At 44.5% G+C, this 283,854-nt stretch overlaps 9 protein-coding genes and 2 long non-coding RNA genes across 16 annotated transcripts; 5 read left to right on the top strand and 6 right to left on the bottom strand.

The window, feature by feature from the left end:
* Positions 1-76: 76 nt before the first annotated feature.
* Positions 77-1,195, top strand: LOC137461709 (uncharacterized). The gene is made up of 2 exons (XR_010993459.1): positions 77-188; positions 420-1,195. It is a non-coding gene; the product is annotated as an uncharacterized lncRNA (long non-coding RNA).
* A 50,427-nt stretch (positions 1,196-51,622) lies between these two features.
* On the bottom strand, positions 51,623-68,337 carry LOC137461850 (uncharacterized). The gene is made up of 3 exons (XR_010993508.1): positions 67,392-68,337; positions 60,626-60,711; positions 51,623-52,119 (listed from the first exon to the last, which is right to left on the bottom strand). It is a non-coding gene; the product is annotated as an uncharacterized lncRNA (long non-coding RNA).
* Positions 68,338-82,219: 13,882 nt separating this feature from the next.
* RER1 (retention in endoplasmic reticulum sorting receptor 1) lies at positions 82,220-91,209 on the top strand. The gene is made up of 7 exons (XM_068171664.1): positions 82,220-82,364; positions 86,791-86,876; positions 87,424-87,528; positions 88,426-88,525; positions 89,102-89,180; positions 89,287-89,422; positions 90,230-91,209. The coding sequence occupies exons 2-7, from the start codon at positions 86,796-86,798 to the stop codon at positions 90,317-90,319; spliced, it is 591 nt and encodes a 196-aa protein (XP_068027765.1). The 5' UTR covers positions 82,220-82,364; positions 86,791-86,795; the 3' UTR covers positions 90,320-91,209.
* Positions 91,210-91,763: 554 nt separating this feature from the next.
* On the bottom strand, positions 91,764-94,887 carry PEX10 (peroxisomal biogenesis factor 10). The gene is made up of 6 exons (XM_068171662.1): positions 94,701-94,887; positions 94,431-94,511; positions 93,559-93,965; positions 92,693-92,868; positions 92,262-92,397; positions 91,764-91,972 (listed from the first exon to the last, which is right to left on the bottom strand). Exons 1-6 carry the CDS (start codon positions 94,807-94,809, stop codon positions 91,901-91,903), a joined length of 981 nt encoding a protein of 326 aa, XP_068027763.1. The 5' UTR covers positions 94,810-94,887; the 3' UTR covers positions 91,764-91,900.
* Positions 94,888-98,587: 3,700 nt separating this feature from the next.
* PLCH2 (phospholipase C eta 2) lies at positions 98,588-173,436 on the top strand. The gene is made up of 24 exons (XM_068171408.1): positions 98,588-98,692; positions 107,139-107,621; positions 143,149-143,295; positions 144,127-144,370; positions 144,885-145,014; positions 146,015-146,185; positions 147,951-148,044; positions 151,193-151,396; positions 152,453-152,573; positions 153,837-154,008; positions 154,274-154,381; positions 155,596-155,754; positions 156,489-156,581; positions 157,044-157,144; positions 157,479-157,576; positions 157,891-158,073; positions 158,844-158,951; positions 159,127-159,251; positions 159,627-159,711; positions 160,210-160,356; positions 161,261-161,340; positions 165,521-165,860; positions 170,444-170,468; positions 170,577-173,436. The coding sequence occupies exons 2-24, from the start codon at positions 107,510-107,512 to the stop codon at positions 172,174-172,176; spliced, it is 4,647 nt and encodes a 1,548-aa protein (XP_068027509.1). The 5' UTR covers positions 98,588-98,692; positions 107,139-107,509; the 3' UTR covers positions 172,177-173,436.
* A 1,939-nt stretch (positions 173,437-175,375) lies between these two features.
* On the top strand, positions 175,376-186,804 carry LOC137461725 (probable glutamate receptor). Of its 2 annotated transcripts, none has more exons than XM_068171411.1 (11): positions 175,376-175,495; positions 177,050-177,161; positions 178,800-178,831; positions 179,841-179,900; positions 180,556-180,735; positions 181,509-181,735; positions 181,999-182,096; positions 182,606-182,823; positions 183,289-183,514; positions 183,943-184,190; positions 185,074-186,804. In XM_068171411.1, exons 2-11 carry the CDS (start codon positions 177,089-177,091, stop codon positions 185,173-185,175), a joined length of 1,464 nt encoding a protein of 487 aa, XP_068027512.1. In that variant the 5' UTR covers positions 175,376-175,495; positions 177,050-177,088; the 3' UTR covers positions 185,176-186,804. The 2 variants fall into 2 exon arrangements, with proteins under 2 accessions (XP_068027512.1, XP_068027513.1); XM_068171412.1 differs by having other exon boundaries at positions 175,390-175,495; positions 177,053-177,161.
* Positions 186,788-205,310, bottom strand: PANK4 (pantothenate kinase 4 (inactive)). 2 transcript variants are annotated; one of them, XM_068171409.1, is made up of 19 exons: positions 205,082-205,310; positions 202,482-202,564; positions 201,810-202,018; positions 200,220-200,403; positions 199,628-199,720; positions 198,356-198,509; positions 197,471-197,652; positions 195,993-196,074; positions 194,778-194,878; positions 193,972-194,127; positions 193,045-193,157; positions 192,437-192,524; positions 191,052-191,203; positions 190,557-190,612; positions 190,016-190,065; positions 188,705-188,812; positions 188,446-188,546; positions 187,947-188,015; positions 186,788-187,188 (listed from the first exon to the last, which is right to left on the bottom strand). In XM_068171409.1, exons 1-19 carry the CDS (start codon positions 205,197-205,199, stop codon positions 186,975-186,977), a joined length of 2,313 nt encoding a protein of 770 aa, XP_068027510.1. In that variant the 5' UTR covers positions 205,200-205,310; the 3' UTR covers positions 186,788-186,974. The 2 variants fall into 2 exon arrangements, with proteins under 2 accessions (XP_068027510.1, XP_068027511.1); XM_068171410.1 differs by lacking the exons at positions 186,788-187,188; positions 187,947-188,015; positions 188,446-188,546 and adding an exon at positions 189,170-189,261 and having other exon boundaries at positions 188,757-188,775.
* Positions 205,311-214,699: 9,389 nt separating this feature from the next.
* Positions 214,700-216,766, bottom strand: LOC137461689 (transcription factor HES-5-like). 2 transcript variants are annotated; one of them, XM_068171374.1, is made up of 3 exons: positions 216,418-216,766; positions 215,931-216,129; positions 214,700-215,764 (listed from the first exon to the last, which is right to left on the bottom strand). In XM_068171374.1, exons 1-3 carry the CDS (start codon positions 216,481-216,483, stop codon positions 215,499-215,501), a joined length of 531 nt encoding a protein of 176 aa, XP_068027475.1. In that variant the 5' UTR covers positions 216,484-216,766; the 3' UTR covers positions 214,700-215,498. The 2 variants fall into 2 exon arrangements, with proteins under 2 accessions (XP_068027475.1, XP_068027476.1); XM_068171375.1 differs by having other exon boundaries at positions 215,946-216,129; positions 216,418-216,738.
* A 9,280-nt stretch (positions 216,767-226,046) lies between these two features.
* On the top strand, positions 226,047-228,073 carry LOC137461976 (transcription factor HES-5-like). The gene is made up of 3 exons (XM_068171865.1): positions 226,047-226,523; positions 226,670-226,850; positions 226,979-228,073. Exons 1-3 carry the CDS (start codon positions 226,461-226,463, stop codon positions 227,218-227,220), a joined length of 486 nt encoding a protein of 161 aa, XP_068027966.1. The 5' UTR covers positions 226,047-226,460; the 3' UTR covers positions 227,221-228,073.
* Positions 228,074-233,183: 5,110 nt separating this feature from the next.
* On the bottom strand, positions 233,184-256,512 carry MMEL1 (membrane metalloendopeptidase like 1). Of its 3 annotated transcripts, none has more exons than XM_068212795.1 (23): positions 256,298-256,512; positions 255,958-256,121; positions 249,413-249,472; positions 248,626-248,787; positions 248,170-248,250; positions 247,595-247,690; positions 247,230-247,348; positions 246,491-246,556; positions 244,171-244,305; positions 243,469-243,558; positions 243,084-243,220; positions 242,533-242,626; positions 242,120-242,248; positions 241,089-241,187; positions 240,632-240,715; positions 240,270-240,373; positions 239,600-239,658; positions 237,550-237,669; positions 236,434-236,567; positions 235,977-236,042; positions 234,905-235,000; positions 234,557-234,633; positions 233,184-234,198 (listed from the first exon to the last, which is right to left on the bottom strand). In XM_068212795.1, exons 1-23 carry the CDS (start codon positions 256,300-256,302, stop codon positions 234,099-234,101), a joined length of 2,277 nt encoding a protein of 758 aa, XP_068068896.1. In that variant the 5' UTR covers positions 256,303-256,512; the 3' UTR covers positions 233,184-234,098. The 3 variants fall into 3 exon arrangements, with proteins under 3 accessions (XP_068068896.1, XP_068068895.1, XP_068068897.1); XM_068212794.1 differs by having other exon boundaries at positions 233,185-234,198; positions 256,260-256,511; XM_068212796.1 differs by lacking the exon at positions 233,184-234,198 and adding an exon at positions 234,366-234,426 and having other exon boundaries at positions 256,260-256,512.
* A 13,283-nt stretch (positions 256,513-269,795) lies between these two features.
* Positions 269,796-282,389, bottom strand: TTC34 (tetratricopeptide repeat domain 34). Its single transcript, XM_068212810.1, has 7 exons — positions 280,812-282,389; positions 280,480-280,705; positions 278,671-278,863; positions 277,101-277,267; positions 276,379-276,646; positions 275,868-276,082; positions 269,796-270,865 (listed from the first exon to the last, which is right to left on the bottom strand). The coding sequence occupies exons 1-7, from the start codon at positions 282,338-282,340 to the stop codon at positions 270,347-270,349; spliced, it is 3,117 nt and encodes a 1,038-aa protein (XP_068068911.1). The 5' UTR covers positions 282,341-282,389; the 3' UTR covers positions 269,796-270,346.
* Positions 282,390-283,854: the final 1,465 nt, after the last annotated feature.

Here is a 283,854-nt window from a genome sequence, read left to right as displayed (position 1 = left end):
CCTGTGAGAGAACTTAATTGGAACTAATTATCTGTTGGTTGTCTGGGACCTGAGGAGTCACAGCAATTACTTCAGTCAAGAAACAACCTGGGGGAGGTCGTTGCTTCTCTTCAGAAAAATGAACTAAGCTACTCCCTGAAGGAAAGTTCTTAAAGAGATGGAACCTGTCAAATGCAAGTTAAACACAAGTCAGTGAAATCACACCAACCAATGATTTATAGTTGCCATTAATAAACACATCTCTAACAGGAATCTGCATATGCTCATCAAAGATAGGTTTATTCCTGCTAGTTTTGATGTGATTACAGAACTGTTTATTATCAAGGCAGGCACTACCATGAAGATACAAAAATAAAGGGAAAAAGAGCAACCTGGCATCTTTGGGCAGTGGTCTAATTGGGACTTATTTATTTCCATAGAGAAAAAAGGAAAGGCAGAAGTGAGCAGTTAAAGAAGGAAGCTGAGCAGAAAAGGCTGTGAGTTGCAAGAAACAGTTGTGAGCCTAAAGCAGAAAGAATTCAATGAAAACTGCAGAAAATTCTCTGGTGATTTATAACTGTACAGTTCTCATTCTATGAAATAATGATAACTGAAATTAAGTCCTCTTTCAGCACTACAGGACATTTCCTTTGTGATGGAGACGAATCCCGTAAGAGCCCCAGTGAAATATTACAGTGTTGGCCAAGAGAGAGCACCAGCAACTCTGCAATATCTGTTTGCCTGTGTAGCACAGGTGCATTTTAACCAAGTCTCTCAGGAGATTTGCCTAAGGCCAGACTGTTGCTGTAGAAAAAGACTAGAAAAGAAATATGTTTAAGTCAAAGCAAAGGTAAATTTGGCTGGACTGCTGCCTAATGGGAGGAAGAAGGAATAACACAGCTCTTTAAAAGCAGCTCTCCAGTGGTTAGATTTCCCTGCAGCACATATGCTTGGGAAGATGCAAGCCAGGTATTTACTTTCAGTTCTGTTGAAATGCAAAAACAAAAAGGAGATGCCCCCCTGGAAGCATAAATAACAAATTCAGGACAAAGCAGGAAAGTTTACAGAGTACCTGTTTTTAGGAGCAGCCAAGGTGGAGGCTGGAAATTATATGAGAAGCATTAAGCAGTATTTACACATTCTTAAACCAATTTAGCTATGACTTCAGTGGCTGTGGAATCAAGCAGAAGGTGACCAAAGAAGGAGACAATGATGGTATTCAGTGATGGAAAAAAAAAATGGCAGTGAAAGGATTAAAACTGTGGTTACATTTTTAGGGCAAGAGTTGTTTTGGTGGAGAGTGCCTGTGTCAGTGTTGGTTATGGCTGGATGACAATAGGCAAGATTCTCTTCATGTCCAAAATATTATTAAATTTTCTCTGAAATCAGTAGCATCTCCTTGACAGCAACTCTGGGCAGTTCATAAGCTCTTTCTCCCAGTACATGATGTGTAGAAAACAGGGGGTCTCACCTTCCCTCTTCCCTTCCTGGGGGAAGTCACTCTCCACCAGCCAACACTTCAGAAAACTTGGATTTTGCAGGTAGCTGGGAGAATCTTGCTGGGTAAGACCCTACATGCTTGAAATCAAAAAGCACGGCTGTGTTTCATGGTTGGTTGCATCTGTAAAATTTTTTATCATGTCTCTGTCTGTTGGGTAATCTCCATTAAACTCGATAAAAACTTTTGATAAAATCCACACTGAGAGCAAAGAACAATGAGGAGGAGGAGAAGAGGCCAATTTTAACAGCTTCTATATGACTTTCCATAAAATCTGTGGTTTTCCTTTCTGCATAATTTACACAAAGACCTTGAAGATGATAAATCAGGGGAGAGGGAATAAAAGTTTATTTGCATAAAATGGAAACAGAAAAAAAAAATAGAACTACACAGAATACATTATATTCTACTCCAAGGAAAGTCACAGACCTGTTTCTGTAAGCTTGGGAAGGAAGCCAAAAAGACTGGAAATACACAGAAAGCTTTAAACAATTGATCTTACTGGGAGGTTACACTGGTACCTTTTATCCTCCTGGTATCCAGATGTTTCAGAAAATGCCCAAAAGTGAAACACTTGTAGGTTTCTGGGGAGTAAATTGGAGAATCATTCCCTTCTCCCCCTCCTGGGCTCTCCCTGTGTGGGTTCCCTGGGCACTGCAGCCCCCCTGCCCCAGGGGCTGTCTCTGCCCTTCCTAAAGGTTGGGATGGAGCTGGCAGTTGGAAGGAGCATCCCGAGGGAGAACTGGGAGTTCTGGGGGACACAGGCTGTGGCAGGGGCTGCTGGGCAGTGTTGGGGGTTCGGAGAAGGAGAACATTTCCAATCTGCCCTGTTAATTCTGTGATATTCCCTTTAATACCTTGATACACCTTTTAATTCAGAGTTGCTGGAAATATCTGGACTTCAGTGAGGGCTGAGCTCGTGCCTTGACAGAGTTAAACCCCGGGCTGCAATTCCATGCACAACATCCTTGCTCCTGCTCTGCCCTGGGAAATGGAGCTGCAGTGCCCCAGTGCTGCAGCCCCCACTCTGGAAGGCTTTACAGAGCCCTCCAAGGTATCACTTAACTACAACTGCTGGGAGGTCAGAGGGACTCTCCCCTATTAACCACAGCCTGATGTGCCTTCCCCAGACGGATTTCAAGGAAGAAAAATCCTTTGACAACCCCCACTCCCTGCCAACATGAAAACTGGAGCATGCCTCTTTAAAACTAGCCTATTTAGGCCACAGATGCTAAATGAATTCAGCAGACAGACGGAGTAATGGAATGTCAGTGTTCCAGTCTGCTGCCTTGAAGCAATAGGAGTTTTTTATTATTAATTTCTCCTCTCATTTTCCAATGCTGCCTCTGGGCTCCATGCTTTAGATGCAGTATTCTTGTCAGTCTCGCTAACCCAATTTGGATATAATTAAATTTTAAAATATTAAAGGGATTATAAATACTTCCCACCCCACTTCCCCCGCCCCATTCCCTTTTATGCTGTCCCTCTAAAACTGCTGAATTTTGCTTCAGGACTTAAAATGCTGTACTGCAGAATCTGATTTGTTACTGCAGTTTCCTTTGCAAAGGCTGGAGAATATCTGAAGGGAAAAAGCCCAGAGTTAATTCCAGTAAAAGGTGCCCAGGAGCTTTATGAGATAAAGAGCTTTCTGCCACCCTGACATCTTGGAATTTGATCTCACTCCCAATTAAATTAATGTTAAGTCTCTCAAATTCTTAGAATGGAAGAATTTTTGAGTCACATTGAAATTCTCATAATGACACAAAACAAGGATGGAGTTTATCACAGAATCATTGAGGTTGGGATCTCCTGGTCCAACACCCTGCTCAGGCAGGGTCAGGACTTTGCTGAGCGCCATGTCCAGTTGGGTTTTGGGTGTATCCAAGGATGGAGACTCCACAATCTGCCTGAGAAACTGGTTCCAGTGTTTGACCACTGGTAGTGAACTTTGGCACTTGGTCATGATGCCGACATTTTCAAGCTGGCTTAACACCTACACCATAAAGCAGAATCCAAGCCTTTTCTTTTTAACATCTCTGAGAAGCATCCAGATTTTCCAAAGTTCAAAACCAAGGATCTCTCATTGAGAAATACATGTAATATCCTCTTGTTATACCCTGAGGTGAGAATAACACCATTTCCCTGTTTCCCTCCTACTAATGGGTGAAGGCTGGAGCTTCTGGTTCCTGAAATCTGGACACTTACAAAGGATTATTGATTTTTGTGACTAGGAAGAAGAGTGTCTCTCTTGAAGCCCATCTCAGGTATTTTCTTCTTTTTATATGCCTCAGAAATAGATTATAAAGGTTTGTATTTATTAGACCTAAAATGGCAGCTGAATTGTTCTGGTAAGATGCCTCCAGCCCTGACTGTTTGGATCTTTAAAAGGCAATTCTCCAGGTTTAGGAAGACAAAATCTGATCATGAGTCTCACAGTAGATGAAGATTTCCTAACTCTGAGCCCTGCCCTTGTGTGGGTCCAACATGCTGCTGTTATTTTAAGGCTCCATCTGGAATAGAGCCTACAAAAGAAAAGATGAGGCCATTACCAACTCATCTCTGCCATCTTTGTCCCACATTTCCATCTTGAAAGGATTCTGTTTAGCTTCAGATCTTTTGGGGTCACCAGTCCTTTGTTTCAACAACTGTACTCCAGACCTCAGGGAGATTCAACCAGTCAGTTTTGTTTATGGCTTCCATTTCCTGTATATTCTTCCCACTGATTGTGTTTCCCAGTTCACTACATGTCTCAGATGGAAAATCAAAAGTTGGGGGAAGCAAAGGGAATCCAGTGTGTCACACATATCATGTGTGACAAGCAGAGCTTAAGCAGAGCACAGGAATGGCTGCTAAGGAGATTGGACTTGCTTTTCCTGGGAAGGAGTCAGCAGAATCCAATCAAACCCAGGTTTGCCTTGTGATTTAGATGCAAAATCCTGATGCCATTGAGAAAAAAAGAAACCAAAAAAAAAACCAAAAAACAAGGTCACTAGACAACTTCAAAGGCTCTGGGGACACATTAAAGAGGGCAGATTTGTGGGTTTTCATATCTAGAAAATGAAATGGAAATAGAAGTTACGGAAATAATTCTATGTTGAACATGGACAGGGCATAGTGACCTGGGTGCTTTGGGCAAGATATCAGTCAAAATGTCCCTGGGAACTGATACATGGAAAGATGTCTACAGGATAATTTTATCTGACCCCAAATTACAGTGAATTACAGCTTGTATTTTATATTGGAGCAAAACCTATTTGACTTTTTTCTCTGTGTTACAGTATTGAGAGAAGTAGTTTGTTTTGGACACAAGAATTCAGAAGAAGATAGCTCTGATCCTTATTCAAACAAAATCAGAAGGTGCTGTTGGGCAAGTAACATCATCCTGTGCTGCTGGAAAAGCCAGACAGTGGTTTCCACCCTGTAATAGCTGGAAATGTCAATCCAGCATTTCTGAAGATGGTGCCTCTATAAGCCCATTTATCAAATCCCTGGTGCTTTGGGAGAGGACACAGAGATACGTTCTTTAGATTACTGGAATTTCTCAGTTCCCATAGAATCAGTGTGGTGTTATGAACCACTAGTTGTACTGAATATTTAGGTCAGACAAAAGCATGCAAAGTAGCAACATGATCTGAAAAGCTGGGGCCATTCTACCAATTTCCCTGTGGCAGGAAGACTACTCCTCATCCTCGTGGGATTATACAGTTGTAAAAGCATGAGTGAGTCTGCCTTGAACACAGGAACTCCCAGCTCCCAGTCCCTGGTTGGGCGGGTGACAGGGACCCGATTTTTCTGCATCAGGCAGAGAAGGGATCCATAACACACTGAGCTATACTTGGGCTGAAGAAAAAAGCTCTTAAAAGATAGCAAGTGATGCCATACGTTTTCATTATGGAGCATGCTATGCAAAGATCTGGGTAGTCAGCTCCCACCAACCATCTGGAGAGAGAAGTCACTCAAATCGAAGTGCTGAACCTGCTGTGGTAGACAATCGGTGCCAGTGAACCACTCACTACTCTCCCCCTGTCTGTTTTCCTGCCTTTTGCTGCAATAGAGCCTTAAAATAAAATAATCTGGCTACCACTTTCCAAACACCCGCTTCCAAACACCCCAGCTCCCATCTGCAGAGTGCACTTCATTCATCGGGCAAAGTGGGCCACTTCCACAGAAAAAGCTCTGCTGAAGGTCTGACCAAAAGGGAAATGCACGGGAGGGAAATAACACGTGAAAAAATTGCCTTTTCTTTACTGAGCTCCCCACGGCCCCATGTTAAACCCTAATTTCTGTTTTATGTCTCCCTGATTCCTCCCCAGTGCTTAATGTCTCTTTTGACTCCTGTTAAAGGCATCCTGGGGCTGAGATCTTGGGAACCCAGCAAGCTCACTGGGTTTGCCTTATGAAAAGTGACTTTAAGTGCCAGGGAGGGTTTAGCAGCTTTGAAATAAAAGGAACTTTCAACCACGTTGCCATGAATTGCTTTGTTGCCTGTAGTCAGCAAGAATCAGTTTGAAGATTTCTGGAGCCTGAGGGTATCAATTGCTTTGTTTTTTGCCTCTATCAAATCTATCCTCCAGTGACTTGTGTTACGCTGCAGGCTGCTCCGGGACGCTCAGCAGATGCTAAATGGGGCACAAGAGACATATCAGGCCCCTCGGCATGTATATATTTTTAAATCAAATAGGCAGACATGGGCAAAAGAATCTGTGATGGTGAATCAAATGTTCCTGGCTTGCTCTGCTGTACACAGTCATCCCTCCTCCCTGCAGGACCAGACAGCAACTGAGTGACTAAAGTCTAAATAGCTTGGGATCAAGTGCTCTAAGCCTTACTCATGCAAGCACCAGTTCCAGTGGGCTCACTGGGACAGCTGGTGTTATAGCAGGTCATTTCATGGTTGAAGACATATGAAGAATATTTGTGGGTGGGAATAATCTAATGAGAACAGAGTACAGATTATCTCAATTACAGAAACAATTGGGTGCACGTCAGCTGTGAAGAAAAGACAAGTAGGATATGAAGTGTTCTTTCCACAATGGCAGCTCCTAAACAGAAGGAATACTGAACATTTTAATAACACTGCAGACAAGTCATCTGCCTAGAACTCCTCTAAGTCTGAACAGCTTTAGGAAAAAGCTACACTAAAAGACCAGTTCTTAGCAAATAAATTCCTGCTTGGAACAACTTCATGACAGTTGTTCCTTGTTCACTTCCATCACATCCTCATGGCAGGGCAGCGAGTGGCCCCTGGTAAATCACTGCCTGAGAGCAGCCAGGAGCCAGCCCCTGCAGTGTCTGCCTGGCTCCACGGCTCAGGAACATGTGCAGCTCCTATTAATAAAGCAGTGTGTACTGGTGGAACGAGGCCAAATTGCTCCCATCTCCGTACTTCCTAATTTCTGCCGTAGCCCTCGCCCTCCAAACAGGAACAAAGATCTCCCCTGTCTGGCGTTGTTGGCTGTTAATTACTCAGCATGTCCCTCTGATGAACGCAGCATGTTGGGAAGCCTCTTGCATGGCCACTAACCCAGCCCTTCCTCTTCCTCCCTCTCCCTCTCCCCCCAGGCACACAGAGGATGTTCCTGCAGGCAGTTCTCTGGCACTGGGAGCAGCCTTGGCTCTGGTGTGCACCAAGAGTGAGCCAAGGTGACACCACAGGTGCTGCTTTCCTGCAGACAGGTCTGGGGCAGCAGTTTCCCTCGGCCCCGGGAGCGCAGGGCCAGACGGATGCTCAGGAAAAGGAGTTGCAGTTTGGCACTGGGATCTGTGCTGCTGTCACGCACCCAGTTCTCAATGCTGGACCTTGACTCTTTAGAACATGGAAAGTTGAAGTGGAAAGAGACACTGAAAAGTTTACAGGAAATGGGAGCATGGGGATATTTAGTGATTAGGGAGGAATGAGCTGGGAAAGTCCAGAAACTGCAAGTCATGGACAATTAAGACCTGATTTAGGCTTCCCTTACAGTTTGCTCAGGCAAATATCCCAGGGAAACCAAGGAATTCTGCCTTAGTAAAGAAGAAAAGACTATACTTTTGACAAGTGGTGACACTAGCCTTTTGCAGTGTCAAAAGTGTTTTCTATTTTTTCCTAGAGGAGAAAAAATAGCACAATAGTCAAATCAGGGCTTGCAGTTAATCTCATTCTAATGCCAGCCTTGGTGGCTCTGTGCCTCCCACTCGCAGCAGTCGGACATGAGGACTCAATCCCAGTAACCTTCAGAGCCTTGGGGGCCATCCCTGGCAGTTCTGGGAGCAAAAAATGCACAGTGCAGCCGGTGTTCCAATCTCATTTCCCCTCCTTCGCTGACAGAAACATCAAGTGCACTTGTGCTCTGAGGTCTGTGCTATATAAATATCCCCAGGAAATAAATAAATGCCAGTGCACTCGTGCATTTCCCTCAGATATTCTTCTCCCCAGCTGCTGTGCTGACAGTACTTACTGGGAATCAGGCGTTTCATTCTGGCTCGCTCTTCTGCTGGGGAGAGATGGGAACAAGATGCTCCTGAGGCAGGGAAGGGGAGGGTACAGTTCAGTTACCAGAATATTGGTCTGTTTATTTATAGATGCACACACACACAGACCTATGTAGGAAATTAATTTCTCACCCTGCAACTGAAAGGGAGAGCTGAAGACTGAAAGGGGAAGAACTGGAGAAGAGTAGAGGGGAGAGTTTAGGACCAGGGTTTTAATTAGCACCCAAATGGGTGTTGAGCCTGGATAGCTGTGGTGAGGGGTAAAATAGAAGGGCTTTGCCTCAGTGATTGAGTTTTCCAGCAGTTCTGGCCACAGGCCATCTGGCAGGGACTGGCTTGGGTCCCCCAGGACATTGCAGATGACAGAGTGTCCCCAGGACAGGTGCCAGCTGAAAGGGGAACCGAGCCATTGGGGACCTGAGTGACTGTAAGTGCTGAGCTCAAGGCTGCTCTGCTCCCCAAAGCCAGGCTTAGAGCCACCTCCAGCCCCCAGCCACCCTGAACCAACTGAATGCACTAGAGAAAACAGACAAACAAAACGGAGGATTTGAGATGGAAGCTGAGAAGTCGTGTGGTCCTGGCTGGACACCCAGGGAAGCCTGGTTCCATCTCCTTGGGGGCAGAGCTTGGAACATCTCTGTCTTCCCTACCTTCTGTCTCATCCTGTACATTCATTTCAGCTGCAAATCTGGGTGTTTTAGCTCCTAGCAGCAGAGCAGTCTTGACTTTTTTTGAATCCTTTAGTTTACATTCCAAATTGCTAACAATAAAGTGAAGCCTATAGAATGGAATTGACTCAATTATTCTCTTCTGTCAGTCTGTGCATTCATGTCTGCCATGTGTGATCCCCTGCCCCACTGACTTTCATGCCCAGAACTGTCCAGCGTTAAATTCACAACATCTGCTTGGCTGTGTTTACCTGCAGAGTGGCCAAGTTCTTGGGGCCTGACCCAGAGCCTTACAAATGCCATTCAAATCATAATTAGTTGAATAGGTATTTCTGAACATCACCAGGAGACACGAAATCAGGCTTCCATTCCATACTTTATCTCTTAGATAAACTGTGTCAGCTCTGGATGCCCTGGTGACCCACCTAGAGAATAGGAATGCTCACCTACCCTTGTGGAGATGATGAATTAAATATTGCAATGCAGTGGGATCTGCTGAGTCCTTTGGAGCAGAGACACTGAGAAAAGAAACACCAGGAGCACAAAGCCTTTTAACCTGGGAGCTCAGCAGTGCTTGTGGAGAGCTGAGTGTGCTGCAGGCTGGGAGCCCTGGCTCTGCTTGGCTTCGTGTCCACAGGTGGGGCTGAGCCAAGGAAAAGCCCAGCCTATGTGCCCGTGCTGGCACTGCCTCTCTGTGTCAGTCACAAGTGACCTTGCAGGGCACACTGCCTGCTGGAGCACGGGTGTTCCTGCTCTGTTCCTCCACACCCTGCCTGGGCAGACGTGTGCTCACATCTCACCAAGGTCCCACATCGGTTTGGGATTAAATGTCTGGGCATTCCAAGGTTCTCTCCTGCCAGAGGATGCAGGGTGCGAGCTCAGGGAGGACAGCTGGGCTTTGAGGCTGGTTCTCCAAAGGAGACAGACCCTCCTCCGCTGAGCTGTCCATTAATTATTGTCAGGTCAGCTGGTTCAATCCCTAATAACAGCAGGCACTGTTAATTTCAATGGCAATCTGGATCCTGCTGCTCACATCCAGTTCACTTGCCAGTGCTGATCCCTCCCCATGGCCTTGGACTAGGCTGAAATGCCATTTTAGCTGGGATGCGTTCAATGAATCCGAGTGGACGGGGCCTGTTCTGTAAAACACCCTCCCGTTCTCAGTCCTTCTCATTCACAGCTGGGGTCTGCAGCACCTTCTCTTCCCTGCACACCACCCTGCCCTGTGGCAGAACTTACCCAGGGTGTTATTAGTAAAATGCCATTCAAATCATAATTAGTTGAATAAGTATTTCTGAACATCACCAGGAGACACGAAATCAGGCTTCCATTCCATACTTTATATCTTAAATAAACTGTGGCAAATTAGAACTGCATTTGTTATTTTTTCTCAGTTTTGTCCATGAGACACACCCAGAATTGCAGTGGAGGGGTGCACAGACATCAGATTATGGACACGGGAGATTCTTGTACTTGCTCAGGACTTGATAGAACCAGCCCACACCTCCTGCATCGACGTCGTGTTGTCCCTTCCACTCAAAATCCCTCACAAAACATTCAGATAGAGCACCAGGGCCTCTTTGGATTCCTTTTCATATGTTGTCTTAAGTGAATGAAAGATGTGGTACAAAGTGCTTGGGAAGAGCCTCTGTGATGTGATACAAATCCATATGATTTCCTTGACCTGATATGAGGATTTTCACCAGACAATCCCACTCCAGCACCTGAACTGCAGCACAAGATTCTTTTCCCTTTTTTCCATGATCCTTTCCCCCGTGAACCCAGCCCTGTCCTTCTCACTTAAGAGCTGACCCCGGCTCAAGGGCTGAGTGCTGGAATGAGCAAAGCCCCGGGCTGCTGACCTCTCCCTGAGCCTGAGCCTGGCTTTGCGCAGGGCTCTGTGTGTTTTGTCTGCTGCTAATGAGCCGGCCTGTGTTATCTCTAATGTCATTTTAAAATTAAATTAACCCCAGACTGTGGGGGTGTGTTTGCATGGCGAGGGTGATACGCTGGGAAGGAGGATGCCTTGGGCGCACACACGGAACCTGCAAAGCTTCTCCGGCGGCTTTGGCTGCTGTGCTGGCTGGCACCACCCCAGGGGAGAGTGTGCCCATGCATCACAAATTTGCTTTTTGGTTCCCCTTCCACCCACCCCTGAGCTGAGCTCTCTGCCAACTCAGCTTCTGTATAAATCAAAGGGAAATATTCTCCCCCTCCTGTTTTTTTTCTTTTCCTGAACAGATTGGATGTCATTATGTGCAGCTGAGCTCGCTGAGGCTGGCGGGGGAGGAGGGACGGGAGGAGGGATGGAGAGAAGAGACGGTTTTAGACAAAATGCTCACAGTCCATCAGAGGGGGGAAAACAGCCTCCAGCTACAAGTAACCAGCACTTCACACACACACTGATTTACTGGGGAAACCCGGAGAGCTTTAATATTTAAAAATAAAATAGGGAGTGAGGGGGAAAAAAAAGGACTAGAAGGGAAGGATGTTATCCCTGTGGATGGAGAGATGAGCCAGGCATCACAGGGCTGGGATGGAGGAGCTGAATGGCACAACACCTTCTCCAGTGGGCATTTAGAGCCCATGGAATCCTGCAGACATCAGTCCACAGACAGGCTGCAGTGAATAGTCTTGACCACCCCGTGCAGAGGTTTCTAGCTCATCTTTTAGGGAGTGCAAAGCTCCCTCTTCCTCCTCCCAGCCAAGTGTTCACTGTGCAGTGCAGTGTCACATCATTACTGGGGGGATCACCGGGTGAGAAAGAGGATAAAAGAAAAGGAAAGGGAGAGGGGGCAGGAGGAAAAGAGAAACAGAGAGAAGGAGGAAAAAGGGGGAAGGAGGCAGGAAAGGGAGAAGGGGGAAAATTATGAGTAAAAGAGAGAGAGAGGGAGAGAAAGAGGAGGGAAAGGGAGGGAAGAGAGGGGGAAAATAGGAAAAGAGGGAGAGACAGACAGAAAGGAAAGAAGGAATGTGAGCTGAATGCATGGCATTCAAAAGAATCAGCTTTCAAAAGCTTTGGCTGGGATGCAGATTTGCAGAATCTCTGGACCCATAATTCCTTGGCACACAAAGCTTGCTGGAGGCATCAATGTGCCCAAAAGGGGCTTGCAGAATAAACAGCAGATAAAAAAAACTAACACCCACAACAAGCCCATGAATTAAAAATGAAGGCAAGGGGAACAGCTGTACTTCCAAGCTGCAGGTGACCTCATTGTGGAAGCTGTGCCTCGGCGAGGCACATCCGTGTCCAGTGGTTCTGAAATAATAGGTATGGACAATAATAGCTGGGAGGGAGAATGCGTTCCCTGTCTGTATTAAAGAGTAGGTAATTGCCCATCTCTCCTGCCAGCTATATTTTAATCCAGAACCAAATTACTCTGAGCATTCTTATAAACTTTTATGTTACAGCATCTCCTAAAGCCTTTGTTGAGGCCCAGGCCCACACTTCTCCTTCTCCCTGATGTCTGCAATAAATATTACACATGAACTGGAGGATCTAAACCAAAACATTTAAACTTTTCACTCAAAGGGCTCTGAAACATTTTTACAAATTGCTGAGCCCACCCTGGGAGACAGAAGGGAAAATTATTTGGGAACTGCCACATCTCCATAGGCGTAGGTAACAGACAGTTGTAGTAAATTCTAGTATTTCAAAACTTAGGAAATGATTCTTCAGTGAGCTGACACGGATCAGGGATAGCAGCCTGCAGCCTTGTGAGGTGGCTGCACTGCATGGAACCACTGTGGAGATACAGCAGTGGATGGTGGAAGGGGAGCAGACCCGTGGCAGTAAATTTCCAACTGCTCTTCCCAGCTGGATATTGAAGTGCCTCAAAATGCACCAGTATTCAATAATCACCATCTTCCCAAACACATGCAAGGCCATGACCAAATTTGCAATGGAATAAAGCAGGTTTTTAGGAAGCTGGTTCCTTCACTAATGATGCAGAGCAACGGAGGATCAAAGTCTGCTCGATTTTTAGAGAAGAAAACGACAAAGAATAAAACCCCATGTGGGAATATGAAACAAAAGCAGTCATTAAACATCGCCTCAGAATTGGCAGCTTTTTGTTAGAGAGAGATAATTCTAGAGCTATTTGAAATAAATCAATTCCAACTGCAGTTGGTGTTTGTTGTGCAGAGAATAGGAATGGTCTGGCTATAAAAGCGGCCTGGGTTCCTTCCCAAAATGACCGTACAAGTCCAGGGGAAGGCTCTGCAGCTCTGCCACAGGGGCCTTAAAAATAGTCAGAGATCACGTACACCAAGTCACAGTAATTTGCTACTACCAAAATAGTTTACAGTATTTAAAAAAAGCTTAATCTAGAGATCGTTCTCTTGGCAGCAAAAATCTTCCTTGTGCCAAGAGAAAAATAATTTGCATCCTTGGTGTCAATGGTAATACTACCACGTTGCCTCAACGCCCCGGGAGAGGCAGCCAGCTCAGCACCGCTTTCAGAGGGAAAATCTCTGAAAATAACATGGAGAAAAAAAGAAATTCACATTGCAATTGCACCAGAAATGAATGTGACATCAGCAGGTGGTGAATCATTCCTTAGTTGAAGCATTTAGCTAATGAAACACAGCACTGGGTTTGGGATGGGGCTCTTTTCCCCTTCATTTTGGTTTGTCGTGGACAGGCCCCAAAGAGTTAAGTTTTCAGGAATATGGTTGCCTTGGTATTATGCTCTCAGCTGTGATCAGCAATATGTAACAAAAAACAGTACTTAAGTGGATTCTTTTAAAGTATTCCCCACTGCAAATGTGTAATTAATTAGCCTTCCCCTTCCCCCTTGCTCACACATCCAGTCCCGCGGGGACCCTCCCCTTTCCTTCCTATCAAATTCAGACAGTGACTGGGAGCTGAATTATTCATTCAGCTGTAGGTGTAACACAGCCATTTAAGTGATTTAAAGTTCAGGCAGTCTTGCTGCTGTTCAGCAACAACAGGAAAAAAAAAAAGTTTAAGAGAAAAGTAGAGCCCAGGTTCTTTTTTTTTAACCCACTTGTTTGGGTACACAAACAGGGCACGGTTTTGTGAATCAACCTATTGAATGAAAAAGGGATTTGTGAGAATGTCACGTCAACCAGAGCACCTGTCACTCATTAAGAAAATACCACAATTATAAGCATTAGTTCAAGCTTTTGTTCCAATATGTCTCGTTGAATATTCTCTGCTGTGATGGTTAATTTTATGCACACTTTGCTGGAAATAGATGGCAAGTGAAGTTCATGCCGACAATCACAGAAATCACATTAAGATCCCTGTTTAGTCCTCATTATCATTGTATCAGAGAACCTCATGCTAAAAATTGCGTACAGCCAGAGAACAAATTAACCATAATTAACGACACTTTGTAGCACTTCTGATTAGATCTCAAACTGCTTCAAAGTCTTTAATTTTCTGAACATTTCTGTGATACAAGGCAGTGCTTTCTCTCCTTTTTTAAAGCTGGGGCTGTGAAGAACATTATCAGAATCTGTTAAATTCTTGGGAATTTGGTAAAGTTCCTTTCTGTCCCCATGGGAGATAGAGCCCAGTGTGTCCATTACCCTGGCCTAGAACCAGGATGTTCCTCCCAGGGCTCTGCAGTGGAGGTTAAAAGTTGATTTTCCTCAAGGCAACACCGAAAGTCTGTGACGAAAGGAAAAGCCAGATCCAAACTGGAGCCTGGTGTCACCATCACCGGGGGCCAGCAGGTGCCAAACTGGCCTGTTTTAGATGCACTGAATGCAGGGGGATGTGTCATTGCAAAGGAATTCCTCTAGGGAATACAAATCCCGAGGACTGTGATTACATGAAGCACTGTGTTGCCAGTACTTACAATTTTATTAGCAATACCCTAATATGTGCTATTTCTCTTGAAGATGCAGCTGCTTGAATGTCATCTGAATACCTCAGCCTTTATGAAAAAGTGTTCTATTTTTACAGTCATAATTATGCCACTCAGGATTCTGAAGTACAGGCTTATGCCTTTATTAGTATAAGATTGGCAATACTGAACTTAAAAAAAGGCCCAAATCCTGAAATACCTGGAGGTATTTTAAGCAAAGGGAAAGCTTGAAAGAAATGGGTGTCAGGATTCTTCCCCTGACTCTTGCACTGCGGAGTCCAACACTCACAGATTCAGGAATGCAGCCACGGGCTCTCAAGTGAGGGGCTATTGAAATGAAACAACTATTCCAGGCTACCCAGAGAGGTTCTCTGGGTTGTAGAATGCAGGATGGATCAGAAAATTGATTGAAATGGTTGAATTCCCTCCATTTCTCAAGAGCACCGGAGGCTGCAAAGTGCCAAACCACATCAGCCAAGAGCCCATAAACCTGTGCAAGGGCTGGCACTGGCAGCACAGCTCAGATCTGGTTTAAATCACCTCCCTGCCTTTGGGATTCCACCCTGGCACCGGTCCTACCCACACAAATTGCACTGTGGAAGAAATCTTTTATTTCTGTGACTCCTTTCTGATCTAGATTTGAGTGGCACCATCTCTTGATTAGAAGCCCCACTTGCTGAGAGTGGAGTTTTCCTGATAGTTTTCTTTCTATGAATTGCTCCATCACAGGACTGTCATAACAGACTGTTTGCCAATTTGAAATCCAACAGTTTGTCTGGTGTAAGTGTTAAAAATGTTGTCTTGGCAGTTGGGGTTTTTTTTTAGTTTTTTTGGATTTTTTTTTTCTTTTGCATTAAGTGACTTGATTTTTTTCCCTATTTGCTTCTACAGTATGTCAGGGAAATTGGATCATTTTGGTGGCCTGCTTTCTTTCACTTCAAATAAAATTCAACACTTAAACCTATGAATTCAGAGAGTAATTTTATTTTAACTATATAAACTCTGCAAAACTCAGCATGTTTTTTTGTGTGAACTTATAGTCATAGCTGGCAAAATACAGTAAATTGTTTTAAAGTGGGATTAAAACCAAAAAGCAAAGTAGACACATTATATTTACTGAGAATGAAAGACTTGAGGCTAAGGCTTCCCCTAGAATTCACTCTGTGGGACAAAGGTCCTCTGTGATGACTCAAGCTGGGTTCTTTTTAAATGTTCTTTTACCAGTTTTCATTTTCACCCATTGCAATAACTAAATGACTAAAGCTTTACAATCTATTTATGATGCAGGAATACTCACAATGTGCTTGTGATCTAAACCCTCTAAAAACACTGACCTGGCAGTCTCTGACGGCCCAGACTGTTCCTAACAATGATTCATAATTTTGATGACACATTCATCACTTCTGGTGGAAGAGCCCAATGTGAACAATGAGTATTTCTACAGAGTTTAATGTGGTGTGAATTTCATGAAATTCAAAATTTGCTCAGTGCCCGAGAAAATATCAGATAAGCTACAACAGAAATTCAAGATTAGTAATTGGAATTGACCCCCTGCTAATAAAGAGGAAAAATGCTTTCCAATATCCTGCAAAGTCTGAATAATTCAGCATCCAGGAGAAGGCATTGATGTGGGAAGAAAGCCAAAGGATCCCTGCCCAGGCTGCCGTACTGGGAACAGAACTCCAGGATGTACTTCAGGACAAAAACCAAAACCCAGAAATCCAGACTTTCAAGAACTTTGAATTCTTTCCTTAAGGATAGATGAAAGAATTACCTTTTAATATCCTAAGGTTTCAAAAAAAGGGAATGACAGAAGCACTGATTCCAGTGACCCATTTTTATCCGGACTCACTGTTTCATCCAGCCCAGAGAACGACGCACAATCATCTAAAGGCACCAGGAGCAAAACTCACTGCTTCAAACCCAGGGCAATATGGGACAAGAGCAGTTCCTCTGAGAGCAAGCAGAGGAGAGAAGGGGAAGAGAAAACTGCTGTCATAGGATCACAGAATATCCTGAGTTGGAAGGGACCCACTGGGATCATCCAGCTCCTGCACAGGACAGCCCCAAGAACCCCAGCACGTGCCTGAGAGTTGTGCAAACCCTTCTTGGATGATCGTCAGCAAATACGAGAGCAGGGAGTGATGAGATCCCTGCTTTTCAGTGCAAATCACCGAAGCCACACCAGCGTAAATCTCACGAGAGGGAAGGAACAATCTGGCCTCAGAGAAAATTCAAAGGAGAGACAAAACCTTGCCAGAAGAGGGTTCTCTCCACCTCCCAGGAGCACGGTGTGGGTGGCTCTGGCACAGGCCCATGGCAGCAGAGCAAGTCTCTGTGTCTATGGGTTGTACCTGCCCAAACCCCACATCTGTGAGGGGAGTGGGGAGAAAATAATTTGATCTGCCATGGAAGCCCCAGTTTCAGGTTAGGAGGAGGGTTTGTGAGAGAAGGTGCCTGTCTCAGCTTCCAAACGCGGGTGCCACCCCTCTGCCCCTGGCCTGGCCCGTGGCACTGTGCCCTCACCCGCTGGCAGCCCTCCCAGCGCCACTCCCACCCCTCTCACAGTGGGCTCTGTGTGTGCTGTTTCTTTTTAAATGATTCATGACTCCCACTTCTCACTTCATCTGCCTTTGTTTTGCTCTGCAGTGAATGTGTCTGGTACATGGCAAAACGTGCTGTGCTCACGCCAGCGCTGCCAGCGAGGGGCTCCACCAATGTCAAGGTAACGTCGTCTGCAGACACAGCTCCGTGATGCAAACGGGCTGCAGAGGGCTTGGGCTCCACTTCTTTGGCCTTGTAAAATGACACAGAAGAGAAATACAAGCATTCTCCCCACTGAATGGTTTTTCTTTGGTGCATACTTTCTGTTTCTTTCCCTACTGCTCTCCTGAACTCATCTTTAGCAAAACCCCCATGCCAGTGCTTCACCAAATGCCTCCTTCTAGTGACAGTAAAATCCAGATGTCACCCACTATTTTTCTCCACCAGCTCTCATATGTCTCTACAAAGAATCAGTGCCACTCTGTAAGGATGGAAAAACTGAAGCACAGAATCAGAAAGTACCTTGGCTGAAAGCACTCAGCAGGCTGCTGGAAGAGCTAAGAATAAAATTATGATTTCCTGATGTTTAGTCTGATCCTCTGTGAATGGGACTGCTCACGCTGAGAAGGTGCTCAACGATTAACTTTATTTATATATTTACTATTCAAACATGCCATGTTCTCACATCTTTTTTATTTTCATGTTAATCATGTTGTGGATCTTCTCCGCCCACCTCCCATTTCCTTTGGTACATTTGTTCTGTAGCTATTTGTGTAGAAACCAAGCAATTTCTGTTCCACCTGCTCATAAACACAATGAGAGAGAGAGAACACTCTGTTACAGCACAGCCACTGCCTTAGCAACAGATTACAGTATCCCTGGGAAGGAACAGGGACCTTCTGGAGAGGAGAAGTGCCCTTTATCTCCCTGAAAAGCTACCACAGGCAGGTTCTGCCTTTAATGATACTTCTAGTGAGCCCCTCCTCAGCTTTAAGCAATCAGTAGTTGTTAAGAACCTAAAAACTGAGCAGAGTTTGCTCCTCGCACTCAGAAAAGCCAAAGTGGGGCTGGTGAAAGCTTGTGAGCAGACTGACTCCAAGAGAACATGCAGACACATATTTGAGCACTCAGTCACGGCTGGTGTAAATAATTCATTCTGCTTACATCCCAACCCCCTGGTAGCTCCATGTCTGGCAGGACAGCTCTCCTAGGGATGTACAAAAGGCAAGTACAGCACAGCCCACAGCCCTGTCAGACTACCAACAGCTCTTATATCTGGAATCAAAGTCAGGAACCCTCTAGCCTACGAAAAGATGCTGAAAAGCATCAGGCAGAAGTTATTGGACATAATGGGATGTGCAAGGGCTGATCTGGCAGGGGATATCTGACATGCAGCTCACCCCTGATATATCCTGTCAGAAAATTAATCACAGCTTGATGGACCAGTGGTCTTAGTGCCATCTGAAAGTATTTTTAGAAAGTCAAATATTTGTGTAAGAGCAAAGCTATTTGATTTTAGCCTTCTCCCAATCAGTTTCAGTAGGTGACACATTTTGCCCTGGGAGCTGAGGGTGATGTTCCCGTATTTGCATTAACACAGTCCTGATTGTGGAAAAGGTCTCTAGATGACATAACACAGCCTTATAGTAATATTTTACAGGTACAGGAGGAAAGTAGGGTCACCTACCTTGGCACTGGTTTGTTAAAAGGATGAGATTTGAGCCACTTGACCCATAAAGGAGACAATAGTCAGAGAACCACATCTTCCACTTTGGATCCAAGACTCTGGACTAACACATGAGAGCGATGATATAATGGTGAGTTATATAAAAGGTCAGTAGTGACATATAACAAAAAAACAGACAAAAAAATCTTCTTTTTCATTGTCTGGGGATTAGCTGTTTCATTAAGCTGTCTGCCCATATTAGAGAATTAAGCCTATTATCTGTTGAAGGATTTTGATGCCAAAGAAAAAGAGGTCTGAGCTTACAGCTCATATAATCTTTTTATGACTGGGAATATGAAGCAAAATAAGGACGAGGTAGGAGGTAACACAGAAAACCTCTGGCCTGAAGGCAAGAGTGAAAAGGTTGTGGGAGATCAGTGAACTTGGATTTGGTGTTTAATGTTCTCATTGTACCTCTGACCCAACAGAGTCCTGCAGCTGCAGAATACCAAACCAAAGGCTTTAGGGGCTCTGGCCACACCACCTTTTACTGACACCTGAGGATGCAGCCCCTTTACCCAACAGAGCAGGGATAGGGACCCAGCTGGGAGCCCTGAGCCGTCCCACCGTGTGGCACTGAGAGCTGTGGGACACACGGCTGCAGCAGGAAACATCTTTCCCAAGCTGCCATGGAGAACCTGGTTCTGTGCAGCCCCTGGCTGCTCTGGCTGGGCTGCGAGTGGCACCGTGCCGGCTCACAGGGACATCAGGGCTGTCTCACAAGGAGAGAGGTGTCACACGGGGAAGGATTTGCATGGGCAGCCCACAGAACTCAGCAAGTGCCATCTTTCTGGAGGAAGTCCCTCCTCTGACGCACTGACACCACCTGTCTCTTTACACTTGATGGCATCTGTTGGCATTTTTTATGTGCCAAGGCATTAATATCAGAGCAGAGCAGGCAAGGAAGATACCGAGCTCATGGGGACTTGGAGGTGGCAAACACCTTGGCTGTGCCGCATCCGGGCACGGGGCTGGCCGTGGGATCACCTGTGGGAGCAAATCCCAGGGGTTTGACAGCAACTCAGGGGTTTGTCTCCACTTGGTGCCACTTGAACAAAGATAAACAGCAGGAGATTGAAATGTTTTGGCATGGAGGAGTGGGGAAGGAAGGCAAACGGTCTTAAAAATAATAAAGATTATAATGTCAGGATCAGGTGCCAGATGGGGAGTAGAGAAATCCTTGACTTGTCCCCAAGAAAGGTAAAGCAGACAAGCTTTGCTGATATTGCTCAGTCAGCCGTGAGGAACCACCAAGAAGAGGCAGATGGTCATCCCATCTCTGAAACTATCTGGTCCTTGGCCTCTGCTGGGAATATTTGTTGAGGTGCCAATTATCAGCACTTTGAATAGTGCCTTTTGTGAGCCAGCCATTAATTTAATACTGTACCAAGATCATAAAACTCAAAGAATGGTAAAAAAGGAAAGATACCAACAGGTTTTGATAAACACCCAAAATAAATAGCTACAAACCCAGCCAAAGACATCAAAAATAAATCAAGAAAAAAAAAAAAAGTGGAACAAATTGATGCCGTATAGCTGACAAGCAGTTCCAATGAAGATCATATGAGTCTCCTTTTAATAAGAGGAAACAGCTCAGAAACCTCTAATGAACCTTTAATCAGAGAAAATAATTTGAAGAGTCAACTTCGTTCTCACTCCCTCAAAACATCCTAGAGAAGAGAATGCTTTTCCGTCAGGACAATTAGCAGGCAGGTAAGCATTGCCCCTTGCCATGGATATTTTACAGATAAATGCAACAGTGCGGCCTCTAGTGCTCTCAATATGGTTCCTTTCAAAATCCACTAAAGTTTGCAAAAGATTAATGAAAGAATCTGAAACAGACCTCACATTCTGGTGCCACCTGTCAAGCCTGTCCTTGTGTGAAACTGCTGAATAAGTCAACACTCCCTGGTTTTTCCTTTGACAGGGAGGCATATTGCAGTGTGCTGTGCTGGGCGCTGCACCCCAAATCTCCCTGAGAGCCGAGGCTGGTGCAGAGCAGGGCTGTTCCCAGCACTCCAAGATCCATGCTGGCACCCTGGGGATTTATACCTGGGCTCTGGCTATTTGGTGTTGGCCAAGAGTGTGCAGAAAATCCTCCCAGCCTTTTCCTGGAGAAATCCTTCTTCTTCCTCTGGGGGTGTCGCTGCCTGGGAGGATCCGTCCCCTCCCAAGGTCCAGGACTAGGCATTGCCTGATCTATTCTGCAATAGTTGAGGTTGAACATATCAAAAGGTGCAGCAGAGTGTAAGAGGAAGTAGCAGTGCTGTGTGCCCTCAGTGATTTTCTGTGCTTTGGAGCTCAGAGGTGGATGCACAGGGAAGGTTTGTTAGCAGATACAACATGACTTCCCCAGTGGGATTTATTTCAAAAGAGGGACAAGGATGATGTCTTCAGATAAAAGGAATTAAATCCCAGTGCTATGGGATTTTTATTGTCTATTTAAAGAACAAATAATGGCAAATTACAGCTTGTCTCCTACTAGGTTTTCCAGGTAGCTTTACACCAGGTTCAATCGTGCAAGAATAAGCAACAGTTTGGAAGATGCAAACATTTCAGCTTCTGTGCAGAGTAAACATCTGACCACACCCTGCGGGTTCTGGTCAGGTTTTTACAGACCACACTCAAGTCTCTGTCAGTGAATGCTCTCTGTGGTTGTTGTTCTGTCTAACTTGATTATTGCTGCTGTGGACTTGTGTATAAAACAGTTTTACATGCCATGACAAACACCTATTGATAATTAACTGCAAATAAAATGGTAATTCTGGTCTTTGAACAAGGTATTCTTCCCCCGATAGTAAAAAAGAAGAAGATAGATTTATTGGTCAAGATCTTCCTCTCAATCATTCTGGAAATCCTGGAAGTAATAATGTCATGATGGGAGAATCTGCTGTCATTAAGGGGGGAGTACAATCACACTGAAGTTCAGAGAGGCACAAAAATTCAGTACTACAGAGGGCACACTGACAGCAAAACACTTGCCAGGAGAGTGGAGGAGAAAACCAACCTCATCTACCCTCAATTCTCAGACTTAGAGTGGCCATTAGCACTATAGTATCAAAATCAAGTTGCTTTACAAAACAGCATAAATTCAGTCTGAACAGGACCCTGCAACTTCTACAAAGACAGAGGGAATATATTAATTAATGGCTTTAGTCATAGTACTGTTGTTGGTAGAAGATGTTGAGACAAATGTGTAAACAGAGGAGCCTTGGGAATGTCACAGTAATTTAAAGTACATAAACCTTCAAAGCGCTGTCTTTGATAGAGTGATACATTGTCTTATAATTGGGCAATTGCTTTCCTCCCATGATATAATTAGCACACAATAATGGTTATGTGAAAAATTGCTCCATCTCCCTCCCTTCCAATTTGTGCTGCTTAATCTAAGCAGAGAATGTCTCTTTTCTGCTGTGTTTCCAGCAGGTCCAGTCTATCCCCAGGGCTCAGCTGCAGTGACAGTGCCTCTTGCCTGGCCAAAGGAGTGATCAAATATTCAGGAGAGGAACTGAAATCAAGCTATTTGTATAAAATATTTGCTCTTTATCTTTTTTTTTCCCATCCTAAAAATATACCTATGGCTGCAACAAGATGAAGTTCTGTGACTCCCAGACAAACCCCAGAACTGCAGCAAGGATTTAGGTGCCCCCAAGGCACTGCCTGTGCTCTCTGTTCAAGCCTGGGCTATAAACCCCAATTTTGGCTACAAAACCTTTTCTGAGGGCTGGTGTTCAACCAGCATCACAGAATCACTGAGGTTGGAAAAGACCTTCCTAAATCCATTGTGTGCCAAACCCCCACCTTGTCACCAGCCCAGAGCACTGAGTGCCACATCCAAGCCTTCCTTGGACACCTGCAGGGCTGGGCACTCCAAATATCCCTGGCAGACCCTGCCAAGGCCTGAGCACCCTTTCCATGGAGAAATTCCTCCTGGTGTCCAGCCCAAGCCTCCCCTGGCCCAGCCTGAGGCCCTTCCCTCTCCTCCTGTCCCTGTTCCCTGGAGCAGAGCCTGACCTGGGGCTGTCCCTTCCTGTCAGGGACTTGTGCAGAGCCACAGGGTCCCCCCTGAGCCTCCTTTTCAGGGGGGCTGAAAAGAAATGTGAAAAACTTTGGTGCTCTGAGTGGCAGAAATGTCATTAATGGGCTGATTTCACACTGTTTCAGGGTGTGGAACGCTGTCAAGGGCTGCTCCTCACTTTCCATCACATCTTCCCTCTCTGGTGAATGAAATACAAGGAGAAGCTGCATTGCTTCTTCAGCTTGATCCAGGACTAGAGGCAGCATGTGCCAGAACTGCAGTTGACACTCAGAGCTCCTGGCTTCCAGGAAAGCACTCTACAAGGTTATCTCTCCAATGAAATGCAAATGTTTTCATAAAGCTTGTGATAAACATGTGTTTTTAAATCAACAGCCTATGCCCAAGTTAGGACTCAGGTGTTCTACCCTTGCTTGTTCATAGATATATTCTGTTCATACTCTTGCCACAGGTTGTTTCTGCAAACTCTGACTTGATTCACTCCCTCAGAACATGCTCTGCTGTGAGGTTTCTGTGTTCCTGTGATCAGCACAGGATCAGGGCTCTCTGGACACCTTGGACAGCACACGGTGCAGAAAACAATCCTGAGCTTTAATGGAATTACCGTAATTTCCTGCTGAGAGTCCTCCACCATGTGGAACTCACCTCTGCAACTCTTCAGGAGGAGTTTTTATCTTTAGCAGAACTGCCAGGATTACTCTTAATCAAATCTTCAAACCCCAAAATTCCTGGTGTGCCTGTTTATCCTGCAGAAGAGATTAATGCTGCCTTCACATTGCTCATAGACACTGACAAGCCTTTCTCCACAGATATTCCCAAAACTATTCATTCTCTCTGCAAACACATATGTACCTATCACCAGATCCTCCTTTTTCCCCCTTCCCACACGGATCCATAAAAAGGGGGCAGGCACATATAGAAATTTAAATGTGGGGGGGGTAAATGCATTGCAGATGGAAAAGAACAACAACAACAACAATCTCTCACACTCTCTACAGTCAATCCTGTGGGAGATATTTATCCATGGGAAAAGTTTTACAAATTCTAAGTAAACGAAAAAAAGAATTATATTTTCATAACATTTGGGAGGAAATGCATCTTAATGGAAAATAGCTAGAGAAAAATAATAGCAGCTAGTGAGCTGCAGGAACTATATTCTCCCTGATATGCAACAACAATAGCAGCTAATGCGAGTCATTTGCAGAAGGAAAAGTGAATAGCTGTGGCATATTTGCAAAGAATATATGGCAGTTTACCAAAGGCAAAGCTCCAAGGAATACCAGCTGGGACATAAGAAGGGAGCTATCAAAGGAGGAGGGAGGTATAACGGCATCATGGGATGGTTGGCAGCAGCTCTTTGGAGCCTTTCATGGAATGAGACAGAGCAGGGTTGGGAAATCAAGGTGGGGGTGTCACTCAGGGGGCTCATGGCAGGGGGCCAAGGGGGGCACCAAAGCCACATGGAGGCTTGGAGCATGTCTCAAGTTGGGAAATTTACCACTTATTGAACCAAAGTTGTGAATTAGATTTTATTAATAATGAGTCTGTTTTGATCAGAAAACATTTACTTCAAATAGTATTTTAAAAATCAAATCCTTCTAATTAGAACTCATGTCATTTGTGGAAAACCACATGCTGCTGGCTTTGTACTCTGACCTTGTGATCTGGAGACCAGGATGGCCCATTGCTTTGTGCATCAGCCTTGCCTCTTAGCAACACAAAGCTTACTAAATGAGAAGGCGTCCAAAATGCCATAGTAACATACCATTTATCTGGATGCTTCCAAAAAGTTGATTTCCATGTTTGGATTTGTCTAACTAAGGAAGCTGCCTCTGCAATAAAAGAAAAGTGCATCCTAAATTTTGGAAAAAAAAAAAAAAAAAAAAGGATTGATAAACTTATTTCTAGCTGAATGCAGATTTTAAGCAGCACAAAACAAATTGTGCATGATTTCCACATCCCAAATAGCATTAATTTCCAATTCCTCAGTATTTTGTTTTCTCCATGAGATAACTATTGCAGTTATTAATAATTTAGGCTTTGAAAAGGGAGCTGTCTGGATTTGAAAGGGAAATTTCTCCATCATTTATGCACAAAGTAAAATTGGGAGAATATACTGGATAAGAGTTCGCAGCCAGGTGATTTCAAGTTCAGCTTCCCTCTGAAGTGAACAGGCTGCCCCACCTATAGAGGAGCTCTTGGACTCCAGCCTCTGTCCTTGGGGGCCAATTTGTCCAGATTAAATGCACCACCTGTAAAGAGAGAGGGCACTGGGGGACAGGTCTGGGGGGCTGATGGTGAAGAGCCCCCAAATTAAATTTACAGGCAGGAATGACCTTTCTTGCAGTCAATCCCCTGCTCTCTGTCCTTCCTGGCTACACCTTCACCACAGAGAGGCACAGAACCTGGCCCAGGGACTGCAGCTGCCAAAACTCAAATCATGACACACTCAAATCCACTCTCAGAAGTTCTGAGGCTCTGGATTTTATGCTCCAGGATATTAGTGACAGTATATTTTGTCACTTCTTAAAGAACATTTGGCTACAGCTCCAGAATTCCTCTTTTTTAGAATTTCACCAAGGGGCTCCAAAATTGCAACAAATAGCTTCGAAGAGATGAAAAAGAATCCTGTCACTCTGCTGATTGTAGTTTCAGTGCAGTTCAGTGCAATGTGATAATTAGTCTCCTGGAAATCATTCCTCAAGTTCATACTGTGATATAGCATGAAATAAATCTGAGCCAACCATATAGTTGTAATTCCAGTGTGCTGCCATCAACTGGTACGTTAATTCCATTAAAATGAGCTTGTTGGTGAGAACAGAAGTCACACTGGTGGGAGGAAAAAGGAGGGGGTAAATTTCTAAGTATCAGTAGAATCCACTTCACACTCACATCTACAGCTCTCTAAATTACAGAGACAAGATCTTTGTTCAATTTACTGACAAGGTTACCAGCTGGAACTTTATGCTCAATTCAATTATTTTATATTGTACCTTCAGGCTCCATTCCAAAGCGACTCTTAAAGAATAATCAGACTTATTCAATAGGCAATCAAAATGAAATTACTTTATGTAAGTACAACAAGGTTACACACTTGGTGCGGTCTATAAGTTATGTGCTGCTAATTTTCAGTGCTCTAAAATTTTGATTCTGATTATCTGTGATGGGCAGGCAGCAGCCAGGAGAGAATTTCCTCACAGTTTCAGTGTGATCTCTTTACAATGCCACACCCTGGATAAATAGGTAGAAGCCAACAGTGCAAATAGATTACAAAGCAGTGGAAAGTGGTGCTTTATCTCATAGCTACTCGTAGAAGCAGCCCTTGATGGACTGGTCTTCTCAAGACAGGCATTACTCAAACCTAACTGAAACATCATTTTGTCACCCACAAAAACATCTCAGAGTTATTGTTCTTTAGTTTAAACTTCCAGATACTGCAATGATTTGAATAAAAATATAAAATTATATTCATTTTAATGCAAAATGAAGATTCAAGCCTTAACAGTTTACTTTTGAGCCTTTTCAATGGGTGCCTATGCTAAAAATCCCAGAAGGATTGCTCAGGGGAATGTCCAGGAGCACACAAATTGTTATAACTTGGTTACAAAAAAAAATTCCAATATGATTTTATGCATTAAACCCCTCTGCCTCTCTTTGAGACAATGGGAAGCCTTCAGATCTACAATGCATTTGTGACATTGAGAGAGAACAGGGATGTTCAGCCATGCTGAGAATACAGAACTCCCTGCATTTTCCTCTCAGCACATCCAACCACGGCCAGCAGAGCTTCTGAAGGCCCTTGGGATGTGCCAGTAACACACGTGAGGGATGAGAGTGCTTGAAGTTCTCCCTACTGTACTTTGTAGCTCAGGAATCTGTCTCTTGGAAACACAACAATCCCTAACATTGAATTTCATGGACTATTCTGAAGCATTCCTAAGCCCTGAAACTGAACACCGAGTTATATTTGGTACGAATGGCAAATACCTCCCAATTCTCTGCAGTGTGCACTCCTCCCATCTAAAATAGCATCTTTCACATGAAATAACAAACATAAAACCCACACTCCTTCCTCAGATCCAGCCCCACCAGACGTTTTGGAAGCACACAGCTGATGACATAGATCCACTCCTCTGAGCCTGTAAAATCATCTCATGGCAGGCAGACACGGCCTCCATGAGCTTTTGTCGCAGGAATTTTCTTCCTGGCTTGGATGGCTCCACTTCCAGACAACACCAATCTAAACTCCACAGTCTGACTTGAGCCCCATAAAACTCCAGAAGTCGGGAAGGATTCCAGACTCTGCCAGTGGAAGGGGATGCTTGAGCTGAGAGCACCCAAGGAGCATCCCCGGGGACTGGGAATGGTCAGGAATTTCAGCTTTGTAGCTCTCACTCAGTGGCCCTGCAGCTTTTCCTCACAGGAATGTAAACAGCTCTCCTTGCAATGTCTCTGTTATGTCTCTGCTCCATCACAATTTCCTGAGCAGGGCTGCTGCCAAGAGCACGGGAGTGGAGCCACAGGAGGAGTGGCTCCATCCCTGGGATGTGGGATCCCCAATCCTGCAGGGCTGGAGCCATCACTGGACATACCATGGGGGTTATTTCCACTGCAATTCATGTAAGAATGGTGAGGTTGGGTTCTTGGGCTGGTGATTCTTAAAGACATTCAGGAATGAGACAGCATCTCTGTGGATGTACCCTGGCATCCTTGTTGATATATTGATGCCTTAGGATTTGAGCTTTTCTATTTTTCATGTATTCATAATCCTGCAGTTCTTCAGTGTAGAACTCTGAACTCCATGGCCAGTGTGAGCTGCTGCTTTCCCATTTTGGGCAGACACAACAATTCCTCTCCAGGCCTGGCAGTCAAGGACACCTCACTGCCTCAGGCCCCAAAATAAGTTAAACAAAAATGAGTTTGGGGGGAGTAAACTTGGGGTAAATTCCTTCATTACCTGAAGCTGTAATTGGAAGATTCACCCCCAATATGCAAATGGACCAAACTTATAAAAGTGTGAAAACCTGTGACCCCTGGTCCATTTGGGGTGTAGCCCCTGGGGGGCTTTGTCTGCCCTAAATGTACCTTAAGGCCCTTCAATAAATAGAACTGCTTTTTATTCTCCTAATTTTGTCTGGCCTCTGTTTTTAGGTAGTCCTGAAGAGACATCAGTGTCCCAAGGCTTTTATTCACCCTTCCCTGCCCACGTCCCTCCCTGGCCTTGGCCATGGGCTAAGGCTGGGTGGAATGAGCAGATCTGCTCTGTTGGGCTGGCACAAATAGGTGCTTGCACGGTGCTTGGCTGCACACTTTGTTTCATCATTTTCAATTGCATGAAAAGGAGATAGGAAATTAATAATAAAAATGTGAATGCATACTAGAAGTGGTATTTTGCATTTATTTTGACTAAAAAATGGGACTACACAAGATATGCTATTAAAAATGTTCTTCATTTTTGGATTAGTGGGATTAGACGTCTGAATTTTTGAGAAACTTAGTAGTTTAAATGCAGTGTAAAATTACAACATAACATTTGATTAAATCCATGAAGCTTTACTAAAGCTCTCATAGTCTCTGAGACTCAACTATTGCTTTTGAAGGCCACAGGATGTGCAAACCCAGAGCTTGATGTGGTTATTACTTCCAAAATATAAGAATAATGAAAAATTATCCTTTGAATTACTAATCTTTATCCTTAAAACTATTAATTGTGTATCATTTTGATAAAAAATTATTAATCTGACTTTGACAGTGGCCATAAATAGGCTGAACAGTTTTCAAAGAATTTTCCTGTCCTCCCACACAGTGCTTTCCTTCATGACAGCAGCTGAAAAAACCAAACTCAATTTCTTAATACATTTAGACTTTAGAAATGCATTTTCAATTAAGGAATTCATTCTTCCTCTTGGTCCATTGGTAATCAGGTTTACTGGCAGTGAAGAATCCACTTTTCCATCCAAAGAGTTGCCTGCAAAGCACTGGATGGAGCTGGGCCAATGAGCTGGGCAATATGATCCTCAGTTTTATGGGAAAAAAAGCGTTTGCACAGGGGCTGATGGTGCAGAGGAGGTTTGGTTGAGATAAGGCTGAGTCTCTCATGGTTTCACTGGTGGAAGGGGAAGGGAAAAATGCAATGAGTTGCTCCCTCTGCCATGGTTCCTGAGAAGAGTCAGCATAAGCAGGGGGGAAACCACCTTAGACCACTCATTTTAATGGCAAGAAAAGAGAAAAGTACACAATAATGAACAAAATTAGCTGAGATGAAGCATCCCAGGCTCTTCATTCTGGCCTCCATTTTGCTGTGCCTTCCTTGCCCTCATAAGGTTTATTCCAGCTTTACATCACTTGGGGAAGTTGTTCTGACTCTCCTTTTCTCTGAATTTGATACAAATATAAATCAGTTCTCTCTCCCTCTTGTACTCAGTCACTGGGCTGCTTCTCCTGTTTGTAATCCTAACTAAAGATAGCTGGAACTAAAGAGCTAAAAGAGAAGTTCTCCTCAAGTTCTCACTTCTCTCTTTTAGCAGTTATCTCAGAATTCAGTCCTTTGCCATTTAGCTACCTCCACAAAACAAGAAGTTAATGGCAACAACTTTTAAAAATGTGGATTTTTTGATTTTATGTATGCAAGCTGATTTAGCAGGAGAATAGCAACAAATGAGAAATGGCAATTAACACTCCCGGAGTAAAGCCTGTTATTTCTCCTGTTCCTCAGCCTTCCCTCACAAAATGCTTTCAGAAAGAAGGCAGCTGATTCTAGCAAGCAAGAATACACATTTCATAATTCCACTCCACTGCTTTTCCAAAAACAAAAATATGTAGGAAGAACATTTCAGTGTAACTAATTAGCAGGCTCTGTGCCCTCATCATTGTTAATTCAAGGGACATCTCTAAAAGATTCCTCATCCAAGTCTTTTTCAGGTAATAAAATGACAATGTTTAAAAGATTAAATTGCAAATTTTTTTCCACTAAATCAGAACCAAAATTATTTTGGAAAATGAGCATATGTAGGAAACATGATTCTCTGAAACAATTTCCTTCCATAGAAGTCATAGAAATTATTTCTTTTTCTTTATGTGCTCACTAACTTGTTCTCCTCCTGCCCTGGCAGGGGGTTGAGGGCTCTCTTTGCTGTTTCAGTCATCTTTGGCTCCTGCTACAGATCCCCCATGTACAGAGAGTTTTGATAAGATCCAAAGAAGCTTCAGTGTTGTGGGAGTTCCTCCAAATCAATTATTTGGAAATTTCAAACCTTTTGAAACTGGTCCATCATTAATCTCTGAGATAACACGGCATGGAATAATATCTGCTTCACGTAGATCACACAAACAGGGGAAACATCTGTGGCCCTGTGCCTAAATAGTCTTTGTTCACTGCTACTTTGAACGGAGCCATGGACACATTTGGGTAGGGAAGAAGAGCTCAGCTTAAAAAAAAAGAAAATATTTGGTAATGCAGAGAATTTCTGTAAACTCCAAATCACTGGAGAGTTCTGGGGCCATTGCTGTTTACTATCAAGCAAGCCAAATACTCATTTCTGCGTGCAGTTTATCCATGCTATCATAGGCAGGCCAGCCACCAGATGCTCAGAAATACTCATTCCTCTGCAAATTAGTTCACCTCGTTTTGTGGCCAAATCACTCACTTGTCAATTCCCCCTTTGGCCTTTGCAGTTAATGGGATCTGCTCTTCGTTGGTCTGGGGGGATTTCTTACTCCCATTATGAAAAAAAACCCCAAACCACTCTGAATTCAAATGGAATTCATTTTCCTAAATATACAACCACAAGTTGCTGCTTCAGACTCATAGATTTGGGAGTGTTTTATGTTGATTACAAATGAAAGATGACTTTAAAACTCAGAATGAAAAATGTGCTGGGTTTCATTCAAGCACATCCTGAAATGAAACTCTTTCTGGCTTTTTCTCAATATTTTTGCTTTTACCCCTCCCTTCTCTATCCAGGATTAAAAAAGTGGATTTTCCTCTGATGTTTTACAGCTGGTAAATGCAAATGCAGGTTTGCAGTGTTTGTAGCAGGGCAAAGACAAACCTTAGCACTGGTGCAATATGTCCTTTTCCTTATCAAAACTAGTGTATCACCCCCCTGTGAGCTGGCTGCTGTACTGGGGCCCACTCTTGGCACCATCAATACAAAGGACCTTGAGGGAGCTACTTCAAAGTATTGAAAGAACCACTGACACATGTTCCTTCTCCTCCTCTCTGCTGAGGAACTCTGCTACAAGCTATGGCCAAGAGACCCCTTCACTTTACACTTTAAATCTGTGCTTTCGGACCCTTCATGAATCAAGCCCAATGTTTCATGCCCGGCATTCTGCCATGTGCCTCATGGAGTTTATAGAAACCTCCAGGGCTGGCTTTAATCTGCTTTTCCAGAGTCCCTGGGTTTGGAAATGTATGTACCAGGAAGAGAGAGAAGGGAAGGAAAGAGAGACAAGAAATCAAAGCACAAAGTAAGTTCACATAAAACCTCAGCCAGCCCTGATGTGAGGGCTCATTTTGCTTTCAGGCCTCACCCCTTTACCTCAGGTGCTGGGATTAAGGGGGGGCCGTTTTCCCCTCTGGATTGCGTAAATGAGGAAGCTGTTGACTCGCGTGGTCCTGGAAAGACATATGTGCTTCATTATCTGGATTCCTTGTATTGTTTCAGCTTGTCGTTGCTGGCTGGGAACATGCAGCCTTGAGCTGTTCCCATTTTTAAAATGCACTTTTTTCTGCCCCGGATTCTTGCCAAGTGGAGATTTAAGTGCACTATTACTTTTATAGAAGACTATTAAGAGTTATTAGATCCCATTAGAGCAGACTATGCTCTTTTAAAAAAAGAATACTTTCCTTTATTTTTGAACAACCATTTATATTCATTTAAATCTGACAGAATGTTTGTATCAATGCAAACACAGTTAATTATATCTTAGATCTATGAGAACCTTTCTTGTTTATTTTTTTTTTTAATGTTTTACTAGTCTCCCCTAAAGACTTATGTCTTTTACTTGTGTGGCTTTAAAGCAAGTCTGAACCATCGTGGCTGCGAGGTGCACTGGGTGTTCTGGCAGGGATGGCATGAGAACACTTGGGGAAAAGGGATGGAAGCTGGATCACAGGATGATCTGTGTCCATGTTTTTAACAGTTTTGGATGAAGTCCTCAGCTCACAGGCACCAGCAAGGGGAACCTTCCTAGCAGTAGAAGGAGGATCAGAACCTACACTACAGTGGGAATATGACCTGATTTTACTGGTAGAAGTCACTGCTTGCAAGAACTGCCCACATTCCCCTTCCTGTGGGTGGTTGTGTTGTTGGGAAGAGTGGATGAATGCTTGGATTAATTGCTAGCCCTTTCCAAGTTTACTTCATGCCTTCTCCTTTCTTCACAGTTTACATCCATTTCTCCAGATTTCTCTGCTTTACTACTTTGTCTCAAGTCAATTTCAAATAAAATGAGTAAAAATTGTCTCAAAGGAGTAAAGAATTAGATGTGCTGACACCGTGTTTTCTGGGAGAGCAGCTCTGACGTTATCCCTTCCCTTATGGCAGCATTTGCTGTGTGGAACATTCTCAGCAGCTCAGCCCTATGGGTTTGAGCTGCTTAAACTCTAATTTGTATAACCCACTTTGGGAAGAATGATATGTCTTCCTGGAAAACATTCCATTTCCCTTCCTTTCTCGAAGACACACTGTGAGGAGATGACTAAACACTGCCACAGGAGGGAGAAAAACAAACAGGAAAGAATTAAAAGGCCCTCGGATAGGGCATAAATTGTTCAGCTTTTCCCCTCCCTGAACCCTGTTGCAGCCAGCACATGTACAGCACCTCCCCTCTGGATGAGGCTTTGGCATGAAGAGCAGATCCCAGCCCCGCTCCATCGCTCCCGCTTGGCGATGACGCAGGATACTCCCTGCAGAAAACTCTGCAGGAACACAGCTGGATGAGGTGGTGGAGGGCAGGGAGGGGGACAAACAACCTGCTTCTCTGGGGAATCATGTCTGGAAAGGTTTCTCGGAGCTTCAAGCAAGTCTAGGATTAGAAGGAATGGTTTAAAAATGTATCTGCTCCTGGGCAGCCACATTGTGGGGTTTGTGCAGGAAGGAATGTGGCCCCTATTTTTATCTGCCTTTTGAAGGTTGGCTGAACAAACCAATCAGCCACACAAAATAGCAAAATGAGCAAAATTTTCACATTTGTTGTTTGACTTTGTTCATTTTATTCTTAAGACAAGGAAGGCAGTTTAAAACACAGTAGTTTTGTCTGAATCACAGCTGTCCTGCCTTAACTTGGGCCTGTTGTGCTTGGGTTTTCAAGCCCTTTGGTTTTGTCTAAACTAGGAAAAGAGTGATTTTTTTTCAAGAATTATAGCTGAATTGAACTCATTTAACTAAACAAAAGCCAACACTAGAAGCGTTAGGATCGTGGTTTAGCAGCTTTAGCTCAGTTCAACAGCTGGAATAGAACTACATGAGGTCAACACAACAAACTTCCTCAACTCTGTCCTAATTAGACAGGCTTCAACAGTGACAGACTGACACCTTAGGAGAGCTCTGAGCACAGATCAGGCTGAGCTTTACCAGCTTCCTTCCACCTGGTTCCACCTGGAAGAACAGGAGGAGGGAATCTTAACCTTAGTGAACCACTCAACCTTAATCTACCCAGCAATCTATCTCAAAATTCAGTTTTTATCTGGTGTTTGGGCATTGCCTGGCTGAAAAGCCATGGAGGAAGTGGTAATATTTTCTAGATTACAAAAGATATTGGTAACAGGGCCGAGACCCACTTGGCTTGTGTTCTGCTGGAGCCCTGGGTGAGTGAATCATCCCATTCTTCCCACAGGCAGGGACAGTGCCATAGGATTAGCCTTTCCTCTGCTGCTCATTTTTGTTTTGAAATCTTCTCTCAGAAAATGTACAAAGTAGATGATAAATTATTCTTCCTACGCCAGGAATTTTCCATTTTGAGTTTTATCTGTTGCTGGGTTTTGGCACCATTAAACTGTTAAGGGTAAATTTAAAAATAATTGAGAATCTGGCTCCCTGGATTGTAGTTTGGGGCTTTCCTGCAGAACAGGAAAGGTTTTTGATTCAGGAAAGCTCTTTGATTTTTGATGATTCTCACAAGAATGTGTTGTCCATGCAGATAATTAACTCCACCTGGGTTCTGATTGTCTTTCCTCTGCCTTTCCATCTCTGCATTCTGTGGATTTTCCAGTAAGACTGATTAGTTTCAGAAAGGCAGAGAAGAATTAAGACAATATGGAAAACAGTTTGAGGAGAAGGAAACAAGCAAGGAGCCTTCAACATTGTGCTGAAAATCCTGAAACTTGAGTTAGGGATGCCAGAAGAAGACATGGAGTAACCCAGCTGAAAAGCTTTGGAAAAGAAAGAGAACAAGTATTTAACATAGAGGTCAAGGAAGAGATTTGGGAGAGTCACCAGACCTGGAAAGAATATTGAATGAAGTGGAAAGCAATAAAAAAAAAAAAGATTTTGTATTCTAATGGAGTCTGGAAGTGAAAACATCACTGTGTGGGATGGTGTGCATATATATGACCAGGAAATTGGTTTTGCTTCAAAAAAGATTAAAGAACTATCACCTAATATCAGACCACAGGAAAACCAAAAATGCTTTAGGAGAAATCCAGCAGAAAATACCATGGCTTTGAAGCAGGCCCCACTGCTTTCCTCTGTCCCTCAAATCGTACAATATAGATCTTTAAAGAGTTTAAACTTCATACCCTTTACTTTCCTGCCTGCTCTGTGTGAGCTGAAGGGAACACCATCTGGACAGGTCAGTTCAGCAGGAGTGGTAGTTTACAGAAACTGGTACAAATATTGGAATTATAGTCATTTTTTTTTTTTCCAAGGGAAGGAGAGGAATGGAAATGGAAAAAAATGTCAGTGAAAAAAACCATGCAGGGCCCAAACTTCAGAGCTGAGGAAGTGGAGCAATGGAGAATGTAGTTGAGCAATGGAGAATGTAGTTGAGACAGCTGTGCTGAGGCTTACCTAAGCTAGGGCTGACCAAGTGACTTCCATGATGTCATTAAATGAGCTCGTTGCTCCAGCCCTTGCTCCTGACACCTATTAAATCTACAGCGTTTGGGTTTGGGGTTGTCAAGGTAGCCCTACATGGGACACCAACAGAATCCATTTGGGGAATGAGACAGACCCTGCCCAGAGGCTCTTTGCTCTTTTCTTGGCTGCCTTTTCAGGGTATTTCCTTCTACGCACATCCTGGGATTGGTTTAGAGAACCAAAGGAACAATTTACTCTTTGTTCTCTCTATGTGCTGTTTAATGCCAGGTGAAACTAGGGCAGCTGGTTTCAGGGCTTGGGCCTAAACTTTTTGTCTGTCTTGTAGGAACTATCCCCCTTGATTTCAAAAGAATAGAGAAAAAACCATTTAATTCCACAATGTTTATATTATTAAAATCCACATACAGGATTTATCCATGTTTACAATAGTCAGAAGACCTTGCAGGTATTTGGTGTCTTGTCCCAAAGGAACCAACGTCTCCTGCTCCCCTGTAGATAACAAAGATCTTATACAATATTCCGAATTTCAAGCTATTTGCAAGCCACAGCACTTCCTGGATACAGATGCCACCTCCTTTTCTTGCAGCAGGCAGTCAGGGGATCTTCTAAATGATGCCAGAAGCCTCTCAGTGACAGGCCCACACTGTCCTGTCAACTTCACAGAAACTGTTACCAGGGAACAGATGAGTCAAGAGAGTCAGTGATGCAACCATCCTTTTAAATGAATCCAAAATGGATGGTCAAATGCAGACCGTTGACTTTTATTTTGATTACCCTCAATAAAGTTTTCTTTGGGTTGTCCCGTGAATATCTCTCAATGTCTCTTGTTTCTATCCTCAAGAGAGCAGCTTCCCACTCCCTTCTGTTTATTGCTTCCCACAAACCTGAGCTGAAGGTGGAGCTTGTGTCCCATACCCTCATTCCTCTGCCACCAATCCTAAAGTCCCACCATCTGTTTCCAGTGGCACATCCAGAAAGTGCATCCTGCTCCTCTGTGTGGCTGGAGAGAGGCAGAGATGCAGTCTTGCAGTGGTCATTCTTCCTGACAAAGGTCAATTCTTTTGAGGAAGCCTTTTACTGGAATAAAAACCGACTAGCAACTAGGAGACTGACTAATAAGTTGCTTCTCACTTCCACCAGGAGCCTTGAAGTGCAGGACAGAATCCAGGAAAGATTTTCTGGAAAATGAAGAGAGGCCCAGTAAAGTCTCTAAGCCTGGGCAAGTCAATAAACTGTCACAGTTGCCCAGAAGGAATTGGCTTGTCTTAGATAAACTTACAAAAGGCCCTGAAAAAACAGAACTTTTTTAAATGGCAGAGATTAATTTTCTGACTTCAAAGTAGTATTAATGCAGAGTTTGGCTGAGGTTTCCTGTGCAAGCAGTTTCCCCCCAAGCAGTGATTTCAGAATCCGCCTTGTTTTAAGGCTGGCATTTGCTGCAGCTGCAGACCTGGAGTATTTTCGATCCCCTCTGTGTGCTGGAACACCATCCAACAATTAAACCGCAACCCAAAAACAATCAAACATCTGTTTGGAGGCTGCTCAGTGACTGACGTGCTCCTGCCAGCATAAACACTGGAGCTGCTGAGTGATTCCTGTCTTCTGTGTGTGTATGTGCTGCTTGAGTGGCTTTTGTTCTCCCAAGCAGGAAGATTCTGTGTGTGTAAATATGCTGAGGAGCATTTCTGTTGCAAGGCATGAATGTGCCCAGATAGTTTATCTGGGAAGTGTTTTTGTTGACATGAGCACACATGTTTGACTATCAGCTTGAGATTGGTGTGCTGGAGGTGGCTTTGGAGGAAGCACAGGAGGATGTGGACTGTGAGCTGGGGATCAGGTATGTGGTTAGGCAGTGCTGTGGGTGTTGGTGTGTTTGTTTATAGGTATGAACTGGTTTTTATTTGGGGGAAAAATTGGCGTTATGGCTGCATGTTTTTAGGTAGAGACAAGTATTTTGAAGAGTGTCCATGTATGCATATGTACAACTGTAAGACTGTGTGCTTTTTGGTGGATTCTCCATTTGACCTTTGAGTTCTGATCAGCTCCAGGGGCCAGGGGAGCTGACGTCCCTCACTGCAGGCCCAGGAAGGGAGATAAAAAACTGCTGGCAGCAGTTCAGATCTGGTTCAGGACAACAGGGAGGTCTGGCCCTGATGTGATCTCAGACTCTCTAAATCAAAACCTGCTGATTTCAAGAACTCTCTTGGTTCTCTTCTCTCAGAGAATTTGAGGATCAATTGACTCCAAGGCTTTGGGAACAGGGATGGGGTGATGAACACTGGTGTTAGGTCTGCCTGCCTAGAGGACAAATTATTCTCCTTCCTAAAAGCACTTACAGACTCCATGCAGGTTGCTGCTTTTGTCCTTTTTTATTTATAGCTTTCAGATAACCACGGGCTGTTGATGGCCAGGGGAAAGCACCATACAAATGGCATTCAATCCCAACAGGAACTCCCTCCCTATAAAACCAAGACCTGCTTTTGGAAAACACAATTGGTCCCACTCTGAGCCAAATGACAGCTTGTGCTACTCCTACCAGCTCTCCCCAAAGCATCGGGTTCTCCAGGCTGCTCCCTGTCATTTGTGGTGTCCCTCTGTCCCTCACAGGCCCTGAGTCACCGCAGTGGGAGAGGGAGAACATCAGCACCACAAGTGACAGACTCTGGGCCACCCACTGCCTGTATTCTGGGAGCATTCCACTGGCTAGGAGAGAGCAGCTGGAGATTTTTGCTTTAGCCCATTTCTCAAATATCCTGTTGCTGAAGTATAAGAACAGGCTGTTACAGGAAAGAAGGATTTGATGATCTTCCCACTGTGAGCCGCACAGCTTAATTTATTGTTCTAATCACCTATTCTTTTGCAGCAGCATTATTTTTCTGTTTGCCAGTTTAATCTGAGAAAGTTTGTTAGGAAATAGCTTTGCCTCAGAAAGTTCAGTTGCTTGGAGAGGGCAGAGCACAGAGGGCAGCAGCACAGGGAATCAGGAGTTTTCTGTCGTGGCTGCTGCCCAGGTGCTGTAGAACACAAACCCCAATTTATCTCTGGTGAATAAAATTTTTGCATCTGTCAAATGGAAAAAGGACTTAGTGTGGTGGGAGAGAGACTCGAGCAACATAATGTTTTCTACTTTGAGAGAGTTGAACTCAAAAAAGCTACAGAAGAGACTATTGCTGTTACACACTGTCCTGCCCTCAGTGCACCTGTGCACACCTGGATCAGAGAAAGCAAGTGCTGACCACCACAGGCCATGGAATCACAGAACTTCCAGGATTTGCCTCAGCCATTGATACCCCAGTGAGTGGGGTGTCACTTTAGACAGAACCGTTAAAACTCTTTCAAGTCTGGAACTTGTGGTTCCCCGCGGTCTGGAGCAGTGTGTGAGGCTGGAACAAGGTGTGTGGCCACTGCACTGGGGAGCTGCTGCAGGTGAAGGTGTGACACTCTCACAGCCAGCAGAGGACACAGCCACCTGCTTGGGGACAGCAGCAAGACTCCTCTGTAACATGTGGTGGGAATGTCACTCCTTCTTTTTCCAACACAAGACCCCTACACGGGGTATAAGATAATGATCATGACAAAAGGCCCCTCATCAACATTAGCAGCTGCTCGATTTCCAGCTCTTGTTTTCCCACAAACTCCAACTCCAGAAAAATATGAAGTGCAACTTAAGGAAGCTCTCAGCTGTCTACCACTATGTTCATTTCCACAACAGATGTGAAATAATTTTGGTCTCCTATTCCTATCTTGTCTGTCTCTAAATTTTGAGACCTTGAACTGTTCCCTTAAAATTTATTCATTATTTGTTGCAAGATTTTTGAGTGATATTTGAAACTCTTTTACTTTGTGGATTAACATATTTGTCCTTCCACTAATTAGTCTAAACCTCAGAAAGCCTCAAGTTTTGACTTTCAACTCAATATTCAGCCAATCAATAAATAATGTGAGAATGAAAAAAGAAAAAATAAAGTAAGACAAACTTACTAAGTATGTGATGTCTTAAAAATAAAGGAGTGGTACTGCTTAGTGAAAATATAACTGGATAAATTAATGAGCAATGAAATGAAACAAAGCAAAAGGAAATAGCAGTGTGGGAATAATGTATGTGAAGCTTGTGGAATAGTCTCCCTTTGGAAAGGACAAAGAATGAGTCACTTGCGCAGCTATGTACAAACTAATAAATGCTAGAAATGACATAGTTATGTGCAGAAGTTACTTTCATAAACACAGGCTGGAGTTGCAGCTTCCATAGTCACAAAAATCAAGTAGAAATTCCATGTGCTGCCAGCCTTTTGCTTCTCAACCCCCTGACACATGCACACATCCTCAGCCGCACTGTTTGCACTATCCTGTCCATGCTATATAAAATTTCTCTCGTTAGTCAATAACCTGGATCAAAAATCTGTGTATTGGTTTTGCAATTCGGTTGTATTATAAAATACAATATTTTCTAAAATCACCCCAAGACGTTCTGACATTCCTTTTGGGAATAACTTGTGTAAAAGAGCACCTGACCATCTGCTGGAGAAGAGCAGGTTATTCAGGCCTGGAAAGGTTGAGAAAGCAGCTTCCCCTCCTGAGTCCTGGGGGGAGCAGGGGGTGTCAGATCCTCACATCTGCCACCGTCGTGCACAGCTGTGAGCTGTTCAGGGAGAGCCATCCCTGCTGGCCCAGCTGCCCTCCCATTCACTGTCACTGAACAGGGAGCTATTTCACAGTCCTTACTGGAACAATAGGACCTTTCAGGAATGAAATCAGATCTCGACTCTGATAGGAAGGCAGCTGGGAGACACATGAAAGCTTCTGCTCACTGTCTCTTCCCTGTCTCCCAAGGTCTGGATTCAAGGAATCGCAGTGAAACAGCCCCAGCCTCTCAGAGAGGCCAGGGTTGTTGCAAAGGAGCCTCTAAAGGCACAGAGCCCTGCAGGAGGATTTGCAGCAGGCTGATAAACAGCTCACATGGATGGATAGGGCAGGGGGTGACTGTACATGGAAACAGATCATAGAACAGAAAAAGAAATAGGCCAAGAAAGAACATTGAATTTCGTTGCTTTTTGGATCCCTAAAGAAGAGCCCCTGGTTCTGGCTGTGAGCATCACTCTCCTGTCACACCCTTCTTTGATCACCGGCTGCAGTTTTGGGTTTCCAGCTCTGGGCTCAGGAGCTCAGTCCCGTTCATGACCCAGGGGAGGAGCTGCTGGACCACACCCCTGACTCCTTGCACTGCCTCCTCACCATCAGCTATTTGACCTGTTACCCCACAAACCCAGTTTGCACTGCCTCCTCACCATCAGCTATTTGACCTGTTACCCCATAAACCCAATTTCCTCACACTGGAGGGCTCACAGTTCCTCACATCAGGAAAACGAATGTCCCCTGCTCAAACATTTGTTTGAAATGGGTTGGAAAACTGTATTATAGTGAGTGATTTCAATCTTTGTTCTGTCTGCTGAAGGCTCCATGCTGCCAGAAACACACAAACAAAACATTATTCCTGTTTACAGACGATACCGATCATTTTCTTCCTCAATAAGTATTGTACCTGGCATAGTGTAATAATGAGAAATGAAAATATTTAATAATAAAAAATGAGTGGTGTTGGAATATTATTTGTTTGCATTTGGTTTGAGAAAATGAAGGCTGGATCAATAATTCACATACTTTCTGCTTTGAATGGACAATTTCACTATGACAAAAGGAATTATAGAGCAAAAATGCTTAGAGAAAATAAAGTAAAACTGTTAACAATAATTACAAGTTATATAACAGCATTTACCTACTGAGAAAAAAGGCAATCTCACTAACACAATGTTAAGTTAGTTAAAACAAATAAAACCATTTATAAAACACCAGGGATGCAAAAGCAATCCTAGAGCTAATTCTACAAAAAGCATGGATGAAATAAGAGAAACTGATGGCAACAACTATAAATTAGAGAGTATTAGAAAGTGTAGGGAATTTGTAACAAAACCAAAAGGAAACAAGGAGCACTCATTGCCTATAACAAGTATTGTTGTTCTGTGAGGTTTACACAGAAAAAAATGTAGGACCTTCACTGGTGTATGATTTCATGACTTGCACAGTGGGATTTGGGCAATGGGATCTTACTGAGAGGTGAAACTGGACAGACCAAAACATTTTATTTCCAATGAAAGGGCAGAAGGGTGAGGTGAAAGTGAAATCCTTTCAATCTCATATGAAAGAAACAAATCTCTTTAATCTGAGAAAACTGTTATAGACCATTTCCTTATAGCAGAGGGAAAACATGTTCATGGAAGATCTAAGTTGTTGGGGCTTTTTTCAAAACCACAAACTTTCCAAAGTGCAATGACTCCTGAACTTTTTAGCTTAACTCACAGAGCAAAACTGCCTTTCCCAAGAGCACAACCTCATGCCTTGCTTGCACTGAGCTCCTTTGGCCCTGCCTGCTGTGCTGAACAAGACATTGGTCAGGTCGTAACACACCAGCTTCGACTGTTTTATTGTGCTTTCAGCTTGTTGGGAGTTTTCCAAGAGTACCAGGCAAGGAAATGAAATCTTCATCCCAAGGAAAAGATCCCTTTCCAAAGCTGTTAATCTTTCCTTATGACATATTTTGGAATACAAACATATCCAGAGGGGGTTTGCTCGGCAATGAGCTTGTTCATGTGAGTGATCAAATTGGGGCTGTTACACTGGTACATATGTTAACAATAATTCAGACTTTTATTCGCCCTGTTTCACCACCACAGCTGCTCTTGGTTTTCCTGATGGCCCCGCCCAGGGACACTTGGAACACAAGCAGACACACGTATGTATTACAGGGAGTGATGCTTTACATTGTTATTAAATCTAGGCTTCCCTTGGCATGCAACATTATCATAACAAACTCATGACTACACAGTTTCTGTCACTGAATAAATTCCATTTCTGCTGCCATCAGCGGAATTAGAAACCAGATTTGGTTTCTACATATCATTTCTGATTAATTTTTGCATTACAGGGACTGAAGACAATTCCAAAGCCTCTGGATGGTCCAGATTCCAGCCATTTGCAGATCTGTCCCACCAGCACGTTAGTGAAGCCATTTCAGGGTTCTAAAGAAATGAATTAAAAAGCAAAGACAACAGAGACTGATTAAGCTTAATATTAAAGTGCCTTTTAAGTGATGAGTATTTTCTGAAAAAAAAAAAAAAAAATCTGAAAAATTACATACAACACAAAGAACTAACACAGGGTGAAATTATTTGAGGTCTGGAGAAAATTGCTTTTATTAAGATAATTATTAGGCCAAGGATGTTATTTAATATCTCAAAAAGATGATTGAGAGGTGACTTAAATAGATCATGGAAAATGGAAAGATATCACCTGACTCTTGAGCTTAGGAAGAAGCAATGGCTTTAAGATGAAGCTAGAAAAATTACAGATTTGAAACAGAATGTTTGGATTGAGCACTCTTGCCCACAGAGATACACATTTCTCCCAAGGTGAGTGCTGACATGCAGGTGGTTATTTTCTCTAATCTTTAACCTGCTCTTTGAGCCTGACAGGGTCTCCTGCTGGGTGAGACCTTGGTTATAGTGAATAGTTCAGGATTCAGCACTGGACTGGTGGCTTATTGTCTATCCAGGCTTTCATTCCAACTTCCTCCCTCTGCCATTTCCTCAGCTGAAGTCCCTGAAGAAACATCCAAGGAGGGAAATCTCGTTTTGTCTGTTCAGAAGGAGAAAGCCTCAAATGACCCTTGTTTTCTGCCTGGGAAGGCAAAGATCTGAAACTCATCCCATGGCCAAACATCTCCTGAAGTGCTCTCCATGGCCTTGTCACCAAACTTCTTCTAATTCCCTGCTCCTTCCCTGTGGCATGTGTCTTCAAACAAGTGAAATGCACTTGTTTGCATCCAGGGAACACTGCCCCATCCCAAATGTCAAGAGCTCAGAAATGGAACCCAGGAATGAGGCAAGATTCCAGCAGCTGAGTCCCCTCTGCTGCTCTTCCCGGGATAGCTGGGCTGTGCTGTGGGGTGCTGGGAGCCTGCACAGGGAGATGGACATGCCAAGGAGGGCCTTTTTCACTCAAAGCAATTCCACAAATCCTTGGGCAGTGCCCAGAAGGAAGCCCAGAGCTGAGGGGAAGCTGTGCTAGGAGTCCTCTGTGTCTCATCTCAGCCTTTCTCCCTGTGCATTAAATAAAAGTACTGATTTAGCCCCAGATTGATTCTGCTTTGAACAGCTCCTCTCTTTGTCCCTGCCTTGGAACTCATTAGATGTTGTTTGGCCTCGGTGTAATTGCTGCTGTCTGCTGACTGGGCACTTCTGCCAACCAGATGGTTTTTATTTTGAGGCATTGCTATTTGATAAAACTGTTCTTAACTCATAAATAAAGGAGGAAGCTGTTGCAGGGGTTCTATTCTTCCCATTAGCAGTTGAGATAACTGGATATAAAAAAAGGTCATGGATTGAATTTGACATTTATGTAAAAGAATCAGCACTCTGTGCATCAGTTAAAACTTTTCTACAGTTTAGTGGGCCTTGCAGATTCCCTTGATAAGCATTAATTTCATGTTAGATGATGAAATGGAAATATCTCATGGATCTTGGTGAAAAGATATTTGTTTGCAGCAGAAACTTTTCTTGTAATATGCAGTGTAGGTACATGAGCTACATGTAAGCTACATGAACTTGAAAAGCTTTACAGGTTGAATCAATAGTGAAAATCCCAAAAATCTTGATATTTCTCTCATTTTCCTTAATGCTTGTCATTTTTGCTGTTATTTTCTGTATTTCCTGGGTTTGTCCTGTGCTGGAAACACTGGATAATTATCTTCAATAAGATATTAAATTTTAGCTTCTGGGACCATACAACTTCATATGTGTATACTTGTGTAAAATTCATATCTGTATACTTGACTTCATAAAGTCAAACAGAATATAAACTAAATTTTTCAAAAATGGTCAATATTGATTTGACAATTTAAATGTAAATGAAACAAATATTCTAATTTGGCACCAGGTGACGAAACCGAAGTTTATTATTTTACATTGCATTTGCCCATCAAAAATGGTTTTGTCACCCTGTTGCTATATGAAAAACTAATCAAAAGAGCACTGGAAAATAACACCACTGAAGGAATGTGGGGTGGCTTTTTCCTAAAATGTTGCTATGAGCAGGGGACATAGTTTTTTCTACCTACACCCAAATTTCTTTTTGCTCTAAGCCTTTTTTAAATGCTACTTGACAAACTGACAGGCAAAAAGAACCTTAGGCACTGGCTGACTCCACATTCAAACAGGGGATGTTAAAATCTCCCTAGCAGCTGGTCATAGCAGTAAGAATTCTGAGAACACCACCAATTTTCCTTTTATTCACTCAGACCAGAAATTAAAGACATTTTAAACCAGAGCCTGGACTCTTTGCTGATGACAGAGTTCCTGACAGTTCAGAAAGGCACTTAGAAAAGTTAATTCTAATAAAGCTAATATTATAAATAAACAGGAAAGTAAACATGCCACAGAAGACAAAAAGAACTTCTTCAAACACCTTAAACCCCAGGCTTTTGGATGTGCATGAGCCCTGAACTCCCAAATGCAACTCCCTGCTCTTCTTTTGCAGCAAGGAGCAGCACAGAGCTGAGCAATATTTGCAGGCCCTAATAATAAACATCAGTGCTGGCCATTTCCAAGTGTTTGAAACAACAGTTGCTCAGTGAGTGAGCTGTTAATGGGAACCAGAGGATGGATCTACAGTGGGGGTGTTCAGCAGTGATGGAGGCTGCTGCTCTTCCTGGAGGGAATGGTTTCAGGTGACAGAGAGTCCCTGAGCACCTGAGCTTCCCTTTCCTCCACACCTGGCCAGGTACAGCACAAGGACAATGCCAAGCACACAGCAGGTATTTCCTCAGGCTTTCCAAGAGCCACCCAAAAATCTATCAGCCCAACATCAGTATTTTCCACCTATAAATCAGAACTGTAAAATGACAAGTGACAAAAAACCAGTGCTGTCATGAAATCTGATGAAAGGATCTACCCTCCTTGCCCAGTTTCCTATTCATCAAGTATCTTCCTAATTAATTGTGACTTCAGTGTAAATCTCCAGCCTGTGTTTTGCCTAAAGTCGGAGCAGATGATGATAAACTGGTCCTGTAGGTACTGATCTATAAATCTGAGTTTCAGAGCCACATTTGGCAAGGGATTAATTAGTGTACAGTGGGTGCCACTCTGCAGTATCTGAGTACTGCAGGGACAGAGGCAGAACCACTCCTTCCAGTGAAGAAATCCTGAATATTAGTGTGAAGTCAGGAGCAGAGTTTGCTGAGTGAGATGGAAGCAAATTCGTTTGATGTCCTTCCAGAATGATCTACATAAAGCATGTAGCCTGTCTACCAACATCTGAAGAGCTACAAAAACAGTCAATAGCTGCAACAGCTCTGAGACAGGAGTCCCACTGAGTCTGGACCAAATCATTACAAATGAGGAGAGCCATGTTTGTGGAGAGGAAAGGATGGAATTCATTAGAAGAGCAGCGACAGTTCCTATTCCTGACAATGAGGAACCAGCAGAATGGGGGTTTTGTTTGTTCCTTTGTTTATTAGAAAGATCCTACAGCAAAATAAACACTGAAAACTGAAAAATAGTTTACAGTGATGAACTCTGGTAAATCCAACCTCTTTTACAAGGGAATACCAAAGCAGATTTTAAACATTTGGCGGCTTATCAGGAGCCAGAGGAAGATTAACTATGTGAGTGAAAAATCAGGCTGAGAAACCAAAAACAGCTTTTCACAACGAAGGAAAGCCAAGAAGGAACAGAGTCTAAAAAGCATTTGGAAAGAAATGGTAAGATCATCACACTCTTAGGAAACAGATCATTGAAGCAAGAGGAATTTGAATTCCTTTTGGAAGTGTGCAGGTATTTTTTAAAGCAAGACTTAGGCTGTCTGATGGCACAGGGTCACTCAGAAACAGTTACAGGTGTAGGGGTCCTGCCAGGGGTGCTGTGGCTGCTGTTCTGCACAGACAGCACAGAGACATGGGGTGGTCTTCATAAAAGTCACCAAAATGGAATGCCTGGAGCTCCCAGATTCCCAGTTGGATTTGGCAGATCTCTGCTGAAGCTCCAAATGCTCTCCCTAGCTGGGCTGTGTCATGCTCATGGGACCTAGGGGTAGGAAAGGCTTCCTCCTGGGTGCAACAAAACACAAAATCCACTGCCACTTGATGTTATTAAAGAACAGCATGAAAAGTTTGGGTTTCCAGCTCAGTATTCAATTCCAAATACAACAAACATATTCCACTTCCTACATTCCCATGGAAATTCCAAAGCCTACAGACTCTTCACTTGTTTTTAAACATTCATGCTTGATGTTTAAAAGCTTTGCCTTCCCTTTCAAGGGTGGCTGATCCCTTCATACCTCTCTCACTCTTCCCTAGAGGAGTTGGGATGTGTAAGTGGAGTTCACAACACACTTGGTGCTTTTAGATCTGGATGGCTGCAGACACTAAACCACATCACTGTGTCCCTGAGCCCGTGTGGTGCAATAGCTTTGAGAGTCCCAAAGATAAACAAAGGTTCCCAGGAAAACCTCCAACTTGCTGTGCTCCTTTTAAGGAATTTTAGATTTTCCAGCTCAGTTAGACGAGGCATTACAGACATTTCAGACACACTTCTTCACATGGTAGAAAAACGAGAGAGAAGGGAAGGGGAGCCAAAACCTCTCTGACTTCTCTCTGGCTGATCTCCACCATAGGAATTCCCCAATCATGAAAATGCTCAGCTCTAGCTAAGGAAATGCTGTTGATTAGGGAAAAACGTTCCAGATGTTAAGTGAAAGCAATTTCAAGAGGAAGGGAAAGTGGAAGAGGGAGGAGGGGTGTGAGGTGACCCCATTCTCACAGGGAGCACAGCAGGGTCTTGTACCCTCTTGGGGCTGGGGAGCAGCCAAGTGGGAGAAGCTTTCACACACTCCCCCCAGTCTGTTCTTCCCCCTCCAGACAGCAATTACAGCTCCAGTTTAACCCCATCCTTTCTTTGTATCCTTTCTGATTGGCATTATTGTATAAAAACATAAATAAATCAGAATTAAAGTAATACAAGAAGAAAGAGAAGGACCAAATTTTCTTCACAATTCCCACACAATTTCTTCCACACATCCTTATTAGCACAGCATCCCTGACAGATTCAGAGGTATCTCCAAAGTCGGGGATAGAGTTAAAACAGCAAGAGAAGACCCTGCAGCCAGAGTGAAGACAAATATCTTAGTTCTTTGTAAAGTTAGTTAATGTGATTTAACTCTTTGTGTGCTCAGGAAAGCAGCCAAAGCAAACCAGCTGCTCATTTCTTTGGGCTGAACTACTAGTGCTCACTGAGAGCTCCTTGAGTCCTCACATCTGTACTTTACTGCCTATCAGAATAATGCTGCTCCAATCAGATATTTAGGGAAAAGGAAGAAAAGAACAAAGAACTGATCCCAAGCACCTTTCTGGAACAGCAGTGGCTGGGACAGGGATAACTGAGGTTCACTGCAACCCTGTGTGGGCAGGGTCTGTTCCTGTTTTCTAGAAAGTTAAAGGAAACTTAAGAAATCAAGCTCAGGAGTGGCAATGACTCGTTTTCATGATGAGACTGAAGAGTAAAAACAATGTACTGAGGGTGTTGTTCTATTGGAACCTCCAAATTTTAGTGCAGGACTTAGCCACAGTATTTTCCAGAAATCCAATCAGCACCTGTCACATCAGACTAAAACCAGGCCACTGAGAGATGCCCACTGAGAATCCTGGGAAAGGATTTCAGAGGAACTGTCCAGAACTGAGCTCAGCAACTCCCTGGAGAACTTCCTGCAGGGAGGCAGAACGAGCTGGCAGAGGACATGGACAGGATGACCTAATAGGTTTTTTCCATCTCTGATGTCTGTGATTACGTAATTCCGTCTTGATATGGGACCAGAGGACAGTTACATCTGTAGTTTCTTTTAAAAAGTTATTGACTCTACCCATGGAACAGATCAAAAATTTAAGAGGAAAACATCACATGAGTATTAGGAATTAAGGGTGTGTATCAAATTTCAGTTAATAATATTTCTTAAAAGCCATAAATGGGAATGAAGATGCAATGAAAGCAAAGACTGGTTTTGGTTTAAGATATGACCAGATGATTCTAAGCAGAAAGATGCTTATTACGTACAGTTTATCACTGCTACAAAGCTATGAATAAAGGGTTTGAAATGTTGTGTTTTCTTCAGCATATAAAAGAAAATGTCTCTTTCCAAAGCAGAATTCATGTCCAAAATTTCAGAACTTTTCTGCTCCTGCAGGTGTCCTTGTGTAACGTATTTTCTAAAGCATTTTTAAAATGAAAAATAATAAAAGCTCTAATGGTGCTTTCTTGGCTATGGAAATCAGAGCAGTTATGAAAAGCAATAAAGCAGCCTTTCTCTTTTAGCTGCCAACAACTCCAGAAACATGTTTGCTGGAACTCTGACCCCTTACATAGAAAACATTAAAACAACTGCAACTTGATACAATTAACTGGTATTAGATTCAAAGTTTGTGAGGCCAACTGGCTTTTATGATATATTTCTTGGTACTTACATACTAATGGAAGAACTCCAAACTTTTGAAAAATATATTCCAGATAGGCTGACTGTTAACTTATTTTTTTAAAAGCAAATGCTTTAGCAACTGCTCATCCTGTCTGCAAAGAAAGAAAAGCAGAAACACAGAATTTCTCCTGCTGTACACCCAAGGAGCTTTTTCTATCTCATTCAGCCCTCCCTCATAATCCACTAACAATGGCAATATTTGAGGTGTTATAGATAAAACTTTCACTGCACTTCTCAGAATATCAGGGTTGTTACATTTCCCAATCCTTCCCTTCATTCCCTGGCTTAATATTGAAGGAGGTAAATAAATCCCATTCTAAATCACAGAATGGTTTGGGTTGGAAGGAACCTGAAGGATCATCCCATTCCACCTCTGCCATGGGCAGGGACATCTTCCACTGTCCCAGGCTGCTCCAATGCCCATTCAACCTGACCTTGGGCACTTCCAGGGATCCAGGGGCAGCCACAGCTGCTCTGGGCACCCTGTGCCAGGGTCCCACCACCCTTACAGAGAATTCCTTCCCAAAATCCAATCTAAATCTCCTTTCTGTCAGTGTGAAGCCATTGCCCCTCACCCTACTCTTGTAGATCAATCAGTCAATCAATCAATCAATCAATCAATCAATCAAAAAGGCTTCAGCTGTGGCCTTTCTCTGTGATCCTCTCTCCTGTGTGACAGGACAAGGGGGACATGGTCAGAGTGGCACCTGTGGCAGGACGATGTCACAGAACTGGAGACAGTCCCAGAACTGTAACTGCTCTGCATCCCTTCCACCTGTGTGAGGACACAAGAAATAGTGCAGCAGCTCTGAAAGAAATATTTTTAAGATACTGCATAGAAAAAGAAAATCCTACAGCACAGATCAATCAGTCTGTGATCCCAAAACTTCTTCCTATGCAAATCTTTACTAAGACTTCAAAAGCTGCAGCTTTCAGTGCTGGTTCTGAATTCTGAAAAGGCATTTCTTATGGAACTGTGAATCTGTAGGATGCCAAGTGAAACAATCCAACATCTCCAGAAACTCAGCTTTTCCTGCCTGTATGACGTGGCTCTTTGCTTCACTCTAAAAGGAGCAGAACACAGGGGATTTACTGTGCCCCTTATGGAAAATACCTGCCAGCTGCTCCATTTTGGGTGTGATTTATCCAGAGGAAAGTCCTGTTAAAGATCTGTACACTATGTACAGGATAGAACTTGACCTAACATATATTCTGTGTGTTCTGGAGAGAAAACCAGAAGTTCAGATTGTTTGTTCTCTGGTGTTTTTACAGATAACAGTAATTTAACTTTTTTATCTGTTTCTAATTGCAGGGTTGTTGTTTCTTTTGTTTGCCTGTGTGTTTGATAATTTATCTGTGGGCTTTTTAAAGAGTGTTAAAGCTCCTATAATTGACAAGCAGACAGAGAAAAAGAAATGAGGATGCCCATGATCAGATACAAAACATTTCAAACCCTGAGAGAAATAAAACTGAATGGAATTCATGAACAAATTACTCCAGCTCTTTGAGTAATCAATTCCAATCACTATTAATAATACAACTTTTCCTTCAAAGAATTACTTTCACCTTATAAAGTCATTGCTTGAAACCTCCTTAATCTTTAATAGAGCCTGCAACAATTACTACAGGCAGAGAGGACCCACAAATTGGAAGCCCCGTGTGATTCTCTCCTTCTCCAACCAACTCTTCTGATGATCATAAATAACAGTAAAATTACCATAAAAATTAATAGTACTACAGTTAAAGAAAATCATTATGTAAAGGTTTATGAATTTTGCAGCCATTAATAGATATAAGTTAATGAGCCATAGGCCTTCCAGAATATGATATCAGATATTTTTCCACCAATGAAACTTTCAGAGTTCCAAATCCTTCAGAGGTCACCAACTTCAAAAATGGAACAGAAAGTTACTGTTTAATACTAATGTGAGTAAAAATGGAACAGAAGTATTAGGGCAAGTATCATCCATGGCAATTTGAAGAGTCTAAAAGAACAAGGTCAGGAAATCTACTGTGTCAACAACTTGGAATGAAGAAAGACAAAACTAAAATATCCAAGATGAATAAGTTGCATTTTGAACACTCTGTACATTTTAAATTCACTTCTTCACATCATCATTTTATTGTTGAAAAACTCTTGGCAATTAAAAGAATTTGATTCTAGAAGGGAAAGTCTCAAGACTGTTCCATAATGAATATGAGATTGTGTAAGAATGGCATTTTTAAAAAAAAATAAATCAATTTGAGATTCACTATTAAATGCAGGTGGTAAGAATCATACACAAGTAAACATAAAATGGTTTATATGTCCTGCTTATCTCATTACACTTCATATTACAATTACAAAAAATCAGATACCACATCTTAAACATACTTACACATTCAAATTTTAAATGTGCATTTTTTATGGTAAAACACAAAAGAAAAAATATAAAAATGGCTTCACTTTAAAGTAGGGAAAAAAAAACTAACCCACCAAAAAACCCACCCCACATGTCCCAAGAGTCAAGTTAAAGATTCAGAAGTCAGGCCTAGGAGGGAAAAGGAAGATAAATAATTTAGCACTAAGCATAACTAAAGCCTGTCATTCTGCCAGCTTTAAGAGAAATAAAAAGGTTTACAAGGATTCTGAGAGTTTTTACAGAACCTCTGGGGGTTTGAAAAAATAAATCCAGAACAAGAAAAGAGTTTTGAAGTATTCTGCATAAACAGCTTTTAAAGACACTGATTAGACTGTGAGAATAGTAGTAGGGAAAGATTCCTTGAGCTGGGAACCAGGCTGTTCCCTGGGGTTTGTTCTCCTGTACCGTCACCAGCTGCTCCATCCCTGGATTCTCCAGGAGCTGGGAATGAGGAGCTTCCAGGAGACCAAACACTCCAGCATCACAAACACCAGGGATGAGCCCAGGTGGGGCATCACAGGCACAGGCACTGCACAGCAGACACACACACTGCTCTGCAGTGAAACCCCTGCTCAAACTCCAGCTCTGAGTGTGGCTGAGCTCAGCCATTCCTGCGTTTTCAAGTGGCCATGGCTCAGCCAAGACAGTGAAGGAAAGAAGAATCTCAGTAAGGCTTGGCCTCACTCTTTTATGGAGGTGGCAGTGCAGGGGATGAAAGAGGAAATTTCACAATATTCCTTTCTACTTTCATTTTTCCTTCTCTCTCTCTTTTGTTGTTGTTTTTTTTTTTTTTTTTGTTTTTTTTTTTTTTTTTTTTTTTTTGTTTTTTTTTTTTTTCCCAGAAAGACTCTCCAGTGAGGTCCCTTGAATTGCAGAAACCCAGGAGTTAAACTGCAAAACCTGTATGTAAAAATGTGAATTCCATATCATGCTCAGTTTTACTCCAAACTGAGATGTAACCTTGTACTTCACTGCTCAGACAATGTTAACTGTAGGAGAATCACGGGAAGGAACCAAGTTCATTTAAGACATAAAGCAATTTTGAATTGCATTGATTACAGTGATCAGTCTATCACTTTAATGTCATCTCAGCTGACATTTATTTAAAAGACATACATACATGTGACAACCCATTGATCCTTAACACTGCAGCTGAGATAAAAAGTCTATTTGCAAAGGAAAATGACTTCTTTAATTAGAAATGGAGTATCATTTTCTCTTTTCTTTGTTAGAACCTCAGCAGCCATGGATCCAATACAGCACAGGAGGGGCTGCACAACCTGGAATCTTCTTTGACTTAAGAATTTTCATAGTTAATCATTCAGAGTTGTGCAAATGAGCCCTGGAGATGGGAAAGCAAACAGGCTTATTCCACCCGTGTGGGGGGACTCCAACTCAGTGTTGCTTGGGAAGGGTCTCGAATGGAGAAAGGCAGCAAACAAATTATTCCACAGACTTCCTACAATGAGTTAACTGTGGGTAGACATTACACATCTCCTAATGACCAACTATTTGATGAAAAACAACCCAGAAATACTGTAAAGGAATATGCTGTAGAAATGACTGAATACTGTCAGTCATTTAATGTATATAAAAAAATTCATCTCAGTCTACCAGATAAAATAATAAATGTGTCTGATACACTGTGAATGAAGTGCTGCTCTAGAAATTCCAGGAGCATTCCTTGGTGGTGAACAGAATTTTGAAGACAAGTTATTTAGTTTGTGGATCTATAAAACCCTATTTTTAACTTTGTTTTCTCTTTGTACAAATCCAAAATTGCATATTTGGAAAATGTTACATTTCATACAATGTCACTTTTAGTTCTAGGGTTGATCAATCTGATTCTCTTTAGAGAATTGTCTTATTTCTATAAATTATATTAATGATTTCCTATCTCTCAGAAATGCAGGGTTCTACAAATTCTACAAATGTAGGTTCCATTCCATCCACTCTTCTGTCAGTTGTATTTTATATTCTACTTGAATAGCATGTAATTCAACAGATCTGGGTTTAATTTTTATAAGCTTACTGCATGAAAATCACAAGCTAATATTGAGGTGGACTAGACAAGTAAATCTCCACATTCTTGTGTTTGTAGACTTTTTATATCAAGTGACATTAATTCTGGATAAACAACTCGTATTGCATTTTCTCCAGTAATTAAAATCAGAAAAAAATCAATGCACTGCTTATTTCTTAGCTGAACGCAGAGTCTATATGTCTGGCAAAAAATGTCCAGATTGAGTGATTATTTACAACAAAAGTCTCCAGATTCTTCAGATTCTTTTGTACAGTATGTAACCTTTCAGATTTACTTAAATTGCTGCCTACAAATAAACTGACAGTAACTTTTCATCTACTCATAAAAATAACTTAATTGGATTGATATTCGATATTTAATTGGCTTCACAATGTTGGTACAGTATCTGCCTATAAAACTTCAGATAATATTGCTTTAATTCATCTGAGTAAACTATCAATTCCCTTAAAACAATAGACAAAAATCTGCACTCCTCTTTTAACTTTCCCCTGGGTACAGATGAAAACTTTCAGGTGGCAGATCTTTATTTTTCCATAAGCTCTCCAAATAGTTTAGAATTATGAAAAAGTTTCTGTTTAGGAGAGTGGAATGATTTGAGTCGAGCGATTTTTATATCCTTGGTTTACAAAAGATAAATTATTCCTGGAAGAACAACAGGCACCAAGAGCCTCAGTGCTCTAAACACAGGACACAGTTGTGTACAGAAGGAATGTGTAAAGTTATGTACAGAAAGAATGACTTACATGAAAAAATTAATGGATGGAATTCATTCCTGCTCCAATTCCAGAGCCTTGTGTGGGATGATGCTAATATAATCTAATAATATCAGGATCAAAGATGAGTGGAATAAAACTTCCAATTTTAGATGCTCTTTATCTGCAGGTGTGAATGTATAATGAATTCTCACCACTGGCTCCTGTTATAAATCCAATGATTTTGTACTCTGTGACAGCAGTTTCTACAATTTTCTTTTGGCACAACCTGCTTGGAAGATACGACAAACCCGCAGGGTGCCAAAACGCTTCTCTAAATGATCTACTTTGCAAGACAGCTTCCAAGTGTGACCCTGATGAATCTTATCAAACTCTTGGAATAGAATAAACATGAAGGAAAGAACCCACGTATCATTTATTTAAGTGGGTATTTCATTGGTTTTTTTACATCCTACGGCACAGCCGTGCCAAAGGATTCATCCCAGCATTTGGAGCATTTTAAACCCAGGTTAAATAGAAAACCATTACTGGGTAGGATAGAATTGCACTGTGGCTATTTTTGAATCCTGCTGCCTCAGACAAATGCAGTGAATCAGTTGATGTCACCTCAATTACTGTGTTAGCTCTAATCAAGGAACCGCTCTTCCCATCCATTCTGTGTAGGGAACTCTCTGAACTAGGTGGCAGATTTTCCAGTGGACAAAGTCACCCCCTGGCAGTTTACAAGGGGCATGATTTGACAGAATAAGGCTGGATGACCCTTTTTAAATTGAATATCTGGTCATTTGAATGCTACAGGAAGCATTTCATTGCCATTCATAGTGACAGTTCAGTGTTTAATCGGGGAGAAGCTTTTATGTGCAAAAGCTACACAAACATGGGGAGGGGATCATTACACATCTGCCAAAATACTGCTTGGAGTGAAGGTAGATTCCATTTTGCAACACAAATTTCCAAAGGCTTCTCATTTTTTCATCTTAGCATGCCATTCCCTGCTGCAAGCACCAAGGACTGGACAGTGAGGACCAGCAGAATGCACCAAGAGGGTTCCTGAGTACACAGGTACAGGGGAAAGCGAGCATGCAGAGAGTGAACTGGGGTTGTTCCCTCCTCCACTCTTGGTCTAGGAGCCCTTCCATGTGCTGTGTTCTATTTATTTTTTCTGCATTGCATCAGGGGGGAAATATTCACACTGAGCCACGGGGATTAAAGACTGAAGCTCTAGAGAAGTCGGATCACATCCGTCATATCCAGCTGTTTTCAATTCCAACACCTCACACCTGCTTTTATTTATTATTCCTGGGCTAGACAAGACAGGGCTCATTTTTCAGTCTTTACAAGCTTTCCTAGAAAGGACACAAATCAATCTATTCCTTCCCCTTTTGCCTCTGCAAGAGAACATTGCAGCAAACTCCTGACACTGTGCAGACCTGACCAACAGGAGCCACCCACAGCCTGAGGCTGGACAGCTCCCTCTCCTCTCCCAGCATGGGGACAATGGCCCAAAATGGAACAGAAACATCATCAATTACAGAGATCTGTGTCAGCATAGACTCTTAACCCCACTTACTCCCACAGATTTCAACTGCCTTGCCTTCCTCTTACATTGGAGATGGACTCAAGAGGTTTGGATGGTGGTGAATGAACAAACAGATTCATGGAATACTTTAAGTAATGGGTTCTCCACTTGTACTCATTTTCAGCTTCCATTCCTGGAGCCTGTTTGCTGGCAATCCATCTGAATCACTTTCTGATTCTTTATCTGGAAATCACACTGCCTGAGCATTTGATTGTCCTTTTTATCAAGTACTTTTTCCAGAGAGGGACTCACAAGTCTTACATTAGGATCTTTATAACTAACTTCAAGAGTAATAATCCAGACACATTTAAAATGCAAGCCAAATGTCCCAGGCCTCCTTGTCCTTGTGCACAACCACTTGGAGTGCACAAACACTTCCACAAGAGTAGTTGTTCACACATCTGGCACACCAGGTTATTATTTGATGGAGCAAACTTGTGTCTCGATTGCAATTCATCCACCTCATTTTTTGAATCAGCCAAGTATATAGAAAACCTTCCCACACCAAAGAAACAGCCCCTTAAGTTCTTAAAACATTTGAAATTCTTGCATGAAATTTAGCACCGAAACACAAAGTATTATCATCTGTAATGAAATGTGTTAGGAGATGCTGAATACACTTGCTTTAAAAGGCAACTCTGCCACATTACTCATTAAAAAATCAAGGCTATTCCATAACAAGAACAACTGTCACTCTGAATTCAAAACCAAACTGATTCCCTAAAATTTGAAAGCCTGTAATAAAACATACCTATAGCTGCCATAACACTGATGTGCTGTAAATCCACCCAGTTTTGGGAAGAGCAATGCATGCTTACCAGACAGACATCAAGGCAATTGCCCATGATACAATGTTAAAAAAAATAGCTTGTACGTTTTGCAGTAGCATCAAGTCTCTATTCAAGTGTAAAAAAATTAATTGACTCCATCTGTATTGGCCTAATGACTGATTAAATGACTAATCACGGAAGTCTTAATTAAAATCATTTTTCTGTACAGAAGAGGATGGAGGGAGGAAGGCAATCATTAATGTGTTCTAATGTATGTCAGATTCCATTTGTGCCTTTTCCTAACAGCCACCAAATGAGTAATTACACACAAGGTCATTCTGTAAACTTTGTGCTCACATGCACTGATTGGATCTGGGTTCTGCACGGGGCTGCTGCTTCCCCATCACAGAGCAGGTAATTAATAGTGCTCAGCATAAATAATAAAGGAAGCTGACATTTCCTCTTCCATCACCAGCCAGCCCAGATTCACACACAACTTCCATCCACTGCTGGTGAAGTCCCACACCTCACACACTCCGTCAGAATTCAATATTCTCCACGCACTGACAGGCATCCCCGTCACACAGGGAAATTCCAGGAATTTTTCCTGCATGAAGAAAATGACCAGGCAGTTAAAAGAATCCTTTTCAAGTAAAGCAGGATGGCAGTAGGAAACTTATTTTAAGTTTTATTTGCCAGCCACCTGACAACCTGATGCATAGTGACCTTTGCTATGGAAAAATAACAAGCTGCTTCCACCTCAACAGCTGAGAAGAATCTATTTAAAACAATGTATTGAAATGTGTTATGGAATTAAAAAGTGCATCTTGAGACTGGATAGACCAACTTTCCACTGGCATGTAACCCTTACACAACACCTACACTTTTTTATGAAACATTGCATATAAAATATTAAAGTCCAAAGTACAAATTGCAACACAAAATATTTTGTTTGCTGAATGCTGTCCTGAAATTCTGGAAATTGTTATTTGCAGCCACAGCAAATCTTCACTCCAGCAGCTGCAACAATTTTCCTCATCCCAGATGACAATACATTATCATGTCTAAAATAAGGGGTTTTATAAAATTAAAATAAAATGTTTTAATGGGGAAAAAAGGAGTTTTTACAGCCCTGTAACTTTTATAAACAAATGTCCAATTCTACAACTTTACTTTCCTTCAAAATCCTGATTCAAACCTGCAGCACTGGTGTGAGCTGCAGGTGCAGAATTAAGGCCAAGCAAGTTCCGCTTCTTCTAAAATAACTGAACCAACATTTAGTACTGACTAAGTTTCTTCAATTACTGTTTTTCCTAACCAGAAGCATTCTGATCCACAATCCTGATGAGGAAGATCTCTGCAAAGCCACTGGAAATCAACATCCTCCTGTGAGCAGACAGTTCAAAGTGCCCAGCTGACTGAAAATAGGGCTCAGAATATGGAGGGAGAAGCTAAAGGGACAAAAAATATGAGAAGAATTTTAAGTCATTACATGACTCTATAATGTCCAATTACACTTCTAGCATGATTAAGCACTAACCTGTCTAAACCATTCAAAATCATTGAAGTCACAGAACAATGTAAATAAAGCTACTTCAAGCAACTTCATCCAGATTTCAAAAAAATATGATTTTCAACTGCTCTGAATTAATTATAACACAATCCTGACCCTACTTACCACATAACAGAAGAAAACAAAAATATGTGACAACAACTCTCTGCTTGCAATAACTGTCAGTGTCACATATGAAAGAAGTTCATTTTACTAATAAAGGAAATAGAATTGAGTGATAGATTTAAAATTAAATTCAGCTATTCTATAAATGTCAATCAGAGTTTTAAGGTGCCTCTCAAGGCTTAAAACCAGCACTGAGACTCAAACGTGCCACTCTCTGGGCTTCTAGGGAATTAATAAAGCTCAGTTTCATCTTCCTTTGAAGACACATATACTTAAAACAACCACAAAATCCATCACCACCACACCAGAACACTCCAAAATAAACAACATACAGATGGCACAGTAAATCTTTCAAAACCTGAAGGTATTTTTGTGGAATAATTCAACACAATCTGCACTACTCTGCTAATGCAAATGCAAACTTGCACAACTACCTAAATTACAGGGTGGTGTGCCATTCTTAATCTTCTCAGAAATGTAGGAGTTCCTGTTTCAATCATTTCTATTGTTTGAAATACACCTGGTGATAATGGAGCGGCTGCCACTGCAGGCAGGGAGCGACTTCTGGGTGAAGTTAATTAATAACTCAGTTCTTGCTGCTGGTTGGAAGCGATCAGCAGTCAGAGGGGAGGATGGAGGTGGGAAGGAGCTGAGAGGAGCCTCAGCGCCCTGTCCAAAATTCAGCACTGTGCTCTGTCTGAGTACATTGATTATTTAGGTTACTCCTGGTCTTTAATGGGGTAAAATATTAAAAAGTCAAGCATTTCAAGTGTTTCATTTCAGGGGTGTCTCAGGTAGATCCCCTCAGCACTCATGGACAGACCCTTCCCATCACAGTGTGACAGGCCATCCAAGCTGGATGAAAAACACCCTTTGTACTTCTCTAAGTTCTGGAAAGTACGAAGAAATCTTATGCTCACAGACAGACCACAGAGGAGGATGGTGTCTTGTGAAGGCACCTCCAGCTATTCTAGATCCATAAATCTGGGAATTTGCAACTCTTTAGGCCACGTAATTGGATAAAGCAAATAGGTTCAGACTAAAGGGTTTGAATGCATCCAAGTGATGCCATTTAAGGAAAAAAAAAACCAAACAAACAGCAGTCTATATTCAATTGCCTGGTCACAAGGCAAAAATGAGAGACACAGCTTCTGCATGTGGTAAATTGAGCTTTTTTGAATGTGCTTTAAATGGTTCATGGAATCATGGAATCCCAGAATGGTTTGGGTTGGAAGCCTGGAAAGTTCATCCAGTTCCATCCCCTGCCATCAGCAGGGATTCCTTCCAGTATTCCAGATTCCACACCTTGATTTCTCTGATTTGCCAGTGCACATTGTCCCTTCTCTTGTGACCTAAAAATGACTTCTCATACTGGTTAAAGGTGAGAAAACATCTTGTCTGTGACAGAGAAACTACTGCAGCTTAGTGGGCCCAGCCTGATTAGGCACTGGGACCACTGCTCATGGCAGCCAGTCCTGTTATCATTATTTGATGCTTTGCTGTTGGCTGAACTAGTGGCAAAAGTGAAGAATGTCATCATGGCAGATCTGCTCAAGTATTTTGAGAGCCTGTAACTTATTCTACAGCAGAGAAATTAAAGCAAACACTGAAGAAGTTACCAGTAGCAGGCTGGAGTAAAAGTCACTTTCATCACAACCCAAATAATGGGGAAGTTAAACAATACCTTTCTCTGAACTGCTGCAACTTCCATACATGTCAGAGGATTTCTATCTCCCTGCTCTTTTTTTCAGCTAAGAAATGCAAATGAGCACTGCCCTATTCTTCTGTTTGTTTTGTACAGTGAGCACAATTTCTGCCTGAACGTCCAACTGTATTTCCATCCTCTTTGTGTCACACAAACCTCATTTACCAGTCATTCTTCTCCACATGAAGAGATCTATAATGAGGAGTCTTTCTGTCATTGCCCTGCTCCTCTGAGTCAGGAATTTTCATTTCCCCCTAATACTTGCTGCTGTAGCTGCAATTTCATTTACTGTCATACCACAGCCTTAATGTGAGCACATCTGTGGCTGGAGCATGGAAAAGATTCAGGATTTCTCTCTGAGCTATCGATTAAATGGTTACAAGAAACCAGAGGGTTTATTTACCGTGCTCCCACGTGGTTCTTATAAAAAGGAAGGTTTATTCACTGTACTTGAAATGACAGTTCATTCTTCCAGTTACTTAATTCTCCCCTATCAAGCAGAAAAATGTTACACTAGTGTTGTTTTCAACCAGCCAAATGCACTGAAAATCTACAGCTCAGGTTAACTTCTGATCCATTAATGCCACAAAGGCTCATTATATACTTTCCATCCTAAATTTTCAGTAAAGTCAAACTAGTGAGTTGTGATGGTGATTTGATTTGCCTTTTTTTTTTCTGTAGAGCAGGGATTTTCAGTGATCAAATATACAATAATTTTAGTATTAATTAAAAAACCAATGAACCTTGCCATAGTTCAAACCACCATTACAAAACTTGACCAACCTAATAAGCAGAAGAGAAGGTTTTCCTCTCTATGTAATTCTTTTCTTTTTGACTATCTACATCCTATGCTACGCAATTTTGCAGGTTTGTTTCAACACACCAATTTTCAAGTGGCAAAGTTAGGTGCAATGGCAAGGTTAGATGGAATTACTCAAGTCTCATTAGAGCAGACTATAAAACTTAGCTAAAATGGTTTTCTCACCTAAAAAACATGTCAAATAGATTTGATGGCAATCCTAAAGGTGTGGTGAAACCCCTTCCCCAACATACTTCACTTGAATGAAGGGAGGGAAAAGCCCTGCTAAAATAAGAAAAACACTTAAAACCCCCACCCAAGCACCAAAAACTCCAACACCAAAACCTCTCTAAAGTGAAGGACTGAAAAATGTTATTGCAAGCACGAGCCCAGGCTCTAAGGAAGTAAGAGCAGTAAAATGTGGAGGGTAGTGTGATCCCACAGTGCCCAGGTAACCAAAACCTTGACCAAGGGACAGCAGCAGGATGGGAGGGGGATAAATGTGCTTTGGGCAGGCAGCAGCCTCCAGCTGAGCAGCAGCAATCCTGGTTCACACATACCTGCTGCCTTCCCTCTTCTCCTGCGAGACTGTCATCTTCTCAGCTTTCTCAGCAGATATCCTGCCACTTGGCTTTTTGCCTCCTTTCTGCAGGGAAAAAAAAAAAAAAAGTATTACTGTAGTGCTTCAGGGAAGTGCCAAAAATGGTGTAATTTATGATGTGCTAGTGTTTTCCTTTGCATTCTTAAGTTAAGAACAAATGCAAAATCATCAGCACTTGACTATGGTGGATTTTGATTTACATACATTAAGATTCTCTTGTGATTTCCTATTATTTATTTCTGTAAACAAAACTGGATCCTGGTCGCTAAACTATCAGCATCCTCTGCAGTGTGAAGACAAAAGCCAGAATGTACAACTCAACAGTCAAAAGAATTTGAAACCAGAAGTTGGAGCACTTTATCTGATCTGAGACTCTCTGCTCTTCCTTTTTGGAACATTCTTACTGGGAGTGAAGTAAATAGTTCTCTATAAATACTAAATAGTTATCTATACCTGAACTTTGGGAAATGGCACATATTTCTTTCTCAGTTTGAATAATAGGGTCAAGGCTTTCCCCCTAGAATTTTCCCAATACATCTTCAGTTATTTTCTGAACAAGTTATTTTCTGGAATATTTCCTGGAACTAAATGCATACACCATAGCTTTGCTCATTTTAGTGTATTGTATCCATGCAAACACAGTATTTTGCACTAAGGTTGGCACAGACAGAAGCTTAACAGCTTTTACTTTTCTTCCCTTCCTGAAACCTCTTCAGGATCCCACTGTAAGAAGTACCGCAAAGTCTGAGAAATTCTGTTGGCAGAATTACACAAAATTGGAGGGGTTTTTTTTCCCCTTTCCACTCAGGTGTAACAGAACTGATTCCACCTTGCACGGTTTTTGTCACAACCAACACAGTGAACAATTACGGAACACTTTGACCCCTCATGATAATTTTATACCAATACACCCTGCAGAAACCAAAATTTCCCTATTAATTAACTTCTATTCCCTGTGAGACCTGCAGAGAGGCTGCTTTGGTCATGTCCTTAATGGGTGGGAACTTGCAGAACCATTTCACAACACAAACCAGAAGCCAGGAGAATGTTTGATGGGTCATCCCCCATCTGGCAGGAATGTCTGGTGTTGGAAAGCTGTTGTTTAATATGAATCATTAATAGCACTGCTTGCCTCAAATCTTGTGGGGTGAAAGGGAAAGAAAGATCATGTTCTACTGCAATGCTTTATCTGAGCTAGAAGACCTTAAATAAGAACTTTGCAGTTGGCAGTGCTGCAGTTCCCTCCACAGCACCATAACTTTATCATTATATGGTGTGATAAAAGTTAAGTCTTTGCCTCTGCAAGGACATTAAATAACATCTTTCTCCCCATTAGCTTTTGCTGTAGTAGCAGTATTTATTCTCTGGGCAATGAGTGAGAACCACACTCCTTACAGAATAACTCCAGCTTCTTAATGCACTAACAGTTTCAGAAAGGTTCCTGTGACACTAAATTTAATGTGTTTTTAATATTATTATATTATTAATTGATAGCTCTTGTGCTACACACTTTTAAAGGAAATGTTTAAGAGCCTCTTAAACATCAGCGAAGTCCTACATGTGGATAATCCATTTATTTAAAAAAAAAAAAATTCTTCATGCCAATCTTTAGCTGAAATAATCTCAAAATAGGCAGCTGTTCAAAGAAAGGTGTTTAGGATCAATTGTTTCGAGGTCCTGACAGGATTCCCCATCAGTCCTCTCAAACCTTATACACCTCTAGTGACAGTTCTGTGATCCCACATTACACAGCACAGGACTTTCAAATGAAAGTGTCTTATGCTGAGCATTAAAATAAATCCCAGTTTCACATGCTTTCAAATGAAGCTAAAGCATCCAAATCAGAGAATCATTCCTTAAGTACCCCCCTCATGTTAATTTTAATTGCAACCATTATTACTACCAGCAAGACAAGGCTCATGTGCCACCTTCGAGGGCTAAGTGCCAGCAGAATGACTCCTTCCATAACAACCCTTCAAGATAGGGCAGCCTGACCTCTCTGGGAGTGAAATATCAATTAATTATCTTTTTACAGCCAATTCAATTACAGCACACTAATCACTTGTGTAGGACATCAAGCCAGAAGTTGAGGGTGGGTGAGTGGGTAGGGAGAGGAAGGAAAAAACATTGGCAGGGAAGGACCTTGAGTGAGGCTGATGGGGCAGTAACCCCACAGATGCAGCTGGAATGTTTGTTAACATCCCACAAGGAGTTATTATCTGTTTGTAGCAGAATAAATGCTGCAAAATCATCCTCATTTAACTGAAGGTTTTTAAAAAGAAAGAGTTATTGTTCCTAGGGGTAATAGATATTTCATTTAAAGGTGACCAGACACACTGCATTAGTCTTTAATGCAGGAGTCAATTCACCAAAGAGCTTTGTTCATTCAGGGGAAAAAAAAAAGAAGATAAAAGATGATCTATTCAGCAGAAAGCAAAATATATTTAATTTTTGTTAAATGAACTAGTATTAACTCAAGTTACCAAGGACTATTTCACTACTGTACTGATGCCAAAGAAAATTATCAAGTGTGATGTATCCACAGTAATGCACTCAGCAGAAGTGCAGTATAGAAGCAAACATGTTTTAATTTATGACCCCATTAGCATTGCTACAGAGGCCAAACTTCTGAGAGCATGAATAAACACGTTAGGATATGCAAACAACCCCCAAGCCAGACTGTATTTCATTGATGGCATTGGCAAAATAAAACAGGGAGGTGGGCTTCCATCCCTTCTCCCAGGTAACAAGGGACAGAACAAGAGGAAATGGCCTCAAGTTGCACCAGGGGAGGTTAAGAAAAATTAGGAGAAGTCTCCTGGGGCTGACCAGGCAGCTGGATGGAGTTCCCATCCCTCAAAATGGTCAAAACATTGTGGGAGGTGAGGCCATGCTTTGGTGGTGAGCACAGTGGTGATGCTGGGTTCACTGCTGGTCTCAGTCTTTCCCAGCCTCAACAATTCTGTGATTCTGTGATTTCATCATGACTGTTCACTGCCTTTACACTTTTCAACACAATCCTTAGGAGCTAAAATTGAATTTGAGTGGTTTTAATTGGAAAAAAAATATTATACTACAGCAAAGAATATGAGAATCTTCTATTTTTGACCCCAATTTTTCTTTTTTCTCTGTATAGTAACTTCAGCTCACTAAAGACATTTTTTGTGAGAATGACTCTCATCCATATTAAAGCATTCTGAGGAAACAAAGACTTCACTCAGGGGGAGGGTTCATCAAACCCACTAAAATTATAATCATTTAATAAAAGTAATGACTAGTCTGTATTTGAAATATTTTCCAAGGCAGCACTTTAGCATATTGTGTATTCCAAACAAAGTGCTGTTGCATAATCATTAACTCTGCACCATGGAGATCTTATGAAGAAAATAATGAAGATTTTAGTAAAGTAAAGAATATTAAGTTTTCTTATAGATAGAAGACACATCCAAGTGCCCACAAAAATGATAGGAGAGAGTTTTGCTGGAGTTCAGGGTAGCCACCAGGGTCTGAGAGGTTTAAAGGAAAAGCAATATGTTATTTTATCCTGAGAAAAGCAGGGCTAGGAGGAAGCAATATGTCCAGCATCACTCAGAGGATCTGGGCTCAGAGCACAAACCCTCTCTTTGCCTGCCATTCCCATGTCACATCCAGTGCATTATGATGTTACACGAAGCAGCCTGCAGGAACCACCCCAGAAAAAAATTCCTGCAACCATCCAAACCCCCAGGGAAATGTTAAATACGACACAATGGCTGTTGAACCTGAGAGTCTGCCCTGTGCAGAGCGGTTTCAAACTGCAAGTATGGAAAACTCTCTTAGCAATTAGAGGAAAAATGTCTCCAACTCCTTTCTTTATGGTCAATATAATGTAAGGTTATCTTCAAATGCCGGATTTATTTTTTTAAAGTGTTCTCCAATCCAGTTTGAAAAGAATTGTTTGAGACATACACGCTGCAGCCAGCAGACAATAACAGTCCTGCAATTACCAGCACCTGCATTCCAATTCAGTGGATTGACATTCCCGAGGGGCCGTGGCAGATTCCCTACTGACAACAATTAGCATCAAAATGTTCCCCAGTGTAAAGCTGTGGGTGGGAATTACAAAAGGTTAACAGACTAAATATAAAAATCTTTTTGAATATAAAATCAATGCGCTTTGTTACCAAAATCTGGGTACTGTAATTTAACCAAAATAGGGATTAGAGTCTCTGGCAATCTTCCATGTGTGTGAGCTTGGCTTTTCTTTAAGCAAAATGCTAAGCAGCCAGTCTGAAAGTTTAAAACAAAACAAACCCAAGAGCCAAAGGAAAGCATTCTATAGTTTTGGTTTTTTTTCATTTTCCTTAGCACCAAGAGGAACAGCACTCCTATCAAGGCTCACAATGATCCTGTTACATGGTCAGGCTCAAAATCCCAAATTATTTTAGTGTATGATTTAGAGAGGGATATATGTCAAAAGTGGTCAAAGAAAAAAAATGAATGGTCAAAATCAGCTAGAAGTTTCTTTACTCAAATGAGTTCTAATAACACACAGTTTCCTCCAAAGGTCATCACTACATCACTATATCCATACTTTCAGAAGTGGCTTCTAATTCTCTGTAGCTACCAGGGGCAATGAAAAAAACTTATATGTTTTTATGATGCTTGGGACCACAGCTTTGCTTTATTTAGACTGAAGTTACAAGCAGAACAGATGAAAACAAAACAAAACAAAACAAAAAAAAATTGGTCATCAAAACATTGAATTTGATGAGAATATGGAATTGTAACATATCTACAAGAAGGATGTTCAGTAAAAATACAGAGTTGATAAATTTAAATTTATCTAGATTGTCCTTTGTGTTTTTGTTTGAGAGGATAAGTGGCCATGCAGGAACTTTGGATCTCCATAAATTCAAAGAGCTTTTACATGAAAGCGTAATTCCTTTTACCAACCAAGAGATCATCTTTTATAAAAAATAGGTAACCAGTCTCAGAATAACAACGTGGGGAATTTCTCCTGGGCTGTGGAGGCTGCAGTAAAGCTGAGCAGGTACAAGATTTGTACAGTGAGAGTCTGACTCCAAATTGATGCCTCATTACACTGAGTTAACGTGGATGTGCTTGGCACATGCTGGGACCCCTCTTATCCCAATCAGTGCAGCAGCTCCTGCTCTCCTCACATCTCTGAGAGAATCAGCATGTTCAGGACCAGCCCAAGGATTCTAATTGCTAAATCAGCAAACATGTTAATCATCACTTTGTTGTGAAATGAGATTACAGATGTGTACGAGAGATTATAGAGGGGAATCTGACAAATTGATTTAGCTGCTATTTCAACACAGGGCTGCAAGGTGCTTTTCATAATTATATCTTTCCAGCTATAGCTTTATAGGGCTCCCAGTGTGCAAACAGGTGTCTGAAAGGTAAAATACCATGTGAGGTAACCCTGATGTTGTACAAGAAACTAAACAAGCACAGCACACACACACAGAGGTCTGTAGGTACACATTCATACCTATGCGTGGTGCATTGACCTGTCATGACAGGATCATTAATTATTTCAGAAATTGAGTAGAGAATAAATCACCTGCACAGACAGAGGGTGACCCAGGGTGGGCCTTACTCCACACACAAGCTTTAGTTCTACATTGCCAGAGCCTCAAAGTACTTGGAATGAAGATGCAAGCTGGGAGGGACCGAAAGGGACACATTTAATTCCAACAGTAGACAGACAATAATGGTTTCTTGCTTTTGTCAAAATACAATTTCTGGTGTGGTCAAAAAGTAATTATGGATAGGGGTGGTGGTTTTTAATTTACACCTACTACAGACAGGTCTGAGCTGCTGCAGAGAACCAAAGGCATTGTGCCCTGGTCATGTGATTGTATGGGATCTCTGGTCCCGACACGTCTCCAGGGAGGTAAACGTGTACATTTAAATTCACAGAACTTATGTACACTAAGACTAATTTGTTCTTTCAAGCAGCCACCGTGTGGTGCGGAGAAATCCGTGGGAAGCAGTGCCTGGGGGAGGGCTGCATGCACAGCTATGAAATGCCTGACCCTGGGCTCCAACAGGGTCTCATTATACCCAAATAAATGTCTTTCAGACCCTTAAGAGAGCTCAAAGGGAAACTATTAAGAAAGTAAAGTTATTGTAGACACTTTTGATACCAAATTTACATATTGTTGCTAATGAAGAATTATTTCTTCCTAGAGCACATGAATTTACATGAGTCCAAAACTTAGTATTTCTTTTTCCATGTCATATGGGGAGAAGTCAGGCTTCATTACTTTTGAAATATGGTAATTACTACGTTGATGGCTTCATGCAAAATTCCAGACAAAATCACCAAAATTACAATAAATTTCTATGGGCTAAAAGAAGCAGAACTGTTTGCTGAAATGCAGGCCAGATAAGAACAAATGTGAATAATAAAACAGAGAGCAAACCTCATAACAGCTGAAGTTATTATACATATAATGACTGGACATGGGTCTCAGTGCTCTGGGCTGGGTGACAAGGTGGGGACTGGTCATAGTTGGACTCGATGCTACTGGAGGTCTTTTCCAACCTAAATGATTCTGTGATTCCCTTTGCCTTAACCCAAGAAAATGTATGAAATGTGAGATTATGAATAATCGGATTCTGCAGAAATTCTTTATTTATCACTGCCCGCAGGAAAGAGAGGGTAGAGTCAAAACCTTTTATTCAGCCGAGTATTTGTCTGTAGTGGAAATTACTACCAAGTGTTCAAAGTCTCTGATGATCCTCAGGCTACCTCGAGTGATGATGTCAAGTTTTGGGACTGAGGGCTTCAGAGGAGACGCAGGAAACACGTCTGGGGGAGTGGCTTTGAAGCAGGCTCAGAGGGGCTGACACAAAATAGAAAATAAATCACGTCAAGGCTTGATCACGCTAGCTCCAACGTCAGCAGGAAAATTCCTGTTGACTTCAGACGTGAGCAGGATCAGTTCTTCAACAATTAAGCCCCCAAAAGAAAAATCAGTAATTCTAAAAGAAAAAAAGAGTACTCCCTAATTTGTTTAGAAATCCAGTGATCAGGGTAGAGAATTTTGGTTTTGTTTTTAAACACAATTTCTTGCATTGTTGTTTCAATGGAAAGGATCCTCTAAGAAGCACAGTCTTATTTCTGAGATCAAATCCTTATTTGAATAAGAAAAAAAAAAAATCATTCTTGCCAACCATGAAAAATGTTCCTGCTTGTTCACTGACAGCACCAACACACATGGACTGACCCATCACATTTTCTTTTAAGATATTCTCTCTCGTGGAAATACAAGTGGTGAGTCAGTTGTTATGGTAACTATTTTTCTTTTTTTTTTTTTTTTTTTTTAACTAACATATGACAGCCTGTGTGTCATCTGATGCTGTTCTTGAATTCAGTTACACACTCACTTTTGTCAAATAGTCTAAAAAAGGGCTTCTTGGACGAAGAAATAGTAGGGAGAAAACAGGATATTTTTCCCCATGCACATGGTTTTTAACCATGAAACCACTGATTATGTGATTAAATTTATGCAGCCAGTCATCCTTTTCTAGTTCAGAGCTATGACGTGATGACGTAAAGAGTAACTCTCATTTGTCACCTTTTTTATTAAACAAGCTGCTGATGATTCCATGTGCTCCACTCTTGGAAATCCAGTCTTGTTTGTCCTGTCTCCTGGTTAGCCAGTCATTTGAACATGGGCCTATCTGAGCTATGATCTGCTTCACTGACCGACTGTAATTATCAGTGATTACATCACCTGAGTGGGTTTGGTTTCCCACTCAAGTCCAGTGTTATCAGTTATACACACTGATATTGCCAAATGTAATTGGTACTGGAATACTCACAACTGTGAAAGGAATAAGGGATCTGTTCAGTCCTAATGAGCATTCAGAAAATAATCTCAATTAGAGATTTAGCTTTTAATAGAACTCAGTGGAGATAGTGGGTGAAGGATGAAAAAACATCCAATGCTGATAAGCTTGAAAAAGATGGCGGAATACTTAAGGACAATACTTGGACCTAAAAACAGTAGGAGGCAAAACTTGAACTTTTTACAGTTCCAACCTCCTGAACAATGACCCAGTGATGTGTTTGAGTTGGCTCCACACCCCAGCTCCGTGCATTCCCAGCCCTGGTTTCAATTGCAAGCTTGTTACTCAGTCTTGTAAATTCCCGTAAATTTAAGACACATCGGACCAGAACATTCTTCAATCCAGAAAAATGAAAAATATTTTCGCTGATGCAGCAGAAATGTGATGATATGGAGCAAATGCAAACCAGAAGGATTACAGTGATCTGGACAAGCAGCAATATTATGTCACTGCTATCAGTGCCTAGGAATTGTTTTCTTTATTACACTGTTACACTGTGATATCTTGTAATAACATCAAGAATCTGGAGGAGAACATTCCTTACCCTGCACGCACTGCTTCCATCAGTGTGGCAAACTGAAATAACCAAAATTGCTGCTCTAAGTCTGTTTAGCAATGGATCTCATTCTACTTCAAGCAGCCTTGGAAAATAATCAATACCTTAACAAAAAATGCCAAAGTACATCGCAAGTGGTAAGAAAAAGAGGAAAAAAGCAAACAAAAAAACTAAAGAGCTGCAAGTGGAGGTCACTTGCTTGGCCAACAGCATGAAACTACCAGAAATTAATTTGTAAGCATTAAGATGTGTTACTAAATAGTGACAAAAGAGGTTTTCCCATCAAATAACATCAAAAACATCTTCCATGGGCTTGGATCTCATTACCTATTTGAAATATGAAAACCATCCATATTTAAACTATAGCTACACAGATATTACTAAACAGCAAAGGCTCTTGGAACACTTTCACTGACAGTTCATCAATATTGGATGAAACTGGATGATTCTCCATCACTGAATGATTATATCCATACCATGGGCAGTGGTGCATGAATGCCTCGAGGATCTCATCATTTACCCATCAGCCGAGGTTTATTCCCAAGGTATTTTGAGAGTTAGCCAACATTTCTCTCCAAAAGCAGAGATGAGAAGAATCAGAAGGGAAATCAGTACAGCAATGCCCAGAGAAAAGATCTTTGAATAGATTTGAATAGAACTTGGTGTTCATTCTTCTTTTTCCTTTTTCCTTCCCTCCTTTTCTTCAAGTCCCCCAGGTGTCTTCCCCACTCCTTCTGTCCCCCCAGCCTCACTTACCTTCCAGTGCCAATTTTCCCAATGGCCCTGGCCAAACTGAACACAATGATTAGTGAGCTCTGAAAAGCCCCAGAGTTTGCCTGCCATGTACACTCAGAAAGGACAAAACACAATCACATGCACAGTAACACACCCCCGAGCAGTGACACCAACACCAGAAATAGTTGAGTGCCCGTAAGAACAGGATGACTCCAATCCCCAAAACAATCTTTAGCTCAGTGAACTATGCAAAACAATGACTGGGTTTTGTTTTGAAGTCCTAATATTTAAAGCCAAACACATTTTCTACATTTTCTCTCCAATGTCATCTTTCCAAAAACACCAAACTGCCTCCTCCTAAAGTGCTCTTTTTCTGTTGCAACATATGGTGCCCCATCCAGAGAGTCACAAGATATTTTGTTTCTAATTGATTAAATTCATGAGTCACACGCAGGATTTGCACAGAGGTTGCAAATCAACTGGTTGTTTTTCAGGGCTTCCACACAGTAGCACATGTGGGACAGTCACCTCTGCAGCCACATCTACCAAAAACCTCCTCAGAAGCATCAAATTTGAAACTGCAAATCAAAGTCACCAAGTCTTCTGATTTTATTTCATAGCCAGAAGGATTTTGTGGGGGTTCCCCCCCGCCCCCCCCAAACTTTCTGTTGCAATTAGGGCATCAAGAGAAAGTGTAATATATCCTGTGTTATGGTTTGGGAATTCCAATGTTGCAAATCTCACAAGATAAGCAGACAGAACCCAAATCCACCACCTTAGAACCTTAAAAATTAGCCAAATCATGTGTTTCTGAAGGAAAAGTGATTTTTTTAACACTCAACTTCTCACTGCCTGGAGTAGCAGTGCTAGAACTTGTTACTCCAGCACAAAAGTAATTCTCAGTTTAAAACGGCTGTTCAATCACCACAAATTACAGATCAGACAGAACATTAAATCAGGGAAAAAATTAAACATTTCTGCCTCCACCATCTGCTTGAATAATTTGTAAAATGTGAAAATGGTTTTGCGTGGACATTAAAGCCTACATGCCTGAATATTCCTGATTTTCCCTGAAAGTAGAACTCCCACAGTTTAAGGTCATGTAGCTGCTGTATTTACGGGACCATTTCACATGCCAAAGTTGTTACTGAAAGTATGTGAAGTACTACTAGCAGTGTTTCTGAATATCAGTGAAGGGTATAAAGTCTGGGGTCCAGATTTAAGTATTAGGCCCTATTTCATTCTTGGTAAATGAATTAGGACTGCAGAAATTATTAGCTTGAACTGTTTTGATCTTGCACACCACTGTGTTTTGTCTGAATAAAATAACAGAGCAGAAACCCCAGGAGGGAAAGATTTCTCCTACAGAACGGAACCAATGTCAAAAAATTACTTTGTCTGTATTTATTATGAGGAATTGAGCACTCTGCTAAAAAAAAAGGCCTGCCTGTTTGTATTACAAAGGCTGTTTCTTATACTCTCAAGTTATTTTACTGCGACGCAAAGATACTTTTTATTTTTCAGTTAACTAGAAAGCTGAGCAGTCAACTAATCCATTATCTTTACTCACCATGCTGGCTGCTCGAAGCATCTCCTGCTCTATATTGGGTGTCAGACCCAGATTCTGGCTCTGTCTCCCTTAGGGAATGGCAAATCAGCCAGTGCAAATCCAGAATTGCTAATGACAGAAACAGGAGAATTCAGTTCCCAGTTTCCAGATGCAACATATGTCAAAAGATAGCTTATACACTCAGAGCCAGAGAGAGAAAACAGTTTTGACATTTTTGTTTGTTTGTGCTGATGGGTTTTAAATCTTAATTAAGTCAAATATAAGGAAAAAATTCACCATGACATCCATTAGGTGCTCAGTATATTAAATTTACAGCAGGGCATCCAGCAGAAAACATACATTAAGCATCATATTGAGAACTACCTCTCCAACAACTTAAATCTATTAGATTGTGTCAGACTGGAGATGGAGCTGACAAATGGGAATTTAGAATTCATTTAGGACTTCTTGTGTTTTCCTAGTCTTTTGAAATGCTGCATGAACTTAAAGCAGTGAATTTCCTAATAAACAAAGAATCAAGTTTCACAGCTTCAAAGAAATATTTCACTGTAGGGTCTATTTAATCTGGTTCTGTACTTCAAATAATTATTGTAGAGTATTTACAATTCTGACATCAGCTATTATCCTTGACAAGAAATAAAAAGAACAACATTGCTATAAAATACAGAGAGAAACCTAATGCTTGATGAGATTTTTGAAACAAGTTTTGGTGAGCTTTAAAGGTTCCTGGCTTCTTAAAAGTACTGATACATCCAGCAGTTTCCAGGGACTTCAATACTTCAGAAACCAATGATTAATTTAGGACCACAAATCAGTGTTTAGAAGAATGATTTTTATGGTCCTAATTATTGAAGAGAGAACTTGCTGTAATTCCTTGGGACTCCCTCCTTGATCTGGAAATCACCAACCGGGGCTTGGGAGGGCAGTGAAAAACCTAACTCTTTAAAGGCTGAAAATTATACTATAAAAGTACATTTGACAATCACAAAAAACACCTCAGCATCTAAAAAATGTCTTTTCTACCATTTTTGTTGTGTAACACTTTTATACAGTTGCTGTAATTTATGAAGGTGGCAAATTAACTACCTGGTTTTAGAATATTGCATTTCTACAATAATCATGGGAAACACATTAAGAAATTGGCTCTTCCCCACACCTTGTACACAGGATTTAACTGTTTTCCTCTGTTTCTTCCAAATAACTCAAAGGTGGTAGCAGAACTCGATGGAGTTTGGTGGTTATCGATGCCACCCCGGATTTCCAGACCATGACCATGCACAGCTGATCACCAAAAAAAAACAACAAATAAATAATCAGTTATAAACTGTATAGTCACTGTCTCTTACTGTGGCATGATGTTACAAGTTCAGGTAAAGTTTTTAAATCAGAGTATAAAACACTGTTACTATACTTTTTACTCAAAAGACAACAGAACTCTCTATTTTGGCCAACAGCATAAAATAGAGGAAAGTCAGTGGCTGATGATGATGAAGGGTAAAATTAAGAAGGTTAAAAATTATGACTCAGATGAAAGAAAATCTCAACCAAATTTGAGTTCAATGAATGGAATGACCCACTGGAGCTTTATTTGTTATGTCCTTCATAGCCTTTGTGGTGGGTTGCCCAAGGCTGGCTGCCAGGTGCCCACCTAGCTGTGCTCTCATTCCCTTTTCTCAACAGCAGGGAGGAAAATGAGATGAAAAAGCTCATGGTCAAAATGAAGATATGGAGAACATCTACTGATTGCCACCATGGGCAAGACAGACTCAGGGAAATCATTTATTACAAATTAAATTATGCTTGGACAGTCTTCCTGTCCAACTCAGGCCCTTTTTTCTCACCCTCACCTAATTCCTTCATCCCCTCCCCACAGAGTGGTGCAGGGGATGAGGAATGGGGGGTTGTGGCCAGCCCATGACATTCCCTCTCTGGTGCTCCCTCCTCCTTGCATGTTCCCTGCTCCAGCGGAGCTCCTCCACAAGCCAGAATCCCACCAGGAGAACCTGCTCCTGCTCCTGCTCCTGCCTGGGCTTTCCCTGGGCTGCCTTTCCTCCAGGACACCAAACACCTGCTCCACACGGCTTCTTGCAAACCTTCCACAGGTTGCAGGAGGAAGATCTGCTTTGACACCTGGTGAACCGCCTTCCCCTCACCTCAGCCTCCACAAAAAAGGGCTGTTTTTTGCTCTTTTTCCCCCCCAGATCCTCTCTGCTGTGCAGTGGTAAAGCGAACCTGTCTTCCCAGAGGGATGGAAAGAAGACACACATTCATTTCCTTAAAGGCAGTTTCTTCACAAAAGCCAAGCTATCTTTCTGCCTGAAATAATTATCTAGACGTTTAAACTGAAGTCCTATCAATAACCTCAGCTTCCACAAAAATGCATTTTAAAAAGATTAAAAGAAAACAATTAAGTTTTTGCAATAAACAGGAATATCATGCTTTCTTAACACAGAATGTAAATGATTGCACTGCTGAGAAAAGGGAAAATTAAGTCTTCTAAGTACCCAATGAACAGGAGTGGAACAAATTTTCTCTCTTCAAATATATCCTTATAGTAATCTGAAGAGAATACTCCCATGATTGTGTAGCGATTTCTTCAAGACCTATTCAATTCCTTATTGTTCAGCTTACAGTGCCAGAAAAAAGGGCCTGTTAAAGTTAACATCTGCTAACTAATCATGGAACAGGCCATCCCAACATTCCACAGGGGTTTGAACATTGCTATGAATTTTGATTACTATCAACTTTGGCTGGATTAAAGAAACATTTTACTGTGAGACTTTTGAAACCTACAAAAACTTATTCATTTAGAGGAAATGCTTCTAAAAAGAGACATTTTCATTCTGGGTTCAGAACACATGACCTAGCATTGTAAGTATGTCTTGTATTAAAGGTAGAAATAAATCAAACCGGTGAACTATATTCCTCTGATTTTTTGTTAAATATTTCATTTTAAGAGTGTTAACATCCCACAGTAGATTCTGACATGCAAATATTGTTTGGATGGGCTGCTGTACAGACTGATTCTTCTGAGTTCCATTCCATGTGTTTTGCTTTCCTGACACTGAGAGTGCATCCATATTTCCTGAATTCCCAGGTTTTGGGATAATTTTCTTTGAGGGATACATTCATATCTGAGTGAGGCAATCCAAGATGTACTTCTAAGCACCTCTTGCCCAGCTGTGCTCTGGTTGGAGCTGTGTGAGCTGTGCAAACAGAACCCCCCCAGAAGACAATTGGATTAGACAAGCTTTCCATGAAGAAGCCAAGGATTCCATATCTCTGCATTAAGATGGGATTCATTTGTGCTCTGTGCTTGACAAATTACAACCTGCTGAGCAATCCTTTACTGTTTCCAGTGTATAATGTGTAATTTACACTAACTGGGATTATTCTCTGACAAACACACAAACTATGCACGCACACTCAGAGCTTGTTTTCCCCCTATTTTCCCAACTTTTTGATTCCAATGTACTTTCCTTTTAAAATTAAAAATTGACAGTATTAAACCCAAAAACCACTCCCTCATTGCAAGAATAAAAATTCATTGGATGAACATTGGATGTTATGGTGGACCATGAATAGCACAATTGGACACCTCACTGTACTTCTGCATTTAATTGGAATGAAGCTCTCTCCCCTCAGGAAAGGTCTCTTTCCCTCTTGCTCCAGAGAACCTTGTGTTCTGGGAGAGCTGAGCACTCAGAGGATGCCAAACACTCCAGTCAGATCATATCCGTCAAACGAGGCACAGCCAAAGCATTATGTCAGAGTCCTGTCAGTAACTGGGAGCACAATGAAGGGACGTCCCAGGCACTGAGCCCGTCACAGGTGTCACCTCCACAATCGACCACAGCGCCCCGTCCATCCAACACGTCGATTCTCCCCTGCCCCTTGAACAGAAATACACATGGAACTTAAATTTCGACAACACCACAGCTAAATTATAAAGAAGGGATTATTTCAGCCAATTTTCAATAGCAAAGTGGGTGGTCCTCAAGACTTTTTATAAATACCCTTCCAACATTTGTGTGAAAAGTTGAATAGGAGACCGCACAACAACCAAGGATTATGTGGCACTGCTCTAAAGGGGAAAGGGAGGAGAATCAAACGTTTCTTGCCCAAGGTTTGTTACTGTGGGATACTATTATGTGAAGCCCTTCAGTTCATATAGAACGTCGCATTAAATTACATGGCAAGAATGAATAACTGCTTTGTCACATACAGAATCACACATTATTTTGCTTTTTAAAGATTGTGAAAAGTGAAATAGTGTACCAAACTCCATTCCAAAAAGCTTTGGTTATTTAAATCCAGCCTGCATTTCACCCAAGGTATTCCTTTTGCATAGAAGCTTAAAGGTTCCTAAGGCTGCAAAGCCAAATACCACAGAAGTTTAGGTATGAGCCAATTAAGTTTCCAGCAATGTTAAAACTGGACACGTAACTGTGCAGCTCAGTCTGACGTCATCACGAACATGCAGCCACCATTTTAATGACATTAACTGGCAGCACAGCCAGCCAGGACAGGAGAGGTCATGGTCAGGAATACTGGTTTCAGCTCCTGCTGGCAGAAGAAAGTATAGGATTGTATATTAGGAGACAATTCTATTCCAAGATACATGTAAAAATCATCTTAAAGCTCAGAGCTGGCACTGAAATTTAGTGTGAATTGTTCCATATTATTGGAAGACTTTAGAGTCACAGCTGAGATGGAAATAATCAGACAATGGTTGAAGTGCAGTCAAAAGCCCAGGTATGGGAAATAAAACAGCTCAGTAACAAACCTCACTGGTTTTATGTGGTACTAAATCCTGTTTAGCCATCAGGCAACATTTTTCTAATCTCAGAGTGCATAAGAAACTACAGATAAGAATATTTAAAACCTAAAATTATCATTCTTCTATTAAGTTGGATATTTGTCTTTTTATGTGATAACAGCAGAGGTACCAAAAGGTTTCCTACAATTCTCAAATGTGTGTGAACCCAGCTGAAGCTCCAGATGGATTTAGTAGCCAAAGGTGCACTTGGTTTACACCTCTAGCAGTTACAGGTGTGCTGAAGAGGACAACAAAGACAAGGCACTTCTTTAGAAACACACTCCTGATGCCACGTGCTCTGCTCTACCCTTGCCATCCACCCAAAGCACAGGATGTTTTCCTCAGCAGTTATCCCAGAATAGCTGCAGTGATGGTAACTCATGTACAAAATCATTGTAACTCGTGTGTTCAGAATCTCTACGAGCAACAACTCAAGTTCCAGGTTCCACTGGCAGCTCCCAGCCTCCTCTGCTGGAGGGAAAGGACCTCCAAACAGCAGCCAGCCAGTCATACTCCTGGATGGACAGAACAACTGGAAGATCTAGAAAAGATTCACTGTCACTGGAACTGCATCTAATTTATAATCTGAAATCCCAGGGGCCTTCATCTTGCATCATGCAAGGGGATGCAGCCAAGTTCTGCCTCCTGCAGGGAGGGAAGAGGCCAGGGGATATAAAATATGCCACCTTTCCCAGAGCTTCCTTATCACTACCTGTGAAGCATTGTGCCTGCTTTCAATCACTTCTGCTGATTGCCTACTATTAATGTCACTCATTCTCTTAAGCAATTAAGCCACCTCTTTCTTAGATGTGCCTTTGTCTCTCCCTGGCACGTTTCCTTGTCTAATCCTCTTTTCCAGATGGCATAAGGACGCGAGATAAGTGTTGCTAAAAGTTGCTTAGCAATGCAACACATGCAAGGTTTGGAAATGCTGACGTCCACACAAGCACTATCTCTACATCACACATTTCTGCAGAGAAACAAAGGCGTGAACACCCGCAGTGACACAGGGGCCTCCAGAAAAAGAGCCACCGGTGCCCAAAGGGAGCAGGGAGAGGGAAAAAGGGAAAGCTCTGAGCTCCCAGTGATGGGGATGAGCTAAACTGCAGGAGGTTTGTTTGTTTGGTTTGGATTTTAAGCCAGAATTGGAAATTCTGCTTTAAACACATAAAACCCTTGTGTTTTAGCAAGGCCCTGTGTTTTCTGTGATTCAGAGACACAGGATGCCACACACACAAAGCCACTGCAAGGGGCTGATAGAGACCACACCAGAAATGGATGCCCCTGGATCCCTGGAAGTGTCCAAGGCCAGGCTGGACAGGGCTTGGAGCACCCTGGGATAGTGGAAGGTGTCGCTGCCTGTGGCAGGGGTGGAACTGGGTGGGCTTTGAGGTGGCTGCCAACCCAAACCAGTCTGGGGTTCTGTGAAGAGTTCATGACAAACAGGAACGGATAAAGGCAAAGCTGTTTATCATCCCCACAAATCTTGCTATCAACCCTACAAATCCTCCTTTCCTAAGAATCACTGATAGGGAATTTATTCCTGCATCTTGCAATTGTGGATTGTTTCTAAACTCTGTTTCTAAACCTTTATTTATATGGAATTTATTTAAACTACAATTAAATGTTACTGGTAATAAATAAGAACATTTATGACATGAACAGTAGTAATTTCACGGGGTCATATTATCATATTAATTTATTTCTGCAGCAGCCTACGAAAACAGGTTGGCATGACTCATTTTGTGTTTGAAAAACCTGAGATGTTACGAATTTATTCATCGTGGGGAACAACTTTGAAACAGTTAGTTCTGAGTAAACAACTGAACAGTAGTAAATTAACTACAGAAATTCACAAGTAGCTTTACTCAGGGTAGTCTCTTACCACAATTTAGGGGTCCCCTCCAAAAGCCATTAAAATAGAGCTCAACACTTACCAGTGGGGAGATTCATTCATGGTCTTTAAGTCATAAATAGTTTTATTTATATTTTTATAGCATATATCTTTATGTTGTAATCATAATCAAGATTTGGGAAGATTTATTGTGTCTTCAAATGTCCTATTACCCACTCACACGCAGCCTAACCCTAAATGACACTGAATAACTGAAATGGCAAATTAAATAATTTGCACTGAACTGAAGGCGCGATGAGTGTTCTGAACGGGTACCTGAGATGGATTCCTGCAGGTGAGGAAGCCCAGAAGGCCAGGCACCTGTTTGTGTGGTTAACAGGTGTGCCAGACAGCAGGGCTTCCTCAGGAACGAGGACAAACCACACTCAGCCAAAGCAGACAAGGAAACCGCCACGGGGACAGAATGGAACGAGGCAGCAGCCAGAGAGGAGAGATCACAGGGAGCAAACATTTCTATGGCAAAAAATGAGTGTTTTCCTTCATTAACCTCAGCAAACTTCATTCATGTGTCATTGTTTCCTTTCATTTTCAAACCTGTGCACATAAAAATGCATGAAAACCAGAGGCCACCACGGGTCACTGGGGGTTTTATTTAATTACTTTAATTATTTTTAAAACCAGCTTTCAGAGACTCTGCTCCATGTTCATTATTACTCAGTTATCATTTCTGTCTTCCGCCTCTTCCCAACATTTTTACCGAATGCAAAACCAGTTTTAGTGTTAAGAAGGGGATAAATCAAAGTTGTTTGTTATTAATCTCCTCTGTTGATAGTTGCAATTATTTGTTTAGTGGACATTTAATCGACCTGAATCTCTGAAGATTCCCAGACTGCAGTGTGCTGTTAACTGACAGCATCCACTCACTAAAAGATTATCACTTGCCAAGGATTGATCTAAAAATCTGCTGCAGATTAAACATTCATGCCAAGATTCAATCCATCCTATACCCCACAGAAGTAATGCTGGGATACCCTAGAGCTTGAAATATAACATATAATATAGTATATATATTATCTATTATATAAAAATACATAATACATTTATAATATATCTATATTATAATATAAAATATAAGCCCATGTTTTCTTGCTCCAGCAGATTACTTCAGGATGTCCACGGTACTATTTCATCAGAAGGAAAAAAACCCAGATTTTTTTTCAAAATCCCTACAGTTTCACCCAGTTTTCAGGCATAGAATTATCTGTGAGATGTCTGGGTGCACTGGTTGATCAGCAATAGCTTTTGGTCTTCACTGAGATAATCTGAGCAAGGAAACAAACTTCAAAATCTCGCCTCCTCTGATGATCTTTAAGGTGCCTTCCAAACCAGATTGTTCCAGGATTCCGATTTTTTTCCCCATATTTCCTGTTTATTTTCCAGAAGGCTGCTTAGCTCTTCCATAAATCTATGATAATCTATGCCAAGTAAATAAATATTTAATGCTAAACAGCTTAAAAAAACCCAACTTTAACCTATTATTTTGCTTGAAGAAACGGTATTTATATTTTTATTGTTTCATGTTAAGCTATATAATTTAAAATCAGTATGTGCTGAGGGATCACTTGTATTAAGTGGGTGTCTTTAAAGTTATATGTATTATACACAATTATATAGATTGTATATAAAATATATACAGTAACACAATTATATATGTGTATTTATGTGAAAAAATATATAAAATAGTTATTGTATGTTTTATATGTTTATATAAATATATCAATATATAATTTGCATATGAATAGGTTTAGTTTTTAACCTATTTATTATATGCATGAAATAAATAAGCATGCTCATATACTTGCACACTATAAATACTAAATCAATAGATTTTTCAGAAGTGTCAGGACTATTTTATTTTTGGCATCTTGTCACTTCGGAGCATGTACTGAATGTAAACTTTAGCACTAAATGCTGCAGCCACGGAGGCTGAAGAGTTTACCGATTCTTGAGTAAAAGAACAAAGCAGATGCTGGAGAGACGCCCAGTGGTGCCCAAGGGCGGTACAGAACTGCTCGGAGCAGCCTCGTGGCAGCGAATCCAGGGAAAAGGAATGATCCTGCCTGGGGCTCGATCATCAGCGTTTCTGTTCCACGGTGTGAAAAATGCAGATTATATGGCTCTACGCAGATATTTACTATATGTATTATGCTAGGTTGGAAAGTTATGTTGTATTAACATTTTAATAATATAGTAAATGTAGTTTTGTAAGCTTTAGCAGTTAAAATAGAAATTATGTGTGTAGTCTTTTAATTAGCTCAAGAAAAGGAGAAGATAATAAAAAAATTCTTTGCACAGAGATAACAATTACAGAAACCCATAAATTTTCCAGAGGAGAGGAGTTTATGGTTTTCCTTATCAACGGAAACGAACTTCTTCAAGCTGGACTTAGACTGGAAGGCACCTGGGGATTATAGAAAATTTTTGACACGTACCAGATGGATTTCTTGTTTTAAATAAAATATATGCATATTCATAAAGTGTTTTGTATATGCAACAGATTACCCTTTTTAAGGAGTAAAATTTCTTTTAACAGGGTCCCCCCTTTTCCTGGCTCACTTTTGTCCAGAGAGGGGTACCCAGCCCGGGCTGTAACTCTTTGCTGTTATAATCTCATTAATTGTCCTAACTCTAATTGTGTAACCTTTATTACTACATTTGTATTATTTTTTATAACTATTTTATTTTGTATTAAACTTTCTAAATTTTTGAAACAAGTGATTGGCGTTTATAACACACGGGAACAAGCGCAGCTCGGCACCTGCGGGGATGTTTGTGTCACCTCTTTTCCACCGAACGAGTATTCCTTGTCTTCTCCTACTGATTTTGATTCCCAAACGTTCACCTGCTCACTGAATAACATACTTAAAACTTTAACATTTAAAACCTTAACTTAAAACGCTCCTTAAAACTTTAAATCCTTCAGCACCTTCGGCCTCACGCTGTGAGGGGGCTCCGCTCGCTCGGCTCGGTTCGGCTCGGGCTCGATTCGGCCCATCTCGGTAGAGCTCGGCTCGGGCTCGGCTAAGTTCGGCTCGGGCTCGGCTCGGCTCGGGCTCGGTTCGGCCCGATTCGGCAGAGCTCGGCTCGGGCTCGGCTAAGTTCGGCTCGGGCTCGATTCGGGCCATCTCGGTAGAGCTCGGCTCGGGCTCGGCTAAGTTCGGCTCGGGCTCGATTCGGCCCATCTCGGCAGAGCTCGGCTCGGGCTCGGCTAAGTTCGGCTCGGGCTCGGTTCGGCTCGGGCTCGATTCGGGCCATCTCGGTAGAGCTCGGCTCGGGCTCGGCTGAGTTCGGCTCGGGCTCGGTTCGGCCCATCTCGGTAGAGCTCGGCTCGGGCTCGGTTCGGCTCGGGCTCGATTCGGCCCATCTCGGTAGAGCTCGGCTAGGCTCGGTTCGGCTCGGGCTCGATTCGGCCCATCTCGGTAGAGCTCGGCTAGGCTCGGTTCGGCTCGGGCTCGGTTCGGCTCGGGCTCGGTTCGGCCCATCTCGGTAGAGCTCGGCTCGGGCTCGGTTCGGCTCGGTTCGATTCGGCCCATCTCGGTAGAGCTCGGCTCGGGCTCGGCTGAGTTCGGCTAGGCTCGGTTCAGCTCGGCTCGGTTCGGCCCATCTCGGTAGAGCTCGGCTCGGGCTCGGCTGAGTTCGGCTAGGCTCGGTTCAGCTCGGCTCGGTTCGGCCCATCTCGGTAGAGCTCGGCTCGGGCTCGGCTGAGTTCGGCTCGGCTCGGTTCGGCCCATCTCGGCTGAGTTCGGCTCGGCTCGGTTCGGCCCCGCCTCCCCGCCCGCGGACGTCCCGCCATTGGCCGCGTGTCCACGCCCGCCCCAACAGCCGCTCCCATTGGCTGCGCTGCCGCGAGGGGCGGGGCTTGGCGCTCCCCTCAGGGTAGCAGGGCGGGCTCGTTCAGCGGCGCGCGCCCCGTCCTGTCCTGTCCTGTGCTGCGCTCGGTCCGCGCCGGTACCGCCCGATCCCGCCCCGCCTCACAGGCCACACACACCCACACACCCCTCCCACCTCTCCGCCGGTACCGCCCCGCCCGCTCCCCGTGTCCCCTCACGGAACGCGCACACCCTGCCGCCGCCCCGCCCGGCGTCGCGGCCCCGCCCTCTTGCCCGGGGCCAATAGCGGGGCAGCACCGGGGCTGTGCCCCGCCCCTGAACCCCGGAAGCGGAAGTGAATCCCGGTGCTGCCGCCATATTGGTGTGTGGAGGGGCGGGAGCGGAAGGCAGGACCGGCCCGGTGGCCTGTGAGTACCGGGACCGACCGGGGCCGGAGCGGGGTGGGAGCGGGAGCGGGCACTGCGCCTTCGGGCCGCCGGGCGCGGCGCTGACACCCGCGGGCGGGCGGGTGCCTGGAGCGAGCGGCCCCCCGGGAGCGCGGGGGCTGCTGCGGGCTCGGCGCTCCGGCCGCGGCCTCCCGGGGCTCGTTTCCCCCTGTGCCGGCCCCGCTCCGCCCCGCTCCGCTCCGTGCCGAGGCAGCGCAGCCCCTCTCCGTTCACTGTACCGAGCGTTCCTCCGCGCCGGGGCTCAGCGGTGCCCGGGCGAGGGGAAGTCCCCGCTCGCGGGCACAAGCGAGAAGCGCAGGTGCTGCTCAGCTGCTGTGCAATGGATAAAATTAAACACTGCCTTTTTTTAGTGTGAAAAACCAGTCTGAGCGACCAATGGGATGTTTCCCCGAGGTAGTCCGTTCACCCAGTTCTTAATAAATCACCTTAGTGTGTTACTCTTCAAAGACATTTCCTCTATGAGATAAGGTAACCTGAATGAATAATGTGTTTTTGCTAGTTACATGCTTCATTTGTATTTTAAATTTAAGAAATATCTGTTTTATGAGCAGAGTTGTGCCCTAATTCTGTACCTCTGTGTGATGATGTGAGGCTTAAAGTAAATATTCTTACTGCCGGAGGTTCTGCTTTTCAGAACTCAGCGATCATTGGTGTTTGTAATGAAATTACCATAACATTTGCGGTGCAAAGCACAATTGTTCAGGCCGTACGTTCGCTTACGTGGTGTTTTCAGCAGAGAAAACTGCTGTAATAGGGTTTGGTTTTAGGAGCAGCCTCAGTTCTGCTGGTACAAACGATTCCCTCGTTGGCTGTGTTCACCTGTGTGTGTGTGTGTGTGTGTGTGTGTGTGTGTGTGTCTGGTTGTGTTCCACTCTCTGTGTGTGTGTGTGTGTGTGTGTCTGGATGTGTTTCCCTCTCTCTGTGTGTGTGTGTCTGGATGTGTTCCCCTCTCTGCGTGTGTGTGTGCCTGGTTGTGTTCACCTCTGTCTGTTTGTGTGTATCTGGTTGTGTTCACCTCTGTGTGTGTGTGTGTGCCTGGCTGTGTTCACCTGTGTGTGTGTGTGTGTGTGTGTGTGTGTGTGTGTGTATCTGGTTGTGTTCACCTCTGTGTGTGTGTGTGTGTCTGGTTGTGTTCATCTGTGTGTGTGTGTGTGTGTGTCTGGTTGTGTTCCCCTCTGTGTGTGTGTGTGTGCCTGGCTGTGTTCACCTGTGTGTGTGTGTGCCTGGCTGTGTTCACCTCTGTGTGTGTGTGTGTCTGGTTGTGTTCACCTCTGTGTGTGTGTGTGTGTCTGGTTGTGTTCATCTGTGTGTGTGTGTGTGTGTGTCTGGTTGTGTTCCCCTCTGTGTGTGTGTGTGTCTGGTTGTGTTCACCTCTGTGTGTGTGTGTGTCTGGCTGTGTTCACCTGTGTGTGTGTGTGTGTGTGTGTCTGGTTGTGTTCACCTCTGTGTGTGTGTGTGTCTGGCTGTGTTCACCTGTGTGTGTGTGTGTGTGTGTGGCTGTGTTAACCTGTGTGCCTGGCTGTGTTCACCTGTGTGAGTGTGTGTGTGCCTGGCTATGTTCCCCTGTGTGTGTGTGTGTGTGTGTGTGTGTCTGGTTGTGTTCACCTCTTTGTGTGTGTGTGTGTCTGGTTTTGTTCCCCTCTCTGTGTGTGTGTGTGTCTGGTTGTGTTCACCTCTGTGTGTGTGTGTGCCTGGCTGTGTTCACCTGTGTGTGTGTGTGTGTGTGTGTGTGTGTGCCTGGCTGTGTTTGTGTGTGTGTGTGTGTGCCTGGCTGTGTTCACCTGTGTGTGTGTGTGTGTGTGTGTGTGTCTGGTTGTGTTCACCTCTGTGTGTGTGTGTGTGTCTGGTTGTGTTCGTGTGTGTGTGTGTGTGTGCCTGGCTGTGTTCACCTGTGTGTGTGTGTGTGTGTGTCTGGTTGTGTTCCCCTCTCTGTGTGTGTGTGTGTCTGGTTGTGTTCACCTCTGTGTGTGTGTGTGTCTGGTTGTGTTCCCCTCTCTCTGTGTGTGTGTGTGTCTGGTTGTGTTCGTGTGTGTGTGTGTGTGTGCCTGGCTGTGTTCACCTGTGTGTGTGTGTGTCTGGTTGTGTTCCCCTCTGTGTCTGTGTGCGCCTGGTTGTGTTCACCTGTGTGAGTCTGGCTGTGCTGGAGTGGCTGCAGGGTGGTCACAGCTCCTTGCGCTGTGCACTGAATCTGAAAGAGGCTTTTCACAAGGGCCTGGAGGGATAGGACAGGGGGGGAGGCTTAAAACTTCTGGAGGGCAGGGTTAGATGGGATATCGGGAAAGAATTCTTCCCTGGAAGGGTGGTGGGGCCCTGGCACAGGGTGTCCAGAGAAGCTGTGGCTGCTCCTGGATCCCTGAAATGTCCAAGGCCAGGTTGGATGGGCATTGGAACACCCTGGGGTAGAGAAAGGTGTCCCTGCCCGTGGCAGGGGATGGAATGGCATGATCTTTAAGGTCCCTCCCAACCCAAATCATTCTATGGTTCCATGATTATGAAAGAGAAATTGCAGCTGTCTAGGTTTAATCATTCCCTTAAACCAACACAACCCGGTGTTCTTAACTGTGAACTGCCCTCAGAGCAGTACCAAGGACTCCTGCCTTCGCTAATTGTTCATTACAGGTATTCCTACAGCAAAGTTTTAATGTGATAAGAAATATTACCTTAAATTCTACTCTGGGTCTTGTGGTTAAACTGAGCCCCAGAGAGGTTTCTCCTCAGTACAACTGTTGTATTTCTTGGTCTGCTTTGGAAGAACTGTGTGCATGATAAAAGATCATACATAATCACATATAATGCAAAATTTTACACCAAGCATGATCCCTGCTCCAGCAAAAAGCCTTCAGTCGCCTCACACACATGATTTTCTACTTGCTTTGCACGTAGACATTTAACATTTACAAGATTGTCTTGTAAGGTCTGCTTGTAGCCCATATTTGCTGTGAATATACCTGTAGAATTAATTTTGACACTATGAGAGTTTTCATTGATCTCTGATAAATTATTCTGTGATTCTAATTAGTTGAATAACTTTTTGTTACAGCTTTATACTTCAGGACATTAAAAAATACCCCAAAATAAAGCACCAAATGATGCTCAGCTGAGAATGCTGAACAATTTCTGCCCTGCCAAGAGTGGGGAGAAGAATATTATTTCTTTTTGTCTGTAATGGAAAAGTGTGTATATTGTATGACTTTCTGCTTGATTCTTTTCTTTTAGCTGTAATTTGAATCAAAGTGGACTCAGCTCTTGAAGCCTCCTAATGAGTCCCTTTAGTTTTTGAAGTGTAACTGGGCTCCTTTTTTTCTACTTTCTAATTATTCCATAGGATGTAGTTTTCAGATAGTTACAGAAAAAATAAATAGCTTTAAGGTTTTGTGCTCCCTCAGATTGTCCTTGATCTTAAATTTTCTGCAGCATCTTCACTGTATTGCAGCATTTTTTTCTAATTTATGAATGTTTCATACAGATTTGTTATCCTCTGAGGCTCTTGAGTAGGGCTGAGTGTACTCCCAGTATGCCAGAGTTACACAGTCCCACCCACAGATGAGGATTCCAGGAAGTAGTGCCAGGGATTGCTCTTGGTGATGTGGCAAAATGTCTCTGCTTAGGATCCTAAGCTTTATTTGGCTTCTATCGTGAAGTGAGCTGTAAAACTCACTGATAAGAAAAATAAAGCTCTTCAATTGGTAGCAGAGGCGTGGACTGAAAAATAATGCCCTTGGGTAATTTTTTTGAGTTCAGGCTCTTGGCCCTTTGACTGTACAGTTTTGCTCTTGTATAAAACTCTTCTGTCACTGCTCAGCTCTTGGTGTTCAAGAGACAGAGAAACTCATTGAATGATTCTAGTATGGGCAGCATTTTGGGTTTGGTGTTCTGGCAGCATCTGAAACCACTGGTGTGCAAAGTCCTGAATTTATTTGTTCACTGTGTAGTTACTCAGTATTTAAAATACTAAGCAGCTTAAAAAAAAAAAAATCTACTTACTGTAGTTTTGTTCTTTGCCTTTGGAGCCTGAGGTGGCAGGAGGGAGGTGCTGCCATGAGTTCATGTCTCACTGCTTAAGGCTTGTACCTTGGCGAGGTGACAATGTCCAGCTGGGCTGGTGCTGAATTTCCTTATGGACTTCTTTATTTCCTTCCCCAAAACTCACTGGATCCTGTCTTGCCTTTGTAAATACCCTGTTCTCTGCTTTCTTGGACAAGGAATTTTCATTCATTTTGGTATAAATGTTCTCTCTTTAAGAATAGTCAGAATAATTTGTTTCAAACAGGACAAGCCAGAAGAATATTGTGTGTAAATGCTGGTTCAGAGAATGTGCTTTAAACACATTCCCTGAACTTATATTTTGGATTTCAGTGTTCCCTTGTCCCATGTTTTGTTTCCACAGCCACCATGTCAGAAGGGGACAGCATTGGGGAGTCTGTGCATGGAAAACCTTCCGTGGTCTATAGATTTTTCTCAAGACTTGGACAGGTTGGTTTTGTGAAGGGTTTTTCTGACTTCTTTAGAAGCAGATCTCACTGCAGCTTCTTGAACTCACTCCTTGTTGGCTGTATTGTTGAAATGCTAAAATCTATACAAAAGGTTTCTTTTGAAGCCTTTTAAAATAGATAAATATCTATAATAATTGGCTTACTGGAATATTTAATGAGCATATGTGTGACATTGCACAGTGAAAATATGTTGCTACCGTCAGAAATGAGGAGTGAGTTCAGATTTAGTTTCAAATTCATCTTAAGGGAAGCAACTTGCATAAAATACAGAAAATTTTAATTGCTTTACAAAATCCCCAAGAATTAGGGATTTTTTTTTCCTTTGTAAAAATGTAGAAGCTTGTAAGTACAGTTCTGTTTAATTTGTTTGTACTAAAGAATACAAGTGTTCAATGTCATTCTCTTTCCCAAAGTACTCCTCCCAAATGCTTTCTTTTGCCCATACTATCCTCAAATAAGCTTTACCCATTGTGCATCAAGTATTTTACATGATTTATTATTTACTGTGCACTTTGTGTTTCCTCCAGATCTACCAGTCCTGGTTAGACAAATCCACCCCCTACACTGCAGTGCGATGGATTGTAACGCTGGGGCTGAGCTTTATCTACATGATTAGAGTTTATTTACTGCAGGTCAGAGAACTGGATTTGATGCTGAAGTAGTTCCAGATATTGTTGCTGGTCTAATTTTGATTCTAAGAGTATTTTTGAAGTGTGCTGTTACTTTAGAATGAGGTGTAGTATCGTTCAGCACGCGGCAGAAGGTAAATTGTGTAGTCTGAAGAGAGAACACATCCTGTGAGTGTGGAAGCTGCTGATGCAGAGAGAAGAATGTGTGAACACTTGAGGATATGCATCTGATGGCAATCTGAAATCACAAAATAAATCTCTGAAAACTGTTGTAATTAAATTTTTGCTTTTATATTAAAGCTTTTTAACAACATGCTCAGAGCCAGGGGTTCCTTTCTGTCATGAAAACCATGAGGAATGGCTTTGTCAGCATTTCTGTCCCGGCAGGCCAGGGGCAGACTATTCCCCACTAATCAGATATTTTTGGTTGTTCCATGCTTGTTTCAGATGGTCCATGCCAGTCTGCAGTTCAGTTAAGAACTTGGGTACTGTTATTCCCAAAAACTGAAGATTACAGAATGTGAAACCTTTACAGGTCATAGTAGTAGGAACATTTCAGACACTGACGGCTGCAAAGATGATTTTAAAAGGGATGGTTTTATGCTCTTTACTACTTTTGAAGTTCACATCTTGAATATAGAGAACTTGGATGCTAGACCACAGTTTTATGTTCAGTCTGTCGCTACATGAGAGATTTTCTCTCCTGTCATGCTCTAAAACTTGTTTTGATCCCTGAGAATTGATATTTTTACAAGCCCAGAAACCTTTCAGTTATTAATGAGGACATAGAAAAGCTTCTGAAGGAAGCAAAAAACCTGGGTTGTTAAGTCTTGTTAAAAAATCAGCAGCAGAGAATGATTTTCAGGAGGATTTTACCCTTGTGTGTTCCTCCCTGTGCAGGGTTGGTACATTGTGACATATGCCTTGGGAATCTACCACCTCAACCTCTTCATAGCTTTCCTGTCGCCAAAGGTAGACCCCTCTCTAATGGAAGATTCAGGTAGGAGGCAAAGTTCCTTTTTACCATCATTTGAAACTTGGTCAAACTTCCAGCTCCTTTTTGTCTGATACTGTAGTGTAAAGATAATGCAATTTTAGCACTACATTGTATTTTTTAGACCTGAAAAAAATCTTTACAACTTAACATCAAGAGTTGCTATAAAATTTGTCCTTTTTCATGGGACTTGAATATGTTCCATATTGTACTAGTTTTCTGTGTTTTAAAAGGAGGTTTATGTGACTTAAGCTCTCCCCATAGTAACGCAAGTGGCCTGGTGTTCCTATTCCCTATTTTCTTTAAAGGAATCTATGTTAAGTTTATTTTAAGGAATCTGTGTGAACTTAGATTAAATCAGCAACTCTTAACTGGGATCTAAGTGTGACAATGGAAATTGGGTGTGGTTGTGTTTTGGGTTTTTTTTTCCCCTTAAGATAGAAAGTAAAAAAAAAAAAAAAAAAAAAAAACCAAAACAAACAAACCCCCCCCCCCCAAAAAAAAAAAAAAACTGGAGTCTGAATAGTGTAAAAAACTACTGTGAGGAGGTTTGTGGTTTGGTTTCTTTTCTGTTATTTTTAGATGATGGTCCTTCCTTACCTACAAGGCAAAATGAAGAATTTCGGCCTTTCATTAGAAGGCTCCCAGAATTCAAATTCTGGTGAGTGGATCCATCTGCCTGTGTTCTGTTTTTGAAAAATACAAATATCTGCATGACATTAATGGTAACTGGGCTTGAAGGATTAATTTTTACTATTATTTTTCAGGCATTCTGCCACTAAAGGAATCCTGGTTGCTATGGCTTGTACATTCTTTGAGGCTTTCAACGTTCCTGTGTTTTGGCCAATCCTTGTGATGTACTTCATTATGCTATTTTGTATCACTATGAAGAGGCAAATCAAGGTAACTTGGCAAGAACAGAGAATTTGGGATGTCAGGATTTACAGCATTGCTTCAAACTGGCCATCCAGTGGAGCCCTTCAGGGGTTAAATATGCTGCACACACTTCTTTTACTGGAGGAGCTTCAATAACTAATACTTGAACATTAATTGTTCAGGTGGGGCATGTTTACAGTGTTGAGCAGATTTTACAAAACTTTATTATTGTTTTCAGAAGGTTTTGAGTTTAGAGTGCAGTGTCGGGGTTTTATGCAGGTTCTAATCCCCGTCCTGTGGCTGTTCTGGATGCAGAGGTGTTGAACCATCTCTGCTGGGTGAAAAGGGAAGTTCTCACAAGGTGGTGTGAGAAAGTAGATGGGGGAAAGGGAAAGAACATAGGCAAGTGATTCAGACCATTTTAACAAATTACTTATTGTTTGTTAGCATTTAAAAAACCACTATTTTTTTCCTCAGACATTCAGAATGTCTGGGCAGACATTGGACAGGTACTGTGATTCAAAGTGGTAAATTGAAGTTGAAAGGGTAGTAAATAATGAGTACCTCTCTGCTCTCTCCAGTTTCTCGTGGTTCCCCCATCAGTAATTGTCACTGTAGTGTACAATTTGTTGGGTAACCCAAAATCTGAGATTTATAAAACTGCTCTCTTATTCTATTTAGATTTAAACTGCTGTGGGATTAGCTATTTCATTACCTTTACTAGGAACTCTCTTTCTGGAGGACTCAGTAATTTACAGTGTGTATTATAAACCATTTTTTTCCTAAATATTATATAACTTTCTTGCCTCAACAACTGCTGTTTTCTCTTTGCAGCACATGATAAAGTACAGATATATACCCTTCACACATGGCAAGAGGAAATACAAAGGGAAAGAGGATGTGGGGAAGACCTTTGCTAGCTAGGAAGAAGCAATCAACCTGTTGACCAATTCTACTGCTCACTAAAGGAACGATTTTGAGCCATTGTAACAATGCCTTTTTTCTTCATAAAAGTGATTAACAGAGTGGTGACAAAGCAGTTGAATTTCATTTTATGAGGATCTTGCTACTTTTATCTGAAATATCAGATTCTCGAGGAAACTGGCATTCTAACCACATTGCATTGAGTTTATTCTCTTTTATAAGAAGTTGGAGCAACTTTGGATAATCCCGTGGATTTGGGATAATGTATTTCTTTCAAGATCCATTGCACTGGAGAAGTTAATGGCCTAGAGTTGGATATTTTTACATAGTTCTCCTGCTCAACATCACCCTGAAGTGCTGTGCACATCTGTGGAGGAAAGTGTAAGCTGGCACACGTGATGCTGTTTTCTGCTTCATGGCCGTGTGCTGTTTTCATAGAAAAATTCAGTAGACCTAAATTAGATGCAGAACTTAAGCCAGTTTCCTAAATGCATGGTATTACTGAGTTATAACCAAACAAGTATAGATAGGAATAAGAAATTACTAAATTATGGGGTTTGCAGTAGGGCAAAAATACTCATTTAGCTTCTAAAGCAACTCGTTTGTGTTGGGTTTTAATGCCAGTTTCACTGTTCCATCTCCCAGCAGATGCTAAAATTGGGCTCTTTCTATTGACTCAGAACTTTGTTCAAACTCTATCACAATTTCCTTTGAGGACCTGGAATTATAAAAATATATATTTTAATTGTTATTAGTTGGAGTTTCTTTCATATCTAATGGTTTCTTCAGTAATTGAAGTTGACTTCATGCAGCCCCACAGGACACACCCAAACTGGACAGAACAGACAGTCATGGGGGTTTTAACACAGATTTTCTTTTTTTATTGGGGGGGGGGGTGGGGAAGAGAGATAAATGACCTGCATGTAAACTTTTTCATGTGATACAACTGCAGTTTTATTAAGTGACTTTTTAATTCCAAAATTTATTAAAAGACAGTGTTCCCCTTTACTTGTTCTCTATCTTTATACACATCCCTTGATCTAACACTATTTATGACTCCTTTTCGATAATGGTTGCCCTCAGTTTACCTTCATGCAATGCCTTTTTCAACTCTTCAGGGAGCATTCGCTTGCAGAAGGTAGGAAAAGATTAGCTCTTGGAAGATTCTGAATGGAATTCAGCAGATTCAGCAGACAACTAATTGGAAAACGTATGTAGGCACCTTTTCCTCTGATCTTGTCAAATGAAGGCTTTGTGGAGCCCTGAAATTCAGTAATCCTGGGGAAGTGACAGGTAGTTTTAGCTCACATTGATCTGTGGCTTTTTATTGGTTTGCATGTGTTTTCCATTGTCCATAAAGAAGAAAATTATGAAACTTGAGTTAAGCATGTTTTAGAACCCTATTTTTAATATAGTCAGGAGCTACATCAGAAGAGACAGAAGGGTAGAAGCAGAAACAGCTTTATTCTGTCACACAGGAATGTAGTGCCACCTTACACAGGCAGTTTCCAGTTTAATAAAGCCTTTTCTTGGACCAACCTGAGATGTAGGACAAGTATGAGGAGACTGAAGAGGTTTCCTTTACATTTGGTAGTGCCGTAGGTAGATCAATTTCTGAGGATGAAACTTCTCTCTGCACAGTGGACATTCTGCCTACAGGAAGAAAAGGGAGTAGATGGTCATACTGAATAGTTCTATTTAAAAAAATCTGAATAGAAGCGCTTAGCTACGTCTAGAAAATATTTTTTCAGTCCCAACTGTGGTACAAGCTCCCCTGAGCTGGCCCAGGGTAAAGTGCTCACCTTACTGACCTCACCTATGTAACTGTCATTGTATTTCAACAGCCCCATAGGTGCTGGTCAGCTCTGGGTGCCCAGTGAGACCGGGGCGTTGGCAGCCAGGCTGGGGGGCACCTTGCAGTGTGGATGTGCTGTGTACTCACCCTGGTGCTGCACCAGGCAGTGATGCACTCCCAGCAGAAGAGGTGCCCGCAGGGGGTGGCTGTGCTGTGCCTCCGCTCCTCCAGGCACAGCGTGCAGCGCGACTGGCGCCCGGCCGCCGCCTCCTTGCTCCTGCTTCTAATTAACACAGGCACGGTGGGGTTAATTGCACTTACCCTGCTTGGCAGAAATACTGCATGACACATCCTGAAGTGAACCCTGTGCTCAAGTATCAACCCTTTTCATGAAGGTCTCAAAAACACCAAAGCATGAAGTCCAAGACACGCACAACAGCGAGGGATTCGTTCTGCTAATTAATGAAATGTTTACCTCAGCCTGTAACCTAAATTGGGGTGTCCCTGCTGTGTTGTCCCTGTTCATGACAGCTGTGACATTCCCACCTTTTTCCTAGGAATTAAGAACCACCTCTTACTTCTGGTGAGCGAGGTTGCGGTGCAGCCTCCACTCCTGCCTTGCTCTCTGCTTCTGTTTGAAGCTGTATATCTGAACTCCAATGGTCAGCAGAAGGTGGAAGAGTGAAATTATTCCAAGAAACTTGTAACTGGATCGGATACTCTGATCTTCTCCTTGCAGTCCTCCAAAATGCAGCTACAGAATTCACAGAAAGAGAGATGTTTTGTTACTGTGGTTTTAGGAAACCGTTCCTCCTCTCCCCATCTGCAATAAACTTGATTTGGGATTCTCATTTTGTCCAAAATATTGACATTTTAGGACTTTTCAGCCAGCTGTCTCTCAGGAGGTGTAACGACGTCAGTCAGGCTGGACTTAGCTGCTGTCCACCCTTAAAATGCAGTTTTAATTGGTTTGGATTTCTTATGTATCCCTGAGCAAACAAACACCTCCTTCCTGCACTGAAGCTGGGAATTGTTGAGAATTCTTTTGTCTATACACATTTGTGGGCCAGTATGGCTGATGTTTTTTTGTAAAGATACAAAATTATCTTCATATAGAAAAGTGCTACCTAAATGTGTACTGAGTGTTGTTCAAAACAATATTTCCCATGGATTTACCAAGTCACCTCTTGCTTCCAGTGTGTTTGTGGCAGACAGACAGACTGAAGTTACACAGTATTAACTTGTGACACCACATTGATGTTTATTACCTGTAACCTCTTGACTGCAAGGACTCATCACGCTCAAATAAAGCAAAACCTTCCCTCTCACCCCTCTGCTCTGCCTGTATAATCAGCCACAGCCAAATTCCTTATCCCTTTTACACATATGGCACCCCAGAAAAGGCCAACATTCTGCATTCACATCTTAAACCAAAACCACTTACGTATGAGATCCCTGTGATCCTTTTGGACAGGTGATAGAACGTGCCCTGGATGTAGAACGCTGCCAGGTGGAGCCGGTGCAGCAGAGGGATGGATTGTTTAAGGACATACACAACTTGGGAAGCTGTTTTCTTCTGCTGCTCCGTGAGCTCCCCAACCTGCTTCCGAATCCAGCTGCGAATTAAGCTCCTGCTGGGAAAGCCAGGTGCTGGGGGGTTCTCTGGGGTCCTGGATTCCTCAGCCTCCGTCTGCAGCTCATGTTCCAGGTGCAGCAGTGCCTTTTCCAGGCAGTAGGGTACCAGGGTGTGCAGGGAAATGAAGAGGGCCCGACGAAGGAAAGAAGGCACCTTTTTCTTACTTGGGTCGACCTGAATGATGTTCACATACTCTTCTCCCAGAGTCTGATAACCTAAATAATGTGTGCAACAGAAAACAGGGTGAGAGGGCAACTGCAGGATCATTCTGGATGTGGTGAGCAGTGGGGACAGGCTGTTCAGGCTTTGGAATTTGGAAAAAGTTTTTTTTTGTGGTTGTTGAATTAAGATAAGCATCATGGTGACATCCAGTATCTGCAGTTTAAGGGTTAAAGCAGGGATGCTTTTCATGCTGTCATCTATTCCTGCTTTTAGAAAATTGCTTTTCGAAGAACATCTATCTGTGTTGATAAAGTGTGTTTAAACCCAACCCCGACAATTTCGTGGTTTTGTATTTACCAGAAGGCATTAATCTAAACCAAACCAACCCCCAGGCTGAAAAGAACTGCTGTTGGGCAGTCTCAGGTGGTGATCACCAGCACAGCAGCCACGGCACTGGCCCCTCATCTTTCAGATGTTGTCAGAAATGATAAAAAGTGATAAATGACAGGGAAGGTTACCTGACAGCGTGGTGAGCACGAAATAGGCCACATCGGAGAGCAGCTCCACCTCCCTCCTCCACGCCAGCCACGGCCGGGCACCTGCGGGACGGGGCCGCGGCTGTCACTGCACCACATCCGTGCTGAGCCGAGCCCTTCCGGGAACTCCCCCCGGCCTCGCCATCAGCCCCCTCCGACCCCAGCCACAGCCGCGCGGTGGACCCGCTGTGCCGGCGGGTCCCGGAACACCCGGGAGGGCTCGGGGTGGATCCAACCCCCCGCAGGCATTACCCGCCAGCCCCCGCAGCGCCGTGCCGGCTCCGCTGCGCAGCCCGGCCCGGTAGAGCTCGTCCTTCTGCCCGCAGCGCACCAGCCGCGCCGGGCCCGCCGCCGCCGCCATGGCGGGCGGAGGGACACCGGGCCTGAGGCGGCACCGCGGCCCCGGCGGAGCACCCGCCGCCCGCGCAGGGATATCCCGTCCGTGAGGGGCGGGGAAAGGGGCGGGGCCGCGGGAGGGGGCGGGAAACACCGCCCCTACCCTGAGGGGGCGAAAAGGGCGGGAAAAGGGGCGGGAAAAGGGGCGGGGAAAGGGGCGGGGAAAGTGGGAAAAGGATGGGGAAAGGGGCGGGAAAAGGGGCGGGGAAAGTGGGAAAATAAAGAGGAAAGGGGCGGGAAAAGGGGCGGGACGGGTGGGAAAAGGATGGGGAAAGGGGCGGGTAAAGTGGGAAAAGGATGGGGAAAGGGGCGGGTAAAGGGGAAAAGGATGGGGAAAGGGGCGGGTAAAGGGGAAAAGGATGGGGAAAGGGGCGGGTAAAGGGGAAAAGGATGGGGAAAGGGGCGGGTAAAGGGGAAAAGGATGGGGAAAGGGGCGGGTAAAGGGGAAAAGGATGGGGAAAGGGGCGGGTAAAGTGGGAAAAGGATGGGGAAAGGGGCGGGTAAAAGGGCGGGAAAAGGATGGGGAAAGGGGCGGGTAAAGTGGGAAAAGGGGAAAAGGGGCGGGACGGGTGGGAAAAGGATGGGAAAGAGGTGAGGGTAAAGGGGAAAAGGATGGGGAAAGGGGCGGGTGGAGTGGGAAAAGTGCCGTGAGGGGCGGGAATGGCAGGGAAGGGAGCGTTAGGGAAAGGGGAGGGAAGAGCGCAAGGAGAGGGAAGGGGCTGTGAGGGGCGGGCAAAGGGGCGAGAAGGGGCGGGGAAAGGGGAGGGAAAAGGACGGGAAGGAGCGCCGCGATCGCAGCTGAGGTGCCCAGAGCGGTTGAAACGAGGTCTAGGATTTTTCAGAACACAGTTCACAAGGAACAGATTTTTCCAGCCCTTCCGCAGCTTTTTTTTTTCTTGTTTGTTTTGTAGAATTAAAATAAACATCATGGTGACGTCCACTATCTGCAGTTTTAGGCTTAAAGCAGGAATACTTTTCATGGTGCCATCTATTCCTGCTTTTTAAAAATTGCTTTTAAAAAAACTGGGGATAACTCAGAAGGAAGGCGTGTTCAGTGTCCTGCTGTTGCTTTTTTTAACAGCTGCGAACGCCGCCGTGCATCCCTTCAAAGACGAGCTCTTAGGATGGGGAAACTGAACAAGCTGCCCTTTGTTTTCTGCCGAGCTCCACATGAGGCAAACAACAAACACCACATCCACACAGCCAAGCTGCAAACGCATCCACATGTCAGTGCATCCATCTCCAAAATCCTGCTACCAGGGGGATAAAGGCTCTAGGCTGCCAGCGTGGGGCAGAGCTGGTGAGTTTTTCAGTGCCAGAGTCCCCAGATCAATCCCTCGGAATCCCTCAGGGGTTCCTTTGTGGCTGGGAGCAGAGGGGATTTGGAGTGTTATCAGAATTCCTGATAAATTCCTCATTGATTTCAGGAGTCGGCTGGACTCCTGCCTGGTGACTCTTGTCATACAGCTCACTGGCCTTGCGATGGAGAGAGACGGCCGCAGTCCTGCAAGCTGCCATAAGGCAGCTGTGCCTGATGTTGAAAAATAATGCTAATATTTCTGTAAAATTAAAAAAAAATTAAACCATTTAAAAGTAATGATAATATGTTAACGAAGGTAGCAGCATTCTTCTAATGTTTACATCCTCTACGTGTATATATATATACATATATATATATATATATTTACACTCTGAGGTAGAGGATGTTTACACCCTCTACGTATATATATATATATATATATTTACACTCTGAGGTCTGGTACATTAATTTTTGCCAAAACGCTTTTTTTTTTTTTTCCTAGCAGATTTTAACGTCACATTGTTATAAATTCAGTTTTGCAGCAAGCTAAAGTGAAGGGACAGTTAAACAGTTCCACATTTAATTCATTTATTTGACAAAACTACTTTATCTGGAATTAAAGTAGGTGTTTTCCTGAAGAACTTACAGATTGATATGGCAGGAACTCACTGGGAAGTTTTGGGAGAACGGGAGCTTGGTGGGTTTTTTCTTTCTTTTTACTGAGAAGCAAAGAAAGGCTCCCTGTGGCCAAACATAACCACAAATAAACTGGATATTTGTAATCCTTTCAGTAGCCTATTAATGCACAGATCAGGGCATCAAAGTTCTAATTTAACAGCGCCAGAAGTTGTACGTGATAAGTAAAGCTCTGATGAATCTTACAGATAAGCAAAACATCCTTAATCCCTCCCTCCCTGCTCCAGGCGCTGCTCAATTTTTATTTGTTAGGGTGTGTCGCATCAATGGAATCGCGGATTGTTCCCTCTGTAGCTGTAAAATTAATGGAATTTTAGGGGAAAAAAACCAGAACATTTTCCGTCGTTCAACAGTAGAGGACGCACCTGCATAAGGAAATGTCCCACGGGAGATGGGGTCCGAAATGTGACATTTTCACACTTAAATCTATTAAATAAGAAACTCGAACCTGCCACCTTAAATTATAGAATTTTAAAAAATATACAAAATTAATTGACCAATCCTTGGATCGTTTTGTTCAGGATTCCAATCAAATCTCTCATGTTTTGATTTTTTTGTTTAAAGTGTTTGTATCTCACACATCCAACAGCTCAGTTGTTAAGAAAAATGCCAAACATATTTGTCGCCCTTTTGCTGAAGTGGGTAAATGTGATTTTCTTATTTTATGGGTCAAGAAACCAAAGAAGAGCTTGAGAGGGTTGGGGTTTTTTTTTTGTTTGTGGTTGTTTGGGTTTTTTTTTTGTTTGTTTTTGTTTTTTGGTGGTTTTTTGTGTTTTTTTTTTTTTTTTTGTTTTTTTTTTTTTTTTTTTTTTTTTTTTTTTTTTTTGCAAAGCTGAAATCCTGACTAATGACCACTTAATTATTAGATTGGAAACCATTTATAAAGCTGAAGGTCGGACTCTGCCAACAAGTACTAAAGCATTTGGAGTGTGTAAGTTCTGTGTATATGCCCGCTTTGACTTATTATGTGGATTTTATTATATTCTAAAAGCTGTTCTCTGATGTTTTGAAGGGTGGGGGTCCTGTCAGTGTGTTTTGAGCTGAGGAAGTGCAGCATGCCAAGTAACCTTCCCATTTTATGATATGCTTTCATATATATATTCATACATAGATATAAACACACACATGCATAGAATGTTAGTTTTTACACTGTGATCTGCCAGGAAAATCTGATTCTTCTCCTTTGTATTCTGATTGATACTGGTGACTTCAGAAAAGCGCCATTATCTCTTAAAACGTAGCTGCTGTGTTTTTTGATCAAGTTTTTGGGAGCCAAGTTTCTTGATTTCCATGCCATGCTTCTCTGCTTTTCCTTCTGACAGACCTGACAGGGGAACAAGCTGCTTCGCTGATGTTACCACAAGGAAGTCCAAAATGTAAAAAACCTCGGTGCTCAGCAATGATTAACTTTTCCTCCCACAGGCTACTTGTCTGTGCATCATAAAGCCTGATTTTGCCTCTGCAGACCTGTTAGGAGACAAGAGGTACGGAGCGCAGCTTTCAAACAGGGCACCGCGCAGATGTTTCAGTTTCCAACCTGAAGAACAGGTTCTGCGGATGCGAAAGGAACGAAACGTCTGCTCGGCATTGTTACCACCCTCCCATTCCTCTTGCCTCCTCCCACTTTGAACTTGTTACCCTGGAGCTGAACTGTTTGAACAGGGGCTGGAAAGCTGCTTTGTGATCAGAGAGCTCAGAGCCCTCAACATGTGAAAGCGGGGCGGGATTGCGCTCCGGACGCCGCAGGTCCCTCCCTCCCTCCTCCCGGGTTTGTCCCGGGTATGAAGGTTGGACGCTCCGCGCACAGAAGCCGGGACAGCCCGTCTGCACTGCCCGGCCGGGAGAGACAAAGGTGTGTGCGGCGTTTGCTTTCTGCTTTCTCTTGCAGCGATCATTGTGGTGTGCTTTTAACACTTGGCTCACTCTTGGGTGTTAGAAACAACGTTTATAACGTGCTACCCCTGGAGCATGCACAGCCTTATAGCTGAAACAGAATTTGCTGCTACTTTTGCTCTTCCTTTTGAAGGAAGAGGGAAAATGGAAAGAGTATCATATCTAATGCTTGTTTTATTTTTTCATGCTTTCTCTTGTTAATGAAAATGTTCAGGAACCTTGGAATTCTGTTAGTCCTAAATTTTTAGATTCTCAGAGCTTGCAGGGATGAAGCAAACCACATTTGTGATTCAAGTTTAGACTTTTCTAATTGGACAACTGCTTTTTTTTAATGAAAGACTACTGCATTCATTCTGAGCCTTGAGCTTTCCCAGGTATACAGAGCCAAAATGAAAACTGACTTGGATAAGAGAGGCTGGATGTAAAATAAACTTCTGGTATTTAAATAAAATACCAGTTTAGCAATAGAACATGGCTGATTCTGTGACTGAACAGCCAAGTCTTAACTTGGGAAGAAAGACATGCACAAGACTTTGAAAAGGTATGCATGTTTTTATTTTTGAAAATTTTTGAATTCTTAAAAAAAATCTCATTCTTTTGGACAACAGAGAAATAATTTTCAGTTCTTTCCTGGCATAAAAATGTGGGTAATGATTGCAGAGATGTGGCAAATAATAAGGATGGCTGGATTGCTGGGGCTGTGTATGCTCCAAATGCCTCAGGCTTTAGGGTTCAGATGTAGGTATTAAATATACCCTGAATCCTCAGGTGATAATTTCTAGAATCATGTTCTGTTTCATGGTAGAGCTAGGTTGCCTGTTATAAAATAAAACAGAAGTAGAATAGAGTACGTAGGGTAAGAGTCACTGCTGACTGTGATTGGTTTGAGGTAGGAAATTGATGCCATGTTCAGAATGGTGCTCAAAGTTAACTTATTGTTCCAAAGAATGTGGTGAAAGTTTTGTCTACTGAGAGAGCTTTTTTTGTCCTTACTGAGGGTGCAAAAACTGTGCTGGGGAGAATTCCTTTTTGCCCAGTGAGATTAGTGTGAGAAAATGTTCAGTGCAAGTGAGGGGAGGTCAGTGAGTGCCGAGGACACTGAGTTATCTGAATGTGGGCAAGGCTGAGTGGTGTCAGAGTCGCTGTGTTCTGGTGGCCTCAGGAGTGGCTGTGGGCACAGGGAGAAACGTTGACTTGGCTCTGAGCTCTTCAGCAGGAGCACTGCTTGTTACAGGCTCTCTGCTTCGGGCACTGAGGGTTTATTACAGGGAGCAGAGGCCATGACCAGATACAGAAATATTTGTCATGGCAGAGCTGTTAACTGTGGGCTTCTTAATTCAATAATCAATATTTTACCAGAACTGCTTCTGTCATACCTAGTTTTATAATATAAACCTGTATAACTTAATCTTGAAACACTCAGGGCTCACTGAATCTTAATTTAATGACTCTGTTGGCACGATGAGCTCCTATAATGCAGCATATTTTGATTATTCCCAGCCAAAGAACAAGTTTATTCTGGCTTTGCAAAAAAGGATGATAACATTCCAGTTTATAGCCAAGCTCCTTCTTCATTGTCTGAAAAGGCTTTTGTTTTTATTCATCATTTCTGTAATTTCTCTGAATTAAAAGCTACTCCATACTTAACTCAAAGTGCCTAAGAGTATCTTAGTGAATGGTCCTGCAGGAATAACAGAGCAATAATATATATTGTATGCAAGGCTTTTCTAAAATCCTGTACTCATAGTTTCAAACCAACACAATCTCACTTTGGTTTTGAAATAAACTATACAGAGCCCTCGGTTCCTAAATATACCTCAAAGGGGACAACATACTTGTGAATATCACTGGAATTTGTTCTTGTTAATTTGTCCAGAGCTGAGAAAATTACTGTATAAATGAATATGACTGGGTTACAGGATGAGGCTGAAGAGATTTTTCAGCAAAGATAATCTTGCAGTTACTAAGGATTATTTGAATTTACTGCAATACAATTTTCATGCACCCAGATATCTCAGTTCTGCATTAGTTATCTTTAAAATGACCCACTTGTTCCCACAATAAGCTGAAATTGATCTGATCTTAATATTGAAATAGATTCTCCAGTGTTATGCCTGAATCTTCTTTCTTTTCCACTGTCTTGACCTCATTTGTGAGTTCACCTCTGCTTCCACTGTTACCACTGGCCTCGCTGGATGATGGCAAACCTTGTGTCCATCCCTTGTGACAATTCCTGGTGGCAGCTGTGACATGAGCAGTAGGTACTGACCATGCATCCAGGCTCAGCTGGCAGAGAAGGAAAGCCCTGCATGACATGAGCCAAGCCTTGTTCCAAGGGGATAGCTATCCATGGCCACTGTGTGCTACTCCTCAGCCCAGTTTTTGCTGCAAGTCACTGGAATTCTGGTCTCCACATTACTGCTTAGGGCACGGACTCTAAATCTGTAGGGAATTTCCAAACTTTTTATTCATTGTTTCATCTGCCTTCATTTTAAGGGGGTGGAGCAGTTCCCCTCAGCACACGTAGGTGCACGGCAGAGTCATTGGATAGGTACCTGCACACTGCAGGCTGTGACAAACCTTTACACATGCTGAGACAAAGTTCTCAGCTTCCTTCCTCTTTGCTATCTGGCAGACTACACATGAGACTGTGCAGTCCTGAGAGAAACGTTGGGTGCAGACATCAAGGCAAGCATAACCTGAGTGAGGATTTCAGATCCATTTGCATCACAAATACAGCATGAAACTTGAGAGACTGATTTTGGTGTACCTGCTTCTGATCTTGGCCCACATTTTTTATTGTTCATCACAGCCTCTCTTGTTTCCATTTAATTAGGGAATGGCTCCTGTAGAATCTTCTGACATCTTAATAGTTGTCAGGGAGCTCTGGATTGCCTCAGACATGACAAGGGAGATCAGGTGGGGAAGGTGAGGGATCTTTCCATGTTAACATTCCTGGGAGAGATTGAAAATGCTGCACAAGCTCTGTAGTTTCCATTCCCTGAGGTGTTTGCCAAGGGCCGTTACGTAGAAACTTGCAACAGCACTTTTTGTGTTCAGTCTGGTGTTCAGAGGATGTCTCCTCTCAGCTCTCCTTGCAGGATTAGTTACTGTAAGATAACTTAACAGAAGCTCCTCTCTGCCTCTTCTCCCCTTCAACATAATACAGCTTGTTATTCCAGATTTCCTACTGCCCTTAGATGCTGGAATGGATTCTCTGGAAGTTTTCTCTGCCCTTAACTGAAAACATGTAATTTGTGTTTTATTTAATAATAAAAATAAAAAAACATAAAACCAACCAAACAAACACAAAAAACCCCAACAACAACAAAAAACATCTAAGGAATGGAGCCTGAGGAAACAATTGCAGCTGCAATTGAGGTGCCTGGAAGAAGTTCTATAGCCTGCAGAGGAGAACCTCAAAAACACAACTTTGGGATGAGTTATAATGGCATTACTCAGTGGGATTGCTGCAAGGACTACGTGAAATATTTTCTGTTTAAACAACTTAACAGGTTTTTGTCTCCTACAGTATAAAGTGACCTATCCCACTTCTTCCCCTTGGGTGAGTTTAGACTGAGTGAGATGAGGTTATTGAAGTAATGTTATTTATTGACTAACCAAGTACTAAAGTCCATGATAAGGTGGAGAGCAAAGCAGAGCTGTACTTTGATATTTATTGGATCAGGCCCTAAAGACTTGCTGCCTTGTAATTCCCATGTGTGTACGTCACTGCCCTGTGTTTGGCAAAATGAGGATGGATTGAGTGGCTCCCAGACCCATTCCTGCTAATAGAGAAGGAGATTCATAATTTAAGAAATTGGTCTGGCAAAACCAACCCAAACAAAAAAACACCACCAAAACAAAATAAAACAAACAAAAAAAAAATCCCCAAAACTGCAGTGTCCTCTTGAAGTTGCCAAGCATAAGCATGTTTTTCTTGTTTGTGGAAAGTCTTAGTGTCTGGGCTCTTATGTTTGGCCCTACCAGGCATCCTCAGGAGAAAGCTGATGTTTGCCACTGACTTGTGAAAGGTGACAAGTTACCACCTTTTCTCTAATTCCCCCAGCATAAATTAATCCTTAATATCCAAGAGATTCATCAGTGCAGCAATAAGCCGCTGTACAGAATTAAATAGTTTGATTAAAGACATTATTCTTAAAATAAATTCCTGCTCATTTACATGAAATTGAAGGAAAAAAAAAAGAAAAAAAAATCAGACTTCTGGAGAGTGACCAAGACTGGCAGCACAATTGACAGCATGAACATTATTGGAATTATAGATCTGATGACAAGTGGCATTGGAGCCCATAGCCTATCTCTCCTCAGTATGACTCACAAATTCCCAAGTGCAGCAAAACTTTTTCCAGCAGTCCTCAGTTTCTGTCTGTCTCCTAACAAGGAGATCTTCCTTCCTCATTTTTTCTCTGAGGCTTTTTGTTTTTTGTGGTCTAGAGTATGAAACTTTTATTTTCAAAGTTCTTTTGAGCCAAGCTATTGGATGAGATTTGGAACTTTGCTTAATTAGTTCCTTTTGCCTCCTAATAGAAATTGCCAGTTCTCCTTCGCTAATACAAAATGCAAATTTTCTTCAGAAGCAAGAGGCTGCTGTGTTTCCATTGTCACTTCAGACAGGTCTGGGAACTGGCTGGTGACAAGGAATGATGGTGAAACCGAGAGAGGTTTTGGCAATTCAGGATAAATAGGGCAGGGGATTACAAACAAATCTATCCCTATTGACAAAAATTGTTACAAATTTCACATTTTGTTTCATAAAGTGAATGCTAAAGTCGTATGGCATGGTTCATACAAACCTGAAATAAATAATTTGAATTTAATAATCAGTCTGCTTACTTGCATAAGGAATATTCAGTTACATCATTCAACAAAAATGCAGGGCTCCTGCATGTGCAGCTCCAGCTCAGGCTGTAAGGGGCGGGTGAGGAAAAGCTGACAAATGTAGTGTTCCTTTTGAGTGGGATGTTCTGGGTGAAGGTGAACACACCAGCCTGCCAGAAAGGTATCCTGATGTCCTCTTGTGCCTTTTCTTCACTTTCTCCTTTTTAACCGAGCTCTTTGCCACGGGGCTCTGTGTGTGAGTGTGCCCGGTCCCTTGGGAAGAAGAATGCGGGATCACACCCTAAGGTGTGGGCTCAGCCCTTGTTCCACGGGGCTGGAGCAGCCTCCTCTCCTCTGGAGCAGCCCTGGCTGTGCACTGGCGTGCCTGGGCGTGCAGGTTATCTCCTGCAGTTCCCTGCTGAATGGAGCTGCATTCCTTCAAAAGAGCAGCGTGTCAGAGGCAACCACTCTGCAGCTTAAAAGCAAATCCCAGATCTCACATTTAAATTCTTTTAAGTATTATTTTGTTTTACTCCCATTTGATGGCACTTTGATCTTTTATCCATTGATCTGCTTCCTGATCAAACTATTCAGGTTTAAGTGATGACTTGGTTTTTGTGTGTGTCATCCAAGGTATCAGTGTATCTGTCCTGGGAGGATATCAGCGCTTGTCTGAGTTCTGTGGATGCTAAGCTTTAAATACTACAGTGACATAAAAATGGCTAGAGAATTGTTAATGGTGTACACAGCTTTTATTGTCTGTAAGTGATACAGATCCTACCTCAAGGGTTTTAAGTCCTTTTTTCCAAGGAAATGCAGGACCTCACACAATAATCTTAGGTAGGGCTCTTAGCCTGAGCAGACAGTTTAAATCTTGTTCATGTGGTCTAAACAGATACAGTTGCTCTCTTTTGGCTGTTTGATGTCTTCTGCCAATGAGCAGTGCTGCTCTCAGAGCCACTGTGGTTCCTGCTGTAACAGAGGTGAGGTATTTCCAGAGAGTGCAACTGACATTTTCCATCATCCAACCTTCACAACAAATTTTCCAGAAAAGCCAAGTGAGCTTATTTCATTTACTTTAATAGGAAATCTGGCCCCTGAATGTTGTTCTGAGAAAACAATCTGTATTTTTAGGGATTCGTTGTGTACTTTTCCATTGGCTGTGTAGGATTTGTGGGGATTGGTTTGGGAAGAGGGGCTCGGCTTTTATTTTTTACCAACGCAGGTATGCTGAAGAGAGAGAGGGGAGGAAGGGAACTCTGAGGACCTGTAGGAAGCTGTAAAAGGTAGGACTGAGTGCAAGAAGAACAACTTTTGCACAGAAAGTGAAGACATTCAGAGATCAGCTGCCTCAAAGTAGCTTCACTTTCAGATCATAACAAAGCATAAAGAACAAGAATTTGACATAACTCGAGACAATAAAATATTTAATAAGCCACATCAATGTAAAGCTTATCTGCTTTCACTGGAATGATGCTGCTCTGGCACCAGCAAGAGCATCCGTGCCCATTCAGTCTTCCTCGCCCTCATGGACGTGTTCTTTGGTGTCTAATTAGTCACACTGATTGAACTTCCTACAAAGGAAATGGCCTTTCAAATAAGCCCTGAAGCAAAGAGGTGAGAGAGTCAGCAAAGTAACTACCCACCAGTTCAGCTTTCTGCAAAGGAAATGGGCTGGTCTTGTCTTGATGTTAAAACAATTTCATCTGTCCTGTGAGCTTATGATCCCCGGATTAATCTCAGGGCTAGACATTCAGTGCACAGGTACCAGAAATGGCACTCTGTGGCTAGTGGCTATAAAACTGTGGTCAGGAGTTGCCCAGATGACCAAAGCAGATGATAACTGAGGCAGTGCCTGTCATCTGCAGAAGTATCTGCCCAGAGCATGCAACTGAGCAGCTCCGGAAATGCTGTTGGATGCAGTTTTGGCTTTTTCACTGGACAAGTTGATTTAAATCCTTCTAACGCCTACTTTGAGTTCCATTCTAAATAAAACAAGTCAGCTCTGTATATGTAAGTGTACTTTTGATATTGATTCAAGGATTAACCTAAAAGGAAAAAAAAACCAACTTTTTTTTTTTGGATGCACAAAATGAATACATGAAATGTATTAAATGAATACATTGGGAATGTATGAATTGATTTTGCTCAGTCTAAAGCAGGATGCTAGCTCTGTATTCCTTTACCTAATTATGTATATTTCAGGGAATAATGAAGGGATACAATTACAGGAACAGGTGACAGCATGTACAAGATTGAGTATATGGGGGGCATGGGATGTATATTTGATAATCTATTATCTTCCTCCCCTCTCAATCCAGTCAGCTTTTGAAATCTGCCCTAAGTTTATAATTTGGGTTTTGATTACTCCAGCTGTGCTCTGTAATAAAGATATTCTTTGTCACATGAATGTCACTCTCTGAGATGTCCATAATGATTGCAGAGCCACAGGATGGCCTGTGAGATATTTCCCATTTAAATGTGGAAACAAATGATTGTAATGACATTGATTTTTTACAGGATAATTATTGCCAAACACTGCTGTCCCTTAGATGAAGTTGCCATGCATTTGGCTCCACATATGGGTGTTACTTCACTGGCTGATGCTCCCTCTGAACAGAGGAGTTTTTAACAGCATGAGAATGGAGAAGGTGGGGCTTGGTGAAAAGATAATGGCAGGGAGGAAGTGACTTCCCAAAGAAGCTGAATGAGGGACCAAAGACAAGGAGAGAGGTACAGCTTCAAACAGGCAGATGCTTTAGCAGGGCATTCTCTTACTCATTTTCTGCTACTAATGTCTCAAACCCCCTCCTCCATTTCTAATCACTGTAATTAATAGTGAGCTTCATTGCCCTCTCTCTTTAAAATAATGTCAAACTGGATCTGTGCTTTCACAACAAAACAAGTTAGGGCAATGTTTCAGAGCTCAACTTGTAATTACAAACTGAAGGAGACTCCCAGAGATTCAAACAGTTACCAGCACTAGGTAGGATCCCAGGTCTCTGTCTGGTGTGATTGCTGTTTTGGAGGGAGCCTTCTTTGACCTTCTTTCTCTGAGGAAGGTATCCACTGAAAGTTTTGGAAAGGTGAGTCTTCTGTATCCAGTGGGCAGAAGATGGGTAAGAAAAGGGAAAGGGAATGCCAGACAATGACAGAGATACAGGATGGAGACAGCTGACAACAGGTAAGATGAGCAAAGAGCTTCAAGGGTTAGAGGTGGAAGTGAATGAGGGAGCCATCATCAGGCAGAGTCCTTTGGGAATGTACCCAATACATTCCCTTGTTGTGCAGAACGACTGAGTTAAGTGTATATGTACATATGACATCTCTGTGTGTTTGTGTGTATAAAATAATTAACCCCAGCATGAGTGCTTTGGCTTCTGGAGAAGTTACTGCTGGCAAAAATTGAGCTTTCTCTGTCTGTGGAAAATCCTGGGCTGAGGGAAGGAAGAGTTGGTGCCTTCTGTCTGCTGAGGTCAGTCCATTGTACGTCACCTAAGTATGTTCCTTAGTAAATATCTCACAGTTAAAGTAACTTCCACTGTTTAAAAAAATGTCTTCTCCAGGGTAGCCACATGCAAGAAACACTGGGAAGATGGAATGTTTGTAACTCCTGTGCTCCTGGGAAGGGCCCTCACATCCATCCTGTCAAGACTGAGCTCTGTGGTTCTTTCTCCACACTGATACTGCAAATCCTGTTGTTCAATGAGTGGAATATGTGTCAAAAGAATTAAACCAGGACAGTCTTCTGAATGTGGAATTCCAGAGAAGGCACTCACTGGCACTTGCAAAACAAGCAAAGCAGCAACATCCTGAAATTGTTGCCTTTTCTCAGATATTTTCATTGCTTGACTGAAACTTTCTGCAGATATCTGTGCTGAAGTGCTTTGTTTGACTTGGAGCAAGCACTGTTGCTAGGCTGCTCTGAAAGCTTGAGATGGCTCTGACTTCTCCAAAATCTGTAGCAGGGGATTTGACACAAAAAGAAGAATCCATTCTCCATGAGGGAAACTGCTGCCATTTCCTCTCTGCAAACATCCTCTCAGTAGGTGAGTGGCATCCTTTCATCTCACAGTTTGGTATTGAAAATGCACACTTTTCTTCTTCTCCAAATTTACTTTTAAAGTATTGATATTTCATATGGGACAGCTAGTTTTCCTTAAATTTGAGGGAACTGTGCTTGTCTATTCCTCAGTCCCTTTTTTCTGTGAGGTTGGTATTGAGACTAGAGTTTGGGTAAAATGTATTAAAAAATCCCCAAAACAACTATTGTCCTGTACACTGAGGATAACTTTGAATCAATATTTCTTCTGTCCTTGCTTGTGCAGTCTGTGAGATTTTAATTGTGTGAGATTGAAATTGGACCTCCATGTGCAGAATTTGTAAAACTTGTAAAAAAAGTAGATGAGTATCCTGGGATGAGGCTGTCAAGAGATTGCAACTTTTTTCCTTGATTCTTTCCAGTGCTTCTGGAAAATGTTTCTTGAAGTTGATGAGACTGAGATTTATAGTGCCTCAGGTTGTGGCTCTGTGCCATGGAGTTGTCTGAACTGAGCTGAGAGATGCAGAGCTCAAAGAATAACTATTGTTGGCTGTTGCTCTTTTTTCAGTGTTGACAGCTCGGGCAGGGGAAAATGAGCTCTTCTCTTAGGAAGCTCTGGAGATTACAGATGTGATTGTGCACATCAAGTGTAGACTGAAGATTGGGTAGGAGGGAGGGAATTGTGTAACTGATGTCTGTGGCAGATGAATTTGTGCTATGGGAGACATCTGAGGGAGGAGGGCCTGGGTTTTTTGCATTTAAAATAAATAATAAAAAGATTATTTAGCTTAATATTTAAATCAAAATTTCATTTATTCAACACAGGACTCATTTGCTTGAAATGCATTTAATTTACTGCCTACAATCATGAAGTAGACAGCACTGAAAGTTTTGGCTGGGTTTTCACAGGTCCTAATTTTGTAATTTTGGTTAAATATCCAGCAATTGTGAGATCAGTTTTGCTTTCTGTTGGCTTACAATTTGTGCTGATAAGTATATTTTTTACTAGCTGAATATATTTATATTGTAGGTGTGCTAAAAATAGCCTGTCAATGAAATAATTAATCCATGATTGATTGTCATTATCCTAGTTCTTATCTTTCTTTCACATTTACTGATGCTACATTTCCTAGTAGAGCCATCAAGCCATTATCATAGTTTTAGTGTGCGTCTTATATTGATTTGCAAGGAGTTTGAAAAAGTAAAGTGAATAAATTCAGATGTGAAATGGGTGTATTGCATCATTTGTGTGTTCTGGCACCACAGAAGTGAGGTGATCTATTCCAGTTATTGCTATTTTCTCACACAAGCTGACTGATATGGAACTTGTTTTTTATTTGTAGGGTGATGACTCTGGATGTGCATGACATATTCCTGTACATGCAGCTCTGTCAGTGTGCAAACGTAGGACAAAATGCAAAGAAAAGGCAGAAATAGCTGGAGGGAGAGAAAGTCTGCATTGTGCCTGGGCAGCACTTCCAGCATTCCAGTGCAAGTGGGTCTGGACCTAAACAAAAGCTGGTCTGGGCTCAGGAATCCTTTGCAGGCTGGTTCAGAACACCCACTTGAGCCTGGCCTTGACTCCCTCATTAACTCTTTCCATGGCTCTGTTGAAATGCAGTTCTGATCTGGTCTTGCCTCTGCACCATGATAGAGACTGAGCCACCTGCACAGACGTGACAGTGCCAGTGCTGAGCTGCTGCCTGGAGCAGCCTGTGCCTTCAGAAAGAACATTTCAGCTTTGTCAGGCCCAGGCTGCCAAACGCAACGCTTCTCTTTTCATGTTTGGGTGAGCTTAACTGCCAGAAAACTTAGGAGAGGAGGGAGCTGGAGTTAAACCACTGGTTGCAATAACTCCATGAAGTTAATTAAATGCCCCTCAACTGATCCTTTGGGCCCACAGTATCAGTTACCCACAATCTCCTGTGCTTACTCATCTTCAGTGGCTTGGAACTCCTGCAGCTTTCTGATGTTTCATCAGCTGAGACACTTTTCAAAACCTGTTGCTTTTTTGCAGTAAAGTCTCCACTTTTCTGTGTAGGCTGTAAATGGATGAGGAAGCAGATTGCTATGTAAAAAGGAAATCTGAGTGGAATGCAACTAACTTTTACATAATTTGGTTATATATAATGTCATTAGTCCTTATTACAGCAGCATTGGGAGAGTCCAAAATCAAGGAGGGATATGGCAAATTCAGTAATCCTCTATTTTTCAAATATGCTCTGGCATGTCTAGACTCACTTTTCCCTTGTAATCTGATGAAAGAGTGTTGTGCACAGACATGCAAAATCCTGTTTGCTGAGATATGTGGTACATCAGATTAGCCTGGAGAAGCACTTGAGCTGGCCTTCAGCTGGGGCTCCAACATCTGCCTGGCTGTGAGCAGCTGCTGTGATGGCAGGGCTTGGACTGGGGCATCTCCAGGGGTCCCTTCCAACCCAAACCACTCCGTGGCACAAGCTGAGCTGAAGAACAGACAGGCAGGTGATATTTTGTGAATTGGCACCAGCTGTCTGACAGGAACTTCAATTAGGGTTAGATTTCTGTGAAACTGTCCAGTTTCACTGGTTTTTCAGCTAAAAATGAAATGTGACCTGATGCTGCAGTTTTGCTTGTTCTGCATGGACAAAGGAGTGAGGGAAGGATGGGACCTGGTTTGGGTTTGGGTTTGGGTTTTGTTGGTGCAGTTTGAATCCAATCTGCACAGACACACTGTTATCTCTATAATGATTGAACTCAAACATGTCATTCTCCTCAGTTTGGTATGACACAGGCAGTGGTGCTACACAATTGTGACACCAAATCCTGAAGGTTTTGCACAGTGTCAGCTGAGAGTTATGTTTGCAACACCTTTTTTCTTTCCTGAATGGAGGACAAGGCTGTAGTGTAATGAGCACTGAGAACTGCTGTTTGTCCTCCCTTTTGCTGCAGAGGCAGAAATGCACAAGTGAAGTTTGCAGAATCCACAATTGCTTCCTTTGTTGGCAATGTCAGCTTATACTAATTTATGTTAATGAGTCCACAGATGGTTGTAATGAAGATATAAACCTAAGGATACAATACTGGACTGCTCAGCAGATCCAGATTCTAGCTCTGATTCTGTTACTACCTTCTTGTTTGGCTCTTTTTGTAACTTCATTTCATCCTTATGTTGTCTCTTATTCTGATTATAAATGGGAGCTGCTGTTCCTGCACAACAGACACTTCTCAGTCATATTTAGGTCTTTTTTACATGTTCTGAAATACAAATAATAATAATGTCCAACCTCAGCAATTCAGAACTGAAATAACTCTGGTAAGATCTAGAGAATGACCATAGTGGATGCTGATATCAGCTGCTTGGGAACTATTTTGCAACAAGCAATCTGTAGACCACAAAGGAGTCTGAACCCTGGAGGTTTTTAATCTTGGATGGTGGTGGCCTGGTGTAGATCTGAGGACTGATGGAACAGTGAAACTGAATCAATTTTCAGTTTGGGAAAAAAGCTGGTTTTGGACATCCAGGCTCATGCAGAATTCTTTAACACTGTTCAAGTCTTAGAAGGAAAATAGTTTGAAAGCATTCAGTCTTTGAGAATTTTTATATCACATTAAGAGATGACAAAATTGTAAGAAATTGTCCCTTTCTGTGAAGCAGAGTGCATTGTAAAGGACGAGGAAGTATCTTGAGGTCACTGCAGGCAGAGGTAAGTAACCTTGGCTGGTGCTCAGCACCCAAGGGCAGCTCTCAGCTCTGTCCTGCATTCACACTCCATAAATTCATCTCCTGCAGCTGATGGAGGGCAGGCATTTGGGAATCATGTGTGGCACAAGGTACCTGGAGGATGTCTGGCTCCTTGCTGCCAGCAAAGGGCTGAGGAGGAGGCTCAGGGTCAGGAGTCCAGAACGAACCACTGGAGCCCAGGACCTTGAACTTCATTATGAATGTGCTTAAATATCTTGTATTTCAGCTAATGTGACTCAGATTCCTTTTTCCTCTCTTTGAGGAATGTAGATTTGTTTCCTCAATGATTTTAGTTTCAATCAAGTGACTGTTTCAAGCCTTCCCATTTAGTCCATATGGATTCAACAGGTAATGCAGGTAATGAAAATCATCTCTAAGGCTTTCTAGATTAACTTTTTTTTTTTTTCCCTATATTTTTGGTAAAGTGCATTGTAATGTAGTTTTTGGAGGCTCTGTGCCAAGTTGCCTAAAGGTGTTTAGTCTCCTAACTCCTATTCAGGCTCAGACATTCCTGCTGCAATCTCTTGGAAGGCAGGAGCCTAAATACCAATTAATTGACACCTGCTATGGAGCAGGGAGGAATCTCCTTTGTCTCCAGCTCACACAGCCACTGCCCTTGGTAGTGATTTTGTTTTAGAATCAGGAAATACTAATAACCACCTGTCTTTGTCTCAGTGGAGGTTTGTTAGGATAAAGGTTGTAAATGTGACACGAAAAGCGATGGGCACCACAAAGGTGCTTCCGACAGAGCTGTGCTTTGTTGGTCCTTCTCTGTGGTCTGTAGGAATATTGCAGTTTGGCCTCACCTTTCTTTGCTCTGTGCTTGTGAATCATGAGGCTGTAATAAAAAGGGGAGCGTTACCTGGATACTCAATTTATGTAGCAGCTCTGCTTTTCCTGTAAAAGTTAACTGGGGAAGACGAGATAAAAGGCACTGACTGAACTCTGCTGCAGAATCAGTGGTTTTTTTCCTGGATTAGAAACTGAATCACCTGAATGTTACCATCTGTTTCTTCTTTCTTCTCCTCTGCCCCCTCAAGTGTTCCTGCCCTATCTGATGTATCTGCTCCTGCCTGTAAGGATTCTGGACGTGTGTAGAGGGAAAAGGGACGAATCCAGCAGAACAAACGGCACCGTGCGCCCCATCCCCGATTCAGGACATCGCTCCCAGCTGTACGGGCTGTATCGTGGTTGCCATCTGCTGGGTGAACGAGTCACACAGCCTCCATCCTGCCAGAGCCCAGCGCTGGCACGTTTCAGCTGCCTCAGAACCAGCTGAGTGCCGCTGCTCCTGGAGCTTTTGTACCTGGCATCCCTTGAGGGTTATTAACCAGGGTAACTACTACTTGTAACCGCTGCTCCTTGCAAGGCAGAATAAAAGTTCTTGATAAATGTACCTGGTGGCAGGGAAGTTACCCTGGTTTGACCCTAATAACAGTGAATTAAATAAAAATCATGTTCAATCGGATGGTTAGAATAAGTGCAGCATGTTTAGAGGTAGTAAACCAACTTCTGGATTGACTGAACCAGTGCTGGAGCAATTAAAAACTAGGTCTTTATAATGCTGCGAGAGGAAAAATATGTTCCTTTCATTCATTCATATGAGTGCTCAGGCTGTGTGTTGTCAGAGATGGGAGGGGTGGAAATCCAATATTGTTTAACAAAGTGCAACGATATTGGCATTATCTGTGGGAAGTTCTGGAGATGCTGCCATTAGCTGTGAATAAGCCTGTCAGTCAGAGCCACTCACGGGATGCTGCTCTGAGGCTCTGTAAACAAGAGCTGAGTCTCTCCTTCTTACACTTTCTCACAAGCAATTTATTTGTATCTGCTGATAGTTCTGGTAAACTTAATCGCCCTGAAAGCCACCGAATGCAGGTACAGCCAAGTGACTACTAGCCTGTGTGTCTTACAGCATGACTGGCTTTGGTTTGCATTTGGAGTTTGGCAAATTGTGTTTTAAAATCGTGACTGTGATACTGTGAACCTCCCTGGTTTTTGGTATTACTCACCTCCTCAAACACTTCAATGCCCTTCATCTCCGAGCAGTTTTCTATTTATCTTCACATCAGAATCTTATCTGTCAGTTTGATCTGAGGTTAAAAGCTTCCTCAGAGAGAGGAATGCTTTGTTTCTTGAGAGAACAAATAACTCCAGTTGTCTTCTGAAGCAAACCATAGTGGTTTTCTACAGTTACCAAACTATGAGGAACCACTTGATGCGTGGCTGCTGCCATCTCCCAGCCAAGTCCAGGATCCTTCAGCTGCATTGCTGGCTCTTATAGAGAAGAAATGAGAAAATTCTTGAACTCATGATCTCAGAAGTACAGACCATGACTTAAACCTTTGTAGCTGCTTGAAGAAAGGCTGTTCTCTTACGGCCCTTTTATGCTGAAGATGCTCTGCACACAATAAAAGAGCTGTGAATAGTTTAGAGAAGAGTGAGTGAGATTATTTCTGACAATATCAGGACCACTGATATTTCCCTGAAGTAATAATCTTTTTCCCTGCTGAAATGCTGAAGTTCCAGGCAATTGGCTCAGTGAAGAAGACAAAAGATTTTAAACCCGTTTAGAGTATTCTAATCCCCTTAACTGGTGTTGCTCTTACTGAACTGAAAGAGGGGATGTTGATTCCCAGTAGGCCAGCAGGATTTGTGATTGGATCTAAGGAAGAAAAAGCTTGAGATTTGTGTCACAGTGAACATAGGCAGGTACTTAGAATGTGTGGGACCATCAGTGAAAGTCAGAGGAAAGTCATTCCAAGGGAGTGTGCTCCAGCACCAGGCAAGTCTTTGGAATAGTGGCAGATACAGGAGCTGGGTTGCTGCCAAGATAATGCTCAAAATTCAAGAAATGAAGCTTAATGAAAGTTCAAAATGCTCATTTGCTAGAATTAAGTATGAAAATAGAAATATGTTAGAAGCACTAGCATTCAGATCCATGACTGCAGAACAGGTTTTGTCCTCATTTACCAGCAGAAAAAAGGAAGAGATGGACTACAAAGTGCTGTTTGAAGTAGGGGGGATTGTGCTTAATCCTGCATGCTGTTCTCTGAAGGAAAATGGTTAGTGTGGAAAATCTAGTTAATTTGACTCGTTTTTCTCATAGAGCTCTAAGTAAAAATTTGCATCAGAGAGGTTTTACTGTGGGCAGGGATTAAAAAGTTAAAACTCTCTCAAGAGATGCAAATATCTACAGAGTTTTATATATACATACATACATATATACATATATTCATATATTTATAGATATGTAATAGTTCTCCCAGGAAAACACTAAACTTGGGGAAACCTTTGCAGACCTGGTTGAATGTGGAACTGGCTATGGAACTGTGTTTCTTTTTTAGAACAGGTGATTGAGAAAGTGAAGCAAGATCATTTGTTGTTACCTAACTGAAAATTCACTGCAGAGGAATGAACAGGATTCTGTTCTGTTACCTTGAAAATTTAAGTGTTTGGGGATGAAGATGGTTTACACAGGTGCATCCCCATTTCATTCTTCTAGCAGCAGTGAAGTTGGTTTTCTTGCAAATAATTCTGTTCAGTTTTGGATATTCAGGGTTAGAGGGGTTAAATGCTCTACCTGAAGAAGCAGAAAATATTAGCTGGTGGAGAATAAATCCCTATTAGAGACCTCTGTAAGTTTTAGAAGCTTTAGGGACTGGGGAACAAAGTATTCTTAAAAAGTTCATAGGATTTGTGACCCTTAGTCCCTCTGGCATAATTAAACAGGGGCACCTCGTGTGGTTGTAGGAAATCATGGATGTGGTGGTGTCTGACTGGAGTTCCTAGTTAAGCAGTGGAAGAGAAAAGCAGAGGAAACCTTAAAAGAAGCAACATGAGCATTTAACGGCTATCAGAGAGAGTTCCCTGTAGAGGAGCAGACATTTCAGTGTCAACTGACACGAGATACACCAGGAAGGAGCTGTCAGTCAGCAAAGAGTTAATTGTTCCAGCAAAAAGTAGTTTAGATAAAATCCCACCTCTCCTCTCTCCCCCGCTTCCTTGGTGTTGTGTAGAGGAAATAAGCTTGTACATCACAAAACTGACAGTGATTCCTCAGTGCCTGAGCTAATAAACGGGATGAAATTCAAACTGCCTTCTCACACGGACACAGACTTGCAGAAGAAGGAGCAAGACGGAGGGAAAATGCAGAGTATTTTTACTTCCTAACATAGGAAATTGAGAAAAACCCTCTTATCTCTACAAGATGATGGATTTAGGAAGCCCATCGCAGAAACACAGTAGGTGGATTTATTATTTTTACCTCCCCACTAGAATTTTTGCTGGAAGATAAATTGTACTTGTGCTTATGGGCTCAGTTGTTGTGCAGTAGTACTTTCATAGCATCACATTACTCTTCCTTTTCCTCACTTGCTCAGAGATATTCTGCCATTTGACCCTGCTTGTTAGAAGATAATATTTTTTGGATCTTATCAGCTCACTGTCATTTCAAAAGATCTCTTATCTTTAAGAAGGCATGTTTTATTAATTACGGCCATAAGATCTAGATAAATACAAAGACTGCTAAGTAAATGAAAATCTATTCCACTTACAGCAAATGAAACATGTATTTCTTCGGAGAAACCATAATGCTAAGGACAGAGCAATTCCCAGTTCTCTGAATGAATTGCTTACTCCAGAGCAGTTTCAGTAGCTGTAGGTATTGCATTTGAGTGTGCCTTGCAAAGTTTACAGATGGAGGGAGGGAAGGCTGGCTTTTAAACAGCAGAAACTCCACCACAATGCACTGTGCTAAACTCTGCCCATCATTTCTTAGTGTCATTACTCACTGCTGCGTGTATAAAATGATTTCTGCGGGCACACAGTGCTGATGTTCCTGCGTTCTTTCAGTGATTTTACAGGAGCTCCGCTGGTGTACATGATGCTGATCAGGTTTGATTGTGCAGTCATCTTATCCTTACCTGTGGTGCATAGTTCATTAAAGCCATTGCCATGTGCAGTTCTCAGATGCTTCTGCAGTGGTTTGTGTTCCTGGGGCTCTGTACACAAGTTTGTCAGCTGCATGTCTCATGGTAAAGTGTGTTTGTGCAGAGGGGGCTGTTCCTTGGATCTGTGTCTGCTGGAGGATCACATTACTGCATCTCTAATGATGGTTGTAACACTTCAGGTACCCTGGGTGATGAGCCATTTGGAGGAGATAATTAATCAAGTAAATGACTGACAAGTAAATTACAATCAGCATTCGGAATGCATCTCTGTTAGAAGCACCTGCAGGCATTCAGGTGCTGTGCAAGCCAGGTCCTCAGTTCTATTCTGCATTTTCCTTCTCTCTGTGGGCTTTATATAACCTTCCCCACTCATCTCACATGCATTTGCACAGTCCTACTGAGATGATTAATCCTCAGCTGGAAGAGCTTTTTTAATAGTACAAGTACCAGATTTTAGACTCAAGCTTCTTACAGACAGTGTAGGGATAAAGTCTGGATTCTCTGCGCAGCGTATCATGGTTGTGACATCCTGTAAATGTGGCTGTGATATCAGAGAGACTTTGCCAATAGCTATCACCAGAGAGTCTCTGAGTTCCTCACTGTCTGGGTCAGAGCCTGATTTGCCTTCCTGCCCTGAGTTCAGGTGGCTGGACAGGGTGTGCTCTGAGCAGTTTGCTGTTTGCTTCTCAGTCAAATTGTGAACTGACAGCAAGCACCGCACAAGATGTGCAGATTTCCTACCTTGGTCAGAATAAAGTTTAAAGCAATAATAAAAATAAGAACTGTGAGGGACTTGTGAAGATTCCATGCTTCCTTTTTGTTGTGAAAGGTGCAGCATAAGTAGGTAATTTAGGGACAAGAGACAATGCAGTGACAGATTGTGCCATTCCTTTTTAGAGCAGAGAAGTAGCTGTTCTATCAGTCTCCAGCACCTGAACAGGTGATGCTTATCTCGGTGGCTGAGCTGCACTTACTTGTGAGAAGTGAGGAGGCTCGGTCAAGTCCCCGGAAGACACGACCTGGATTGGCACAGCTTTTGTGTCTAAGACTCGCAGTTCATGCAGTGCACTGTGCACTGAATTCCTGTGCCCACTTACCCGGTGGGATACTCGCCGCTGTGTTTGCAGTTTCTGTGAGGATGGAACAGCCGGCGGTTGTGCTGCTCTGTTTGCCCTCGCGCCCTGGGCAGGGGCTGTGCTGCTCGGGCTGATCGCAGCCGGCCCGGCCGGGAGCGCTTCCCGCGCCGCGGAGCGCGCTCCGTGCGCCCGCAGCGCATCCCGCTGGAGCCAGCGATAGCCGCGGCCGTGGGGGAGGCGACTGTCCCCTCCCGAGAGCCACTGCTGAGGCCACACCGAGCGCTGTTTCCAGCTGGGGCTCCTAAGCACACGGTCATGTTTCCAACTTGAGATCCAGCAGCGCTTGGTCCCAAGCTGCGGTTCTGGAGCATGTGACGCACAAGCTTCCTATGAATTAGAAACTTCTTCGGCAGCCCTTCTTCACCTTTTTTCTTATTTGCAGGCTTTGTATTTTCAAATGGCATCTGTTCCCCTGAGTGAGAACTCTGTTAGTGAGAATTAACAATGTATTTCTGGTGAGAATTATCAATTCACGTGTGACCTTCACTCCCAGTTCAGACTGACACAAGATAGCAAAGACCTTTGATACCCATATGCTTCTGGTAAGATTTTCATTAGGTGTTTCGTTCTTTCCCCGTGTTTCTGGGCCAGCTTTCATGCCATGCCCCTGCTGTTCAGCCATTCATGTTCATAAGGTGCTAGTTCTAACCCTCTTAAAAAATAAAACCCAGCTGAGGTCAAGCCTGGCAGTACAGCTTTGATGCTTGCTGCTGTAGCAGAGAATTCAAAGTTTAGTCCCCCACAGTTCTCTCCCCTCAGAGCAGTCTCTTCATTTATTCATACATTATTAACTGGTGATTTGAGTAACAGATGCGTATGGGGGGGCATCCATAATTTATTACAAGGATGAGCAAACCATGGCCTGTGGACACTGAGGACAGGCTGAGCTCCCTGTTCTGGTGGGGACAGAGGTTTCCCTTAAGGACAGACAGGAGGGTTTCATGCACAAGAGGGCTTTTGGGCACCTGGGAGTAAGATCAGCTTTGACGGAAAGTTCTGATCCTGGAAATTTCCAAGGGCTGCCCCCTGAGAGGGCAGAGCAAACATAAAGTGGGTGCAGGGTGTCACTAAGAGCAGTGAAGCTGCTGCTTGCAGGTTCATTTTTTGCTGCTCAGACTGGCTAATCAGATAAACTGAGTTCTGTGCTTTCATTTAATCAGTGCAAATAGCTAAAAGGGGTGACTGTAATTGTAATTTAGCAGTGACAGGCAAAGATATGTGCAGAGAATTGACTTACAGCAAGCTCCTGTGCTAAGGCAGGACCTGCAGCACCTCTGTGCTGTTTGTAGCACAGCCCTGGGATGTGACAAGGCCTAAACTTGTGTCACTTGAACCCTCTGATTTGGTCTGCTGGATTTTGGGTCAGGTTTATGTGATTTTTCTGTCTCCTGTCAGGAAAGCTCATTTTTAACTGCAAGACTCAGGTCCAGAAAAATTTTATACTAAACATCTTAACTAGAGGTGCCTTGAGCAACTTGAATGAAATCACTTCTGGATTTAAGCTCTATGGAGTTTCACCAAATGGGGAATGCTTTGTAGAATAGATTTTTTTTAGATTTGTTTCTCATGTCAGATTAAAAAAGTAAAAGTATTTCACTGGAGGTTCAAATAAACCTATTTTTTTAGCTTTAGAACAAAATGTGCTGATTTTTTCATTGTTTTAAATAATCTCATTTAAATTTATATATATCTAATCTATACTACATACTACCAGGTACATCTAATCTATAATAGATATATAAATAACATGTGCTATAGACTATCTCATGTGCTTTTTAAGCCAGTAACTATTTTGATGAACCAAAACATGTTGATTCAAAATGCATGAAATATTTTGGGAACTTTCCTTTGTAGAAATCCTGAAAGAAAACCTTCCCATTTCTTTTCACAATTCTCTGCTGCAACACTGCCCACTGATGCTTCCAATACCTGAAAGCAATCTAAGCATATATAGTTGTCATAAGACATGAACTGTGACTTGTAATAGGAGTAGAATAAATATAATTGCTAAAAGAAGAAAAGGGACTTTTGGAACAAACCCTTCCAGTCCCATATGTTTCAATTCCGCCTGTCTGCATTTGTGTCATGGCTGAGTCTTTGGTTCCTTCACGAGGTGATCCAAAGGAAGACTTTGGCACCCTTAGGGGTTCTTGGAAAGAAACTTGAGTTTTATTCTTGAGTCTCTTCCATTTCTAACTTGAAGCCCATCTGTGAAAGCCCAGTATTCTGGGTTAGGATTTTTCAGCACAGGTCTGTTATAATATTCTGCTATTTTTGTGCAGAACAAATGGCAATGGTGGCATTGAAGGAACTGAGGCACAGTCAGTTCTTTCACTGCTGGGTTTTATAAGTAAAGAGCAAAGATCCAAATGTCACTTTTAATGGTGTTCTCATGGCGGTGTGTGTGTTAAAACCAACACGTCTGTAGAACTGAGCTCTGGAACTGGAGCAATCCTGGCTCTATCCACACACAGTATGTGGCACAGCAGCTCCTGCAGCAGGCACTGCAAGGAATGCTTACATCCCAGACTGGAGAAGGACACAACGTATTCCCTGAGCAGGACATTACCTGCTACCTGAGCACCAAAAAAACCCAGCTGAGGGGAGAAAATCAGTGAGCAGGGAACTGCAGCCCCCCCAGAGGCTGTGTGAGAGCCCAGCAGGAGTGACCTGGAACAGGGAACGAGTCTGTGACTCCATGGACTGGCTCCTGGGGATGACAGAGCACAAGAATGCAATTTCTTTTTACAAAAAAATGGACTAGGTATTTTGTAACAGTCTCTAACTGACAGCTGGGAGAAGGGGGATGAAAGGGAAGGTAGGTGAACTAGCTTGCAGGTATGAAACAGAGCTCAGGATTTTAGCTGTGTAACGCAGTTTAAATTCCACATCTCTCTGCATCTTGCAGAGAAACCTAATTTTTTTAAATCTCCACAGGCTTCTCGGAGACAGAAGATGCTAATTTTAGAAATGTGGCAGCTCGTCTTCTTCCCCACCCCCTTCCATTTGCTGCCAGAATGCTTAACAATCCAGTAAACAAGCGGTAGGAAAAAGGGGAATAACCTCAAGAGCTGAGGTTGGTGTTGGTCTCTTGTCCATGGCATTTTTGGGGAAGGATTTGCCCCCTGTCCGTGGGTCTTGAGTTTGAAACCGATTTAAAAATAGAAGAGAAACAACTGAACTGACGGTGAAAAGTATTTAAAGGTGCAGTAATCGTGGCTGGCAGGCCCTTTGCTGACCTGATTAATTCTGCACCAGTACTCAGGATAGTCTAAATTAAAGCATTGCATAAGGACAGTGCTGGGAAGTAAAGGAACAAGCCTGAAGATTTCATGTAGAACTCGGATATCTCATTTTTGGTTTCTCTACATATCGAAAACCTGACACAGAAATCTCACGGATCTGCTATGGGAGTTTGTACTAATTACAAAATACAAAGTACCCTACAGAAAGGTCTGATTTGAGATACCTTTTTACTCTGCAAAAAGGTGAGTTGGTTCCTCTTAATGAGTACCCAGAGTCCTAATTAGTGCGGATAGTGAACGATAATTTCCACACTCTGTACAGATCTTGTATTCCTGCATCTTCATCCTCTGCTTCAATCTTGTGTGGGCAAACAAAGTTTGGACAATGTTTATCCAAACCCAAATGTATTAGGGTTGCAATCATCTAATTATCAGGCCTTAGAGTGCAAATTTTGTCCTCATTTTGGCAACAGGTGGAGTGATCTGAGTGCTTAATGATGAAACTTTCTTATTTAAGAACTTCTGATGCAAAGCACCCAAAATTCCTTTGGCTTAACAAGACCCAGCACTTCTGCACTATTATTATAGAAGTCTTTTATTGTACCTGCTCTTGTGGGCATTTGAAGCTGTGTGTGTATAAATATATGGGAAAATATTTAAAATTAGGCATTAATTGCTGCTTCGGAGCATCGATATGACTAGAAGTTTTGTGTTAGACCTACACAAGACACACATGTGTGTTCAGTCTAGAAAATCTGCTATTTTTAAAGTAGGAAATGTGAGGCAGCGAAGTGTTCATTGCATTCGGAACACGTGGATAATAAATCTGCTTAAATTTAACATGCATCATAATTTCAAACACCCTCGAGTGCCTGGAAAGTTTAACAAAGCATGAATGCCTCATCTACTTTGTGCCTCACAGAGCAATGCATTTATCTTTTCCAATTTATCTGGGACAATGGAGCAGAGTGCAGCACATCTGTTTTCTATGGATGCAAGCATATGTGTCTTCTATTGCTAATTAGTAATCGATTCCACCCCACCGTGCGTTTTTTATGGCTCAACTGTCTGAGAACTGTGTCTGTGCTCAGAAATCCATGTCACAGTTGTGACTGAATGAATTGCAAGTTTTGATTTTGGGAGAAAATTAGCTCAGGAGATTTTGTCATATGTGTCAGAGTGCTGTCTGCTGAAAAATGAAATGATTAATTTATTTCTTGGCTCCATTCCTGTCTTGGGTATCTCATATCTTGTCCTCAGCATACACCAAAGATGTGATTTACCCTGAAGCAGGTTATTATCTGTTCATGGGGACAATCCATATAGTTCAGGCAGCCATGATTCTCTTCTGGTTGTGGTTGTTTTGTGCCTTTTCCACAGCTCTCCCACAGCGCTGACACCAGATTCTCAGAGGCAGCAGAGCTTTGCAGACAATGGGCTGCAGGGTGGAAATATGTCACAAGCAGTAACAGGACCAGGAGCAGGGAGCTGTGAGCAGGCTCCCTCCACTACCAACAGCAGAAACATGGAATAAAGCAACTGTGCTGGGCTGCACACGAGCAAGAACATTAATGCATTTCTATTTTTAAGGGGAGAGAAAAGATTGCGTGGAGAAACAAAGGGAACTGAGGTAATTTCACATTAATCTTTGTGAACTGTGTCTCTGTTGCTTGGATGCATCTGGGATACCCAGACTCACTGGAGTAACTGAGGTTTAGCACCTCACTGGAGGAGTTGACGAAACGAAGTAGAAAAGACAGGGAAAGTAAGTAGAAAAGACAGGGAAGAACTACAGTCACAGGGAAGGGAAATGACCTCCAGGATCATACCTCAAACACAACTCCTTGCTAGGACACCTGGAAGATCTCCTGCCCTAAGGTGTCCAGCTCCCAGGGGCAGCTGGGTGTTTGCAGAATTCCTGCAGCTGGGAAACTGCTCTGGCTGCAGGCAGAGCCACACACCCCTCTGCAAGGCAGCTTACACTGCTGCCTGTGGGCTGCTTGCAGCTTGTCAGATATTTAATGATACCACAATGAGAGCAATTGTGCAGCAGGATATAACACAGAGTTCGACTTTTCAGTTATAAACCTTGGCGGGACGAAGAGGAGCAGCAAGCCAAGGGATTTTTGCATTTTCCTTTTAGTGATCTGAAAAGAAGTAGCAGGAATTCCAGCAGCAAACACATCTGTCTGCAGCTGTCACTGCAGCACCTCCAGATTTTATCACCTGCACACAGTATAAACTACTTACTGAAGTGTTTTTGTTTAAAAAAAAAGAGGTCCAGCCAATGATCTTTCCCTCATTTTCAGATTGTTAGTCAGAAGTTTGAAAACATGATGGAAACTTGTTTATAAAACACCGCAGGAAATAGAAGTGCTGCAGAGAGGCTCATGGTGTGTGTGGGGCTGGGGTTGTGGTGCTGTGGACTGTTCTTGTCACTGAAGTGCTTGAGAACTCAGGACTGGTTCAGTCTGGTTGGTAGCTGAGCTTTACTTCTAAAGGCTTTTTAAGACCCCAAGATCTATTTGAAACTATTTTTGCCTTCTTTCATTGCTGCCTTTCCCCCTTCTCTGCTAGACAAGAGCATCTTCCCATTTTATGTAACACTGATTTTCTTGGAAGAATTTGTGTTCCCTGAAAACCTCAAACAGCCAAGATGATTTATGGGTCTATAAAAAAATAGGCCACCAAAACACTTCGGTTCTTCCAATCTCCAAATCAGAAAAAGATCTAAGACTGAAATAATAAAGATTGTAAATGGTGTTTATTCTGAAACTGTGGGGTGAAAACATCAGGTTAAACCAGCTTAGCTCAAACAAGTTTCTCAGTCTTCTCTTTCCTTCTGGTACTCAGTAGAAATTTGGGAGAAGGGGGATGAAAGGGAGAGCCAAAGGAATGGTTGCTGTCTCTGAGAGCCAAAGGAATGGTGATTATCTCTGTGTTATAGACAGACCCCCAGCGACTGTGAGCCCCCAGGGAGGTGAGCTGGTCAGTGGCAGAGGGTTTCAGGAGCAGGTACAATTTGGCTGTTAAGTTTTGATTCCTGTCCTGCTGTCAGACACATGTGAGAGGATGTGAGCCTGTAGCACTGGACGTGTGAAGGACATTACCTCTGTTCCTCTGCCCAAGGAGAAGCAGAGGACAATGGACAGCACACAGTACCACAGTGTCTTATTATAGAAAGAGTCACAAAATTTATTTATGCAAAGCATCTTCTTGGTATTTCCAGCACATTCAATGCCAGTCATTTTGCCCTCTTTTAGTGTTGACAATGGAGAAGTTATTACTTGCAAGCTGTGAGAATTTTGATAGCAGCCTTCAAGTCAATTGTTGTTTTAGTTAAACAGACTGTTGGTGGTTGTTTTTACTGTTTCTATCCCACAAAGGTAATTTTATTTGGAGAAATCTATCTTGTACACAGTGTGCTGGCCCTCTTCACCTTTTCTCTGCAGAAAATACATGGGAAGGTATCAAGGGGAGCTAGGGGGAATTTCAAATTACAAAGACAAAACTATTGCTGCAGTAGATTGTGCAATCCCATGGCATCATCTGATGCAGGGCTGGAAATTGATCATCCTACTGGATGTTGAATTTTTTGTTGACTCAGGATTAAATGTATGGAAGGATTTTAGAGTTGTCTAATCTCATAGTGTTCGTCTTGCTTACTGTCTGTAAACATTTTGCAATAAAACCTTAATTTGAAACTTTCCAACTCTTCATATGTTAAAAGAATGGTGATTTTGTTCTGTGTCTTGCCACCTGCTATTCTTTTCTGTGGTAAAGTACATTGGTAACTATGGGAACAAAAACTTAAGAACAGACACCCACATGTGTTGAAGTTGATTTATAGAAGGTCTTGAAGTGATGCCACGGATTGTGAGAGATGGAGCTCTCTGGATGGAGTGTAATGGCTTTCAAGGAGGGCTCAGTGTTTGACTTTCAGAAGTTATTTAGAACGTCCCTGATGTTGTGGATGTTCCATTCTCCACTTAACCATGGTGTAATGTGGTGGTGCTGCATTTCCCAGCTGGCTCGTTCAGTCCCCAGCAGTGCTAACACTCCTCCCCTGTGCTGGGCAACAAGATCTCTGTTATTTCTGTCAGGAAATAGGTCTTAGAATGTGATAAAATGTGGTGGCTGGAGCCTTGGGATGAAGGATGTTTGTGTAGGTGAACGTGTAGTCAAATTATAATGTAGCTGTGCTATCAGCTTGGGTGCTTTGTGCTGTTTCTCTGGAAGTGCTCTGTTCCTTTCCAGGCAGCCAGGATGGGGCTGTGGCCCTGGCAGAGGTCTGGGATAGCTCAGGATCCTGTATGGACAGTGCAGCCACACAGCAAGGGCAGATCTTTGTCAGGTCATGGCTCGGCTCCTCTGACCAGGGTCAGCTGCTCAGTGGCATCACTCTGGGCTTCCTCTGCATATCTGGGAAAGTAGGAATTGAGAGAAGTCCTGGCCCCTTTTAGTCCCTTCTTAGGACTTTAAACCTTTGTGATGTGACAGCACCACATCACAAGTCACTCTTCTGCTCTGTTTGGTAGATTTGGAGAGCTAGGAATGGAGGATGAAGGAATTAGGGCATGCTATGCTTTGTGTAATATGGAACTGACAACGAGGTACGTTTGCTCCATGCCAGCACTGTGCTCTCCAAACTGGAGTGCTGGTGACCTTTCCCAGTCACATGCGAACTTCTGGTGTGAATCAGAATCCACAAATCCAGATAAAAGTTCATCACTGATTTCAAGAGTCAGCAGATTGTCTTTGCACAGAGAAATTTCTTGGTTTAGGCTAGACATTACTTGGAATAAGAGAATCTTTTAATGTAAAATGCTTTGGTCTCGATGGTAGCACAGTCTGTGTTCTCCTTATTTCAAAAAATTTGCATGTGTTGTGAAGGCATTCAAATGTTTCTCTGACGTTTGTTCTGTGACCCTGTTCTAACTGCACAGCAAAAAAGTCCCAGAGAAACAAAACATTTCATTTTATGAAATTGATATCATACAGTAATTAGGTATGATTCTGAATCTCTAATGGTCTCAGATGGGAGCATATTTTTCTTCTAAAGAAAGCATAGCCTGGTGAAGCAACAAGCTTTGCTCAATTTGATGGGGTAATTAGTGAATTAGTTGATTATCCTTAGCTGTTATCTTTAAATTTGCTCTGTCTCTTGATCAGGTTGGGAGGAATAGGTAGTGTTGAATGGGAGGTTTGTCTCTAGCAGTGAATTGAGCCTACCCTGCAGTGTGAAGATTTCCTACCCTGGGATTCCCCAGAGAAATTGTCTGACAGGCACTTTCTGGGCCTCAGCACTTGCCCATCTTCTCCTCTGATATGAGATGGAGATTTGTTGATAACCTGCACGTGCCAACAGGAAATAAGAACAGAAATGAGAGTTACTTTTAGGATAAACCTGGCACATTCTCTGCTCTTTTTTTGCCCTGATAAGCCTGTGTTAAAGCACAGTGGCTGCAAGAGGAATTACCCAAATGTAAGGTGGTGAAAATACATGAGGCCCCAGAGGTTCCTGCAGTAAGTGCTCCTCGAGTGCTTCTGGATGGGTTGCTCAGGAGATGGGACCTCAGGGGACAGAGCTAGTGCTGAAAGCCACTAAGCAAATAGGATAATGTTTTATTGAAAGTAAACTTGAGCCAAATCCTGGAGCCATTCCTTAGATGGCAATGACCACGGGATTCATGCCTAAATGAAAACTGCAGAGGGTTGTGTCAGATCTTGCAAAGATCTTGATCTTTCTGCAATAGCAACTGAAATCTAAAATGCAAAGATGGTGTAGGATGGAAACAGCAGGAGAATCCAGTTGCAGCAGCTGGGAATATGAACGAGAGTCAACATTCCCAGTGTGGAGAGCCTGAGTGGGGTGGGAGAAAGTGACTCTGTGAGCATTCCACAGCACACCTCGTGTGCTGAAGTGGGTCAGGATGAGGAGGTACAAGGCAAGAGGGCAGCATCAAACAGCACAAACAGATTGGCTTCAGTTCCTGCAGTCAGGGGGAGAGGATCCAGAGCAGCACTGATGGACCTGTGTGAGGTCCCTGCCTGTTGGGCAGGATACTGTGATCCTGCCTACCCTGTCCTCCAGCAGCAGATTCCTTTCCCAGAAGGGAGGCTAACTTTCCCCAATCCTTTATCATTCCTGCTTAATTAGATTTCAAGTCCTCAAAGGAACAAATTGTTTTATCCTGTGTATTTCAGTGGCATGTAGGAGGGGCAGGAACTATTCCTGGTTGGGATTTTTAGGCAGCACCCTTAAACCAAGATGCTGAAATTCTTCTCCAGGCTTTAGACAGAACTCAAAGGTCTGTGTCTGTCTTCTCCTGCATTGTGCTTTGGGACACAGACTACAATAATGTGCATTGTTTCCTAGCCATATCCCATTAATTCTGTATTAATATTTCCTTGCAAGTTAAAAAGGTGGGAAATTTATCATCTTTGCCAAGAAAAGGAATTAGAAAGAAATCCAAAAAGAACAGCTTGCCTATTTTTATCAGTAGCTGCAGACTTGCTTTCTAAACTTAAGCGAGTCTGGGAGGATCCCATAACAAAGTGTAGGATGCTGAATGGACACTGGGGAGGCATTAACATAAAAAAGAGGTTGTTTTTTTTTTTCCCTTCTTACTTGAAGTAGCACCTCTCTGACGATTGCTGCCTACTGCAACACATCCCAGAGGAATTAAAAGTGAATTATCCTCTGTGCTTCTTTGCTGACATCCCCAAGTTTTTCCTTCAGTTCTTTTCCAAAGGAGTAAAGCAAAAGCCATCCCCATGTCCTGCCTGGGAGCAGGGAGGCAAAGAGTTAAGGAACAGTTATCCCAGGTGGCTGAACACTTGAGTTGCAGGGAAAGGCTGGGAACATTCATTGAGCTCCTGCACTGGCTTCTACCTGCCAGCAGCTCCTGATGCACCCCTGCACAGGGAATAAAGGATGAGCCTGCTCAGAGCACAGGCAGCAGGCATCCCTAGGAGCCCTCGGATGCTGCAGTGAAACCACGGGCAATGTGCTTTTCCTCATTCTTTACAAGAGTCTTTTGAAAGATCAGGGATGTGCATATGGTCTTTGCTGCTTCCTCTGGTGTTTTTAATTGAATGTCTCACTGGAATATGGATGATGCAAGCACAATTAAATGCCTCAGTCCAGAAAAAGGTAAGGGGAAAAATGTTTTTTTTTAACCACCTTTCTGAGGGAAATGAGTTTTACTGTAAAGTGTAGTTTACAGAGCTTCCTTGGACACATCTTTTCTGTTATTCAAACTTAAATGCTTTAAACAAATACAGCAGGTTCTTAAGGGAGCTCTTGCTGTACCTTTGCCTCCTATTATCACTAAAGCTTAAATAATAAATGTATGTCTAATGGCTGTTTCCTCCTGCATAAAGTGTGCAACGAAGGAGTGCACCAGGTATGTTCATGTTCCTTTTCTGCTTGCTTAACTAGCTGCTGTCACTATAAGAAAGGCTTTCTATTTTTAACCTGAGACCTTCTGCTACCCACATCAGAAGAGAGAAAAGAGACTCTAGTACTGTTGTGAGTCAGCTGCATTGTTTTAATTTTTTAAAACAGGTGATTTGCTACTCATTAGATGTAGTTTCTTTACACCCATCCAACAAGAAGAGGGCACAGAATCAGTTGGGGTAGAAGTTCTCCCTGGTGGGATTAAACCAGGGGTGAAGTCAGGGAAGTGCCTCGAGCTGGGAAAACTGTGCTGCAGTGTCCTGCATGCTGAACTTGGAGCTCATCCCTCCTGTACTGATGGCTGCTGAAGGAATCTATGAACTCAAGACCAATTCTCAAAAGCCCAGTTTTTATTTTTAAAAGCTTTATTTCCTCATTGATTTACTCAGGAGAAGCCTGGAGAGAGAAACCCTCCCCTGTGATGTAAATTAATTGACTCCAGTGCCTGCCTGCCTGTATGTATTCTGTATTTTATGTCTGTTAGGCTTGTGGTTTTACAGGAGTTATGCAACAAGTAAAGAAGGATATCTTGGGTTCTGTGTGCTCAAAAAAGCTGCTCTGGACACTGCTCTCACACCTTGGTGTCTTTGGGAAGGCAGAGCAGTATCCCTCACTCAACTAATTAATGCTTAGTTGCTGTTCCTCAATCCCTTTTGAAGGAAGCACTCCTTAAAGTTCTCTCTTCTTTTCTAAAAATCATTTCTAGATTAAAACTTTACCAAAGTGGAAAAATGCTTGGCTATAACTTGGTGTTTGGGTGTCAGAACCAAACCTCATACCCATGAGCTCTGGTTTGGCTTTGCCATATCTTTGTTATTAAAATACCAAAAATAATCTCCAGCAGTGCCATTCACTGAGAAAAGGACAACAGGTAACTCAGGTATGGCTGTACCTGTGCAGTCACTCATCACTGCAGCAAATACTGCTCCAGTAACTGAAGAAGGATGTGGATGTGAGGATTTCAGCAAACTGATTTTAATGATCCCATTCTAGAGCAGAACTGCAATTAAAAAAAAAGAGGGTGACCATAGAACATCACACGGGGAAAGCTTCTATTGTACATAGAAATTACCATTGTTTTTTCCATAGTTTTATGACCATTTTGGAAATTGTTTTATTTATTGATGAAATTAATATAAAATCCAAGAATACTTCTAGGCTGCAACAGATTTAATGAACCTAAGAAGTATGCAAACAATTCAGGTAAATAATGAGAGAATCTCCTTGTGCATCACAACAACAGACAAATGTTAACTGATTTCCTTGGAGATTTGTTAAGAATGAAGCAGAGATGATGAGATGCATTTGGGCATTGTCAATATTTATTTAAATAGCAAAAAAGGCAGATTTTAATACTTGGCATAAGAATTTATTTACCTGTACCATATTGCTGGCATAGAGGCTGGAGATTTGGGAGCATGGAAGCTTTAATTGAACAATGTGCTAAATAGGGAGAAACTATTTCCTATATGCAAAAACTTTTTTTTGTTCCAAGGAAAGAAGGTGGTTTTCTTAAATCTTCAGATTGTGTAAATCCTCACGTTTTGGATTGAGTTGGCTGAAGTGGTACATTTATTATAGAATCTTGGAATGGTTTGGGTTGGAAGGGACCTAAAATATTGTCTTGTTTCATCCCCCTGCCAAGGGCAGGGACACCTTCCACTCTCCCAGGCTGCTCCAAGCCCCATCCAGCCTGGCCTTGGGCACTTCCAGGGGTCCAGGGGCAGGCAGAGCTGCTCTGGGCACCCTGTGCCAGGTCCCCACCACTTCACAAGGAATAATTCCTTCCCACTATCCCATCTCACCCTGCCCTCTGGCAGTGGGGATCCTTAACACACTTTTAATGATTGCATTTTCTAACAGAAGTGTTTCAGGACTGAAAACCAGAATAGTCTGGTTTGGAAAATGTCATGATGGGACAGTATTCCTGATGCAGTTATTGTTCTCTGAAAATGCACCAGTGTGCATTTGTACTTTAAACAGACAAGGTCCTCAGGGAAGGTGTGATGGAGTCACACCCAAAGTCCTTTTGGCTTCTTCCTCCTGGGTTCAGCTTCCAACTTCTGAAAACAGGAATGAGAGAGAGGGGCTCTCACCTGAGGATCTCCCTGGAGATCATCCAGGTAGCAGTTACTCAGGTTTATTCCTTGCTTGCAGTAGGAAACTGCTGAGGCTGAGATTGAATCTGTGGTTAAACCAGCTTGGTGTTTCTGCCAGATGGTGTCCTTCTAAGCCAGGGAGTGGAAACACCTGGAAAACAAATGGGGTAACTGAAGAGAGCAGAGCTTCCATGGGCAGGGCTCCCATGGGATGAAGCCATGGGCAGGGGGCTGCATGAAGGTGTTTTTTTTTTAAAGGGTTCCACTTCTTGCTGTCATCTGTAGCATTAAAAGGAAATGGGATTCTCCTCCCACTTAGATATAAAACCAGTTATGGTGCAACTGAAGCCAGTAATTCCCCAGTGTATGGAAGCCTCCAAAAGCCTTTATATGATGGTCTGTTCAAACACTCGCAGTGAGAGGCACCAACATCCAGGCTCTCAAGGCTTTGGTGTCCCAGTCACTTGCCACTCTCCTTTTTTAAGACTTCTGGCTGACTAGAGGCTGAGGAGTCATTGATGATGATCCGAAATATTCCTTGTTCCCAGTAATTCTGAAATGTTCAGCTATCAGCAAAGAAACAACTGATACTGTCAGTGCTATTGGGAGAAGAATGGGTCATGTCCTGAGAGAAGCATCTTGTCTGGGAAAATCCTTTGAAAATGTGGCAGCTGGCAAACATCTTCCAGTAGAACAGCTCATGAGATGTGGCTGCAGAATTTCAGCCTCCAAACTGCTACAGACTCCCAGGAAGAGCATTTGCACAATGTCTCTCACTGGGGGAGATCAATACTCAGGTGTTCTCTGGTTCTCCCACATCATTGCTCCTGATTTTGCCTCTTGCTGAAGATGTTGTTTCTGCTGGTCTAACCCTCAAGTAGAGACAGTTTCCAGATGTCTCATCTTCAACTTGATTAAAAAAAAATACAGAAACATTGCAAAGAAAATGTCATGTTAATGCTAAGTGCACAACTTCAAATTAACTGGTACCATACGTGCAGATTGCTGATTCATATCCCTTCTGTCCCTGACAATCATTTGTGTGGGGAATGTGAATTGAGTCCAGCCAAATGGGAAAGCTTTCCCACTTCAGGGAATTACAGAGAGATCATCAATATTGGCCTCTGCAGGTTAATCAATACTGGCCTGTGCAGATCTAAAGACATTATGTGGCTGAGAGCAAGTAAATTTTCTGGCATGATGTGATCTGACATGGAGTGAACGTGGACCTGCGAGTACTGAACAAAGTCCAGAACCGCTGTTAAATGTGGCTCTCTGTAAAATATTTTCCTGAAAGCCCATTTTTCCAGTTCAGCCAGCGAGCTGACACTTTCATCAGCCTTCAAATGCCCGCTTATCTCCTGGCTCTAAGCCCTGGGGAGAAATGAATCTGTCAGGATGCTTTGTTTCAAACTGAGGTGGATATTGGAGGCCATAGCAAAAGATGGAAACAGATTTCCTGTAAGAGCCCAGGAGCAATTTCTTTACTTCCTGTACATTTACCTGGGCCCTACTGAATCCAGGACCAAATGAAATTGGGCAATCAGCTGTGAGACTGCAGCCCCTGAGCTTGCTGTGGGCTCCAGCTCAGCACCCTGCACTCTCTGTGCTGCTTTCTGCTGGTAATCTTCCCCTCCGAGATTACAGCAGGTGGTTCCTGCTCGAAGGAAACCACAATTATGGTCATCTTTCAAGCTTCCAGAAACACCTGCCATTGGTTTCTGAGATTTATAGACACTGGGTTCTGTTGAGTGGTAAGTTTTTGATAAGGAAAATTGAAAGAACAGCCTCATAAGGCCGTCTCTCGGATATCGCAGAAGCTGAGAAAAGCACTGAATGAAGACAGAGAGACTGAGTTATTCCTAGAGCCATTGCAGCTCCTTTTTTTTTCCATCTTTCATGAGACTGGTCTATATTTGAAGAAATAGGGAGTCTGTCACATATTTCAAAATGTACGTGGCACAAAAGGAAGGTCTAGAAGAGTTCTGAATTTATACAGAGAGAATACATTAAAATTCATCCCAAACACAGAAGTAAAATTTGTGAGTTAAAATCACTTTGTGGATTTCAGTATCAGGTGTCTTTTCTGAATGTCTTTCAACCTGTCTTGCATGCCTGGGCCCATTTTGCCTTGGATTCTTGAGTTCTTAGAGGGGTTTTCCTAGAAGGAGTAATCATATTGATGGATGGCTTTCGTCCCAACCTGCCTTAATCTCCCTCCCTGTGTTTATGCCCCATGGTCCTGAACAGATGGTCAAGCACTGAAAGACCTTTAAATGTAAAGGGTTTATGATCTTACTTCAATCAAGTGTGTAGGGACTTTTTCTTGTACGAATTGGCAGTTGGAGACAAGGTGACCTTAGAGCACCATTTATAGTCTTAAAATCTTCATTTTATGCTGGCATTTTTCTATAGCTGACAAAATTTGTTTATAACAGCTTTGCAATGAAAAAACTTCAACAGCTCAAATCATAAAGCCTGTTCTCACTTAATTAAAATAATTGCATCATTTTTTTCCAGATGAGCCCAAGAGAACTAAACATCATGGCAGGAGGCAGAGTAATTGTCATTAAATTAGTGCTGTTGTTGCTAATGCATCCCCGTTCCACAAACACTCCTTCAACTGAATGAAGTAATTTAAGGGATTTCACAACTGGTTCATTTTCATAATGGGACTTTCTAAACAGTTTTGGAGAGCCCTGGGAACGTTCATGGTTGTGGTTGCCTAAAGCAGCTGTCCCAGGGCTTGCCCACTGTGAATTCCAGCATGGAAAGGAGCACCAGGAAAAAGTGACGTTCCAGCCTCTCCCAGTGGAATCAGTGCCTTGCCAGTGGATGGATACTGAAGACAGGTGGATTTCAGACAAGCTAAATAACTTGCTGAATATGCTCTGAGCCGGTGCACAGATGTTACACGTGGAGGCCTGGTGGGTGAGACACAGAGGCCATGGAATAACCTGAATTCCACTCCATCTGGGCAAGATGTGCAGTGTTAATCTCGAGGGGGATTACTGTGCTTAGAGGTGCTGTCCAGATGGTCGGGCAGGCTCTGCCCGTGCCCATGGCAGAGGTCGGTGCGGTGGAGCTGGGCTAGAATTAGGGAAAAGGCAGCTTATGCACAGTTGGGATAAGGTTATGGCCCCAGAGCAGGTGCTCTGGCCTTTCTGAGCCAAAACCATCTGAAAGTGATTGATTTAGTCAATTCTTGATAGATCTAATACAGAAGTTTTTAGTTGAAAGACAAAAATAGAAAATGTAACTGTGAACGTCTTTTTTCCATCAGCATCTGCTCCCCAAATCCCTCTTCTTGGGAAGAGCCCACACTAAAAACAGTGGGCAGCTGTTGCATGCAGACACAGCTGTGAAAAAGCAGAGTGCATTGGAAACACAAAGGCAAAAGACTCCAGCAGAAAGAAGAGAAACTGCAGCTGAGCTGGCTGGTCTGGCTGCCCAGTTCATGCTGCTTTAGCCCTCTTGGAAGCAGCATTTCTGGGGGAAAGGGAAGAAACATAAATCACATGTTTAAAAGTAGTGAATGAGCATCATTCACCTTTGATTCATCAAGTCCAGTCATCTCCTGCTGCTTGTGTTTGTGCCCATGTGTGTGGGGTTTTGAACCTTTACTGCAGCTAAGAGTATTCCTGACCTGTATTTAGCGATGTGCACTTCAGTGGGATGTTTTTGCTTTTGGTGTTTCAGACACATCTTTGCATTTAGTGCTTCAGAAGGTGGTAATAGGCTGGCTAACTCCCATGAAGATCTTGGGCTGGGGTAGCTAAGATGTAGTTGTAAATGGAGTTTCTGCAGTTTTTACAGGATTTTTTTTTTTTTTTTTTGGCTGGTGAAAGTGCAACGGGGCGGATAAAAGTAAATGAGAGAGAGAAGTGTGCCAGAAAGCACTGATACCTTCTGTTTTCCTCCTTGTATTTCATGATTGTGTTGTTGGTTGGCAATAACTTTTTTGTGATTCTACAGCATTAGAAGAAAGATTTCCCTGGGTGGGAAGTGGGAAATGGGAGTAACTGTATCAAAGTTCTTCTGTGTATGACTAATAGCTGCCCATGAGCAGTTCCGTGCTTTAGAATCAGCCTCTTGTGACGAGGTCAGTTTGTTAATCTGGTAAACTGGGTCTGTAGTGTGTCCATGCAAAGGAAAAGGGAGTGCATGGCTGGGAAGTCACAGGTCTAATCCTGGTGGATTTGCAGGTCAAATACGCTGCCAGTTCTGTAACATTTAATGGTTTTGGCAGTCAGGATATTGAAATTTCTAGTTTTGGTTTTTCTACTTTGAGGGCTGCAGCTGTTTCCCTATGTATTACATAACTGTTCACACTTTTTCCATCCCTCGGCAGTCAAGTGAATCCCTCCATCCTGAAGGATTGCATTAAGGACAAACCCATTTGTCTCAGGAGGATCTCCATCCTGTTCCCTTTTCTCCATCTTCCAAACCATATGTGTGTTGTGCTCCTGTGTCTTCCTCAAGATGTTCTTTCTGTGGGATGGAGTCTGGCTCCTCTGGCACTCTCGAAGTGACTTCCTCTGCAAGACTTTGACATTCCAGCATTGTTCAAGTGTTCCGAGTTCCATTTTTAGCTAAGCCACAGGCCAGCCTGGAGACTCAGACAATGTTGGGTTTAAAATCTATTTCGTGGCATGAAAAGCCTTAGTTACACTCAGACAATAATAAGTTCCTGAAGTGCTGTGGAAAGAAGACTTTAATCTCCCTGTTGGGTCAGGTGAGCAAGATTGCTCTGAGGATGTCAAGAGAGGCAAGAATAGAAATCCATTTCAGTAGGCTTAGATCCTAAGTCCTCAGCTCAGTATGCTTAAGAGTTGGGAGAGGGATTGTGTCCAATTTAACCCTTCGTTATTCCCTGTTGCTTTTCATGCTTTATCCAGTATCCAGCATAATAAATGGAGGAGCCTTCTAAAAGATTTTATTTTTCTCTCTCTCCATGAGGATTTTCTTAGGAGGCCTGAAGGGGTGTATGGATAGTCAACTGAAATAATTTAAATTAAACCTTCTCTGTGTGTTTTTAGGATTAAAAATCTAACTTTAACTTGAATATTGTAATAGTTCTTTTCCAGTGCTATAAATAATTGGCATTTCTCTCTACTCAAATAAAATCAAATCCACATTTGAAGCCCTGCATTTACAGAATTTTAATTATGAACCATGAAACCAATATCTTGAGCAATGCTGCAATGAGAATTACATTTCACTCTTCTCCTCCCTTCCCCTTGTCCCCAGGTTGATAACACATAAATGGTGAATGCAGGCTCTAGGATGTCCTGGCAGAATTGATATTTGAATTTTGAAGGGAATACCTTTAGCATTCTGTGCCAGCCACTGATTTTGTTGCATGTACAGCCTGGAAAACTGCAAGAAAACCTGATTAGTACCGCAAGAGGGGAAAAAAGGAGCTGAACAGCTGCAATACTTTTGGTTTATGCAGAGACCCTCAGAGTAAAGTACTCTCTCCTTCCCTGTGAGGTACAGCAGTGACATTCTCACCATTTAAGGTGGTATTTCTAAAGCATGGACATTACACAAAGATGTTTATGGGTTTATTTGAGGAATTCAGAGGAGCAGGTGATAGAGAAGGCAATGAAACTCACAGGTCCCAGCTCTCATCCTGGCCCAGGCTTCACATGAAGAAAGGATTAGGATCTTTAGAACAAAGTTTCCTTTGTTCTTCCCTTCAGGGCAGAGTTTTCTGTGGGATGCATATATCCTTCTGAGCATTTTGCAGGAGAAGTTGTTCTTTCCCTGATGACAGTTTGCAGTCATCTCACTAAATTGCTCTTGAAAGATGCCTTAGGAGGGTGGAAGGCTGTGGTTGAAATGTTTGAATAAACAGTGGCAGGAGTGTACATAGCATACTGCTTCCTGTGGTGCAGACCCAGTTTGGTTCTAGTTTGGAATTAATCTGTGGTTAAACTCTGAGTCAAGCCCAGTATAAGAACTCTGGGCATAGGTGGTGAAATAAACAACTTGTAATTGAGAGTGAATCATCTTCAGAATTAACTACTCCAAAGCTTTTTTCAAACTGTGAAAGGAAGAGTAGGAAGCACTTAATGAATGTGTTTTTAAATGGGCAATTTGTGTTTAGCTCATCACGGTAGAAGCATATGAGGCTCCTTGTACAGATCACAGATGGCAAGAGAGATTGTCTATTGTACTTAAAACTTAATGTAGCTTAAGTGGTTGCGATAACCTAAGTGACAGATTCCTGTGTTTGGAGTTGAATGGGTGCATTTCAAATGGAATGAGGTAGTGACTTATTGCTTTTTAAAAACTAATCCTCACCTGCTTTTATCTGCCAGTCCTGGAGCCCCCTCAGTGCTCCTGGTTCTGTTACAGCAGCTCTGGGCACAGGAGCTGCCCCGCCGTGCCCTAAGCAAGATCTTCCATGGCTGTGTCAGCTTGCAAAGACATCCCTAAATAGAGTGTCAGATGGAAAGACACTGGGGAAGAAGGAGAAGAAGGAAGAGGAGGAGGAGAAAAAGATGAAGAAGTGAAGCAGAAGAAGAATGCACTTATTTGAAACCTTTTTTTTTTTTTTTTCCACGTGTCACCTAAATCCCTTGACTGGATAGGGCAGGAGCACGGCTTTAGGATTAGTGCCTGTGATGGATTTAGGATTTGAAGCAAACATGTGTTGCTGTGTTTCCATCGTATCTAGTTTTTGTTGCCTAGAGAGAAATATTCTTTCTTTTATCAGAAATGCCCATTAAAATAGTGAGGAGAACATTTGGAGAAGAGAAGACCCTCACAATGATATTTTGAAGAGCTGTATGAGAAGAAAATGTGATTATTCTTCTTTTTCCAGCCCTGGAAAGAGACTGAAGAGCTTATGCACCTGGGCAGATCTACAGTGAAAGGCAAGGGTGGCTCAGGAGGGCAGAGAGGGGAATGGATTGTGCTGCTAACTGTGCATTATTTACTGCAGGGGTTGTTGTTGGTTGGTTTTGAAGAGCAGGTAGAGCCCCTGAAAAAGTGGGACCTGCAAATCTGTTTGTAACCAAAGAAAGGAAAGGGTTTTCTCCTTGTGGGAATCGCTGTCAGGAGGAGGAAGCGGTGGAGGAGCCAACAACTATAAATTGCTGTAAAGTCTTGATGATGCCAAGCAGTTGGGAAAGTACCAAAGGAAAAAGAAAATCAGCAGGAGGAAAAGAATATCATCGGGAGGCCTTGCTGTCCAGAAATGGTTTCATCTACATGCCAAATTGCCTCATGCTCCATCAGGTGTCTTCTTTAAAATCTTGAACTGAAGCCCACCCAATCCTCCAAAGTAGTCACAGGTACATCACAATAAAAAGGATTTTATTGGGATTTTAATGTTCTAAATCTGGACTGTGAATGAGGCTTAAATTAGCTGAGAAACTGTCCTGAAACAACCTGAAAAATACCACTGGATTTTGGAAATCAATGGCTATTTTCTATTTTTCTGATAGTATTTTTTATTCTGTTACATGGAGAATGTGTACTACAGATTTTTGATACCTCCTAAGGCCATCAGTGCTTGTTTCCAGTCCAGCTCAGATATGGATATCTCAAAATCTCCCTTGCTTCAAAATAAGTTCTCAGTGGCCCGTCTGGCTGAAGACTTTTTCTGGGTTGGTGGCAGCATCGTTGCTTCTCCGAGATGGAAAATCGGCCACTTCGGTAAGATGCTGGATCCCTGCATTCAGTGAAATGGTGACACCTTCAAATCTTTCATGTGGAAACCTTAGTTAGCGGCACCTTTGTGTAGCAGCAGCGTGGGGAGCAGAAAAGAAGGAAGGATGAGGCAGCCCTGGTCTGATGTTATGTTGCTTGGTTGGTAGTGCAGTTCTTTTTGTCTTCAGCAAGCCCCCACTTATAATTTCATGATTGATTTATGTTCTTCAGGACAAGCTAGAGCAAAGTTGCACATTTTGACACTTGCTGACCCTTCTAAATATTCTGTTGCATAGACTCTCTCTCCTTCTCCTTACCCACAGCACGACAGTTTTGCTATCTGCCAGTATTGTACACCTCTTAACTCTTTAAATTTATTTGTAGTTCAGAGTTTTAAAAATGAGCATTTGGAAGTATCTCTGCTGTCTTCATCCCCACCAGGTCACTGGACTGTTTTAGAGGCTGTTTTCTGAATACAGATACTCTCAAGCTTTACTGGCTTTGCGATAAGGATCCCCTTTGGGTGCTCACAGCAGCCTTTTGTTTAAATAGCTAATAAACCCAGCAAACCTAATTAGAGATGGCCAGAGAAAACAGATGTTCTAGTAAAAGCACTTTAATAACAATCTTCTTGAGCCACTTCTGCATGGCCAGTGAGGAAATCTGCAGCCTGACAAGAACCACCCGTTCCTTGGAGCACTTTTTTGCCCTATTTGTCTGTCAGCTTCATTGATCGAAGATTTTTTATTTTAGCAAGAAAGTTGGACACATAGATAGCTTAGCGAGTACTGGGAATTTTTTCAGAGGAGAAGCACCATCCTACTCTGCTTCTGCATTTCCCTGGATGCAGGTGGCTGATGGAGGGGTGGAGAGCTGACAGCCTGACCTCAAATCAAGCCCCTAATTTCCACAGGATTAAGAACATCTCTTCTCCCATTAACACCTCATTTATTAGGGGTTGTGTGCTTTAAGGACCAGTCTTCCATCATCTCTTGTACACAGTAAACACTGTCCCAGCCATTGCTGGTAGAATTATAGAGAAATGTCCTTTTCCAAAGATACTTGCAGATTTTTTTGGCCAATGAGCAGAACAGTAGAAGTCCTGGACTTCAGTGAAGCTTGAGCCACTGAGAGCCAACAAGGGGGAGAAAGTTGTGCTAGGAATAAGATGGTTGGTTTAAAAGGTGAGAGAGGCCTGTTCATTAGGCTGGAGGGATGCAAAATGAAACAAATGAAGATTAATGAGTTTGGATGTGACCTGGTTTTTAACTAGATCCAGTGTAGTGATGTGAGTGAGCCTGGTGTACCTGGGCCAGGAACACCACAGCCAGTTCATAGGCAGGACTGGCAAAATATCTTCTGGACTGTTCAGCTGGACAGAACTCCCTACACACTCTGCTGGATATATTATGTACTTGGATACATTACATATTTTATATCACTATATTGATATATTGATTTAAAAAAAAAGATTTTATACCTCCTGTCTAGAAAGAAAGTGATATTCCTGGCAGGAATAGTTGGAGCCAGTCAGCTCTTTGGTTTACATATTGATGAGCCACTTATAGCTGTGAAACCATTTCCAGTGAGACTTTAAAAAAATGGGGCAGTCATTATGTCTTCAATGGATTGGCAGTGCTGAACGTGTGACAAGTGTGGGAGTCCTCTGTTTGTGTGTGGGAAAGCTGTTTTGGTTTGGTGGTATTTTAAGGGGATATTTCTTGCCCTTCTGGTGCACGTGTACTGGGGGGTTTCTCTGGGCTCACAAACATCTTCTGGAGGCCCTGGAGAGAAATAAGCTGCTGGAATCTGTTCTCCTCCCCTGCTGTTGTTTGGGATTGTTTGAGGCCACAATTAGGATTCATCCCTCCAGGATCTGTTCATGGGGCAGACCTCGGCAGAGGGGTTTTTGATGCTCCCTGCTCGCTGTCCCTAAGCCTGCCTGGGGCAAAGGTGTTTGACACAGCCTGGGGCTGCCTTGAGCCCAGGGCTGGGAATCTTTTAACAAAGCTGGTGCATGTACAAAAATACTCAATGACTCAATCTCCTGACTTCTTTTCATCCCCACATGCTAAAATACTCCCACACCTTCACATATTTATATCAAACTCCGAGACTCCTAAAAGACAATAATGCTACTGAACCATAAATAATTAATTTGCAGACATTAGAACATCTTTCTAACAATAGGCATGATATTGGTCTCCTTTCCCCCCTTGTTTCAGGACAAATTGCAGGGTTTGTGCTCTGTGTAGTTTTGCTATTTATTATTACTTTGTATAGTAAATAGAAATGTTATTAAGAAGCATGAGAAATCGCTGTGAGTCTTTTTGCTGCATCAGTCCAGTGTGGAACTGGGTGACTGAGTGTTCCACGTTTCTATTCCCTGCTCTGCTCTGACAGTGCTCTGTGCTGCAGTATACAGAGATCCATCTTCTCGCCACAATTTCTTTTGTTCAGATGCAAATTGAGGCAACTCATTAGATCAGAAGAGAGCTGAACATAAGCTGAATTCTGAAAAAAAAAAAAAAAACCCAAAAAACTAATGAAGTGAAAACCAGAAAAGCTGTAATTCAGCCTTAATTGAAGATAGTTACGAGGCATTTCTTCAAAAACCTGATTCATTGCAGGACTGCAGGATTTTTATCTGAAGTATAGGAATGAATCCTTAAAGAAGAAATGTGAACAATGGCAAGGAGAAGCAGTTCTACTTCTCAGCAGTGTGCCCTTTTCACTTACATGCTGTGAAAGACTTCAGGAAAAAAATGTATCATTTTCTGTTTGATACAAGCACCACTAGGATTTCTTTTTTGTTGTTTTTTTTTTTTTTTTCCTTCCAGTCTCAGTAGTGCTCTAAACTTCCAGTCCCACAAGGGAGGGTGTGTGTGTGAGTGCCACACACAGGGACAGGTGTGGAGGTGTCCCTGCTCCATGTCCTGGCCCTTGCCTCGTGCCCCCAGCAAACACCTCTGCATTCCCTTTGGGGTTTTCCTTCCCACTGCATTGCCAGGATCCAGAAAAGCTGCTCTCACACAGGATGGGAGGGATTTCTTGTGCCCTCCTTTCCCTGTGTCACCAGCCCCAAAAAGATGGCAACACTGAAATATTGGGGCTGCTCATGGATCACCCAAGCTCAGTCCAGATGAGCTGGAACTGCAGCAGGCAGCTGTGAGGTGCTCGGGGTGGCTTTGGGTGAGAAGTCCTGCAACAAAATAAACAGCAGCATTGAAAGAGCAATCCAAGGATGCTTATTAAAATTTTAACAGCAGGGAACATGTTCCTGCTTCATGTGAAAGCAAAGTAAATGTGTGTTGCAGAAAGTGTGGTTTTATTTTGGTACTTCTTCATAATCTTCCGCTTTGTAACAGGTGTGATCTTTGATACTTTTCCCATTTCTACTCTCCTGATTTCTTTCAATAAGATTATCTACTGCTATAGTTCCCAAAGAGGAAGTTGGAAATTTAATGTGATTTGAAGTGTGTGTGATTTTCTGTTCAGAGAAATTCTTTTATTAGTTTTTAGGCTGATTTTTTTTTTTTTGAAAACCCTATAAGCCTTGTGAAATGAAAATAACTTCAAGCTCCCCATAATTATTATTTCAGTAAATCTGAGAAATATTTATCTTCTTCTGAACCAGAATGAAAGCAGATATTGAAAAGATTGAGTGTCTGGGAGAGGGTTGGGCTGAGTTTGGATCTAATGTTGCAGAGGATGTTTCTGGCACAGCACTTGCCTTTATGGTGATACCTGCTGAATATTGATTTTCTCTAAAGACATCTGTGACTGTAGACAAGGGTCTAGCTTTAAGAAGTAAAATGTTACACGAGGGATTATCTTGCTCTCAATTCCACACCTTCTCTCCATGAATATTTTATTAACATGGACAATGAACTCTACAGAATTGTGCCTTCAAATTAAAATTTTCTTGTACCATAGAGGTTTGCTTTCATATGAATCTATTTTGCTGAACCTTTTCCAGTGTGAATTAATTGACTTTATCTGAACATGAGCTCTAAAGCACAGAGACATCAAAGCTATTTCCCATTTCTTTTTACTTACCTTGCTTTTGCTTTTGCCTGAGAGGTGGACTTGAATCACCCCAAGGAGCTGTGTTGGTGTTGATGCATTTTGGAACACATGGAATCAGTGTTTTCATTTGGACATTGTTTCATCTTTAATCTTGATGGCAGAAGACTGATAAAAGAAAGCTGACCTCAGAATCTCCTTGCATTTATTTCTGAACCAGAATGTGTATTGCATGTATTAATTTTCATTCTGCAATCCAGAATCTCAACAGTAATTTTCACTTCTCATCTCTAGGGCTGGAAAAAAAAAAAAGAATGTTGAACACAGTAATAGTTTTAATTTTACTTAAACAGATCAGGCAGAAAGAGGAAAATCAGGTCACAGGCTCTGCTCTGTCATCAGGGGAAATAAATGGGAGACTTGGCAGAAATTGTGAGTCTGCATTTATTCCTGGGGCAGAGCCAGCCGCTCACAGTTGGATTGAAGCTGTTGAGCTTGGTCCTTGCAGCAGCTGGATTTCAGAAGGACCCAACCTGGCTCCCAGGGGATTCCAGTGCCAGAGCCCTAGTTTGGCAGCAGCTCCCCAGGAAAGGGCAAGATCCCTGGAGATGCAGAGCAGACCCTTGGAGGGAGCTTCTTCCAACACTCATGGCTTTTAAGGCTGCACTGTCTGGGATTCTGCCAAACCCACAGGAATGGAACAGTCCTGAGGCCCAGAGGCAAAGTACAACACAAGTGAGAGGCCTCCTGCCAGAAAATGTGGGTTTGGGGGATTTGGGAGAAGAAAAGTTTGTGAGGTTCTTGCTACGCAAATCTATAGGATCAGTGACTTAATCCATAGAAGCAGTGGGACCTTGCTGGCCAAGGATTCCAGTTTCCAGGTGAAATTTCATCCTGTGTCCAGCACAAGGTTTACATTGTGTTGTCAGAGCTCAGATTTGAGATGGTCTTGAGAAAGGTGAGTACCTTGTGCTGGTTCCAACATATATAATTTCTTATAAATTAATATAGGAATGAAAACTTTCACATGTACAGCTATGTCCACAGTCACCAAGAATCTGACTTTTTGATATTAACACCTGACCTCTTATACCAGACACTACAGGAAACCTTGTGCTTTGACTTGAACTGTTCATTTGGCAGCTGCTTGATGTGTTTTCTTCCTGTAAAGGCAATTCCAAAGGGAGCAAGGTCTGGCTCACTGCTCTCTCTTCATTCCTCTCCTCAGTGGAAAGATGCATGAGCTCCATGCAGGCGGGCACCCAGATGATCAAACTCCGAGGTGGCTCCAAGGGGCTGGTCCGCTTCTACTACTTGGATGACCACAGGTCCTGCATTCGCTGGAGACCCTCTCGGAAGAATGAGAAAGCCAAAAGTGAGTGTCAGCCACAGAACCTCCCCTCTGACCCCTCCTGGGGCCTTGTCCTCTTGTAAGCAATGGAGAATGAAGGGCCTGGCTCAATGAGAGGTGTTGTGTAGCAGCATGGGGTTTAGAAGGTGGATGCTGTTACCTGTTTCCCAGTAAGCATCTCCTGTGGAAAAGCTGCTTGGGTAAGCATTCAGGCAAAGCAGTCAAGTCCACACACACCACACTCACCATGGCTAGCTCAGCCAAGAGAGGCAGAAGGGCCTTTTGTATGATAAATTCCAGAGAAGGTTTACTCCACCACTCTGAAGGGAAATCGGGGACAAAATACAAGAGCATGTGCTGTGCACAGACTTAAGAATGGGGTCAGTGGCCAAAGACCTGAGGGTACAGGGGTGGTGCAAAGGGCAACAACCTGTAGGGGGGATGAGGGATGAATAATTGGGGTGGGCAAGGTCAGCTGGCCAGTGGGGGAAGCAGTCTACATTAGATTGGCAATAGTGCTGCAGAGCGCCATGGGGCAAGTCCTCTCTTTCAGCCCAGGTGGGGAAAACTCTACCTTCTTCCAAGGCAAGGCCCTGGGGACTTCCCTGAAGGGCTCAAAGGATTCCATAGTGTTGTACTTGACTTTAAAGGACAGTAAATGATTTAATGATGGGTAATTGATGAAGCTGAAGTTGCTGCAGGTTGTGCAGGTTGTAGGGGTGTAGGGTGGTGTAAATTAGTCGGAAGCAACCCCTGTGTGAGATGGGGCCTTGCAGTGTGAGGTTTGGGCTCTCCCTCTCTGGGATTTCTCTGGCATGCTCACAGCCATTACTGAGCTGCACTGTTTCCCTGCAGTTTCCATCGACTCCATCCAGGAGGTGTGTGAGGGGAAGCAGTCGGAGATCTTCCAGCGCTATGCCGATGGCAGCTTCGACCCCAACTGCTGCTTCAGCATCTACTACGGGGACCACATGGAATCCCTGGACCTGGTGTCCTCCAGCGCCGAGGAGGCACGGACCTGGATCACAGGGCTGAAGTACCTGATGGCAGGCATCAGTGATGAGGACAGCCTCTCCAAACGCCAAAGGACCAGAGACCAATATCCTTCCTGTGCTGCCTGGGAGCTTTCCCAGCAGTGAGAGCTGTGGAGAAGCTCGGGCTTCCTTACAGTATTTGCTTTGCTACAAGCAAGCACTAGGCTCAGATCTTCAGAGCGGTTCCCACTGTATTCCCTGTTTCCAGAGACAGAGTTCCTGAAGAGGATTGTTCTGGGCAAGATTTGGAGATGAGTGACTCCAGTGGACTGAAAAACACACAGGTACGTTCTTCAGTCTCACTCCCAGTGTAAAACCATCCATTTAATTTGGTGATGTAACACTGAGATTCACTCAGAAGCTTTTCTTCTTTGTTGTCAAATAGGCACAGAGCACATTGGCATGTTGAACACAGCAAGTCTAGAAGCTGTTACTGAACTAACATGAGAGTTAGATATTAGCTTGACCTTTCATTCCCAGTCTCATTTGCAGTGTTTCCTAATGTGAAAAAAATCATATAGCCATGATGTTCAGTAATATCCTTCAATATTCCGTGCTGTTCCTTAACTCCTGTTCAATGTGGTTGAAGCAGACATTTGATGAGGCAGATAAAAATGGGGATGGCAGTCTGAGTATTAGTGAAGTGCTCCAGCTCATGCACAAACTGAATGTGAACCTACCCCGACAGAAAGTCAAGCAAATGTTTAAGGTAAGATTTTCTTTTTTTCCTGAAAGAGCAAGGATTTAACACAAAATCCAGTAGGAGAGATAGCAAATATTTCAGCAGCTGGCTTGTTTCCACTCTACTGAGAGATACTACACAGTCCAATTTGGTAAATTGGAAAGAGCTCCAGAAACGCATCACAGATAAATTGTTATGCACAGAAAAAGGCAACACACCAGGTACCTTCTGGTGTTACACAACATGAAAACACACAGCACCAAGATTGATCTTTTGCTATACCTTCTTGATCAGAAACTCAGTCATGTTTCCCCTTCCAATTATGTTCTCTCTACCAAATAAAGTATCCAATATCCTGTGATAGCTGGTACTAATAAAATACCCAGCATGCAAACTTCTGTATCTGTCAGATTTTTGCACTGCTGAGAGCTGTTTGTTTGACATTGTGTTCTGCTGACCTTGGCCCAATTTAGTGAGCAACAATGGAGATGTGTAGCTTTTGTTATCACAAAGTCCCTGCAGGGACCAGCAAGCCTTTATGTGAGATCCCTGATGATTTTTTCTTTACTTGCAAAATTAGTATTCTTCCAGATCTTATTAGTTTATGGCCATGGATTTAACAGATTTCCTCTCAAATCCTGGATATAAAATTAATTTCAAGATGACTTGGGCTCCAATGATCTTCTGAAGATGTGAGTGGGTAATTCTGCCAGACACATGCATATTGTTGGAGGGGAACTTGCCTTCACTTGATTGCCATGGACAGAAGAAATCCTTCAGCAGGGTTCCCTGTGGAACAATCTAAACCTTCAAAGTTGTTTTTGGCATGGATGTATCCATGGGAGAGGTTCAAAGCTGTGCAGAGGATTCCTGTGACAGGGCTGATAGATCAGTCAGTTCTAGCAGCCACGTCACACAGCTTCAACCTGCATTTAATTCCAGTGCTTCACTCTCATGCAGGGGTTTGTTTGTTTAAAATTGGTGCAGGCAGTTGGGTTCCTGAGTGTTTCATTGCTGTGTACTGCAGGAGGCTGACACAGATGACAACCAGGGCACGCTGGACTTTGAGGAGTTCTGTGCCTTCTACAAGATGATGTCGACGCGGCGCGATCTGTACCTGCTGATGCTCACCTACAGCAACCACAAGGACTACCTGGACACAGATGACCTGAAACGCTTCTTGGAGACTGAACAGAAGGTAGGCCTAAGCCAGGAGCAGAATTCCAGCTTCATGCCTTCCTGCTTGCCATTGGGAATTAATTCCCTTTTAAAGGGGGTGGGGACTTAGATGCTGTGCATGTGAAAAAGAGACAGATGTCTCTTGATTTTCATCTAGGACTATTTCTTGAATCTTCTTGCCCTCACTACCTTTTTGCCCTGTAGGCTCTTTTGCTTTCTTTTTTCATGTGCTCCCCTTGAAGAATCCCATCAGCATCTGTCTGTTCCCAGTATTCAGTACCTTGGAGCAAATCTGGTGTTCCTGGCTCTGCATATGACCTAGTGCACAGCCCATGATGAAACTCTGAATTACTTTGTCACACTATCTCAGTGTGTAAACTGGAAGATTATCTTTCAAAGAGCAGTTGAGAGGATGATTAATGTATAGGAGAGTTTTTGAAACACGTTGTAGTACCTAAGAAATTTTCTCTGAGTGATTTAAATCCAGTGCTGCAGGAACAAGTCCTTTGACTTATCTTTGCCCTTTTCCTCTCATGGTCTCCTCTGAAGCTTCATGCCTGTAAGTCATAAATGTCCATGATTTTCAATCATTGTTCATAAAAGGAATGAATAAAAAATCCACCTCTCTGGCAGTTATCTTCTTAGATAAGTGGGGTGTGTTTCCATTTCATTGGTCAATTGATCCTCCAGATGGTGAGGGGAAGATGAGCACTCACCACAGGACAGAAATCAACTCAGCTAATTACTGACATGGCCAAATCCTGCCTGGGGGGCTTCTCTCCCTTGCCACCCTTTCTCATGCAACATGGACAGGGAAAGCACCTTTACTCCATTCCAGGAAAACCTGATGTTCCACAGCTTTATCTTTTGAATCCAGTATCATCAATGTTCAAATCCAGAGTCAGAGGTTTTTGTCTTCTTCTTTTCCTTTTATTTATTAGGTTTTAAATTACCCCCAGAAAAGACATTGATCTTGTAGCAGATGTGCTGGTGGTTTCATTTTCCCCCAGGCAAAGATTCTGTGTTGCCAAATTGATGGTCACTTTATTGCACTCTGATGACAAGGGCTGTGTTTTCATGTACAGCATCTAATAGAAAGGATTTGCTGGACCACTCAGGAGAGGAATGTTAAATTATATCAGGATAATAGAGAATACATCAACAGTTAATAGCAGGAGTATTAATTGTGTTAAAATTAAGTTACTCAAACACTGCATTTTGTAAAAAAAGTTACAGCTTAACATTAATATCCCTGATTTCATAAATGACAACATTTACAGACATATATTTCCCTTTGTACTCTTTTTCTTTTTCAGTTAAGAATTCAGAGCAACCTTGAAGTTAGCAGATTTCCTGAGAACGTTATGTCCTGTTCCTCTGTTTCCCTGCAACTAACAGATTTTTCTGTCTGCTGCATAAAGATGAGCCATTTTCTTGTTTTATTTTAAAGTAAAAAACCCTTTGATAATGCAAACTAATCCTCTAATCCTACAAGAGAAGAAATCCCATTGGTTTGTGGCAAAGCTCGTTCTGTTTGGGTGCTCCAACAACAGATCTGACCTACAAAGCAGAACTCTGTCACCAGGCAGCTGCCAATAGCACAGAAACTTTCACAGAGCAATCCCCTTCTGATCTGACCTGACACTGATTGACAGGAGTGAGAATCCCACTGGAAAATCCTGAGTCCCACTGTGGATAATCTGCCCAGTTGTTGGACTGGAGATGGAGAGAGCTCAGAGAAGCTGTGATTAATAGTTAACACTGCATTTTTGCTGCTTTTACAGATGACAAATGTGACTAAAGAACATTGCCTGGAAATCATCAGCAAGTTTGAGCCGTGCCCGGAGAACAAGAAGGAGGGAGCCCTGGGAATTGATGGTAAGCTGGCTGGTGCAGCTTTTGTGGGGAAAAGGGAACTGTCTCAATGCTCAGGAGAATATTGCTGCTGCTCGTAGAATATATAGATGTAGAATTTTGTCATGTTGTATAGAGTATATTTCCAGTCTTTTTACTTTTTTTTTTTTTTTTTACAATATCTACCATTTACTGAGAACCTAAAAAAAATCAGATGTCTTTGGAGAAGTTTTGAAAGGTACATATCAGGATGAAGCAGCAGTCATTGAAAGTCAGCTGGAACTGGAGGTGTCTCTGTTTGTGCTTTTGGAAAATACAGTTGAATTTAGTTGCATCATTCCTGCAGGTATTTTTGGAAATCATTTAAGTCTTAATATAAGAGGAGTGATGTGATCCAGAGTAAATGTCTGAGTGGGATGATAGATGAAATTGGTCCTGCCTTCCTGACCTTTGCTGCTGAAGCCTTCTCTCTGAATAAATCAATGCTGTACCACCAGCTGTTATTTTGGGGGCTGACTGTAAGTCCTTTCCCCTAAATAGTAAATCTTCAGCCAGATCTTATTGACCCCAAGAAGGGAGTACATTCCTGAGGAATTAGGTCCTGTGCAAAAGTTCTTGGACATAGAAAATAAGTCTTGTCCATTTCTGTGGGTGTGTTGTCATCCTGAAAAGTGCCAGAACAGAAGTTGTTTGGTTTCCTGCAGGAAGAAGTGGGTAGTTTCTGGTACAGTGTGTAAGGTGGTTGCTTAGGATGGGTCAAGGTCTGTTCTACTTTCAGACTAAATTTTCAATTTATTTTAAAGCTTATGCTAATGCCAGTGAGGGAGCAGATGACATTCTTTTCATTTTCTGGTCTTTACAGACAGTTGCAGTCACATAAATAATGAATAAGCATGTTCATTATCTTGCCTTCCTCATACCTAAAAAAGTAAGAGTAGGCTCTTCAAACTACTGTAAGTTTCCATAGAGAAAAACTAACAACAACAACAACAACATCTATACAATTGCTTTGCCTCAGAATGGATGCCAAAACGTTACAGAATTTATGGGTTAGGATAAGAGAGAGTCCAGCATGGTGACATTCTGCTGGTGTCTGCTCCTGATCAGGGGGAAGCAGAAGGTGAGGCCCTTTGGAGACAACTGGAAAAAGCTTTGTGACCTTAACCCCTCCAGTAACTTGCTGCAAGTGCAACAGGACAGAACAGACCTAATCTAGAGCTTAATTAATGCAGGACATTTCTGGTAATATCCAAACAGAGGTGACTGAGGGGCTGACAGGGGCACATTGCTGGGCTGGTGCTGACAAAGGAGGAAGAGTTGCTTAAAAATGATAAATCTGTGTCTGCATGTACATCGTGTATGAACATGTGTGCACACACACACAGAGGAGTTATTCCTCTCTTGTCTGTGTGGAATTGAGACTTTAAATGTCTCCTGTCTCCCAGAAAACAAGTCCAGTGCTGCCCTGGGGACTGAAATGCAGAAGCCATGGAAGCTGAAGCTGCCTGCTCATTCCTCAGACTGGTACAGCCCAGACAGGAGCATCCTGCCCACACTTGGCTGCACCTCAATAGTACTGAAATAACAGTACAGAGTCCTTTGTCCTTTCCTCTTCATCCCCGTGCCTGTCCTCAGCTGTGCTGGCTTTTGTCGTGGAGCACCTTGGACTGGCCTGTGACAATGGGTTCTCTCACAGTCCCTAAAGAAGCCCTTTACCTTTGTCTGCTGATCAAAGTGACACCGTGCCAGTGCACCTTCCCTGAGTGTGACCACCGCAGTCCTGTGGGACACACTGCCGACAGCACCTTCCTTCTCTCCTCTTTATTCCCTGTAGGACTGATAAAACCAGTTAGTGTGAACTCATAACAACCACCATGCCACCATATTTTAACAAGAGCTTAAAGCAAACAATGGTGTTGTGGCAGCAGCTGCCCTCCCAGTGCTGGGTGGAATTAATCTTGCAGCAGCTGATTGGTTTGCAGGAAGAACTGATTACCTGCCACCAATGTTTGGCTGTGTGTTTGCTGACACACTCTGTGCTCTATCCATTTTCCAGAGTGGCTGCTCTGCCGTGGTTCATCTTTTGTTTTCACCCTGACTCTATCACTGATTTGCTCATTGATCATGGTATGTGCTCCAAGGGACTTCAAAATTCAGCTGGGCTGAGTTGAATTCCCTGGCACTGTGTCCAAGTGTATTGTTCAAAATGTTTTGGCTGCTATTTGTGTTTATCAACTCTTTTCCTTTAATAAAACTTTCATCAAATACCAAATGTATAGCCTAGAAGGACCATCCTAAAGGTGACATTTTCTCTTGTCACAGTCAAAGTGTGTTAAGACCTTTGGAAGCTTGGCAGGATTTTTACACGGGCACTGGTTTATTTATGGAATGAGTGAAATGTCAGGAGAATTAGAAGTCTTGAAGCAGAAACCTATTGACCAAAGGCATCATCAGTGTCAGCAAAGCCAGGGTGTGAATGGGAGTCTGAGTCTTTCCTTGGTGGTGAAAGAAAAACCTTTGGGGGATATTTGAAGTGGAAGTTACAGTGTTTCATGTCAGTCTGAATTGTGAATGTGTCTGTGATATGTGCACAAATGTCTGCTGGAGGTCTGAAAACAGCAATTTCACACAAAGATAAAATCATAACTTGCTAAAACTTTGGTTTGTGGTGTTATATCCAAATTAGAGAATGTAGCTTGAACAAGCCAATATGTTCTGTCGTTATTCTGGTTTTTTGGGGGGAAAATACTGAAAGAGGAGAGGAGAATATCTCCTGTTGGGCCATCAAAAACTGTCTCTACGCAGCCCAATACTGTAGATCTTACAAGATTTCACTGAGGAGCATCTCCAGGATATGACTGCCGATGTCTGGAGGCTTTTATCAGCCATGTGACCCAATGTCCTAGCAGAATCTTTTGACACAAGTTATAAGCCTAAGAGGTTTGGACTAAATAGACATATTTTTCTCAGGAAAGGCAGAGCAGGAAAACATACAAAACAATGAGAAAAGCAAATATTGCACTTGGTTATGGTGACAGTTTGGGTGTAGTGGTGCTATTTCTTTATCTTAAATGTGCTGGTGAATGTAGGGATGCATTTTAGGCTGGTTTTAGGAAGGTTACAGCAACAAAAAGGATGAAACTCTATTATTTACAGTGTTGTTTGTTGACAGGTTTCACCAATTACATGCGGAGTCCATCGGGGGACATATTCAACCCAGAACATTACCAAGTGAACCAGGACATGAGCTACCCTCTGAGTCACTATTTCATTACCTCTTCACACAACACCTACCTCATGGGAGATCAGCTGATGTCCCAGTCCAGGGTGGACATGTATGCATGGGTGCTACAGTCTGGCTGTCGCTGCGTGGAAGGTAAAGAGCAAAAAGGAGCTGTCCGTGGGCTCTGTAGTCTTGTTTCTCCTCTCTGAAGAAAGATTTGTGACTTCTGCAGAGGGCATGGTAACTGGGGAGAGGAAAAAGCCTAGGAAAACGGTGTTTTCCTTTCATAAAGAACAACAAAATAATGTTGCGATAGAATGGACAAATTCTCTTGAGCGAGGAAATGAGACAGACATTTGAGGAATGGTGTTGTTGGTAGTGAGGAAAAAAACTGTAAAACTCCTGTTGTAGAGAGGATGCTGATGTTGGGCAGAATGCACTGGTGCTTCTGCCTAGCCAAGTGAGTGACAACCAGACTGGCAAATATGGCAGAGTTCCTGCCACACCTAAGAGGAAAGTGGATATTTCTGCTCGGGGAAGTATTCTGTGAAATGGTGACAGGCTCTGCAGTGACCAGGAGACCTTTTTGTGCAATCCCTTCTTGTGCTGCCTTTCTGAGACATTGCTTCTTTCATAATCATCTTTAATGTTTGACCATCAAAGTGTTTTCACAGTTTTTCAGAAGGCAAATATGGTTTGCTCGGGTTGGATTGTGGATGTGCCATCGAGTGCTTTAGAGGAGTAAAACATTCCATGGAAATATGACAGTAGACAAGTATAAAGTCAGCAAAAACCCAGGGTGGGCTGGGGATGAGCAGGTCTTGGCTTGGCCTGTGGTGTGAGCAGCTTGGCTGAGACTCTCAGCTTTCCTTTTCAGCAGGAGCACAATGAGAGCAATGCTCTGCTCTGTCACCTCTCTCCCTTTCATAAAGTCCTCAGCACTTTTCAAAAGAGTTTCTTTGCTTGGGGCTTTCTCAAACAGTGGGAACAGTCAGCTGGTCCCAGCACGAGGTCAAGTTCAGGAAGTTCCTTCCCAGGAAGGATGTTCAGCACAGAGAGGAGGGAGATGCAGGGTGGGAATGAACCTATACCCTGCTTTGGGGACACGTCTGGCTGGGCTGGTGAAGGGAATTCAGGCTTTTATCGTCCCCCACAGAGGGTGGCCCTGGTGTTCCTGCTCTGATGGGTGTCACTGTTTCTGTCCTACAGTTGACTGCTGGGACGGGCCGGACGGGGAACCAATTGTCCACCATGGATACACCTTGACTTCCAAAATCCTCTTCAGAGATGTGATTGAAACTATCAACAAATATGCCTTTATCAAGAATGAGTATGTATCCAGCCTGCCAACCTTTGAGTCTCAGGGCTATGAATGGCAGTGTTCCCTGGCATCCTTGTGCATCCCTGACCTGTTCCAGAATTCCAGACAGAATTTGGAGTTGTTTTCTGGGGATAAATCCTTCAGATCCTTCAGATCCTTCAGAAAGAAACACCAAGGCAAAGCTGAGTAGGGACATTCTGCACAGAGGTGTGCAGCTGGCTTTATTGAGCTTGTACAACACCTGAGGAACAACAGGTTTTGCTAATGAATGTTTTTAGTGAAGGGCTGACAGTTGAACCACTTTGTCTCTCTGGATGTGCACTCTGGAGCTACCAAGGCTACACCTGGGTGCTCCAGGGATAGGAAACAAGTCAGGGAATAAAGAATCCAAAGAGACAGTGACCTGATTGTGGGCAAAGCAGAGTGTTCATCAGAAAGAGGTTATTTTCCCTACAGGTACATTGCTCAGAAAATCAGTATTATTCATGGGAAGTTTCATATACCTTGGCAGTTACTGTTCTCCTCCTCCACACAGTCAAATTGTGTGTGCCAACCTTTGTTTTTGTTTTTTTTTTTAATAGAAATTACTTTATCGATGTAAAAATTTTCCAGTAGCTCCCCCAAAGCAGCCCATCTGCCTTTACAAATAGAGCTAAACTTGCACTAAATTTTCAGACCAGGTAAACTTCTTGTGAGCCTGAGATTTTTTGCAGTTTGCCTGAAGTCATGGTAAACAAATCAAAGGCAGTGCTTCTGAAATTGTTCTGGTTTTCTGACCTTTGCAAAAAGGCTAAATGGGACCACATCATCAACTGGCAAAGTTTGGTCCTGGTGTGGCTCAAATCCTTATTTTTCCTGATCAGGAGCTAATGAAGGCCAGATGTCAGGATAGAAATATTTGATTTTTAATTAATGAATCCCTGATAGTTCGATACTGCAAAAGTCCTTTATAGACTGGCTGTTGTGCTGATCTTAAAAAAGCATCATCTCTAGAGAGAAATCCATCTAAAGTGGTTTTACGTGGCACTGACCACGCTGGAGTAGATGTTCCACAAGTCTTATCTTCAACCAGGCATTGTTGTTCCTTGGCCTTCGCCTGGGCAATCAACAGTAAATGAGAACAGTAAAACTAAAACTAGAAACAACACTTGCTGTCTCTGTAGAAGAGGCTTTGTCTGCAGGTTTATCTGTATGACACTGCTCTGTTGTTCGTGGGAAAGCCTTCATGCTGTAAAAGCCAAATTTGCAGCTGATGCTTTCTGATCTCTGCAGGTACCCTGTGATCCTGTCAATTGAGAACCACTGCAGCATCGTGCAGCAGAAGAAGATGGCTCAGTATCTTACAGAAATCCTGGGAGACAAACTGGATCTGTCTTCTGTGCATAACGATGACTCCACAAAGCTCCCTTCACCAGCAAGTCTTAAAGGGAAGATCTTGGTTAAGGTAAATTCCTGCTTCATGTGTGCTTTCTGTCCTCTTGTTTGTGATGATGATGATTTCTGCCTGGTTATCACCATACCCTGACTTAAATAATTTCACAACAAGCAGACCTTAGGAATCTTTAGGGTTCCTAATTAAGGTTCAGAACAAATGTCTTCTCAGTCAGTAAGAACCTGGAAAGAACATGCTTTGAATAATTTAGATTTTTTTTTTTTATAATATCTTATAGCAAGAGCTCCTCTGTCTCTGTAATGAATTTCTCTTCTAGGGCAAGAAACTTCCAGCCAACATCAGTGATGATGCAGAGGAAGGAGAAGTTTCTGATGAGGACAGTGCTGATGAGATTGATGATGACTGTAAACTAATGAATGGAGATGTAAGTGAAGTGCCCATTTGAATGTAAATGTCTGTCAAGGCTTCCCATCCCATTGAGAGGAAACCTTGTAGGAGTTCTCTGGATTGTGGGTGTGGTCTGATCTCTGGAGTTCATCACAAGTGGTTCAGGTTTTAAACCTTCATGGGGGCAGATTGACAAAAGGGCACAGGAAGCAAAGCAGCACGTGTTCTAGGGGTTCTGTTTCAAATTTAGCATATTAAAGAATAATATCTCATGATTCTTCAGTGCATCACAGTGTGCTTCTCCTAAAATACAAAAAACAAAAAAAAAAAAAAAGAAAAAGAAAAGAAAAGAAAATATTCTATTTACATCAAATTGTGGTCATTTTTACAGAGCATCCCTTTGCTTAGCTGAATGCTGGGCTTGGTTGATTTTTACTGTAAGAAAAATCTCTACTGGCTTCAATCTGAAAATCCCTTATTTCTTCATCCTTTCAAAAAAGTTCTATTTTTTGTCACTTTAATCTTCTGGCAAGTTCCACTGCACCTTGCAGAAACAATACAAAACACAGCAAAAGCATTTAATGACATAAACCAGATTGCCTTGGAGAGAGTTTGCATTCTCAGTCCTCTCTCCCTCAGGCTATTTCCTCATTTTGTATTATTGATCTGATCCTTTTCATCTAAAAGAGAAACTTCTCTGTGAATAAGACTACCAAAGGAGAAAAATGACTTCTTTGCTTTTTGGAAGTTATTACATGTTAGCATATCACTTTTGAACATTTTACAGCATCATCTTTGTTATTAACAATTCACTTTGCTGAGATTTACTGATGCTTTAAATCTGAGAATTGCTACACCTGGTTTGCTTTCCAAAATGGAATTTTTAAGAGTTCAGAAAATCAGAGCTTGCTTCATGACAAATATAACTGGGAATTCTTGAGGCCTACTGAGACAACACAATCTGTCACCCCTTAAAAGACCTGAATGAAAAAGAAAACTCTTGATTTTTATTTTTAGTTTTATTTCCTCACTTTTCCACATGGGCCATGGTGCACACAGAGCAGGGAACAGGAGTTCTCTTGCATTTTGCCTTTGATCTGCTGAAAAGAGGATTATAAAGCATCTCCCATCCATTCCACCCAATAGATCTTGCACCTATTGCAGCTGCAGAGTCAGCCTGGACATGGCATGGGACTCACATGATGCTTTTTCATCACTGCCTTGTTTAATGATTTAATGTTTTGTTTGCAGGCATCTGCTAACAGGAAAAGAGTGGAGAATATTGCAAAGAAAAAACTTGACTCACTGATAAAAGAATCCAAAATCCGTGACTGTGAAGATCCAAACAATTTTACAGTTTCCACTCTACCAACCTCAGGAAAAGCTGGGCTGAAGTCTGACAGTAAGAAGGTGAATTTGTGTTTAATTGTACTTGTGTTTCATTAGTTTACTAAATATATCTTATATTATTGTCTTCATAGCTGAATTAATGCAGTTAATGATGATGCCAGGTGAACAACACTGTCAGATACACAAACTATTTATCTTGCTCACACAGCAATTGGAGCATGAAATGTAGTCTGAAATGACTTTTCAACAGAAAGAATTTGATTTTCCGTTATAAAAACTGTGTATGAATGTTGGGCTCTTTTTCTTCCTCAGTTCTCCATGTTCTATGCATTTTCAGTAAATTTTAATTTATAATTTTAACTCTAATTTATAAAAATGTACTCAGTCCACAGACTACACTTCATGAGGTTGAGGCATTTTTATTTTAAACTTTGTAATAAGCCACGAAAAGTTTGGGAAGATTGTTCCACACAAATGATAAAGAGTGGAGATCTGCCAACAATAAGCAGGTGTAATAACCAGGGATTAAAACTAAACTAGGGATGAGAACTAAAAATCAGCTTCCCAAAACATCCTGTGGGGTGAGTTTTGGATGTGTTTTAGACCCAGTGCTTTACACGATGGATCAGAGTTCTTGTGAGAGCCACTAGAAGGCCAAGGCTTGACAAACCCTTTAGCAGAGGTGTCACCCAGAGTAGTCAGTGCTAAAATCCCCTCCTGTCTGGGCTGATATCCAGAGACTGTCTGAGCACTCTGTCTGAGCTCCTGTGTTCTTCTCTCTTTGGCTGCTTCAGAGTAAACTTGAGGATGATGCAGAATCCGGGGAAGATTTCAGTGCCAGCAAAAGGCACAGCAGGTCACTCATGGGCAGCTTCTCCAAACGCAAGGTGAGCCCCTGGCCAAGGTGAGGTCTGCTCCAGATCCTGGATTCTTGGAGGGATTTTTATATTTGCATGCAGTGGAGAGGAATTTCATAACTGCAACATCTGCAGCACCCCGCTCTGAGGCTGTTCACTGAACAGACAGGCTGGGGAGCTGCTTATCATTGTGCACAACAACACAGATTCAATCTACATGAAGGTCTGAAGGCATCCAAGATCTGAGAACCACAGAAATTAATTTACACCTTTTATCTGAGGATTTGTGCTTCCTTTGTAACAAGGCTCAGACCTTGGGCTGAGTTTTCCCCATGTGCAAATTTTGCTGCAGAGCTGAGTGTTATGAAAGCTGTCATTTTCCATTTTCTCTAAGTAACACACTCATTGGCATAACAAAGCAGAATTGTAGCCAGCTGCTCAAACTTTGATCACACAGTTATGATATTATGGTTTTATTTCCTTCTGGCACAGAAAAAAGGAAGCAAATTAAAAAAGACATCAAGTCTGGAAGAGGGTGAAGACGATTCGGATTCTCAAGGGAATTTAGCCAGGAGCTCTGTACATTACAGCAGGTTTGTTAAATGATTGGACAACTTTGTTGCTAAAATATGCCTGCATAAATGCACCCACTAAATAGGTTTGCTTCTGGTCTAGATGCCAGACGTTTTTTGGTGGCTGCAGGCACGTGACAGCAATGTGGGGAGATGCAATGTCTGCCACAAAATCACCAGAATGATCTCTTGGTGTTCTTCAGATTAATTAGCAAAGCACAGTGAACCTCTTATGCATTTTGAGCTCTTACTGTCTCATACATTTCTTTACCCTGATTTATTTTTAAATATGAAAGATAACATTTGCTCCTTAATTGGTGGGAAGTTAATTTGTTTTGTTAATTTACCTGTCTAGGGTAAGCCGACAGAAGAAGACAATGAAGCTGTCCAGGGCCCTGTCTGACCTGGTGAAATACACAAAGTCAGTTGGCATCCATGATGTTGAAACTGAAAGTAAGTTGAACTAAAAGTTTGGTGAAAATAATTGCTACACAAAGAAATCGAAAGGTTTATGTTCTTGCATATCTTTTCATTAAAAGAAGACTTCTTAATGAGGATTCAGGTCATCATCATTTTCACTTTCCCAACCATAACTGCTCCAATAAGCACAGTGTCTGCTGTAATTTAAGGAAAACAGAATTCCCTCTGAGTGGCACGCACTGAAATGATGTTTGATAGCTAAAAGGAACTAATGCTATGTACTTCTGGAAGTTTTATCTAAATAATAAATAAATGAATAAGGAGATTACCTCTAATCTCCTCTGCAGTCTCTTCCAGCTGGCAGGTTTCATCTTTCAGTGAAACCAAAGCCCACCAGATCCTGCAGCAGAAGCCAGCACAGTACCTACGTTTCAACCAGCACCAGCTGTCCCGCATCTACCCCTCCTCCTACAGAGTGGACTCCAGCAACTACAACCCCCAGCCCTTCTGGAATGCTGGCTGCCAACTTGGTGAGCAGAAAGGAAACTTCTTTATTTTTTGTTCTGTTTTGGGAGGGATGTTGTGGGAAATGGATTTGTAGAGAATTCTATCCATGGAATAGGACAGACGTTGCTGAGAGAGAAATGGAACCCGAAACAAGTTTCAAAAGGTGGCCTTACAAATAAGACTGGATACATTAGAGAAACAGAACTATGAAAGATGCATTGTAGTAAGACTTTAAGGGGTAATTTTAGATGATTGGCTTTAAAACATTTACAACATAGTGTAACAAAAGCTGATAGGCCAAGAAATGCTTATAATGTATTGTAATTATGAAATAGTTGGCTTCTGATTGTGATGGTGTGAATTATAACATCTGTATTGTCTCACCCTTCACATGAGACTAAAAATAGAATAAAAATTTTAAAGCACCTCTCAGTTGCCCCATCTCTGGGTCAGAAAAGGGCTTAATCTGACAGGATGTTTGAATAGAAGCAGTGGAATCACCCCTTAGGACACTCTGAGTTTTCTGCTTATCCATCTTTGCTGACCATTGAGTCCTTCTTGTTACTGTTCCTGGATTGATTGCCTTGAAGATGTGTCTTACATGCAAGGAGTTGCCTGGTAAATGGAAATAAATGAATTTCTCAAATGCAAGAGGACTTCAGAGTTCAGCTCTTCTGGAGAGCTTCTTTCCCTGAAGCTGTAATACAGGAGAATAATTTTCCATAAGATATCTCATTTTTTTTGCATCTAAGAAGTAAAATTTGATTCAGATTTTTTTTTTTTTTTTTGATAGTTGCACTAAACTACCAGTCAGAGGGGAGAATGCTGCAACTGAACCGGGCCAAATTCAGTGCCAATGGGAACTGTGGCTATGTCCTCAAACCAAACTGCATGTGTCAAGGTAAGGAAAACCTGCAAAACCAGTGGAACACTGATTGCAGGACAGGGTTGAGTGTGAGGCCTTGTTACAATTTGTGTAAAGATACATTTCTGATGCCAGAAGAAAAAAAGCCAGAAGGTATCTGTAATTAAAGTCATGTTGCACTTTCACATTATGGGACTTTCCATTCTTACAGGTGTCTTTAACCCAAATTCTGAAGACCCACTGCCTGGTCAATTGAAGAAACAGCTGGTTCTAAGAATTATCAGTGGTCAACAACTCCCCAAACCACGTGATTCCATGCTGGGAGACAGAGGAGAGGTATGGGACAGCTGTGATTGTTATTTTGTGATGCAGAAGGTTTATTTCCATACTGGGTGAGCTAAGGATGAGGATTTCACACCCTGCTGTCAGGAGACACAGACCATGAATGAGTCCTACCTCTTCAGGTGGTTTTCTTCACTTTTAAACATCTCAGCAGTGGTTTGATGGTTTTCCTCAATTGTTAACAAAGTACTTCCAGGAGAAGTAAAAAAAGGGAGAGAGATCTTATCAATTTAATAATCCACTCCATAAGGCTCAGGACCAATAATTACCCAGACATTCATGTAGAATGCCCATTTTGTAAAAGCCATTTGCTTGGGTTTCATCTTTGTCACTCTTTCTTTTCAATATCTGTTGCTTTTTGTTTTTCAGATCATAGATCCATTTGTTGAAGTAGAAGTTATAGGCTTACCTGTTGATTGCTTCAAAGAACAAACCAGAGTAGTTGATGATAATGGTAAGATTATCTGGGATTTAGGTTTTTTATGGCTGAAACATCCTCTTTCAGGCAGGTTTTTTCATAAAAATAGGAGTAGATAAGATTTGGTGCCTATTATGACAAAGCACTGAAAATTGGATTTCAGCATTTTTAATCTTAATTAGACTTGGATTTTGACTTGTTTGACTGAGTTGATATGAATATGCTGAAGGTCTTGATATGAAACAAAACATTTGTTTTCTCATTGTGTGTGAGAGAAGGGTATTTTGAGCTTGCTGTGGTCAAAAGGCAGTTGGCCCAACCCCTGCTGGAAGCAGGGCCAAATTTAGGTAAAACCCAACTCTATTCCTTACAAATCCTTGTGCTGCTCCTTGTGGGAATGCTAGATTTCCCAAGAACAACAATCAATCTGTCAGGAAAACCACAGTGACACCACAGCTTAGGCATTCCTTGTGCAGGCAGACTTCTTGTTTGTTGTGAATGAGATACCTAAAGGCTGATTCTCCCTTTTGGAAGGTTTTAACCCCATGTGGGAGGAGACCTTGGTGTTCACAGTGCACATGCCAGAGATTGCCCTGATCCGGTTCCTCGTGTGGGATCACGACCCCATCGGGAGGGATTTCATCGGGCAGAGGACAATAGCCTTCAGCAGCATGATGCCAGGTAAGAAAAAGGGGACGTCCCAAATTAGTGGGCTGGATTTTTTCCTGTGAAAAATGAAAATTAATGTATCTGCTGCAGAAATTTCTAGTTAGAACAAGAGTTTGGGCCCTGAGTTCTCTGCCTTAACTCCTGACTGATATGGTGATGCAGACTAAATCAATTGACTCCAGATTTTGGGACTAGATTTTGAAAAAATGGGTAAGATTGTCATGCAGGGTGGGTAAATACTGTGGGCTTGAAGGCTTCTATACAGAATCTTTGCTCCTTTAGTGCTTTTTCCTCTCTTTCTTCACACCAGTTCTTGAAAAAACTCTAGGGTTTTACTTGGTTTTATGACTATGAGTAGTAGTTTAACACAGAACAGAATGTTCATTAGAACCTATTCTAATGATGGGATCCAGGTTATTAAATGCCATTCTCTGACAGTTTTCTCTTTCTGTTTTCATATCATTCTTCTTTCACATTAAAACTTCTTGTGTGTATATTTTTCTTTCCTTTCAAAATAAAGAAAAAAGAGTTTGTCTTAAAGATTAAAAAACCAACCAGTCTCACTAAACTGACCTTGGATGAAAGGTTTGCAGTCTTAATAATGGACTGAAAAACCAGAGGAGAGAATGTGGTCAAGTTTAAATCATGGCTTGACAGCAGCAATAACAGACCCTGGATGAGACAGGACACGGCTGTTTTATGAAATCATGACAAAAAATGGGGGTGAAGTTTGCAGGTGGTGTGGCTCAGGTACACCTGAGTGTGGCAAGGTGATGCTCAAGCCTGGATCCTCACTGTGAGGAGGAGCTGGGAAAAACCTGCTTGATCTCTTCTGCTGCTCACAAAAGGAGAGTCTCCAGCTGCTCCTGCTGTGACCTGTCCCAGCCCTGTGCCAGCTCTGCTCCCTCTGTTTCAGGTTACAGACACGTGTACCTGGAGGGCATAGAAGAGGCTTCCATCTTTGTGCATGTGGCTATCAATGACATCTGTGGTAAGGTGAGTGTCTCTGTGGTGTGCAACACCCCCACAGGAGCTGCCAGGATCTTGTATCACACCAGGAAAGCTCAGTGGGTGAAGGTCCAGGCTGACATTATTGTTCACTTAGAGTAAAATTGATCTCTGTGCTTGTCATGGTAGCCTGAGATCTTTCTGAATATCCATGGAGATAAAGGCAAATCATAGGGAAAGTTATAAAAGAGATTCTTGCAGTGCCTTTTTGAGGAAGCCATGGGGGAAGGTTATTTCCTTGCAGCACACACATTTGTATAAATAATGTGATTGTGAGTGAACCAAAGGTTACACACCTTAACCCTGAGCACTTGTTCCCTGCAAAGCTGATGCTTTAAAGGCTCTGCCTGATGTTTTGGCATTTTAAATTTAATTAAATTCTACAAGCTTATTTGCTTTGGATTTTTTGCCATAATAACTCTTAAAATGCAGAGGAAAGGTGATGCTAGTAATAGCTGGACATATTTATACTCCTTGTGTGTTATTAAAGCTGTGATTGTTTCACATGCAGGAAATAACTCTGTGTGCCACATCTCAATTTCCACGAAAGTAAAGCCCTAATTTCAGACTTGTTCTAGGCCAGATAAAAAAGAGACAGCTCCTGTCCTCTCAGTGCAGTGATTGTGCTGTCAATGGCAGTGAAATCAGGGACAAAGCACCTTGCAGGATCCCAGTTTGTCCCGCAGCAGTGAGATGCAATTTCAGCATCGCGACAGCAGGAGGAGGCATCCAGCGGGCTGGGAATGCCCAGCTCCTCCTCCAGAGGGAAATTCGAGCTATCCTGAACAGGAAAACAGCTTTTTTAGACTTTAATCATCACTTAGTTGCTTAACTCCAGTCGCTGCCCTTGCCAGCAGTGTTTAATGGGAGGGCCAATATTCATCCTCTGGGAATGGCTGAAGTATTTTCAATTCAAACCTCCTTTGGCAAATTCTCTCTCTGATTAACCTTAATTTCCTAGCCTTTCATAATTATTTGCTCTTACTAACTTCTTCCTGAGTGACTGGCTGGTGATAGTTTGCAGAAGGGCAACCTGTCCATTTAAACTTAGGTAGTTTTTTTGGGACATAGATTTTTCTTGGTGTTCCCTGATTGGTTCTCATTGTCACTGCAGTCCCTCTGGGTTTGCTGGTGTTAGGAAGTGATTCTGTGCACTGACAAAATATAAGGATTTGGAAGGAAAGTCTGTATGTGTTGTGGTTTTGTTTTGTTGGTTTTTTTTTTTTAATTTATAATTTTTAATAAAAACTACTGAAAATGTGGAACAAATATTACATGTCCCTTTCTGGTTTGGTCTGTCTGAATCTCTTTTTCCTTTGATTTTTGGTTAACAGACTGCTGTCCAAATCAGAATTTTTTATTTTCTCCTCTCTTAATTATGGGCAGAAAAATCACCCCAGTTATCAGCCTGATTTTACCCATCCTTTATTAATCCAGACATTCTAATGCGAACATTTACATTTTGGGACTTTTTTGTAAATGGAGATATTCCACCTGCTCAGTAGCTTGATATTACTAAAACAGTCTTAGATTTTTTTTTTTTCTGCCTTAACTTGTGTGTGAAATCTCTTCCAGATTGTTTCCTGGAAAGGCTTTTCTTTGTTTCTGTCTCTTCTGTGGTCTGCTATGTACTGCAGGATTTCTTGTGGTTTTTCTAGATGTGCCTATCTCTGAGCTCCTCCCTCACTGTTACTCTGCCTTTACTCTGTCTGTTTGTGATTTCAGTGGGCTTCTCTATGTCAAAACAGTCTCCTTTTAGAAGCAGAGCGTTTTTAGACGCCTTGAAGGTACCCCTCCTGTCCCAGGGAGGTGCAGACACCACCACACACCTGCATGCCTTGAGCTGGTAGCTTCATCAGCATCAACCTTTCCTTGTTAGCATTTTCGAGCTCTCCAACTCATGGGACATGAATTGTGACATTTGACTGGGTCACCCCTGTGGGGTCATTGACAGCCACAGAGCCCTCCCCGTGTGAAGCAGATCCAGGATAAAAGTCCTGCCACTCTCCCCCTTCCCTGAGCCCCTCCCTCTCCTGCTTTTTCTCTTGAGGGCTATAATTCAAACCCCTTCTTTCACATGGAAAAGAACGCTGACAGTGAAGCATTTGCTAAATTGTGGGAAAGCCTCTTGTGCTGTTTTTCAAATCTGCTTTCCAGAGTGAAACAGCCCTGTAAAAGCTGGGCTGGAAGCTGAAAGCACAGTATCCTGGATCTCCCTCAAAACTGCTCTCTTTTATTTTTTCCCTTCTTTTAAAACTTTTTTTTCTCTCCCCAAGTTAATCAAATCTGCCTTTGTGTTCTTGAATCACTCCATTGATTCAAGCAACAGTGTCCAGCTTAACAAAGCTGCAGCAAACAAGCCAGAATGACACCTTGGGCCCTGCACTGCGTGTCACCCATTCCATCAGTGCTTCCCTTTTCTTTTTGGTGGATATTATTTGTCTGTATTGTTTGTATGACAATTTTTTCTGGGTTTTGCAAATATTTATATGTTCTGATTTTTATAGCAGTAAATGAATGTACTTGCCAACTTATCTCCCAGTAATACAAGAAGACTGTTCAGTAGTCTGGCTCTCACAGAAGATTTTCCAATATTTAATATTTTCCTTGCATGGGAAGAGCCAAACCCCACCATCTTTATCTCATCCTAAAGGCAATTTTTGATAATGTCCTACTCACACTGGAAAATGGCACTTGATAACTAAACTAAATTGATTAAATATTATATTAAAACATAATATTATGAACACTTTTATTGGCCCTTGTGTCAGCCAAATAAACCTTGGCCCTACATGGCAGCTTGGGCAGGACACTGGGGGTAAAAGCAGCTCTTAGCCCAGGCTCAGTGCACAGGGCAGCCAACATCTGCATTAAGCCCTGCACAGCAGGATTGGAAATGCACGAGCAGGCACTCAAATATTTATTTTGGGGTGAAGGACTGTTGTAATTTAAATGAGACACTTCTGTGCCATTGTTTGGCACTGCAGAAATGTGACCTCACGTGACATCCCAGGGCAAAACTGGAACTGGCAGCAAGTGCCAGCAAGCGTGGCTGCTGGTCAGGTTCTGTCATGGGCTTCTCAAAATGCACTTCAGTCATGGTGCACCCTGGGTTTATTCATTCTTGATGCTACAGCTGCTAAAAAGTCTGATCCAACTGGGAAATAAAGAGGGCAAAGGGAGAGTAGATTAAAAGAGAAATGCCTTTCTGTGCTTGAAGTGATCTCTGTGCACAGAGCAAACCAACGCTGTCTCAGGCATCAGCCTGGGCTTGAAAAGTTGGCAAGTACACCTGGAATGTTTGCAGGAATGCTGGAACTCTGTTTCGTTGAAATGTAAATCAGTTGTATGGTGGTGGGAGATTTATGATGGTGAATTCATGTGTTTAATGCTTAAATAACTACTGAAGACTGTGGAGAACTGTAATGTGACACTGACTAACTTCCCTTGTTTATAGTGTGTTTCCTCAGTGCTGAACACATACACGAGTGTCTTGGGATAAGTGTTGTATGGTAGGAAAAATTACCAAAATGTAATCACACAGGTAGAAACTGAAATACTCAATGATCTTTTGTGTCTGTATAGTTATCTGCTATTCATGACAGGGCCCAATTCAATTCAAGTGTAGATCTCCTTTATATTGAAAAAATATTCTATTTTATGGTCAGTGTTTATTTCCCAGCAGTTCCTAGAAAATGCATTTACAGCAAGGACTTTAAATACATCTGCTTTGGATGAAACTGAGAAACTCTTCAGCTTTCAGAATAAAATCCTTGTAGACAGAAGTATTTCCTCCTTTTTTTTTTTCTTTTTTTTTTTTTTTTGTCTTTTCAATAGCTCTAATGTTTATGTGGATGTTGTAAGTAGTTACATGCTAGAAAGAAAATGATGACAAATACAGAGATAAGTGTGGCTGGAAAATGTTATCTAAAAACATAGCTGAGAAAAAAAAAAGATGTGTTATTTTGCAAGGCTGCTGTTAGTGATTTTTTTCATTTTTAATGCCTGTCCTATTTCTGGGTTAGTTCTCATGCTGATGGTAGGAATATAGCAGGAGACTATATGTGAATGATCATTTGTTCATGAGTTCCTGTGCCCAGAGGAAGAGCTTTGCATTTTTTATAAGGGACTTTTTAATATTTTTATTCTTTTCTCATTTCTTTTGCAGGCCAAACAAGCTCTAGGTCTAAAAGGGCTGTTTCTCAGAAATCCAAAGCAGGCCTCTCTGGACAGTCATGCTGCTGGGCAGCTCCATCGCAAACATTCCTTTAGCAGCCACATCCTGAGACGGACGGCCAGTGCACCCACCAAGAGCCAGAAGAAGAACAAGAAGGGCTTTCCTGAAATTGCTTTTGACACAAAGGACAGCAGCTCTGCAGGGGCTGGAGAAGGGCAGGAAGTGGAAGCTGCCTCCCAGCCTCGCTTTGTGCAAGAGCCAGAAAGTGCTTCCCCCTCCCCAGCTCCCCGAGACGGTGCCGGTGGGGAGGCACCTGGCAAGGGCTTGAAAGGTAAGGCCCAGGGCTCTCCCAAAGGGCCAGGGCAGAGCTGTGCCCACCCCAGGGCTCCCTTCAGCGAGCCCTTGCCCAGGGCACACAGGGTGAGGCTGCAGGAGCCCCAGGGCGAGAAGCAAAGCGTCTTCGCCCGCTGTGCCATCAACAGCTCGGGCAGGATCGGAGTGGCCACCAACTGCATGAAATGCATGATTGGCTCCAAAGAGAGCCCTGACCCAGAGGGGCCGTGGAGTGACCACCCTGGCAGGCCCATTGCTAGAGAGCCCCTGCAGCCTGGGCAGGGCAGCAGTGCAGAGGAGAGGGTAGAGCTCCGGAGCTGGGTGGTCAGAGGGCAGCCCAGGCCACTCTCAGATTTGCAGCCCTGCAGCAGCCCTGGAACTGCAGGTGACGTGGCGAGGAGCACTCAGTGTTCTGTGACCCCAGGGAAGACGAGTGCTGACTCTAAGTGTCACGGAATAAAGGCTCATTCCCGGCAGCGGTGGCAGTGCCAGTCAGGTGGCAAGTATGGAAGCACTGTCAACTTGGTTGCAGCCAGCAATGGCTCTATATCCTCCAACTCCAGCAGTCTAGAAAGCCTTGGAAGCCCAGAATTCCCCAAGCACTGGTCTGAACCTTCTCGAAGGCAAGTGGGCACCCTACAGAGGGAAATGAACGCCTTGTTCGTTCAAAAATTGGAGGAAATTCGAAGTAAATCCCCTATATTCTTTACTGGTAAGACCAGATTTTCTTCACCCTTCTCCACTGTAGATCACATCATTGTCTCAGCTTCTGCATAGCATCCTTACTTAGAAGCTCCTCTATGTTGTTTGGCTGTCAAGAGGTCTTTTTTTTTTTTTAATTTTGGCAATGACAGAAGAAAAAAAATTGCATAAATATTTTTATTTTCTTTTTTGTAGCTGTGTCTGGTTTAGCTTAGTCCTTGCCATGCCTAGTTAACCATCTGCAGTAGTGACACTGTCAGTAGTCCATAAATGTTGGGGTTCTTTGTCCAGGGTTTTTTGTTTCCTTGATTTTCTTAGTGAATGTGGTATGATACTAAGTAAATTTTAAGATCCAAACCAGAGCATTAAGTGCGATTGAATATGGAAAACCCACATCAACAAACAATATTTCCATTATCAGCCTTTGTGATCCACTGAGGGATAACCACATCAGGAATGATGTCCAATGTGCTCTCTGATAACAATAAACCTGTGCCCTCCTCAAAGATCTTGCAAAATCACTGCTGTCAGTCCAGGAATTACTGGATGGATTTCTGTGCTCTGTTCAGGAGATGTATTTTATAAACACAGCAGCCCATTCTGGTCCTAAGTGTGTGTGCAAACATTTCTACTGTGCTGTGATGTTCGTGGCCTGAGGACAGAGCTGCACAGAGCAGCAGTGTGTGATCTGCTGCTCCCTGACACCAGCCAGGCTGGGGCACTCCTGCCATTCCCCACTGCAACCCAAAACGTGCCCACTTAGAGGAAAGTTCCTAAAGCTGCAGCATTTTGTGGTTGTTTCAAACAGGAGTGTGCTCACTGGGACTGTGTGGCTGCACCTCTGCCATGAACTGGGGGCTTGTAAAGATGGGAAATCAAAGCAGAGGCAATCAAAGGATATCTTTTAGTAAGAAAAATGGCATTTTTCCTCCTGATTTGGCAGGAATGGGACAGAAGGAAAGAGATTTTGATAAGAATTTTCTGCCTCACAGAATTGTAAGGAGAAAGTAGGAAATACAGCTTTTGGCTGTGACTGCAAGAGCTCCTCTTCAAATCCCTCACTTTCCTTATTAATTGTCCAAGAAATTTGGACACTGATGATTATATTTTCATGAGCAGTGAAGTGATTTTGGTGCTTTTCCTAGGATGTAATCCCTTTTTAAATAACAGATTCTGACTGCCCACTATAGTGTGCTTCTTTGAAAGCCTCAGACAGAACTTTGAGACATTTTATTTATTTGACCAATTTCATCTGGTTGGGCGTCTGCAATTTACCCTCTACTTTTTTACACTTTTTTTTTTTTTAACTTATTTTTCCAATATCTGCTTCAGGCTTTTAGGAAAATACCAGGACAATGGGAGGGGAGAAATTTGCTGGTTCCCGTGACATGCAGTTAATCCAAAGCAGCAGAACTCTTTCTATGCCTAAATTATTGGCATTGGGCTTTTCACAAACCCTGAGTACTGTGACATATGAAACCATTTCCCATTATCAGTGCCAGCTCCCCTGCCAGCCCCCCAAGTCACTAAACAAATATTATGATATGCTTGAAATTTGATTAAATCCAGCTGACTTCCCAAGCATGGAATCAGCAAACCCTTAAAATGGTGAAATGGTGCCTTGGACTGGCTGCTGCTGGTCCAGTGACAGCCCCTCTGTTTGCACAAACAGCTCCCATTCCCATCCTCCTGCAAGGCCATGCCTTGGGCCAGGAAACCAGGGAAACCAGGGAAACCAGCTCCATGGCTGCACTTGGGAATTGGCATTCTGCTGGGGGAAGTGCCCCTGGGAAAAGGCAGGAAACTATAGCTGGCCCTTTAGTATATATTAAATAAATATATTTAATAATTTTCATTATAATTTATATCATATAAATATATATAATAATAATTTAATTATATATAATATTAATATAAATATATAGGCAGGAAATTATAGCTGGCCCACTATTATGTAATAAATAAATACATTTAATAATAATAATTATTATTTATATCATATACACATATTTCATAATTTAATGATATATAATATAGATATATTTAATAATAATTTATGAATATATATATAAGTTATATTTTATAATAATAATTTCAGAGTTTTTATTATTACTATTGCTGGCCCAGCATTACATTTTCCAGTGATTTCTCTTCCCAGCATGCCCCAGTCAGTGCTGGTGGGTGGGCGGAAGGAGAGTTCGTAAGCCTGATCAGCTCTGGGCCCTTCCTGACACTCCTCCAGACACTGAGAGTCTGGAATGTTGGATTTGGGTTATGGGCACAGGTGCCTGATTCCCTTCCAGCACTCCCAGCTAATGCAGGACAGGCCAGGGAAGAGCTGCTCCCGCCCCTGAGTTCTGCACTGGGCTGGAAATCCTGGTGCCAAGGGAAAGGCCTGGTATTGCCTGGGCAGGTTCTGGGAGTGATGTTTTCCATTAGGAGAGGGCTTTGGAGCAGAGGAGTCCAGATTTCTCTGAGCAACCTGGAAGGTGTCCTTGCCTGTGTCAGGGTACTTGGAACGTGATGATTTTTAGGGTCCTTTCCATCACAAACCACTCTGTGATTCCATGATTCTGTGATTGCATTCCCCCATCCAGTGGAGTGTGCTCCTTCAACACTAACAAATATTTTCATCCTTCTATGATAAAAAAAATTAACCTAATATCTGTCCTTGTGTGGATTCCATTGAGTGCTCTGGTTGGTCAGAAATTCTTAGGATCCTACAACCATGTGTGAATATTCCTGCATGTCTCCTTTCCCTCCCTCAGCACCAATTTTTCCTGTTATCTGCACCTGCCTTCCCTACATTAACTGCATTTTTCCTCTGTTCTGTCCTCTTATTCTACATGCACACTCTCTCTCTCTCTAGTTAAGAACTGAAAGGACAAGCAAGTCAAAGGTAATGTCTGCTGAGTGTCCCTGATTGGAGCACCCTGTTGCCTGTAGTCATGGTTTTTGCCTGTTTGCTGCCCTATAATTACCTGCTCCTGTATCCTCGAGGTCGTGGTCTGGCTCGGTGGTGCTTTGTTAGTTCTGGGATGCATGTCTGCACTGTGCTTTGGAGATATGGGAAATAATCTTTTTGGCATGATTGCTTTGGCTCCCGGGGTGCAGGTGATAAACATTGCAGAGAATGGAGCATTTTCTCCAGGTAATTGCTGGCTGTAGTGATTCTCCAGGGTTGCACTCACAGCCTGCTGTTCATGACCCATCTGTCTGCAGAGTTTTTTTGAAATAGAAATTACCAAGTTTTTTTAGGAAGAACAAAGTCTGTTTAAAGCTCTTGTTTTGTTTCTAAAAGTCCCATTGCCAACATTCCACTGTCTGAAGATCATTTGTAATCTGCTCCACAAGTCCTGTGCTGCTTCTCTTCTGAGTGGCTGGTCATTGGGATCACATCTGCTGGTCAAACTGGTCTTTGATTATTGTACATGCTCTGGTTGTGCTCTGATACCCTGACCTGTTTGAGTGCTGGAAGGAAGGAAAACTGCAAATCAAGTGGTGCTGGATGGTGGAGGAAGAAAAGCTGGTTTACAAAAGGGGACACAAAGGGCAAAAATTGCTGGGTACTGTTGTTGTTTGATAAGAAAACCAGAACGGTCACATGGTGCTGCTGTGCATGGACTGAGATTTCTTGAAGCAACAGGGCTTTGTGCAGCTAAAACTGAATGTGCAAAATGTTTTGCTGCCTTTGGCCAGGCATTTGGAATCACAAGTTATTTTTAAAATCATGATTAACATGGGCAACTTGTACCTTGAGAACAAAATGGTAACACATAAGGAATGAATCTTAGTTAAGCTGTAATTTGTAAGACATAACTAACCCTGTATCTCTGTTTTTCTTGTTTCTTTCTTTTTCTTTTCATGCCTCCCAAGCAGACGTCTGCCACTTCTCAATGCAGAGGTCAGTCACTTCCTTATGCAGCCTAGAAACGATCACAGAAGAGCCTGTCCTTGCCAATGAGAACCATCACTGCAGCCTTCTCTTCCCCCTGCCCGTTAGCCCTTACAGTGATTCTGAGGAAGGATCTGGGTCTGACCATTCCACCGAAGCTCCATCAGAGGGAAGCAGCACACCCAACCAGCCTCAGGAGCCCCTACCCTCCAGAGAACAAGGAGCAAATCTGGCTGCAGAAGACCAAGGCCAGCATGTCCCAAGAGCAGCTGACACAAGTTTAGTAGCCGCAAAGGATGAGAGGACAAGCGTGGCAGGATGTCCCACAGAAGGAAATGGCTGGACACAGTGCAGTGAGGCTGAAGATCAGGGTGGATCAGCAGCACATCCCCAAAAAGCCAGGCTGGTAGAGGCAGCAGATCATGGTGCTGGCCAACCTGTAGGAAACGGCCAGAAGCAAAACAATCAACCAGGTCAGGTATTAGCAGACGCGAAAAGCACCTCTGAATCCAAAGGGCAAAACCCAGGTGCAGCAGCTGTTCCACCACAGCCAAGCAGTGTCACTAACAGCCCACAGGCAGATTCTCCCCAGAAAGCCCGAGCTGCACAGGCTCTCCCTGTCTCTGTTTCTCAGACGAGCTCTTACACGTTGGCAAGGAGGGCAAAGAGTGAAGGACTGAAGATGTCAGACTCCTCAGCCTTAATAAAAATTCCGAGCAGCCAGTCTCCAGCAGCTGAGGTGTACTTTGATGCCACTGTCAACGACCGGATCTGGAGCAAGCTGGACTGCAGCAGCCACCGTGACAGCATGTCCTCCTCGTCCAGCATGTCCTCCAACGACACCGTCATCGACCTCTCCCTCCCCAGCCTGGCTCGCAAAAGCCTCCCGGACCTGGGCATCCGCCAGGACAGCCTGGAGCCCCTGGCCATCAGGAAGGGCATGCGCCCACGCTCCGCCACCACCTGCAGCACCGAGATGCCAATGGTCAGCAAGAGCAAGTCCAACCCCAACCTGAGGTCCGGCCAGCTGCCGGCTGATGAGCTGTGCCCCCGGCCCCTGGCCAGGAGCCCTCAGGACGCCTTCTCATCCATTCCTAGAAGGCACACCTGGAGCAGGCTCTACATGGAGAGTCTCAGGCAGTCCTCTCACAAATCCAAAGCGCATGACACCGTTGGGAATAACCAGACAAAGTCCAAAAGCCTCGGGGACCTTACCTCTGACGACATCGTGTGCACTTTTGAAAGCAAATACCGCAGCATCAGCAGGAGCTTCGTAACCCGCTCCATGCGGGAGCAGCGCCGCTCCTCGGGCCTGCGGCCCTCGGCCAAACCCCGGGACGAACTGACTGAGCAGCTGAAGAAGCTGACAGCCTTCCAGCAGGAAAACGATATCACCTCCCCCATCAGCCTTGAGCCCAGCGAGTCGGAGGAGGAGGGCGAGAGCGTGGGGCTGCTGCGCCGCTCGTCGTCGCGCAGCCAGAGCCGCGTGCGCTACATCGCCAACAGAGCGCGGCAGGCCCAGGAGAGGCAGCGCCTGCAGGGCCGGGCACAGCTCGGGGGCAGCCCCATCGAGGAGAGGGGCAACCCCGAGGGCGCCTGCAGCGTGGGCAGGGCCGGCTGCACCGACCCCGCTGCCCATGCGGCCCTGCCGTCCTCGCCCAAAGGCCAGCCCGACTGCGCGGCGGACACCGAGGTGTTCTTCATGCTCAAACTGTGACCCTGGCAGCGCTGGGCACTGCTTGCACTCCTGTCACAGCAAAACACAGCGACCTGAGAGGCCCAAAACATCCTGCCACGGCTCGGTGCTTCCTGGCCTTCCCTTGAGCCCAAGGGTGCTCGATACCACGACTCCAAAGATGAGGATTCATTTTTAATTGCGCTTTGCCCGGCCTCCGATTTGGCCTCCTTTGTGTGTGACCACTTCTTGCGTTTGCTGTTTGCTCTTGGTCTTTACTAATTTCAATAATTCTTCTGACAACAGTAACCTTGATGTTTAATAGCTAAATGTGATGCTAACGACAGCTAAGGTGAATTTTGCTCTTACAAATCATGGATCCATGTAAGGAGGCTGGACTTAAAATCACATTTTATTTTCTGGAAGAGTTTGAGGCCTCTGAGGGTGTGAATTAATAAGGTAGTAGATACAGTCCAACTTCCATTGTGGACCTGCTTATTTCAGTGAAAATCCATATTTTCTCTTTGAAGAAGAGCTCTCTTGTTCCAAAGCAATGCTTTTATAAACCCAGCCTGTTTATATATCTATATATATATATATATATAAATATCTATATATATACACCTGTGTGTATGCAAAGATATGTCTGCACATGTATGTACACCCTGAACCTGAACTGTGACTGCTCCTTGTCTCAAGGCATTGTCTGAGGGAATTGAGACAGGAGAGAGAAGGGAATGCCTAAAAATAGACAGGAAATATCTTCTGACTTTACTTCAGAAATGGCTACGAAGCATGTTAGTCTTTTCTTGAAACAGCATGTCCCTTCTTATGGTATTTTAACAATGCTGCTGTACATAGCACTTTTTGGATGAATTTTACTATTTCTGTATTGCACTGCCATGCAAAATTTTCAATGATATGTTTAAAAAAAAAGAGATATTTAATTTTTTTAGATGGACATATTTAGAATTAAATAACCTAAACAGAGTAATAATTTTTCCTCCCCCCTTTTTTTTACTTTTTATTTTTAGGGATGTTGTCATGTGTCCCCCCCCCCCAAGTCCCCAATTATTATGTCATTTATTATAGATGTACATTTTATCAGTGATGGAGAAGAATGTTTACTGAGATGCATTTTAAAGAGAAACAGAGGTTTAATTTTATTTCAGGCTGCATAGAGTCCCTATTATTGAGAGGATATTTTGCCTTTGTAATGATTCTTTTGTGTATATTGCAAAATTTAAGAATTTGTTTGTAAAACCACCTTACACTACTAAAATAAACATATTTAACCTTCCAGCTGGTGACTCTTTAGCTGTAACACAACACTGGGATTTATAATACACAAACATGGTTTGTTTTTCAGCTTCCTTTGTGGATAACATTTAATTTTACTCTTTTTCAGAGGAGTAGCCAGCACAGACCCAGCTCAGATTCTCTCAGGTCCTCCAGAACTTGTGCAAGGGTTGGCAGAGACCGACATTCTGTGGTGTGAGACACAGCACAGGGGCTGGGGCAGAGCCCTGGCTGAGAGGATGAAAATTCTGGGGGAACTGGTGGAATTAGTAGCCAAACAGACAGAAGGAGCTGATCCATCCTGGAGCAGCTGTACAAGTAACACAGATGGCCCTGTTTCATCACTGAGGGGGCTTAAAGTCTGGCTGAAAATGCTGCAGCACAATTTTGCTCTTCACCTGTCACTTGACTGAAAAATCACTTCTATTCCTGTCCCAGCAAAGTGCACAGTGAAAGTGCATTTTACTTCCTTGACACTCCTCCTGGAAGGGTTGTCACTCGTGGAGCTGGAAAGGGGCCCTTGGTTCTAATTTTACTATCACTTGGCCACAAGAATTTAAACTCTGAGATACCAAAACAGTAACAAAATTTAGACTGTGAGATATCAAAATGTAAAGCTGACTGTGTTATCACCATAACACGGCGATGGGGCTGGAGGGGTTAAATTTTCTGATCAAATCTTTTCAAATGCTCTTCAGCATGTTTTGTCTGAACATATTCCCTCAGTTTTCCAGGCTGGCTCAGATCTGCACAGCTTGTCTGCAGGACTCAGATCCTGCAGGTGCCAGGGCAGCTCTGTGCAGCAGAGGTTTGGGATGTGCACTGAGCTGACCCCACAGCATCACTGAAGGAAAGGAGGTGAAGCTGCAGCAGAACGTGTCATCTGCCAAGAGGAGCCTCCCGTTGTGTCCCAGCACAAAGCAAATTTCATTAACATTCTCTGGGTGAAAAATCATTCATGTAATACTTTAATTTCGGGCTGAAAAGCTGCAGGGAGTCGCTGCTTTTGTAGCTTTAATGCTTTTGCAGCCTTAATGCTTTTGCAGCTTTTGCAGCTGTCAAGTACATGCAACTTGACAGCTTTGGAAAGTTAATGTTTAAAAGGCCTATTTGTGTCTTCTCAAAGACTAAGTCTCACAATCAGATTATTTTCATCTTTAATCGATTAAGCAGTAATACAATGAATTAATGCACCTCACAGGAGGCAGCATCATGGAGCACTTTAAAACATTTCCCTTCGTTCAGAATTTTAACTAACAGTGTCTGGATTTAAGTCATTAGGGTACATCTGAAGTTTGCCCTCTTGCTTCCAAATTAGTAGCAGCCACTTTTACAGCTTGTTTTGTGACACTACCCAAGACTGACCATTCATCATGTATTTGTTTATTCCTATAAGTGAAATTTATTCCAGCTTTTAAGAATTATTTGGAATTTAATTCAGCAGAAGGTCACAGTTTTGGTATTCATTCTTCTGCTCTTCCTGAGACTCCTGGATGTGCATTTCAGCTCATTAAACGGTAAGATCTGAGACCCAAAGTCTCCAGATCACAAGCAGTGTATTGGACATGGCTGGACATGGGATTTATGGGCTCTGTTCCTCCAGCTGGGCCTTCATGAGCACTGACAATGAACATTCAATTGTGTCTTTCAAAGCTGATTTTGTCTGTGTGATCAACAGGCAGGAAAACGGGCACAGCTGCCGGGGACAGTTCCAAAGGGAGGAATTTTACAGCAACATCACAGGCCAGGAAGAGAATTTTGTGGGTCTTGATGCAGCCTCCAGCTGCTGCACTGAGCTGCTTCCAAAGCCTGGCTTCGGTGTGGTCTCCTCCTTCCCCAAAGCCCCAGGTGTCCCCTGGTCCAGCTGGCACGTTTAGAGGCCACTCCTCCTCCTCCTCCTCCTCCTCCTCCTCCTCCTCCTCCTCCTCTCCCGGGTATTTATCCCAGCACGGGATGCCCAAACCTGTGGGACCCTCATTCCTCTGTGCCGGGCATCCCGAGCTGCTCCCGCACGGACGGACAGACAGACAGACAGACAGACGGCCGGCCCAAGGGAGTCGCTGTAAGTGAGAAACCGCCTTCAATTCTTGCTCTGCTTCTGGCAAGGGGCACAGCCTGCTGCCACCGGCTCCTTCCCGGCTTTTTAACCCAGATTTGCACCCTATTTGCGCTTTTAGATAATCCATAAGCAGCGTGTTTAACAACGTTCTGTTCAAGGTGATGCCGGCAATACCAGCTCTGATCGGTTTGGGTGTTTTTAGTGGAAACCTCTTGAAACAAAGATGATTTTGTTGCATGTACCAAATTGTAAGAGAAAAGGAACAGGAATTTAGAGGTTAAACCTAGCAGGAAAAGCACAGCTCCTCCCTGGCTCAGCTGCTTCTTTTCCCCTTTTTTCCCCCGCGGTTGATGCAGCTGGTCAGTTTTGGTGCTGCTCTGGCAACAGCCAAGAGCAGCAGCTACTTTGTCTAAAAAGTAGTTGTAGGATAAAGTCTGGGTTTGTTGGTTTTGTCAGCTTTTACAGAGATGGGGCAGCTGAGAGGCGTTTTGAAAGTTTTTATTCCATTATCAGTCTCTTGTGAGACACAAGAGATGTAAAAACGCCATTCCATCAGAAGCCAAGCCATTTCCTGGTCACAATGCAATGCATCTTTCACAGTTCTAATGCTCTAAAATATCCGGTCTTTTTGCAAGGCCATATTTTGAAACTTGTTGAAACTTGTTTCTAGTTCAGTCTCTCTCTCAACAATGTCATCTCTATTCCATGGCCTTCCTAAGTGAGCACACCTTATCTCAGTGGTTGCATACAGACGTACAAGACTGTGCGAGCTTTCTGTCAGGTTTTGAAAATTCCTCACAAATCCATTTCCCACAAGCGTTGGCTGATGCACGGCTCAGATCTCAGCCCTCTCCTCTGGGACCCTTTCACAAGGATCAACATTTTCCCATTTGGCAGAATTTTTTAACAGCAGCAACAACAAAATCAGCATTGAAATTTAACCTGGAAAGAACCTTCTGTGGAGGTTTTAGTTATTTCTCTCATTAGGGAAAATGAATGAGGGAAAGTACTGAGCTGTAATGCTAAGAGTTTTCACAGGATGCAGGATTGGGGAAATTTCCTAAAAGCTGATGAGGTAAGATCACTAAATCCAGTGTTTTCTGAGCATCAGTCAGCCACAAGTAATGCCACGTGTAGTATATTTTTGCCTACACACTCTCATAAATAGTAAGTTTTCTTGGGTATTTTTAATTTCTTTTTTATTGTTTCTGGTGCAATGGTGTCCTGTATCTTGTTGGACAACAAATACCATTAAAAATATTGCTGCTGCTTCCTCTCCTGACCTTTCCCTGGGGAGGAACCCACAGGGAGAGAACCACCAGTGAGTAAATCCCCTTTTTTAGGTGTGTCACATACTTTTTGCTACAGTGGGGACTTCACCAGAGCTTTTCTTTAGTATTTGCTCTGGCTGAGCTCAGCAGTGACTCTTTTCAGCCAGAGATCTTGTTTGGAATTGAGGCTCTACAGAAAAAGGAGCAGAAAATCCAGGAGAAACTGATCTCACCCAGTGCTGAGGAACTGTGGAACCAGGTTTAACTGCTTGCCTTTCACCTCCAGCAGGAAGGTTCCTGTAGAGCAGCAGGAATTTCTGCTCCAATGGATAAAGGTCTTCACTTCACAATCTGTGTGGTTACAGCCGTGCTGCTCCTGAGGGAATCGAGCCAGGCAGGTGAGGAAAAGGATACAGAAGTGTTGGCTGCACCCAAACCTGGTTTTGTTCTCCTTCAGAGCATTAATTCCTTCAGGTTTTACCTGCCAGTGCTTGCAGGATTTTGTCCTAATCTCAGAAATTGCTTTCAGGTGGGTTATTAAGAGATTCCCCAGGGCTCACCTTGTGGCTGGGTCTTTGTGAGTGCTGCCCTCAAATGTCTTTGATGTCCCCAAATGTCTTTGATGTCCCCAAGTGTCTTTGCTGCTACAGTTGAAAACCAGATGACAGGGATGGGGAAAGATGAAAAAAGCCAAGAAAAAAAGGGTGGGCTTAGGTGTGGTTACTGTGGTTAAAGCTGCACTTCTGTGAGTTTATGGTCCCTTGAGCTGCAGCAAGATGTGCTGAGGATGGAGGAGAAAACTGAGGTGAGGTGGCCGGTCCTGACCAGTGCCAGGAGCCTTTTCCCCAGGACCCCAGCAAGAACCTCTCTTTGCAAGGCTGGGCAAGCTCAGAGTAGGAGGAGCAAAGAAAAAGCTGTTTTTTTACAGCCACAGACTCTTCCTGCAACCACCAACCTTATGGGGAAGGGAAGGATGAGCCCTTCCCTTTGCCCTGTGCTGCTGCAGCCCTCCAGGAGGATTCCCAGGAGGATTCCCAGGAGGATTCCCAGGAGGATTCCCAGCAGAAGCCTTGATGCTGGGCAGTGTCACTGCCGTGACCTGGGGTTGGTGCTGCAGCCCCATCGCCCCTGGGCCTTTCAGGAGGGCTCACAAAGGGGCTTTGAGCTGGGAGCTGGAGCCCTCGGAAGGCTCTGCTGCCTTCCAAGGAACCCCACGGGGCCTCCAAAAGCTGCTGCTGGCTTTAAAGGGTTTCTAAAGGGAGACAAGAGAACTCCTTTGTGGAGATTTCCAGCCCCCATGGAGAACTGTAGTGGAGAGGGAAAAAACAGGTTTTGTTTTACAATAATGTGGAGTTCAGCACAAGGCCAGAAAATGCAACACCAAAGAAGGAAAAATAAATACATAATGAATGAATATGCTGTTATATTTAGAGAAAAACCCACAGCTTTTGCTTGAAAGAGCAAGAACACCCTGCATTTTTTAGTTTATATTGAGGGATTTTTGGCTTTTGTGCTGTGAATTCTCTGAGTCCAAGGAGCAATGCTAAGCCGATTCTAGAAAAATCATCCCAGGCAATTAATAAGTAATATAATTACAAAATTGTGGTTTTAATCCTGCATCTCAGATGCAGAACCTGCCAGCAGTAAGGGAAAGGAAGAGTAAGAATAAACAGTGTCTGGGAAGTGGGTGGTGAGGAACTTTTGGCTTCTGCTCAGGGGAAGATGGGGCTTGGCAGGAATGGGGGCAGATCTGGGCTGTGTGAGGAGGCAGAAGAGCTGCTGCTGCCCCTCCTCAGGGATGGGCTGGCTGTGCAGGAGTCCCCCAGAGGATGAGGGACGTTAAGTGACATCATTAAGTGACATCAGAACCTCCTGCAGCCCCTCTCTGCTGTCTCTGCCTCCTTTTGTGCCCTGGGGGAGGAAACAAGGGGAGTTTGGGAGTTGAGGGTGGTGGTTCAGACTATCTCAGTGCACTGTGAAATGAGGAGCTGTACATACGAGCCCCACACAAATCCGATTTTATTGTATTTTTCCAGGAGCTGGGAGGAATGACGATGCTGTGAGTAAGGTATGTCTGAGTTCATTAGTGCAGAGCTACTAACGAAGGCGTGGGGCGGATCTCACATATTTAATTCAGAAATAGTGGTCAGAGTGTACAAAGGTTTTCATCTCTAAAGAGTTATTATTTTAAGAACACTGTTCATGGCTGGCTGTGTCACTGTGCTGTTTCCCTTTCTTTGTTTTTGTGTTTGTTTTTTTGACTGAATTTTTTGTCCAGAGCTCAAAATTCAGTTGTGCCCCAGGGAAGAACCTGCCAGTAGCCCTTTTCTTCATGGCTGGTAGAGTTGTGGAACTTGTGATCACAGCTTTCCAGACAAAGCTCATCCCTCAAACCCTTCCAATTGCACAGAGAGAATTAAAACAAGATCATTCAGCTCCTGGAAGGACTGAGGTTTCTTTTGCACGTTTTGTACTGCATATATATATATATATATATATACATTCACACACACATATGCACATCCTTTCTCTCTGTCTAGAAAAATCACCCTGTAATTTCACAATAAGCAGATACATTTAAGACCAGCAAACCTCACAGAATCTGACACTTCACTCGAAAAAGCTACAATTGCCCTGAAGTGGCTTTGATGAGGAATCCTCTCGAGCGAGTGACTGTAAAATTGCAAGATGTAGCTTTAACTCACAGAAGTGAATCCACGTTTTCCTCTCCTCCTCCTCTCAGGTTTCCAACTGTTCGGTGTCTCCTGGAATTGCTCTCTAATGAGACCTTAATTGGCTGCTAATTCTTTTGTCTGCAGCACGAATTGGTCTCTTGGGAAGGCTGCACACACCGTCTGAAGGTGTGCGGCAGCGTTTGCAGTGATTTTTGTTTGCACCAGGCAATGAAGTGAAACGCTGTGATTTATTAATCAGTTCGGAAGCAGCAGCAGCCACTGCAGGTTTAGGGCTGGTTTAACCCCCCTCCACCTCCCAGGTCACCCCAAGATAAGGCCCAGCCTGGTGGGGCCATGCCTGGCACTTGGAAATCCCACTGTTCCTCAACTTCTGGTTTGCAGGGCACAGACCCACGGGGAGCAGGAGAGGGACTTCCAACCCTGACTGTCACAACCATCCTGGTAAGGCCGTGACAGTGGCAGGGAGCAGCTGGAGCTGCGCTTTGCCTTTTATTTGATTCCTTTTATTGATGTGCAGGGGGGGTTTTGGGATGGCCCTGCTCCTGGCAGGGTTCTGGGGGCTGGCTCAGGGCTGTGGAGGTGCCAGCTGTCTGCGGTGGGCACAGGGAGGATTTGGGGGCTGTCAGTGCCCTGGGGAGGCAGCCAGGTCTCTCTGCTGAGCTGCACCTGAGGGGCTCAGTCCCCTGTGTGTTGTTTCTGCCCTGAGGTAGGAACAAGGTAAAGGTCACACAGGGACAAAAACTGGTAATAAAATCCCCCAAATGCATCACCAGGTGCTCCAGACAAGCAGGACTTTCAGGAAAAGCTGCAGCAGTGAATTTTCTGATCCTGACATCAGGCCCTGCCCAGCCTATGCCCCTCACCTGAGGCTTTGATGGGCCAAAATGAAAATATTTGGCTTTTAGGCTTTTGAGAAGAGATTTTCCCTTATTCCTGTGGTGCCCATGGACCTGCAGGATGCAGCTGCCCTGGGGCTGCTTCATCTCCAGGGAATGTCCTCCCAGCGTGGAAATGCGGAGAGGAACAGGGGGACGGATTTGCCAAGGCCGGGTTTAACTCCCCTGGGCTGAGCCGGGTGCGTGTCCCTCCCTCCCAGGAGGATCCCTACGTGATGGTGAGGGGAGCCGAGCTGGAGGGGTACTGCATGGACCTGCTGGCAGCCCTGGCGGGGATGCTGCGCTTCCAGTACCGCGTCAGGGTGGTGGGGGACGGCCAGTACGGCGCCGTGACCGCCGGCGGCAACTGGAGCGGCATGATCGGAGAGATCCTCAGAAGGGTAAGGGCCAGTCCGTGTTCCTGGCACACCCTGCAGGGACACGACGGCAGGAGCAGCTCCCGGGATCCTTAGCATCTGCTCGGGGATTGAGGAACTCGGAGTCGTCCTGTAGAAGGGATGAGCAGCAAGACTTGGAGTTGGGTTTGGCCTACAGGGGTGGAAATACAAGGAGACAGCGGCCACAGCAGGAAACCCCTGTTACAGCCAGGCACTCCCAGGGCTGCATCTGTCTGTCTCAGTGTTTCTCTGTAGCCTGTGAGACCGTGCAGACACCTTGGCAAAACTTATCCTGAGCTTAACCCCTGGGTGAGAGTCATTTCATTCAGAATGGCAATGCCCAGACTCTTCAAGAGATGCTTGAATACACATTTCACCCCATCAGGTGCATTCCCTGTGGCTGTTGTTCTGTCATCTGTGGGGAACACTTCAGTTAAAGCTCTTTGCCCCTCTGAGCTCAGCCTGAGTCAGACAGGAGCAGCCTTTTCTCCTGGGTGAGTAAACCCAGCCTAGCTTCTGCTGCAGAAGGAAACCAGAAGCCAACCAGATACCAACCAGCACCTCACTGTGAATGATTCCACTGGGTGGAATTCCATTCCAGTGATTCCCATGGGAAAGCTGTCCTGTTCCTTGGGGCTCACGTCCCAAGGCTGTTGACCTGAGAAGTGATGCCATTTCGATCAGCCGGGGAAGCGCCTGCTTGAGGAACAGAAATGTTTGAGGGACAGAAATGTTCCCTGGGCTGGGTGGCTGATTGGTTTTTATCTCCTTGGCAGGAAGCTGACATTGCAGTGGCTCCACTGACTGTCACTTCAGCCAGGGAAGAGGTGGTGTCCTTCACCACGCCCTTCCTGCAGACTGGGATTGGGATCTTGCTCCGCAAGGACACGGCCTCCCAGGACATGTCTTTCTTCCACTTCCTGTCTCCTTTCAGCAAGGAGACCTGGACAGCCCTTTTATTTGCTTACCTGCTCACGTGCTTCTGCCTCTTTCTTGTCGCCAGGTACAGATGTATTTGTGTTCCCAGATTGTGTTCAAGTCAGTGCCTTTCTCACCTATGAAGAGATTAGAAAGTCCCAGGGAGCCTTTTGCTCTGAGGAATCTCCTGTACAGCTCTAGTACAGTGGCTAAAAAAGCTTAAACCCTGTCAGATTAAGCCAGCATTAGGAGTGGGATCTCCCCATGAGAAACACCAGATCTCTTGATGGGAATTATTTTTATTTTTCCCCTCTGAATGTCTGGTTTTATCCTGTCATTTTCCCACAGACTGAGCCCGTGTGAATGGAATGAGCCAAAGAATGAAGAGAACCACTTCACCTTCCTGAACAGCCTCTGGTTTGGAGCAGGAGCACTGGCCCTGCAAGGTGAGCTGGGGGGATGCACCAGAGCAGCTCTGGGAGCGGTGGGTTTTTAAGATGATGATGCACCCAGCTCCTTCCCTGACACTGCGGTGAAAAGGTGCCTCAGCAGGGACACTTGGAGCACTAAACCAGTTTGGGAAGGTGTGAGTACAGACCAGCTGGGCTTGATGATTGACTCTGGCTGGGGAATATTTTCTGCTCTGGGCAACCATTGCTCGGGGCAATGCCCAGCTGAGCACGGCAGGGCTGCTTTGTGCGGAGGAGTTGTTTGTGCAGCTTTGTGCCACTGCTGCTGCTCCAGCCCTGCCCTGCAGCGCTGCTGCTCAGACCAGCACAGTGCAGCCCTCCAGGCTCAGGCTCTGTGTAGCTGCAGGGCAGGGTCTGCAGTTTGCCTTTAATTAAAGGGAAGTCTCTGTAACTCAGGCTGCTGGATCTGCAGTTCTTGGTGCGTCTCTGGCCCCGCGTCCCCTCCCGTGTGATTTATGGTGATTTATTGGCTCCCTGTGGTGCAGGTGCCTCCCCCCGGCCCCAGGCACTCTCAGTGAGGGTCATTGCTGTGGTCTGGTGGCTCTTCACCCTGGCCCTGCTGGCCGCCTACATCGCCAACTTCACGGCCCTGCTGAGCTCCGGCAGCGAGCAGCTCCCCATCCAGACCTTCGAGGACCTGGTCAAGCAGAGGAATCTGGAGTTTGGGACACTGGAGGGCTCCTCGACTTTCTACTACTTCAAGGTGCAGAGAATCTCGTTGTGCCCACACACAGGGGCTGTAGGACTGCTCAGCTGGGGCTGAGTCTCACAGCTCAGGCCTCATAACCCCTACAACACCCTCATCACTGTTGACTCCCTCAGATTTCCTGGAATACTTCAAATAATACGATTATTGTTCTGTTCAGCCCTTCCTCCACCTCTTCTCACAGGAAATCAGGCACAGAACTCTTATTTTTATTCTGAATTCTCCTTTAAAAATCTCTATATTCTTCAGGGGCTGCCCTTGTGTACCTCGGGCAGTACTTGTACCCCTGTGTGATGCTTGTCCCCAGTGTTGGGGACAATCTGTGCTTGCAGGGGTTCACACGTGGCTTAAGTGCTCTTCTCCTCCAAACTGTTTTACAACCCTTGCACATACAGGCAGATTTTTGCTTTTTTTGGTGGTTGTCTCACCCTTGAGCTTGACACTTGGATTTTTGGGCTGCAGAACTCCAAGAACCCCATCCACCAGATGATCTATGAGTACATGGAGAAGAGGCGGGAGCACGTTCTGGTCAAGACCTACCAGGAGGCCGTGCAGCGCGTGATGGACTCCAACTACGCCTTCATCGGCGAGTCCATCTCGCAGGACCTGGCGGCCGCCCGGCACTGCAACCTCATCAGGGCCCCCGAGGTCATCGGGGCCCGTGGCTTCGGCATCGCCACCACCCAGGGTGAGTCCCTGTCCCCTGTGCTGCCCCACTCCTTCCTGGGAGGGACAGCAACGGGCCAGAGCCAACACTGCTGTCAGGGTGACCAGGCTGAAAACAGGGTCACTGCTCTGCGGGGAATTAACGCTGGCTCTCACTTTGAACTCTAATCCACAAATATTCCATCTCCTGGTGTCCTTGGCCCCAGGGATGCAGATCCCCTAACGCAATGAGCAGGGGACAGTCTGCTCATGTTCATCCCAAAGCACCTTTGCTCTGCCCTTATCCCCCTCGTGTAACCACCCCTCTGTGGCCAGGGCAGGATCATTGTTAGCCAGGAAAAGCCTTTGGCGGGGGGGCTGTGTTCAGTGACACCTCTGACCCCTTTAACAGTGTTTAACTAAACTTTGGGAGCTCTCCCATCCTCCTCTCTCTCCTCTCCCGCTGCCCAGCATCCCCCTGGACCAAGCCTCTGTCCATCGCCGTGCTCAAGCTGCGCGAGTCGGGCGACCTGGACTACCTGCGGAACAAGTGGTGGGAGAGCAGCTGCCTGCGCCAGAGCCGGGACCGCTGGGGGCCCCTGGAGCCGCCAGCACTGGGGGGGCTCTTCCTCACCCTGGGCATCGGCCTCGCCCTCGGCATCCTCGCTGCCCTGGCCGAGCTCTCCAGCAGCAGCCGCCGCGCAGCCGCGCATGCCAAGGTGGGCCCTGGCTCCTGCTCCAGCTCCCGTCCTGCCCCCTGTGTCCCTCCTTCCACCAAGGTGGGCCCTGGCTCCTGCATTTAATCCTGTCCTGCCCCCTGTGTCCCTCCTTCCACCAAGGTGGGCCCTGGCTCCTGCTCCAGCTCCCGTCCTGCCCCCTGTGTCCCTCCTTCCACCAAGGTGGGCCCTGGCTCCTGCATTTAATCCTGTCCTGCCCCCTGTGTCCCTCCTTCCACCAAGGTGGGCCCTGGCTCCTGCATTTAATCCTGTCCTGCCCCCTGTGTCCCTCCTTCCACCAAGGTGGACCCTGGCTCCTGTCCTGCCTCCCCGTGTCCCTCCTTTCCCCAAGGTGTGTCCCAGCTCCTGTCCTGCCTCCCCGTGTCCCTCCTGCACCAGCCAGGTCCCAGCATTTCCACCCTGACCTTGGTTTTCTAAGGAAAGCTGTGCAGTGGGGCTGGGGTGAGGGGAGGCTGTGCATTTACTCCTTAAAGTGCCAAGATTTCACAGTTTGGAGTGTGGGATGGGTTTGTAGCCTGAACAGCAAAAATATAATATATAGAAATAAGATAAACCCCTAGCACCCCTTCCCCTCCCCCCCCCCCCCCAAAAAAAAATAAACATTCCCTGAACTCCCAAGGCAGCCAAACTGCATTCCACTGCCCTGGGTATTAGAGAGGACAGTAACTGATCCTTAACAAGTTTATTCCCACTGGTGGCCGTTCTTTAGTCATTAGACAAGGCAAACACACACTCAGTGAAATTGCACCAGTGTCCCAGTGTGCCCCTTGGAGCTCCTGCTCTCCAGCCCTCCAAGTGTGCATGTGGAAAAGATGGATCCAAAGAACAACCCACCCACAGCCTTCTCTCCCCCTTTCTCTTTCAGAAATCTTGTTGCTCTGTTTTCACAGAAGAAATCTGCACTCGTCTACGCATAAAAGGAGCCGCCAGACAAAGCCAGGAGACGTCAGGGAAGGCAAATGCTTGAGGAGTTTTTGCTGTGTTAGGGTTGTACCACGTGCTAGGAGCTGCATCAGTGTAGGAAGATGTTTTTCTGCTAGTCTAGAGTGTTAGTTTGCTAATTAAACACACAGAGCACTTCTGGAGTGGTAGTGGAACTGCAGACACAAGGAAATTAAGTGGCTTGGAAGAATTTAAATTGATTAGGGGCAGTGTGGAACTGTGACAAGTGGATAAACTGGAGCTGAGCTGGCCAGGATGGTGGACCCATGTTTAGGTTTGAAGTTCACCCTGTAAGTCCATGAAGGCCTGTAGCAGGAAGTGACTGGGGACAGGTTAATGTGAAGCCTCTGCTACTAATTCCTGTGTGAGGAACAGTCGTGGAACATTAAAGCTCTTGTCTGTCTGTTGGCATCAGGAACAGCAGCTTAAGCATTGCAGCTATAAATAGCCTCACCCTGCCCTGCCTGAGCAGGAGGTGCTGGTCCCTGGGAAGGGAATTCCTGAATCAGAACTGACAGTGCTGCTGTGCAACCCCAAACAGGCCCTCCCTGCACCCCAAAAAGGGAGCCCTTGCCACCAAGGAACCACTGGAGCTAAGAAATGCCAGGCAGGGCTTGTCCTTTGTCCCTTCCCATCACAGGATAAGGGCCACTGTGGGGTGACAGAGAATGTTTTGTTCTCATGTCCCAAGAATTGAGGATTGACAGAGGAAATCCATCAGTACCAGAGCAGGAGTGTGGGGATGAGTCAAACACAGCACAGCCCCAGCTCCCCTGCAAGGGGAGATGTGAGGGTGTTTTGCATCTCTCTCCTGCTCTCAAACAATGCTGAAGTTCAGGGGAACAGTTTTCTCAGCTGCATGTTAAACACCTTCCTCATTAAGCTGTTTTCCCTTTCAGAGCTGGGATGACTGAGGCATTTAAGTCTTAGGGCAAATTGGTGGTGAAATCACTCCATTTATGAACTGCACAGCTGAAGGAGGGGAAAAAGCAAATTGGCTTCCTTGGGAATGGCTGTAATTGCACTGCAGGAACAAAGACACCAATCCTTGTCAGTCCCAGCAGGGAGAACTGAAGGCAATAGAAACCAAGGGGGCTCAGGCTGGAAAGTTTTGGGTGATCCTGAATCCAGCACTGCACACTCCCTGGGAGGGGAACTTAGTGAGACTCTGCTTCCAGCTGCTGTGAAGGAATTCTGTGCAGCTGTAGGACTCCCTCCCTTGTCCCTCCTGCTAATGGGAACAAACAAGGGGTTAGGAATTCCAGGTGCTGGGAAACCAGGGCTGGTCCTTAACTCAGACTGCAACAGCCCTAGCTCAGTCACAGCCTGAGCAACGTTTGTGGGGTGAGAAGGTGGATCAGCCCTTCCATCAACTGAGCTGCACAGAGCAGGACACCTTTAGGTAAGTCTAAAAGCTGAAAATACAACATCAGAAAATGCAACGTCAGGTTCACTTAGCAGTTAAAAACTATTTGGTATGTGCTATGTCACTGCTGGCAGAGTAGGCAGAGATGTATAAAAAAGGTTTCATTGACATTTAAATATATTTCTATATGAATGTCTCACAGAACAAAAAAATAAAGTTTTTTCATCACAAATACTGCAGCATTAAAATAAACACTTACCAAAATAAACAATGAGTGATATACATATATATATTTGAGTGTGTAGACTATAGAGTGAATCATATTGTCGCTTTTTTAAGTCACAAAAGCACAATATAAATACGGAATTTCCTGTGAACTCTTGTCCCTGTTGTAATAAAAATACATTCTTTACAGTTAAAGTAAAACTAGTGCAAGTCCATCGGCCGTGCCAGCTCCATCATTTACAGGGCACTTCGTACTTGAAGATGACGCTGAAGATTTTGCCCCCGAGGCGGTCGGCGAGCCACGAGTTCTTGATGACAGCCAGCTTGAGGCTCTCACACCTGAGCACGGCGTAGTAGTTGGTGTGGATGGCCCTGCCCATGCCCTCGATGACCACCAGGTCCGTCTGCCGCTCCCGCACCAGCACGGCCAGGCCCTGGTCCAGGCGGCTGCAACACAGCGCGGTCAGAGCGGCCACACTGCGGCCACCGCTGCAGCCACTCCTTGGCCACCCCTGCAGCCTCATGGCGGCCACCCCTTGGCCACTCCTGCAGCCACCCCTCAGCTCCATCTGCAGCCACACTGTGGCCACTCCTTGGCCACACCTTGGCCACCCCTCAGCTCCCCCTGCAGCCACACTGCGGCCACCCCTGCGGCCACACTTCAGCCGCAACTTGGCTCCATCTGCAGCCACACTATGGCCACACCTTAGCTCCACCTTCAGCCACACCACAGCCACCCCCCAGAGCTGCCAGCTGGGATTCTGCATGGAGTTACATGTGCCCACAAACGGTGGCACCTGAAAGCCAAGGGGATCGATCTAAATGTTGTTTAAATGCACCTAGCTTGGGATTTTGACACAGGTAAAGTTCTGTCTCCAATAGAGGAACTGATCAGAAGGAAATAGGTTAAACAAGGTGAAATGATGCTTCTATCCCAGGGGGTTTTGGCCACCTGCAGTATCTGACATCAGCTACAACCACAGCTCCTCACCCAGCTGTGTCCTGAACACAAACACCTCATCAAGGGCCAAAAGCTGTCAGGCCTGAGCAGTGGCACAGCTCTGTAAATCCACACTAAGCACCTCCTAATGGGTGTGCAGAAGTGATTCCCAGTGGGAAGGGTGGCTGGGATGCTCCACAGCCAAACCTTTAACCATCCTGCAGCTGAGGGACACAAACCACACAGTGGCACTTTGCCCACGTACCTCAGATCCAGGCACGGAGAACTGGAGCCCGTCTGAACTAACAGCAGCTTCTCATCCCTCAGTGCAGAGCTGTTTAAAAAGAAAAATATTAAACAGCTGCTTCAGCAGGGCCTTGCACATCTGGGAATAAGCCAGAGAAGCAGGAATATCAAACCCTCTTTTACAAAGGCTTCCTTTGCTGCAGGGACTTCACCAGGAAACACAATGTTTCCTTGAGCATCCTCTCCTGGGGACACTCTGTGTGTGACATTCATGGATTTGCCTCTATTAACATAGAAAATTCCTGGTAGAGCAGCTGGAGTGCTTGTCAGGGAAGACACAACAAGAAATATAACTATGGGTGTGCCAGAAAGACCCAATTTCTAAATTTTTCACTTTACTGAAAGCAAATGCTCTGCCTTGGGCTGAGGCTGCAGTTACAGATGAACACTGAAATGCAAAGCCAGGCTGTGCCCAGGATCTGCTGTCCCCAGGGAGGTGTGACAGAGGTGGTGCTTACTGGATCACGGGGTCCATGGCCGCGATGCGCTCGGTCACGATCAGGGACTCGCTGTAGGTGACGTCGTTGAGGGCAGGGCCAGAGTTACAGGCCAAAATCACCTGGGGGGAAGGTGCCAGGAGAGGTCACACAGTCAGGCTCTGGCATTCCAGGTGCTCAGATTATTCCCAGTTTGGCAGGGAAGTGTCCTGCTGGTGGGCAGTGACACCTTCCAGCAGTTACCAAAACTCCATAGGAATTGGCAAGGAAAACCACTCACCTCTGTCCCTCTAGAAAGGAGCTCTCGGACAAAAGGAAAGACTCCTAAAATTATGTCTATCCCACTGTTATCTGCGAAAATTAAGGCACATTTATGAGGGGGACCCTCCTGCAAGAGAAAACCAATGCATTCAGGATGGAGCACCACTCACCTCAGGGAAGTTTGTTATTCACAGCTACTCCTCCAAACCCCCACATTTTATTCCCTCAAACATTTGAGCCTTGGGGTATGGATTGCAGCAAACTCCCAGCACGCACCAGTGATAAACAGGAGGAATGGGGCTCCCTGATGGTGTCTTTGCACAGGGGTTTAAAACAGTTCTTCTTTTAAAACATCCCTCAAGTTCCTGTGCTGTGTTTGAGACAGGACCCTCAAACTCCAGCAATAAAACCTGCCAACTCAAGCCAGGCCTAACTCCAGAGTTAGGCTGTGATCCTGAACGCGCTGGGTGCCAGCTGGACCTACCTTGGAGGGTGTTTTAAGCCAGCCTGGTGCTGGCTGAACAGGATTCCCTTCTGCCAGGAAAGGGCAGCATGGACTGTGGGGGCAGTGACATCCTAAAATGAAAAGATAGTGCCTATTCTCCATTAACCTCTTCATTTGTTCTCAACCTGGTGTTATGAAACTTAGTTCACTCCAGTTCATACCAGCAGAAGAACTGAAAAATGCTTAATTCCTAATAAAAACTGACAGGACAGTGCCTGTAGTTCCCTAATTATCCCTGTTACACAAGATTAGCTTGTGCTTTGTTTTAGGATGGAGCATGTAATGATTTGTCATAGCCTGCTCATCCCCAACCTTTAGGCTGCCATTTTCAACAGACAGATTTACACAAAGACACAAAAGCTTTTTAATGAATCTTAATTAAATGGTAAAAGAGATCACATGGGAAAAAAAAAAAAAAAAAAAAAAAAAAAAAAAAAAAAAAAAAAAAGCTTTGCTAATTGGCAAGTTCATTACTTCCAGCAAGCTCTTACATTAATGCCAGTTTTAGGTTGGCTATTCAGGGGCAGGAACTACTCAAACACTACATTTGGGCCCAGGTTTTTAAATTCAAGGGTCTGGGTGTATGGAAATAAGAGCCCTGATAAGGAGGGGATGCTCTGGAGCAGCTGGGCTCCAGTGGGAATTCAGGGAAGCAGCTTGGGAAGTAACCACGTTTTGAACTAATTCCTTTACTCCTTTCTTATGGTGAATGAGGGATTTGTTTTGAGCTGTCTGAACAGAGTTCTGTTCAAACCCCACGATTACCAAGGTGGTTTGATGATTAAGGTGGTTAATTAGTGGGTTTAGGGCCACCCAGGGTCATACCTTCAGTCGCTCCAGCCACTGGCTGTAGGAATCTTCCAACCAGGGACGTTCTGTGGCACAGACAGAGCAGTGTTAGCTTTTCTTATCAGCAGCCACTAACTCTTATCAGCAGTCATTCTGCACATGGTACAAGCAGGAGGTTCATGCTGCACTCACTGAAGCATTTGAGCTCAGGTTTAGAATGTTCACTGTGTAGGCTGACAGAGCTCCTGAGCTCTCTGTTATGGGAATGACTCCACAAGAGTAGGTCTGAAGTGGAATTTTCACACTAAAATGTGAAAAGGCCTCAAGTGGAATTTTCACACTCAAGCTCTGGAGTGGTGTGAGCTGGGTGTGGACCCCCCAGGACACTGTTCCCTGGCAGGGACACAACAGTGAGTGACCATCTCTGTGTTTAAGGAGAGAGTCTGCAGGTTTAATTCCTTTAGACTACCCTAACAAGCCCTAATGATTCTTTGTCATCTGGGTACCAGAACCCCCACAAACATTCCCACTCTATTCCCTCATGAACATCCAACCACCAGCAGGGATCTCCCCTTACCTTGGAGCTTGGACTTGGCTTCTTCAAACCCAAACTGTGGCTCAGACTCCAGAACACTGGGATAGGAGAGAGACAAAAGGCACACAGTTCAACACGTCCATCTCACATCAGTGGAACTCAAACATTTCTTTAGCTGGTGCCCAGCAATTTTACTGCACTGCTTATATTGGGGTGCCTGTGGGTCCCGGGACTGGGAACTGTACTTTGTGATCATGTTAAAAACAAAAGGTTCATCAGGACATTAAATCAGAGTTCTGATGCCATAAGAAAACAGCCTCAGCAATATACAGATGTTTGCAGGCAGTAGGCTACAGGCAAAAAAGGCATTTTTGAGTCTGCAAACCACCATGGAATGTAATGACTTACACCAGCTGCAGGCTGTAACAGTGCTGTACAAAGGCTGATGGAGAGATTGAGAACTTCATTTTTTAGGAAAAACCCCACAACTGGAGATTCTGTAGCTTAAAGGGTGATGTTAAAGGATGTAACACCTACTCTGAGACTGCCTTTGCTCCCCAGTCAAAGACATTCCCTGCCAGAAGTCCTTTCACCAGTGCAAACTGCCTCTCCTCCCAGTCCAGGGAATCCAGGGACTCGATCACACTCTGGAAACACTTTAAGGCTATTCCATTTTCTTTCTGCTTTACCTGTAAAACAGACAGGAAACATTGGATTTACAGACCAACATTTTTTACCCAGCTTTGGCTGTCTCAGTCCCAAGGCCACGTTCAAGCATCTCCACTGTGTTCATGGCCTCTCATGGACCAACCAATTATTGGTCAGTGTGCTTAGGACCAATGAAAACCTTTCCTGGATTCCCACAAAAAGTGTCATGAGTGCCAGGATATGATCTATAGCCCAAGAATTACTTTTCTTAGCAAGTCAGAGGTGCAACAGATCTTGAGCAGATTGGGAAATGGCTCTCGGGCAAGGTGGGAAATGGGAGAGTGGACATACAAAAACCTTGTAACAGTGACATGATGTATCAACCCCAGGAAATCACCCCCAGTAGTCCCACAAAATCTGAAGGGTGTTTTTTTTTGGTTTTTCTTTGCAGTTCACAGGTTTTTTTTTCCTCTTCTCTGTCTCCAGTGCTATCAGTGTTACAGGGTGATTTCTCTTAAAAATTTAAAATTATTCTGGGTACCAATGTTTTGTCTTGGCAGTAAACTTGTCTGAATTACAAGAAGCAAACATAAGCAAAAGCCACCTCACATTTGTTTTAGTCCTTTCTCAGAGTGAAGGTGCCACATGACAGTGCAGCCAGGGAGAACTTTCTCTGTATTTTGCAGAAATATGTCAACAGTCAGGCAAAGAGTCTTGGATCAGCCACTAGCACTGTTGTTATGTATCACACAAACAAGTGGTAAGGAATGGACATACAGAAAGTTGGTTTTTGAGAAATAATGACTCAAATCTCCTCTCCCCAGACATTTCATGTCACAGCACAAAACACAGAGAGAAAACAGCTGCACAGTGGCAATGAATGTTTTTAAGAGCAGGGGGTTGTGCATTGTGTCCGCTCCAACCCAGTGCTGAGAATCTCCCAAGTGACAAAAGCAGCCACAGAGGAGTGAATTAGAGCAGTGACAGCCTGGTGACAGTGTCTGGTGACAGCCACCACACACAGCTCAGGAGCAGGGCTGGCACCAAGATGGCTTCTCAGGGCTGTCAGGCAACTGAAGCTGGTGGTATTTTTGGTTATCATTATCCTCACCAGCAGCCTGTTCAGGTGAAGGGGTTTATGTCCCATTCCCCAGTGCTGTTTCTCCTCCCCCAGCTGCTCACAACCAGTGCAGGAACTGGCTCCTGATCTGTCCACTCTGAGCCATCCATCACTTGAACAGTTTCAGAGTACTGGAAAAGTGTCTTGAACTCACCTTGGAATAGGGATCTGGAAAACTGAACTCGTTCAAACAGTGTTCCCTTGTGTCCAAGAGACTTCTGACTGTTAAGGTACCATATGCACTTTAAAAAGAGAGAAGGGGGAAAAAACAAATCCATTAACTTCAAACAGAAAAAGTTATTTTTCCCTCTGCTTCCTCTGTAAGTCACAGCCCCTCACATGAGCACTGAAGCTGAAAGTCACAGGTGCTAAACCCTGGCTCTAAATAAGATTATTGAATCTACAATAAGAATCTACAATTAAGATTATTTGTTGTAGATTCAATAATCTTAAATCTACAATAAGATTATTTAAATACAGGGAGAGAGAATGTTCAGAATTAACTTGCTGCTATTTTTAATAACCATGTACAGATTTTTAGTAACAAATTTTCTGCCAAGACAGAATTTCTCTGCTCAACTCCAAGACATGAAATCCAAAAATCTCTGTGCAGAGGATCTGATGTTTGGCACAAAAACTTGCCTGAGTCTTCAGCCTACTTGGCTTTGTTTGCTCTGCTTCACAACCTGGTTAGCTTTTGGTGGGCTTTCACTGCTCAACAGAAGCAGCAAGTGATGCAAAAGGGAAAATAAAAACACTTACAAGGGCTGCTGCCTGAGTGTCTGGAGCTTATTCCAGTATTTCTGCCGGAATTTCTCAGCTCTCTCCTGTGCATCCACAGAGTCTGGCTGGCTGGCTGCAGCTCGCTTTGCCACCTGGCAGAGAAAAGAGGCAACACTGCAGTTACCAAATTAACTTTTCCTCCTAGTAATTGATGTGAAGTTCAGTGTGAGCAATAACCCCTCCATCTGCCTCCCTGTTCTGTGCCTGCAGCCTGGCTGCTCCCTCCCACACAGCACCTCCCAGCCTCCCTTCATTCCAAACAGTAAACAACAGTTTTAATGTCTCTTTTCATCCCAAAAGAGTTAAAGTTTGTTTTCCAGACTGTACTGTCAGAAATTAAACACGAGTTCTAACTACTTAGAGGAGGGGAAAAAAATAACAATGCACATACACTAAAGGAGAAACAGGCAGAAATTTAATGGTGCATGTCGACCCCTTGTGTTCTCCTTTTGTTTACTCCAGTGAACTGCCTGAATCAGCTTCAGTGCAGGAAAAAATAATAATTCGTGTCTGGTCCAATTGTGCTCTTCCCATGGAAAAGTGTCTGTGAGGCAGCAGGACTGCTCCCAGAGGAAGAACAACCCAAAGATCTCTGGCCTTTGGTTGTGTAACTGTCCTGCTTGCAGCTCTGTACAGAGAGGTCCAAGTGCCGTTAAAGAGAGAAAATGCTTTGAAAACACCTTTCAGGAGCTAAAAAAAAAGCACCACAAAAGAACATTTCTGCCTTTGAAGGGACCAAGCCCTTCCTTAAGAGACTGGACAATGTCAGGTTACAGGGAAAGAGGGGCTGCACTTCCAGAGGGGTGACACAGCAGGAATATTTTACAGGACAAACATGCTGCTCCACAGAAGATTTGTTTCCTAAATACCTGTGTCACTCACACAGAATTGTTCTGTGACACTTACCCCATCCAGTGCCTCCTCAAAGCAGGTGAGCCAGTATTTTCTGGCCATGGCATCATCTGTGAGGTCAACAGTGTCTGGAATATAGGTGGAGGGGTCTTTCAGCAGTGGCAGGTTAACAAGTGGTCTCTCCAATCTGTCCATTTCCAGCATGTCAAACTAGGGGAGAAAGGAAAGAGATGGATTAGAACTCACTCAGAAATTAATTCACAATGAATTAAATTAGCACAAGGGCTGCAGAAGTCCAGCCACTGTTAAGACTGACAGATTTGCAGACAATTATAGGTCATCATAAATAATCCAGCTCCCTCTGTGGATTATTTTATCCATGCCCACCCTATAGAGAGAAATTATCCAGTGTGAAAATAATCCACTGTGGAATCAGAACTGCTGTACTGTCAGTGACTTTAAGAGGTGACTGGGCTTGTTCTCTTTTGTCCAATCTTGTATTTTTCTTCTCATAGGAAGCAAATTATCACTGCTTCAAGATGGTTGAACATGAAATTCCAAATTTAAAGATATTTCAGCTGCAGCAAAATCCAGCTGCTCCAGAGAAAGGGTGAGAGACAAACATTCCCCCCACTTTGGTGAAGGAGAGCAAGACAAAGTAGCAGCCAGTCTGTTTTATGAAACATTCCATCCAACACCACACAGGACACGAGACAACACCACACCAGACACCAGACTGGTCACTTCTCTGGGAAGCAGGAGCCTCAGAGGCAAGAAGCAACCAGCTGGAGAATAATCACCTATGTCCAGGTCACCACTGCTAAGAGAACACACACAGGTCTAGGAAAGACAGCACATACTGTACCACTCCGTGTTCTCTGCATGGGGTAAACATCAGGGGATGTGCTCATAAGCCCAGAACTCCCAGCATAATTCTCTCCCCAGCTGTACTGGTTTGGATCTAGAAAAGAGAAAGACACAGACACACATAATCTGAAAATAAAACTGAATACTCCTGTGAGTGAGTCTAGAGCCAGCATCCCTCTGAGCAGCTGCTGCACTACACAAGCCAGCTCCCCTTGTCTTTAAAAGCAAACAGATTTTTTCCCCCCTAACCCCCAGAAGAGATATTACAACCACTCAATGAATTACCTGCTCCAAAGAGCTTCAACCTGGGTGAGACAAGAGACAATTTAAGTTCTAAAATCATTATTTTTAACCCCATTTCCTTGTCATTAATCAGCATGCCTCCAAAGCACTATCGTTGAGCATCTCTTATTTCTAAATCTAGATCCATTATTAACAAAATAATATTACAGAACTCTCAAAGCACAATGTAAGCTTCAGAGAAACACTAAAGTTATTTCTAGATTTGTTTTATTTGAGAAAAGTTTAATGAGCTCAGATGTACAGTACATGCTGCAGAAGCAATGTCTTTAATTCCTCAGTAGCTGGTTCCTTGCCCATCTCTATCAAATGGGCAGGAAAATAATTCCACACTCATTTTTTGGAGGTGTATTTGATACTTACTGAGCTAAGTACCATTAGCAGCCTGTGGTTGTGCCACTGTAACCAATGCACTGCCTGGCTTGCCAGTACACCAACAGGGGAAAAGGAAAACTAAATAGGCAGAATTCCACCAAAGCACCCTGGATCCAAGGGATCTGGACAGAAGGGTCTTCTCTGTGAGGCTTTTCACTCTCAAACAAACAGTTTGGAGATGCTGGTCTTCCTCAGTACATTAAAGGAATTCAGAAGTGGCCTCTTAAAGAGGAGGGGGGTTCTCCAAACCCACATTTCTCCAGCTGGATTTAGAGCTGTCACTGTTCTTTGTAGAAATGCAGAGAAGAGAAAAGCCCAGCCCTGCTGCCTTCTCAAAGGTGAGCAGGAAATCCAGTGAGAAATTAAGATGTCCCTGCCAGAATGTATAAAACCAAAGCCCAGCATCTGTGTTTATTAGTGCCAAATGGATTGGTTTAGGCAACAGCTTACATGCAGCCTCTTAAGAGAAACTTGGACAGTACACTGACATTTCAGAACACAGCATATACAGAACAGAGCAGTGCTGTACTTACTGTCTTGTTCAGCTCCTTTTAAAAATGCCCCAATGGCTCCCAGGTAGCCTTCATGTCTCAGGAACAATGCCTGAACCTCTCCCTGCCACAATATGAAACATTGCAATTGGATGGTCCCTGAGGGCTAACAGGTACTTCTTTGTCACTAGTTTCACACTTTAATTTAATAGAAACAACTAGAAGATTTTAATAGTCATTTGTGCTACATTCTCACACATTCAGCAACTTTAATGGTGCTTCTGGAACAGCTCAGGGAGGAACTGCTCACACATATCATTCCCCAGTTATCACACAGCTGGAAAACACCCATGCACCAGTGGTGTGTGCTCTATGGCCTTGCCTGGAAAACACCACTGCATCATTCCATGAATATTCAACTCCTCTTGCTTCTACAGGCTGGAAATGCAAGGTCGTGTAATTGCCAAGGTGAGTGTGTGCCACTGCAGCCAACACCTTTGGGACACTGCTCATTGTCTTTATTTTATTGCACTGCTCTTCAACTCCACACAGACACTGGGCATTACCCACAGACAAGCATTCCCCCAACCAAAGAATTCAATTACTAATGCAAAATACAGGAATGCTGGGGAGGAGAGCCCTCCATCCTCACAGCAGGGCCCCTCAGCTTTCCCAGGCTGGGTGAGACACAGCTTTTTCCAAGGAATTCAGCAGTGACTGTGGGAAGAGCTCACCCTGAGGGGAGCTACCGGGAAACAGCAGCTCCAGCTCACAGGGAGATTTGGATTTGAATCCCTGGCAAAGTGTCTCTTACAACAACCTAAAGCTGCAGTTTTGCAATAGCTTTCTTGGAACTCAGCAAGTTTTACAGAAATAGACAACAATGGTGAAATAAAAAGGGGGAAAAGCAGCACACAGGAGTCTCTTGCATGAAGTACTGATATGAGAAAAAAAATGGTGTAATCTATTCTATAAAATTCCCAAAGTGCAGGACTAATCCACCTGAAACAACCATTAACAAGCTTGTGGATTGGACCTTTTTCCTAGTCAAAAGTCTTCAGTATTTTCAACAGCTTCAAAACCTGCAAAGAACTTCAGCTTGGTTGATTTGAGGTTTGATTTTCTTTAGTAACAAAACCCCACTGATGCCAACTGTCTCAGCAGAACAACCCCACACTGCATGGCCTGGGGGTGGAAAGATGCAAATCAGCAAGAGGAATTGAATAATGATGGTGACTATCTAAGAACACAGTGGAAACTCATTACTTGGAGCTACAAGACAGACTGTCAATCAAAAAATAGTAATTAAAAGAGAGACAGGGAGGTAGGGAGAGAGAAAAAAGGCCAGACACAACTCCCAGACATTTCACATTGATTTCACCCCTCCCACAACACATCCCTGCCTTACCTACCTAAGAAGCAGCATTCTAAGCTTACTTCATGTGAAAATTAATTTATTAACAGCCTAGAAAAATACCTAAAATGTGACTTTGCTGCAGGGAGCCCTCTGTTTTCCTTACCTTGGAGAAGAAGTTGATGCTGTAGGTGATTGTGCGCATGGTGACGGGGTGGCCCCGGATAAAAAAACCCCCAAAATAGATTTTATCCAGGTTGTGCAGTTTGGCATAGAGGCAGGCCAGCTGGCCAATGTCATTGCTGATCATGTGGAGCAAACTTTTGGCCATATCTTCTTTGGAAAACTCTGGAAGGCAAGGAAGAGTAAAGCAATTTACACACAAATTGAGGAAGCTCCAGGGGACTGTGCTTTTCTAACTGAGCCTGCAGTTGGGGAAAGAAAAATCCAGGGTTGGAGCAGTTTTCCTTATGTGTGGAGAAGAAAAGTGTTACACCCTAGAAAAACCTCACATATATAATGTACTTCTAACAAGGAGGAGAGTGATTTGATTAAACATATCAGGAAAAAAAAAGCCCTCACTAAGCCTATGTGAAACATTTCTTGAAAAAACACTTCCTGGATGGCAGGAATCCATTTCTTCTCTCTAGGAACCACAGGCAAGGGTTCATCCATCCCTCCTGGCCTGAGATGCACTGCAAGTATTTCATTAAGATACTGCAAACAAACTGCAAATTGTAGTAATTCACTGCCAAAGGGCCTTTCTGGAGCCCAGAAAGCCACATCTATTTCCGACAGGAATGAATTAACCCCAGGCTAACCAGACAGCTATTTTTAAATTTTCCCTTGGCTTAGGCAATCCCAAACTGAAAATTTAAATGTCTGCTTCCAAAGCAGTACTGCATAATATTTTAAATCAATATTGTGCAGGCAAAACACAAGATCATGAAAGAAGCTGTTGATTATTTTCAGCTCTACTTGTTAGATCAGTATAAAGCTGATTCCCAAGAGCCAGAGGAGATGTTTGGGTAGATCTTTTTTATCCCAGTACCTTTGTCTGCTGTGGTGGACTTGCCAAAGCTGCTGGCAATGAGATTCCCACTGAGCCCCAGGGTCTGGTAGGCACCTCCATACACGTCCTTCACCAGCATGTCCACGTTGGTGTGCTGGCCCTTTGAGGCCAGCTGCAGCAGTTCATCAAATTTCTGATGGTGAGAAGCACAGTTACTACAGCTGACCTGAGTCAGAGGTCTGCAGCATCTTCACTGACCAAAACCAGTCTTAGAATTAACCCTGCCAGCCAAAGACAGGCTATTTCTAATTGCAAGGATGTATCCAGAGTGATCAAACAGACAGATCTTAAGTGGAGCTCCTTTAAAGATGAACACCACAATCAACCTCTTTCTTATCTGCAGATATTTTGTTGAATTTCCCCTGAAAACTAGGGTGGGTTAGCACATAAAAAACACTCAGAGGCCTCATGGCATCCCTTATCTTGGAAGTCGGAACAGAATTTTATCTTCCTGGAGCACAATAAAATAGAAGTTTGAGAAAAAAGTCTCAGTGTGCCTTTACTGTCCCTGAAATTAAACTTGCAGGCGAGCTCCGTTATCCCAAAAATTAATTTATAACCCTGTTAACTTGAATTTCTTCTACAAAACCAAGAGAGAATTAAGAGCAGGCACTGTCATGTTCTAAGATTTCTTCTTTAGGAGCATCAAACAAAAAACACAGCCCAGGCTGTGCCCCCACTTTGACATTTTCTTATCTAGTGCACATGTAACTCTAGCTTTTCCTACACTGCTGACATTTAGGACACTCATTTAAGCCACTGGCTCTTTGGGAAGCCCAGCATGATGTCAGAGCAGGACTAAGGCCTTGTTCATCAGCCCAGGATTTAAACTCATGTTGGCAACCAAGGAACCAACCATGAGGCAAAGTTTTTCCTCTCAGCTCCCAGGCATTTTGCTGCAATTGTGTGCTCCCTGCTTTCCTCTGCAGACAGTATTGCAGGAACTGGGCTGGCATTTTAAGCTGAAAAGAGAATTAAAAGTTACCAGGCCACTTTGAGGAGGCTCTTGTCCATCTCTTGTCCTTGAGCCTCAAGCAGGATTACTTTTGGTCACAATAAGCATCTTCTAATTCTTGTCCTTATATTCCATCAGTATCTTTTTCCATGTAAAGCTTCTTTTTATGCATCAGAAGTGTCAAAAATACGACCACAAGTCCAGGACTCACCCTTCTTACCTAACATTCCAACATTTCAGGCTTTCTCCCAGCATTTAATTTAATTCCATCCCTCTTAAAAGAGACAGTTGGGTACCTTTGTTTTGGTGAGCAGAGCTCCAAGACCCCAGAAGGTTCCACCTCCAATTGAGCTGCCCCCAATCCATTCAAATTTGTCTTCTGTTTCTACCTGTGAATCAAACAAGGCAGATTTATTTAGAAAGTCCTTTTGTAATGTTGAACACAGATTTAAATGTCAGTGTGCAGGGTCTTGGAAGAGTGGAATCAGTGGAGATGGAATCCTTCCACTGTGGAAGTGGCAGGTGAGAAGGGCACATACACCACAAGCAGTTTTGGAAATCTTTGTATTTAATTCTTGGCAAATAATGCTAAATGTAGACATTAAACTTTGTCTCTTCAACAGTATGACAAAACAAACAAAAATCACTTTGATCTGATAGCCTTTGTCCTCATCAGGTAATCACTTCTCTAAATATCAAATTAAATGTAATTTTTAAAAAATAGTGAATAGAAAAGCATTCATAACTCTGCAATTAATAAACTTCAAAAAAGGCACAATTTTCTTTTTAAACCTTGCACTACCCAAGAACAAGCACAAATCTGAACCAGTGAGAGGTTTCAGATCAGCTTTATCAAATCTCCAACAAAGCATTTTGGCCACCACTCACCTTCACTATGGAGACCCCAGAGCCAATGTTCACCAGTAAATAAGGGAAAATGTTGGGGTGGTTTGTCTGGAACCGGAATTCCGTGTCTGAATCCTTCTGGTAAGCAAACACCTCGTGGGGGATGTTCCTCAGCACAAAGTTGCACCCCTTAATTAGGCAGGTCATTACATCTTCCTTATCAACTCTGAGGGGGAGGAAAAAGCCTTAAATAAATGTCCCAGCCCTCCTGATAAGGCAGTTTGCTTTTGGAGCAGGAGTTTGCACGCATTTTGCAGACAGGAATTTTCACACCACGTGGCACAAGCCCAGCTCCCTGGAAACATGAAACCTCCATCTGCACATGGTCTGGTGCTCCCCTCCCATGCCAGTTACACAGTAACTTTAATCATGTTGTCATTAAAAATAATCCTGTTTGCTTGTTTACACTGCTCTTTTCCTGCCCTGCTCATTTCATGGTCTGTGCAACCCTGCCATAAAGTAGGTCAGGAAGCTTATCTGGAAATTAACCTCAGAAAACAATTTCCCAACATGGAATAATTGTCTGTTGCTCTTCCCCTGCCTCCTAATAAAGCACAAAAGGCCCCCTCGACATTTCAGCACTTGTGTATGACAGATTCAAGGGGCTGGGAGGAACCTACAGCTGGGATTAGCAAACACAGAAAAAGAGACTTCTCACAAGAGTAACAGGATTCACAACAGGATATCCCCAGTGTGGAGTCTGGGAACGTGATAGAAAACTTAGAGAAGTTGATTGATAAGTCAGCTAACACACACTGACTTCTGTGTCTCTGTACTGTTATTGATTCATGGAAATTCTCACAGGAAATATCCTGAGGATCGTTGGAAACACATAAACAAGGCACAAACACATCTCAAATACTCTAAAATGATTTGTGTGCTCCACCGTGGAGAAGCTGCTCTTGTTTGGAGCTGGGGAAAAGTTGAGTATGTCAGAAGCAAATAAAAACCAAAAACAGGTGCACCACATGAGATAAGAGGGGAAAGTGCCTCCTTATCTTGATCAGTTGATCATTACTAACAGGTACTAAACGGGGCTGGTGTGAAATAAAGAGATAACAGAGCCCAGCTTATCGGGAGAAGTAAGTAATTTGCAGAGACAGTGTAAAAGATGAGTACAGGCCCTTAGGGTTTGAGGAATCTACTACACAAATGACAGCATGAGTGGCGCCTTGAAGCTCTCCCCAGTGATGTTTCATATTGGGGTAAATTAATGTTTTTCTACACTTACAGCATAGAAAGTGTGAATTTATAGACACCACCATCTGTGGCTTTGATGGCTTTTGTCTCTGTATTGATAAGATGGCCTTTGATGACATCTAGACAGGTTTCAGTGTAAGCTTTTTAGTATTTGGTGTTTGATAATAGTGCTTGAAACAGTAAATTTATGAGGCTGTAAATTAATGGGGATGCCCTTTGTTCTCCTGCAAGCCTTTGCATGAAGTTTAGGTAGGAGCTGTACAATAAATGAATGTCACATTAATTACCTCTGAGCATGCCCAGGAAAATGACAAAAGCTTTTGGAGTAGGTGTAAGTTAATTCTTTACAGAAGAAAAAGCAGTTCCACTTACTTCAACCCCAGTTTCTTCTCAATAAGGTCTTTGAATTTATAGGCACCACCACCTGTGGCTTTGATTACTTTTGTCTCTGTATTGACAAGATGATCTTTGATGAAATCTAGGCAGGTTTCAATGTAAGTGTTTTCAAATTTAATGAAGTGAAGTCGAGCTGTAATCTCCTCCTGAACAGATATTTCATACAGAGGTTCATTGTCTATGTCCTTTAAAAGAGAAAAGGATTTCTTAGAGAACATTCTTGCGGAAACAAGGTAAAATACTGAACTACTGAGCATCAACACTTGTGCTTTTCTTGCCCTTGAAACTGTGTTAATGCCATTAAACATAACACCTCAAGCTATGTGTCAGAGAAGAATAGAGTTTCACAGGTCTTAATTCTCCTTAAGCTGAGATAATCAATTCTCCCATGCAGCTGACGTGCAGGAAATCCCTCTGCATGAGGAAACTTATGTCTGCACAGGAGCAGGGTTTTTTTACAAAAGTACCACACTTACTGTCTGGAAAAATAAATATTTCAAACAGTACCTGGCAATACAAACACTTCCCAAAAAGTTTTATATAGAACAAGTTATTAGATGGGTTTGAATATCATTTCTGTTCTACCCAGTCCAGAGCCTCACTCCTGTGAGTCAATCACATGCAGCTGATCCCTGATGGAATTCTCACCTTTCCAGAATGATCAAAGGATCTCACTCTTGCCACTTTGTGCTGTACAGTTGAGTAATAAGCCAACTTGGTTAATGAACCACCTGTTCATAAAGAGATGACAAATTATGATTAATGCCTCACCTTGGAGTAAACAACACAACTTATGCTTATGTCAGCTCTTGGTTCTCCAGGTTTCCTCAGTTAAAGCCAGAGAAAATTAATGGAAATGCAGAAAGAACCTTTGTTGAGGAAATGCTTGGCCTGGTTAACTCCCAGAGCATCACAGGAGGGAAAAGCTCCATAAATTCAGTTTGTGCCTGACTGATGTGGGATGAGGACGAGCAGTGGAAATTCTAAATCAGCCAGGCCAGTACAAAGTTATTAACCTTATTTGGAAACTTTATGAAACCCCCCAAATCTGTACCAGGATTTTCTCAGCTGGTTTGCCACCACTGAGCAATGCCCCCCACATGCACAGAGTGTTTCAGCAGTAACACCTGAATAATATTCTCACCCTGCTTTTAGGGACAAGTCTGCAAACTCATGGCTGGTTAGAAAATGACCCTCTGTACTGAGTAATTATTTTGCAAGACTGGTCTTGGCTTTGGGGTAAGGAATGCTCAGAGTGATGTTTCTCAAGCACACAGCAGTTGGAGATGTTAGCAATGTGCAAGTCTGAGCAGAGCAGCCTCATCACCCCCTTCAGGCCTCCAGTCTGCTCATGGCAATAAAACTTTCAACTATCCCCTTTGAACAGAATTCAGTCCCTTGCCCTGTCTTTGCATCTGACCTGCAAAAGTGGATTTCTGGGGTTACACTGAATAACTTCAATGTTTTCCACCACAGTTCTCCAGGTCTGAGGGTAACTGTGATCCACTGCTGGGTTAGCATTAAAGTCCTGAAAGTAAATAAAAACCTATAGATCCTATATAATGGCTAAATTCAGTGGCACTGCACTTTGCTGCCCAATAAAAACCAAGAAATGAAGCAGCAGAGGTGAAAGGTGTGGAAGAGGTGTCAGCTCTTCCACAGTGATCAAATATTTTTGTTAGGAAAATATTTGCAACGTGTAGGACAAAAACAGGCAGTTTACTCCAGGAAAATTTAAGTGAGGTCAATGTAGAGTGACCATGGAAAGACACAGTAACAAAAGCAATAAAGCTTCCCTGACCTTGGATCTGATTTCAGTGTCCCAGCCAGGGCTTTGAAGTTTCTGGTAAACAGAACCCACAGCCTGTTCTGCTAAAAGGTGAGGGCTTGCACGGCTTTTTATGGGAAAGCTTCCCTCCACACCTCCAAACTGAGGCTCAGTGTTGGATGTCATGTTCTTTACGCCGACAATGGCACACGTGCTGCAGGAATTCACCACCAGACCCACGGGCTGCACAGCCATGCTTTGTGCATTATCCTCTTCCTCTCCCAGTTTTTAAAGACTTAAATCCATTCAGAACACCAGCTGAGACATGTAACTAGGTTTTATAACTAATCCCACGACTCTAATTCCGAGCTGACCCACACAAAGGGCCGGTTCCAGCTGTTATTTTCACAGGCGTGCAACCAGCAGCTCCTGAGGGGCTGAAGTGACACACAACAACATTTTCTATTATGGTGCAGGTTTTCTTCCCACTGTCCCTGAGTCTCCAGCACACACAGCAGTGCTCTCCTGAGCAGGAATAGCTTGCTTTTCTTTTCCCTGGCTTTTCTCCTAAAAAGTTCCACTGATCTCGAGACCGTGAAAGGGAAGGAAAACGCGTGAAATGGCACTTGTGGCTTAGCGGGTGTCCACAGGACGGCCGCTGGTCCCCGCACGGGAGGAACTGGGAACAGGCTCAGCCTGTCCCTGCACAGCTGTCACCCTGGCGTGTGTCACCCTGTCCCTCGGCTCAGGAGCTGGGAAATCGGCAATGCTGGCTGCTGGGGCGTATGCACAGCGCAGCGGGTGTTTTTGGGGGGGACTGAGGCAGCAGTGACAGACCCCGACACACGGCAAGCCCCGCAGCCGCCCTGCCCTGCCCGGGCAGAGCCACAGCCGCCGTCCCCGGCCCTTTTTGCTTCTTCCAGGCCGGTTCCGGGAGCCGGAGGAGCGCCTGCAGCATCCCGCGGGCCGCGGCCTGGGCGGGGGGCGGCCGAGGGGCTCCGCACGCGGGCCTGGCGCACTGGGGCAGGGCCCGGCGCACTCTGAGGGGGTGCAGCCGATACCCCCCAGCACCGCCGCCCCACGGCCGGTCCGGCCGAGCCCCCCGGGCTCTCCCCCGTCCCCCCTTGGCCGCCAAGGGCAGCCCCGTCTGGGCCACCCCGCCCGGCTCCCCGCGGCCCGTTACCCGCGCGCGGCCCGCCGGGACCTGTAGTGCCACTCCTCGCCTGCGCCGCGCCGGCACCCGGCGGCGGGACTACAACTCCCGTCGTGCCCCGCGCCGCCCACCGTACCGCGCAACCCGCTGGGAGCTGTAGTGAGCCCGCGCCCACCCGCGCTGGCCCGCGCTTTGCGGAGGACTACACTTCCCAGCGTGCCCCGCGCGCGCCCGGCCCGGCCCCCGGCGGGGCCCCGCAGCGGGGCCGGAGCCGCCGCCCGTTCCCCACCGCCGCCCCCTCCCCGCAGGCTCCCCCCGCCCGGTTACCGATGTCTATGGCGAAGCGCTTGGCATTCTCCAGGTTTCGGAAGATCTCGTCGGGCGGGAGGGTGATGCTCTTGTCCAGGCTGCCGTGACCGCTGCCGCGCCCGCCCCGCTCCGCCATTTTGAACGCGACCCGCTCCCTCCCTCACCCCGGCCTCATCGGCATGCAAATGTATGCGCATAAATCTGCATGCGAACGAGCGGCGGCGCGGGGAATCAAGCGGGGAGCGCGCGCCGGCCCCGCCCACCGGCGGGGGCGGGGCCTGAGGGACTGACTCGGGGGGAACGGGGGAGGAACGGGGGGACATCGCGGGAGGGGTCGGTGAGACCCCGGAGAGAACGGGGGGACATCGCGGGAGGGGTCGGTGAGACCCCGGGGAGAACGGGGGGACATCGCGGGAGGGGTCGGTGAGACCCCGGGGAGAACGGGGACACATCGCGGGAGGGGTCGGTGAGACCCCGGAGAGAACGGGGGAACATCCCGGGAGGGGTCGGTGAGACCCCGGAGAGAACGGGGGGACATCGCGGGAGGGGTCGGTGAGACCCCGGGGAGAACGGGGGGACATCGCGGGAGGGGTCGGTGAGACCCCGGGGAGAACGGGGACACATCGCGGGAGGGGTCGGTGAGACCCCGGAGAGAACGGGGGGACATCGCGGGAGGGGTCGGTGAGACCCCGGGGAGAACGGGGGGACATCGCGGGAGGGGTCGGTGAGACCCCGGGGAGAACGGGGGGACATCGCGGGAGGGGTCGGTGAGACCCCGGAGAGAACGGGGGGACATCGCGGGAGGGGTCGGTGAGACCCCGGAGAGAACGGGGGGACATCGCGGGAGGGGTCGGTGAGACCCCGGGGAGAACGGGTGGACATCCCGGGAGGGGTCGGTGAGACCCCGGGGAGAACGGGGGGACATCCCGGGAGGGGTCGGTGAGACCCCGGGGTGGGGGGGGGAATTGGAGAGAAACGCCCGGGCAGGGCAGACAGATCCCTGGGGTAAACTCGGGGGGAAGGGGCGGAGAGACCCTCGGGGGAAATTGAAGGGGGACCCCATGGAGGGGGCGATGAGACCCCCGGGAGCAGCGTGGAGGGACGGGGAGAGACCCCGGGGCAGAAACCTCGGGAGGAGCGTGGGAGGGGACAAGGACAGACCCCTGGTGGGGTCGATGAGACCCTGGGGGAGGAACTTCGGGGGGATGGAGAGAGAGACCCCCGGGGAGGGCAGAGAGACCCCCGGTGAAACATGGAGGGGAATGGGCAAAGAGACCCCCGGGGGGAATTGGGGAAGGGGGCAGAGAGACCGCCGGGGGAGGGCAGAGAGACCCCCGGGAAGAATTGGGGAGAACGGGCAGAAAGACCCTCGAGAAGGGTTGGGGAGAACGGGCAGAAAGACCCTCGGGAAGGGCAGAGAGACCCCCGGGGGGAGCGGGGGGGGATCCCCGGTAGCTCACGGGTGTCCAGAACCCCGATACAGCCACACAGCCACGGAGCAGCCACACGCATGTCCCCTATAGGCAAACTCCTGAATTTAAACCCCCTGCGTGTTTCCAAGTGTTTTGTGACCCGGACACATCCCCAGGAATGTGAATTGTGCCTGAGGTGCCTTGGAAAACTTTATCTCTTAATCAAAAGTACTTTCTGTGTTTGGTGTCCCTGCCTGTCACAAGGGGTTGCAATTAGGTGATATTTAAGGTCCCTCCCAACCAAACCATTCCATGATTTTTTTCAGCCTTGCAGTGATCTTCCTTGGCTCTGAATTCCCAGAGAATTGGCTGCTCGGGCGTGCTGTTATTTCTGTCTCACATTGAGAGAGCTGGGGTTTGATATTCCCGAGCACAGCACTGCGGAGGTCCCGATGGACACAGAACTGGTGGGGAAATTCGGTGTCAAATCTGAATATCCCTGCTTTCGCTGGAATCTGTCTCATGTCAGTTCACCACAGGGAAACCAGCTGTAAAAACTACTTAAAAAAAAGAATGACTTTGGATTGATTAAGCAGATTTTTATTTATTTTTGACCGTTAAAAGTTTCTGCAACTTCTGACGCTCAGGATAACTCTGTCATACATTGGTGCAGCTTGCACAGAACACATCATAACATCCTCCAAGGACAGTAACAAATTCCCATTCTCCCCTGGCAAAAGGGTACCAAAAATAAATATAATTTATACACCTGCCTTTCATGAAAGACTTTGACAAACATTTCTTTTACAATGGACAGCACAGCTGTAACTCTCAGTCCTATAAGGACACAAAAACGAGCTCCTGCCTTCACAAAAGGCACACACGCATCCTGAACCTCACAAACACCCCTGGCTCGTGAGCAAGACATCCCGAGGAATTTCCTCTACATAGTTTGGGAGATGGTTTAACCATTCTCAGAGCGTGCTCAGTACAGACTATAAATATTATAGAACCCCTCGTGCCACCGTGGGAAGGCCAGATTCCCAAATGTGTCCAGTGAGACACATTCCAAGTGGGGATGCCCTGGGACCCCGAGGAGTCCCAGAGGAAAAGGCTTTTGGGAATTCTGACCGTGCCAGGGGTTACATCTTTCCCAGCAGAAGTACAGGGACAACCTCGCAGAGGTTGAGAACAGCCCAGCGGCCCCTCCAGCCCTCCCAGCAGGAGGAGACAGCTCACATTCCCTCAGAACAACTTTCTCTCCACGCCGTGGGATCGCTGCAGTCCTTCTGGGAGAAGGAGAGCTCACATCCAAGCAGAGCAATGACCTGCAAAGGGGAAACATTCTTCCCTACTCATGAGAGGAGCGGGGGCGACTTGTACAGCAAGTCATGGTCTCCTCTGGAACACGGGAAACGCCCAAAAATCACGGAATCGTCAACTGCCAGTGCCTCCCGAGGCTTTGGCATCGCTTCGGCGCTCCTGGTTTTGCGGGAGGCTGGTGCGGAGGAAGAAGCAGAGTCCCCAGGTGCCACCTGTGACCTCCGCGAGTGGCAGCTCGGCTCCCCGGGAATTCAGAGCCGCTCTGGGGCACTGCCAGTCGGGATCATCCCGCTGCGGGCTCCTGGCAAGGGCTGCAAGGGCTGAAAGGGCAGCAGAGGAGAGAAGTGTTACACGGGGAAGCGCCGGCTGGAGCTTTTCCCGAAGGAAAAGGCAGAGAGAGGGATGGGGGATGTGATGGGCAGCACTCACCTCGCCCGTACCCCGGGTCGCTCACAGCCATCCGCCCAGGATTTCGCCTTTCCCCAGCTCGGAGTTGGGCTGGTGCCTCTGAAATCCCTTCTCCAGACAGTTCCAGCTGCTGTAAATCCCATCCGGGCTTGCCGAGCTGTAACACAGAAGGGAAGGTGAGGAAAGGCGAGCAGCGAGGCTTCCCCTCCCCAGCTCTACACCCCAGAGGTGCGGCCCTTCCCGGCTCTCGGGTACTCACCCTGCGCTTCCCTCCAGGCGATGGGATGTCCAGGGAGAGAGCAGCGCTATCCCAAGGGCTGCTCAGCTCGGAGTGGAGAAGGCAGCCGGGATCTGCCCTATTTATACGCAGGGGCCGCATTACAAAAGTCTGGGTCCGGAGCGAGTCGGAGTTTCCCACAGTCGCCAGCCAATCCATGCGTGCCCGGGACAATGGGAAAGCATCCATTACAGCATGGCAAATTGACTGTGAATTGCCTGGGGATAATACCCCGCTCCCAAAGGAGCAGGTGGGCTGGGGAGTGTGGGACACAATAGGGTTTGGCATCGCGGCGCTGGGCAGGGAACGTGGGAAAGCGTTGGCCGTCATTATCATCCAGCTTCTGCCTGATGTTGGGAGCGTCAACATCTCAATGCGCTGCCTTTTCCCAGGCTGTGTTGAAATTAAGCACAGAAGACTGATCCCAGGAAGAGATAATGCTCTGCGCCCCAAAGAGAGGTTGAAAAGGGAAAGATGCAGAATTAGAGGGACTAAACCCTTTCATTAACATTAAACCGTGCTTAGATGAATACAGTACCAGATAATTTTCAGGCAACGACGGACTAAAATCGAGGGAAGAGCCCCTCAAACATGTAACTTGAAATATTTTCCTATGTATTGTTTAAAGTCCCTCTGTAAGTTATACCCAGAGCTCTCCCTTGCTTTTGTTTGGGTAATCTGGGCTTTCCTACGGCAGCCCGTGACATGTCATGATTGTGATGTCTTTCCCAAACATGTCCTCTTTAATTTCATGCCACTTTGTAAATGCCTCACTGTTCCTGAGTCTCCACCTAAATATATTTCCCGTTTACAGACAACTGAGAGGGAAGGAAAAGTCAATTCTTGACTATTATTTTGCTATATGATCCCATTTGCAGGATGTACCACAGGAGTGAGGCCCTCCTGTGACTCTGCTCAGTCTTGGGATTTCTCAGCTCTGTAATGAAGGAGAAAGGACCAGGCAGGATCCTGGATTTGAGCTGCCTTGTAGCAATATTTTTTTTTTCCCCAGGCTGTTTTAAGCTGCCAGCTCAGGTCTGCTGCCCCCTTCCAGCACAACCCAGTACAAACCCAGTCATGTTCAGGATCTGTCAGTCAGGCATGGGAGGTCTCATGCAGTTTTTGAACACCTGTTCCTTACAACTACAACACTGATGAAAAACCTGCTTATTTCTTGTGTCTGCCTTTCAAAATCAGACAGGAAACCTCTGATTTCCCTGGCAGGCAGCCAGTTCCACCTGCCCTCAGCATCCCTCCCCTGGCCAAACCTGTGCCCGTGGATACCTGGACAGCAGAGTGTCCCATCACACAGAGGGCTGGTGAATAAAAGGATGCAATGCTGCAGAAGATGATCCTGTAATCCATTATTAACCTGAAGATTTTAAAGCCTTTTTCACTGCCTGGATCCTCGTGGATTTCCATAAGCCAGGTGTATTCCCTTCCCAGCCCAAAGACACTTTAAGTTTAGATGGATTACTTAGGGTAAAACAATTTTAATTCTTGATGGTTGTCAAAAACTGTAACTGAACACCACGAGTGCCATTCAAAATCAGCTCACTGAATTGTTTTGTCAGCTTGTAATCTGCAGTATTCCTTGGAGCTGGGGCTATCCCTGGCTGCATGTGTGGGAAATGGATTTGTAGAAAATTCTTAAAATTTGGTAGAAGGTTTATATAGTGTGTATCTGCAAGTAAATTTTGAGATACAAAATATTGACTTAGAAATATTATATAATAGGATAGACATTTTTTAGGGGAAAAATTGAATTAGAAATAAGTTTTAAAGGATAGTTTTTTAAATAAGATTAGATATTTTAGAGAAGTAGAATTATGAAAGATGTATTGTAGGAGGACTTATGAAGGGTAATTTTAGATTATTAGTTTTAAGGTAGTTATAGTATGGTGTGGTTAAAGTTAATAGGCTAAGAAACGCTTAGAGTGTATTGTAATTAAAAATAGTTAACTTCTAATATCATAATAACATAAATTATTATTATAATTTTATAAATTATAATAACATAAATTACAACATCTGTCGTATCTCACCCTTCTCATAAGACAAAAACAGTATAAAAATCTTTAAACTGCCTCTCAGTTGCCCCATCTCTAAGTCAAAAAAAAGTCAAATCCAACATGCATGTGCTTGTGCTGTTACTGCAGAGGGAAGTGAAGCACGGGATTTTCTGGATGCCTCCCGGGACCGCGTGGGATGAAGGGACAGCAGGTCCTGCCGCGCACCGTATGGGAAGGAAGGAGGATGCTGGCGGCAGCCGCGGGCACGGGGAGAGGGGAGGGCAGCTCTGACCCAATTTTCAGCCCTGGAAATATGAAATGAGCGGTTTTAAATAATGCCACGCTGTCCGCAGCACAATGCCCCGGCCTCCAAAGGGCTAAACCAGCTCCCAATGATTAAAGCCTGATCCCTTCCTTGAAGGGCCGGGCAGATGGTGCCGCAGGCGTGGGCTCTCCCCGGGACCCTCCCAGGCACACTTCTTTTGTCGGCATTTAACAGCGTGAATGGGAAATCCTGGGAGCTGCGGGCTCGCTCCATCCGATGGGAATGGGGAACCAGGCACCCTGCCCCGCTGCCAGCGCACGCCACCGCGCTCTGCTCCCAAACCTCCCCGTCCCCTCCACAAATCTTCCACTTCCCCGTGCCTGCCTCATCCGCCCCCTCTGTGTGCTGCTGCGGGGCAAGAGAAGCAAATATTCCCCCTGGTTGGTTTGGTTATTAAGACCTGAAAACTTAATGGCGACAGCATTTCCCAACAGGTGGTTGTGAATAATAAACTGCCTGGACTTGGGCTGTCCCTACAGTATATTGCTTATGGAATGCAGAGTGCACTTCCTGCAAGGATTTCAGTAAGGAAAAATCATCCTCTGCTGTAGGAAGTCCATTTAGTCTTTGTTAAAAGTGTGTAATTAGTTTGCTCTGTTTGGTCTTTTTTAAAAATCCCACTGTTGGTGCAGCAGTCTGTCCCCCTGAAATGTGTTTGTGATCCAAATCCTCGTCCTTGTGCTCCATGTCCTTGGGAGGAGTTTGTGCCTTGGACTGTTGCTGCAGAGCCAGAAAGTTGGGCTGTCTGAGGCTCAGAGACACAATTTTCCCTGGTTTGGGAATGAAGGATTAAAACAGACAAATCCCCAGAACTGCCAAACATTGAGTTGACTGAACAACAGGACACAATAATTCCCTTTTTTTGGAGGGGGTTATGAGACCTGGAGATGCTGTGGGCAGAGGCTGCTCCTCTGTAAGTCCCACCAAACCCTGAGTTGCATCATGAAGATGCTGTTTCCAAAATCACAACCTGCCAGGGGCTGTCCCTGCCCATCCTTACAGCCCAGCAATGCCAGACAGGAGCCCTGGCTTTTCCCATGTTCATCATCTCCAACTGGAGCTGCTCCCTGCTAACCCTGAGCTGTGCTGGGAACCTGTGGGATTGCTGTGAGCTGAGGAACAGCCCCAGAGGATCCAGGAAAGGATCCAGCCACCCCAAGACCGTCATTTTAGGTTGGTGTCCATGACAATCCATAAATCAGAGCAGCTGGAGGACCTCCACCCTGAGGAATTGCTGCTGGGCCTTTCTGCTCCTGGTTTACGGGTGGTGGTTTCAGCCCAGGTGTAATTTACTCCACACACAGTTTGCACAAAAGCTGCTACTGCTTGTGATACCAATAGTCAGCCTCCTAAGCCCACCTGATCCATGATTTTCCATGGAGGGGAACTCAGAGTGTTGCAATGGAGCAACAGGTCTGGAGGAGGGTGGACTACCAGCAAAGAGTGTGGAAACCCAGAATTTCTGTGTCATGCAGATTTAAAAACCAGTGTCCTGTACCTCTGTGGCTGTGCTTCCAGCACACAGCTCGATGGCTCTCACCGATTTTAGAGCATTTTTATTTTAGACCATTTCCTACACGCATGCCAGCCTGTCTCCCAGATGCCATTGATGGTGTTTTTAGAGAAATAATTACAATTTTTAATTTTTTTTTTTTCCCCTGTGCCTTCCTTAAATGGTTTAAAATCATTCTGACAACCCCTCTTGAGACACCTATTTAATGTCAAAGAGCATAACGTTCCCAAGTTTTAAAAGGGCCTTCGCATAATACTGATCGATCAATGTGCTCCTTGGGAAAATAGCTCTCCAGATGGTCCATCGGGACAGGAATTGCTGGTCGTCACAATGCGGAGCCAAAAAGCGTCACTAATGTGGGCTGTTGTGAGGCACGCTTCCTTTGTGGGCCTCTGAATGCCCTAAATAGGGAAGAAAGTGTGGGAAACTCCGAGAAACTCAGGCCCACACTCTGAGGTTAATAGGGGCTTTGTCAGGAGAGTATTCCTGAGCTGTGGGATCAGCATAATAAACAACATCTTCCCTAAGGGTGGGAATGTGTTGGGAGCAGGGGAGAGTCACCCCAGGGGCCCGAGGACCCGCAAGAAGCTTTGCGTTTAATTATGAGAAGTGATAATAATTAATAAATTGTAAACATAACCTTTGCTGCGCAGGCCGGAGGTCTGGCTTTTAGCTCTGGGGTAATTGGCAAATTAAAGCCCAGAGGGGCAAGTCTGGCCTTGATGGAAAGCAGAAAGGGAGCACTTGCACCACGGTGGGTCTGACTCCTTGGACCACAAAGAGCAGCTTTTCCCATGGGGTTTGGTCCTTTCCCAGTGCCCAGGGAGGAGGCATTCACTGTTTCTCTCCTTACACTCATTTTTTATACAACCTGCAGAGGTGCTGCCAGCTGTGACCCTCAAACGTGCTTTCCTTGGGTGGAATCCCACCCCCAGAAGAGCAGCAGCCTGTTCCGCGCCACGTGTGGCTGTGTTCCCAGCAGTGCGCATCAGGCTGGGCTGGGCTTTGGGGCACATGGCACTCCAGCTGAGCCTGAACTCCCCCAAACCACCCTAATTAGACTTGATTTAAAACCCCACAGGCATGGACAACAGCTGGAGTTTTGCTGGGATTCAGAAGCCTGTGCTAATTGGCAAGGACAAGTTGAGTACAGCGAGGTTGAAGTGACTTCTTCAAGCTCACTAAGCAACCATAAAACCCAAAAATATCTCTTGTGAATTATGTAGCAGTTCATTAGGAAGAATAAATCTGGAGCCCTGGTAGAGACCTGTACCAAACCCACTCTTGCACTGCACTGGCAGAGAGGAGCACTCAACGAGCCTGTGCACAAATAAAACCAAAATGATCCACGGCCCAAAATGAGGCAGAGCAGCACAGCCCTGTTTGGCTTTTGGGGCCTTTCTGCGTGGTTAACAGAGGATTTCACCACAAACCCATCGAGGACTGGGCAGGTTCAGTGTTGGATGCAGTTTGATCTGTCAGCTGAGCAGATCTCAGGTTGCTCCATGCTTTTGACAAGATCAGGTATTCAGTGTTTCCTTTTGTTTGGGAGCAAACCCTGTGTGCTTGAAATGCAGATTTTCAAGGGCACCTCTCTCCAGGAGTCTGAGGAAAGTTGGATTGTTGACCAAATATGTTTCATGCTGTTCCTGTATCTCTGGAGGAAGGAGAGTGTCCCCTGTCATAAGCCCAAACCAGTGAATTACGGTGGTTAGAGAATAGTTTTGGGAAATGATTATTTGTGCAGATTTATTTTGAAGAGAGGGTAAAATAAAAGGAAATAATTTAGGAGAGGAAGTGCTTTCTCAGTCTCTCCTATCTATACTTTTAGCCAAATGTGGGCTAATTTCACTTCAGTAACGGGAGCCTAACAGAATTTGTGTCATAAAATTTAGACAGCAAAAATTAGTTCAGCCCATTGCAGGTAGCTTCAAAGATCCCCAAGCTGAGGCAGGTGCCAAACTCTTTGGAAGTTATTGGGAAATTTGCACAATACTCCCTTCCAAACAGGCAGAAGGCACAAGGCTGATCTCAGCATGGTGGAAAAATTACTGGGGGAAATGAAGTGGCTGTGGAATGAGTGATTTATTGGAGGCTGAATAGGTCGTTGTGAAATCTGAAAGGTTGACACTTCTCAGCACCTCACTTCAATTTCACTTCCATTTTGATTTTTGATAATTTTTCCAGAGGTTGCTTCCTTACAGGATCTGAAATCCAGCTCTGCCAAAGGGATTTCACAGATGTAATTCATGTATTGGCATGAAGGGCTCAGAACTGACACCTGCTGGCTTCCCCGCCACAGGAGAGTCTGCAGGCACCCAGTCCAGCAGTGCCAGCCCTTTTAATCATTCCAAAGCAAAGCATTAATGACTAAAACCATTTTTATTGTACTGTACAGTGAAGACATGCAAGTTGAACATCACACAGGATGAATACATCACAACTTTATAAAAGCTTTTTAACCCCCTAGCATGCTCAGTGGATGATTATAAAGTACTTATTGCCTCCCTTCCTCCCCCTTTTCCTTAAGGTATAGCAGAGATATTTCCTTTACAAAAGGCACCAATTATCCCTCAAATGAGAGCAGCACAAAGTGACATGAAGAGAATTGTCCCTAGAGCTCTCTGTGATCATCACAACTTTCTGTAAGAAGGATACTAAAAATAGCAGAGGAGCTTCAGAAGAATCAGCATTTCTTAATAACATCTTTCACTCAAAAGGGAAAGGCTCAGTCCTCTCCTTATGATACAAAATACATCCTCCAAAGGGCTCCTTCTTGAGGAAGGTCAATACATTATCTAGAGACAATGGAGCACTTGAACCTGTGACCCAGGCAGGCAGCAGAAAGATTTCAACTGACAGCCATAGGCTCAGCAGCCTGTGATGGAAGCCAAAGGTCATTTACTCTCTAAATCACCACAGAACTTGGTCCTGTCTTTGGCCAGGAGCCACCAATACAAGCAACAAATTTGCTGCAAGATACACCCAGAGTCCTTCACTATGAAGGGAAACCACCCAGCGACCCTCATTTCTGGTGACAGAAAAACAATAACCGCCCCCTCCTCCCACCTTTGGAAAGCAATGTTTCCTACTTCAAAGAGGAACTAAAAAACCACAGGTCCCTCTAGTTTTTGTAGCAAAACGTGGGAATAAAGTTCATCAGGTCTACCAGGGTCTCCAGATGGTCGGAGCAGCAGCCACGCTCTTCTGGGCAGGCTGTTTTCTGGGAAACACACAGGGAGAGAGGGGGGAGCCACGCAGAGCTGGAGAGTACGAGGCATCTGCACCCAGCTGAGCCTTGCAGAAGTGCTTGATCAGCTGGACCTGGGTCTCCTTCTTGGGCTCGTAGTAGGACAGAAAGTGCATCGCTTCCTTGAGGCACCGCAGGTACCCGCTGTTAAAGTCCTGCTCTGGGTTCTTGTGGATGAACGCTGAAAGAGAAGCAAATGCAGCGGGTTAAAATCACGACCAAAACATGGGGCAGTGGTGATTTGTGCAGTGACTTTCATGTGCCTGGGGCCAGGGTGCTCCAGCCCTTGCTCGCCTTGGGGTGTCTGGGAGGGCACAGCCCTGGCAGCAGGTCCAGGTGTGCAACACCTGCTCTGCACTCACTTTTTTGGTCCTGCAGCTGGCTCTGCTGCTTCAGGTAGCTGACAGCCACTTCCAGGATGTCAGCTTTCTCCAGTTTGGAATTGGGCTGGTGCCTCTGGAACTCTTTCTCCAGGAGCAGTTTCAGCTGCTCGATGCTGCTGTTAATCCGGTCCCGGCGCATTTTCTCCACCACCGGCTTCCTCAGCTGTGAGAGAGGGAGCAGATCATCAGGGATTTGGTGAGACCTGACCCAATTTCCCCTCTGATGCCCTGATACACCCACCTTCAAAGATGCTTTTTTTTTGGCAGGAGAGCTGTGTGATGCTGTCTACTCAGTCCCCACTCATTTTAATTTTTAAAAATCTATATAATCCCCCTTATCTCTCTTTAACATATTTGCTCTCTCCCAGACCACTTCCCCCTCTTCTCCCATGTTATATTTATTTGCTAGGGGTAGGCCAGCCTTTCCCATCCCCTCCGGGGCTCTACTTACTTTATTCTTTTCCTTTGGCAGCAGCTTCTCCTCCATGTGGATCATGAGAGCATTGCTGGGAGCCATTCCGAGCGCTCAGCCCTGGGCACAGACCCCAGCCAGCTGCTGTGCCGAGCGTGAGGAGATGCTTTGGCAGCTCCCAGCTGCCTCTATTTATACCCGGCGAGCCGGGGCAGATACGTGAGTGTCGGGATCGCCGGTGTTTCCCACAGCCCCGCAGCCAATCCAGGCCCGCAGCGGGACAATAGAGGAAGCATCCATTAGTGCATGGTACATTGATTGCCAAAGCCCCGGGGAGAATAACCTTCTGCCCACGCTGCTGGTGGAGTGTGTGGCGTGGGGAGCTGGGAAAGCACCCGACCCTCCAGCTGGTTGGGCTGGGATCAATGGCATTCCTGAGCCTCGCATGTGCCAGGCACTGTGGTGGCGTGGAGGAGGCACGCTTTTGGGGGAAGGTGGGAAAAGGAGGGAAGCCCTGCTAGAGTTCAAATCAACAGCCCCAGGGACATCTCTGCCCATCCCAGAGCCTGGGGGAGATCTGTGTGCGTGTGTGTGTGTCCATCCAGTCATTGCACTTTAATGGGTGACCCGAAGTGTGGCCACAGGTTTCTTTGCAGGACATTTCTAAATGGTTGCTGGATCAACAGCAAGAATAACCAGAGAACTGTAACCCCACTTTCTCTCTTCCTCATAACACACCAGGACTCTGTGAGCCCGTTGTCCCACTGTTCCCACTGTCCCCACTAAGGACAGCCCACACCTCCCAGCAGAGCTGGGCCATGCAGAGTCACCCTGTAGCTCTTGCTGTTCCTTTTTCTTATCTATTCCAAACAGACATTTTCAGGAATGATGTTTAAGATGGGCTAAAGGATAGCATGAGGCTCAACCCAGAATCCTGGGAAGTCTTGGGAAACCAGAGGTGGGCCATGAATGGGATTTAGCGGCCGAGGCCCATCTTTGGCCCTCAGTAAGATTGGTTCTGCTTCTCGCTGAGGTTTCAGGTGTGCTTAGTTCTGACCTGGTGAGCGCTCTGAATGTCAGATCTCAGACACCATGTACCTGCCTCGCTGTGCAACCTTCAGCATGTCATCCTCACTCCATTTTTTATCTGGAAAATTTGCTGCTTGCTTGTATCTGCATGGAAATGCCAGGATGAATTAAGCAACCATTTGTTTTGTGATAAAGGCCAGAAAAAGAATGAAAATGTGAGGGCACTGGAGGTCAGTTCTAATTTTGTATTGTGAGTAAAATATCTGCTTGGGTACAGCCCTTAAGGCAGCACAAAAAATAACCCAGAAGCTACCTGGGGAAAGCTGTGCTGCGTCCTATCCTGCCATGTGTAGGTCCAGCCTGGGGTGCTCCAGGCAGAGGTGTGCTCCTCCTCCGAGCATCTGGGCATGGCAAGGGAGGAGGGAAGTGTGCAGTGAGGTAAGAAAGCCAAAGAATTTCTTGCTTGGAAATGCTGCAATGGAGCCCGGGGGTAATGGGCAGTTGACAGGAAGGAGGGAGGTGTCACTGCTGTGGGACTCTTTGTAGCAGCCTGAATGGACTCAGCTCTTTGTGAAGGGCAGATGTTGTCCTTGGAGCCCTTTATTCCCTGCGTTGTGGGAAAGCCAGGAGACAAGACATCTCATGAACACTTTGAAGCAGGCAAAGGATTATGATACAAAATAAGACACAGCTCAGAGACCAAGCCTCAGCTTCTGCCAGCTTTAATGAGGTGTTGCCTGTTTTCCTGGGTTCTCTGGCTGGCCTTTCTCTAGGAGCTGGTATCCTGGGTTATCCCTTTCCTAGCAGGGGAGCCATGCTGCCAGACAGGTAGGCATGGACCAAGCTGGTTGAAGACTCTTCAGTGTCAAAAACCATATTTTTCCCAACTCCTGAGAAGCCCTGACCTTTATTGCTGTATTAGAACTGATAGCCAGATGGTCTTTTGGGAGTTGGATTCTTTCCCTTTAAATCATTCAGGCTCAAGCACCGTCACTAATGTTGGGAGTAGTTGCAAGGCACACTTCTATTGTCCCAGCAAGAAATGTTATCAATGGGGGAAGAGTATGGGAAAGGCAGAGAAATCCAAACCCACACAGCCTGGCGCTAATAACCCCTTTGTGGAGCTGTGCTTCTGTTGGGGCACCATGAACTCTGTGGCTTTTTCACCCAGGAAGGCTGAAATGGGCACGTTTCACTATCCAGGGGCTTCTCCAGGATCCTGTGTATGGGGAGAAAGGGGCGACAAGGGCAGGGACACCGGTTCATGCAGGGGTGGCTGCAGGAATGCTGAGCTGAAGCTTAGGCTATCCCAAGCTCTGGTTTGTTCTACTGTGCCTCAGTTTGCTCTTGTGGGAAATGGGAGAGTGGTGCTGAGCTCTTCCCAGGGCCCTCTTGGAACTGGGAGCTGCCCTGTGCCTGTGGTAAGAGGCAGGAATGGGGCTCAGGTGGCCTGTGTGCTATTCTGGCATCGCTTGGGAGCACCTCAGGGAGCAGAGTGGAGGAGCAGCAGTGCTGGGGGTGCTGAGAGGGCCTCTTCTCCCTGTCTGTTGAGAGCAGTGCTGTGAAAGCTTTTTTACCCAGGGAAATGGAGGGAAGTCAGGATCAAGGCAGCTCTGATCTCACTTTAATGGGGAATGTGCCGGTGGCAGCAATAACACTGCCAGTGTCCCAGGCAGACACACCTGGGTGGGAAATGTTATCTTTGAATGCTATTCAAAATGATGAACCCTGGTAAACTACCGGGTCTGTCTGTCGCTGCTGGGTGGACCTGATCTAATGGTTGAGGTACACAGATTTCAGCACCACAAATCCCTGCAGTGTTAGCACAACCCTTCACCACCTCATGTTCTCACAACTTCTTCCCTGGATGTTCTTGGCCAAGGTGTGAAAAGACAAGGAACTACCTGTTTGAGGTGACCCCTAATGATCCTCTGACTGTTCTTAATTGAGGAGCCACTGCTTCCTTTGGTGTCTCAGATGAAGAGCCCTTCTCCCAGCCCTAACCCTGCCCCTGCCCTTAACCCCAACCCTCACCCTAATCCTGCCTATCATGCTCTACTCAGGGTCTTTCAGTGACATGACATTCTACACAGCAAATTGTATAAAAAATGTTTGGCTGGAAGGCAATATGTAACCATGTAAAACTTGTTATTCAGGACTGGCTTCTGTTCCCACAGAGAACTCTGCATGTGAACCAATGGAGTGGGAGTCGAGGGAAATCTGCCTCTTCCAGGGGAAAAGGTTATGTTGTTATTAGAACTGTTGTATGAAATATTCCATTAAATGTCATTAACATGGCATTATCTTGCCTCCTTGAGACATCAGAACCCACTCAAAAAGGGGTCTTAATACTGTAAAGTACATTCTTCACAGATTTAACCTCTTTTAATTAGTTTTTCTTCAGATCCAGAATGTTTAATATACTGCCATTCCCAGGTGCCTGAGTGAAGGAAAGTGGACTTTGATCATTAAGAAACATGTGAGACAACTTGATCTGCATTTTTAGGGTTGTTAGAGGCAAAAGCAATTTCTATAGCTGCTTGTGTGGTGACCCCCAAGTAGTCATGCCACAATGACATAGTCCTTCTACAGTGAGTATCACAAATAATTAAAAATTAAGTAGAATTTATTATTTTTCTGTCCAGCTGAAATTCCCACAAGTCACCTCTCGGCATATTCAAGAGTGCACAAGAGGGATTTATTATTTCCTGGTATATTGACTCTGAAAGGTCTGGGGATTACAGCTGCTTTGCACATGAATAGCTGGAGTGTGTTGTACAAAAGGCATGGTCTGTGGGATAATGGGGTTGGATGTGGGAAAGCGCTGACCCTGGGGGAGAGCAGGCTGGTGCCTGATGGCAGGAATCAATTATGTCTAAAAGGAACACATTGCCCTGGGAGCAGGCTTGGCGGGAGCCACCATGTTCTGTGTTTACCACCCTCCTCCTTCCAAACCAGGATAAAACACCCACGGGATGGATCCTGTCCTTCCGCTCCTTCCCGGGGCTCACGGAGCTCAGTGCTGAGTTACCGGGGATTTTGGAAATGCTGCTGGTCCCCATCTCTGGGATGGGGCTGAGGGATCTCCCACGTGCTGCCAGCTGGGTTTGAGGTTTCTCCCAAGCACCCTGGATAGTGCTGTGTTCGCTGGGAGCTCCCTGAAAGTCCTCTGGAACGCCCCATCAGTCACCTCCCCTGCCCTGGCCAAGGGAGGGAACAGCCTGTCACTGACAATACAGTGGGGACAGCAAACAGGAGCTGCTGGGTTCATGCACTTCTGTCATTGTTTGCTTTTGGGTGGGTTTTTTGGGAGATGGTGGCATCCAGCTCTTACAATGGGCTCCACACCTCTGCGGGTCTGGCAGTGCTGCCAGCCTTTCAAATATCAAAATTTGGACTCTGGGGAACCAAGAAATAGGCTGAACATCACAGAGGTTTAACAAAAACAATTTGATGTTTCCCATAAAAATAAAAGCATTTTGATGGATTTTTTTTTTTTTTTTTACTGAGCACTTGGACTTTGGATTGATAGAATAAATTTTCTCTCTTTACAGAATTATGAGGCTTGGATGTGAAGTCCTGCTGAAGGCCCTAAGTATTATGGGTCTCCTGATAGAAGTCACAAGACTCAGCAAACAGTGCTTGCCAAGCTTTTGGCAGGGAGCAGGTATCCTGCAGAGAGGATATTTCAGCAGAGCAGGCTGGGAATAGGGAATGTGGCTCCTGAAGTCTGGTCCCAGCAACCACTTACTGTCATTAATGAGAGAGGAATGGTGTGTCCGTGCCAGACAGGAGGGCAGGATCCTGACAGGAGCAGCAATTAATCCCATCTGCATGGGGCAGATATTTAATCACTCAGAAGCTGAGTGTCCCCTGAGCCTCCTTTGATTTTCCCTGCCTTGGGAACAAGTCTATAACCTGAAGCTGACTCTCCCTTATGCCCCAGTGGATTTCTCCCCTTCCCTTGAGCTCAGCCCGACTTTTGAGGTGAGTTTTGGGGTGTAAGCTCACACTGGAACCCATTTTCTTGTGCTTGGCAGCTGTCAGTCACCAGCTGCAGAGCACAATGGACATGTGTCTGGGGAAAGTGTCCCAGGGCTCCTGTGAGATCCTACCCTGCCAGGCAGGTGGGTTTTGGAGACATCTTTGCCACGCTCAGCTGGCAGCAGAATGAAGAGAGGGTGTCTGATAAAAGCAAGAAGGGTTTTCCAGGAAGTGGATAACCTGATCCTGAGCCAGGCAAAGGACTGGCAGAGGGGTACACATGAGCTGCCAGGCCATGGGCAGGGCTGGGTGCCCTCATCTCTATCCACAGGGCAAGGCACATTGTCAGATTTCCTCATATTCCCTCAGGAGTCCATGTAATTCAGGGCACACTGCATCCCCTTCCTGAGGAGCTCCAATCCCAGGATAACCACACCTGCTGGGAAGCAGCTGAGCAGAATTCCATCGTGCTGACAGACAGACTTGCCCAGGGACTAAGCACAGCTGCAGGTCTGCAGGGGTATGAATAAGCAAATTAAAACTGAGTTTACTTTCTGAAGAGATGGAGTTATTTTCTGTTGAACACAACAATAAGTATTTCCTGTTTGGGGAACTGAGTTTATCTTCCTTTCCAGCTATTTCATAGGCTTAGAAAAATTATACTAAATAACATTTTCAAACTCCACTGCTGCACTTGAGGGCAAAGGAGAACTTTGCTGTCTGCTTATCTGGGTGGTGTGTGGCTGTGAGTGTGGTCCAGCCTGGAAATCCAAGTCCTCCCACAAGCAAGGGAGCTGGTCCCATTCAGAGATGCCAAAGCTAATTAAAACAAAAGTGGGTGCCGAGCATTTTTGTAAACCAGATGTCTCAAACAACCTCTTGCCCATAGAAGCCTGCGACTTGTAGGCTGTTTGAAATCTTGAAATCTTGGTTTTCTCCTCTCAGCCTCATTTTCCCGCCTTTGTAAAACACTGCTAATAATACATCCTCACCCACGGAGGAGGTCGCTGAGAATTCATTAGCTGGTATTTGTAAAGCACTTTGAAAATGCAAAGCCAGTGCATTATTCCTACTCTTCTGGATGCTTTCCATGTTATTAAAATCAGGATTTCAGAAAGGCTTATCTGGGATCAAAACAGCATCCCAAACTTGAAAGGAAGCAAGACTGTTAAACCATCAACTGTCGCCTCCCCCTCCAGCCAGATGTTAAGCCCTTAAAGAACTGAAGTGGCACAAGGAATTACTTTCCCAAGTTCCCCCAGCTGGGCTGACAGGCCTTGATCAATGGTTTTCTCCACGGTGAGGGCTATGCAGATGGTCTGCCCAGAGCAAGGTTTCTGTGGAGTACAAAGGGAAGTCAAACACCATTTCTAATTCAGCTTGTAGCATGGCACACTTCCTTTATCCTGCGCCTGAATGCCCTGAATGGGAGAGCAGTGTGGGAAACTGGAGGGAACTCCACACTCACCACGGCTGTGGGGCTCTGAGACACCCCTGTCCTCAAACCACATCTGCCTGTGACAGGCAGGGGGGAAAGGAGTGACAGATCGAAAAATCAGATTATAAAACCTGCATGGAGGGAAAGTAAACCATGAGGAAAAGGAAAAAAAAAAAAGGGAAGGAAGCCGTGCAGGCCGACAGAAATTGCACCAGCCAAGCAGCAGGACAGGGAAGGACAGGGAGGAAATGTGGGGAAGGGTTAGGAGGAAAAGCAGGGAAGGGTTGGGAGGAAATGACAGGGAAAGGAGTTGCAGAGCACAGTCTTGCTCATCCACCAGTCAGGCCACAGCCAACTGTCCCACTAGAGGTGGCAGAGGTGGGTCAGATTGTGCTGAGAATTCTGAGCCATATCCCCTGTTTGCCTCTTTAACTCCCCAATCTGTTTAATACGTCCCAGGATATGCAGCAACTCCTGTGGACCATGATGGTATTGTAAGAGTTTTGTATGACCCATGTGGAGCTATGGGAGCTGAGAAAACTCAATCAGGTTTTATACCAGCAATACCAGGTGGAGAAAAGAAATGAGAAACAACAGATCTGAATATTGTTTTGGTATTTGGCAGGAGAAAATTAAAATTTTGATTAGGTTTTGATAAATCAAGAGATAGGTGTGGAGGTAATTTGTATTTACAAGTTTACAGAGATCAGGAAATAGCTCCAGAGGTACGAAATCTGCACAGCAAATATTGGAGTCCAAATTCTCTGTTGGCCTCAGTGTGGGTCCCAGTAAGGCCTTTGGGATTGGACCCACTTTATTTTCCACCTCAGAATGCTCTGCAGGACTCAGCACTAACTGAATAGCCCACATTTTGCTGTCTTTCCTGTTCCCAGTTCATCCCTGCCCCTGGTCCCCGTTCTGAATGACTTACTGCTGTGGAAGTTTGTGTACTCGGGAGTTTCCCACACCGTTCCTTAACTATATTCCCTCCTGTCACAAAGGAAGTGTGCCCAACTACAAACCACATTAGCAACGGTGCTTGGCTCTGCTTTGTGTTCAGTGGGAAACCCTGCTCCCAAAAGGCCATCTGGGCAGCCTGGACTGGGAGGGAAGCAGTGGGAGCAGGGAGCATCTCTCCAGACTTGGAAAGCAGCAGCATCCTTAAGGCTTTCTAAAGAGTTAACATCTGGCAGGGATTCTGGGGCAAGGCTGTTGTTGATGCCCTGTTTCAAATATACAGATCTAGTATTTTGGGATCCTAATGAGCTTTCTGTCCAGCAGTGTATGTGTTTGGAGTAGGAAATGTATAATTCCAAATTCATTCTTCTTAGTGTGAAGTCCACAGACTCTGCAAGCCTTATAATAGGGAGAAATTTTTGTTACCACTTTCTTCAGGATTTCCAGCCAAAGCAGAGCATCTATTTGGGTTATTGAGCATCTAATTTGAGTAACTCTTCCAACTCGGTCAGTAATTGGCTAATTTTTCCCCTTAGAGCTTGTGCAACCAAAGAGAAAATAAAAAGCTGTTTTAAATACGTGTTTTTGTTTCCAATTCTTTAAAATTTGTGTGTGACAGAGCAAGGATGTAGGATCCTCAATGGGTTTCCCACCCAGGGGACATTTTACTACATTTACCTCCCAATAATACATGGAATATTGTAATTCTTATTATCACACCCAGTTTCAGTATGTAGGGCTTCCAGTCTCTCCAGCAGAAGTAGAATGCCACAGAAGATTATTTTGCATTCAGCCTCCTCAGGTGCAGGCTCTGGGTCAGTTTGGATGCTGGTGGAGAGGAAATTCTGAGCACTGATCCCTTGACTCTGCCAGTGCACAACCACTCCCAAGAGCAAGGAGGGTAAAGTTGACATGACTGTTCCCGTGGAATTAATGTAGTTTTTATCTGGGTGCTGAGTGGAGAATCAGAGGAAAGCAGCAAGAGGGAAAGAGCAATTGCCTCTAGCAAAACTGCTCTGCCCATCACAGGACCGGCACTTTTCTTCTTCATGTGCTTAATTAACGAGTTTGAGAAACGAGTCCCAGCTCCTGAGTTTCTGTTTCAGGGAATCTCCCCAAGAGGGATGCACAGAGGGCAAGATTGGTTTCAGAGGTGGCATTACATGGGCTCAGAGATAATCCACAGGCTTTGAGGAGAACATGTGAAACGGTGTCACAAAAGCTTTCCCACAACTTGACATAAAAGACCCGGAGCTCAACAGCTGCTGCTCTGTGCTGAGAGAAGGGAGCCCATTCAGGGCAGCACAATAGGGATGGAAAAGCAGAGCCTGGAAGAGGTCATTGAAGCCTTACCTGGTGCACCCATAATGAGCTGCAGAGTGAGAGAGAAATGTGTCCCTGTGCTCTGGGTGTTCACGTTAAAGGCCCTGTGTGACCTCACACACACATTAGTGTAAAGGTGAACACACCTACACATATATTAATGTGAATACAACTGCTATTTACTCACTACAGTAAGAGCTCCACAAACATAAGCCCTGACATTACTTGACGGAGAAATTGCTGGCAGATCTGGTTCAAGTTTTCCAGCAAGAATCCCTGGCTGTGTTTTTATCAGACTGTCAATTCTCCCAGCTGCAGGCACCACCTGAGCACAGGCAGTGCGTCAAACGCAGCAACTGGCCCAGGGGAGAATAATGAGGAATCAGGAATTTGATTTCTGATGAGTTTATGAGGATAGAAATCTCTTCTGCACCCAGTTTTCCTTTGTTTCTAGACTAAACGAAAATAATTAGAGTAAAATGTGTTTTGAGGAGGAAGAAAGAGGCAGCATGTGATACTGAACTGACCCTGAAACAATCACAAGACCCTTCTCCACAAGTATTTGTCTTGCAGGTATTTGGAAACAGAAACATGAAGTGCTTATGACTTGGCTTGAGGGTTTTCTAAAGGGCTGCAAAAGATTCTGAGGGAAGGGAACAAGGATCAAACCAGAACATGTTTTCAATTATCGAGAGTACTTAAAATTAAATGTTTTATTTGCAGTGAGACAAAGAGGGAAAGCCGTTTTCTGCTTCCCGTGGGCAAACCTGGTGCCCGAGTCACCTGTGGGAGAAGCACAGGTGGCTCACTGTGGAAAGCAGGTTAGTGGATTTGAGGAATTTCTGGTCGCCAGGAGCTGCTGGCGTGTGCCTTGTGCCTGCTGCAGCGTGTGCCTGGGCGCGCTCCCGGGAGCAGCATTCCCGCCATCGGCAGCTGACCTCCTCCTGCCTCCTCCTCCTGCCTCCTCCCGCATGTGAACCCCGGGCTGCCCCTGGAATGCTATTGATCCGCGGCATTAGTCAGCAGCCTTTCCCCTTGAAGGGCAGCTCTTTCCCAGCTCCTGACACGTAACTCTGATCCCAGCCTTTCAGGGAGCACACACTCCCCACCTGCTCATCTGGGAGAAGGTCATTATCCGCGGGCTATTCACTGCCACTGGAGCATGCAAGAATAGCTGCTTCTCCCATTGTGCTGCCCGTGGCCCGGATTGGCTGGCGAGTGTGGGAAACGCCACCGAGCCGCAGACCCACACACTCGCCCCGAGCCCGGACAGTATAAATATCGGGGACAGGCAGCTTCCAGCAACACGTTTCTCCTGGATTCCACTCCAAGACCTCTCTGCTCAGGACAGATGGCTCCCAGCACCGTTTTCTTGGAGCCCGACAACCTGCTGACACCAAAGGAGAAAAACAAAGTAAGTGCAGGTGCAGCAGAGCAGTTTACACCAGCTGAGACCTTGCCTCGCTCTGTTGAGGAGCAGTGGTGGGCAAGAAACAGCCCTGCGGAGTGTCAGGGAGAGGATCCTTTAATAACAGGTCTCTTTTCCTTTGCTTTTTACAGCTGAGGAAGCCGGTGGTGGAGAAAATGCGCCGGGACCGGATTAACAGCAGCATCGAGCAGCTGAAACTGCTCCTGGAGAAGGAGTTCCAGAGGCACCAGCCCAACTCCAAGCTGGAGAAAGCTGACATCCTGGAGATGACTGTCAGCTACCTGAAGCAGCAGAGCCAGCTGCAGATGAAGAGTAAGTATGGAGCTTTCTTTCAGTCTCCATTTTACTGCAAATTTGTCACTGTTGTATGAATCTCGAGCCATGGACAGCTGTTCTAAACTATTCTTTCTTCCCTCTCCCTCTTTTCTTCCCTTCTCTAGCTGCAGGATCCTTCCATAAAAGCTCACAGTTTGACTTCAGAGAGGGCTATTCCAGATGTTTGCAAGAAGCTTTCTATTTCCTCTCTCTCCACAAAGTCCGAACTGAAACACAGACCAAACTTTTAAGCCACTTCCAGAAGAGCCAGTCAGCTGCTCCAGAGGTCTCCTTCTCCCCTGGGAACGCCAGTGCCCTGAAACAAGTTTCTCCAAAGGACAGCAGCCCTCTCTGGAGGCCCTGGTAGTCGGGGGAGTCCTCACTGCACGGACCTGTGACAGTCCAGAGGAAGGATCTGACTGCATCTGATAGTTCAGCCCTGATCCTCTCTCCTGTAGGGAATTTTATTTCCCCCCGTGTTTTATTTATGTACGAGAGAATGCCATGCTTTTGACTTTTTTGGGATCCTCTGGCAAAAGCTGAGGTGTTCTGTTTAGTGTTGAAGCTGTGTAGGCACTGGTGCAGTGCTGCCCGGGCAGGGGCAACGTCTTCAGAATGAAGGAGGGTGTTTGTAAATGTTACAGTTGTGATGGACAGGAATTGCTGTAGGAGATTTTCTCTAATATTCCCAGTAAGAGCCATCAGCTTTGCTCTGGCTTGACTGACAACTCTGGTGGGCTCAGTCACTCCGGAGGATAAATTTATTCCCTTTGGTTCATGCACACTTGGTTAAAGTATTTCCCTCTGTTTGCTTATCAGTTGTGCAGCATCAAAAATGGGTTTGGTTTTCGTTCGGATTTCTCCCCCATGGCCCTTTCATAGTCCTGTATATACAGTGTGAGGGATGACCAGGAGTTAGGAAACTATGTGGAATATTTCTACTATTTGATGCTTTTTTCAATTTAGAAAAAGAGTATGTTATTGCTTTATGTTAAAGAAAAGTAGCAGGTAACAGGCTTGATTTGTCAATGTTATACATTTTGGGTGTAAGCTATGCTTTTTTAGCATTTTCATTATAATAATGATTTTTATCTGTATTGAGTGGTCAAATTCCTGGTGGATGGTGTTTTTCCCAGTGTCGGGACTGCCCTATGGCTCACCTGCATACTGTGTATGCATCTCTGTGTGTGTAGAGAGCAATAAAATGCATTTGTATGCAACTTCTGTGTGGGTCTCTCCATCTGAAGGATGTGCAGCTACTTACACCCCTGAGAAAGGTTAACATAGTTCTGAAGAAATGGGTTTTTCATAAAGCTCAAGGAACTCCCTTTCATGTTTACTCTGTATATTCTCGTGAATCCCACCATGTGAGTCACCCCAAACCTCAAGGAGTGCTCCTGTCACACAGATTCCTGCAGAATCCTACTAAGCATTTCCTCAGTCACTACCCCTCCTGTCCCAAAACCCCTCACCTAAGCAGCAATGTTCTGCACCTGCCCAGAACCTGAGTCTTATTTTCAGACCATTTGTTCACAAACTTAGTCCACTAAGCCTAGTTTTGAGGGGTGGGTTTGTGCCAGATTTAGAGGGGCTCCAACCAGGATTTGAGGGGTTCGTTGGTTTTTACCAGGATTTGAGGGCTTGGTTTGCCAGGTTTTGAGGGGTGGGTTTGTGCTAGGTTGAGAGGGATTTTTAGCAGGATTTGAGGGCTTGGTTTTCTGGGCTTTGAGGGGTGAGTTTTTGCCAGGTTTACAGGGGTTTGTGCTAGAATTTGAGGGCTTGGTTTGCCAGGTTTTGAGGTATGGGTTTGTGCCAGGTTTGGAGGGGTTGGCTTGCCGGGATTCGAGGGGTTTGTCAGGTTTTGAGGGGGTTGCCACAATTTAAGGGGTTTGTCAGGCTTTGAGGGTTTTGCTGTAATTTGAGAGTTTGTCACGCTTTGAAGGATTTGTCAGGTTTTGAGGGGTTTGTCAGGCTTTGAGGGGTTGGTTTGCCAGGATCTCAGTGGTATCTCAGGCTTTGAGGGGCTGCTTTGGCACAATTTGAGGTATTTTACTGATTTTGGGCATAGCTCTCTCCCTACCAAAGCCTTCCCCGCTCTGCCCGGCCGGGAGGGTGGGAAGCACTGAGGGAATCCGAGCCGCACGGCCCGGCGGCTTCCCATCCCCTTCCCATCCCCTTCCCTTCCCGTCTCCTTCCTCCATGCCTTCTTTTGCTTTCTCTTTGGTGTCCTGCGGGGATCCCTGCCGGGGCACCATGAGGATGGCGAGTGGGGAGACCAGGGACTGTGAGGGAACCGCCTCAGGGGCCATGAGGGACCTGCCTCAGGGGCCATGAGGGACCTGCCTCGGTGGCCATGAGGGAACTGCCTCAGGAGCCATGAGGGACCTGCCTCGGTGGCCATGAGGGAACTGCCTCAGGGGCCATGAGGGAACCGCTTCAGGGGCCATGAGGGACCTGCCTGGGGGCCATGAGGGACCCACCTCGGTGGCCATGAGGGACCCACCTCGGTGGCCGTGAGGGAACTGCCTCAGGAGCCATGAGGGACCCACCTCAGTGGCCGTGAGGGAACTGCCTCAGGGGCCATGAGGGACCTGCCTCGGTGGCCATGAGGGAACTGCCTCAGGGGCCATGAGGGAACCGCTTCAGGGGCTGTGAGGGACCTGCCTCGGTGGCCGTGAGGGACCTGCCTCGGTGGCCGTGAGGGAACTGCCTCAGGAGCCATGAGGGACCCAACTCGGTGGCCGTGAGGGAACCGCCTCAGGGGCCATGAGGGACCCAACTCGGTGGCCGTGAGGGAACTGCCTCAGGGGCCATGAGGGACCTGCCTCGGTGGCCATGAGGGAACTGCCTCAGGGGCCATGAGGGACCTGCCTGGGGGCCATGAGGGAACTGCTTCAGGGGCTGTGAGGGACCTGCCTCGGTGGCCGTGAAGGAACTGCCTCATGGACTACGGGGAAACAACCTCAGTTGCCGTGAGGGGAAACCACGTCAGGGGCCATGAGGAGCTGATCTCAGGGACCTGGTTCTTGTGGTGTAACCCGGTCCTTGTGTTGCCCTGAGGTCCTCGCCCTGGTGTCGGTCACGCCGTTGGAGCGCTGGCTGTGCCCTGTGGGCACTGAGTGTGATGTGGCCAAGGACACTTTTTGCTTTTTCCCTGCGTGAAAGGCAGAAGTGTGTGAGCTGCTGCCTGAGGTGAAGGGTGTCTGAAGGAAACACTGGGTCACAAAGACTCTGCTGAACTGCCCTTAGCCAGAGGTGCAGAGAGAAATCCTGTGGGCTTCTCCCTTCTAGGTGAAATCCAGGACAACATGTGTGAAGTTTGTCCTCTTGGCATCTCCACCACAGCCTGCATGTCTGAGACCTGCACCCCACTGCCCAGGGAAGCAGCTCAGATTCCTTTTGGGTGAGTGAGGCTGTTGGGTCTGCATTTTGGTGTCTTCCAAACAGCAGCATCCTCTTCCCAGTAAGGCTCTGAGTGTGGAATCCCTTACTCTTGGGAACAGCTGAAGTCCTCTCTTTATAAGCTCATTGACATTACAGATTTAGCCTTCAGCTTCTCATCCAAACTTGTCACTGCATGGGAGGCTCTTGGGCTGGCTCCAGCAGAACTGGATCTGGAGCCATGGAGAGCAGCACACTCTTGGTACCTGGGTTTTCAGGTGACACATCCCTTACTCTAGGAGTAAGGGACACATCCACTCTAGGAGTGGAACAGCTGACAATTTGCTTCTGAGGAGAATTTTGCACTTACAAGCATTAAAGCAAAGAGGTAAGAGCCACCTCCCACTTGGATTACGCACCAAGAGTCAGGATGACCTTTGGGAGGTGTGATGTGGAAAACAGGGCAGCAGTTCACTGTAGGTTGTAACACCACAATGTTTTATTTTCTCACATCACACCTGAGGACCAGAACATTTCCCCATCTCTACTTCTGACAACAATCATGGAAACCCTTGTCTCTGGGGTTCTGCTGGATGGTGCAGCTGCCCTCAGAAATATCCGGCAAAGGAGGAAAGGTTATGTGCCCCATAAGTATGAAGAACGTGACTGTAAAGGGGTAGTTTTGTAATAACATGCTGAAGAACGGTCTTAGCTCTTCAGCTTGTTGGTGGGACTGTTTCCTTTCCTTTGCAGCAGTGCAGGAGTCAGAGGTATCTCTCTTTTTGGGTAATACATTAAAATCTGATTTGAGAGTGACCCAACAGTGGCTCTTGCTCTTAAGACAGAAGTTGAAGCCTGGCTGTGAGAGTGGAAAGAGTAGGATTTGCTGATAAAAGCTGATAAAAGCTGACTGTTCATACTCTGTGTTTTCCTTTGACATGTCATAAAGCATGAACAGCACGGGCAGATTTTGATGTTAACGAGGAGAAAGGGGATCAAACAACTGCTCCTGTGCAGGAAGTTGGTGCTGACCCCAAAGAAACCAGGCCTGAATTGGACATTGTTTGAAATGTGACACACAATGGGGATGGTTAAAAAACCCAAGCACAACCCCCTTTTTTTTTTCCCCTAAATCATCATGAAGAGAAAGGCAGCTTGAAAATGAAAAGGAGGGTTTGCAAAGGAGTTAATGAAACAGCCCAGTGGCATCTTGTGAAGCATCAAAGTCGGCAATAGCTGAGTGATCAAGGCGCTGGGAGTGTCACGAGGGGCTGGAAACTCTTCCCTTGTACATCCCCTTCAGGAGCAGTGGGCTGTGTGGAATGCCTGGACTTTTCTTCTTCCCCATGGACACTTGGTATGCATTAATTATTCTGCTGTTGCTTGTTGGTGGGAAAAAAAAACCTGGCTTTTTTTTTTCCATTTTAAACATTCTGCATAACACACAATGTGGTTTCCAAATGCATTTTTGTACAGATTTTTCAGTTTTTAGGGGAAAAGAAGGTATTGCTGGGAAAAGGAATTGTACACAGCAATTCCATGTAAAGCAAATTAAAAAAAAATCCATTGTGCCAGGCAAACCATGTAGCTTTTAGTTAAGAAAGTTAATATCCTCTGTGTCCACTGTGTCTAAAAATAAAGTTTTTTATTGAAGAAAACACATTCTCTTTGTGGAAGAACTTTTCTGGTACCTGCAGAAGGGAAAACTCTGAGTTATGTGACTGTTGGCTTTATCTTAAGGAAAAGGATTACTCTGGAAGGGCATCCCTGTGAATGTTTTTAAGGAAGGATTTGGTGAGGATGGGAATGCTTTAGTTATCAGAATTGTCTATAAAATGAGATGTGGAAGAATCTGGAGAGGCACAGAGAAGGCCCTGGATGGGTATGCTGGGATATCTGGGAGGTGACATCCACATGACCATGAGGAATGGAAAAAATGGGAAATGTTGGCTTTTTGCTTAAGGAAAATATGCTAGACAACTTCTTAATTGTCTTTCTTTCTTTCTTTTCTTTCTTTTTTTTTTTTTTTTTTTTTTTTTTTAACTGTGTTAGCTTTTTCAGCAGAATTAGTTCTGAGTGTTTTTGCAGACTAAGGTGATGTTTCAGAAATGTTGTGCTTTATAGGAATGCCTGTGCAAAATCACAGCTCTGATGGGAAAAGCTGCAGGCAATGGAAAGTGGAAGGGTTTAGGGAATGCTTTAAAATTCCTTAAAAAACTCTCCGCTGTACACAGGCAGATCTGGTCTTTTAGGAGCTGGAGCAGGATTTGTCACCAGGTGGCAGCATGGGAGAAGGAAAGGCTTCGGATTCCTCCTGGGCAACACCAGCATCTTCCTTCTTTTCCGAGGCTTCACTATCTACGAGTCTAAAGTGCAGCAAAACACCTCTGGGTACAGAACTTCCCACAGGGCTGATGCATTTTATGATTGTGGAGAGGTAACGCAGTGGTCAGAAGGAATTCAGGGCCATTTCCTGGGGATTTGGAGCCTGTCTCTCATCTCCAGTTTGTGTGTGGTCACAGCACCAGGGTCAGGGGGGCTGTAAGGGGAGGTTGGAGCTCGTGCCCTTGGCACTGACACAAACTGGCAGCTGGCAAGTGTTCTGCATGTGGGAGATGGGATAAACTTGCTTGAAAAAATAGATTAACTTCCATGTGCTGTGATGGTCACTTGGAATTAACCCTCCCAGGCACATTTGAGTTATCCCTTTAGCAGTTGCATGTGCCAGAACCTTTAATGACCCATCTCCAGGGCTCAGTGTTTTTGCAGAATCCCACAGGCAGTTGCTGCCTTGCTGTCAAGTGATTCCTGTGCTAGAAAGAAAAACATTTGCTGGAATAATATTCAAAACTCACTATTAAATATTGGAAATTTAAGATATTCTCATTATAGTAGGATGCTTACCAAGGAAAGCCCCCCATACCTCTCCATAGGGAAATCCTTGCTGAATTCACCACCGTGATTTTTTTCTTTTAAATTTTATTAAAAATTAATACATGTTACATTTTCAAGTGTAAATACTGAAAAATAGCCTATGGCAAAATAAAAAGGCACAGGATTAAAACCAGCTTAATTGTTTCCATGGATACATGTCTGCTATTTGGCAAAAGGTATTTTATACACCTTCTACAAGAATAAGCATAATTTTAAATATATCTCTGAAGGGTGGGACCCTGTAATTTAACCATAAAGACAGAATTTGTACTCCTAAAATGTGATAATTGTAGTGATGCCTCACTTGAAGGGGGTTCTTTGGAGCAGAGGAACTCAAGTGCAGGAGGAGAGTGCGACAGGTATCTTGACATAGAGCTCACTGTCACGACAAATAGCAATCCATGAACAACAAAGCAGTGATCAAAGTGCAGGGGCACAGACAGCACGAGAGTTTACACCAGCTCTAACCTGATCTGGGGAAAAATGCACCAGAAACGGAGCCAGAACACTGGAAACGGAGCAGTGGAACGTCTCAGACAGCATTGCTGAGCCCCAGAAAGTGGAGCTGACATATTAAAATTATTATTCCTTTCTGAAAAATAGATTTGCGGCTGCTTGTTGGTTTTGTTTTCGTGTAAGAATTAGTCCTTGTAACCCTGATGCAGTGTCTTAGTAACAGTCAGGATGTCGTTGGAAACAGTCGTTGTGCCCGGGAACACAGCGTGTTCCGGCCCAGCCTGCCAGTCCCGGGATCCATCCCCGTGACCCTGTGATCCCTGCGTGCTTCCCAGTGGCACTGGGACAGCTGAGTGCTTCCTTGGCTCTCACTGCAGCAGCTGCCCCGGCAGCGCTGGCTGTGGCTGAGCAGCAGAACACCGGGCACATCTCTGCCACGAGCTGTTTGTGGTGTCACCAGTGTGCCATCCTTGCTTACCACACCCGGCACTTCCCTGCGGGATGCATGGCTGTGCCCTTCTTACAGTGGAACACCTCGGAGAAGGCTTCAAAGTTCTGCAGCGAGCCCATCACCCTAAACAAAGAGAAGGGACTCATTTGCATGGAAATTGCTGCTCTGGGGAACAGGATGTGGTTTGGAGCCTCAGAACTTGATTGCAGTTCAGAATATGGGATGCTTTAGGAAATATAGGTAATATGAGCAATGATATGCCAGAGCAGAGTGGGTTTCGTCCTGCTCCTATCCCCTGTGGATTGGCAAATTCACCAGGTCAGGTATAGATACGTGCTCTCCAGCAGTGTCCTACAAGGCACGGCAGAAAATCTGGAAATCACTCAGGAGTTGTCTTGTGCGTTACCAGACTCTCCTGTGCTGCCGCGGTGCAAGGGGTTGAATGAAGTGAGTTGTGAGTTAGTAAATGAGTAAAACCCACCTGTACTTCAGAGGGCTGTGAACATCTGTCTTTATGGACTGACTGGCATATTCTGGTCTGTAGGAACCACACCAAACCTGCACAGGGACATTCATGATTAGTGGATCAATATTGAAGGGAATTCATGTTGGGAGCCCTCTAGTGGCTTTCCTAAGAACCATCCCAGTTTGCTATGATATCATTGGGGTACATTTTACAGAGAGGCAGAATATATGCAATTATTTATTAATTAGCTTTTGTTTCATCAAGATCTGGTGCTCTGGGACAGATATATCTGTCCTTGATTTCGCCCAGGTGTTTGCTCCAGCAAAGTCCAAGGGCCTGAGGCACAACCCTGTGTGTTCTCACCTGGGCAAAGTTGAGGAAGAAAAGCTGTTTGTGGGACATGTTCAGTCCAGGCAGCTTTGGCTCCTTCCCTTCCTGTTCCAGCCACTTCAAGTAGGCCTGGAAATGATCACAGGTCAACTCAGAGGAGCAGGAGGAGGATTTTGAATATTGTTTTGGGAGGAGGGATTTTAGTCACCACATGCATTAACCAGCGTGCTTCCCTTCTGTATTTGTATACATTTTCTCTCTCTAATGCAAACAGTGCAGAGAATTTAATGAAAAAGCTGTCAGCATAAGCACTGTTGACTTCATGGACTCTTTCCACAGGAACTTGTATCTGTAAATAAAGTGTTAAATCTCCTCTGCTTCTCTATAGTGATAATTTTTCTCTCTTCAGGTAACTGCTCATTAAATAGCAGATAACAACCTTGCTCAATACTAAATCCATTACCTGTTATTGTTGCACATTAATTGGCCAATTTGCTTTTTTTAGGTATATTGATATGATGGAGACAAGTTAATGTGCCCTCATGCTGGTTAATTCCCAGCATTCTGTTTCTGCAGCCTCTCAGGTGCTGAGACAGTCCCAAAGCATGAAACAAAAAGGAGAGCTGAGGGTAACAAGAGATCCAGGACCACAGGACATCCATGGATTCAGTGTGAAGGCACTTTGTGTCACCCCACACGTCCCCTCCATGTCTGTGATGGCTTTTAGAACAATCCTAATGAAGTAATTAATTGAAATGGTGTCCCTTAGAGTTGGAATTTAGATTTCCAAAAATTTAGGATGTTCTAAAAGCACCCTTAGCACCATACTCAAAACACCAAACATAAAAGGTTTTACTGTGACTTCTGTTAGGGTTCTTTGTAGGGAAGAACATTCCCTGCTCACACCTGAGCTTCACCTTTGGGCTGCTCCTGGGTGCAAGAATGGCAGCAAGCCATGGGCACATGAGCTTCCAGGTGTACATCTCAGGCTTTAGCTTTTGGCATATGGTAATAACATATTAATTGTCAGTTTTTTTAGCTCAGAATAGGTCCCCCCATTGGTGGATGACATGTAAGGTTAACTCACAGGGTATTTGGGAATTACCTTATAAGCCTGTCGGACTCCTCCGTTATCTGCAATATTTTCTCCTAATGTGCTTATGCCACTGACCTGTAGAAAGAATCATTTATTTACTATGTTGTCAGTAAAATCAGCAACTCTAAGAACTACAGGTCTGTCATAAAACAGCCTGACATGCCTGGAGCAGAGGGAAGCTGTGACTTTGTGCTGGGACAAGAAAGGAGAGAATGAAATTAAACAAATCACAGCGTAAGAGCTGTAGATTGGAACAGAACACACACAAATATAACATGGACAGGACCTGGGCTGCTGCTGGACAGAACATCACTGCACACAGAACCTGGGCTTTCTGGGCCACACCGGTGTCCCCAGTTCATCACAGCCCTGTAGTAGCTGGGGTTTGTGCTTATCCCCCATGGGGATCCCTTGTTAAAATCATTATTTGTACAAAGCCAGAGCTGTGGCCGTGGCTGTTACTCACGTTCTGTCCCCCTGCCAGCTCCCAGGTGTAATTTCCGTACTGGTGCACCATGCACAGGGACTGCTCCTTGAAATGCAGCGCTGAGAAGTTGCTCCACCAGTCCAGCATGTTCCCATCCTTGTCAAAATTCCTACCTGCAGGAAAACCCAGGGATAATAAAACTGGATTTTAAGACTGCCACTCTTGCAGTTGGAGCTGCACTCCCTTCCTCTTTCCTCCTTGAATTTAGATGCTCAGAAATATTTTGGGCACAGTTTATTCTCTTTGTCACAAGGGAATGGAATTGTGATCTCTGTTATTCCGTGATTTCCTTTTCGGTCTGCAGCCCTGACTTCAGGTATATCTCCAAAGCCTGGTTTTATTTCCAAGTGGATTTTGCAGATATCATGTAACAAAACCTTCTCTCAGCTCTGAGGTGTCTGAGGTGCTGCTTCTGTGTGGCCACATGACAGAACGGAAGTTATAGAGAATTAAAAGCTGGAATTGCAGTTCTGGAGTTTGTGTTCTTGTCTCTCTGGCTAGAATGAGGCTTTTCTTTGCTCTAGAACTCAGTTTCTGAGGCTGTGTTGTGTGTTTATGTGTCATCTGCACAAACTTAATGAGCATTAAAAAAAAAAACACGTGGAAGAAACTCCTGACTTATAGAGTCAGAAGTGAGCTTTCCCCCAAATTCTTTTACATGACATTTGAGAAACTTAAAAAAGTCAACTTATTTCAAGCATTTGTGTTGAAAAACAAAGTCTCCTGGGATTTCAAAACACTACTGACATTTGTTCTCTCCCAAAAATGTTATTCACAGATTTCACTGTATTCAGGAGCCCATGATCTGCTTGTTTTCTGTTTCCAATCCGATGATGCTGTAAAAATAACATTTTTTTTCCTGAGAATTGTCATTGCCTCTTTTTTTTTTTTTTTTTTTTTTTTTAACATCTGCTTATTTCTTGTGTTCTGTTCAGGAAACACTCTCTGCAAAGCTTTCCACAGAGTGTTCCCAGTGTGCTCCTATTGCTGCTGAACTGGATGTGACTGTGCAGGGATCTTCAGTCCCAGTGCACTGTAATTCCTGCCATGCCACGAGTTTTAGCTGAAATAAGAACTTTTTTTTAGTCGTCTCACCGTTGTCATCGAACCCGTGCGTGATCTCGTGCCCAATAACCATCCCAATCCCTCCAAAATTCAGGGCCTGGGGCTGGTGTTTGCTGAAGAAGGGGGGCTGGAGAATCCCAGCAGGAAAAACTGCAAAGACAAGGAGAAAGAGGGAAATGCTGTAAGGTGGCTTTGTTTTTGCATCCTTAGCAGGCACATTGTTTGCTTGGTGTAAGGGTCAGGAAGGAACAGAAAATATAAAACGATTAGAAACAAGCTCATGCCTCATGTGAAATTGTTTCTTTCTTGATAAATGGAAAATGACAAGTTAATAAAAGTTTAATTTAGCACATCTGCAGCTACAGTATCTCCCTGTTTGAGACCCAAGCAGCATTTACATCAAGCTTAGCCTAATTTGGTCCATAATGCTTGCTGCAGTGAGTCAAGAACAGAATGTTTAGGAGCTGTCCTTTGGAGACAGGCACAGTTTGTGTGTCAGAGCCATTTTATAGGGGAACTAATGGAGGTTTTTTTGCTTTATTTGTGTTAAGGAGAGGTTAGAAATCATCTGCTGATACCACCAACACTTGGAGTGTAAAACATGCACAGGAGTGGTTCCTATAGACCACCAAGGGCACTCGATGCCAGTTGAGGGGGGCAATATGAGCTCTGTTCTGCCTCAGTCTGCTGGCAAAAACCTTATCCACAACCATGGGATTTGCTTTTCACCCCTTCTACACAAGCTGAAAAGTATAAATGCTTCTGGAGGAATTCAGACTGGCAGTAATTCACTCTAATGAGATATTTTCTATGAAGGGAGATATTGAAATTGTATTGCTAGTAGTTAATTCAGAGACAAAACCCTTTTGGCTACACAGGTTTTATCCATGCAATTTTGTGGAGAAATGCATAATCCAGACTGCAGTAAGACAGAGCAGTGTGGAAAATTGTTTTCTCAAGCTAGAGACATGAAGAAACAGAATTTAACTGACATACACACTACTGTGAGTGGTTGTGCTTGGATTTTTACTCAGGCATATTCATCTCCAAGTTGCTTACATGAGTTACTTTTGTATGATTTATAAGGACAAAGCTGGAGAGGAACCAGGTGGCTTCAGGACCTGAGTTCCCTGCCTGGAAAGCTGATTCCAGTCTGTGTAAAACCACTGGGGATAAACTGGGAGCTGAGGCTGGCCACCAGTAAAGCCCCCAGGAGGGCTCTGCTGTGGCTGAAGGTCCTGGTGCTGCTGTACCTGCAGGATGGAGGTGTGTGGAAGCTGCACAAAGCAAAACAGATTTTGGGTGAGGTCAGAGGGCTAAATTATCAGCAATTTGGATGTTTCTGCTCTTAGCAATTACAGAAGTTTTCTGTTGTGACTGTTGGTCGATTGGGCTGTTTCCATTCCTGGCCTTTGCCCTGGGAGCAGGATGCAGTTACTGTCTGGCCTAAAACCCCATGGATTTGTCCGTCTGTGGTATCAGCAGTTGAGTAGCAGATCTTCCTGGCAGTCTGGGAATTTGAATAAGCACTTCTGGAGGGAATTATCTTTTGTCTCTTCTGCTTGGGATGCTCAGAATTCAGCAGAGACTCAGCAGTTTTAACCTGAGCTCCTGCATGCGGTCTGAGCTTGGGGAGCACGGGGAGCCAGGCAGGCTCTGAAGGTCTCCCACACCAAGAACGAGGAAGGGCAGCCCAGCAGCTCTGCAGAGCTCACAGGGCTGATGCTCTGGGAGCTGAGGCAGTTTCTGCAGTCTGGGTGGCTCCTAGCAGTGTAATTGCCCAGAGCAAACTGGAGAGCTGCCCCATGTGCTCGCAGAACTCAGGAGCAGGAGCAGCCCAGGACACACTGGGAGCATTCTCTAGGTGCTGGCACTGGTGCTGTCCCAGGCTTTCAAACCAAGGCTGTTCAGTGACAGGGTATAAACCGGGGAGCTGAATATTCATCAACAAAGTGCTCGAGCTGAACAGCCTGGCAGCCTTGCCCACAATTCCTGGATGGGCACAGGCAGGTTTGCCTCTGGACGCAGACCTGCAATGTTGTGTGGAAAAAATCAGCTGGTTAAAAGTGTTTAAACCTACCTATCTGGTTCCTGTTGGGAGAGTAGAATGCATTGACCACTGCAGCTCCAATTATCCATCTAAAAATAAATGTTGCACACAGTTAGTCATGATGGCTTTTTTTTTCCTCAGACATTTTTGAAATTTAATTCTGGTTAAAAAATGCAAGGTATATAGGAAAGGATTGTAAGGCTATAATCCTTTCAGGGTTTATTTATTTTTATATATATATAGATATATATATATATGGGTGTGTGTATATATATGTATATGCATATACACACACATATATGTATGTAATATATTTATTCTCAGGAATGTATATATGGATATATAAAGAAATATAATTTCCTTGTTAGGAGAAAGAAAGAAGAACCTTGTAACAAGAAGGAAAGTCCTTACAAAGAGATTATATAAGGCAAGAATTAATGTAGGAAAAAGGGTGCATTGATCACAACTGTGAATAATTCCTGACACCAGGAAATACCTGGTGGCTTGTTTATGGGCAGCTTTCATCCCAAACACACAACATTCAAGGGGAAAAGCATTTTTTACTTTACCTTAGAATGGTTTAATTCTTTGATTATCTCGGCCAATCTCAGGCATTCCCAGGTACCCACAGCATGAGCTGGACACCCCCACGATTAACCCAGAATTTAGGTTGTGTCTGTGGCTCTGTCTGGAAACTCACATATCTTGGTCAACTCTCTCTCGAAGCTTTTTCAGGCTCTTTTGGGCTCCAGCTCGCAGGTTTTCCAGGATGTTTTCAAAGTAGTTGTGTTCACTGAAGTTTAACTACACAAACAGGGATCCAAGTACATCGGTCAGCTGAGCAGGAAGAGGAACTCCTCGTCCCACTGAATGTCCTCTAAAGAATGTTTTGGCTGCATGGTTTCACTGAATAGTTGGTTCTTTGCACCAATTATTTATTAACATGTTCATTTTAATGTCCTTGGAAAGGGCAGTTGCACAGGTACAAATATTCTAGTGGCAAGAAAGCAAATGCAGGGGTTTATTTTGAGGTATTTAGTGAGATATGCACGAAACACTTACATTGGCATATTCCAGGTCCAGTTTCTCATTGTGATCTTCCAAAATGTAATCTGGGTAGCCAATTTGTTCTTTGATTGCCATTGCCTGGAAGAAAAGAGTTGAATGTTTCCTCTTAATTGTGGTTTTTGGGGTTTTGTTGGTGTGCTGTTGTTGGGTTGTTTTTACTAAAGTTTAAATACAAAAAATAGTTAAATGTTTTTCTTGGCTTTGGAATGGTGCTGATGCTCCTGAGGTCAATTAAAAGTTGGAAATGTTTTTTTTGGGGGGAATTGCATCGTATCCAATTGGAATTTTTATTGATGTGGGTTAACAAAGGATTGAAAGGAAAGGACAATGTAACAGGATCATAATGTCCTCTTTTCCTCTTGTTTGTGGAGAAACTGGATATGGTGATACTACAAAATTCCAAGTATTTTGTGTTCATAAGGGAAAACTGAAGTTCTTTGTTATGTCTGACCTTCTCACGAGCTTTCTCCTTGGATGCCTCATCCATCCACTGTAACTCATCCAAGGTCTCCACGAACACTTCACGGATCTTCTCTATTAAATCTCGGACCTGAAAGAGAGCCAGGGAGACACTCATCATTCACATGCCCTATTCCCAGGCACAGCAAAGGAGGGATGAAAAGCTTCCTGCTGGAAGGCAATGTCTCCAAATTCTGTGCCCTAAACCATGGTACTGAGCACCTAAAAGTGTGGATGTGACAGTTTGGTCAGGGAGCGAAACAGATAACTTTCCCAGGCATCATTCTGGGAAAAGCTGTGAGAAGCTCAGAGAAAGGAATTAAAACAATTCTTATCTTGGTCTGTGCACCTGGTATTTGTGTACGTGATGTTTATAGAGAGATGTACAAGAAAGTGTTATTCCTAACTATCCAATGGTATGAGAAATGTTGTTTGAGAACCAATCAGGTTCTGGGTGAACAATCCTGATTATAAATATGAGGAGTTTGATAATAAAGTTTTGCATTATGCCTTCTGAGCTTTTGGAGTCAAATGTCGTTTGCTTCTTGCTGTTCCTAATACAACAATGACATAAAAAGCATCACAAACGAGTTCTTGCACCTTCATGACTGGTGGATAATCCCAGGCAAAAAGAGAGCTGACACCAGAGGGAATGGGAACTGTGGGCATTGTGGATGTGTCACTGTTGAGTCATGAATGACACAGACACCCAAGGCATTCAGAAAGCTAACTCACTTTCTTAGAAAACCCATTCCTTTTTGTATTCTAGTTCACTACAGGTGGAACTGATTGGTCCCTTAATCAAAACACCGTCACCATTGGCTAATTAAGAAGACACCCATTTGTAAACAACCTTAGGGTTATTACAAAACACCAGGTGCAGATTGTTTAGAATTCTTTCTCTCCAGCTCCCTAAAGCTTCCCAGGCCGACTCATGGGACAGCTTATGTAGCTTTCTCTCTCTCTGACCAGAGAGCTGCCACCACAGTGGATGTACAATAGTATGAAGGGTAAACTACATACCATCCTCTTGCTCTCACCAGCAAAAGTCTCCCGGACATACATGGCTCCCACCGCGTTCTCCATGTTGTTGTTGACGTAACTCACGCACTCCCTCCAGCGCGCCTCCTCCAGCGTCGTCCCGTACAGGGCCTGCAGCATCAGAGCCCAGCATTAACCCTGCCCCTGCAGGTCTTCTAATCACTGCCTAAATTAACCCAAAGGTTTCAAACCACTGCCTAAATTAACCCAAAGCTTTCCACTGCTAGGATTGGGCTTGTTTGAGGATTCCGTGATGTAAGCACAGAATCTAGAATGGTTTGGGTTGGGAGGGAGCTTAAAGGTCATCTCTTGCCAAACCCCTGGCAGGGTTGTTGTGTTGAGCAGGCTGGGTTTGGTGGCAGTCATGCTCTCCTCTTTATGAAGAGAGGAAATACCTTCCTGTAGCTGGCACGAGCGTCCTTGAAGCGCCGGCTCAAGCTGCTGACCCGGTCGATCACCAGCCGCCAGATGAGGTAGTTCTGGATGGTGCTGTGTGGGAAAGCAAAGCTGAGCTTAACCCCCTGTAAAAACCAGCACTAGGGTGGGCAGTCAGAGAGGAATCTCAATTTTGGATGGAGACAAGGAAGGAAATAATTGCTGCCAGTCCTGGGTTCCAGCATCTCATTTAACTGCAGAGTCATCCAGCCTGAGGACTGGGCTGTCATGTCTGTTCTGGTATTAATTTCTTATTTTTCTTCCTTCTAGAATGTAACAAGAGCTAAGCCTGTCCTGTATTTTTTTCTCCCCATTTAACCTTTTCTAAGAAAGCAGCAAGTGAGACACCTTGTACTGCAGTATTTGGAATTGAAACCTCCAAAGGCATTTCCTGTATTTTGTGGAGGTGTCATTTTTCCTCAGAAGCTCAGAACTAGCAAGGGGGTCTAATAATGGACATTTCTGCAATCCTTCTGTGACCTTTGTCCTCCCTATCCTGCAGTTTCTTTACCTGGCTGAGTACTTGGAGATAATTGCTTTCAGCTCTTGCAGATAAGGCATCCCATACACAACCACCTCTTCCTCTGGGTCCACCTGGACACTCACTGAAGACATGACACGTTGAATGAAGAAGGTCCAGTTAAATTCCTAGGCAGACACAAAGAGATTCCAGTGTTGGATGATTAAATGCCTCAGTAACTGGACTTTTGACAGCCTTATGACCTTGAATGCAGCTGTTCAGTAGGACAAAGCCTTTAAAGAGATTCTGAAGACAAAACTAGGAATGGGAATGATTTTATACCTCTTTGTTGAAGCACTGATCAATTCACAAAGCCATTTCCAACTGGCATGTAATTAAGAGACCTGAAGTATGAGACTGCTCATGAAACACTTACATTGAATGCAAACTTTTCCTGCAGCTCTGCTAAGGTCATTTTGTTGTACAACAAGGTCACATCGTGCCTTTCCTCTGCTGGGGTGGTGGCCTGAAGACATTCACAAGGTTATTACTGGAATCATCTGACAGAAATATCAATGGCTGAAATAACATGCAGGTGCACATATACACACTCCAATAATATTCAGATTAACCAGTTTGTTTGGGGAAAGGAAGATAATTTGGTTGTGCCCAGTGCTGCTTCCAAAAATTCAGTACAGGAACCTGGGTCTCCCCTACTCAATAACATTTCAGGGATATGTTGAGCCAAGTGGTTCCTTCTGCCCTCTTTAGAATGGAAGCCTCTTCTGGGGGATTTTTAGGATGCTGTAGCTTATTAAGGATGCAAGGGAGCCTGCCCTGGTGTTATCCCAGTGCATGGTTAGCAGAAGGTGAATTATTGTGCTTTAGAAGAGTTCCAAATAGAAATAAGGCTGGGACTGGAGAAGCACAGCAGCAGTGTACACAGCAGGCAGAATAAGAGACACAGAGGCTCTGATTTTTGGGCTGCTCATGGCACAAAAAGTCTTCTTCCCCCACTTGTTCTGGTCTGTGCGTTTTCTGGTGCATTGAAAACTGCTGCACAAACCAGCAAGAGACCCTTCGTCCTCACCCCTTGCCCCCCACAGCTTCCTGAGGAGTTCTTGATCTCTCTACTCACATTTGCAATCTCTGTTTCAAGCTCCATGACCTTTTCCATTTCCTCTTGGACAAAGGAATCATCTTTGGACACGTTCTTGTCTTCCCGGATCATTTTGGCGATGGTGATCATGAACTGCAGATAAGCTTCTCTCACCTGCACTCAGACACAGAATGGGTAGAAAAGGTTTGCTGTCCATCATTTCACAGAATCCCAGAATGCTTGGGGTTGGAAGGACCTTAAACCCCATCCAGTGCCACCCCTGCCATGGCAGGGACACCTTCCAGTATCCCAGGTTGCTCCAAGCCTTGTCCAACCCAGCCTTGGAGACTTCCAGGGGTGGGGCAGCCACATCTTCTCTGGGCACCCTGTGCCAAGGCCTCACCACTCTCACAGGGAAGAATTTATTCCCCATATCCCCTCTAACCCTGCCCTCTGGCAGTTTGAAGCCATTCCCCCTTGTCCTGTCACTCCTGGCCGTTGTAAACAGTCTCTCTTCACTAGTTCTGTAGTTCATCTTCACATTTCTCATTCAGCAAAGCATTCTCTTTGTCATTAATACCTTACAGGGCACTTGCCAGCCTCAAAACACACGTTCTGCTTCTCTGTGCCATCCAAGCCTGGCATTCTGAGTTAGAATTACTGCTTGGGCAAAGAGGAGGCTCTGTGCTTTGAGTTACACTATGGGAACAGTGATCCAAAATTCCAGGGTGAACAGGGAAGGTTTGAGTTCTCTGAAAGTAATACCACAAATCTTCTCAGGTCTGGTTTTAGTGTCTGAAAGAAAATCTCTGTTTCAGAGTTCCCAGTGACACCTTTGCTTTATTCCTGATGGGAGGCTCTGACTGATTTATGCCTCAGAAAGGGCCTTGAAAAGACATTTGGTTGCTGAGGGAGTGCTGACCCCTGATACAGGAAAACTTGATGCTACCTGTTCTTCTCACATACTTTTCTTCCTCTGTAGACCCTGGAAGCCAGACTGTGTGAAAACACAGTGACTGTGGTGAAATTGAGTCTGGGCACTTACAGATGATGATTTGTGGTTTTAGGCTGAATGCTGAGCCTTAATCAGGCCAGACTCCCCCAGGCCTCAGGAGGAGTTTTGCCAAAAGATGCTGGACTAAGCACAGGGGGAGTTTGGGTCATCAGAGTTGTGCTCATTGTCTGGGGGCAGCGAGCTGGTAAATACAAATAAAAAGGGGTTGTGTCTCCTCCTTGGTCATTAGGATTAAAAGCACAGCCTCAGCCCCCCTGCTTTGTGCCTTCAAATTAAAGCTGTATTGAGCAGAACTGGTTTTCTTTCGCTAATTCAGGATTGTCTCTGCACTGTACCTGATTTCCTACCTCCTCCAAGTCAATCTATGTCTGACCTTTATGCCCCAATGTATAAATATCCCTCTTTTCTGCTGTGAGTGCTGGGACACTTGCAGGGGAGATTCCCGGGTCAGCAGCTTTCCACATTTTTCCATTTCCAGGAGACTTTTTTGTCCCAGGACCTGGCAACTCCTAAAAGTGCCCAGAAGGTGTGAGGACAATCCCCTACAAACCTCACATGGCTATATTTTAGCTATATTCTACATAAAGTGTAGTGGAATACACTGAAGTGAGAAGAAAACTCTTCCCACTGATGTTTTCATCTGCCTTCACAACCACGAGACAAAAGAGTCTCAAATGCCGATTGTTGTCCCTCTGTATTCCCTTCCATTCTTGTTAGGAAAATTGGTTTGATGTTGGGCTGCAAATACTCTTTGTTAGCAAGGCATAATTGAGGAAAATAAAATGTACTAAAGCAGTATTTTCATCTTGGAAACAGACAAATTATCCGGCTTTGTTTGCAACAGCTTTCTGTGTATTTACAGAAACAGTGTTTTTGTATGATCAGTGTTTTTGCCCTGAGCATTGGCAGAGGAAAGCAGCTAGAAAATAATCTCTCACAATTTCATGCAATTCTGGGGGAAGGGGAGAGTAAGTGGCAGCAGATTCCTACTTGCTGAGCATCAGGGATTCAGAGGAAGACACAAGCAAATCCCCTGCACTGAAAATGTGAAGCTGTCCTTCTAAATGAGAGGCTGTCTAAGCTATAAAACAAGATTTTATTTCCCCATAACCTTCTTCATGAGTTGGCCAATTCTGGGCAGGCTTGATATTTATACTGTTCAGTCTTTTTTAAAACTCTACAAAATGTTGGCTTAATTAGGAAAAAACGTAGCAGTGAATGTCACAGTCTGGTTCTGATTGGTGCAAAGTGTGAAAATTCATGTGTTGGGGTTTTTGAAAGCACAGGGATGAGGAATAAAGTTGTTTTAGTGGCACAGAATAAATCAATACAAGGGATACTTACTCTTTGATAGTTGCCCCCATTAAAGTAGTAGTCCCTGGATGGCATTCCCAAACTTGGCTGGTCAATCTGAAGGAAAATGCATTTCTCTGGTTAGTGGTGAACAGGAGCTGGGGTTGTCCAAAGGAACCCTTGAAAGGCAGCAGGAGATGCTGTGTGTGCCACCCTGCCAGGGTTGGGATGACACCAGTGCCACACACCCAGAGAATCTGGGCTCTCCTGGATCTGGGGGGAGGTGGAAGGTACAGCTCTTATCTCTGGGTTTCCAGGCAAAGACAAGGTGGATCTTAGTGTGGGTTGTAAAGCAAAATCTTTCAGTAATCATGGAGACCCAATAACGAATTTAAGTAACTTTTCTACATTGCTTGACTTTAGGGCTGGACTTCTTGCACAGCCATTCATGAACAAACTCTGAAATACTCCTTATGTATTTTATACCATGGTTTCCTACTATATGTTAAACCTCATCCTCATTTTTGTAAGTCACAAGAATTTGCATCCCTTAAATGCTGTAAATCAGCAAAAGTTCCATTGATTCTTATTTCTTTTACTGAAACAAAAATTATGTTACCATAAACCATTTCCCAATATGGCTTTGAGAGAGATCTGACACTTGGGGTACAGAACAATTGCCTACATTTTACCACTACTGTTCAATGGAAAGCTCATCTGTATGCAGTGTAAATAATGATCCATTAGGATTTCTGGCATATCAATAATTCCCTTGTCCTTTTTTTCTTACATAAATGATGTGTCTGCTGGAATCCCGGTCATCATTCCACACGAACATGTCAATGAGGACACGTTTGTTAAACCTGGAGTTCATTATGGAAAGGTTTTCCTCCATGCTCCAGCTTGGCTCTGGGAGATAAAAGGGAAAATAGAGTTAATTTGTCAATGTGTGTCAGACTGATTGAAGTTGGACAGTTCACAAGCTGGCTGCTGAAATATTTGAGATCTATTTAAGTGGATCAATGAGCGTTGAATGTGTGATACCCTGACTTCTGTTTGGGAAGAGAAACTGAAAATGGAGGGTTTCTTTTGGTGACAGTGGCCTCCCTGCTTCAGGAAATAATTCTGACTGAACCCTTCCAGGCCCAGAATTACCTTTGGTCTTACTCCAGTCTGCAGAAGCCACTGGCCAATCTCCAACCATCCTCAAGGCCTCCAGCAGAGGCAGGGAATCTCTTTGTTCTATAAGACCTGAAGGAGGAAAGACAAATTCTGTATTGTTTTAATACAAAAATAAAATTAGGAAAAATAGGTAATGGGCCTAACAGCTTAAATTTGCAACTGAATGTGTCATAGCAAAAAATAAGAGATATCCTGAAACCATTCTGTATTAGTATTCAGAAAACGAATGAAAATACTTCTGTGGCTCCAGTGCTGATTTGGAGTGGGTTGGTTTGGGTAAGATGAGCTGGGCCAGGTTTGTGCCTTCTGAAGGGAAGGTTTTCATCCACACCAGGAGTGGATCCCCAGCATCCATCCTTTCCACATCCCAAATGGGTATTTTGAGGTTTAATGAAATACCAAGGCATCTTCATCCCTCTGAAGATGAATTTTCCAGGCACGGCCACATGGATTAGACAGGTATTGATTGGATTTTGCTTAACAGGACTTTGGTTTTTCTGTATACCTGGCTTTGAACAGGGGAGCTGATGGAACAAAAAGACACTCACTCTCATTCATGCAGGACTTGTAAAGGATTTTAGCTTTCTGAAATGCTTCTCTGTCCCCTTGATCTGAAGTCTCCAGCACACCTGGGGAAGGAACCATTGCCATGAGATTTTTACAGAAATCCCTGAGGATTCAGGGCTGTGAACTGTAGGCTGCAATTACTGTCAAACTAGAGAGCTCTTCATGCTCTTAATGAAAAGAGTGTCAGGAGGAAGGAGCTGCAGACAGCTTGTCCTGCTCCTTTTGGAGTTAGTACCCAATCACCTCTGGCTAATTTTTAGTGGGAACAGGATGTTCCCACAAAATGGGTGTAGTGAGAGATGTAGAGATTAAAGGACCAGAGAGAAAAAAAAAATCCCAATCAACACTCCTGTGCAAGTTTATTTCTCTGTCTGATGTGCAGTGAGTAACCTCTGAAATAAACAGAGGTTCCTGGGGGTGGAGCAGCTCATCCCTACCTTTGAGGATGATCTCCAGCTCGTCCCTCAGGATGTCAAAGATGCTGTATCTGGAGCTGGTCTCTGGGATCACATGCCGGTTCAGCCAGCCCCCACAGGCATACTGGTAGAAATCCTGGCACGGGTCAGCTGTGGGGTCCATGTTCTGGATGATTCTGGCAGCTGGGCAGCAAGATTGGAGAGCTGAATTCTACAGACTGCCCAGGAATCTGTGGGACTGCTGAAGACTCTCAAGGAGCTGCTTGGCAAGACTCATTCCCACAGATTATGACTTGAGGAATGCTATTTTCTGCTTAGAAATGGATCTGAAGGGCAGATGCAGAATGCAGATCTGAATGGCAGAAGAGCCGTCCAGAGCACGAGGCCTTGCAGGGAAGAGTGTCCAGTGCTCCCCTGGGCTCCAGTTTAGGCACTGCCCAAGAAACCAGTGCTCCCAGGGGACTATTGGGAATATCTGTGCTGGAGTCTCACCTCTCTTGAGGTGTAGATACCACAAATAAGAAGGTGAATACCCCATGAGAGAGAAAATTCAGCCTAAAGGGAATTTTCTTATGCTAACAGATAACAGATTGTGTTGGTCAGTCCATGGCCTTGTGGCTCAGAGCCAGAGCTCTTGGCAACACTGACAATTTTCCTGTGCTACTTATGAATGATATTCCTTACCCAAGGGGAAATCTCATTCCTTTTCATCTACTGCAGCCTTAAACTCTGAATTATCTGTTTTTCAGGTTCAGTAACAGCCCATAAAGCCTCCCCTCTGCAGCAGTAGCTCCCAATACCCCATTACCTGCTGTCACACACCCAGGGGTGGTACAGGTGTTGCCTGAGTTGGTGCCATAGTGGGAGCCTGCAGGGAGAGGAGGAAAGCAGATGGAATTACTTGTTTTGGAAGGGAATTGCTCCCAAAGTCACTCAGCAGAGCCCAATCCCAGTGACAGCTCTGCTTGGTTTGAGAGCTGGTGCCTGTCAAAGACATCAGATGACAAATGTGAAGAAATCTGGGGATTTTTGAGGAAAATTTATTGGCAGCAGCTCTCCAACATTCTTGACAGTGAGTTTTATCTCTCCTGGAAGGAGAATAAGACCATCTTTTCTACCTGCTAACTGCCTCCACAGTCTACTCAAAGTATGGGATCCTTTTTTAGACAATCTATTAAGATGCTCTGAGTATCTTCAGAGTCACTGAGACCGAGAGGTTTAAACAGGGGGCAAAAAGCCCAGAGCTGGGCTGGTGCTGCCACACTGCTCTGAGGCACCAGGATCCAATTTAGGAAAAGAAATGGCTTTAATTTCTCCAGGTATTTGTGTGCTGGGGAGGGGCAGCCTGTCACAGGCTCGTTTGGCCACAGTTTCATGTGGCCTTGCTGCTCACCTGAGAGATTGTCCCTAATCTGGAATGTTCAGGGCTGATGGAATAGTGTAGGAATCAGGAGACTGTGGACCTGAGTTCAAATTTGTTCTGCCTCGAGTTCAGCATGGAAAAGGCCACTGAAGTCCTGCTCTTGGCTATTCATCTTCTGTTTCTGAGTGCTTGTTTCGTGAAGTTCTCCCAGTGCAGAAGATGCCCAAAAAGCCATGCACACATCACTTTTGATGCTGAGTATTCAAATGAAGGCACTTGTGATGCTGGGCAGGTGTCAGGTCCCTCCATGTGCTGTTCCCTGCAGAGCTGCACTGGGAGGGATCTGAGGGCCCTGGGAGAAGGAAATTCATTTTGCTGCTTTAATTTCCCATTTGAGAAACTGGATGTCTTGCTTTGCTACCTACTTAAATCAAATAGGCAACCATGTGGTTCCACTCTGAAAAACAAAATCTTTGTCCTTTCCAGCAGATTTAGCCATTTTTAAGCTTTTTTTTATTATTATTACTAAAAAAGTTACTAAAAAAATTGCTTTCAATGCAAGTAAGTGCTTTACATGAGGGCAAACAAGATTACAGTAATTCAGAGAGAAATCAAACAGTGGGAGAGAAAAGAGGGCTTTGAAGTTCATCAGTGGAAGTGACATAAAAAGCCCCCACTGTGCTGAGGAGTGTTCAGGGTTCAGCTGAGCATGGCCGTGCTGGGTGGGAGCACATCTGCATGAGAAAAATTCTGTGTTCTGCCCTGAATTTGGGCTGTCCTGCCCAAATTCTGTGCCTGGCAACCTGAATGGGGGAGGAGCAAAATATCTGCAACAATGGGAAGCTTCATAGAGATAGCTCTATATATATATTTTTTTTTTTTTTTGGTGTTTGTTTCAGCTTTTGCTGGGATTTTTTTGCATGCTAAATTTTTGGAGTTTCTTAAACTCTCTCATAATTAAACAATTGGCAAAAATCAAACCTAAAAGCCCAGGGAATCTCCAAGGGGGAAGTCAAATACTTGGAGGAAAAGAAATGAGTAGTTCAAGTTCAAAAGGAAAGGAGCAATAGCAAAGAGCAGCGTGAGGAAGAAATAGTTGAACTAAAAGAATTTTGTGTATCTCTCATTGTTTCCTGGGGACCTGGCAGGACTGAAATGGATCCCTTATTTATTTATTTATTTATTTATTTATTTTAAAAAATCAAAACTTCTCTTTTTACTTTATAACCTGACAATGTCTCACTTCAATTTCTGGAACCAACTGCTTTGAGTGAGGTTTGAACTCCCCTCCCTTCCCCAAGGCCTCGTGGTTGTGATGCTGTAACTGAGCAGGGTGAGCAGGGGAGCCAGAGTTTGGAATTCCAGGGCACACTCAGGGCTCTGAAACTCTGCCCCAAAACCAGATCATGGGAAATGGCTGGGGAAGAGATCTCAGTTTACCTCGAAAACTGTCTCCTTTGTTTCTCTATCAATTCTGTTCTTTTATTCCTCAGGACCTTTCCTGCCACAGGCTCTGGGCATGACCAGCTCTGCCCTCTTTGGCTTTACAATCTCAGATCTTTGCTCACTCGACTGGAACTTTGTCATCTGCACCTCCCAAAAACCAGAAATGAACTTAAAATGCACCTTCTGAATTCTCAAACATTCTGCCTTTTGCTTTCTCAATTGTTTTTCTAGAAAAACAGCCCGAGTTTTCAGTGGAAACACAGGTATTTCTCTAGTTATCTCAACTGCTTTTCTAGAAGAACAGCCCGAGTTTTCAGTGGAAACACAGATATTTCTCTAGTTATCCCAATTGTTTTTCTAGAAGAACAGCCCGAGTTTTCAGTAGAAACACAGGTATTTCTCTAGTTATTTTCCTCCCTGGTTAAGCATTGCTGACAGGTTGAGTTACAGTGATAGAGAGGCTCCTGCTTTGGCATCCATTTCAGCCTGATACAGCAGCAGGAGAGAATTGATCAGGCAAGAGAAGCTTTAATGGAGATAAATGAAATTACCTGAGCTGTGGGACTACTCCAAATGGAAGAAAATGAGGGAAATTAAGCACTCCAGAGGTGAACTGCTCACCTGAGAGCTGGCAGAGCTGGGACATGCTTCAGACCCCCTGGGGTCGCTGTAGAGAATTTTCTTGTCTTAATTTGGCCTCACAAGGAGCCACTGAGCCCTGTCACATTTCCTGGCCAGCAGCAGGAGCAGAAAATCACTTGTGGCATCTCTGGGTGGCTGCAGCCCCCTCAGCAGCTCACATTTGGAGTGGTGGTGCTTTTCAAACCCAGATTGCTTTTCCAGAGCCTTATTTCAGTTCCTTTTTGAGAGAACAAAAGCCAAGCCAAGCCTTCTGCAGGGCTCTGGAGGACACAGCTTGTGTTTAGTGTCTCCCCACTGCGCCTTTGGAGCAGCACAGATGGCTGGGGATGGCACACATGGAGACAATTAGAGCCACAGTTGTCACCAGGCTCTCACGTGGGAGCTTTTACCTTCCCTTTTCTCAGATCTCCTCTGCACAAGAACTGTTGGCGCTGCAAGCTGCCCTTGTTGCTGTTAAAACAGAAATTTGCTCGCAACAAACGGGAATTGCCAAATTCAGGTTTTCTGTGCCAGATGTCAGCATCTTCAGAAGGAGTGCAGAACACAAGTGATTGGTTTTATTCTACCTTTCCTAGGGTTTCTTACCTAGAACCATGGCTGAGCCAGAATTTGGGGTGAGAACCAGTAAATAGTGTGTTTATTTGTCCGTTTTGCAGCCCTGTCACTCCCCATTACTGCTCTGCATTCACGTAGCTCCACCTGACTAGGGCTGAGCAGAGCCTTGCCACCCAAATGTCATCACGACTCGTGTGTCAGCTGCCACTTGTTGAAATCCTGCATCTCCCCTGAATAGCTGGCTCGTTAGTGAAGGTTCCTGACGTCAAAGGACATTGGAGCACCAGTGAAGGAGAGGAGCCAGAGCTCAGCCACAGCCTTCCCTCAGTTTTTAGTTTAGATACTGCTCCTGCTCAGCAGGCTCATGTAAATCTGTTATTTAAGTGCACAAGAATCACACTCAGCACAGGAAATGCAGGAGAAAAATGTGGTTTTCTTGTTAAAAACCACCCCCAGAACAAGGTGCTGCTTGGTTGGTGTTTCTGTTTGTTTGGAGCCTGCCTAAGGAGAGAGCAGAGGGCTGTGACCTTGGGCTTCCTGACAGGCAGCAGTGACAACTGTGGGGATGCAGACACAAAAACATCAGTGAATCGTCCTCAGGGCCAGAAAGTCACTGAAATAACCAGAATTACAGGAGCAGCAATTAGGTGAGGCTGGAAGTTGTTTGGAGGAGCTGCTGAGTGATTTGATGTGTCACCTACAGAGGCTTGAGATGTTCCTCAGGCTGTGACCTCTCCAGCAAGGGTTTGGATTCAGGAAATGCTGAGAGGGAGCTGTGAAAAGGCTGCTGAGCTGGGGCTGTGGGTGTGAGGGAAGGCTGGAGAGCATGGTGTGTTCACATCCAAGCCCAGCCCTGCTTCCCTTGCTAGGATCACCCAAATATTACTTTATTCTTCCTATGTTTCCTTTCAGCTTATTTAGATGAGGGTGTTTTTGGGTCTGAAAAGTTCCTTGGATGTCAAAAATCCCCAAATTGTGTCCAGAACTCTGTAGCTGCACTGCTGTGAGAGCTTGAGTGTTTTTGTTGGCTGGGAGTAGAGATAAAAATCCCAGTCAGCATTAACAAAACTCCAGGAATTATTGCTGTGCCCACAAGCCTATTTCATGCACCACAGTGCTCTTCTGCAAGATATATACAAGCAGAAAAATATTCTCCCTGAACCACAAAGCAACATGCCTTTATAAATTAAAAAAAAGAAAAGGTGAATGCAAAGCAGGACAAGCAGTGCTTTGATTTTCTAATTTAATTCCTAATTACATTAGGAAAAATTATTTTTAGAAGCCTGGGTAGTGTCATTCTGATCAAGGGTGTATCAAGGTGAAGTGAGAAATCTGAATCTGCTCTTAGTGAGCAATCCAGTGTCCCATACACATTCCAAAATTAACATTTCAGGGAAATTAGCAGGAAAAGAATTCCAGGATAACACTATTGGTTGTATCCCATGCAGGGTGCTCAGACACGTTGTTTTTTTCCTGTTGTTCTGTGGGATTTATGTGGCACGGCTTTGAGCCAGAGGTGCTTTTCCCATGGGGAAAAGGGATTTGAGGCTTGTGGCTGAGTATTGGGAATGGGCTGAAGTGTGACAGCAAAACAGAGCTAAGGGGGGCATTGGGACAAAACTTTTAAAGACAAAAAAAAAAAAAACCCAAAAAAACAAAAAAAAGCCAAAACAAAACAAGATGTTTCTGCTGCAGGAAGAGTCTGAAGAGCTCTTATTGCCTCAGTTCTTGACCCAGGCAGTGCATGGTGACACTGCTCTGTGAGGATGGAGCTCCTGCTGCTCACTTCCCACCTGGAATCTCATTTCCCACCTGGAATTTAACTTCCCACCTGGAATCTCATTTCCCACCTGGAATTATCCAAAGCTCGTGGCTGCTCCAGCTGTGAGCTCGGATGGGGACAGAGGCACAAAGTGGCTCCAGGGCACAGCTGGACACACCTGGTGGGGTGTGAGGAGCACAGGGCAGCAGAACATCAGCCCTGCACTCAGGGCTCAGTCTGGGGAACACTTCCAGGGAAAGTTTAATTGCAGATACGAGCCTGAGAAAAATATTTATGTCTTAGACCTGTTTTCTCACAGATAAGCCTTCCTGAAACACATGCAGTGAGCACAGACTCTGCCTCTGGATTTGGGTGAGACCAACACTTGGGCAAATATTATTAATACCTGAATTCTGGATTGTCTGGAGCCAGCAAAGGATGGAGGGCAGATTTCTCAAATCCTTTATGCATGCAGGCAGCAAAACCCTGCCAAGCTCAATGTTTGATACTCCTCCAGGACCTGGCTCTGGGGAATTTCTTTCCTCTCATCTCCTGAGCTAATAGAATAAACTTTCTGATGAACTTTATGAATAGCAAATACTCAGATTCTGACTGGTGTTCAACTGCTGGTAGCAAACTGAGTGAACAATAACAAGGCTTTTCCCATGAATTATTGCTCAGGATTGTGCAGCGTTTCACTCACAAGTGCTGAAAATGCAGCTCCCTGCAGCAGGGGAGGCAGAGACAGTGTGAGGAGACAGCAAAGCCTTGCTCCAGTTTTGCTGTTCCCACTTTAATTTCGTCCCCCAGTGTTTTAACAAAGCTCCCAATCCAAGAGACTTTAATGGAAGTGACAAACATGAGGCAGAGCTGCTCCCGAGCATTTGATGCTTCCCAGGATTTTAAAGTGGGACTTTACACTTGCTGTGCCAGTGGGAAAACTTTGGTTTTACCAAGTGTGCTCCGCAGTTAAAATATTTAGGCAAAACACTTCAAAATAACGTGCCTCAATGTCAGGTTTCTGGCAAGATATTTGCATTCAAGTCACTGAAGCAAATCACACTTAGAGATCCAACTGCCTGATGGAATATTTAAAAAGTCTCCTTTTCCTCAGCAGCAAGTGGCTTTTTTTTTTTTTTTTTTTTTTTTTGTTAAGCTTTCACATTGTAATAAGCAATTTCCCCTTCAGGGAGATTGTTTTTAGAAGTGCTTTAAAGCAGCTGTTGCTTTAAAAACCCTGGCAATAATGAATCTTGGCTTGTGCTTGGATAAAATAAGGAAATGTCAGTCCTCACACACAGACACACACCTTCCCTCTAAAGCAGCACATCAGCTTTGTCAAAACAGCTCTGAATCCAACAAATTTCATGGAATTAAATAAAAACATAGAATCTTAGGGAGCATAATTCAAAATTTAAGTAAAAGCCAACATAAGCACAAGCTGGGAGCAAGGCAGAGAGAGCTCAGTCCCCCACAGAGGTGACCTCATGGTCTCCCTGTATTCTTGTTTTCATTTAGCTCTGAGAAAAAAGGACTTTTTCTGCTGTTTGCAGAGGGAAGGGGAAGATTATTCCCAGGTTCTTACCTCTGCTGCTGGCATAAAGGATCACCAGGGCGACGGCAGCACAAGTCATGAGGAGCAGCAGGACAGCCAGCCCGATGGCCACAAAGCTCCAGGGCTTCTTCCCGGATTTGGTCGATTTTTCCACAATATCCATCTGACTTTCTGATTTCCCCATTATTGTAACTCTAAATCGGGGAGGGCGAGAAAGGGTTAACAGCACGGCTACATCAGGATAGGGAGAAGAAACGCATAAGGGAAAAAAAAAAAAAAAAAAAGGAAGCAGAATCAAAGTAAAGAGAGAAAGAAAACTTCCAGATTATTACATGTATTTGTCCATTTGATTGTCCACAGATTTGCCAACCTCATTCTCCATCTCCCGTGCCTGCGTTTCTGCTCTCGGGGGGGCTGTGCTGCCCTGGGCTCTCCGTGGAGCAGTGTCCGAACTTCAGGAGCCTCTTTGGGAAGTCTGGAGAAGTCTCATGACCAGGTTGGGCAACTCCTTTCTCCCAGGCAGGGAAGGAGGGGGGCAAACTGCCGCCTTCCACTGCCCGCTTCCAAACTATTCACGCTGCCTGAAGAATTCTCTCCGTGGCGCTGGGCAGGTCCGCAGGGCTCTGTCAGCAGCCGGGGAATCCGAGCCGGGATCCCCGCAGGTGCGAGCGCCCAGGAGCGGCTCCGGGGGCAGCGGCGGCGCGGGACGGGGACAGCGGGCGGCGCCGGGGACAGCGGGCAGCGCCGGGAGGCTGCGGCTCTGCGAGGCTTCTCCGAGCCATGCTCAGGGTTGGGAGCTCAGCCCCGAGCCCTTCCCAGCTCCAGGGAGATGCTCCGGGGGAGGAGGGGGTGGGATGGGCTGGAGGCGCTGCGCGCCGCTGCGGCTTCTCCCGAGCTCGCCGGGATTCTGTTATCCCGGGATTCTGTTATCCCGGGAATGTCACCCGGGATTCTGTTATCCCCGGGATTCTGTTATCCCGGGATGTCACCCGGGATTCTGTTATCCCCGGGATTCTGTTATCCCGGAATGTCACCCGGGATTCTGTTATCCCCGGGATTCTGTTATCCCGGGATGTCACCCGGGATTCTGTTATCCCGGGATTCTGTTATCCCGGGATGTCACCCGGGATTCTGTTATCTCGGGATTCCACCCGGGATTCTGTTACCCCAGGAATTCCACCCGTGATGCTGTTACCCCTGGAATTCCTCCCGAGATTCTGTTATCCCTGAATGCCACCTGGGATTCTGTTATCCCGGGATGCCACCCGGGACTCTGTTACCCCTGAATGCCACCCGGGACTCTGTTATCCCGGGATGCCACCCGGGACTCTGTTAGCCCTGAATTCCACCTGGGATTCTGTTAGCTCTGAATGTCACCCAGGACTCTGTTAGCCCTGAATTCCACCCGGGATTCTGTTATCCCGGGATGCCACCCGGGACTCTGTTAGCCCTGAATTCCACCCGGGATTCTGTTATCCCGGGATGCCACCCGGGACTCTGTTAGCCCTGAATTCCACCCGGGATTCTGTTATCCCGGGATGCCACCCGGGACTCTGTTAGCCCTGGAGCCACCCCGTTATTCGGCCGCTGCCCCCGCAGGGAGGTGGGAACCTGCTGAAGCTCTCCGGCTTCCCAGCGCGGCGGCAGCTTTGGGGTGGGATGAATGGGAGAAGTGTGTGCAAACAGGCTGATGGATAGGCCGGGGCAGGCAATGCACACAATTCCTGCATGGAAATCTGGCTGGGAGCAGCTGGGACAGGCAGTAAAAGCAAGGGCAGGCTGGGTTTCCCTTGGGTTTTGTTTCACCCCGTTCCAGGCGGACTCCGGGAGGAGGGAGGGGAGGGCTGGGGCTGGGGGTGCTTCCCCGAGCTGGGGTAACTCACTGCAAGAGTTCACACCGCACAAATGTCAGGTTGTGCCTCTGCACTCCAAGCTCGGTGTGTGCGTTCAGGAGGAGCTGCTGGGGGCAGAGCAGGGATCCCTTTGTGGCTCTTTGCTGGCAATGGACACTCAGTGTTCCAAGAATGGGGAACAATGAACACCAGCTCCTTCTTCCAGGAGCCCAGGTCTCCTCTCCCAGTCAGCACTCTGCCTCAAAATCCCTGGGAGGATTTCCCTTCATTTTTTTTCTCCAGAGTCATGTTAACTCAGGCTCCTGGCAAGTGTGAAGGCAGCAATTCTCATCCCACCAGCTGAGGAGGAGGAGGAGAACACAGGGATGTGAAATGCACACGTGCTCGGGCAGATCCTGGGTGTCCATATGGCAAACAGAGCTGCAGAAGGCAGGGTCACTTCTAGGGACAAATCTATACATTTAATTAGGATTTAAGTGATCTCTTGTTTCTGTTTGCAGAAATTTCTACAGCTAACAAAGACTGGTTTCCTGTTTTTGTGGGAATCTTCCTTGTTGTTGAGCAGTTTTACTCTTACTTTACAACTAAGCTGGCTCCGAGTAGGATCTACCTGGTTGACATCCATAAAACTGCAACAGGCAGGTGCCTCACAGGACTTAATGTGGCAATTTTTGTAGATTTATTGTATTTATTTTTGTAGATTTAATGTGGCTATTCTCAAAGATTTAATATGGCAATTTTTGTAGATTTAATGTGGTTATTCTCATAGATTTAATGTAATTCTTTTTGTAGATCTAATGTAGCTATTCTCATAGATTATAGTTCTTCTCATTGATGTGATGTATTTATTCTGACACCATGGCTATAAGACACTGCAGGGTATTATTTTGCCCATTTTGGAGGTGAAGAATCAAGGTGCCAAGAATCTAAGAGTTTTATTCCTTCTGCTGTGCTAAGTGAAAAAAAACAAAAAAAAAAAAAAAAACAACAACAAAAAAAAAAAACCCAACCCAACTCAAACAACCCAACAAAACTTAAAAAACCTCTTATTTTCTGTGTGAGGAACACCAGCAACTGTCAAGGACTTATTTGCAGAGTCATTAATTTTGATTGTCTTGAGCAACTTTGAGTGGTCACTGGAATGGAGCAATCCATCATGCTGGCAGTGCAGCAAGGTCCCTGTTCTGGTCATTGCTTCGAAGGGGACAGACCTGCTTTGATTTCTGACAGTCTCACTCTCACCTTGGAGCCTCTGTGGCAAAGGCAGCTCGATGCTGGGAAGTGGAATGGGGTTGCTCTGTTATTTATTTTCCCCTAAATCTCACATTCAATTAAGTTATTCATAATTTAATCACTGCCTGCAGAAATTCTCATCTGCTGGTCCACTCTACCACCCATTAGCCCTTCATTTTACAAAAGAGCTTTCAAAAGCTTAATCCCTCTTTGCAATCCTGGGAAGGTGAACACTGCTCTGGGGATTTCTTCTTCCAGAGATTGAGGAACTGTGGGGGTTTTCAGTTCTTGGAAAACATCCTCTCTCCCCAAAGCAATGTAGACACAAACCATATGAAGCAATGAGGCATTTGCTGTTTGGGTTGGGCCACTTTGAAAGGCTTTTTCCCTTTTTGCTTACTTTGTAACTTTGCAGAGGAGGTTCTCCCATTACTGGAATTTGGAAGTGTAAAGAGCTGGCAGTGGCAGGATTACAGCTTGAAAAAAGCCTCAAACCAGGGATTTTTACCCTTGGATCCTGCAGGGATGGGCCTTGAGCAGCCAAGCCTCCTTTGTGGGGTGTGTTTAGTGGGAACTCAGAGACCCCACATGTGAATATTTACTCAGGCATGAAGCATCCAAACTGCACAGAGCTACTGAATACAGAGAGGGAGCAGCTCTGGGGTTTTATGCACTGCTTTTCTTCTCGGGAAAAATTCTCAAGTCTGGGGGGAATTTAGGTCAGAGATTCCAGCCCTGAACAGTAAATATTTGAGCTGGTGCTTCACCTGTCTGGGAGACAGCAGCTGGATATTTTTGTCTTTGTACTTTCCCTGGAGAATCTGGAATAATTACAGCTGTACCTGGGACGAGACAATTCAAGGATATTTTTACCTTGCTCAGAAGTTTGGTTGCTGTGTCATAGTTGCCACAATGTCAAGTTGACCTTCAACTCCTCCTTTGGAAGGAATTGATTCTGAAGATAGAAATTATCAGGAGTTGTGTATTTTTTTCCCCCCTCTGCCTGTGTTGGTTTTGCCACCAGTGATGTGAACCTCAAAAACTTTGTGTTTATAAGAATACATGAGAATATATAACCTAAAATTATATCTATATGCACCTGATATTATTATATGAGACCATATTACCTACTTTAGTTCATTTTTGCACCGTTTTTTGTCTTAATATTGATGTGACTGAATGCTCTGGGTCACCTGAATAGATGATCCCATGCTTGCTGCTCCCAGAAATCCAGGGAGTGGATGTGCAGTAAAGCAGTGATTTCCCAGCTGGAGCTCTGGGGTTCTCCAGCGGGAATTAAACAGCTCCATCAAATGTGAAAACAACTCCATGTCCTAAAGCAATCTGAGCCAAGCAGGACGTGGCAGCATCTTTAGTGGGATTTGTCTTAAGAGTTGTTGCCATGGAAACAAGGTCTCCATCTCTATCTGGTACATCCTTATAGATATCCATATATATATCCCCATCTCTATATCTATCTATCTATCTCTATCTCTATCTAATCTCTATCTCTATCTCTATCTATCTATCTCTATCTCTATCATCTATATCTATATCTATCTCCACATCTATCTGAGATGTGAGGGAAATTCTCTTATCTCTGGGTGTCAGGGTTTGTAGTTTGCCCTGAATCCTTTGCCTATGCATAAAAAAAAAAAAAAAAAAAAAAAAAAAAAAAAAAAAAAAAAAAATGAGGCAGTTCTGTGTCAGTGGAAGTGGAATTCCAGATCTGGAATCACTTGTGTGTGAACTGCAGGTTAGAAATGATCAGCTGCTCTGTGTGAGGGGCAGAGGTGTGGGGAGCAGCTCCAAAACTCCTCCAAGACTGCTTAAAATCTCTTTTACTTTTTACCTTTTTGGTTTTAGTACAATAAAGAACCATGAGTCTGGAAAGACAGCTGTTACCTGGTGTCAGCTGAGTTTCAATGTTCAGGTTACACAAAAATCTATTTCTTCTGTGTATAAATTAATCTAAACAGGAAAACTGACCTGAATCAAGATTGCCTGTGTAAAATGGTCAGTTTAGTAACCAGAACAGTGTCCATGATTCCAGTCAAAATGCCAGCAAATGAGATTATTATACACTTTTCACCTAAACACAGAAGAAAATCTGAAGCTATAGGGTGACACTAAAACAAAAAAGCCCAACCCAGCAGCCTCTCCCTGGTGAATCAGCAGATGCCTGGCTCCAGGACAATGGCTGGATGTAGCCTGTGATTTATTGTGGCAGGGATGCTGCCCACAGAGGAGAACTCATTGTGCTCAGAAATAATGGGTTTGTCTCTGAGAGCCAGCAGAACCCTGTCATCTGTCAGCCAGCAGAAAAGAAATAAAGCTCAGCATTGAAAGATCTTCTTGGAGCAGGTTGGCTGCCAGCTGTGTGTGGTGGAAATTAGTCCTGCTAGAGGCATCAGCTGAAACAGTTTAGAATTGGGAAAACCTCGAAGTTTAGGCGATGTTTCAAAACTCTTCTCTTGCTCTCCCTTTAGAGATGAGCATCTTTGGAGCACCCTCAGAATTAAAAACGACCAGACATCAGTGTTATTATGTAGGAAAGGTACAGCAGCTCCTGCCCTGAGTTTCTGGATGCATTCACTGCAGAGACAAGCAGGTAAAAAGGTGAAGGTGTCTTACCTGGCTCTTGTGGAGGAGGTTTTTCAGCTGCAGAGGTGCCCCGAGCAGTTTCTGGGGTGGGCTGTTTGTGTTTTCTGGCAGTCAGAAATAAATGTTTATTCATGTTCCCAGCACTGATCCCCTTCCAGGCTCTCCCCAGGAATGGTCTTTGCAAAGTGCTGTGCCCAAATCTCCCTCTCTCCCCCTCACTCACACTCAGGTGGCTCCCAGTGCCCAATGAATTAAATGCTCTGAGACTTCTCAGGGATTTAACCCCTTCCAACATGTCTGAGATCACTTGGTTTTATGTCTAGACTGGAAAACAGGTTGTGTAGCAGGACTGCCTTTAAGAGGACAAGGTGATTTTCTGGCTCCTCAGCATTTGGAGAATTCTATTCCAGTAATTAATTCTTAGGAAAGTTCTCATTTTCCATGCTTTACCTTTTTCCCCAAAAGGTTTTTCAAGACTTCTGGAATGCAGTGTCTCATTTTCACACCCAATTTCAGAATTGTAATTATTTCAGTATTGCAATTATATTCTTAATGAAAAAAACACTTCAAAAGTATATGCACATGACTTGAAAGGTAAAAATACATATTTTTGCCTTGCTTTGCTGTATAGGAAAACAGATTCCAAACAAAATAAATCACAGCTATTTTACCTTAAAATATTTTCAGTCACAGAGCACATACAAGTTTCAGCTGTTCCATTAAATGTACTGCTTTCAAAAATGACAAGGAGATAATTCCTGTTTCCAAGGAAAGCTGTTCAGACCAGTTGAAAAGTTAGCGTATATCAACCTAGTCCTGTATTTAAACACCAGGCACATGTTATTTAATGCAGCACAGAAACCCAAGCCATAAAATCCTCTTCAATAAATGATTACACTTGGTTTCAGCAAGACTGTGAAGTCCTGAATCATCAAAATCCTTATAAATATCAGCAAATTTCAGCAAATTTCCCATTTTCACCCAGCCCTTACCTTTCCCTTGTGTTCCCACTGGCAGTTTGGATGCTGTGGGGGAAATCAGGGGCTTGACATCCTTCAGCCCGAGGGCTGAACTTACCCCTGAATGGACAATGAGCGTGAGGGGTGGCTGTGGCAGGAGCTGCAGGACAGGAGGAGGCAGAGTGTGGTCAGCTCTGTCATGTAACAGCTGCTGAAGGTGCCTCAAATCCCAGAATCCCAGGAAGGTTTGGGTTGGAAGGGCCCTCTGGACATCCCCAAGTCCAAGCCCCTGCCAAAGCAGGGTCACCTGGAGCAGGTGGCACAGGAGAGCATCCAGGTGGGTTTGGAATTCTCCAGACAGGGAGACTCCACACTCTCTGGAAGCTGTTCCAGAGCTCTGCCACCTCCATGGAAAAAAGTTCTTCCTCAGGCTGAGGTGGAACTTGTTGTGTTTTAGTTTATGGCCATCAATCCTTGGATTTAGGATTAGGAATGGGCTCTGGCTCTGAGGGTGCCCTCAGAGGAGGGTTTGGGTTCCAGGTGCACCTCTGGTTGGAATTTCCCATCAAGGACAGTCAGTTCCCTTTGGAATGACCAGCTCTGGGTGGTTCCTTGTGCAGCAAAGCCTCTGGGGCTCAGGCAGGCAGGGGATCTGAATGTCTTCGTTATTTCTCAAGGCTTGCTGTTGTCAAAGGCAAACACAGAGCCTGCAGCAGGGCTGGATCCCACGGGATGCTCGGAGATTTCCTGGTCCCTGCTGAGGGTCTGTGCCAGGGCAGCTGTGCCATTACCCAGGCACAGAGCAGGGGTGACCTCCAGCAGCAGCCCCGGCTGGGGACAGGGGCTGGGGACAGGGACAGGGGCTGGGGACAACGTGCAGTTCTTGGACAATAATGGAAAATGTACAAATAATGTCATCTTCAAAGCGCTGTGTACCCGGAACGAAGAGGTACTGACAAGCATCTGAAAGAGAGAATTATCCCCATTTTACAGATGAAAGGGAGTCACACAGAGAATCAAAGTCAAGATTAGATTAATAGACGTTGATGCCAGAGGAGCTATTATGTCTTGTCTGGCATCTGGCAGAACAGAGCGGAGAATTTCACACTGATTGCTCCATTAAATCCCTAATCTCTGTTTGGGCTGAGGAAAGACCTCCAGAGCTGACACAAAGACACTGCACCATCTTCAAATGAGTTACTTGTGGGGCACCACTGGAAGATCACGTCCTATCCCAGTAGGAGTTTATTTAACTTCCTGCTGCCTCAGCTAATTTTGTTTGAATATTTTTAAAAGTCCTCCCCCCCCATATCACCTGAAACCTCCTTTGCATTTGTGCTCCCTCGAGGTGATTATTGAGTTGGTATTTTTCATGTGGGAGACGAGGGCCAAAAGGATGTTGGAGTGGGAAGAGTTTAATCTTGATAAAATTATTTTTTTCCAGTGAGAATAATCAATCACTGGAAGAGCCTCCCCAGGGACATGATAAGGTCCCCTCACTGGAAGTTTATGAGATTTCCCAGGCTGGGCAGGGTGCTGGATAATCTTATCTAGGACCCCTTTCCCACTGGAGGTTGGCTCACATGACCTTTTGGTGTCCCTTCCAACCTGGGCTGTTCCATGACTCTGTGTAAGAGGTTTTGTGTATAGGAACTGATGTAAGTGTGTGCTTAAAAGTTGTGTTGGATCAGGTCCTGGGGCCCAAATCCAGCACCAGTCAGAGCGAATGTTCCCAGTTTCCCTGCTGAGAATGGTTTGGATCTTTCCAAATGACACAGTCTATTCTGAACTGTCAGTTCCGTGGCATTTTCCTCTACATCTGTGCTTGATGTGTGATTATCCTGCAGTTCATCAGGCAGGTTTATTAGGAGACTTAATTGGATTGCATTAGCTGGCATTTAAGCCATCCAAGCCATTTGAGAATGCAATCAATTAAAACATCCAAGCACATTAATGATGTGGACACAGGGCAATTTATGTAGATGGCTAATTACCTGTTTACTTCAGGAAGCAGATCAAGAGTGGCCAAATGATGCACCAGAAGAGAAGAAACAACATTGCAAAAATCCTCTTGGCAAGGCTGTAAAAATTAGCACATAGCAAGGTATAATTGTTTCCATTGTTAAAGTCTACAGTGAGAGAACAAACCCTACACCGTGACAGGCACTCAGAGGTGTTCCCAATAATTTCAGATTTCAATGTGACTTCCAGAGAACAGATGGAGCATATTACCAGTGCTGGAATGTCTTCTAACAGCACATCTGAGGGTTCTAAGCAATCAAGAAGCTCTCTGAGGTGGTCATTTCAAGTGGGAAAATGCTAATCCCTGTCAGTTTTCCATTTCATCCACTACTGATCTGGATCTGAGACTGGGTCTCCGTGGGGACTCCAGGTCCCTCACTCTGGGTCACCCCAAGGAAGTTTTTGGTGTGGCAGCACCCACCTGGAGATGGAAGCACAAATAAGGGGTATAACAAAATGCAAACCAGGGTGGAATGGAATCATTAACATCCTCCTGTGCTTCCTGCTCCCTCCTACAACCCCCCGCCCCGGCTTTGCAGCTAAATTTTCTCATCTACTGATGCAGTTCAGGAATGAGGCATGCAAAATGATTATGAGCTACTGCTCTTAATTTCCTTTAGAGTCCAGGGGGAAATTCTTATTCTTGTTCATTCTCTGCAGCTCCTGACTCTTCTTTGGGGTTGTGTAGGGAACATAAAAACACAAAAATTATCAGGTTGGGTGCTGACACAACTAAAGCCACAGCTGCTCTGGCACAGAACACGTCCCCAGTGGCTCTCAGGGACACAAGGGAGGCTGCAAAGGTTTCCAGGAGCTCTTGGCCATGCATGTAGTACCCAAGATAGACTTTGGAAAGTGAATTAATTGAAAATTACCTGGTTGCACACCTTAGAGGTGAAGGTTCCACACCTGTATTGAGGTGTGGGACCCAGAGGGTCAGTGGCACCAGGCTGTGACCCCAGGGAAGGCCAGGACAGAAGCTGTTCCCTCACTTTCTCACTTTTCTCAGTTGCTGGGTCATTAGTGAGGCACTAAAAACAGCATCACTGTGATCATGAGTGGTTTCCACTCTCTGCTGACATCTTTGGGACTGGCTCATGTTCTCCAGCCTCCCATTTGGGGTGGAAATTTGTTCCCCACCCATCCTCAAATATCCTCAGCTGCTAAGAGCTACAACCAGCAGTATCAGCTGTGTTTGTTTTCTGCCCTCCAGGCACTTCTGAGAGCCAATAAACCACTGCTCCTGTGCTCAGGGTTGTCTGGACACACCTGTGGGCAGGTGCAGTCTCTGCAGCATTGACAGAAGGAGTGGATATGGAAAAGTCATTCCTGAAATGCACAGCAGGAGGGGAAGGAGTCTCCTGGATCCAACAGCTTTGGAATGCTGTGCCTCCTAAATAATGAACTGATTTTCTTAAAGTGCCACTGAGTAATGGCTGAGAGAAGCAGCAGATCCCAGCACGGACCAGTGGGGCTGAAATCCAGCTGAAGCAGCCAAGGCTCCAAAGGCAAGCTCCAGTGCCAGTGACCATTTCATGTACCACATTCAATTCCTGGTGACAGCGACTCCTCAGAGCCCTGGCAAATTGGAAACTGCTGGATGCAGCAGCAGCACAATGATAACAGTTAATCTTCTGCAGGGGCATGATGGTGAAAGAAATGGCTTTTAGATTAGCTGTCATTAGAGTGAAACATCTGCCCCTGCAAGCCAAGGGGACTGTCCTCACTTGGGCACAAGGAAGCTCATTAAATTCCTGGGTTTGCATGGCTCTGGTCCAGAGCCACACTTCCACCACACTGGAGCTGGGAAGCACAATGACTTGGGCTGAAAGGCAGGAAGAAGAATTCCCTGGAGATGTGTCAGCTTCCAAAGCAGCTGCAGAAGTTGGTTCCTGTGTTTAGGTTCCCTCAGTACCTGGGAGCACACAGTGAAGTGAAATAGGAAAAATTAATGGGAGTGATGGGGTTTAAAAGGAAATTAAACCTTCTGAGATCACAAAAGCTCCAAGTTTAGCTCTGCCTGAACTCTGAGGTAAAGCTTCCAGTGAAATATTTAATTCCAAACACTTTTCCATCATTTCTAAGCTGTTCTTTGCCTGCTGGACTGCAGAGCATGAGGTCAGGAAACTTCCCTTGTCTAACTCTATTTGTGATGCAAATATTCTCACATCTGATTTTCCTTTCACATGCTTAGAAGGAATGTTGAATACTTCACAGGGGCAAGCCTGGCAGGGCGCTGTTTGTGCAGGAACATTCTCAACCATGATTTCACAGTTTTCTTTCACCATTCATTACCTGGTGATGATGTGCAACACGGTTATTGAGGGTGCAGAATATTTTAAAGGAACAAAATTTATGGAGAACAAGGAAATAGTTGGTAGTGTCTGTAGAGAGCTCAGAGCCGAATAAACTACAGATATTTAAGCTGTAATTAATTAATGACTGCAGCTTCAAGCTGGATTACAAACAGGTATCCAGTTTCATCTTTTAGTAGGCTGTATTTTCTTCTTGATTACATCAATCTTGATTAATATAAGTATATTTGAATTCTTCACAATTGTGTGACATTTCCAGCAGAATTCCTTGAGGATATGTCCTACAGCACATTGTACAAGGAGCAATAAAGTTCCTTTTCTAAGTATTCAGCCTTGGGCTGTTTGCACAGGGTGAGGGAAGGGCCTCAAAGCAGTGTGAAAGAGCTCCATAATCCCCAAGAATTGCAGTTTAACAGCAAAGAAAGGTACAGAAATGATCACTGCAGGGCTTTCTGCCAGATTCTTCAATCTGGAAGAAGTAGAACCAGGTTTGCTTGTTTTTTTTGTGGTGTTTTGTTTTTGTGGGGTTTTTGTGTTTTTTTTTTTTTTTTTTTTTTTTTTTGTGGGTGTGGTGTGGTTTTTTTTTTTTTTTTTTTTCCTTTTAGAAAATGGCTTTTAATCACAGAATTATGGACTTGTTTGAGTTGGGAGGGACCTTAAAGCTCACCTGGTTCCAGCCCTGCCATGGGAAGGGACACCTCCTGCTATCCCAGGTGGCTCCAAGCCCCAAGCCCTCTCCTAGAAATTGGCTGGAAGAGTAAGAACACAAGAGAGAATTAAAGAATAAATCAGACGCTTGGGCACAGGCAAAGGACTTTAGTGGGCACAGACAGAGGACAAGATAAATAAAAGAAACCAATGAAAATGCTGATGAGAAGAGTCAGAAACTGCTGGGAGAAGCAGCCATTCCTCAAGGCCATGACTTTTCAGGCAGTCACCTGAAAAGGAATTTTTTCTCTAGCAGAATTTCTCTAGCAGTCTTGCAGGGATGCCTGTGGTACTTATTTTTAAAGAAAAAAAAATTCTTTAGGAGCAATAAATGCATTCTGTCCAGGAGAATACATTGCTTAACAAAAAGAACAGGCCAAGGTGCCCCAAATATCTGGGGGACAGGACAACTATATTGTCTTCACAATGCTTTCCATGGTCTGAAAAAAGTGGGATATCCTGTTTTCACATAATGGAAAGACTTCCAGAAAAAATTACAAAGCCCTAAACAACCACTTCTCAAATAATTTCTCGAGACACAGAGAAATTCCTGTCTGTTGGTTACTACTTGAAGGAAAACATGAACAATTTTTTTTTTTTAGCTTGCAAATGGAGCCAACAGTTGTTTAAGGATATAATTTCGTGCTTGGAAAGAAGCCCTCCCACAGCATCCTGATACCCATTATGGGGAAAAAGCCTCATCAGTGTCACTAGGATTAAAATGGAATTTGGAGGGCAAGAAGCCCAGTCTTACCTGTGCTCTTAGGGCAGAAAGAAAGGAGCATGCAGGGAAGAGGAAAAGGTGGAAGGTTCCAGGTGGTATCACTGCTGTGGGTTGATCCCATGGCTGCTGAATGAAGTTCCACCCTGGAATGTTGCCTTTGAGACAACAGCACAACAAAAAAGAGAATGTTCCCTCTTCCCTTTCATCCAAATCAAAGCAGCAGAGCACTCCTCAGCATTGCTTTAATCTTTGTTTTCAGCAGTGGTTTCTGTTTTTCTCCACGGTTATATCACCACACTCCAAAAACATTGGGACAACTCCTTTGGAGCAGCCAAAACAAAGGAAGGAGCTGCTGCTCTGGGCCCCACCTCGGGTCCTTTCTGCTTCTGGGCTGAGCTGAGGGCTCCATCACACAGATGAATGCCCAGGGATGTCCCAGCACTGCCTCTGAGGTGTCCCAAATCCACCTGAAAGCTGGAAAACAGGCACAGGACAGCAGGACAAGCCCTCCTGGGCCTGCCAAGGGCTGATTCTGTGCTGGCCAGCAGGGAGGAGGAGGAGGAGGAGGAAGAGGAAGGAATGCTGCAGCTCTGGGAGCAATCTCATCCTGGATGCTGCCTCCTGCTCGTGCATCACCACTTCTGGATGAGCTGCAGGGCAGGCTCTGGGGCTTGAACAGCCAGGAGTGTGAGGGATGGGATTCAGCAGCTCTGGCAGACACCAGACATGATCTGTCTGTGGAGAAATGATCCCTGCTATCTGCCCTGGCCAAGGGAGGCACGGGATCTGGGAATCCAAGGTGAAGCCTGGAGTGGAGCTGCCCATGTGAATATCAGGGCAGGAGTTCCTGGAGTGGATGTTTGATCTCTGTTGAGTCTCACTTTTCACCTTATCTGTCACTTCACTGTCCCCTGGGGCAGTAGAACAGTTTATCTGTTATTTCACTATTCCTTGGGGCAGTAGAACAGTTTATCTGTTATTTCACTATTCCTTGGGGCAGTAGAACAGTTTATCTGTTACTTCACTGTCCCCTGGGGCAGTAGAACAATTTATCTGTTTACTTCACTGTCCCCTGGGGCAGTAGAACAGTTTATCTGTTACTTCACTGTCCCCTGGGGCAGTAGAACAATTTATCTGTCATTTCACCGGGTTCCTGTTCTGGGTTTCTGGGTAAACTGTTCCTTGGGGCAGTAGAACAGTTTATCTGTTACTTCACTGTCCCCTGGGGCAGTAGAACAGTTTATTTGGGATTTGTGCTGCCCCATCCCTGATATTGGTGCTGATCCTGTCAAATCCACTACATTCCCACCAGGGCAGATCCTTCATCCAGGAGTGGGGCAGGAGAGGGGAGTAACACCCAAATTAGATTTTAATCTTAGTGACACTGATGAGGCTTTTTCCCCATAGTGGGCATGAAGAAGCTGTTGGAGAGTTTCTTTCCAAGCATGAAATTGTATCCTTAAACAACCGTTGGCTCCATTTGCAAGCTGAAAAAAAAAAAGAATTGGATCATGTTTTCCTTCAAGTAGTAACCAACAGACAGGGCCTTCACAAACACCTCACAGGAGTTACTTTTGACTGATCCTTTTGACTGGCCCATAAAAATAAGGCAAATTAATTGACCAGTACATCAAATACTAGCTAGGAAATACATGATTATTATTCATGAGCTGCAAGTGATTTGAATGTTTTCCTTCAGTAGGAGTGGAACCCCTGTGTTAGAATTCATTGTTTAGCCAGAAAAAAAGGCTTTTTCACAATGGGGAGTTTACAAAATCCACAATATTTTTAAGGAATCCTTAATCATGCAATTTGGTTTTTCCCCTCATTGCTCTCTTGGTCAGTTTTGTTTTGCTGCCTTAAACATTCTACTCCATGTTCAGAGTCACGTCTGTTGCATATTTATCATGAGCTTCTCATCTTTCTTATCTTTCTCATCTTTCCTTCATTCTTGCAGCCACCCAGAAAGCAATCAGACTGGAAAATCCCCAGACAGAGAAATCAATGTATGCTACAGCTCGATGCCTCTCTTTTGAGTCTTGCTTTCAGCTTCTGGAGCTCAGAACTTTTATCAATTTTAAGCCCATAGTCTGTGATTTTCCAGGCCTCTTCATAACGCCGCTTTTCAAAGTTATATTGTGCAATTTTGTGGAATGTTTTGGTTAAAGATTCCCTGCCAGGGCAGTCAGTGATGGTGCCCAGGGCCAGGGGCTCGTCCAGCTGCAGGGCCTGCATGTAGTGCTGCACTGCTGCCTCCTCCTGAGCCAGGGCCAGCAGCAGGAAGCCCTGGCAGCAGTGATCTCCAGCCCGTGTTTTTGGGCTGTTACAGCCATGGCCCTGGATCACTTTCTCCATGTCTTTCAGAGCTTTTTCATATTTTTTCAGGTGCATCAGGCAGGCAGCTCTGCGCCGCAGGTACCTGGGGCTGTCCCTGCTGGCCAGCACAGCCAGGCTGTGGTAGCCCAGAGCCTGCTGGTGGTCGTGGCCTTTCATCAGCACCTTCCCTTCCTGGGCTGCTGCCTGTGGGGACAGAGTAATCCATGTTAGTTAAAAAAGGGAAAAAAATAGGGGAGTATCTAGTCCGGACTGGTCTTACACACAGACACTAAGAAATCTTAGTTATTTTGTCAAATGCTGGAATTGCATCTAGCTGGAGGAATAATAATTGGCATATTTTTGCATACAGATAAGATGTAAAACTCTTGGCTCACTGGGAACTTGCTATTATCTCAGGAGCTTCTGAAGTCCTTTGTTTCTGCACAGAATTTCTTCTGAATTTATTTAAATTCCTCAGGAATGATGAAGAAAAAGCTGCCTGGACCAACATCCCCAGGCGCTGCCCCACAAATGCAAGTGCTAAAAATGAATTTTTTGTCTCTACTGGAGCTTACCTAAGCTGTAGAAAAAATAAAAAGGCCAACTGGTGGCTTTGCTAATTGTTAATCTTGAGTGCAATTTGAACTCTCTGGCCTCATCTGAAGGGAAAAACAACAAGAAAATAGAGAAGGTCAAAAGAGCCACATAATTTTTAGGTTCATGGAGGTCAATAAAGAAAACTCCATTAGAAGTATTTGCCTCTAATGGATTTCTCATTATTTCCCTTTATTGGTAATAAATCAAGCTTTTAACGTGCTGCAGCAGAGTGAATATTCAAGTTATAAACAAGTCTGCCATCAGCAGCTGAGGGCTTGCAAAAGGCTGGGCCAAAGAAGCTGAGGCTTCAAGAAAATGAGTTACCCTCATTTCAGGGGGTAACTCCTGCTTGTGGATGCAGAAATCCAGTTAGCCCAGCCCCTGTTTTAGTAGCCACACTTGACAGCCAGGTCAGGTCCTCCAGTCTCTTTGTGTGCCCCTTTTATTTTGGCTGGCTGAGGTTAGGATTGATTGCTGTCTGCCAGGACTGAGGAGAACAGGTTCTGCAGGGAAGGGATCAATACTGCAGGGCAAGTCCCAGCACCTCACCTGAGAGCAGTGGCATGAAATAATTTAGCCTCTCCTCATGGTTTATGAGGAATTCTGCCCCAGTTATTTCATTATAATGCAAATATTATATATCTATATCTATCTATCTAATATTAAAATATATTGCAATATAAATATTTTATATATCTATATATAATGTATATATTGCTATATAAATATTTTATATATATATATATATATATATATATATATATATATATATATAAAATTTTTTTTGCTAATTTTCTTGACATAATCATATTTATTAAGGAGTCTCAGCTTCCACACAGAGAAATAGCAATAGGACTTCTCCCCAAACTGTGTCAACCCCTGGCTTTAACAATTCTGGCCATAATTTTTCAGGCAGCCTGTCCAAACCCATCTCAGATGTCTTGTGTATACATTTAAAGAGCAGCACATTTGCTTTGTCCTTTGAAATGTTTTTAAGACAACTCCTCAATGCAAGTGTCCCCTCAGTGGCAGGAATTTAACACGGGATCAAGGTGGAATTGCAGCTGCCTGGGGAGCATCCTGGCAAGAGAAGGTGTTTTTTTCACCCTAGAAATTCCAGAGTTCTGGATCACATTGTTCCAAGGAACACAGTGCAGTTCCTCAAGATAGCTTGTGTTTGTGTAGTTAAATTGTCATTTTCAGCCTCTAAGGTGCATTTGTTGTCTCAGAGGCAGAAGAAAACACAATTGTTGTTGTTGTGCTGAATGCTGAATCTGATGCTGGAGGTTTCAGTGCTCTAACCTGGGGCATTTGGTGTTACTGCACCACAATATTGCAATATTGCATTTATTCACTGAGCCACTGTTTGGACTCCTTCACATTTCCCTGAGAGTCCCCAAATCAACCCATGAGATTCTACCTTTCCTGCCACACTTGGAGGAAAAATCCCATCTGAAAAGATTCCCTTTCACCCTTGCTGATGGAGCAAGGTTGGGCAGCTGGATTCTGGATTCTCTTTTGGCTCTGCCTGACTCAAGGGACATGAGCTGGGACATTTTTGGGATGTAACAGGGAAGGATTAATCAGCAGCTTGCACATTATCTCCTAACAGAGATAAAGATGAAAACCAGGCTCAGGGAGAGAAGGCAAGGGAAGCCAGAGGACATGGCACAGCTGAGTTCAGCTGCTCCCTGCACATGGCCTTGGAGAAGCATTTTGTCATCAGTCTCATTGCAGGGCACCTGGAAGGGCAGGAAAATCTGTGGAGTGCATGCCAGGGGAACTCGAGTCCAACTTGTCACTAAAAGTTTGATTTTGGCTTCCAGACTGAAATAATTCAGTTGCCACCTGGAAAGGGCCATGAGTGGATCCCTGGATTAGGTCTCTGTGTTCCTTTTTTCCATCTATTCACCTCACTGGGTGTAAAGGACTGAACATACACATATTTTTGTGGCATTTTTGGTTTCAGTCCCTAGGGACCAATCTTATGATATGACCAAGGCTTAATTCCTTAGAAAGAAAAAGAGTGAGGAGTTTACTGGGCATGGAATGATGGCCAAGGGTTAGTCCCTGAGCAGTAAATCCCAGCAGATGGAATGATAAACTCTGAGCTTTGGGAGTGGGTTGGGTGTTTCCAGAGAGTTTGGAGCAAGTCTTTCCTTCTCCACCTGCACGTGCCATGAAGGACATGTGGAATGGCAACTTCACCTAATTCTGGCACAGACCATATAGTTTTGGAGACCCTTTTGGTAGCAATCTGGATCTCCACAGAAGCTGCAGCCCTGAGGATCTGTGTGAGGGGTTGGGAATCAGTCGTGCTTTTACCCCTGATTTAGGAAAGCCAAGGGTTGAAGCTGCACGAGCAGCAAGCAAACTCCCTTCCTCTGACCTTTTGCAGCTTAATAAATCTTTCAGAATCCTATTCCCATGGGGCTCTCCCAGTTGTTTACAAATTTCTCAGCATGGGACCTCTTTCACTATAAATAATGGGAGAATTTTATGGCTTTGTTTTCCATGAAAAAAAAAAAAGAGTACATCAAGGAGCTCTCGCCTTCCTCCACCCTTTCCTATTCAGCTTATGGAGAACTATTTTTAGCTCTTCAGACCTGGCTACAGGCTAATGATGACACGTTTTTAAAATGCCTGTAATTCCAAATACTCAAAAAACAATGTGGCAAAAATGCTTTTGTGCTGGAGTGCTGAGACTGGCTGTGAACTCTGAACTCTCCTTTTCCTACCTGGGAAATTCAGGAACAGAGCAAACTCCCTCTCCCAGGGAATTTTAGCATTAATTCTGTCTGTGAGCTTTTAAAACTTTGCTTTTACTGAGATCTTCCTTTCAGAAACCAGAATAACCTTGCAGGCAAAAGGAAGTGCTGCTGGGAAGTCCTTTGAGACACTGGGCAGGTGGATGAAACAATTCCTTCCCCACCCCAGAGAGCACACACTCCTCCCCTGGTCAGAAAATACATCTAAAAACCCCCAGGTGCTTGAGTTCAAACATTTACTAGTTGAACAAAAGCAAGAGATGAAAGGGAGCAATGTTTTCTTTTTAAACTTCCAACCCTGGTATTGGGCTCCAGTTTTGAAATCAGCCTGGTCACACCTCTTGTTTCAAGCAGAGGAATCTCTCATGACAAATAAGCCATAGTGAGGGGTTTCATTTCAAGCAGAGGAATCTCTCATGACAAATAAGCCATAGTGAGGGGTTTCATTTCAGACACAGCTGCCAAAAAGAGAGTTTCTCTCCCATTTTTAAGGCTTCACACACCTGTGGCACCAGTGGGTTCTCACATGTCAGTGCAGTATAAGAGACACAAATGTTAATTTGTTTTTTTCTTCTCATTTTTCTTTTCTTATTGACAGCAAAGAACATCCCTCCTGTGTTGCCTCAGAAGGGAAGCAGCATGGATGGACTGGGCTGTGAGACCCCCACAGAAAGAATGATGTGGCAGCAGGGGAAATTCAGCTGTAAAATGTGTCTTCATTTACAGACACCTCCTTAGGGCCTCCCTGGTCACAGTCTCAATTGTTCCTTTATCAACTTTCTAAAGTGGAAGATTGCAAATTGCCTCTGAAATCTTCCAACTCTTCCCCCTAAGACTGAACTTTTTACATTATTTAGAAGAGAGGGGCTCTTTTCTCTGTAATGGGTCATGTCTGGGGAGTGGTAAATTAATACTTGTTTACTTATATCCTCCTGCTGTTCTGTTCAAATACATTCCAAGGGCTCCTCTTGCTGCATTAAGAATATCAGCATGTTGTTTGTTTTATAACCTGGGAGAGAGCATAACAATATAGCTTGTCACCAGGGTGCACACCAGCAACAAATTGCATAAAAGAAAGCAAACTGATTCTCAGAACTCAGAGCTTCTGGGTAATCAGAATTGCAGATGTTTGGCTGAGTGTTAAAACTCTCCACCATCAATCTGACCTTCTCTTGTCTTATTATTGGAGATACTTTCTGGGTGTACTTTGGGGGAGAAACACGAAAAAATGCTGAATAATAAATAGTTGGGGGGGACCAGGGCTTTGTGACATTGTTGTGTCAGTTTTAGCTAAGAAAACCAGCCTCAAAACCTTTAATTCTGCAAAAATGCAAACATATTAGAAATCCTAAATGTTGCACTAAAGAAGGATGGAAGCATTTAATGTCACTGAATTGAAATATTTGGCTTCTTTTCACCAAGAAAATTAATAAATCATGAATACTCTTTCACCAGGAGCCATCCCTGAGCCCCATGTATCCCCCAGAGTACAATTAGCAATGATCTGTTAAATCCCTCCCTACCTGCTGCCCCTCACACCCCCTGAATTTCAGTGTGGCCATCACCAGCTCTTGTGCCAGGGAGACCAAAAAGGAATCCCAAGTGCTCAGATGTGGCAATGATGGATCATTAGAGACTGATCAAGGTCACTGCAGTGGAAGAAGTTTGCCTTCAACTCCCTCACCTGGATGGAGGAAAAGCCAATTTGTGCCCTGTCCATCTGCTAAAACTCTTCCCACACACTTCTCAAGGCAGGGAGAAATCCCTGCAATCCCAGTTTTACTTCCCAATTATTTCCCCACTGAGTCAACAGATGTGGGATCACAAAAAAGGGGCTGTACCTGAGCGAGATGCTGCTGTTGCTTGGTGTCTACAAAGTTCAGGAGAAAGGCCAAGTCCTTCTCATCTCTCCTGGCCAGGACACTGAGCGGGGCAGCTGCCCCTGCCACATTCCTGCTCTGCAGCTGCAGCACAGCCAAGCGAGCCCTGGCAAAGTCCTCAGCAGGACAGTGGCCAAAGGCTTCCTGCAGGTGCTTGAGGGCCTCTTGGTGCTTTCCTGTTGGGGAACACCAGCACAAACTCCATAACCCATCCCATGGAGAGAAAGGTACTGAGAAACCACAGCAAGGCAGGGGTCAGGCAGCCAGTCCACGTCTAAAGGTGTTAATTACATCGTACCCTGTCCCAAAATGTTTACAAACTTCTCTTGAGAAGCACCATCCAGCACTGTCCAGCACTGTCCAGCACCATCCAGCACCATCCAGCAACATTCTTGACATCTAACATTCACTTCTATCCATTTTCTGCTCCTTCACCAGGCCTGACCAGCTGTGCTGAAGGGCTGGAACTCACCATTGGCCATCAAAACATCAGTGTAGAAGATGTGATGTTGAGCAGCCCTGCAGATTTTGGTCAGTGATTTCGCCATGGTGAGAAGGTCCCCGAGGGTTTCTTCTCCTGGGAGGTCTTTGGTGGCCACGAGCTCGCTGAGAGTGGCCCTGCCATGCTGGAGGAGCCACCCAGTGACCAACCCTTGGGCTTCAGGCTTCAAGGACAGGATTGCTGGGATCACTGCTCCTGCCTCCACCTTCAGTGCTGAGATCAGATCTTGCACTGCCTCCTGTGGAAAAACAACACCAAGGAAAGAAATGGAAGCAATAATTAAGTATTGATCATTTGTTCTTTCAGCTGCTTTCTGTTCTCTGCTGAACTATGGAAAAAAACACGGAAAAACTTTGCTCTTCCCTGTCCTTGTGCTGCAACTTTTCCATTTGCAAAGCTGCTAGGAGGTCATAAAGGCAGGTTTGAATGAGTGTTTGCAAAGTGCTTTTAACTCCTTGGGTTAGCACAGAAAATCATGACCAAGGTTTATCCTCCTCTCCCTAGGCTTGGGAAAGAAAAATCAGTAAAGTCAGATGGGCTGTTCATACACCCAGCCAAACCCAGAGCCTTTCACTGTCCAAATTCTGTGAGAAACTCCTGATCCAGTGATTCCACAACAAATTTGGTGATACTTTACACTCATATTGTTCAATACCCTCAGAAAAACCAGCAAAGCCCCACATGGACAGTACCTTCTGCTGCCTCAGAGCGAGGTGAACCAACCCTCGGCCGCTCAGAGCTTGCACATTCCTGGGATCCTCCTTCAGGACAGCATTAAAATCAAAAATTGCAGTTTTCATCTGCCCAAGGGTCCCATAGCATCGGGCCCTGGTGAGGAGGCAATCCTCAGCATAACCACCTGGAGGACAGGGATGCAGCCATGGTTACTGCAAGGATACCCACAAGGAAGCTACAAAAAAGCTCCACTTGGCCTGAGATTACCTCAGGATGAAGTACAATGAGAGTTTGCTTAAGTGGAAGTTTCCTTTATTTTTGCTGCTAGTGGAATTCCTGTCAGGTGTTATCAGCCATGAGTTGAAAGGAAAGAAGAATCTGTGTCAGGTTGGAGTGGGAGCAGCACGAATGAGAGGAGAAAGCCATCAGAGGGAGATCTGTGACTATGTGAGAGTGGAGGCATGAAGCCAGTTGGCTCTTTTAGTAAACTGAGGTCAGAATCACAGAATAGTTTGGGTTGGAAGAGACCTTAAAGAGTCCCCAACCCCCTCCCAAGGGCAGGGAAGGTACACATTGTTTTGGATAAATGAGTTATCCAGATGGGACTGACTAATTCCCTGCCAGAATTAATATGCACTGGGATTTGTGATACTGAGCTGCATTCTTTTTTCCCCTCTGCTTTCACACAAGTGCTGCCCAAATAAACACATAGAGTTGTCAGTGAAAATCCTGGTCCCTCCATTCCCTGCCTGCAGAGCATTTCTCTGCCTGCCATCCACATATCCATTCCTTCCAAGGCAATTTCGATAAGGATCTTAACATGCCAGGGTTGCAATCAATAACTGTGGCATCCAATATTGGATGATAAATCATCAGTGCCACTGGAAATATGTTTTCATAGGGAGGTCAGCAAATGCAGCTGCCTGCAGGGATCAGCCAGCAGAAAGGCTCCAAGCAATTCCTCTTCAGTAATGAGGCTTTTTCTCCCTCCTGATTTGCTCCAAAACTTCTGTACCAAAGGTTATTATCACTCTGGAGCTCTACCAGTTGGCTTCTCTAAAGACAATATCTATTTCTTAACAAGCATCTGTTCTAGCAGGTGGGGAGCTGATAAGCTGGAATGCATGGGCTGTGAAATGGAACCATCTCCAAGCAATTAGCAGGGTTTTTATTCCATTTCCACGAGCCAGTCTCTCTTCTTCTCAGTGCTGCTGTCATAACATTTGCTCAGAGTGAGAGGCAGATTTCCATACAAACATGGTTTTACTTGGAACATGCCAGAAGAATTTCCATGTCAGCCTGGTCTCTCTCCTGAGGGAAAGCTGGGATAGTGAAATGTGTGAGGGGCTGCATTCACTTCTTTGCACTGGGTGAAGAAAAGGGGTTGATGTCCCTGTAGAACTGAGCTGAACCCATTTCAAGGAATTTAAAATTCCTTATTGTTTAACCCCACCCCTTCATGGCCCAGGTGAATGTGCTGTGTCAGCCCTCACCGGGGAGGTGACAGAGGAGATCTGGACATCCTGTCCCACCCACGTGCTCTCCCTTAGGAGCAAATCCCCCACGGGCAACCTGGTGCCCTCCTACCTGCAGCAAGGATGGCAAAGGACAGGTGGGCAATGGCCTCTTTGATGGCAGCACCCTCCTGTTTGCCCTTCAGGATGGCCAGGGCTCGCCAGCGGCAGTGGCTCTGCAGCAGCTTTCGGTCCTCGTCCTGGAAAATGTCCAGGACTGGCAGGAGGCAGGAGGAGTCTCCAATTCTGATCAGTCTCCTCAGCAGCTTAAGGATGGGAGAGGAAAAGGCAGCAGAGAAAGAGTTGAATGAGGTGTGAGACCTTTGTGTCCTTCTCCAGCTTTCCCACCTCTCCCTGGGGCTTCAGCCAGCCCAGGACCACAAACCTCCCTGATTTATCTCCTCAGCTGGCCCTGGTGTGAATGCAGGCTGGAGAAAACAGGAATTCTTATCTTTCCTCACCACCACTGCAGCTGGGGAAATAATTCTGGGCAAATACCTGGTGCTGCCTGCTTTGTTTTGGGCAGCATCTGCTCCACATTGGCAGTGGAGTGCTTTTATAAATACAGGATGATTGCCCCAAAAAAAAGAATGTTCCTGAGGAACACAAGGATTACAGTGACCCTTTTGATTACAAAATCAAAACCAGTGAAATAATGGAAAATTAGGGAAGTGCTGTTAGTTATTTTTAGTCTTGTTATTGGTTATCTGGGAAAAGCATGGATTCAAACCCACAAACTACTGTCCTCCTAAAAAAGAATCCTGTCTGACCTTTGCTATCTTTGCCTCAACAAGCACTTTTTTAAACTTCATTTCCAATGAAAATGGATCAAAAGATGTTTTTTACAGTGCTCAGCAGGGACTGAATATTCAAATCTGAGCCAGAGAAGCCTGGACAAGAACAAAGTTAATCCTGATGTACCAGACACATCCCTTTAACTTTAATTTTCTCTATTTTATTGATAGATAAAAGTGCTTGGCATCTGACAGGCAGGTGGGCTAAAAATATTTTGAAGAGAAATTTTCAGATAGTCCATGCAGAACTTGCAGCAGAAGCTGAAGATGGAAATCCAACTTCCAAGAGGAGCACTCTAATAAAGCCACACCCTTCATTAACAGCCTTCCCAAAGGCAGCAAATTATAGCAAACTTCTATTTTTCATAGGCAGTAGTGAAGTGCTGACAATAAAACCTTTCTCCTTATCGGGTAGCAGAATTTGGCATTTTAAAAAGAGTACAATAGTTCCCTCTGATGGCAGAGTCTGGGAATTCAGCTTTGTAATCCTGGGTAGGAGAACCAACTTGCTGGAATGGCTTTCAGGGTTTCCAGCACAATTTATCAGCATCGGAGAAAGAAAACTGCATACTGATACTGGAGTTCCTGCATTTGTGTGTTTCTTCTCCAATGCTTCGTTAGGATAACTGGGGAGGTGGCAGCTGTGCCTTCTTTTCTCTGAGGGAACATTCCCAATCCCATAATGTTGTCCTCAGGGACAGGATGCTCTGCCTGGTTGAAGTGCTGAGAAATGCCATTAAAAACCATTTGAGGAATGAGCTGGATTTAACTGGGAGTCCTTGTGTGGCCTTTTTGGACACAAATCCATGTGATTCTATGATTTTATGGCAATATCAGCCCTGTATTTACACCTTCAAAGTTCTGCTAGAGGTTCTGCACATGGGCTCCAAGTTTCACTGCAACACAGCTCTCCCTGTTGCTATTCAGGGAGTTCCTAACAGCAAAGTTTAGTTTTAAAGGGGAAATACACCCAAATCACTGAACACAGGGATTAATCTCTAATTTCACTGCGGTCTGGGAAAAAATTGTCAAATAAGCTGTTGAGGAGGGAATGACCCTGAGGATGAGGCTTTCCAGGTGCTCCTTACCTGGTTGCCATCATACACAAAGCCTCTCTTGAGCTGCAGCAGGGCCAGCCTGGCCAGCACAGGAGCCCTCTGGGGGTTTCTGGAGAGGGCCAGGGACAGCCTCTTGTGGGCTTCTTCCCCACGGCCCATCTGGTACAGGGCATCAGCACACAGGATCTGGGATACCTCGTCAGAGCTGTCCAGCTCCACCAAGAGAGAAGCCAGCTGGAAAACCCCAGGGGCATCTCTGGAGGGGGAAAAAAAAGCCAACAAAACAAAACACCTTCAAGGTTAGGAATGTGCACAGCCCTGTTTGCTTTTTCTGAAAGGAAACTGAGCTGCCTCCTGGGTACCTCTTCTTCTGGAGCATCATCTGTCCTTCCTCCTGGAGGACCTTCAGCAGCAATCCCCTCTGGTTCCATGGCACGTAGGACTTGATGGTGAAGATGGTTTCGTCCAGCTTTAATTGGCAAGCTGTGATATAATCCAGGGCTGTCAAATAATTGCTGCCACCAGAAATGCGGATCAGCCCACGCCCACACAGGGCTTTGATGCAGCTGTTGGGATGTGGGGAATCGTGCTCGATGACCCTCTGGAAGTCCTGCAGGGCTCTGTGGTGGTCCTGGGTGTGGAGGCAGCAGAAGCCTCGCAATGCCAGCAGGGTGTTGTGGTAAGTGTTCTGCTCTGCTGCCAGCAGCTGCTCACACATGTCCAGGGCGGCCCTGGGGTGTCCCTGCAGGAGGTGACAGTCTGCCAGCCGGACACTGAGCTCCCGGCTGGACCCTGGGCAGATGTGCAGGAGCAGCTGGATTGTCTGGATGACAGGAGGGAGCAGCTCAGTGCCACAGGTGCCCCTGAGCTCAGCCCGAGCACGCACAGCCTCTCTGTAGGCTGCAAACCTCCCTTCCAGGGCAGCTCTGGCCTGCTCCTCGATCTTCTCAGCATCACAGGGCGAGAAAAGCTCTTGAAAGCATTTCATTGCCCAGGCAGGGTCTGCTGCAAAGGCTGCTGCTAAATCCTGCATCGTTTCCTGCATGCATCCTCCCAGGAAGAAATACCCAGCAGCTCGTTCCAGGAGCAGAGCCAGAACGTCCTCACCTCTGAGATTCTCAGCTGAGAAGCCCTCAAGGCCTTTGGTGCAAACAGCCACACACTCCTGAAACTCTCCTGTTTTTCGGAGGTGGGCTGCCCGTGCCCTGCACACCCAGGTGTGCCCTGGTGCCACCGCAGCCAGGAAGCTGTAGCAGTCACCCAGCCACTGCTCCGAGGACCTGCAGCCTGGGCTTCCCTCGTGGCACGTGGAGAGGTGATCGGAGAAAGCCCGGACCACCTGGGGCAGGTGCTCCCTTTGCCTGCTGCACACGTAGGCCGCTGCCTTGGTTCCGTGCAGCACAAAGGCTTGGACATAATCCACGATTCCCTGCCCAGCCTGTGTCCCTGAGAGCACCCGTGCCAGCGCCCTCAGCAGCAGCAGCTCCATGGAAGCCCTCGGGTTAGCCTCCAGCAGGAGACTGCATTTGCTCACCACCTCCTCCGAGCACCCTCGCCGGAGCAGAGCCTCCAGCTCGTACACAGAGGCCGCCACGTTGTTTGGGATCAGGGTGGAGAGGAAAATTGCAGCTATTCCCACGCTGAGGGAAACCACGGCCAGGTTCCTGCTCTGGATCTTGGGGATCTGAGCCTTGCCTTTGCACCAGGCCTCCAAGGTGGCCACCACTCGCTCCCGGAGCCCGTGGCCCATGGAGCTCACTCTCTGCACTGCTGTGGGGGCACAGCAGCTGAAGGCAGCCAGGTAAAAAGCGGTGGCTGCTGGAAATTCCTGCTGGGAGAGGCGCTCGTCCCCTTCCCCACAGAGCAGGGCGGCGAGGTCCTCGGGGGACATTTCCTGTGCTTGGGCCTTCACCGAGCGCCATCACGGGTGGGACATGGCCCGGGCCTGTAAAACAGAAATGAGGGGCTGTGGAGCAGGCTTTGAGCAGAACATCAGCAGAAAATCAGCAGTGAGCGGCTGCGGAGGAAAATTTGAGGAGAAAATAAGAAATGAGGAGCTGTGGAGCAGAATTTTAGCAGGAAATCAACAGAAAATCAGCAGTGAGCAGCTGTGGAGCTGAGTTTGAGCAGAAAATGAGAAACGTGGGGCTGTGGAGCTGAGTTTGAGCAGAAAATGAGAAATGTGGGGCTGTGGAGCTGAGTTTGAGCAGAAAATGAGAAACGTGGGGCTGTGGAGCTGAGTTTGAGCAGAAAATAAGAAATGTGGGGCTGTGGAGCTGAGTTTGAGCAGAAAATGAGAAATGTGGGGCTGTGGAGCTGAGTTTGAGCAGAAAATGAGAAACGTGGGGCTGTGGAGCTGAGTTTGAGCAGAAAATGAGAAATGTGGGGCGGTGGAGCCAGGTTTGAGCAGACAATCAGCCATGAGGGGCTGTGGAGCCAGGTTTGAGCAGAAAATCAGCAGTGAGGGGCTGTGGGGTAGAATTTGAGCAGAAAATCAGCAGTGAGGGGCTGTGGGGTAGAATTTGAGCAGAAAATCAGCAGTGAGGGGCTGTGGGGTAGAATTTGAGCAGAAAATCAGCAGTGAGGGGCTGTGGAGCGGGTTTTTATGAGAAAGTAAGAAATGAGGGGCTGTGGAGCAGAATTTTAGCAGGAAATCAACAGAAAATCAGCAGTGAGGGGCTGTGGAGTAGAGGTTTGATAGAAAATCAGTAATGGTGGGCTGTGGAGCAGAGTCCTAGCAGAAAATCAGCCATGAGGGGCTGTGGAGCAGAGTTTTAATAAAAAATAATCAATGAGGGGCTATGAAGCAGAGTTTTAGCAGAAAAACAGCAATGAGGTGCTGTGAAGCTGAATTTTGACAGAAAATCATGAGTGAGGGGCTGTGGAGCACAGGTTTGAGAGAAAATCAGCAGTGGGGGACCCTGGAGCAGAATTTTAGCAGAAAATCAGCCAGAGGGGTTCTGAACACAAGTTTTTCTTCTTGGAGGGGGCAGCTTTACAAAGGCCAGATGCCAGCATGCCCAGGCACTGTGAAGAGCCAGGGTTTTGTCGCTGCCAGGTTTCTGGGGGAGTAAAGCCACGAGGAGAAACATCACAGCGGTTCACAGAGGTTGGGAAGCACCCACCCCCTTGGTCAGCGTTCCCTGCCCATGGAATGAGGCTGGGATAACCATTTGATAAATCTGTAATCATCAATGTCGCTGCTGCTGGGGGACACGGAGGAGACAGAGCCACACCTTGATGCTTCACCCACCCCTTACCTTTTCTCTCGGCTTGGAGGAAGGAGGACAAAATCGACTCTTTTCATCCAGCGGGAAGGGCGAGGCTCCTGCCCCTCATCCCGCACACCTGAGCCCGGCCCTGCAGATACCTGAGAGGGGACGAGCCCGGGGCTGGGACGGATGG

Source organism: Anomalospiza imberbis, chromosome 23 (genome assembly GCF_031753505.1).
Source record: "Anomalospiza imberbis isolate Cuckoo-Finch-1a 21T00152 chromosome 23, ASM3175350v1, whole genome shotgun sequence".
Classification (NCBI taxonomy): domain Eukaryota; kingdom Metazoa; phylum Chordata; class Aves; order Passeriformes; family Viduidae; genus Anomalospiza; species Anomalospiza imberbis.
This window is presented reverse-complemented; position numbering and strand designations above follow the sequence as displayed.

Bases quoted from the DNA above. Each gene is read 5' to 3' on its own strand.
- RER1 (XM_068171664.1), top strand. From the start codon at position 86,796: ATGTCAGAAGGGGACAGCATTGGGGAGTCTGTGCATGGAAAACCTTCC. The intron at 86,877-87,423 runs GTTGGTTTTGTG...TGTTTCCTCCAG, and splicing joins TTTTCTCAAGACTTGGACAG to ATCTACCAGTCCTGGTTAGA. The intron at 89,181-89,286 runs GTGAGTGGATCC...ATTATTTTTCAG, and splicing joins CTCCCAGAATTCAAATTCTG to GCATTCTGCCACTAAAGGAA.
- PEX10 (XM_068171662.1), bottom strand. From the start codon at position 94,809: ATGGCGGCGGCGGCGGGCCCGGCGCGGCTGGTGCGCTGCGGGCAGAAG. The intron at 94,512-94,700 runs GTAATGCCTGCG...CCCGTCCCGCAG, and splicing joins GGCGCTGCGGGGGCTGGCGG to GTGCCCGGCCGTGGCTGGCG. The intron at 91,973-92,261 runs GTGAGTACACAG...TTCTTCCTGTAG, and splicing joins CTGCCTGGTGCAGCACCAGG to GCAGAATGTCCACTGTGCAG.
- PLCH2 (XM_068171408.1), top strand. From the start codon at position 107,510: ATGGCTCTGACTTCTCCAAAATCTGTAGCAGGGGATTTGACACAAAAA. The intron at 143,296-144,126 runs GTGAGTGTCAGC...GTTTCCCTGCAG, and splicing joins GAAGAATGAGAAAGCCAAAA to TTTCCATCGACTCCATCCAG. The intron at 146,186-147,950 runs GTAGGCCTAAGC...CTGCTTTTACAG, and splicing joins TCTTGGAGACTGAACAGAAG to ATGACAAATGTGACTAAAGA.
- LOC137461725 (XM_068171411.1), top strand. From the start codon at position 177,089: ATGGATAAAGGTCTTCACTTCACAATCTGTGTGGTTACAGCCGTGCTG. The intron at 182,097-182,605 runs GTGAGCTGGGGG...CCTGTGGTGCAG, and splicing joins AGGAGCACTGGCCCTGCAAG to GTGCCTCCCCCCGGCCCCAG. The intron at 183,515-183,942 runs GTGAGTCCCTGT...CCCGCTGCCCAG, and splicing joins CGGCATCGCCACCACCCAGG to CATCCCCCTGGACCAAGCCT.
- PANK4 (XM_068171409.1), bottom strand. From the start codon at position 205,199: ATGGCGGAGCGGGGCGGGCGCGGCAGCGGTCACGGCAGCCTGGACAAG. The intron at 196,075-197,470 runs GTAAGGAAAACA...ATATTGTGGCAG, and splicing joins GCATCAACTTCTTCTCCAAG to GGAGAGGTTCAGGCATTGTT. The intron at 190,613-191,051 runs GTAGGTGTTACA...CTCCTATCCCAG, and splicing joins GGAGCAAAGGCAGTCTCAGA to TGTTCTGGAGTCTGAGCCAC.
- LOC137461689 (XM_068171374.1), bottom strand. From the start codon at position 216,483: ATGGCTCCCAGCAATGCTCTCATGATCCACATGGAGGAGAAGCTGCTG. The intron at 216,130-216,417 runs GTAAGTAGAGCC...CCTCTCTCACAG, and splicing joins TGCCAAAGGAAAAGAATAAA to CTGAGGAAGCCGGTGGTGGA. The intron at 215,765-215,930 runs GTGTTGCACACC...CTTCTCTTTCAG, and splicing joins AAAAAGTGAGTGCAGAGCAG to CGTTCATCCACAAGAACCCA.
- LOC137461976 (XM_068171865.1), top strand. From the start codon at position 226,461: ATGGCTCCCAGCACCGTTTTCTTGGAGCCCGACAACCTGCTGACACCA. The intron at 226,524-226,669 runs GTAAGTGCAGGT...TGCTTTTTACAG, and splicing joins CACCAAAGGAGAAAAACAAA to CTGAGGAAGCCGGTGGTGGA. The intron at 226,851-226,978 runs GTAAGTATGGAG...TCCCTTCTCTAG, and splicing joins GAGCCAGCTGCAGATGAAGA to CTGCAGGATCCTTCCATAAA.
- MMEL1 (XM_068212794.1), bottom strand. From the start codon at position 256,309: ATGGAGAATGAGGTTGGCAAATCTGTGGACAATCAAATGGACAAATAC. The intron at 242,249-242,532 runs GTATTTCCTCTC...CTGATGCTGCAG, and splicing joins CTCGTGCCAGCTACAGGAAG to GCCCTGTACGGGACGACGCT. The intron at 234,199-234,556 runs GTGGGTTTTACT...CTCTTTGTTTAG, and splicing joins CACAGCCCTCTGAAGTACAG to GGTGATGGGCTCGCTGCAGA.
- TTC34 (XM_068212810.1), bottom strand. From the start codon at position 282,340: ATGTCCCCCGAGGACCTCGCCGCCCTGCTCTGTGGGGAAGGGGACGAG. The intron at 278,864-280,479 runs GTAAGGAGCACC...CCCATCCTTAAG, and splicing joins TTGTGTATGATGGCAACCAG to CTGCTGAGGAGACTGATCAG. The intron at 276,647-277,100 runs GTACTGTCCATG...GTTTTTCCACAG, and splicing joins TCGCTCTGAGGCAGCAGAAG to GAGGCAGTGCAAGATCTGAT.